This window comes from Lissotriton helveticus, chromosome 5_1 (genome assembly GCF_964261635.1).
Source record: "Lissotriton helveticus chromosome 5_1, aLisHel1.1, whole genome shotgun sequence".
Lineage (NCBI taxonomy): Eukaryota > Metazoa > Chordata > Amphibia > Caudata > Salamandridae > Lissotriton > Lissotriton helveticus.
The window spans coordinates 245,305,024-245,571,683 of record NC_136065.1 but is presented as its reverse complement, the minus strand read 5'-3'; the positions used below and the strand labels follow the sequence as shown (position 1 = coordinate 245,571,683).

General features: G+C 47.2%; 2 protein-coding genes across 3 annotated transcripts; one reads left to right on the top strand and one right to left on the bottom strand.

Annotated features, from left to right (window-relative positions):
- Positions 1-37,838: 37,838 nt before the first annotated feature.
- PRPF4 (pre-mRNA splicing tri-snRNP complex factor PRPF4) lies at positions 37,839-244,796 on the bottom strand. Its single transcript, XM_078642126.1, has 14 exons — positions 244,548-244,796; positions 211,175-211,358; positions 155,212-155,398; positions 143,844-143,928; positions 125,722-125,801; positions 112,215-112,308; positions 111,715-111,809; positions 100,971-101,029; positions 99,535-99,658; positions 48,639-48,728; positions 45,959-46,081; positions 45,276-45,383; positions 45,049-45,167; positions 37,839-38,301 (listed from the first exon to the last, which is right to left on the bottom strand). The coding sequence occupies exons 2-14, from the start codon at positions 211,338-211,340 to the stop codon at positions 38,108-38,110; spliced, it is 1,524 nt and encodes a 507-aa protein (XP_078498252.1). The 5' UTR covers positions 211,341-211,358; positions 244,548-244,796; the 3' UTR covers positions 37,839-38,107.
- A 415-nt stretch (positions 244,797-245,211) lies between these two features.
- Positions 245,212-264,790, top strand: CDC26 (cell division cycle 26). Of its 2 annotated transcripts, none has more exons than XM_078642124.1 (3): positions 245,212-245,335; positions 255,395-255,525; positions 264,326-264,790. In XM_078642124.1, exons 2-3 carry the CDS (start codon positions 255,445-255,447, stop codon positions 264,494-264,496), a joined length of 252 nt encoding a protein of 83 aa, XP_078498250.1. In that variant the 5' UTR covers positions 245,212-245,335; positions 255,395-255,444; the 3' UTR covers positions 264,497-264,790. The 2 variants fall into 2 exon arrangements, with proteins under 2 accessions (XP_078498250.1, XP_078498251.1); XM_078642125.1 differs by lacking the exon at positions 245,212-245,335 and adding an exon at positions 245,359-245,490.
- The last annotated feature ends 1,870 nt before the right edge of the window (positions 264,791-266,660 follow it).

Genomic DNA, 266,660 nt, shown 5'->3' with positions numbered 1-266,660 from the left:
AGAAAGTAATAAAGTCTAGGGTTGACTCCTTGGGTTTCGAAGGGCACCACAAATAAGTTACTTAGTGGAGAGCAGAAAATGAAGGAGTCCAATTCTATTAAATGGTCACACAAATTGACCATCACCAGGCATGGGAACTAAATGCCCTCACGTCTCAGGAGTTGATCAGCCAGCAATGATAATGGTATTTATTCTGGTAGAATTCCCTCATGAGGTCAACTTTGATGTGGGCAACAACGTGGGTTGTTTTAACCCTAGTTTGGGCATTATTTTCTAGACTGATATACATGCAAATATCATATCTCACGTTCGTGAAATGCAAAAAGCATGTCCAGAAATGGTCCTGCTGACGCATCATCACCACAGGCATAAATTAGATTTCTGGTATAGACTCCTTTACCAAGCAACATTCGCATAGTTATCCATTTCTTTGCATAGTTAAGGAATTGTTGTCTCTGGCTTAGAAATAAAAGGCAAAGCATCATCTATTTAAAAGGAAATCTTATTATGGTCTCTAATTTGTATACCTTCAATTTCGTAACTGTGCCCAATACTACACAAGAGTGGTTCTAAGATTTGAACAATGGACACTTTAACTGGTGCCCCTTTTAATCTGGAATGGAGCAGGCATGTCCCATTTAGACAGCATCATTGCTGTAAGAAACGTATACAATGGTCCTAGACCTATTAATTACATAAATTGACTCAATCAATCGTCATTTCTGAATTTCTAACAATCTAGAGCAAAACAACCGAATTTACTCTAATTAAATCAATAATCTTAGTACAAAGTGATAACAAGCCACTACAACCAGAAGCAGAGATACAATGTGTTTAATTCACTGTCTCATTTTTATATAAACATTGTATTATTTCCATAAGTAAAAAGAGCAGTTGCCCAATTAGAGCGTGCAAAGAAAGGAGAGTGATCAGGGTGTTGGGTGAATAAGAAGGAGAAAGGAATTCACAGTAGTGATCATAGCCAATTCACATTATTTTACAAGCAATCACGGTAATATAATTCTTGCCGTATTGAGTACCTGGCCAAACATAAAATACTTTATTAACCTTTACAATCAAAATTGTTTCACAGGGACATACATGCCCATGATATGCACTATGTGAGGTCAAAATTAATGGTCCAAAGTAAGAATAATAGCGTCGACGTTTCGACTCGTCTTAAGGCCAACCGGTCATTTGAACCTGGGGCATGCGAGTCTTCATCAGGACAAGATAAAAGGCAACCAAGGGGTATCGATGACCCTGTAAGAAGATAGAGGGAATATTACCCGATTGTAGTGGCAAATTAAATGATTCAAAACAGCCCGTAAAGAGCAGGGCATATGCTTACCCTCCAGTGGAGAAGCAGCGAGGTGAAGGTCCTCTATCAATACTTTCTATTTAGTCTCCTGTAAGACAAATTTTTATATAATCCATCTAGACTCGATCAATTCTAGACATATATTCTTATAACTATAGTCATAAAGGAGTTTTTACCTTAATAAGGGATTTAATCATCAAGTATATGGGGTGGGCACAATATATCACGTGTGTGCCGTTATCACGGTGTTACCTAAAAATGAGTAAATGGCAACATCAGTTCATTGACCCACCACACTATTCAACAAGGAAGTTGGTAATTAATTCCAACTGTTACCTTAATCAATTTCCTTCCTCTTAAGGTACATCCAAAAAACGCTCCTGCCAACAAGTTCAGGCAGCTGTTTAAATGAAAAGAAAAAGAGACCTCATTTAAAATTCTAAAATCGGCCAAAGCACGATCTGAGTAAAGTTACTCTGCTCATTCCGATTTCCGAGCACATTGTAACTATCTAAAAGATGTAGGGAAAATTACCGTGTAGCCGTTTATTCAGCACATGTAAGGAGCCGAGCCTTCGTTCTGCGAGGACGCCGCTGAATGAGCCGTACTTCCGCATCCCGGTTATTCGATTCAGCCTACGTCAATGATCATAGAAAGGGGACTAACTGCTAATTGCGCAAGAATTACACAGAGGGGAATTCCTGCCCAGTTGCATCATTACAGCCCCCAAAGTTCTTTTTTATGGGATTGCAACGGACAAGTTAATATACTAAAAAACAAATTTCGTCATTTCATGTACCGATAAACTACCACCGCCTTATTGCTAAGGTGTCATTTAGTAGTTCCGGACTGGAATGAGCATCGAAAGAAGGGGGGCGGGGAGGGGGCGCTTTCCTTTTCCATAAGGAACGCCTATATGTATTAAGATATTGACCAACCGGTTCCAACATTCCAAGATCAAGGATTCCCAATGTCGATGAACACCATTCTGCTCTGGATTAATCATAAAAAAGGGACTATTCTTTTGGTTTTCACAGAAACCTCGAAATATTAGCCATAAGGATAGTCAGGTGTAATCATAGAAAAGGGGGGGGGGCGGGAGAAGTTATCCTTTGGTTTACACAGAAGAATACATTTGTACTAGAGCAATGAACACCAAATACTTTTTAGAGAACGGTCATATATTAATGACCAATTGGTGAGACTACCAGATATAGATAAGGTACAATGAACACAGTGTTGTGTACAAAACATTCAGTTACAGTTTTATGAACCACAATATTACAATATTACAATGTTGCTTTCAAATAGAATTATAATCAAGTGACATAACCAAAGCAAACACATATTCATTTGTAAGTACCAAAAGGGGAGAACAACCGTGGTTAGACCATAATTCTCACTCTTCCATAGCTTATCATATTCTTAGAAGTGACACTTGTTTATTTATCTCCTCAAGTTCATTCAGGCCCTTGTTGACTGTGTCTAGGGAATATATCCATTTACACTCTCTTCTATTTAAAGTGTTATGCAGGTCACCGCCACGTGGGTTAGTTTTTACCTTTTCGATGACCCACCACTTCAGACTGTTCTCTGAGTGTTCAAATCTACTGAAGTGATCCACCAAAGGCTCTCCTTGGACCTTACAGCGTATCCGACTCATATGCTGAAGAATCTGACATTTCACTTTCTGTGTGGTCTGACCCACGTACAGAAACCCACACGGACACACAATGGCATAGATCAACCACGAGGTGTGCCATTGTGTGTCCGTGTGGGTTTCTGTACGTGGGTCAGACCACACAGAAAGTGAAATGTCGGATTCTTCAGCATATGAGTCGGATACGCTGTAAGGTCCAAGGAGCGCCTTTGGTGGATCACTTCAGTAGATTTGAACACTCAGAGAACAGTCTGAAGTGGTGGGTCATCGAAAAGGTAAAAACTAACCCACGTGGCGGTGACCTGCATAACACTTTAAATAGAAGAGAGTGTAAATGGATATATTCCCTAGACACAGTCAACAAGGGCCTGAATGAACTTGAGGAGATAAATAAACAAGTGTCACTTCTAAGCATATGATAAGCTATGGAAGAGTGAGAATTATGGTCTAACCACGGTTTTTCTCCCCTTATGGTACTTACAAATGAATATGTGTTTGCTTTGGTTATGTTACTTGATTATAATTCTATTTGAAAGCAACATTGTAATATTGTAATATTGTGGTTCATAAAACTGTAACTGAATGTTTTGTACACAACACTGTGCTCATTGTACCTTATCTATATCTGGTAGTCTCACCAATTGGTCATTAATATATGACCGTTCTCTAAAAAGTATTTGGTGTTCATTGCTCTAGTACAAATATATTCTTCTGTGTAAACCAAAGGATAACTTCTCCCGCCCCCCCCTTTTCTATGATTACACCTGACTATCCTTATGGATAATATTTTGAGGTTTCTGTGAAAACCAAAAGAATAGTCCCTTTTTTATGATTACTCCAGAGCAGAATGGTGTTCATAGACATTGGGAATCCTTGATCTTGGAATGTTGGAACCGGTTGGTCAATATCTTAATACATATAGGTGTTCCTTATGGAAAAGGAAAGCCCCCGCCCCCCTTCTTTCGATGATCATTCCAGCCCGGAACTACTAAATGACGCCTTAGCAATACGGCGGTGGTAGTTTATCGGTACATGAAATGACGAAATTTGTTTTCCGTTGCAATCCCATAAAAAAGAACTTTGGGGGCTGTAATGATGCAACTGGGCAGGAATTCCCCTTTGTGTAATTCTTGCGCAATTGGCAGTTAGTCCCCTTTCTATGATCATTGACGTAGGCTGAATCGAATAACCGGGATGCAGAAGTACGGCTCATTCTGCGGCGTCCTCGCAGAATGAAGGCTCGGCTCCTTACATGTGCTGAATAAAAGACTACACAGTAATTTTCCCTACATCTTTTAGATAGTTACAATGTGCTCGGAAATCGGAATGAGCAGAGTAACTTTACTCAGATCGTGCTTTGGCTGATTTTAGAATTTTAAATGAGGTCTCTTTTTCTTTTCATTTAAACAGCTGCCTGAACTTGTTGGCAGGAGCGTTTTTTGGATGTACCTTAAGAGGAAGGAAATTGATTAAGGTAACAGTTGGAATTAATTACCAACTTCCTTGTTGAATAGTGTGGTGGGTCAATGAACTGATGTTGCCATTTACTCATTTTTAGGTACCACCGTGATAACGGCACACACGTGATATATTGTGCCCACCCCATATACTTGATGATTAAATCCCTTATAAAGGTAAAAACTCCTTTATGACTATAGTTATAAGAATATACGTCTAGAATTGATCGAGTCTAGATGGATTATATAAAAATTTGTCTTACAGGAGACTAAATAGAAAGTATTGATCGAGGACCTTCACCTCGCTGCTTCTCCACTGGAGGGTAAGCATATGCCCTGCTCTTTACGGGCTGTTTTGAATCATTTAATTTGCCACTACAATCGGGTAATATTCCCTCTATCTTCTTACAGGGTCATCAATACCCCTTGGTTGCCCCCTTTTTATCTTGTCCTGATGAAGACTCGCATGCCCCTGATTCAAATGACCGGTTGGCCTTAAGACGAGTCGAAACGTCGACGCTATTATCCTTACTTTGGACCATTAATTTATACCTCACATAGTGCATATCATGGGCATGTATGTCCCTGTGAAACAATTTTGATTGTAAAGGTTAATAAAGTATTTTATGTTTGGCCAGGTACTCAATACGGCAAGAATTATATTACCGTGATTGCTTGTAAAATAATGTGAATTGGCTATGATCACTACTGTGAATTCCTTTCTCCTTCACCCAACACCCTGATCACTCTCCTTTCTTTGCACTCTCTAATTGGGCAACTGCTCTTTTTACTTATGGAAATAATACAATGTTTATATAAAAAGGAGACAATGAATTAAACACATTGTATCTCTGCTTCTGGTTGTAGTGGCTTGTTATCACTTTGTACTAAGATTATTGATTTAATTAGAGTAAATTCGGTTGTTTTGCTGTAGATTGTTAGAAATTCAGAAATGACGATTGATTGAGTCAATTTATGTAATTAATAGGTCTAGGACCATTGTTTATTTATATCGCAATATACCCAGGTCCATACCTTATGGGTTACCCCATTTTCTTAATGGGTAAGAAACGTATACAGCACCCTGAACAACTTTCTGAATTCACCTTCAAACCCAAAGTTCAATTTTGCACTATCAAATGATTTATCAACATCGAGAGACAGTCACCATATTTTGCTAACGGTTCGAGGAATGTCCTAATATTGCCCATAGATTGTCTACCCTGAACAAATCCAGGCTGGTCCTCATGCATTAGACCAGTACAGTGTCTTGTCTAATCCAAAAGCAAGACATGTTGCCAAGATGTTTGCCTCTGTAATTTGTAACATTGGCCAATTGAAGCCAAAATTCATGTTGTCCTCACCCTGATTAAGTAACGCAGTCAGTGTAGCTTCATACATTGATGTAGGTATGTTTCACTGCATTAAATACCTGCTCACATTTTGGGACAAGAACCTTCATGAATTTATTGAAAAAGTCCACTGAGATCAGGCGCGCAACACCCATTGGACTCACCGGGCTTCAGCCCCAACCCCCCCCCCCCCCCCCCCCCCCCCCCGTCGTGTGTGGCAACCCGGGATGAGACAGATCCCGGGCACACACACAGCCACACCAGAACGTTTCACAGGTCTTTAAAAGACCATTTGAATGTTAATTAGGGCTTGGTGTTGTTTCACCCCTTGTTGGAGGCCCTGCAGCTCCACTCTGCCTACTGATTAAAAGTTCAGCCCCCCCCGAAATTTTTTCCTAGCCCCCCCCGAAATGTGTCTCTAGTTGCGCCTCTGACTGAGATGCCATGTGGCCCAAGTGGTTTCTTTCTGTAACCCTTCCAATGCCATCATAATATCAATGGTTGCTATAGGGGCTTTAAGAATGTTATTATTCTCTTCTGTTGGTCGGTGTATGTCACTACAACCCAAGTCTTTCTCCTTAGCGAATGGGTGTACGAGTGCGGATTCTGTTTGAAGATTCCAATAGAAAACATACAAATTTATATTTTATCTATATGTAACAGTTTTTCATAATGGAATCAGGATACAGTGAATAAGCGTATCTTGCTGCAGACCCTTGAGAGAGTACAACAGTCTCATGGGCCTATTCCCCCCCCTTCAAAGAATGACTGTCTTTTTTTCATTATATAATATTCCATCCCGGCTGCCATCATTTCTTTTGTCAAGTGCCGATGTCCTATCCAACACTCATTGGGCCTTGCATGTTTCACTTGAAAGTAATTTGTTGTCTATTCTTCTGCAGCAAGTTTTTTTTATTTATTTGCTCAAGAATAGATACAAATTCCCTACCTCTTACGCGTATGCTTCCTATGCCTCCCACCAGATTATGTCCCAGCTCCGCTATCGTGGTGTGTATATGATCCTGCAAGATAAGGTAATTCAATATGGCCAAATCAAATCTCCATGAAGAAATCCGCACAGGTAATTAGCACAGTTGCAGTTTAAGGGAAATGGTGTAAAAACAGCACATTTTGAAAGAGTTTTTCACATGTGGCTATAAACCCACATGACCATCCTTGAATATAATCCATGTGATGGGCAATAAAAAGTGTCATTGGAGACTCGTGGATGGAGGATCCTTCAATACAAATTAGGCCAATTCCCACAGTCCAGTCCCCAAGGACCTCTGCAGCCGTGTAAGCCTCATTTTTACTGTTAGCGATCTAGCTGTTGGATTTGGGTTCAAATTAAGTACCCTAGGGGAGAATTCCATTTGCAAGATATAGAACATATTTGTGAAACATTTGTTATCTATACTACTATTATAAAGTAAGAATTGTGAACCTTTGAGGCGGGTAAACTCGTGAACCACAGCGCCAATTCAAACACCAGATACATCATTGTAATTGTCAGGGTGTGCAGATGGACATAGGCTATATTAAAATAAAATATATACGTTGTTTAAAAAATTAAAGATAAAACAAAGTAGTCCCTTGAAAGTAGCGCCGGCCGCGACCTGCGTGCTGACATCAGGAGCGCAGGGAGGAGCGGTGTACAGGAGCGCGAGGAGGAGCGGCGGAGATCAGCACGGGGAGGAGGGGAGAACTAAGGCGGACTGACCGGTAAACTTTGGCGGAGCGCGGGGAGGAGCGGAGAACTTAGCCAGACTGGAGCAGGCTGAGGTACGTCAGGAGCAGGCTGAGGTACGTCAAGCGCGGGGAGGAGCGGTCAACTAAGGCGGACTGGAGCGGGCTGATGGGTAAACTTTGGCGGACTACAGCCCCGTGTGGAATGGGTACATACTGGCTTTGTGTAGTGGGGGTTGAGTCGCCATGGCAGGTTATGAACGGGGTTTGCTTTTGCAGCGCACAGAGAAAGGTCGTTTGCAGGGAGCATTGCGTGTGTGGCTGATTGGGGGCACTGAAGGTGGCGGTAAACTTGGGCTGAGGAGGTGGTTGGGGCCTGGGTTTTGGCTACTGCGGTGAACTAAGGCAGACTGGAGCGGGCTGAGCGGTAAACTTTGGCGGACTGCAGCGGGACATGTGGAATGGGTACATACTGCCTTTGTGTACTGGGGGTTGAGTCGCCATGGCAGGTTATGAACGGGATTTGGTTTTGCAGCGCACAGACAAAGGTCGTTTGCGTCGCCACAGTGTTAGGGAGCAAGCCTGATTGCCCCCGGACAACGTCAGGACGGGCTGCTAGTGTTGTTATATTATTAAAATTGTTCATGCAGACGTACACCCAAAGTCTTCATGGTAAGATTTTCGCTTTGTTTCCCTCACATTGCTGTCCTCTTTAGTAGGTCCCCACCACTAACAAGGACAGCAAAATGAGAGATATAAAGCTAACATTTCTAGGTGAACAGTCAGGTCTTCAAGGACTTTCTATAACTGATCGGAGTAGTAAAGCCTCTCAGATTAAGTGGGAGGGCGTTCCTGCATTTAGCACCCAAAACCAAAAAACTGCGCCCACCCAGTTTAATTTTTGGGGAGTTATGGGCTATTCAAAGGTTTTTGGAAGAGCGATGTGCTCTGTTGAGGCGGTAAGGAAGGATTTGTTTCTAAATAAAAGCAAGACAAAGATCTGTAGATCAGTAACCCAAGTACAGTGCACTTTAGTTATATAGAAACCCAAAGTAGAATTTTTCAAAAGAAGGGCGAGTGTGGCTCAATCTAGGGCCCTCCCCCCTAGCCTAGTTTTTAGTAACTTGTAACTGACAAAGCAAATAATATGGAAGGAGAAGGTATTAAGAACTGGCATAATCTAGACTAGAGCCAACTGCAGCCGAGACAGCCCATCGTTTACCCTCCAGCGAAGGAACGGGGTACTTTCCTAAGAATTTTCATGCCATAGCAACATACAGAGTTGTGTTTAGTTGGTAAGAGTCTAGGACTATTAGGAGGCCTATGTCTGGGCAGAATTTACAAGTACTTGGTCTAGACCCCCAGTATAACTCAAGCCACATATCAGCTCGGCCGTTCACCACAACCAGCTCAGTTTTATTGGCTTTAAGTTTGAGGCTGCTACTCCCCACCCACTTCCTGATGTCCCTCATTCATTGTTGGAACTGAGCACCAGATAAAGAGGTCTCCTCCTAATCGCAGTTGGTTATTTTCAGTGTAAATGGAGAATGTGGCCTCTAGCTGGATGAAGGTTTGAGCTCTCTTCAGGTGTATACGTTCCAAAATGTAATGTGTCTGATTCTTGGACATGCCTGTAACTATAATAAATCTTCTTCTAAAGCTTGGGTTAAATTTATCAGCTTGAAGGGAACCTGATTAGCTAAAGACAAATGGAGGAGGTTGAGAAAAACTAGCCTTTCCGTTTTGGTAACTCCGAGCCATTCAAATCCATTTCCTGCAACTAGAAGCCTGCTTTTATAATTCTCAGATTGTTACCTATCCCTTGCTAAGTGATAGGCCCTAGCACTCCTTTTGCGTTTAGGGATAGTATCTTCAGGGACGCCATAGTCATGGTCTTTTGGCCTGTGATAGGTCATTTTATAGTTATTTCCCTCTCAATGCTCCCCATTCCCCACGTCCAACAGACACCCCATGGGGAGATTCTGAGACTTCATGAAAAAAAGATAAAAGAACGAAGCAACGGAGTAACTCAGGCAAACATTGCGACTAACTGAAGTTTCCCAATGCAAAGATAATGGGGTCGATTTTTAAGAAATTAGAAAATCTACAATTGTGTATTTGTACCCACATTCGAGTGTAAACATTCGGATTTTTACACTCGAATGTTTCCAAAAATACTTCTGGAAAATGTTGACAGTTCCAGCTTTTCTAGAGTATTTATGGAAAGATTTGTGGAATACCCATTTATATCCATGCTAAGCCATTTCTGAATGTTTAGTTGTAAAACTGACAATGTGAAAATCGCTTCACATTAGTGCAACCGCAAAATATTTTTCCCTGGGAGGAATCCTCTTTCCCTAAACCCTCTTCAATTAGCAGGGTGTTCCTTGCCCATCCTGAACATGGAAAGGGATATACTCCTGCCCTTGACAGGCATAAATCTCAGTCTGTTTCCAGTGTGTCTATAGGTTGAGTAAAGTTTGTGATCATCTGCGGTGTCCCACAGGGATCCTCCCGACGCTGTTCAACGTCTACATGGCGCCTCTCGCATGCATCGCCCGACATCACAACCTCAACATAATCTCCTACGCCGACGACACGCACCTGATCCTCTCCCTCACCAAGGACCCCCTCACTGCCAAATCCAACCTACACGAGGGAATGAAGGCCGTTGCCGACTGGATGGAGTATAGCCACCTTAAACTGAACACAGAGAAGACGGAGATCCTCATCCTCGGGCCCAACCCCTCAGCGTAGGACGATTCCTGGTGGTCCAAATCACTGGGTACGCACCAACCAACCACGCACGGAACCTGGGAGTCATCCTCGACTCGAAACTCACCATGACCAAACAAGTCAACGCTGTCTCCTCCTCCTGCCTCAACACCCTCCGGATGCTCCGCAAAATCTACAGATGGATCCCAACAGAACAAGGAAAACAGTCACCCAGGCCCTAGTCAGCAGCAGACTCAACTACGGAAACCCCCTCTACGCCAGAGCCCCGACCAAGCTCATTCACAGACTGCAAAGAATCCAGAATGCCTCTGCAGGCCTGATCCTCGACGTCCCGCGTCGCGACCACATCACCCCCCACCTGAGGAACCTGCACTGGCTCCTTGTCGACAGAAGTATCTCCTTCAAGCTCCTGATTCACGCACACAAGGCACTCCACAAGACTGGCCTAGCCTATCTCAACAGTCGACTCTCCTTCTACGTACCCAACAGGAATCTCCGCTCCACAGACCTCTCCCTGGCTACCATCCCACGCATCTGCAGAACCACAGCCGGAGGCAAATCCTTCTCCCACCGCGTCGCCAAAACCTGGAACACCCTCCCCCTCATCCTGCGACAAACCGAAGACCTTCTAACCTTCAGGAGACAACTTAAGACCTGGTTGTTCGACAAGTAGCAACAGTACCCCCTCCCCCCCACCCCTCAGCTCCTTGAAACCCTTGCGGGTATGTAGTGCGCTTTACAAATTATATGATTGATTGATTGATTGAAGAATCACAAGAATGTGGGTGTAGTTGCCCTGAACACCCATTCCCTTCCTCTGGGTGTATATTTTACTGCGCTGTTACATTACACCATACTGGTTTATTATTACCTATGAGTAAATTGATTTAGTAGTGCTACTTCATTTTGAGAATAGCAAGAGTAAACTTGCAGTCATAAATCTAGCCACTTGCTGAACTTACACATGCAAATAGCCTTGTGATTCGGATCCTATCTATCCTCACATATCTACAATCACACTGCAGATTCAAGGGTAGGTCAAATTCAGAGTTGAAGTCTCACATAAACCGGTTGGTTCTAATCTAGGACCAGGGCCACCTTGTTACCGTAAATGTCCTCGCTCAATACTATAATACAATTCCATGCACCACTATCACCAAAGCCATATCTCAGCGAAGCTGCTGGTTCACCAGCATATTCCATTAGGAACATTGGTGATCTTGTCTCACCGGTCCTCATTCGATCAGTGCAGAGCTCTCATGCACAAGGAGTGTTATTTATGCAAATTAGCAAGAAATAAATCAAAGATTCCTTTAGTGAGTAAATTCTCACCCACTTCTATAGCAACAGGAAATATGAAAGAAGCCAAGAGTTCATGTACATCAGATCCCTTAATCTGCCTTCGAGAGAGCAGCCTTTAGCGTGGCAAAATATACTTGTGGTGCCCCTGTCATATTTCACAACTCACCTCCCAGTGTACCTGAACCCCAACAACCACATTGCTATTGTAGTTTTGTAAGTTAAATAAAGATTCACCTACCATTGATGGTAACCCTTGCTTTCTGCCCATCACAAGCATATTCTGTGCTTCTGAAAGTTTATACATAGGCTTTGTGGTAGCATTAGTCATATTCCTGGCCTATGCCACTGAAATGCTGCAATAGCTGTCAGTGGGTTCTATACCGCACCTCCTGTCTCTCTATTTAGCATGTCCTTGCCTCTCTAACTGTTATCTTACTGGGATGTTAAAAAGGGTCAGACTGAGGGAGGACCCTAGTGGGACTCCACAAAGGATGGGGCGGGTTTGCTTTGATAGGAGGGAGTTGGATGGATTGGGGCATTTCAGAAGGGAACATATGGAACCACTGAAGGACTTTTTTTTGTTTATTATGAGGTGTGACACCATATCAAATACCGCAGAAAGGTTGATGAGGAACGCTGGCCTGTCCTCATCAGACTTAGCCTTTTTTTGGTTGGTGGCTGCCAATAGGGCAGTCTCAGTACCGTGAGCAGCCCTAAAGCCCGACTGTGAAGGGTCCAGAATGTTGTGGTTCTCTAAATAAGATGTTAGCTGTGCGTTTCGAAGTTTTTCAAGGATTTTGGCTGGGAAAGGGAGTAGGGAGTTAAGATGGTGATTTGACCGAAAGGTCGGCAGAAGGCTTGTTAGGTAGGATGAGAACACTGGCATGTTTCCAGGAAGTTGGTGGCGTGAAAAGTCAGGTTGAAGTGGTTGGTCATGGTTGAAGAGGTTAGGGTTGGAGGTAATGATGTCAGGCAGGGGTCATCGGGGGAGCTCGATCATATTTATTACATGGCTTTTTTCTCTTCTGAAGTGGTGATGTCATAGTTCACAAGGGTACTATTGAGCCATGGCTGTTAGTTTTAGCGTGAATTCCCTTACATAGCTGTCAACTTTCTCAATGGCATGAGAGTTTCTCTCAACCTATCTGGTTTTTTTTAACAAACTAACCTGTGCTGAGCATTGCAGTTTCACTGTACCCATTTTTAGTTTGGGCCTTTATCAACCCTCTAACTTTTCGCTATCTCAATCCCCATTTTAACACGAAATTAGTCAAGTTCCATGATGACTTCTATTGCCAAAGTAAGTGCTCTAAAAAAGTAGACAGTCTCAGTACCGGATTTGTTAATTTTCTTTTGTGCTCAGATTTTAATTAATGCTGCCTGGTTATTGGCTTTCTGCAACACCATGTCATAACATACCTGGGAGTGCCCCCATGTGCAGCGGTCTCTACTTTAGCTCCCTGCTGTGTGCCAACAGAAAGCATTGACACCAAACAGCAACCAAAAAAAAAAAACGGACCAGCCCTTCCTGTTGACCTCCGATAACAGTCCTTTGGCTTCCCCACCAGATCTCCCCTTCCCACCCCCAAGACATCCTTAGGTAAGGTAATGCATAGCACTGCCTTGCATTACTTTGTGTAATGGGAGGCATTCCAGGGGTGGCGCATGGGCGTTCTCGTACATTAACCCATGGACTTTGACAAAAACCCAGATTTACCAAAGTCTCTAAACTAGGTTTGCGCCAAAATGGTGCACCTACCCAATGGTGGAGTAACAAGGAGAAATATCGTTATTTCTCCTTGTTACTTCCTCTTTTCACATGAGAGAGGAATAAGCCTCTAACAGTAGTTTTTGTGCAAGAAGGCATACCTTCCTGCACAAAAATGATGTGCACAACACAGACACCCTTGCATCTGGGTACAAGTTAACCTATGTTGGTGCTAGGCTGCCACAAGTGCGCCTGCACAAAGAGAGCAGAAGTGTGCAATATATTTGTAAATAAGGCTATTTTTTGGCTCTCTCCCTTTCACGCAACAGCAAGTTTGCTTTCTGCGTTGCATGAAAGTTTAGTAAATATGGACCGAAATATCTCGGAGTTAGTGCATGTTTTTCAGAGCTTGGAAACAGGTTAATAATTGCCAGTTTGTGTTTCCAAGCTCTGCAAAACATGCACTAAATTATGCATAAATACCAAGCAAACATAAGGAATTATGAACATGAGGGACCCCAGAAGAGTAGATGTAGAGTTCTCCGGACAGCAGGGCTTCAATACACTATGGTTGTTGAAATGTGAAAATGAAAACGCCATGGCTTCAGCAGAGCTCATCTCTTGTATGCATTTTAAGCAATTTTTAATCTTTTGAGGCACATTCCATGTGAGACTAGTTCCAGGCCTGGAGAAAGAGAGGTTTTGTAGTTTAGAACACCCAGGGCCAGCTTAAGGATTTTGGGGCCCTCTATTCAGAACAGTTTTGAATTTATGATCCACTTTCAGCTCTTTGATGCCCTCTTCGGCCTGGTCACGACAGTGCACAGGCATGCTCGTCCAAATTCTAAAGCTGTTACAGCTAATATTCATGTATAAGTGATGTGTATTTTCAATATTGTAACAAAGCAGCAGCTCACGAACATTACTGCAAATAATCCCTGTGACATCCTCCAATTTCATTTCTAATATATGAGGTCCTGTTTTGATCTAAAAGAAGGAATATGCTACTTACCAGTATGCATCTGTTCTTGGCATGTAGGGCTGCTGACATTCATATCTGTGCATAGATAGCCGCCTTGTGTTGGGTCCGAATGATTGCACATTGTTGTCCTGGAAGAGTCTTCGAAGTATCACGAGATAGGTGGATCCTCCCCTGGACTACAGTGCGCATGGGCATCCTCTCCATCCTCAGATTGTTTTTCGCCATTGTGGCAGAGATGGAGTATGGTACAGTAAGAGATGTCCATGCAAGAAAGTAAGAATGAATGCTACAGCTGCGACAGGCACCGGGGAGGAGGGTGGGCGATATGAATGTCAGCAGCCCTACATGCCAAGAACAGATGCATACTGGTAAGTAGCATATTCCGTTTGAGGCATGTGGGCTGCTGAATTCATATTTGTGCATAGAATGTATAGAAGTCTCTCCTTTAGCGGTGGCTACCTGTGCCAGCTGCAGCAGTCTGAAACAGAGTTTTTAGAACAGCCTGTCCTACAGCCGCTTGCTGTTTGGAATGTACATCTACACAATAGTGTTTTGTGAAAGTATGTATGGTAGACCATGTGGCTGCTCTACGTATTTCCTCTAGAGGAATGTTTCCCAGGAAAGCCATGGATGCCCCTAGTTTGCGTGTAGAATGCGCTCTTGGGGGAACTGTTGAAGTGCGTTTTGCTTTTAGATAACATATTTGAATGCACTTAACTATCCATCTGGCTAACCCAGATTTTGAAATGGGGTTGCCTTTGTGTTGTGGTGAAAAGGCAACAAACAACGGCTTAGTCTTTCTAAAATCCTTAGTTCTATCAATGTAGTATAGAAGAGCTCTCTTGACATCCAGTGTGTGTAGAGCCCTTTCAGGTACTGACTGTGGATTTGGAAAGAACACTGGCAGTTCTATTGTCTGATTGATATGAAAATGGGATACCACTTTGGGCATAAATTTAGGGTTTGTTCTAAGAACTACCCTATTTGCATGTATTTGTAAGAATGGCTCTTGAATAGTTAGGGCTTGCAGCTCGCTAACTCTTCTAAGCGAAGTAATGGCTACAAGAAAAGCCACCTTTCCATGTTAAAAATTGTAATTCACATGAATGCAACGGTTCAAACGGTGGTCCCATTAGTCTGATTAAAACGATGTTTACGTTCCAAACAGGTGAAGGTGGGATGTTTTGGGGTGATTATTCGTTTGAGTCCCTCCATGAATGCTTTAATTGCAGGCACTCTAAACAACGAAAGATGCTGTCTGTTCTGAAGATAAGCTGCAATGGCAGCTAAGTGTATTCTTATAGATGAATAAGCCAGATTGCAACGATGTAGGTGCAAAAGATAGCAAATGATATTTTGCGTTGAAGCATCTAGTGGGTTTATGTCATTGTTATTACAGTAAATGACAAAGCGCTTCCACTTTGCAGCGTAACAAGCTCTGGTAGTAGGTTTTCTTGCCTCTTTGATAATGTTCATACAGTCAGGAGGTAAGTTTAGGTACCCAAACTCTAAGACTTCAGGAGCCAGATTGCAAGATTCAGTTGTTGCGGATCTGGGTGCTATATGTCTCCATGGCTCTGAGTGAGAAGAATGGGTGTTAGCCGCAGTCTTTGATGAGGCACCACGGAAAGTTCTAGGAAAGTTGTGTACCATGGTTGCCTCGCCCATGTTGGAGCAACCAGGATTAGTGTCAGTGAATGCTGGCGTAGTTTGCGTGCCACTAGTGGTATTAACGGTGCTGGGGGAAAAACATACGCAAATTTGCCTGACCAGTTCATCCATATCGCATTGCCCTGCGACTGCGGATGTGGAAACCTGGCAGCAAAGTACTGGCATTTTGCATTTTCCTTTGTGGCGAACAGGTCTATCTCTGGTTGTCCCCACTGTTGGAAGTATGGTTGTAGCACTGTGGGATGAATATCCCACTTGTGCATTTGTTGGCTGTGTCTGCTGAGCAGATCCGCTATTTGGTTGTCCTTGCCTGGGAGGTGTTCCGCCATGAGAAAAATGTTTCTTTGAATGGCCCACTTCCACATGCTTTGGGCTAGATGTGATAGCTGTGGAGAGTGTGTTCCTCCCTGTTTCTGTATGTAGTACATTGCTGTCATGTTGTCCGTCCGGATCAACACAGTCTTGTTGCATAAATGTACTTTGAACGCTTTCATTGACAGAAAAATTGCCATCATCTCTAGCAAGTTGATGTGCATTTTTCTTTGTTGTGTTGTCCATAGGCCCTGCACTGTGTACTGAAGGACATGGGCTCCCCATCCTATCAGGGATGCGTCCGTTGTCAACACTATTTGTGGTACAGGCTCTTGGAACAGTCATCCCTTGCAAAGGTTTTGTGGATTCCACCAATGCAGAGAGTTGTATGCACGACTGGTCACCAACATTAGGTCTTTCAATTGTCCTTGAGCCTGGTTCCACTGCCGTGCTAAGCATTCTTGTAGCGGACGCATATGTAGTCTTGCGTGAGGGACTATGAAGATGCACGAGGCCATCATGCCTATGAGTTGCATAAACACTCGGGCAGAGAGCGAGTGTTGGGGCTTGAACCTTCGGATCAGCAGTTGCATACTGTTGATTCTTCCAGTGTTCGGGTATGCTTTTGCTGCTAGAGTATTTATTGTTGCTCCCAGGTACTGCTGTACATGGGATGGCTGAAGGTGAGATTTTGGGTAGTTCAACGTGAAGCCTAGACTGTGCAGGAGGTGAATGGTTTGGGACATGTGGCTGGCACATTGCTGGGCCGACTTTGCTTGTATTAGCCAGTCGTCCAGGTACGGATAGACGTGAATATGTGGTCTTCTTAAATGTGCAGCTACTGTCGCTAGGCATTTTGTGAACACCCTCGGAGCTGTTGTCACACCAAATGGAAGGACTTTGAATTGGTAATGTTGATTTAGTATTGTGAACCTGAGATATTTCCTGTGAGCAGGATGTATCGGTATATGTAAGTATGCATCTTTGAGGTCCAAAGTTGCGAGGAAGTCTCCTTGTTGCAGCAGTGGTAAGACTGGTTGTAGGGTGAGCATATGAAAATGCTCTGATAAAATGTATTGATTTATGGGCCTGAGGTCCAATATTGGTCTCAGAGACCCGTCCTTCTTGGGGATGAGGAAGTATAGTGAGTATACCCCTGTACCTTGATGTTCTAATGGTACAAGTTCTATGGCCCCTTTTTGAAGCATGCTGATGACTACTTGCTGCAATAAGTTTAGGTGTTCTACAGACATAGGACGGTGTTTTGGTGGTATGTTGGGTGATGTGGAGGTTAGCTCTAGGCAATAGCCATCCTGGATAATTTGCCTTACCCACTTGTCTGTAGTGATGTTTTGCCAGACTTGTAGGAACTGCTGTAATCGTCCCCCGACTGGTGTTGTATGGTCTGGGGGTAGCGCTAAGAAGTCACTGTTTTGTGTTGGTAGAGGATCTGGTGGTATTATTCCCTCGTCCTCTGCCTTTGTTGTTATTGCCGCGGTATCCACCTCTATTGTTTTTATTGTAGATGGTTTGCTTATTCCCTTTGTAGTTTGTGGTCTGCTGTGATGAGTTACCCCGTGCAGCACTTCTGTAATTGGAGCGACGAAAGGAGCCTCTATGTTGTTGGGACTGTAAGGCTCCCATAGACTTAGCCATCTGTGTCTTTTTTAATTTTGTCCAGGATTGTATCTACCGCTGGACCAAATAAATAGTCAGGATTTACTGGCTGGTTTAATAACGTAGACTGGACTTCATTTTTGAACCGGAAATGCGAAGCCACGCATGTCTCCTGAGCATAACACTGGTGTTAACAGATCTTGCCGCTGTATCTGCCACGTCTTGGGCACATTTAATGGAGGCGTTAGTTATTAACTTTCCCTCCTGTACTAGGTCTTCAGCCTGTTTCTTGTAAGGTTCAGGTAAATACTGGGGAAGTGTCTCTAAGGTGTCATAGTGTGCCCTGTCGTACCTAGCTAACAGGGCTTGCGTATTAGATATTCGCCATATGTTAGCTGCTTGAGCAGCTACCCTCTTCCCTGATGCCTCAAAGATCTTTGATTCTTTGTCAGGAGGTGGAGCATCTCCAGTTGTTTGAGAGTTTGCACGTTTTCGTGCATTGGATACCACTAAAGAATCCAAAGGCAATTGTCCCTTAATGTATGTGGGGTCTACTGGTGCTGGCCTGTATTTCCTCTCTATTCTGGGGTTAATGACCCGTGTCCTAGTTGTTTCCTTAAATAAGTCACCTGCATGTTTAAGTACCCCTTTTAACATAGGTAGTGTTTTGACAGATCTTTCTGATGTGGCAAAGGTATCAAAGAGGAAATCTTCCTCAATGGGGTCTGCATGCATTTCTACATTGTGATGGAGGGCTGCCCTTTCTATTAGTGCATTAAAAGCAGCTGTATCCTCTGTAGGAGAAGGTATGCAGGTGCATCTGGAATGGGTTGAGAGTCACCAGGATGTACTGGGTCAACCCATGGTTGAGCTTGACTGTCTTGGTCATGGTCTACTGGGTAATTGTATTCCTCATTATATTCGTAATCCACCTCTTCATCTGAGTGTGTGGGTGTATATGTGTACGTGTCAGGCCTAGTTGGTTTGATAGTCTCAAATAGAATAGGTGAAGTAGCTCAGTCCCTTTTCTTTTTGAGTGGGATGATATAAGTCTCTTTCTCAGTCTCTGGTCTGATTTTTCTTTTGTAGAGAGTGAGTTTGCCAGAATCAGGGTCAATGTAAAGTTTTGACTGTTCTTCTGATGCGGGGTCTGGATATAAGATCTCCTGCTCAGTAGTTCTTGTTGTTTTTCCCAATGTCTTTGGTTTTGTTTGTTTCGGTTCGATACCGCTTTTCGGGTCGACTGCCTTTGTTTTAGAGGAAGTTGGTAGGCCAAACTTGATCTGTCCGAGATCCCTCGGTGTTACAACAGTCTTGTTAGGTTGTACCTGTTTCTTTGGAGCCGATGTTTTTATCGTTTCGACGTTTTTCGTCGGGTCGATAGTACCTTTCTGACCTTGTAGCGTCTTTTTAACCTCTGGTTTTGGATCGATGCTTTTTGGTCTCGGCTCGATGGCCTTCTTCGGGTCGATTTTCTTCAGCTCGATCTTTTTTGGTTGCACAGCCATTGGTTTGTCGACTCTCTGTTTGGGTTCGACAACCTTCTTCGGATCGAGTCCCTTTTTTGTGTTGTCGGCTGTCGGCGCCGATCTTATCGGTTCGACGGCTTTTTGTTTTGGAGTGGATATAGGTGCGCTGACCTTCGGCTCGACGACCCTTGTGTTCGACTCCGATGGATCGACATAGTTTGGTCCAAAGACCGTATTGTCGATGATCTTCTTTGGGATCGACTCCGATGGATCGACGTAGTTTGGTCCGAAGACTGTGTAGTCGATCAGTTTCGGTTTTGTTTTTGGTTCCATACCTTTCGATATCAACAATTTAGGAGTACGTTGATCCGATGGCTCTTTTCTAATATTCTTAGCCGAGCTGAATCGCGGGGCAATAGAATGCGTTTCGAGATCTTGGCTAAGGCCTTCTGGTGATGCCTCTACCTGAGCCTGTGGAACCATAGAAGTGTATGTTTGGGGCGTCGTACTCACGGTTGGCCCCGTTTCATCACTGGAGTCGTCTTCGATGGCTCCGATCCCTTGTTCGTCGTCTCCTACCTCAACGACGTCTTCTTCTTCGTCGATATAGTAGTTGTCATGCTCCGAGTCCTAATCCGACTGTTGATCTGATTCTTCGGCTTCGGCGAGATCGTCTTCATCGTCGAAGATATTTTCTGGCTCCGGCGCTGGTTTCTGCATGATTAGCCTAGCGACCCGTCAAGTCCGAAGTGTCTTTTTTGATCAAAATTGGGCACAGGCTAGGCAGTTGGATTCATCATGTTCCGGAGATAAACACTTGTTACATACAGGGTGTTTATCTATATGTGGGTATTTCGAATTACAAAGAGGGCATCTTTTGAATGGACTTCGTTCCATCGACGACTGGTCCCTTTGGCGTCGAGAAGGCCCGCGGCCCGATTCGACGTCCCGAGTTGAATAAACTGTAAATAAAGTCGTCGGCACCGATCGTAAACAATACCGACGAGACCGAAGGCCTTTTGGCCTTGTAGAAAAGTTTGTATAGATTCCGAACTTCGAGTAAAGGAAAGTACATCCGAACCCAATGGCGGAAAAAAACAATCTGAGGATGCAGAGGATGCCCATGTGCACTGTAGTCCAGGGGAGGAGTCACCTATCTCGTGATACTTCGAAGACTCTTCCAGGACAACAATGTGCAATCATCCGGACCCAACACTAGGCGGCGATCTATGCACAGATATGAATTCAGCAGTCCACATGCCTCGAACACTTTATTTATGAATGTTGCATGAAACAAACATATTTCTTTGCAAAATGTCTGTATTAGAATCTCACACATCACCCACATACAAAATAACTTATAGAAAAACGGTTTTTAAAACAATCTGTTGAATAATTATTCAAGATCCTTAGGGCAAGCCTTAGCAGAACAGATATACATATCAATTGGCCCTCTGAAAGGCTGGGGCATTGTGCCTGAGCTCACTTTGCACATGACTTAAAAACGTGTCTGAGAACATCTTGCACCTCAGAGCCTGGAAATTAATCACAAACCTGGAGATCTCACTGGTGAGAGGGCATGGGGATAATGACCCGAGTACCGCTCTTGTAATGTCCTGCTTGTGGGACACCCCCGCGCCGCACGGCCACCAGCTGCTGCGTGTGCCCCTGCCCGCCCTCTGCCTCGCTACTGCCTCGTTTTGCCGGCTGCCGGCTGCCTCCGCAGTAGGGTTTGTTTTGTCAAGCATTTGTGCCTGTTTTTCCATAACTTCGTGTATCTCCTTTATTTTTTTCCTTTTTCCTTGTTTTGTCTAACAGTTGTGCCTGTTTAGTTTACTCTGTGTAACTTGGTATCTTTCCCCTTATATCCCTTGTTTTGTAGCAGATTTGTGCCTGTTTTGTTTATCCCCCTTTCACCCGTGTTTCTGGCTCTCCTTCCGTGTTGTCCGCCGCCCTCCGCCCTCCCTTCCCGCCACCGCCGCTTGTCCCCGCCCCTTTCTTCTCTTCTGTATCCCTCCCCGCTCCCGCCTCCCAGCTGCTCCGCCCACCCGCGCACTTCGCCTTAAATGGCGACCGTGCGAACGCGCAGCGTTGACGCGCAGCGGGCGCGCCGATTGTGCGCCGAAGGCGCGCCAAAGGTAAGCCCGTCTGCGCCCGTCCGCGCCTGGACCGCGCCCAGGGCCAGGACCCCTGGACCTCGACGATCCCGACCGACCCGCAGGACGTACTCCGCCGCCACCCTCAGCGCACTCAACACCGGCCGACGCCCAGAGTGCCACCAAGCCACTCCACGACGCACCCACGGACCTTTCAGCTGCCACGCCTGCAAGTTCGCCTGCATCCGGACCTGCCTCACACCAGCACCCGCCAAGTCGAACACCAGCAGCACACACCTCAAGTGCATCTTGCTCAACACCCGCTCCGTCCACAGACACGCCGTAGAACTCTGGAACCTCCTAGACGCCACAGCCCCTGACGTTGCCTTCCTCACAGAGACCTGGATGAACGCCTCTTCAGCTCCCGACATCGCCATCGCCATCCCAGAAGGCTACAAGATCGTCCGCAGGGACCGCAACGCCAACCAGATGGGAGGAGGCATCGCCATCATCCACAGGAACACCATCCGTCTCACGACCAGCACCGACAACACCCTGACCAGCGCCGAACACCTGCATTTCCAGATCCACACCAACCCGAACACCACCCTCAGAGGCACCCTGATCTACCGACCCCCTGGACCACGCACACACTTCAGCGAGGACATCGCCGACTTCGTCAGCCCGCATGCCCTCCCCTCCGCTGACTACATCCTCCTGGGAGACCTCAACTTCCATCTGGAAAACAACAACGACCGCAACTCCAGCACCCTGCTCGACAACCTCGCCAACCTGGGACTCAAGCAACTGGTGTCCACCCCCACCCACCGCGCCGGACACACACTCGACGCAGTCTTCTCCTCCAGCAAAGACGTCAGCTTCAGCCACGCCACTGAGCTTCAATGGACGGACCACAGCTGCGTCCACTTCACCTTCAAGAGAACGACGACCCACCACCACCAGCAACAGACCGCCCGCAGAAGCTGGAACAAGATCACAGCAGACCAGCTCGCCACGTCCCTGAGCCAGCACCCTCCTGCCAGCTCAGCAGACCCCAGCCAGGCCGCCGACAACCTCACGAAGTGGATCAGCATCTGCGCGGACGAGCTCGCCCCTCTGAGGACCCCGCCTAGCAGACCCGGCAGCAAGAAGGCCCCATGGTTCACCGACGAACTCAAGAGCTCCAAGAAGAACTGCCGAGCCCTCGAGAAAGTCTGGAAAAGGGAACCGACACCGGACAACAGGACCTCCTTCAAACTCGCCACCCGGAAACACCACCAGCTGATCCGCGCCGCCAAGAAAACAGCATTCAAGGACCGGCTGGACAACAACGCACACAACTGCAAGGAACTCTTCAACATCGTGAAAGAGCTTTCCAACCCCAGCGCAGGAAACAACGACATCACCCCATCGCAAGACCTCTGCAACTCCCTCGCTTCATACTTCCACAACAAGATCGCGGACATACACAACAGCTTCAACAACCAACCAACGCACACCATGACCGAACAACCACCCCCCACCACCACCCTCCACGCCTGGACCCCGATCAGCACCGAAGACACCATCCGCACGATGAACTCCATCCACTCCGGATCACCAACCGACCCCTGCCCTCACCACGTCTTCAACAAGGCCGACGCAGTCATCGCACCCCTCCTGCGAGACATCATCAACACATCCTTCGACACCGCCACCTTCCCTGAGAGCTGGAAGCACGCCGAACTCAGCGCTCTACTCAAGAAACCAACAGCGGACCCCACCGACCTCAAGAATTACCGCCCCATCTCGCTCCTCCCGTTTCCAGCCAAAGTCATTGAGAAGAACGTCAACAAGCAGATGGCCGCCTTCCTCGAGACGAACGGATCCCTCGACCCCTCACAGTCCGGCTTCCGAGCCAATCACAGCACCGAGACCGCCCTCATCGCCGCCACCGATGACATCCGAGCCCTGATGGACAATGGAGAAACAGCGGCCCTCATCCTCCTTGACCTCTCCGCGGCCTTCGACACGGTCTGCCACCGCACCCTAGTGCAGCGCCTCGACAACGCCGGAGTCCAGGGGAAGGCACTGGAATGGATCATCTCCTTCCTCGACGGAAGAACACAGAGAGTCCGCCTACCACCGTACAAGTCAGAGGCCACCGAAGTCATCTGCGGCGTCCCCCAAGGATCCTCTCTGAGCCCAACCCTCTTCAACGTCTACATGAGCCCCCTCGCGGCCATCGTACGCAAACACAACCTCAGCATTATCTCCTACGCCGACGACACCCAGCTGATCCTCTCCCTGACCAACAACCCCGCCGCCGCCAGAGCCAACCTGCACGAAGGGATGAAAGAGGTAGCCGAGTGGATGACGACCAGCCGCCTGAAACTGAACTCGGACAAGACGGAGGTCCTCATCCTGGGCTCCTCGCCCTCCGCCTGGGACGACTCCTGGTGGCCCCCCGCCCTGGGCACCGCACCCAAACCGACGGACCACGCACGCAACCTGGGCTTCATCCTGGACTCCTCCCTCTCCATGACCAGGCAAGTCAACAACGTCTCCTCGGCGTGCTTCAACATCCTGCGCATGCTACGGAAGATCTTCTGGTGGATCCCCACCGAGACCAGGAAGACCGTCACCCAGGCCCTCGTCACCAGCCGGCTGGACTACGGCAACGCCCTCTACGCCGGGACCACCGCCAAGCTCCAGAAGAGACTCCAGCGGATCCAGAACGCCTCAGCCAGACTCATCCTCGACCTCCCACGAACCAGCCACATCTCCGGACATCTGAGAGACCTTCACTGGCTCCCCGTCAACAAAAGAATCATGTTCCGCCTCCTCACCCACGCACACAAAGCCCTACACGACCAAGGCCCGAGCTACCTCAACAGCCGAGTCAACTTCTACGCTCCCAAACGCCACCTCCGATCAGCCAACCACGCCCTCGCCGCCATCCCCCGCATCCGAAGAGCGACATCAGGAGGAAGGTCCTTCTCCTACCTGGCCGCCAAGACCTGGAACTCCCTCCCGACCGACCTGCGCCTGACCCAAGACCACCTCTCCTTCAGGAAGAAGCTGAAGACCTGGCTGTTCGAGCAGTAGCGGCACCCCCCCCCCAGCGCCTTGAGACCCTTCGGGTAGGTAGCGCGCTCTATAAGTGTCACTGATTGATTGATTGATTGCTTCAGAGGGCTCGTGGTGATCTTTAAACATCCCCAATCTGCTGTGAAACAGGTTTAAATACTGCAAACATGCCCATAGTCCGCTTCAGATATCCCACGTTTACCATCTTTCCATCCTCTGAGGCCTCCAGCTGTCTATAAGTCACACACAGCTTGTCCTGCAGCATCCCATGGACTCAACATCGGAAATTCCAGCATTCCGTGCTTTGTAATAGCCTTCAGAGATTCCACAGTCATGCTCTAGAGCACAGCTTTCCAAACTTTTCATGTTGGTGACACACCTTTTTGTGAAAGTTTTTACAGGGACACAGTAATGCAAGCGAGCGCAGCGAGCTAGTCCAAACCACCCACAACCCCACACACAACCCACACACACAACCCCACACACACACCCCCCACACACACACAACCCACCCCACCCCCACAACTCCACACACACCACCCCACACACACACCCCCCACACATACATCCCCACACACACACCCCCACACAACCCCACACACACACAGCCCCACACACACACACAAGTTACTACTTGTGTAACGATATATCTGTAAGAGACATTAGTTAGTATTAGATTCCTTACCTTAGACTATCCCCAGGCGTCAGACTGGATCCGGAATTTTTTTGCGTAGCAGTACCCTTGCGCGTCGGTAGGAGTCGTCTGAGGCTCCGCGTCCGTCGTCGTGGGCGCCATGATGACGTCGTCGGAGTACTTAGACGCCGCCTCCGCATGCTGACGTCAGTTCTTAGATACAGCTTTTCCGCGCCAGAAGCGCTGAGCCATGTTAAAAACCAACACTGGTGCCATTGAAACTAGGGCCCTGAAAGGGGGTAACCCTAACCCTAGATATCGGTTTGCAGAACGGGGAGGATGGGTGGGTCGGTAAGGAATCTAATACTAACTAATGTCTCTTACAGATATATCGTTACACAAGTAGTAACTTGTGCATCTGAAAGAGACACGTTAGTATTAGATTCCTTACCTTAGAATAGATACCCCAGCAATACCAACCCCGGTGGTGGGTCTGCGAACCAATAATCACACCAGAAAGTCCTGGAGGACAGAACGGCCAAAGAAGCCATCCCTCCGGACTTGGCTGTCCAGGCAGTAGTGTCTTGCAAACGTGTGCAGCGATGCCCATGTAGCTGCCTGACAGATGTCTTGTAAGGGCACTCCCAGGCCCAGGGCAGTTGTAGTCGCCGTGGCTCGGGTGGAATGAGCCCGCAATCCAACAGGGGGCTCCTTTTTAGCCAAGGAGTAACATGCCTGGATACACAAGATGATCCACCGGGAGATGGTCCTCTTGTGCACCGCTTTCCCCTTCTTAGCGCCCACGTAACCAACAAAGAGTTGGTCATCCACCCGGAACTGGCGTGTGCGATCCAAGTAGAATGAGAGCGCACGTTTTGGGTCCAGACAGTGGAGCCGCTCTTCCTCTTTAGAGGGATGCGGTGGCGGGAAGAAGGTTGGCAAGGTGATAAGAGTGCCCGATGTGGAAGGCCGTGACAACCTTGGGCAGGAAAGATGGCTTAGTACGCAACACCACTTTGTCCGGATGGACAGAAAGGAAAGGTGGAGTACAAGAAAGGGCCTGGAGCTCACTCACTCTCCTGGCAGAGGTGATGGCAACCAGGAAAGCAGTCTTCAGAGTAAGAAGGCGGAGAGGACAGTTGTGAAGTGGCTCAAAGGGAGCGCACATCAGAAACGTAAGAACCAGGTTCAAGTCCCACTGAGGCATCACAAACGGAACGGGAGGGAACGTGTGTGTGATGCCATTTAGAAATCTATTTACAATAGGGGACTTGAACAAAGAAGGTTGATCAGGCAGCCTCAGAAAGGCTGAAAGGGCAGAAAGGTAGCCCTTGATAGTGCCCAAAGCAAAGCCCTGCTGGGCAAGAGAAAGAAGGAAGAGAAGAACTAAAGAGAGAGGGGCAGCAAGAGGATCCACAGCCTTTGCTGTGCACCATGCCACAAATCTGTTCCACCTGCAGGCGTATACCGACTTTGTGGAGGGACGCCTGGCTGCCAGAATGACGTTACAGACTTCAGGAGGCAAGTCAAATGGCCTCAACTGTCGCCGCTCAATCTCCAAGCATGGAGGTGGAGACTGGACAGGTTCGGGTGGAGGACCGTCCCGTGTTGCTGCGACAGAAGGTCCTCCTGAAGAGGCAGACGAACCGGGGGATCGACTGACATACTGAGTAGCTCTGGATACCAGTAACTTTGTGCCCAGTCCGGAGCCACAAGGATGACTTGGGCCCGGTCGCGCTTGATCTTCTTCAGCACTCTGGGCAGAAGTGGTATAGGCGGAAAGGTGTACAATAGACCGCAACTCCACTCGCGACGAAAAGCGTCTCCGAGCGAGTGCCGCCTTGGAAATTCCAACGCGCAGAACTGATGACATTGCGCGTTCTCTTCGGTGGCGAACAGATCTAACCAAGGCTCTCCCCATTGCTGAAAGAGGCCTTGCGCCACGTCCGAGTTCAGACGCCATTCGTGATCCATCATGCACCGACGGCTGAGCTCGTCCGCCCTGGCGTTCAGAGATCCTGCCAGGTGTTGAGCCACCAAGGTCACGCCCTGGCGTTCCAGCCATTGCCAGAGGCGCAGAGCCTCCTAGCAAAGGGTCCACGACCCCACCCCGCCCTGTTTGTTGCAGTACCACATGGCGGTGGTGTTGTCCGTTAACACCTGCACTACACTCCCCTGGACAGAGGGGAGGAATACCTTCAGTGCTAGACGAATCGCCCGTAACTCCAACAGGTTGATGTGGAGCCGGGCCTTCGCCGGAGACCAGAGGCCTCTGATCTCCGCCTCTCCCATGTGGCCTCCCCAGCCCTGGAGGGACGCGTCCGTCACAACTACGTGCTCCGGTTGGGGAAGGGAGAGGGATCTGCCGCTGACCCAATCGCGGTCCGTGATCCACCACTGCAGCTGTCTCGCAGTGCCCTCCGAGATCAGGACGTGGTCGGACAGGTTGCCCTGATGCTGGGCCCACTGAAACTTCAGGTCCCACTGCAGAGCCCGCATCCGCCACCTGGCGTGATGCACCAGTAGGATGCAGGAGGCCATCAGCCCCAGAAGCCGCAGCGTCAACCTGACCGAGACCCGGGATAACGGCTGAAAAATTTGAATCAGAGCCTGAATATCCAGGACCCGCTGTTTTGGTGGATAAACCCGATACCGCGCAGAGTCGAGAACCGCTCCGATGAAGAGGAGCTATTGAGAGGGGCACAGGTGTGACTTCGGCACATTGATGGAGAACCCCAGCTGGTGCAGGAGATCTGCCGTAGTCTGGAGGTGGCCGACGACTGTCTGGGGCGAGTCCGCCTTCAACAACCAGTCATCGAGGTAGGGGAAGACTGAAACCCCTAACCTTGCTTAGATGAGCTGCGACCACCGCCATCACCTTTGTGAACACCCGTGGAGCGCTGGTAAGGTCAAAGGGAGCACGGTATACTGAAAGTGCTCGTGGCCAACCGTGAACCGCAGGTAGCGCCGGTGGGCCGGCAGGACGGGGATGTGGAAATACGCGTCCTGCAAGTCCAATGCTACCATCCAGTCTCCTGGGTCCAGGGCAGCTAAGACCTGAGCCAGTGTCAGCATTTTGAACTTCTCCTTCCGGAGGAAGCCGTTGACGTTCCGTAGGTCCAAGATAGAACGTAGGCCCCCTTTGCCCTTCTTGGGTACCAGAAAGTAGTGGGAGTAGCAACCACACCCTACTTCTGGCCCAGGAACGTGCTCGATGGCCCCCTTGGCCAAGAGGGCCGTAACTTCCTCCTGCAGAAGTCGCAAATGATCCCCCGATACACGGTGGTTCTGCGGTGGCATGGCTGGAGGAGTCGCCTCGAAGGGGAGGGAGTAGCCCCTTAGGACGATCTGAAGCACCCACCTGTCAGACGTGACGGTGCGCCAGTGGAGGAGGTGATGGCGAACCCTGCCCCCGTCACATGGGCCTGAAAGCACGGACTAGGAGGGTTTTGAGGCGGATGCTGCGGGGGAAGGTGTGGACTGACCTCGCCATTGTCCCCGACCGCCACAACGGCGGTTTCCACGGCCGCCACCGCGTTGGGTATTACCCTGCGGAGCGTGGCTGGCAGCACGTGTGGGTACACCCCTTCCGTGGCCACAAAAGGCAGCCAGTTGCTGGCGCGTGCCGAGAGGCCCAAGGACTAGGTCGTAGCCCTGGAGTCCTTAAAGCGCTCAAGGGCATGGTCTGCCTTGTCGCCAAAAAGGCGACGGCCATCAAACGGCATGTCCATCAGTGTGTTTTGGACATCGGCCGAAAAGTTGGCGGACCTCAACCAGGCGTGACGTCTGACCGCCACTGTCGTTGCCATCGCTCTACCTAGTGAGTCGGTGGTATCCAGCCCACACCGGATAGAATATTTGGCTGCATCCCGGCCCTCCACAAGGGCTTGGCCGAGTTTGGCCCGTACCTCCAACGGACACTCTGGCAGCACTTCCGCAACCGTACCCCACAGAGAGTGGGTGTAGCGGCCCAAGAGGCATGCAGTGTTGGAAGACCGCAGTCCCAGACTAAGGGATGAGAAGATCTTTTTACCATACTGATCATACCTCTTGGATTCCCTGTCCGGCGGAGCCGACGGTAACGCGGTCTGGGAATTGGAGGCCTGGATAACCAGGCTCTCGGGGGTGGGGTGGTTGGACAGGAAACATGGGTCGCCCGGGGCTGGGCGGTGGCGTCTGGCCACGTTCCTATCTACGGGCGAACCCGTAGCGGGCTTGGACCAAGTGCCCAAAAGAACGTCGGTTAAGGCCTCATTAAACGGCAGCAGAGGCACGGCTGAGCATGACTGCGGCTTAAGGACCTCAGTGAGGAGGTTAGTCCTCACGGCCGCGACGGGGAGCTCAAGGCTCAATGCCTTGGCCGCCCTCATCAACACCACACTATAGGTTGCCCCCTCCTCCGTAGCCACGGTAGGAAGTGAGACAAAGCCAGTGTCAGGCGAAGTGTCTATACCACTGGCCTCCCCAAGTTCATCTGCCCAGTCCTCTTGAGAATGGCATTCACGTGCCAGAGGTTCCTCAGACCCCTCCCAATCCTCCTCATCACCCATCTCCTGGTACTCAGGGTTAGGAAACGATGGTGCCGGTTCATGGAAAATGAATTCTCCGAACGGCGTCATATGCGGCGCCGCACCGGCGCCGGATCGAGGGGGGCGTCGGGGACGGCGCCGCCCGAGGGGGGCGCCGGAGGTGACACCTGAGGGGTCGGTGCCGGGGAGTTCGTCAAATCCACCGGCGACAACCCAGATCCGGAACCGGATCCAGCGGGGCCCTGCTGCGCCGGGCCCGAAGACGCCGGCGGCGTCGGAGCCGAAGCACCCGACTGCGTCGGGGCCAAAGCCCCCGATCCACTAGGACCCCCAGACGGGACCGCTGGGCCCGAAGGCGCCGCGGAGCCCGTCGGAGGAGAGAGGGACCTCATGGCCATGAGGAACCCCTCGATCTCCTCCGGCGTCGCGTTAGGCCCAGGGACCGGAGGAGCCGCGGCGGCGGTGCCACCTGAACCGACCGGCGTCGTCGGGGGGAGTCGGAAGAGCGATGACGTCTCTTCGACTTCTTGTGCTTACCTGACGACTTCGACCCGGAGGAGTGATGGCGACTCCCGGAGCTAGGATGGCTCCGCTCCCGCGACTGGTCCCTCGACCTCCGTCCGGACTGGGACCTCTCTTGGCGCGGGGCCGACTGTCGGAGTCCGAAGCGCTTACGGGACCGCTCCCGTCTAGCCTTCGAAGTCAGGGCCCGCCAGTCGGAACAGGCCTTGTCGTCGTGGTCGACGCCGAGACAGTGGAGACACCGACGGTGAGGGTCCGTGACCGACATCAGTCGGTCGCAATCCTCACAGGGTTTAAAACCAGGCATCCCTACCGGCACCATTTCGGAGTCGAAGACTCGAAAAAGGAGATCAAAAGATCAAAATAGATTTAGTCAAAAAGTGACTAAGGTACCACTTTTTCCGGATCTGCGCTGCTGGTGCGGAAAAAAGAACTGACGTCAGCACGTGGAGGCGGCGTCTAAGTACTCCGACGACGTCATCACGGCGCCCACGACGACGGACGCGGAGCCGCAGACAACGCCTACCGATGCGCAAGGGTACTGCTACGCTAAAAATTTCCGGATCCAGTCTACCGCCTGGGGATATTCTAAGGTAAGGAATCTAATACTAACGTGTCTCTTTCAGATAATGTACGTATGTTTGTATGGATCTGAAGAAAACCCACATGGTTGAGTTTATTTTTTTTAAATGGAGATACGTATTTCATAATTAAATATGCATATTTTCATAAACTGAAAAGCTGAGGTTCCGGTGATAATCACTAGCTTTGCCTGAAGCCATAATCGGTAAGAATGAGTTAAGTCTTCTCAAATGGTACTTTGAAGGGATGCTGAGCATGCACCAGGCACCCCTGATATAATGAGAGTTTATGAACTCAATTTGTCAAGTCGGAAAATGAAATGCGCATCATAAAAACAGCATAGAAACGACCCATTATCTAGATGTGAAAGTAATTAAAGCAGGCAAAAAAAAGAGTAAAAAAAAGACTGCCTTCGCCCAAAAAGCAACTGATAAAACCAATACATTAGTGTCAGATTTAGCTCATCCTCCAGGGTAATTTAGGGACTTACAGAATCCCAGATAGAATAGTTCCTAATGGCGGTAATAAATAAGTGCTGATGGCGACTGTCTTGGCAACAAGCGTACGGCGCTGGTCTTCTCACAAAGGCGAGATTAAAGTAAGTAATACATAAAACTGTGGCCGGCAACAGAATCATCGGTCACCGGTGAGAGCTGCAACACTCATCATTTATAAAAACATCTTTTAGCCTTCCCAGATACATTTTGACGACGGAGAAAAGTCTGCCAAGTGTTTCGAGAAACACTCCCTTTATGGTAAACAGCTGGTGCGAAGGAAAACACTGCTTGTAGGGTCTGCCCGATCACAATTTGTGATGTTGTAATGTCTCAGTATTGGTAGTGCCCCTCAGACGGCTCCCGGGCACACAAACAGCCGCGCCTGAGCACTTCACAGGTCTTTGAAAGACCATTTAACGTGCTACTAAGGCTTTGCTGTTATTCATATTAGAGCCCCTGCAGCGCCACTCTGCCTGTTGCTGGAAGGCCCGCGGGGTGATCTAAACAGCATGTTGATCGCGCGACACACCTACGCATGGGGTGCGACACAGTAACGTGTCGCGCCACACAGTTTGGAAAGCTGTGCTCTAGAGACTCTTGGTCTACCTTCAGATGCCTTCCGAATCTCAAATACTAGAGCCTAAATTAATTTTGTGTGCACTATCCGTGTTTGTGCTCTGTTGCACCCATAACTAAGACTGCCCAAAGCAGATGGGTGCATTGTACCTGCTACAAAAACAAGCATTAGTAAAGGAGTGAATGACAGAACCAAAGACTAAATGACGAAGTCTGGCTGAAAACCCCTGTAGGTAAAATCAAAAAGTCTTGGCTACACAAGACTTAAACAAGCATTGGAAATGCAATAGGTCTCGCAATAGAATAGTTAGACATTTTTCTTTTTGCAAATGGAAGAGTGGCGTTGCGTGGATGAGTAGCGTTGCGTGGATGAGTGGCGTTGCGTGGATGAGTGGCGTGTGTGAGTGGCGTTGCGTGTGTGAGTGGCGTTGCGTATGTGAGTGGCGTAGCGTGTGTGAGTGGCGTTGCGTGTGTGAGTGGCGTTGCGTGTGTGAGTGGCGTTGCGTGTGTGAGTGGCGTTGCGTGTGTGAGTGGCGTTGGAATGCAATAAGTATCGCATTAGAAAAGTTGTAGTTATTGGTCTTGTAAATGACATAATTTTTTTTTTTTTTGCGATGTTAAAATTGCTATATTGATGGCTTTGTCATTTACAATGCCAATAGTTATAACTTTTGCAAATGTGACACCTATAGCATTTGGAATGCAACATGTTTAGTATTTACGTGACTTATATGGCAGCTCTGGTCGTTATGCTACATCTCTAGATAGTTTTATCTTCCGCAAATGTGACACCTATTGTAACACAATATGTGTTGTGAGGGTGAGTGAGGGTGAGGGGATGAGGGTGAGGTGTTCAGGGTGAGGGGTTGAGGGTGAGTGAGGGTGAGGGTGAGTGAGGGTGAGGTGTTGAGGGTGAGGCGTTGAGGGTGAGTGAGGGTGAGTGAGGGTGAGGCTGAGGTGTTGAGGGTGAGTGAGGGTGAGGAGTTGAGGGTGAGTGAGGGTGAGTGAGTGTGAGGGGTTGTGGGTGAGTGAGGGTGAGGATGAGTGAGGGTGAGGGGTTGAGGGTGAGTGAGGGTGAGGCTGAGGGGTTGAGGGTAAGTGAGGGTGAGTGAAGGTGAGGCTGAGGGGTTGAGGGTAAGTGAGGGTGAGTGAGAGTGAGGGTGAGTGAGGGGTTGAGGGTGAACGGTTGAGGGTGAGTGAGGGTGAGGGTGAGGTGTTGAGGGTGAGTGAGGGTGAGGGGTTGAGAGTGAGTGAGGGTGAGGCGTTGAGGGTGAGTGAGGGTGAGTGTGGGTGAGGGTGAGTGAGGGTGAGTGAGGGTGAGTGAGGGTGAGTGAGGGTGAGTGAGGGTGAGTGAGGGTGAGGGTGAGTGAGGGTGAGTGAGGGTGAGTGAGGGTGAGGGGTTGAGGGTGAGTGAGGGTGAGGGGTTGAGGGTGAGTGAGGATGAGGGGTTGAGGGTGAGTGAGGGTGAGGGGTTGAGGCTGAGTGAGGGTGAGGGTGATTGAGGGTAAGGGGTTGAGGCTGAGGGTGAGGGTGAGGGGTTGAGGGTGAGTGAGGGTGAGGTGTTGAGGGTGAGTGAGGGTGAGGGTGAGTGTGGGTGAGGGTGAGTGAGGGTGAGTGAGGGTGAGGGTGAGTGAGGGTGAGTGAGGGTGGGGGTGAGTGAGGGTGAGTGAGTGTGAGTGAGGGTGAGTGAGGGTGAGGGTGAGTGAGGGTGAGTGAGGGTGAGTGAGGGCGAGGGTGAGTGAGGGTGAGTGAGGGTGAGGCTGAGGGGATGAGGGTGAGTGAGGGTGAGGGGTTGAGGGAGGGTGAGGGTGAGGTGTTGAGGGTGAGTGAGGGTGAGGAGTTGAGGGTGAGTGAGGGTGAGGGTGAGTGAGTGTGAGGGGTTGAGGGTGAGTGAGGGTGAGGGTGAGTGAGGGTGAGGGGTTGAGGGTGGGTGAGGGTGAGGCTGAGGGGTTGAGGGTAAGTGAGGGTGAGTGAGGGTGAGGCAGAGGGGTTGAGGGTAAGTGAGGGTGAGTGAGAGTGAGGGTGAGTGAGGGGTTGAGGGTGAACGGTCGAGGGTGAGTGAGGGTGAGGGTGAGGTGTTGAGGGTGAGTGAGGGTGAGGGGTTGAGAGTGAGTGAGGTTGAGGCGTTGAGGGTGAGTGAGGGTGAGTGTGGGTGAGGGTGAGTGAGGGTGAGTGAGGGTGAGTGAGGGTGAGTGAGGGTGAGGGTGAGTGATTGCGAGTAGCAAAAAAATCGTATGGAGCCAGGGGCGTAGCGCAGGCTCCTGCAGGGGGAGGCTGGGACAGGCTGGGGTACCCCTTGAACTCAATTTCTACGACTATCCCTGAGTTGTGAGAAACTGGTGAGGGGGGGGATTCGGAAGGACGGGGTGACATCATGTAGATTTACACCATGGCATTGTGCTCCACAGCAAGCGAACGTCTCCCACAAACGGCAACATAGCGCGGCACAAAAACTCGGACTCTTTCCCCTGAGGGAAACGCGCACAGGCCTGCAGAACGGCTTATTTCCACCCTGTCAGAAATGGCACCTCAGCATTGGCCTTCCCTCGTCACTGAACAGGGCATATTGAACAGGGTCGAGGGCTGGAGGGCTGGCAGCTCGTCCTGTTCTCTTCCGTGAATGTCTAGCTGATTTGTCTTGCCAATAAAATATTATTTAACCGGGAGATGGAAACGTGCAGAGAAATGGATAGAGAGTGAGCGGAGACAAATGGAGGCGGGGGCTGGGGAGAGCGAGGGTAGGGAAACAGACAATAGGAAAAAGTAGAAAGAGGAAACATGCAGCAATGGAGAGAACACATCAGAAGAGCAGCTGTAAAATGGGATTGCGAGAGGGAAAATGAAAGGACATGTGGGACAGAGGAGAAGAGCACGAGGTGACCCAACAGGAGTAGATGGGTACTGGGGAGACATGACAGAAGTTAGAGATTAAATAGGTGCGACGGGGGTAAGAGGGCTGAGATATAGGGGTGCTTAGAGCGACGGAGATGCAGGGAAGGAGAGTGACGGTCACAGAAGGGGAGAGGTGTATAGAGATGGCGGGAGGCGGACGAGGAAAATGGTTAGAGAAGGAAAGATGAAGGAAGCACGAGGGAGAAAAGGAAGACGTAAGAGGGTGAAAATGCGTAGAAAACAGAAAAGATTAATAGGTGGGGGAGAGGGCTAGCGAGGGGAGAGCAACAGAATAGACGATCGTGATTAGAGGGTGAAAGGAAGAGAGATGAGAGATCGTGGGACGGAGGTGAAGAGAGAGATATTCGTATAACGTGTAAGAGGAGATAGCTGGAGTGATAGATGAGTTGAGATGAGGATGAGGGACATCGAGAGGTAGGCGATTAAATGGAAACGTATTGAAAGGAGATGGGCAGTTGGAGGAAATTAACAAACAAGACGGAGGGCATTGCTGTGGGGAGGGGGTGGAGGAGAAATGCACACGGCGGGCAGGGGAGGGGGCGGAGCGGGGAGAGCGGCATGTGGGTGTGAAGAAGCCGGGGCCTTTGAAGTGAAGCTAAGCTTCACTTCAAAAGGTGTCGGGAGGAATGCGGCTGAGGGAACAGACGGCGATTGCGGCTGAGGGAACTGATGTGCACGCGCTTTTAAGCTCAATGCACATGCGCATTGAGCTTAAAAGTCACGGGCACTGCAAGGAATCGCCACGATTCCTTGCTTCTTAGTTAAAGGTTGTTTAAGCCGCAATAGGCTCGCAAGCGAGACCTAAAAAGCCTATAGGTCTCTGGCATTGTCTAGAAGGAAAGAAGGAAACAAAGATGGCAGGAAGGAAGGAATGTTAAAAAGAAAGGATGAAGGAAAGAATGATGGAAAGGAAGAATGGAAGAAATAAAGAAGGAAAGAGAAGGAAGTAAAGAAAGAAGTCAATAAAGAGAAGGAAAGAAAAATGAGGAAAGAAGAAAAGGAAGGAAAAAGGAAGAACAGAAGGCAAAGGGAAATGAAGAAAGGAGGAAGAAATGAAAGGAGGAAGGAACGAGAAATAAAGGCAAGACAAGAAGGAAAGAAAGGAGAAGTTAGGAGAGAAAGAAAATGCAAGAATGAAGGAAAAAGAAAGGAGGTAAGAGAAGGAAGGATAGAGGGATAAAGAAAGGAAGAAAAAAGCAAGAAGGAAAGAACAGCATAATGCCCCACTGTCAAGGATACGCCTGTCACTGGTATGTCTTTGTATCTGGCAGAAGACAGAATGAGAAATATAACAGGGGCGGTATCACTGCCACGTTTCTCAGATCACAAAAATATGGATTTCTGGAAAGCTGGCTGCCTGGTTTTCCTCCTTCCTGGCTGTTCCCAGGATCTTTCTTTACCCCCATACTGCTCCCAGAGCTACACAATTCAAGTCCTCCAAGGCTCTTCTTTATCAACCCTTTTGGTTAATACCCATGTTTGACCTCTAGCCAGCTCTTTAGGTCTTATAGATGTTCCGTGCTCTCATAAGTTTGAAAATACGCAGCTTATCACGCACCTCAATCAGGTAGCCGAAGGATCGCTGTGAACGCTTAGTGACTGTCTATGTATTATTCAGGTCTGAAATGTGCTAATACCATGTAAAGTTCCTTAAAAGTAATGGAAACAAAACTGAGCTGCAACTGAAAGATCACAGACATGACTCCATCTGTCCCCCACAGCCAGGAGTGGCTTTTACCCCTAAGAATAAGACGATTTTATGCAGTGAGAACAGATTTCACAATGTGCAATCAAGGACTGAAATACATTTCATCAAGTAAGATCAATTTGGCACAAGGGACTGCATTATATGTTAGCCGCTAATTTGCTATTAGGAAAGATAATGAAGGTAGTAATGGCATCTCCTATGGCCCCATAATGAAGAAAATTGATAGATTAATTGTATCTGAGGGATGCCAATCCTTGGGAGTAATTCGGCCCTTAAATGCCGACTACACATGAAAGTTTTAACTGAGGAAAACATCAGCAAATATATACTGTACATGGGCATCTTTTAGCTACTTGGCATCTCTTAGATACTTGACTACTTCAGACACATCTTCAAGGAGTACAGTATATCCACCAAGCCTTTTCTTTTGACCAGATCAGGTGTAGACCCTCAATCCCGGTAACTAATAAATTGATAGTATAAAAGGACTGGTTGCCAAAGAAAACCGAAATGGGGTTTAGGGAAGATAAAAAAAAATGGCAGGTGAAAGAGGGCGGAACCAGTGGGAGGTAACATGAGTGGGGCAATATGGGAAAGTGAATCAGGTTTGAAAAGGTGAGGTGGAGGCAATGTGAGGAGAAGGGAGCTGAGGGCAGGGCAAAGAAAAAATGCGAGTAAAATCAACCATTTTTGGGAAAAAAGAGCATGACATGAGTAAAGTGGAGTGGAGTGGTGTGGTGTGGCTCACTGGTTAGAGGCGGCAGACCCGGAAGCAGAGGATGGCCCGGGACCAGGGTTCTATTCCCGACGCGGCAGGGTCGAGGACCAGGGTCAGCGGACTCGATAATTCTCGCCTCGGTGCCTACTCTAACCAGGGATCACACTCGGCAACTCTGGGCATTAGCTTGCCTCATCTCCACAACGGCCCCCCACATACGCCGGGGATGCTTGGTTTCACCTTGGAGATACCCAGTAGGGACCATCTCACAGGGAAATCCAGGATGGGTTCCCCAGTGGTCTACAGCGCAGAGATACTCCTTCGGGAGTCGATTCTAGCGCTTTAGAAACCCACAATTAATAATTAATTAATTAATAAAGCTCAACATGAGTAAAGCTCCTGAAAAGCCACTTTTGCCAAATAAACAAACGAGGACCTTCACAAATTGTGTATGATCTAGGCTCGAAATATATGAGACAGCCGGAGTCTTTAGAAACATAAAAGTACCTTTCTCATAGGCCTATAGGTCATTTATATTTTCTGGGTTCAACACTGATGGTAAGTAAAAGTGATTTACTTTTATTACTGGTATTCTTGATTACTGGTATTCTCTCTGAATTCATGATACGGTTGTCACCTATGCGCAGAGATCAGAGAGAATCCCATAACAGACAACATTTATTTTGGTAGCATAGCTGACAAATTTCGCAATGGATGAAAGTTTTTAAATTAAAATAGAGAAATAATGATTTTATTAAAAATGTGTCCTTAACACTGAAGCTCAATACACATTCCAAAATAAACGAACTTTTAGGACTTAGTTCAAGGCATGGCAGCTACGGTCCACCGACAGTAAATGCTGCACTTGCAGATGTTCCTGGCTTCCAAAGCAGGAAAGGGAGCAGTTGTTAATGCCATCTCCAAAACCATAACGTCCTCGCCACTCTTCAGTTCACTGTCCATACACTTGTCACCGGCAGACTCAGCCACCTATTCCGACATCCAGAGCTTGAAGGTCCTGTCGTATGAGCATGTAGCGATCAACTGCCCATCTGCAGAGATGTCTAGTCCCATTACTTTGCCCACGTGTCCGGCCAGTGTTTTCATCGGGGACCAGCTCGGGTGGCACCAGATCTTTGCAGTATTATCATAGGCTGCTGTTACCAGGTAGCTGCCACTGGTAGCTACATGGTAGAGATATAAACATAAAGAGAAGTTATTCACCCTTGTTTTTTCTACTGAGTAAAACTATTTTCACAAACAGAAATAATGACAGTCTTGGAAATACCCTGATGTGTCCTTAATAGCGTCAAACTAAAACATTTTGTTTGTTTGATAAAATGACTCTTCTTACAGGATCCATTGCTGTATTGTATTTTGAAGAAAACACTTTGCATTTAGCTAACATAGTATTCACACAACGTTTCTGTGTTAGTGATTTGCAAAATCTGCAGGCAATCGAAGGTACGGAGCATTGAAAGATCGCTTTTTTTTTTTAAGTTACAACAAGTAGGTTATGTGTTGTCTAAACATGTTGGCTAAAGTGCAGGCAGTGTAGAGTCTGAGCTAAACAATAATAAATGTTAGTTTTGAATCCATTCCTCCTCAAAACCAGGTATATAATGTCTTCAATATGTATGTACTTCAAAAAAAGGGAAACATTTGTCCTTGAATCTTTTGATAATAAGGGTAATTACTGTATTTTGGAGGAAAGATGATGCTGCAATCTGATAAATCTGAGTGAAAAAAGAGGAGGTAGAGCCTGTCAGACCATATGCAGGACATGCTTCCCAGTACCACCAGTGACAGATCTATGGTAACTGGGAGAGAGGAAAGGGATGGCCTTCCACCATAACAAATGTGAGAGATGATCTTGAATAATGATACTTGGTGTTCCAAGGGGCAGAAGTCGCATCCTGGAGATGCAGAGGTCTGAAGCGGGTCAATAGTCAATGAGTCCAGTGAAGGTAAAAGGTATCTCTGCTGCTTTGGCATGGAGTAACCAGACAAAAGAGGGAGAAGAGCCTAAGATCTAAACATTGTCAGATAGTGTAATGCAAAGTACTGGCAGCATGTGTAAGCCTAACGGCTAGGGCAGTCGACCTAGAATCTGGGGAACTGGGTTTGAGTCTCGGCAATGACGCTGAACATCCTGTGATTCTGGGCAAATCACTTAATCTACCCATGCATAACAAATGAATGTGTCCTCATGTAATGCAACTGGTGCTATGTAAAGTGCTCCGATGCCCTATTCGGGTCAAGTTCGCGCTATATATAAAACTGTAAAAAAAAGTAATACTTTTTTTTTTTAATGTAGGCCTCTTCCCTATGACTAGAATCCTTAGGAGACACGACTTGTGGTGATCTGGCGAATGTAGAGCAGTAGCAAACTACTCATGTGAGCTCTACACCTAAAGAAACACATCAAACACACTGCATGTGGAGTAGTGTGGCTCACTGGTTAGAGGCGGCAGACCCAGGAGCAGAAGTCGGCCCGGGACCAGGGTTCAATTCCCGACACGGCAGGGTCGTGGACTTGGGTCAGCGGACTCGATAATTCTCGCTTCGGTGCTTACTCTAATCAGGGGTTCCACTCGGCAACTCTGGGCATTAGCTTGCCTAATCTCCACAACGGCCCCATCAATTCCGGGGATGCCTGGCTCCACGTTGGGGACTCCCAGCAGGGACCACCCCACAGGGAAAGCCAGGACGGGGTCCCCAGAGTTATAGAGCGCCAGGAAACCTATGGACGGGTAGCAGTGCGCTTTACAAGCTCAAATACATTTACATTTACATTTACATGTGGACGGCTCAAAAAAGTGTGCCAAAACAGCCCATGAAGCAGGTGGGAAGTTAAACGTGTGTAAACGAGCCAGGTTCTTCCTAATTGGGGTGATATATGAACCAATCAATAGCCCACAACTTGGAAAACCAGTGACGTTTTGTGAAATGGATGGACAAGAAGAAGGGGGGTGAGCAAACTTAACAGAATGTGGTACCAACAGCATGGAGGAGAGGAAGATTGTGCATTTGTGCCAAAGTTCAACTCATTTTCCACTTCCCCCATCTTCGAGGGTGACATTTATAAACCAATGGATGCCACTGTGGATGAAAGGAGACAGACTAAACATGGTGACACCTATGTTTGACACAGTACATGATTTTGGCGCCTGAAGAAACAGAGATAGAGGAAGGGGAGATGGTGCGCTGGGTCTATAAAGCGAGGCTTGGCCAGGTTTAGGCAAGGATGAGTAGAGATATTTAATCAATTAGGTGATCTTTACAGATGGAGAGCTAGATGCACACCTTTCTGCCGCTACCCCTACCTTTACATTCCGCTATACTTATAGCTGTGAAAATGGTGGTGTACTCAAGGCGATAAAAAAGAGAATGTTACAGAAAACACAAGTGGTGTTTAATACTATTAAGTTCGCAAAGAGCGGTTTGTAATTATGGAGTGGTGTACATAAATATATACAGATAGTTACAAAGCCTAATTGCAGTACCCTTTGCAATTTAATAAAATGAATAACACGCTAGAGTAATTCAACCCATGCATGGAACTGGAAAACACAAACAAATTGCCACGGAATGCTTTATGTAGATGGAGCCTGCCATTCCCCTCCTTTCTAAAAGCATCATGGTTGGCAGAGGTCTTGATTTTTATTACCCTAGCATTCCAGCTAGAGAGGCCCTGACTTCCCACCACTGCACAAAGTGTTAGGCAGACACCGGGCTCCTTGGGCTATTAGGTTTAGTCAATCTGGACTTCTGGAGAAGCTTTCCTGCATTAGCACTGAGGAGTGTCCAACTCAAACGCAGTGTCCTCCCTGTCCTCCAAAGGTTGGGTACAACCTTAGTACAGAGGAAAAAGGCCTCTTGCTATGACCTCTAAGGAAGCTACACTGGTGCGTGGAGAAGGGTCGAAGAAGCGACCTCTAACCAGGAGGATAGGCAGCCTGAATGGAGGTCAACTTGAGGAGGCAAGCCACACAGTACAATGTGGCTCCTGTAGGCCACCTAATCAGGCCTGATCTGAAGGCATCTTATTTATAATAGGGTCAAGAATCTGCAAGAGACAATGCTTGTATGCAACTGTAGTGAGTCTATATCACTCTGAGTCACCCTTTACCGCTTTTGGACTCTTTCAGAGCCTATATTACTCCTTTACCAGACTGAGGACAGAATGGCTTTTCCCCCTTCAACCGAAGGGTTCAATGCTGTTGGCAGGGTCTGGGCACGCTGGTTCTGGAATATACCTATTACAGTTTAAAAGAAAAAGTGGTTCAAAGGCACAACTGTGCCCTTATCCTAAATCCCAGATTTATAGTTGCTAGTTGGAACTAGTAGCTCAACTAAATGACCCAGGTCCTAAGAGTGCCCTCTCTAGTAACACAATTTTGATGAGCATCAGCAATCCAAAATATGGGCCCAATAAATTGAAGCCACCCAATAGAAACCTAATGTTGGGAGCTTCTAATTTCGAGCACCAGTCAAATCTTTTATTATTTTTAATTTGCTATGGTTCTAATAATACAATTTAGGACCAGAATGCCATTAATGTGAATAAAGCCAAGTCTGTGTAGCTTTTCTAAATGTTATTCGGTTCTGTTCTCAACGTAACAGCAGAATTCAAATTCACAGCTGTGTAGCTATCACAGAGAAAGCTCGTCCACCACAGCAGAGTCGCCTAAACTTAGGAATTGTTTGCTGTAGTTGGTCTGTGGATCTCAGGTTTCAGCCACTGTTTGAAAGAGAAGTCCTCTGTTTAAAAAGATTTTTATACAGAGAACAAAGTGCATTGACTTTTGTATGATCCAGTACTCTAAGCCAGCGTAGGGAGTGCTGATGAAATATGGTCACAGCTATTAGTTTCCCATAGAATTCCAGCTGACGAAGTCTGTATTAACTGCAGCCTATATAATATGGACTTTGGGAGAGATAGCTACATGACACTGCATTAATCGCGATGGGTGAGATGAACTGCTGTCCCTGTAGCATGGAACACCTTGGCAGGAGAATCCATTTGCAAATTCTTTGTCCGAAAGGTGCCAATGATGCTGAAGAGTAATGGAAGCTCTTGCAAACTGCAGGTGAGTTCTCCCTCACAATGGGGTCTGACTGGGAAATTAATATTCCTGAATTTGTCTCTGTTTTGCAGCTTCTTTGGAATATGGTGACAGGAACAGCTGAATGATTGTTTCCATAACCACAGGTGCCAGAACACTAGAGTTCTTGAAATGTTGTATGGTCTCGAAAATAACTGACATTTGAATCTCCATAACCGAAGTGTCAAAGGTCCACTTTCTTGCTGCTCTATTGCTACTCTCACACAAAGTAAGACACCATGATTCTCAATCAGGTGGATGCTGGAAACTCAGACAAATATACTCCTCAGGCCAATAAAGTGCTGTCTGTATCTGGAGCATAGTGTCTGGGATATCATCTCAACCAGAATCGATGGCTACTACGGTGTAGAGATTTTTCTCCAGTATGAGACCTGCCCCTACACTGCATCCTTTATGGTCCGAGTGGTTTCTGTCGTTGAACTAATTTACAGTCATTATCTTACTGGTGGATATGTCACTATTGGCTGTTGCTGCAATGAATTGATAGCCTGACACAGGGTGATCACCTTGGGTGAGAGAGTTTCAGCATCTGAGCAATTGCAGACTGTTCCCAAACCTCTGATGAAGGGTGGTAGGCCTCTTCTTTCCTCCTCTTTTAAGCTCTTATTCATCATTAGTCAAGGCACTTTGTAACTGAGCAATAGCTCAACATCATAAAACCCCAACGTTGAGGCCAGGAACTGTGAAGCCTGAGTCAGTCCTTCAGGGAAACAGTGCCACTATTTTGAACAGGTTTCTGGCTAAGCCAATTTCTTTGAAGGACACCGCAAGTTAGTGTCATCAAGTACAGTGGCCATTTTGCTCCTTCAGAATTCCTAAAGTATTCTGTCCTTTATTTTCGAGCCCCACACTTCCCTCCAGGCCAAGCTTATCCCCCAGACAAGTTCCCTCTCTAGACTCCAATTTACTAGATGGCATCTCCTGATAAACTGTGTCCTTATTCTTATAAGATTTCTAACTCACCACAGGAGAGAGAAAGGAAAGCAGGTAAGTGGTGACATTTTAACATAAAAAATATACTTCTAGAACAGGATAAGTCTTTGAAGAAAATTACTGCCTCAAACATAAATGTCTGGATACAGCTATATATTCTGATACGGTTAACATATGGATTCCTTAAGTAGAGGAGTACAAATCTGGCCACCATTTCCAGGTTTGTGTATTTAAGGGCCAAAAGAAGTTTCAACTTTTACTTGAATTAAAAGAAATTATATCCTGCAACTATGTTTTCTGAAAAAGTTACCTATGAAACTGTACACCAGGATCCTGATCATCTTAATAACTATTGTATTGTAAGCATTAATATATTCTATGACGCAGCAATCACGAACCTTTCCTTAAGAAAAAATATTGTTCATGGACACCATGCTATTTGAACTGTGGTACCTGAGTATGGTATTGACTCAAAACTTTGCGAACGGTGCCTCTATAAATAACAGTTCTCAATTATTATTTCTAAAAATAAATACTTAAAAAAAGAAACACTTCCTGAAAAAGTAGTTGCCAAAATATATTAAAGTAAGGACAGTGTAACAGTGGTTAAGGTTTATTGGTAAAATGTTTAAAAGTATGGGTATAGGGATTAGGATTTAAGAGTACGGGGCTCAAGGTATAGGTTAAGGGTATACGGTTAAGGTTAGGCACTCAGATGTCAAAGGTTATGAGTTAAGGATTATGGGTATAGAGTTGAAGGTTCTGGTATGTGAGAGTAAGGATTTGGATTATAGGAGTGGGTTAACTGTTTATAGTATGGGCCCAGGGCTTAAGAGTAAAGGGTCTAGATTTAGAGGTTGGGATAAGGATACAGAATTAAGGGTTTGGGATATAGGATTAAGGGTTAGGGAAAAAGCACGACAGGTTTGTGATGCACGGTTAAGGTTTACGGTTAAACATATAGGTTAAATTAAATACAGGTATGGGGCTACAGATTGTGGTTAAGAGTATATGATTTGAGCTATACAAGTTAATAGTATGGGTTAAAAGTTAAGGATGGGGTTAAATGTAAAGTGTTAAGGGTATAGGATTAGATTATAGGGGTTACGGGTAAAGGGTTAAGGGTATAAAGTTAAGGACTTATGGTACGGGGGTTAATGGTGTGGGACGTAGGGTTAATGTAATGAGGTGTAGGGTAAGGGTACAGAGTTAACTGGTATGACTTCTTTAGTGCCACAGAAATGTGTTTAATGTAAGTGTCAACGTTTATAGCCCACTCTTAAGGCTCAAAATAAGTTACTTTTCACAGTATCACTGGACTTGATTAATGCCAATGAAACACACTTCAGTTTCTGAGTGATGCACTTAGAAGTGTTAAAAAATACACTGATGAAATTTATCAATGAACTATTTTAAGTATTGAGGTACTGCCCTTTCGCACATAAACACTAAACTATTTGGGGTTATCTCTTGGTCACAGTAGGTGGTTGAACCTTCCGATGTATTTCACGTTTGTATAAATAAAGACTGTTTCCTTTTTAAGTAAATAGCGCTGACTCAGATACTAAAGTTCACTAGGTGCTATTACTGTGTTATGTTGGATTCAAATCCAGAAGTAATCATATATTGCTTGACCTGGCTACCTTTCAAGAGTCAGTTGAAGAGCTACTTTATTAGCCCATAAGAGGACCTGAAGCATTGGGATCCCACTGGTAAATGACATCACCTACCAAAAGTACCCACCACGGGCCCTGCCAAGTAACCAGTGACTGCCAGGAGTCCAAAGACAAGGCCTCAACACAGACGTTCTCTTCGTACATTGCCTTGTGCATTATAAAAGCAAAAAATATATTCAGAAGTGATCCTTACGTTCAAACCTCACACCAGTGATCAGATTATGGTGGGCAGGGATGGTGTATATGCACTTCCTCTGCCGCAGATCCCAGACTTTACATGTGTGGTCGCCGCTGCCTGTTGCCACATGATATCTGAGAAAAGAAAGGATGATAATAATTTCAAAACCTCTTATTGACATGAATCATCATTTAAAGCAGCAAAGCAGATGAATCACTGACCAGGTGGGAGCCAGTACCTACCCATTGGGGGAGAATGCAGTGGCATATATTTCCTTTAGGTGGCCTTCCAAGAACATGATGCAGCGGCCAGTTCGGAGGTCCCAGAGTCTGCCGAAGGCATCCAGACCTCTGCACAAGGAAAGAAGTAAAGATGAGGCCCCCTATACAAGTCGGGAAAAGCAGCAAGGTTTCACACAAAATGGCTTAACTATCCTCTCCACCCTTTTGTCTCCTAATTGAATATGGAAATATACATCCCACTGATAAGTACAAGTTAAACAGTTCTTCCTATTACTATGTATTTATAGCCAAGATGTGGGCAAGGACAAGTAAATGAACCTCAACCATTCTTGTCAGAAAAAGGATGGGAAACATTGTAGTTCTTAACAGGATACTCTAGAAATCTTTGAATGAGCTCATGCCTAAAGCTTTAGTAAATTCGTACAATCCTTCACTGCCAATGAGTTCCACACACCAAAATTAATACTGACAACAGCTTTCAAAAGGTTGATGGTAGCTGCAAATACAGTATCTTCAAGGAACATTTTCCACTATAAACTGTCTTCTCGCATGACAATGATTTAATCACAACTCTTTCTTTAGCAACAGAACAAGGATTTGGCAACATATTTCTTTAAGCAAAACACACAGGACTACCCTCAAGGGATGCATATTCCTCCCTTTTCCTACATACTACATCTTACCCTGTTCCCACCAGTGAGCCATCCGGGTGAAAGGAGATATCGTAAACTCCCTTGCTGTGTCCTTCCTGGTGCAAGATCTCCTCTTGAGCTTCAAGGTCCCACAGACGCCATGAGTGATCATAGCTGTAAATGGGCAACAAAGTAGGTTACTAAAGAAAATGAGAGACAACGGTAGACTAAGAGATAAATGATATCCTGCTCTATTGTCTTAACCATATACAGTTCTACATGCAAGATCATACTGCAGCTAAATGCATCAAAAACAGAGTTCATCATGCAGGGCCCAAAGACAAACTGTTAAAACCCCCAAATCCAGCTGGTAGATCATATAGCTTTGGAAAAGGAACAATTGGGGAAACAAGTGTACGAGTTTTGAGCTAAGATTGACTAAACTCGTATTAAAATCACAGCTAATATTCTATAGTAAATGAGTTTTCCATAGATCTTTAAACTGACAAAAATCCTCCAATCGAACCTATTTGAAGATGGGGATTTAATGTCAAGACTGCACGCACCAGACTCTTGATGAACTAGTACAACAGTCTTTATCAAGAGATCCCAGGATACTTGTCAACAAATTAAAAGTACCAACAATGCCAGAGAAAGGTAATTGAAACGGTATGTATTTAGGATTACCTGAGGACACCAGCCAACAAACTAAAATGTTACAGTAAGCTACCTGCAGCAGTCTTCATGCAGGATTACTAAAGACATCTCCAGCTCTTACAAACTGAACTGGTATCACACACAGTTTATAGATTTATCTCAGCCTCGGTCAGGCTGCGTAAAATCGTGGGGAAACAATAACCATCATGTGTAAACCCAGGACTCCCTGGAAGTAATTACTGTGAACACCTTGTCCATTGCCGTTTGCATATAAAGCGCATCCCCTTGTTCCATAAGAGCTACTGGTTTTACTGCACTGTTATGTGAGATTTTGCATAATCACCTAGTCTAATGTACTTTGAACTGTTACATGTGGAATTTTGTGGCACCTTTTTGAGACAGACGGCTCTCCACTAGGGCTACAGCTCCGATAGGTTCCTTCCTTCAGTACTTAGGTCTGAGGACTTCCTATACATATGGACTGCGGCAGGCACCTGTTTTATTAGCTTTGATGTATTTTGCCTTTTCCTGTATTTATGGCATAGCTATGTCATCATATGTGTGATTTTATCCTGTATGTTTTTATCTATTGAGTGGCCCGTCTGTAATGATATTTCTGCAGTTAACTTCTTATCCTGGTATCAAAATATTTTGCACTTGGATGACTTTATTATGCAGGGTACCCAACAAATGAACTGGTGAGATGTTCTTTTTGAACACTAATTTGATTTTCTGTAACAACATTATTTAATTTGTACTACCCTAGATATAATGTTTGCATTTTGTGCTTTCATGGTTTCAAAACCGAATAAAGATTTGATTCTACTACTACTACTACCAAAGAAAACCTAAAACACAGTTCAGCTTATTGGGAGCCTAGAAAAACAGGCCGTGTTCCAGAGACTTGCACTGCACTGTTTTCAGTAGTATTTTGGGGCATGTGATTGTTAAAAGGCTGCCTGCCTCACAGACAATACCTCATATGGGTTTGTGCTTTACACCTAGAAATTTAATTCAGGCTACATTTATATGAAGACCGCAGCAAAGGTCTGAGACCCTGAAAATGTCTATTGACAGTTTTGAAAAAGAAAGCTTCTTCCTTTACACTCCAACAATTTGAAGGTAACTACGAGGGGGTATACGAAAACACTGGTCGCCAAGCCTCAGAAATATTTAAGATGGTATCTGTTCACCTAGGAAGAACTATACCCATTTCCCCCTCATATATTTCTCCCCATTAAAGTTGTACAGCGTTTAGAAATGCCTCTGTCTGCAGTGAATAAGATAGAAATGCTTGCAAGTGCTCAATCATGGGGTGCCATTGTCCAGTCTCCTCCATCCACCATGTCAAGGCCTTCTCAATGGGGTTGTCTCAAGAAATCAGGTGGAAAGAAACTTGTGTCATGTTGAAGTCACAAGAATTCTCAAAATAACTTTACAGAAAAACAAAATCATTTATTTAGTGCCAAAGTGTTGAAGTTTAAAATCTCTAAAGGTTCTTGCTAATACCCCCCATTCAATGGTATTCACTTGATTTTTCACAGAAATGAGTAGGCCGACTCGTTCTTGCCAGAAATCTAACCTGTAAGGTTCATTGCTGAAGATGGTATGCATATCCAAATACCAAAATCCTTTCTTTGTAGATGAGCAGGGCAAGGAGTGAAAAACGGAGAACCTTGCCATGATTCACAAAAATGTCCTTGGATGTTGGTCGACATAGGGGTCTGATTGGACCAGCTATTCACTGCCTTTTTCTGTAAACAGTCTACAATAGCTTGGCCTCGGACTGATAGTAAACCCACCAATGGATTGCAAACTGGCCTTAAAATGCGGCAGTCAACCCGCCTGCAAGGTCTATGAAAATTACTGCAAGAAGTTGCAAGGTTCATGCATTAATTTGTCCAAGACTTAAGATATCTGAAATGGAACAGTACCTTGTCCCAAATTTAAAAAGTCCCAAAAAGAAACATGAAAATAACCAAAATAAAAATTGCCACTTAAAGTGTAATGCCATGTACAACACAAAGCTGAAAAAGAATCAACAAAGAGAATAGAAAAAATCTAATATTCCTACCATGTGGTGCCAAGGAATCTTCCTGAAGGATGCCATGCCACTCGTGCCACTCTCATTGTGTGTCCTTCAATATCTGCAACAGGTTCATCACTAAAAGAAAACATAGCAAATAAAACACAAGACAAAACATATAATCTCTACAGGGCATAGCAGATGGAGGACGGAGCATTTTAAAACTTTTTAAACTTAGATGATTGGGGGGGGGGGGACACAAACAAGTATCTAGGGAGAGGCAGCTATAGTGCAACAGGTGGGCACTGGTACCCAGGTTTGTTATGGCCCAACTGAACCCCAGTTATGGCTGTAGTTTGCTTCCAAACTAGGATTGGGGGCCCATGTCCCTTGCTTTGGGGCTAATAGCACTCTTGTTACGCCGCTGAGGGAAGGCATCTTACTCCCTTCCGGTTTCCGCAGCCGTTCACAGCAGTCTCTTTCTGACACCGTTTTGGCAATTATGAGAGTAGGGAGCCCCTCACCCAGCGTTGCTTTCCACAGCCCCTCACCCAGCGTTGCTTTCCACAGGTGGCCCAAGCCACACTGCCATGGGGACAAGGTTATAGGGCAGGAGCACATAGTGTTTCTCACTAAAACACCTCAAGAAATTGAGACCTTTTCTTACCCATGATGACCTCAAGACAGTAGTTCAATCCCTAGTTCTCTCTAAAATCGACTACGGAAACACCATCCTAACAGGAACTCCAAAAGCTCACCTGCCCCACTAAGGGCAATGCTGAACATTGCCGCTCGACTCATGTCTGGAGTGAAAAGATTTGAACACATCACTCCAGCTCTCAACTCCCTCAACTGGCTTCCCATGGAAGGGAGGTGTATTTACAAGCTGGCCTGCATCACACACAAAACCCTTCACTCTCCGGCTCCCAACTATCTGAACAACAAACTGGTAAGAGCAGGTAAATCCAGAAAGCTGAGAAGTTCCAACTCACTCCTTTTTATCCCTCCGAAACTGAAAAAGAAAACCACCCAATATCGATCGTTTTCTGGCAACGCTCCCAGGATGTGGAACGCTCTCCCTAGAGTCCTCAGATGCAACCCCTCAGTCTCCTATTTCAAAAGGGACCTGAAACTCCATCTCCTTAACAAATACTTTCCTGACCAAAGTCAACTAACGTAGACTTCAATATCCGAGTTGACTACTCTCTCTCTTGTCATTCAAGGATAGTGGTGACCAGACTGTGTTAACCACCTTTGTTTGTTTTCTCTCCCTCCGCTGCACTGCTTACCTATTTGTCATGTTGTATTTTTTATCTCCGTTTTGTTTCCATACTGCCTTCCTACTATGTAGTGCAATTTCCTTCGTTTTTTTACAGAGTGTATGTAAAGCGCTCTGATACCTACGGGTCTAGCTAGCGCTATATAAAACTTTTAAAATAAATAAAAATAAATATAAGCGGGGGGAGGTTTTCGGCCTCTTGCGGAGTCCATTTTGGGCCACGTTGAGGAAAGAGCAAGTGATTTGCTATTTCACTGCAATCAGCGGATCAATACATTTATGGCCGATGACTCATTCTTCCCAGCAGCAGAAGTTCTTTGGTGGGAAAGAGCGAACTACGCTGAGGGTGGACTATATTATTATCATTATTGGTGGAATTGTTTACAACTAGAGGTGGCAAGGATATGCGTATTATTCATTTAGGGAGAATGACCTTGTTAAGCTGTCTGATTTGACGCGGATTAAACAAATGAAGGATGGTTCGCAATTGGTGTAAGATACGTGGGCAGGCAGCTGTATTGTATGGCCTAGGACAGGTGCTTTGAGACATGCAATTCGTCTGTAGACAAAGCCAGGTGAAAATTAAAGAGGGCCGTGCAAGTTATTTGCCATCCTATCGAATTGCGAAATTAACACTTTGCAGAATTAAAGAGGTGAATGAGTATTTGTTTAGGTCTGATGGTGGCAATTTATCGAAGTTGACAAGAATTATTAGCAATGGCGTGCAACGAGAAACTGCCATATAAGCGAAGTTAAAGAGGTGACACTGGTGTGGCAGGAAAATACTTTCCGATGGAGAATCAGGTGCAGGTAGAGTAGGTTTGAGGTTTTTTTGTTTGGGAGAGTTTTATATAGCGCGAACTAGACCCGAGCGCACCAGTTTTGTTACAGGACACATTCATTTTTGTTAGGCGGGGGAGATTAAGTAATTTGCCCAGAATCACAGGACGTTGAGCGTCTTGGCGAGACTCGAACCCGGTTCCCCAGCTTCGAGGTCGACCGCTCTAGCCGTAAGGCTACATCCTCTAAGTCTAAGGATAAAATATGTGATAACGATTATTTTGTTTGCATATATAAATAAATGAATGTTGAACAGGCTTGTGGTTAGCTCTTTATTGCACGAGGAGTATGGTTCAGGCACAAACCAAGGCGCCAGAGCAGAAAACGATTTGGGGCAGATAAGGCTCAACATCCTACTCTCCTAGCCGCGGGACTTCGCGCCACTAGAACCTGCACTTCTTCGGTTGGGCTCCCTTAAATCCTAAACGTGGATTCGGTATCGCTAGCGTCTAGAAGTGGGTTTAGTCTCCAGCAGCACCTCGATGCAGGTTTCCAGAGATATTGACAGATGGGCATTTCTGCAGAAGGATGCTCGGGAGTCTGGCTGTGTAAATGAGCCTTACCTACTGTATAAACTACACCATGAATGCTCCGCATTGCACAACTTCTGGGTTTGTTTAAGTAAGTACGGACGTTCGGTGTTCCTCAAATATGTAAAGCGCTACGACACCTGTTCCCAGAGCCAAAGCGTTACATAAAGAGTAAATAAATAGTGACCATCAAGGGACTCTGGCCTGGCTGCGCCTCCTAGTAGCAGGAACCGGTTCGACCTGTCCTTCCCGGGTGAAAGGTCAGAAAGAGCGGTTGTCCGCGATTTGCCAGAAAACAGGCAGAAGCCCCGATAAACTGCCTGAAAGCCGGATAGTGCCAGCAAGTACCTGTTGAGCTGCTTTTACCGCAAATTCAGGGGCTGTACCAAAGCCAGCCAAGATAAAACCACAAGGAAAACGGTCATTACAGCAGCGACTGGCATGGAGAAGAGGCATAAAACAGAGGGAACATGCCTTCACGGCTGACTCTGTCCGGTGCGAGCCCGCACCCCTCCAAGAGAAGCGCAATTGCATCCTTAGCTGGCAACTACACCCGTGTCACTGAGTGAAACTCCGTTCGGTCCTGGCTCGAGTTCACTGCACTTTGCATTCTGGGACATGTAGTTTCATTGTACCATTGTATTTAGGGCCTTGAAAGCTTTCAGCATCCGTGTTAAGGGATAAAAATCTAGGCATTGATAAAAACCCACCCACCTGTTTCAGAACGTTCCTCCCCAGAACATTAGTTCGTACATGGCCACCCCAATACCATTACACCCAAACAGTAGTTCGTACATGGCCACCCCAATACCCTTACACCAGAACATTAGTTTGTACATGGCCACCCCAATACCATTACACAACGGGACAGGAGACGACAAATTGTGAAGACGAGGATGTTGGGGCATAGTTGTGACTTAAGATCCTTACTTCTTCGTAAACAATGTTTGCCTTTTTTAAGGAAGTGCCAAATGCAACATTCTCTTCGTGCATTTGCCAACCGGGCTGTACCATCCCATAAATGTGTGGTAGCAGCATGTTCATTGCATCGCTGCACAAATCTGCGCACTTGTTCTGCCGCCATTTTGTGATGTCGGCCTCCCCTTAGCACAGTGCACTACAGGCGACGTATTTGGGTTGTATATTTTAATGTATTTCATTTGAAATTCAATTTTATAGGCTAGATCACGTCTGAGATAGTTATGCCTTGGATTGCACTAGTGTTGCTGAAAGTATGACTTTCGTTATTTATTTCTTGTGTCTTGTTAAGTGTGATGGCGAGCACACGTCACAGAACTTGTTATTGTAGAATCAGAAAATAAAATAAAAATATTTTATTTTTTATCTTTTTACTCCATTTTTGTCAATCAGGATATCATAAAAGATATGCGTCATTCTCAATCTAGTTGTTAGCCCCCCAACCTCACCCCGATTATATTTCATAAAGAATTGCCGGGAAAGAATCTTGTATATTTCTCCTGAATTGGTTTGTAAATTCTAACCTTGTGATTTTCTTTTATATTTGTTTACGTTTGTAACGTTTATCAATTTTTACATCTAACAAACCAATGGAGAAATGTTTCTTTTATTTTGCTTGTCTGTACTGTCTGTGATACGCCACTTAAATAAACCTGGTTAATGTCTCTGGGAAACAAAGTGACACATTTTATAACGATCCTATCCATACAGGAAACAATTTCAAGTTCACTACTCTCTATCTCAGAAAAACATCTAATTGCGACCTTTTCTGAATGCTCTTTTTTCCGTCTTTCGTTTTTAACCTCTAGCTCTAGTCTTAAAAGTGTTTTTGCCTCTCCAGCAACTTTTCAAACACACGGAGCACTTCGGGATCTTTGCAATATGGTTTAATTTGGCAAATGCATTTCGGTAACATAACCTTCTTCAGTGCCGAAACCATACAGAATTGTTATGCTCAGCTTCTAATCATTTTATACTCTCTGCACTTCATTGGTGGGGCTTCAGCCAACCTGGTACAGCACATCCCACAATAGGCAAAGAGAATGGAATGGCAGGGCCTAAATGTATCATAATGCACCATCATCACCAATCCTTGTCCATTCTCATGGTTTCAAAATCGAAAAGGCTTATACTGTCGGGTGGCGGCTTTCCGCTGTTCCGAGCGCCGCCCACGGAACACATGCAGGCATCGGGTACTCCGGCCGGAAGTGGTGCCCCGGTCTAGTCCTCCACCTCGTTGCCTGACCAAGCACTTCCGGGGGAACACGCTTAAAATGCGTGAAACCCGCCGGAGTGGTGCTTCTGATTCATCTGCACCAGCGGAGCCCAGCTGTCGTCGGAGATCCGGTCTTCAGCTTTCTTCTCGTCAAGAGGGACGGAACACTTCGTGTCACGGTAACGCTTCCTGGGCCTCATTGCGTTACGTGACTTCTTGCCGTGTTTTGGCAATCTCGATGCAGCGGCGCAGGAGCGCTTGACATTGCTGTACTCGGGATTCTGTTACTTTCTTCATTTTTCGGAGGCTTGGCCGTGGCGCAGGCGCGCTACCGCCATTTACATTCAGAAGCGCAGGTGCGCTTTCTCATTTAAGCACTTTGGACTTTGCATTAGGTTAGGCAATAGCGCAGGAGCGCTTTGTCATTGCAGGACTTTGTTTTGATATTTGTTTTGGCAGTCGCGCCGGAGCGCTACTGCTACTTGCCAACACGCTTACTGCGTGGGAGTTCTCTACATAGGGCCGCGCTATAGCGCTTAAACTGGAGTTCCAGTTTGTCCCACCCCAGGCGCAGAAGCGTCTCCTTGTTTCTTTTGGTTCTGTGGTGGTTCCGGCGCAGTTGCGCCTCATTTCATTTCATATGTCAAAAACCTCCAGGCTCCGGGACATTTCGGCTTTACCGTCTTCATCGAGCCAAACAAAGCAACAACTAGTGGTGAGTGACAGGGACAGGGGCTCCTGTCTGCATGTGTTTTATGGGGTGTATTCGGCGCAAGCCTAGTGTGGAGTCCTAATTGGGTCTTTCTTGTTCCCCCAGTTGCGCCAAGACCCTGCCCAACGTCCCTACCACCAAGGCCACTCCTCCTGTTCATTTGGCCCCCTTCCTTGGATCCATCCCATCCTTGTCGGGTGTTATTCCCCGCGGGGGTTGGTTGGGATCAGGGGCGGAGGTTTCTGTCGTCTCTGCAGAATTCCTCCACAAGCCCAGGTGAGTCTTGTGGGGTACCTGACAGAATCAGAAGCCCACGTTCATACATTCTGCCCAGACGACATGGGAGAACCGGAGGTAACACTGCAGGACATAGCAGCCTTGCTGGCTGCTATGCAGACAGAGAACCTCAGCTTACGCCAAGACATGACGGCCCTACAGGGCCAAGTGGCGGCTGGTTTCACCAACCCCTGGGGAACCACTCCTAGTCCCAGAACCCGAACAGAGGGGTTGCTTAGACCGCCTACGTTCTCCTTTGGGGGGTCCTCCTCTGCCACCGGTCAGGACACGGCTATCCAGGTCATCACGCCTCACCCGGTGCAACTGGCTCCACCCGAACGCTTCTATGGCGATAGCACGAAATACGGCGTCTTTATCCACCAATGCCATCTGCATTTCATGGCCAGAACAGCTGCCTTCCCTGATGATGCATCAAAGGTGGCGTTCATACTGTCCTACATGGGCGGGGACGCCGCACAGTGGTCCATCTCACTGGTTGAAAACGACGACCCCATGCTTAACCACTTGCCAACGTTCAAGGAGACCATGCGACGGATGTTTGCTCGACATACGTTTGTACAAGCCGCAGATAACCAGCTGCTTGGGTTAAAGCAAGGAAGCAGTGATCTGCTCCACTACATCACGACCTTCAGCCGCCTGGTCATAGAGGCGCAGTGGCCTGAGGACAAAAAGGTGTCGGTGTTTTATCGAGGGTTGCGGGATGACCTGAAGGATCTAATTGCCCAACACCCCGACCCCCCAGACATGATAGGGCCATTCATCGACATGGTGGTCAAGATGAACTTTCGGTTGCAAGAGAGAAAAAACGAAAAAGGGAAAAACAGCGACAACCGTTTCCTCCCGTTCTCTGAGAAGGCCTCCGAGAAAAGCAAGGAGGATGCCCCCGCGTCAAGCGACACCCAGGAACCAATGCAGATCGGCGGCGTCAGAGGAGCCTTAACCAGCCAAGAGAGGGAAAAAAGGAGGAAACAGAACCAGTGCCTCTATTGCGGCAAGAGTGGTCACTTCGTCAGGGAGTGCCTGGTGAAACCCAGCCGTACAAGGAACAAACGGCCCTTCGCCTTGCCCATCGATAAAGGGAACAAGGCGGGAAACGAGACAACCCAGTAGACAAGGGGGTCCGTCCTCTGGGTTTTTCTTCCTGCCCTACAGCGATCCCTGCAGTCTTCGATGGCAACCATCACATAGGCATGGAAGTGGCCTTGCGGAACCAAACATGCGCCTCTTGGACTGTCATCGCGATGCTTGATTCCGGAGCCACCGGCAACTTTATCGACACCGTCTATTCGCAAAACCTGGGAATGAGGACGGTGCCCAAAAAACAACCAGAAACGGTAAAGGCCGTCGACGGTACGGAATTGACCTCCGGTCTTATCAGGCATCAGACCGAAGCCATGACGATGTGCTTCACAAACAAGCATGCCGAATCCATCAGCTTTGGCGTCCTAGACGCACCACAGTTTAAGGTCATCCTGGGGCTGCCATGGCTGGTACACCACAATCCCCGAGTCGACTGGGTATCGCGGGTAATCAGTCTGGATTCTGAACACTGCTGTAGCACCTGCTACGAAGAGGACAACATGCACGGTATCCGGTCCATACAAGCTCGGTCGTTACCAGGACAAGGCATGGGAATGGTGTCTCAAGCCGAAGTACCAGAGGACTATCAGGATCTGGCTGAAGTGTTCGATAAAAAGGGAGCCAACACCTTACCACCGCATCGTTCCTTTGATTGTCGGATAGATCTGATACCCGGCTCTACATTACCCTGTAGCAGGATCTATTCCCTTACCGAAAAAGAGAACGTTCATCTACGTTCCTATCTGGATGAGTACTTGGAAAACGGGTTCATCCGCCATTCCAGGTCCCCGGTGTCATCTCCCCTTTTCTTCGTGTCGAAGAAGGAAGGGGACCTGAGGACCTGCATCGACTTTAGGGCGATGAACACCATCACGGTAAAAAACCGATACCCGCTTCCGCTTATCTCCATCCTCCTGGACCAAGTCAAGAACGCCTCAGTTTATACTAAACTGGATCTGCGGGGGGCCTACCATCTGGTCAGAGTCCGGAAGGGTGACGAATGGAAGACCGCCTTCCGGACCAAATTCGGCCTATTCGAGTACCAGGTCATGCCTTTCGGACTCTGCAATGCCCCCGCAGCGTTCCAATACTTCATAGATGAGGTATTGAGGGAGTTCCTCGACGTCTTCTGTATCGTGTACATTGACGATATCCTGATCTTCTCACAGACCATCACCGAGCACGTACAGCACGTACGTTCAGTTGTAAGACAACTAGGTAAACACCGACTATACGTGAAACTGGAGAAGAGCGTATTCCACGTTACCTCTGTGGAGTTCCTGGGACACGTCATCACCCCAGCCGGCATACAGATGGATAACAAGAAGGTAGAGGCCATCCTTCTTTGGCCCACGCCGGACTCCGTGAAAGGGGTGCAGCGGTTCCTAGGGTTTGCCAACTACTACCGTCGTTTCATCACTGGGTTCTCCGGTATGGTGGCGCCTATCTCACGCTTATTGCGCAAAGGACAACGCTTTTTTTGGGACCAGAAAGCAGACTACGCGTTTCAGGAACTAAAAAGGCGGTTCACTACAGCCCCGGTACTGATACATCCAGACGCCGAACAGCCTTTTGTGGTAGAGGCAGACGCCTCCAAGGACGCTTTGGGAGGCGTGTTGTCACAAAGGGATGCCAACACCGGACAGCTACATCCGGTGGCCTTTTATTCCAAGAAACTACAGCCGGCAGAAAAGAACTACACAGTGTCGGACCGGGAGCTTCTGGCGATCAAGACGGCGTTCGAGGAATGGCGTCATTACCTGAAGGACGCAAAACACATGGTCACCATCTACACGGACCACAGGAACCTGCAGTTCTTACGCTCAGCACGCGCCCTTACCGCCCGACAGTTACGATGGACCTTGTTCTTTAACGAATACAACTTCACCATCACCTACCGACCCGGCAAGGACAACGCCAAGGCGGATGCTCTCTCAAGATTGGACGAGTCCGAGGATGCCACCGAAAACACAGAACCGGTTCCCGTCATCTCGGACGACCACTTCCAGGGCATAGTGGCCTCCACGGACTTCATGACCCAGTTACGGAAGGACACGGATGGAATAGATACAGCGGCTCTAGTACACGGACAGAAAGGCGTGGTTCGTGAAAACGGACTCCTGGTTAAGGGAAACAAGTTGTACCTGCCTAGGGAACCCTGCCAACAACGAGCAATCCAGATGTGTCATGACCATCCGGGATACCACAAAACGCTTGATCTGATACAAAGACAGTTCTGGTGGCCAACAGTAGAAACCGATACAAGAAACTGCTGCCTCGGTTCGTGGCTCCTTTTGCCATCGAGAAAGTGATCAACCCCGTGGCCATGAGATTGTCGCTCCCGTCACACATGAAGATGCACCCGGTCTTCCATGTCTCTCTTCTGCGTGCGGTCCATCCTGACTGCACCATCTCCTCTCCTACTTCTCCGGTGGTAGTGGAGGACCATGTGGAATATGAGGTCAGGGCTATACTGGGTTCCCGTCGCACCAGGGGGCGGTTGTTCTATCTGATCGACTGGAAAGGGTACGGGCCTGAGGAGCGATCCTGGGAACCCCGGTCCCATGTCCGTCATGCCCCTGTTCTGGTCCGTGCTTTCCATCTGAGCCACCCCCTGAGCCCACGCCCTGCTTCCTTTCTCTGACTCCCGGGTGGGGGTTCTGTTTTGGGGGGGGTACTGTCGGGTGGCGGCTTTCCGCTGTTCCGAGCGCCGCCCACGGAACACATGCAGGCATCGGGTACTCACTTCCGGCCGGAAGTGGTGCCCCGGTCTAGTCCTCCACCTCATTACCTGACCAAGCACTTCCGGGGGAACACGCTTAAAATGCGTGAAACCCGCCGGAGTGGTGCTTCTGATTCATCTGCACCAGCGGAGCCCAGCTGCCGTCGGAGATCCGGTCTTCAGCTTTCTTCTCGTCAAGAGGGACGGAACACTTCGTGTCACGGTAACGCTTCCTGGGCCTCATTGCGTTACGTGACTTCTTGCCGTGTTTTGGCAATCTCGATGCAGCGGCGCAGGAGCGCTTGACATTGCTGTACTCGGGATTCTGTTACTTTCTTCATTTTTCGGAGGCTTGGCCGTGGCGCAGGCGCGCTACCGCCATTTACATTCAGAAGCGCAGGTGCGCTTTCTCATTTAAGCACTTTGGACTTTGCATTAGGTTAGGCAATAGCGCAGGAGCGCTTTGTCATTGCAGGACTTTGTTTTGATATTTGTTTTGGCAGTCGCGCCGGAGCGCTACTGCTACTTGCCAACACGCTTACTGCGTGGGGCCGCGCTATAGCGCTTACCCTGGAGTTCCAGTTTGTCCCACCCCAGGCGCAGAAGAGTCTCCTTGTTTCTTTTGGTTCTGTGGTGGTTCCGGCGCAGTTGCGCCTCATTTCATTTCATATGTCAAAAACCTCCAGGCTCCGGGACATTTCGGCTTTACCGTCTTCATCGAGCCAAACAAAGCAACAACTAGTGGTGAGTGACAGGGACAGGGGCTCCTGTCTGCATGTGTTTTATGGGGTGTATTCGGCGCAAGCCTAGTGTTGAGTCCTAATTGGGTCTTTCTTGTTCCCCCAGTTGCGCCAAGACCCTGCCCAACGTCCCTACCACCAAGGCCACTCCTCCTGTTCATTTGGCCCCCTTCCTTGGATCCATCCCATCCTTGTCGGGTGTTATTCCCCGCGGGGGTTGGTTGGGATCAGGGGCGGAGGTTTCTGTCGTCTCTGCAGAATTCCTCCACAAGCCCAGGTGAGTCTTGTGGGGTACCTGACATATTCATTATTAAGCCAATACTAGTGTTGTTTCGAGAGTGAGTCCCATTAAATATTTCAGAAGCTGTGTATACTCCCCTCGCTTCCCGCTGTTGTTTCTCGCACAGGCGCTCGTGGGTGACCCTCACATGGTCGAGGCACCCCAAACTTGATTAGTCCACGTCTTCCTCAGACGACCAGCACTGGCAAGCTCCAACACGCCACTCCACCAGGCGGCCGAACACTGCAGCGGGTGCCTCTGTAAAGGTAGGTGAATCCATCTTGCCTCCCCAGCAACTATATGTATGTATGTATGTATGTATATATATATATATATATATATATATATATATATATATATATATATATATATATATATATATATATATATATATATATATATATATATATATATATATATATATATATATATATATATATATATATATATATATATATATATATTCTATTTTAAATTGAGTGGAATTGGGTTGATTTGCATGCTTTGTGAGTACCTTGAAAATTATTAAGGGGCGGGGTCTGTAGTTCCTGCTGTTCAATAGCGCGGACAGGGTTCTCACGTTTACTCGCTTTGTACGTTTCTATAAAAGGTAAAGCATATTTTCCGTTTTGTATTCTATTAATTTATTCTTTGGCTCGTGTCTCACATAAGAGCTGTGTAGATGGTGTGATACAGAACTCACACCACCGTGTGTCAGCTCGAGGGGGGCGCGGCCCTTTCTGAATGGATCGCTTGGATAGAAACCCAGCAAAGCATGCGTGGGCGGGTGGAGAGACCCCTCGACTTTTCCCTCCTCAGAATGGGATGTGCTGCATGCCGGGATCTCTTCGGCCTCTCCACCCGCAGCAACAATCTTAACGGTGATGATGATGATAAGGCTAATACCCATTAACGTAGTAATAATAATACAATTGGAGGAAAATTAAGTCTAAATTTAAGATTTAGCATTTTAGTAAATATCACAATACCAGTCAATAACCAGTGCCACATTGCACTAACTCCGGCTCACAGAAGCACATATCTCAGCTCCAAGCCATTCAGCGCTCACTAATCCAAACTGTGTTCTCCCAACGCCACAGTGCACTCGCTTGAACGCTTGCAAAGTGATCGCGATCACTATTGTGTAAAAAAAAATAAAACACGCCCGCAAGTGGTGCGCGAGCGCCACTGCGAGCCATATGTTTTCAATGATCACGCCCGTGTCTGGGCACGATAATTGTAAACATGTGGGCTTAGGTGCGCGTAACAGACACCAATAGGCCATGGGCGGAGCAATGCGCCCGCCTTTGGCCTATTGCGTGCTCTGTGTGAAAAAAACACGCATGCAAAGCCCAATCACTTAAAGCAAAAGGAAAAGCACACACAGAAGCGTGTGTTATTCCAGGGTCCGTTTTGAAACCCCGGACAAAAGGGCTCTCGCCTGCGCAAGCACTGCTGCATAGTACAACGCAGGGCGCGAGCCCTAAAAAGTCAGTGTTTGCCGGTTCTAGAACGCTTTGCCTCCAATGAACCTTCATGTGCTCAAGTTCATAAATGTTAAATGACTAGGCGTCCGAAAAATGGATGAGCACAGTTTCCACCAGCCCAAAACATTCCACCGTGATGGGTACAGTAATTCCGGTCTACAGAACTGAACTCACATCCAGACAAGAAATTTATCAAAAAATATAAATTGAATTGCTCAAGACATAATAGGAAAACGCTGCAATCAAAACACCAATGTGACACAAGCTTTTGCAGGGGGTGAGATTTCAGTTGACTTTTGCCGGAAGCAGTGATGAAGGGAATGTCTGTGTCTTCTCTTTGTCTTGCAGGAAATCATGGTTTTAATTTACTATCATTTGGCTCAGAAGTAACTGCCTACTCCCCACCCGCCTGAGCAGGCAGATAGGTCGCTGCCGCATTGGCTATGGGAAGGTACACACTACCCATTTGTTATCAAAGTCGGGGGCATTTCAAAGCCCCTCCTGGTGACACAAAGTCACGTGTTGAGAAAGGGGTGATTTCAAAATGGCTGCCCAGCTGCAATGGATACCCATACCTAGGACTCCGCACTTTTGGCTACCAGGTCCATGTGGCCACAGGCAGCTACTCTGCAAGATATAATGACATGAACTTGTAGGATTTCAGAGGCCTACTCTGGTCAATGGAAGCCATCAATTAGCATATGAACCAGCTGCTTGTATCTGAACTTAATTTTTAGTGTCCTTCGGAGCAGATGAGTTTACCACACGGAGCAGGCACTCTGCCTTTGGCATGTTCATTATAAACCCTTGCCCCAAGAGGAAAAAGGATTATTTCACGGCATGTTGACAAGAGGCGTTTCATGCCTTGCCAGCGCCAATTACTCTTGGTAATGTGCATCCCAGGAGGGAGAATGAGTCACGACGAGAGACTGCAGAGAGCATTCACCATAATAAGGGTAGTTGAGCAGGCAACGTAGAACTGCCTTTGTGATGATTTCACTGCATGCTGAGACATACTCGCAACCTTCTTTGCTGTTTAATGTCTAACATTGTTTCCAAATACTTAGGACCACAACATTAAAGCAAAACACTAGGTTTACGGCCAAGCATTTTTTTTTTTGCAGCAATGTTAACAGGCATTGTCAATGTCAATAGGTCTAGATTATAACTGAAAGCCACTCTTCAGTCAATGGTGAGTTTAGGCACTAAAAACTCTTCTACATGCACTCTGTCACTCATCCTTGCAGTCATGAATCCATCCACACCCCCACCCACCACTATTTTTGCGTCTGCCCACTCACCTGGCCACAGTAAAACCCTCGAATTCAACAAACATAAGCAACATATAGTAAAAAGAATAAAAGTAGAAAAAGGAAAAATGCTCAAACGTAACCCAGGCAGGCATGTATATATATATTTTCTTAAATAAAAAACTAGTGGAAGACCGTCATCTTGGAAAGGGACTGTGCATAGTGTATCACTGTTTCAAAATTCCAATATGGTGGCCAAATTAAAACGCAACACGTTGGCAGACTCGAAATGGTAAAGCAATGCTACATTTTACACAATACCACTGGAAGGCCATGTTGGAATGGTGTGGTGCATACTGTGTCATTCCTTTCTGATACAAGATAGCTGGTGTTGCTTCTAAACATGGCGGTCATATGGGCACAAAAACAATAATCCATTATGAACAATATAATTCCAATTTGGGCATCCATTTTAGAAGCCTTCTGGCACAGTGCATATAGCATGAGCGGCAAGCAAGAGGCCCGACAGCATGCTCTAGAGAGCTGAAGGGTGCAATAAAAAAAACAGAAGTGAAAGAAGGGTACTGAAGCACAATCATTTTCATGGGGAAGTGCATATGTACTCGGGAGAAATGCCATCAGTCACAGGGTTATTGAGCCAATGGCTGAAGCTGGAAGAATCACTGCTTCATGCCCAATCTTGTAAACCCACAGCAGACCTATGGCATTTGACAAGTTTTCCCAGTAAACCAATCAGGTCGTTTGTCACAAAAGCAACTCAGGCCTATTGTATTGAGCATAAGCTTTCCCACAAGATGGCTATCAGGCATCACAGTATAAAATGGCAGTATGTAGTGACGTACGAGTCGTTGATTCCGCTGTATACATAGGGATTAGTATCTCAGCAGATCTGGATAAGACTGTTGATAGAAACATTGAACCTATAATATTTGAAGCCAAAAAAGACCTAGATAGAATGCACAATATCCACCTCTCTTCAGTAGGGCGCTCCAATGTAGTAAAAATGATTATCTTGCCCAAGTTCCTCTATCTTTTTAAAGCAATACTATTGTTTTTTGAGGCTAAATGGTTTTCGGCACTGGAGCACTTAATAGATTTATTTGGGCACATGGGAAAACCAGGAGGGCTCTTCGTTTTATGACTCTACCTAGGGCTAGGGGAGGCTGGGCTGTCCCTGATTTTAAGATGTACTACTGGATGCCAGCCCTTCAGTATATGCGTAGGCTGTTAGGAGGGGATGCGTCTGATCCACAGGTTAAACTAGGTTCTATTGATATATATGCTATATTCATTGGGGAGGAGGCAGAGAACTGCTTCCTTAAATACACTGATCCCAGTTATTTTAAAAGAACTAGATTTAAGACATTGATGGCAGCTTATAAAGTCTGGGCGTCATTTCGGAAAAAATATGGGATTGGTACGTTTAATGCATGTACTTGGCTGGTCAGGAATCCATCCCTCCCAGTGGAAATATTTGCAGAATCTGTAATGGCTGATTGGGGACGACGGGGAGTCTTTAAAACTGGGTGATCTGATGGGTTCTAATGGAGTTCTTCAGTTTTCTGATATACAGAGGGTTTATGGTATTGACAGAAAGAACTTCTTTAAATATTTACAAGTTCGGAGCTTTTTAGGGAATAAACAGGGAGGCACTGCCGGGTTCGGTAAAAATAAGATATTGCAAGCGGTGCAGACTGTACTATTCGAAGGCTCTATTCTGAGCTCTCTGCAACGAAGGACGATGACCTGGGAAAATATGGGAATAAGTGGGCAGATAAGCTCGGGGTAGATCAAGACTGCTTCCGAGACTCATTCGAGTTGGGCCGGATATGTTCTGCAGGGCTACAGGCCCAGTAATATAAAACGATTTACTCTCTGTATTATACACCTGCAAGGATAGCTCTGTGTGGGGGAACCGCAGGCACTAGTTGTCCCCGATGTGATAGTTCAGATGCAGAAGTAATCCAAATCTTCGCATCTTACCCTCAGTTACAGTTACTACTGTGAGCTATTGAATCTTTTCTTGATAGAACTCTAGGAATCAAGGTCTCTCTTACACCAACTTGGATTATACTTGGGGTAAGCGGCGATGACGAGCAATGCCCTTCACATTACCTTTTATTCATGGCCATGTCGGTTTTACAAATGTGTATTGCAACAGCATGGTTAGATAAAGCATCTCCAACCTTTCAACAGTGGCTTGCTAGGTTGCTTTCTGTGTATAATCTCAAGAAGGGGATTTATGCGAGGAAGGGCAGAAAGGGGAGAATACTTGGGAAACGTATCTGGGAACCTATTTCGAGATGGAAGGAGAATCTGTAATGTTTATAAGTTATGTATTTCTCATTTTGTTGTTGAAGTAATTTCAAGGATATATGTTCTTAAAACGAATTCCGTTGCAACGCATGCCTTTACCACGCATGCGTTACAACGGAATGGTTTATCAACTCATAACGTTTTCCTCTAATTCATGCGTGGTGACGTCGTACGTCCTTAAGAAGAAACGGAAGTTTCTTTCCGTTTCCTCTTAAACAACTACGATTTCAGGTGAGGTTTTTATTTGGGGGGGAGACCCCCCCCCAAGCCCCCCATGATTATTTTGAACCTTTACCACATATGCCTTTACTACACACCTCGTAGTAAAAGTATGCGTGGTAAAGGCTTTCGTGTTAACCACGCATGCGTTGTAATGCATGCGTGGTTAATGTATTCGTGGAAACGGCCGCGTTGTAATGGCCGTTTCCCTTCAAGGATCAATGCTGAGGTTAACTTCACAGTTGGAGGGATACATTTTTTTGTTCACCTTAGTTTGTTCTCTCTTTTTTTGTTTTTTTTTTCTCTTTTTTTTCCCCCTTCTCGCTTTTCTCATATTTTGCTTATTTTGGTTGGCCGAAATCTCGGTGGTACCTGTTTTCCTTTTGTGTTAACATGTATATCTCAGATGTGTGTTTGTTCTATGCATACGTATTTTGGATTGTTGCTGTGCTTAAAAAGATGAAAACCTAATAAAAATATATTTTTTTTAAGTGACAAATATATAAAAAATGTAAGTTGGTTATATATGTATAATAATATATTGTATAATATATATGCGATAATACCGGTCTATAGGATTTAACACACTAATACCTTCCACCGTTAATGGCCAATATGCATTGACGCATGCAATTCAAAATTAAACAAATCAGGCCTACTGCGTCTGTGGTAACTTTTCCTAATAAAATGCTTATTGCATCTGACGTAACTTTTCCTAAACAGCCAATCAGGCATAAGCCTTTATCGTTAGGTTGTCACCATAACCAGCTTAGGACTACTATATTAAATATGCACTTTCCCAAAAGGCAAAGCAAGGACTCTTTTGAAGTCAAAACCTTCCTAACAATCAAAAGCTTGCAGAGAGGAGGATCAACACGTAGGTGGAGACTAAACTCCTCTCTCAGTAATGCTCGTTTTCTGGAGATCACTAAAGGCTTGGCAACAGATATGATGACAAGCCAGACCTAATAACATTTATCACTGAATTATCACCAAAAAGGTGCACTCACTGAGTGTCACTAAAAATGCATATCTGGGGTGCCGAAGCACCAGAATGAAATTGCCATTGTGCAAGACAGCATACAGTTGTGTAAAATGAATGAAGTTTATCATTGACTGATTAACTACAATTGGTCATGTGCACACTATCTCAAAAGGTCTCTCACTGCAAGTCGTATTCAGTTTTAACTATGTAAAACATACAAACTACAAGTTAACAAAGAGTCAATAACAAAGCGTTAAAATACATAAAAAAAGCTTAAACTCCTAGATATGAAGGAGAAAATGTTTACGTCCTTCACATTACCTTTGTAATGCAGATGTTGTGAACATCTCGTCCTTCAGGGGTCCTGCAGGAGAACCTCTGGTGCTTGCAATGGAGGCTTCCCCGAATTTACATAATGGTAGGGTGCAACACGGAATCGCTTCAGCATCAATGCTTGCCACATCAATGATGTACAATTTAACCGCATGCGCGCTAGCGGTTTTCCCGCTGTACGCGGCGGTTTTGAAAAACCCGCGTTACATGACGAGCTGAGCTCGTCATGAGTGTACGAGAGGCGTAACTCATGACGAGCTCAGCTCGTCATGAGCGTTGAAGGGGTTAAGTCAACGGGGTAACCCAGTGTCCCTCGGAACCTGGGTATTGACGTTAAAGTCTACAAAATGGTTCTCTCGGGTAGCGCCTAATTCCTTTAAACGATACTAAAGGGGATGATGGACGGAGCGTTTGAGCAAATCAAACACTCACCGCCAGTCAACTGATCTGGGTTTAATCCATCACCCTTTTTTAGCTCACTCGGCCACCCCAGCTCAGACATGGCCATATGCAAATCAGTCTGACCCTGTGCCTCATGGGAACAGTCCAGCCCGAACTGCCAAGCCATGTCTTCCCTGGACCGGAAACAAGCATCCTGGGACCAGTTTCGGATTCATAATTCTCATCAGCCAGGCTATCTTGAATCCAGTGGCCAAGTGAGCAAGGGACTCACTTCTGAGTTTACCCTGCCAACTTAGGGCGAACAAAGCGATACTAAAGGGGATGATGGACGGAGCATTTGAGCAAATCAAACACTCATCGCCAGTCAACTGATCTGGGATTAATCCATCACCATTCTTTAGCTCACTCAGCCACCCCAGCTCAGACATGGCCATATGCAAATCAGTCTGACCCTGTGCCTCATGGGAACAGTCCAGCCCGAACTGCCAAGCCATGTCTTCCCTGTAACGGAAACAAGCATCCTGGGACCGGTTTCGGATTCATTACCCTCATCAGCCAGGCTATCTTGAATCCAGTGGCCAAGTGAGCAAGGGACTCACGTCTGACCATACCCTGCCAACTTAGGGCGAACAAAGCGATACTAATAGGGGATGATTGACGGAGCGTTTGAGCAAATCAAACACTCACCGCCAGTCAACTTATCTGGGTTTAATCCATCACCATTCTTTAGCTCACTCAGCCACCCCAGCTCAGACATGGCCATGTGCAAATCAGTCTGACCCTGTGCCTCATGGGAACAGTCCAGCTTGAACTGCCAAGCCATGTCTTCCCTGGACCAGAAACAAGCATCCTGGGACCGGTTTCGGATTCATAATCCTCATCAGCCAGGCTATCTTGAATCCAGTGGCCAAGTGAGCAAGGGACTCACGTCTGAGCATACCCTGCCAACTTAGGGCGAACAAATTGATACTAAAGAGGATGATGGACGGAGCGTTTGAGCAAATCAAACACTCACCGCCAGTCAACTGATCTGGGTTTAATCCATCACCATTCTTTAGCTCACTCAGCCACCCCAGCTCAGAAATGGCCACATGCAAATCAGTCTGACCCTGTGCCTCACGGGAACAGTCCAGCCCGAACTGCCAAGCCATGTCTTCCCTGGACCGGAAACAAGCATCCTGGGACCGGTTTCGGAATCATAATCCTCATCAGCCAGGCTATCTTGAATCCAGTGGCCAAGTGAGCAAGGGGCTCATGTCTGAGCATACCCTGCCAACTTAGGGCGAACAAAGCGATACTAATAGGGGATGATTGACGGAGCGGTTGAGCAAATCAAACACTCACCGCCAGTCAACTGATCTGGGTTTAATCCATCACCATTCTTTAGCTCACTCAGCCACCCCAGCTCAGACATGGCCATATGCAAATCAGTCTGACCCTGTGCCTCATGGGAACAGTTCAGCCCGAACTGCCAAGCCATGTCTTCCCTGGACCGGAAACAAGCATCCTGGGACCGGTTTCGGATTCATAATCCTCATCAGCCAGGCTATCTTGAATCCAGTGGCCAAGTGAGCAAGGGACTCACGTCTGAGCATACCCTGCCAACTTAGGGCGAACAAAGCAATACTAATAGGGGATGATTGGCTGAGCGTTTGAGCAAATCAAACACTCACCGCCGCCAGTCAACTGATCTGGGTTTAATCCATCACCATTCTTTAGCTCACTCAGCCACCCCAGCTCAGACATGGCCATATGCAAATCAGTCTGACCCTGTGCCTCATGGGAACAGTCCAGCCCGAACTGCCAAGCCATGTCTTCCCTGGACCGGAAACAAGCATCCTGGGACCGGTTTCGGATTCACAATCCTCATCAGCCAGGCTATCTTGAATCCAGTGGCCAAGTGAGCAAGGGACTCACGTCTGAGCATACCCTGCCAACTTAGGGCGAACAAAGCGATACTAAAGAGGATGATGGACAGAGCGTTTGAGCAAATCAAACACTCACCGCCAGTCAACTGATCTGGGTTTAATCCATCACCATTCTTTTGCTCACTCAGCCACCCCAGCTCAGAAATGGCCATATGCAAATCAGTCTGACCCTGTGCCTCATGGGAACAGTCCAGCCCGAACTGCCAAGCCATGTCTTCCCTGGAAAAAAAACAAGCATCCTGGGACCGGTTTTGGATTCATAATCCTCATCAGCCAGGCTATCTTGAATCCAGTGGCCAAGTGAGCAAGGGACTCACGCCTGAGCATACCCTGCCAACTTAGGGCGAACAAATGTATCGCTTTGTTCACCCTAAGTGGGGCAGGGTATGCTCAGACGTGAGTCCCTTGCTCACTTGGCCACTGGATTCAAGATAGCCTGGCGGATGAGAATTGTGAATCCGAAACCGGTCCCAGGATGCTTGTTTCCGGTCCAGGGCAGACATGGCTTGGCAGTTCGGGCTGGACTGTTCCCATGAGGCACAGGGTCAGACTGATTTGCATATTGCCATGTCGGAACTGGGGTGGCTGAGTGAGCTAAAGAATGGTGATGGATTAAACCCAGATCAGTTGACTGGGGGTGAGTGTTTGATTTGCTCAAACGCTCAGCCAATCATCCCCTATTAGTATTGCTTTGTTCGCCCTAAGTTGGCAGGGTATGCTCAGACGTGAGTCCCTTGCTCACTTGGCCACTGGATTCAAGATAGCCTGGCTGATGAGGATTATGAATCCGAAACCGGTCCCAGGATGCTTGTTTCCGGTCCAGGGAAGACATGGCTTGGCAGTTCGGGCTGGACTGTTCCCATGAGGCACAGGGTCAGACTGATTAGCATATGGCCATGTCTGAACTGGGGTGGCTGAGTGAGCTAAAGAATGGTGATGGATTAAACCCAGATCAGTTGACTGGGGGTGAGTGTTTGATTTGCTCAAACGCTCCGTCCATCATCCCCTTTTGTATCGCTTAATTCCTTTAAACAGTCTTCATAAAATGATTTAATAATAATAAGCATTACCTTTAGAACAAACACACACCATGTGCTCTTTCTCAATTCTGTGGGTGATGGTGCATGGCCGTTCTTAGTTGGTGGAGCGATTTGTCTGGTTAATTCCGATAACGAACAAGACTTCTCCATGCTAACTAGTTATGTGACTGCCAGCAAATTGTGGCGTGTGTTTATTATAAAGGTAATGCTTAATATTATTAAATCATTATATGAAGACTTTTTTTTTTAAAGGAATTAGGCGCTACCCGTCGGAACCATTTTGTAGACTATACCATCAATGATGTAAGCATGCCATATGACGTAATTGATCCCAACGGACGGTGTATAGAGAAGTAGAAATGCACAGCTCTGCACACGACTTACGGGATTTCTCCCCCCGGCGGGCCTCATTTGTTTTTGAGACTACCATTGCTAGAAAGGGTATCCGGGGTAATAATATTAAAGTATTTTCATTTCCCTGGAGGGGTGGTGGGTGATCAGCCACCAAAGCAGGGGGTGATCACCCATCACTTTTCCTGGGGAAAAGGAAAGGAACGTTAGGCATTTTTTTTGTTGCTCAGTCCTGCCCAGAGCTCTGAACCGACCCCCAGGCAGAATCCTTTATACATGGGGCACCACCAGTAGGTCCCTTCTCAAACGGATTCCTGCTTGTGGATCGTGGACGACTTTTGGAAAATGGGCCAGTGCCCCCTAGGCCCATACCATAACAAGCTGCCAGGCCATCAATCAAGAAAAAAACATTGGGTAAAGGCAAAAATGCCGTTTTGGTCCAAAAAGGTACACGTTGTAGCACTCTCTAGCACGGAGGGGCAACTATTTTGTGTGTTGATGTGCTCCAAGTGACAGGGTGGTTACCTGCAGCAAGGATAGCCCTACTCCCCAGAACCTGTGGCAATTAAACAATATAGTTGCTACAGTGGATCAGAATTTTAAAAAAATCATAGAAAGAAAATGTGTGTGTGTTTAACCACAAGAAAAGAAAAAGTGTGCATGGAATATACATAAATTATCCTAAATGAAAAAATAAAAGGTACCCACAGACAAAGATTTTTCTCAAAAAGGACTGTTATTGAAACAACATAAAACATAACAAATATTACAAAAAATACAAACATAACATGGTGCTCACAGGGCTACACAATGACCATACAAGATGCAGAAATTACAGTGTATAGAACCAAACACAATGGCAGAGGAATAATAAATAACGAATAGTTTCTTACCTGTCGGTGTAGTTTTGCAGCTTGAAGATCTTTCTGGATTCACTATGCTGTGCATATTCCGCAATCTGGTGGTTGGGTCCGGAATCGTAGTCTTTTTTCTCTTTTTTTTTCGTAGCCCAGGTGGGCGTCGACGTCCCACCATTTGGTGTCCTTTCGGTGACGTCGGCGTGCTTCCGGCGGAAGCTACCACCCTTGGGCGCCATCTTCGGATTCTTTTTTCTGTCTCTTTTCCTTGTTTGTCTTTGTAGTGAATCCATGGCTTTGTTTGTTAATCGTTTTTTCAACGTTAGTGTTTCCACGTATTTTGTAATTGTTCCAACTTGCTTTCTTTTCCATGTTTTTCCACCCTTTTTTCCAGCCTCATCTTTCTGGCGGAGGCGGGTGGGTTCGCTAGTGAATCCAGAAAGATCTTCAAGCTGCAAAACTACACCGACAGGTAAGAAACTATTCGTTTTGCAGCGTGAATCTTTCTGGATTCACTATGCTGTGCATATATTTTGTAGCGGTTTTTGTTACTTTTGTGGCGGTTGGGTGGAAGATGAGCGTTGGTTGCTAAAAATATGTTGAAGCACTTTTTGTCCCACTTGTGCTTCCTTGTTCATCTGTACATCCACGCAGTAGTGCTTCGTGAAAGTGTGTACTGAAGCCCATGTTGCCGCCAGGCATATATCCTGAATCGGTGTGTTGGCCAGGAAGGCAATTGTTGCTCCTTTCTTCCTGGTGGAGTGGGCTCGTGCCCCTCCTGTTAGCTCCTGGCCAGCTTGCTTGTGGCAGAACTGAATTGTCTGTGCGATCCATCGTGCTATGGTGTTTTTCGTAACTGGTTTGCCCATGTAACTGTTAGCGAAGGACACGAAGAACTGTTTCGTCTTCCTGTGGTCCTTCGTTCTTTCAATGTAGTGCATCATAGCCCTTCTTGCGTCTAGGGTGTGGAGCGACCTCTCAGCGCTTGTAGTGGGGTTTTGGAAGAAGCTAGGGATCTGAATACTCTGATTCCTGTGGAACCTTGACACCACCTTTGGCATGAAGTGTGGGTCAGTTCTCATCACGACCCTGTCACTGTGTATCTGGATGTAGGGTTCCTACAGTGTGAGTGCCTGCAGTTCGCTCACCCTTCGTAGTGAGGTGATCGCCACCAGGAAGGCCGTCTTCATTGTTAACATTTGCAGTGATGCTTTGTGGATGGGTTCGAAGGGTGCTTTCATGAGCTCCGTCAGTACCACGTTTAAGTTCCAGGCCGGAGGCGGCATTCTCTTTGGCGGCGCTATTCTTTTTGCCCCTTCCAGGAATCTTTTCACGACTTGAGATGTGAAGAAGCTTCTCCCTGTTTCTCCTCTTGTGTATGCCACAATCGCTGCTAGGTGCACTCTCAGCGAGGATGAGCTTAGCTTTGCCTTGATTAGGTGTGTGAGGTACCTTAGCACCGTGGACTCCTTGGTCAGTCTCCTTTGGAGTTGTTTCTTGCAACACCATTGAGTGAATCTTTTCCACTTTTCCCCATAGCACTTGCGTGTGCTGGGCCTTCTTGCCTCTCGCAGCACCCGCAGGGTGCTCTCTGGTAGTTTCAGGTGTGCAAATTCTAAGTCCTCAGGAGCCAGGCTGAGAGGTTGAGGCTCTCTGGCTCTGGGTGTAGGATTCCTCCGTTTTCCATGGAGAGTAGGTCTCTTCTTTTTGAGAACTTGTGGGGAGGCCCCTGCGCCATCTCCATTATCTGAGAATACCACGTCTGTCTGGCCCATTGTGGTGCCACAAGGATGAGCATCATGTTGCTCTTCATGCATTTGTTGAGCACCCTGGGGATCAGTGGTATCGGGGGAAAAGCGTAGGCAAATGTTTTTGACCAGCTTATCCATAGGGCATTCCCCTGGGACCGTGCCTCTGGTTGCCTGGATGCAAAGTATTGGCATTTTGCATTCCAGTGTGTTGCAAATAGGTCTATTGTTGGGGTGCCCCACTTCCTGAATAGACTCTCTGTTTCCGGACTGTTGAGTTCCCACTCGTGGGACGCAGAAGTCTGCCTGCTGAGCCAATCCGCTTCCACATTGTCTTTCCCTGGCAGGTGTATGGCTAGCAGGTCTATTTTTAGTGGTATGGCCCATTTCCAAATCTCTTGTGCCAAGTTTGACAGCGGGAACGATTGAGTTCCCCCCTGTTTGTTTATGTAAAACATCGTTGTGGTGTTGTCTGTTTGTATTAGCATCTTCCGGTTGTGTAGGTGTTTCTGAAAGGCCTTGAGGGCTAGCAACACAGTTTTCAGTTCCAGGTAGTTGAAGTGCCTGACTGCATCTGTAGGGCTCCACAGACCCCTCACTCTGAGCCTGTTCATGTGTGCGCCCCACCCCTTCTGGGATGCGTCTGTGGTGATGGTCACTGTTGGGTCTGGTGGTGTTAGAGGTTTCCCTTCTGTTATTCTCTCCTTGGTCCACCACCTTATCTCTTCCTGCACCCTGTGCGTTACAACCACTAGATCCTCCCAACTTCCTGTAGCTTGTGACCATTGTTGTTGCAGCCACTCTTGGAGTGGTCTCATTTGTAGTCGTGCATTGGGGACCAGATGGATGCATGATGCCATCATCCCCAAGATCTTGCTCACAGTCCTCACTGTCAGAGATCGCCCCTTCTGGTAGTGACGTTTCTCCCTCAGTAGGCTGAGCGTTCTCTTTTCGCTCGGTAAGACTCTGCATTGTATGGTGTCGATCTGGGCTCCCAGGAAGATCTTCACCTGCTCTGGTTCCATCGAGCTTTTGCCCCAGTGTATGGAGAAACCCAGGTTTGCTAGCGTTCCTGTCACCTGTTCTGCATGCTCTTTGCATGTCCTGTAGCAGTTTGCCTTCACCAGCCAGTCGTCGAGGTAGGGGTACACGTGTATCCCCTTTCTCCATAGGTGTGCGGCCACTGCCGCAAGGCATTTGGTGAACACCCTTGGTGCGGACTTTAGTCCGAAAGCTAGGGTCGTGAATTGGTAGTGATCCTTGTTTACAGTGAACCTTAGCATGTGCTTGTGCTGCTTGTTCATGGGGATGTGCAGGTATGCATCTTTGAGGTCTATGGTAGACAAGAAGTCCCCTGCTTTTATCTGAGGAATGACCTCTTGTAGGGACGTCATTTTGAATTTTTGAGTTTTGACGTATTTGTTCAGGAACCGTAGATCCAGGATGGGTCTTAGGCTTTCGTCCACCTTTGGCACTAGGAAGTAGTTTGAGTACACTCCCATGTTCCGTTCTTTGAAGGGGACCCGTTCTATGGCCGCTTTGAGGAGGAGTTCTTGGGCTTCCTCTTGCAGTAGTTGCAGCTCTCTTCCTGAGTGCTGTCTTTTCTTTGGTTTTCTGTTTGGTGGCCTTTTTTCCAACTCCATGCAGTACCCGAACTACATAATATTGAGTATCCACTTGTCTGTTGTTATTTTTCTCCACTCCTGGAGAAAAAATCTCAATCTTCCTCCTACCGGAGTTGCATGTTTCTTTGTGTCTTGTCCGTGTAACCCTCTCCTCTTTGTTTTCCCGTGCTCCTCCCCCGGAGGGTGTGGGTGGTAGAGCACCTTCTCTCGTGTGAAGTCACTTAGAGGGGGGCTGTTCGCCGCCTCTTCGAAAGGACTGGCCCCTGCCTTGGTAGTTCCAGTTTTGCCTCTGCTGCCCCTGGTGGCCCTGGCTGTCACTCTGTTGCCCCTGGTGGAAACTCTGGTGAGAATCTCCTCGCTGGCTTCCACCTCTGCCGTTCGGCCTCCGCGACGGAGTGCCCCTTCTCATCCCTCTGAACTGCAGGGCTCCCATGGACCTTGCCGTCTCGTTGTCCTTCTTCAGTTGGGTGAGCTTATCATCAACTGGTGCCCCGAACAATGTTTCACCGCTGAAGGGTGTGTTCAGGATGTTGTTCTGGACTTCAGCCTTGAATCCTGAGATCCTGAGCCATGCTTGCCTTCTTTCAGTGATGCCTATAGCCATCAGTCTGCTGGATGTTTCTGCCCCGTCCAAGGCTGTCTTCAGGCATGAGTTGGCGATGCTCTTCCCTTCCTCTACCAGGTGTGCTCCTCTGTCACGGTATTGTTCCGGGAGGTGTTTGAGCAACTGTCCCATCTCCTCCCAGTGCTGGTATTGATGCCTATTCAGGAGGGCGTTGGAATTCGCCATCCGCCAGTGCGTTGCAGCGTACCTCTCAATCTTCCTGCCCGTTAGGTCCATCCTCCTGCTTTCTTTGTCAGGTGGGGGTCCGGACGTTGTTGGGACGTTTGCCCTTTTCCTGGCCGTTGCAGCGATGATAGAATCCGCTGTGACGGAACCCTTGATGTAAGCTGGGTCTTCGGAGGAGAATTTGTACTTCTTCTCGGTCCTCGGCGTTACAGATCTGCATGTAGCCGGGTCCTTGAAGGCCTCCTTTCCCTGGGCCGTGATACTCTTGAGCATGGGCAGGAACTGGCTCCTTGTCTGTATGGGGAGCAGTGTCTCGAGCAGGAAGTCTGCTTTTGGCTTCTCTTCCAGCTTAATTCCACAAGCTGTTGCCGCCTTTCTTACCACCTCATTGTATGCCCCAATGTCATCCGGTGGCGAAGGCCTCGAGGGGTATGTTTCTACCGCCTCCTCTGGGTTTTCGGCCTCGATGTCCTGCCATTCCTGGTCTTGGGCCGTCGAGGAACCTGAACCGTAGCTTGACTGCTGTTCCCCGTAATCCCCCTCTGTGTAGTAGATGTCCTCCTCCTCTTCGTGCTCCGAAGGTTCCGGAGTTTTCGGCGGCTCTTCGATGTCGAACTCTTCGATCTCCTGTACCTCAGCGACGGTCGTTGCCGGCTTCGGGGGGATCTTGTAACTTTTCATTTTTTCTTCGAAGTCCTTCTTTCTCTGAAGGATGCTCTCCATTTCGGCCTCGAGCCTTCTCTTTTTTCTCTGCATTTCTGCGGCCTGTTCGTCGTCGAGTGTTTCGGCCGCCCTTTTCGGCGCCGTCGTCGAAGCTTTCTTCGGCTCTTTTTCTTTCGACGTCGAAGTCGAAGGCCCTTTTTCGGGGGCTTGCTTCGATGACCTTTGCTTTTCGCTGGTCTTCTGCCTCCGGGAGTCCTTCTCGGAGGATCCGCTGGGCTCTTTTTCGGCGGATGCAGCTTCGGTCGTCGATTTGCTCGGCGCCGGTGCTCCTTTCGAGGCTCTGTGCTCTGACCTTCGAGGGTCTGCCTCAGGTTTTCGAGGCCCTGTGGGAGTTTTCGGGGTCGTAGACTCTCCTACCTTCTCAGGCGTACTCTTATCGATCTCATCGACCGTGAAGTCATCTGGTCCTTCGGCGATGTTGTCCTCATCGTCGGTGGAGAGGCCAAGTTCATAGAGCGTCGGGGCTTGGTCCTTGCCCTGCATCGTGTGGTGAGCCGTCCTCTGTCCTTCTCGAATTCGGAGTGTCTTCGGCTTGAAGACGGAGCAGGCGTTGCAGTCTCTGCTTTCGTGGTCGATTGGCAGGCAGAGGTTGCAGACTGGGTGCTGGTCCTTCTGTGCGAACTTGTGGTGGCAGTTCTTGCAGAATTTAAACGGCGTCTTGTACATCCCTGCGCTCAGGGGGCCCCCTGTGTGCGCATTCCTTCAAGGAGGTCGAAGATTTCGAAGTTCTCTCCTTTCTTCGTCGTCTCCTCACTAAAGGTCCTCTTCTGTCGATGTTCTTAGGTCTTCACCTGTGAATTTCTGCTGTATTTTCTTCTTTCCTCCTCCAAAACTTCTGGAGCTTCACGCGACGATCCAGACCCAACGGCGGAAAAAAGAATCTGAAGATGGCGCCCAAGGGTGGTAGCTTCCGCCGGAAGCACGCCGACGTCACCGAAAGGACACCAAATGGTGGGACGTCGACGCCCAACTGGGCTACGGAAAGAAAAAAAAAAAGAGAGAGAAAAAAGACTACGATTCCGGACCCAACCACCAGATTGCGGAATATGCACAGCATAGTGAATCCAGAAAGATTCACGCTGCAAAAATGTGTCTGATGTATCACAAGATCAACAATACAGTGACTTCATCCTCTTCAGTTGCCAAAGGGAACGTCAACCTAATTACTTAGAAGGTCATCATCAAGACACAAAACATTTTGAAAGCAACCATCGAAACAGAATCAATATTATTATTATTGAGAGAAGAAAGAAAAAGAAAGAAGCAAAGAAGCATGAAAAGAAAGATAGAAAGAAGGAATGACATAGGGTCACTAAGATAGAGTATGCTCATGAGTTTCTATCGACAGTTCATGTGAGTAGCCGGTATGGTGTGAAAAAGCAGTAGGTCATTTCAAATGGAACTTTTCAGCTGGTAGAAGGCATCCTGCTATCACATCAGGCACTACAAACAAAAGTAACACTAAAGTAGTAATAAAGTAAAAACAAAAATACTGGCACTGAAGGGAACCATGTTGTATGCGGATGAGCTCCTAGTGAAAGAACTAAAGGCAGTCACTCAAAGTGAAGTTAGCCAGTGGCTGAAGTAACCTGACCCACTGCATCATGCTACAGTGCACCTAAGCAAAATGCGAACAACACAAGAACAGACCAATGGATAAAGAGATGGGTCTGCAAACCCTTTTATGCAAGTGTATTATACATATAATTTTAGTAAAATTGGAAGGTTTTTGCTAACGCAATACATAAAAGTACCATCTATTTGTTTACCTTTTGCCATTCTTGAACAGCTAAGAGCTGGGTGGTGAAAAATAATTTGTGGAAAATTAACAGGATTATTTGGTAACCCGGCAATTATCCCTCTGCTTGTCCTAATTATCATTCTGAAACTAACTGGACAACTCTCAGATACATTTTAACAGATTTCTTTACGCATTTTCTGTTTTTAGGTTATATTTCAGACGGGAAAAAAACAAGGTTTAATTCCATAAACTAACATATTTACCGGCTTGGGATTAAAAATATAGACCAGGCCAGTAAACAATAGCGAGATGGCAAACCTACACGGTATGGCAAATGCCAGCAGACATTTGTCTTGGGCCCACTAAGGCATACTGCATGAAATGAAAATGTGTTTTGTAGAGCGCAGATAGTTGGCCAGAGGCGTCCAAGCGCATGATACACGGAGTCAGCCCACTTCAGCTGTTCGGTAACTTTACTGTGAATTACTGCATTCTGCTCTTTCACAAGGAACAACTCCTCACATAAAGAGGTTCCCTTCAGTGCAATAGACTACTATGGTAATATCTGTTTTTAGAGAAAAAAATGCATCTTAGGTTACCATACAATTTGGGTACCGTTTTTATTAGTAGTGTGGGAACGTTGGGTGGGAGGAAATTTGTGGATCCCTGCAGATTTTGGAACTTTCTCTTATAAAAATGTGTGAAAGAGCATGATTTTAGCCAAAATGTAAGGTTTAGCAGGGTGTTCTGGGCAAAAGAAAAGTTAATGGCATCTATGCAAGTCAGACCATTGTAGACTCCCCTGGGAGTCTAGTTCTCAGAAATGTCTGGGTTTGGTAGGCTTTTGCCCGTCAAACAGAGGGTGTTGTTCAAAGGGCATTGCATTACACACAAAGCCCTGTATGGAAAGGCGCCAAGTTACATTAAAACCCGCCTGGCCCCATACAAACCCGGTAGACGGCTGCGTTCCTCAGATGGTACCCTTCTAACCCAACCGCGTTTTAGATTATCCACCCTTGGTGGTCGCGCCTTCTCTAACATCTTTCCAGCGGTCTGGAATAGTTTACCAACCGAACTGCGCAAGGAATCCAACTTGCTGCCCTTTTGGAAAAAATTAAAAACAGTGCTTTTCCAGCAAGCATGGGGTGTGCTGTAATTTGATAATCGGCCGTAGAATTTGTTTGGCATATACCTGGTAAAGCGCTTAGAGACCCCGGGGTGATTACGCGCTATATAAATCAAATAAATAATACAAATAAATAAAAATTCCCTGAGTGGTGAGTTGGGTCCCAAGTATCTCAGCTATCCACTCTGCTGAGATGGGTCAATTTTCATGGAGAAAACAAGACGTATCTACATTGAATTTTAGGGCCTAGCGTTGAACAGGCGCTAGGCTCAGCCACACAAGTGGGGTACAGTATTCAGTCAGGAGAAGTGTGGGAATGAGGGGTGGTGAGAATTCTGTGGATCCCACAGATTCCCATATTTTCCCTGACAGAAATATAAGGAAAATGCATGATTTTCGCCAAAGTTTCATGTTTGCAGGTCTATTAGGGTAAGAAAGGGTAGTAGGATCCACGCATCTCAAACCACTCTGGAGTCTCCTGGGTGTCAAGTTTTCAGAAATGTCTGGATTTGGTAGATTTCGCTGGATTATGGCTAAGCCTTATCCCAAATTCCAAAGCTACCCACATCGCCAAAATGGGTCATTTTTCATAGAGAAAGTTTGATGTTTACACAATAAATTTTGTGGCCTTTCTAGTCGCAAGCGCTAGGCCCAGCCACACAAGTGGGGTACCATTTGTATCAGGAGAAGTGTGGAAATACAGGATAGACTAATATTTATCAGTGTCAATTGAATTGCTCTCTGTATTTGACTTTCACAAATAACCACTACTTCAAAAGCTCGGTATCTTGAACATATTTTTTAAAATGTATACGTTTCCTTCATTTAATAGATTTTGCCCTGAGAATTGCTGCATGGCGAGTATACCATGAAAAAAAACATTATAAGCTGGGAGGGGGGATCTCCGCTGGTAAGGGGTCTTGTCAAGGGGTCTGTCTCTTCTCAAGTCTCTCCATTACATATACAAATAATTCACTCTGATTGCTGAATTCTTTTTTTCCAGCGTGGAGCAACAAAGTCCTTGGAGCATCTCATAACATATGGTCCCAACTTACAGCATAAGCAACATACATATTCAACATGCATGTTCATCTGTGGCAAACTTATTAAGCACAAAATGTGTACATTTTAGAACATACTGAATTTAAATAATTCTTGTGAAGTTAACACACACCCAAAGAACTTCCATATTATTAAATGACAGATGTATGGAATTAAAAACAAAAAAATACCTAAATAGATCTAAAATTAAATGACCCCTGAAATCTCCTCATGATACCATAACTACCCCAGCAGTCATCCTGTAATAAATATCCACCACAAACAGCAACATGTTTTCTCTATACAGTGCACGGATACGTGTTGATATTATTTCTGGATCAGAAGGGAACAAATGTGAGTCAAAAGATATGATGCTGAGGAAGGGAGGTGAGATGGTAGGAGTAAGAAGGAGTTTGTCCTAATGTAGGGAAAAGAGCATTGCCCAGTCCTGAAAGAAATTGAATAAAGGGGCAGGAGAGAGGCTCTTTCTTTTTAACTGTACCTTCAACTGTAAGCTAAATCCCTACGTGCCTTTTACTGTACTGTACAGTGTTATAGCATTTGTATAACACTTACTACCCCCTATGTGGGGAGCGGAAGCACTTATCAACATGACTGGAATCCTGGACCATGTTGGTGTGTGGTTGAAAGTGTCTGTCTTGGTTTGAGCCTATGGCCCTCATTACTAGTGGAATAGAAAATGACCGGGTCACCAACAGTTTAGACAAGTCCAGACAGGTCCTTAAGTGTGGCATGGTGTCTGCGGATGCCACAGCACATTCAATGAGTAAGGCCATCATGCTGCACTACCATGCTTGGCAATGTTCCACTGGCTTCTCAGCAGATGTCCAGGAAACCCTCGTGCAAAATCCCTTCGATGGGGGGCAGGTATTCAAAGAGAAAGCAAACTATTCCCAGGAACGCTTAAAAAATATCAGGGCTTCGGTTCACTCGCTGGGCCTAGTATGATCAGGGATGCTGTTCCATCAACTACATTAGAAGTTTTGATGCTATTCCAGGTTGTAACCTTCATGGCAATACCAAACTTCAAAGCCACTCTAAGCACCTCAAAAGCTGTACCACATGTTTTGGGGCTAGGCTTGATCTATGGGACACCCTCAGCAGCAGATCCAATACCCTATTTCTCCCTGGCTCTGCTAGCACCAATACTGTGATATGCCCTACCCTGTATGCCACTATTTTACAGTGGGGGTGGGGCTCCAATTTTTTATTCAATTGGGAGACAATCAAAACGATAATATGTAATGTAATGTAAAATACATTTATATAGCGCACTGTCACCCAGCAGGTATCCTGGCGCTCCGATCACCGGCGCTATACTAATCAGACATGAGTGGGGGAAAGCATCTCTCAACCTACTCCCGGGGGAACAACCAAGTTTTCCATTTTTTCCTAAAAAGTTGTAGGTTCTCCGTCTGTCTCAGAGAGTTTATTCCATAGACACGAGGCTGTATAGCTAAAGGCCCTACCTCCTTTCCTCGCTCTCCTGATTTTAGATGTGCACATCAGATAGGCCGATGCAGAGCGCAGGCTTCTTGATGGTCTGTACCAAGAAAACCTGCTCTGCAATGGACTCGGCCCTTTTCCATGTGCCGCCTTTTGAACCATGCAGAGAGACTTAAATTAAATTCTCTGCAATACAGGGAGCAAATGGAGGTTCCTCAGAGAGAGGGATGCAGAGGATCTATGTTGTCTATTAAGGGCTAATTTAGCAGCCAAGGTCTGTACTCTCTGTAATTTTTTAATTAAGGAGTCTGGAGCTCAGAGTAGCAAGGCATTACAATAGTCGAGCCTGCTCATAATAGCGCTCCTAACCACCTGTGCCCTTACAGAACCCGGTAAAACAGGTTAAATTTTCCGTAGAGCTCTTAGCAGTAATAGGCAGACGCCAACAGTTTTATTAACTTGAATGTCCAATTGTAAGGTGTAATCAAACATCACCCCTAAATTGCGCACTGACTGAGATGGTAATATGGGTTTAGCAGATAATAAAGGCCAAAAATCAGCTTGGAGGGGACGGGGAAGCTTATTAGCTGTAAACTGCAAAATGTCAGGTTTTTTTCTCCATTAAACTGTAGGGAATTACCCCTAAGCCAATCAGCAGTTCTCCTCATGCATTCATGAAACTTATCTAATGGCACTGCCTGATTCCCCTCCACCGGGAAAACAAGCTGAGTGTCATCGGCGTAGTTCACAAGTTCAATACCATACGATCTTATAATGGGGATGAGGGGGCGCAGATAGATATTAAAAAGAATTGGGCTTATTGCAAAGCCCTGAGGAACCCCATGTACACTGGGGCTAAAATTGGACATAAAAGGTGTCATAGCCACTGCCTGCTGCCTGCCAGAGACTGCACCTCCAATTCCAGCTTCTTTAAGTATTTCTATTAAGATGGTAGGGTCATCCAGCTAATCCTCAATGGCTACACTACCATTTCTGCCCTACACTCCTTCAGCAGGACAAGTTAAAGTAAAGTTCCTGAGCCAAGTTTAGTTGGCCCTGTATGGGAGGGATTGGATGGCATCCCTAGATGTCCATTACCTCTATATTCACCTAATGATCATTTCCCATTCACAGTGGGATCATAGTACTCTCAATTCAGAGTCCTACCATTTGGAATGATGACTGCACCTTGCACTATTAAGAATGAGTCAGAGAATGGCTTTTTCATTAGGAGCGTACGTTTTGCCCAATCCCACTGGCTGTAGAAATAGTGTCTCATAAGGTATGTGGTGTTCGCCATGTGAAGGCCAAGACTGTTCATGTTGAAGACTTTTCAGTCTGTGTAGTGCAGCCTTTTTGTCTTTCTATCTGGTGGGTTCTGCGAGAAAGGCATTTGAGTTCAATTTCAAGGAAGAATCTTGTACCGCTAGATTTTCTTATAAAGGGTGTAAGAACTTGGTGAGCGTCATATGGGGTAGTAGGTGCATGCTGTATGTCTAGCTGTTAGTCTGTGGATTGAAGGCCCCAAAAATGGCTTTTAAAAGCAGCCAAGACTACTTGTGAAAATGTCTCATACAAGCCCCCATATTCTCGCATCTGGGAGGTAGTAAAGTCCTACGCCACGGCCTCCCAGATGCCACACTAGGGCATTCTACATGCACGTCTCATCCAGGGCCTGGGAAAATATGATAATATGACCCCCCCCCCCATCCTGATGGTGCTCCATGAGCTACCCCAGCAGCGTCGTTAAGAAGCTATCATGTACAGTGCCTCTGCTTATCTTGTAGACAAGTTCACCATCTCTGGCGGAGCTTGGCACACCCGTAGTCAAAGCACCATCAGATTTCAAACTAAGAAGTGCGAAAAAGAAAAAAAAAAGTCATCAGGCCTTTTCCATCTATGTACTCAGGATTTAGAACATCCCCATATCCATCATAACATCCCCAACAGTACTCCAATGTAGGAAAGAGTTGATGACACCTCTTAAAAGAACACTACATCACAATGCGCCAAACATTCCTCAACCCTGCTCCATATTCTCTTACTCGTTAAATGTAACCATGAAAAGCACTCTTCCCTTTTGGCTAGGTATGCGCTATACAAATACTACATACATACATACAAGTGAAACAAGGGCTCACCAACTATGGAGGATGGCTACAACTTTTCTATAAAAGGTTACATGTGTCCTCCACAGGGGATAGAATCAGCTACAAAGCTGTTGCTGCTTTGTATACTATTGTAGTTAAGGAAGAGATATCTTCTGAAGGAGGGCCAAAAGATTAAGGGATATCCCTTTCTGAAGTTGTAACCAGGCCACTTGGATGGTATACATCAGAATACAAGCCAGCATCAGAGTAATCCTTTTCTGTGTAGTCATGGCAAGGGCCAAGGAGAAGGGCCCAAGTAGTTCTAACATCCAGGCAAACCTCTGGGCACCGAGAAGGTGCTCTGCCAATAATAAGTATCAATTATGCCTTAACATTTTCCTTCCATACTTGGATCATTTCAGCCGTCTTCAAAGGATGCCCAAGGATGTTTGTGAGAGTGCCGTCAGTGGTAAAGGCAGCACCGGACAAACGGAGCTGGGGTAGATTTCTTATTAGGTGCCAGAACCTGCAAGATCGGACTCACCTTTGGGCAGCAACCAAAGGGTACCAGTGACATCCTGAATAAACCTAGTATAGCCAGCTGAGTCAGCCAATAGAGTAGTGATCTCCAGCATCATCATTTTTCAAAGTCCGGGAAGAAACCAGTATCGGGGAATGGCATCAAAACTCAAAAAAGTCTTGAGAACGAAAGTTTCCTCAAGAAAGAAGAGGACTTCTCCTTCCGAGGGGATTTTTGCCTTTTTTGTGAGAAGTGGAAACTTACCTGAAGATGAAGATCAATACTTTGGCATGTCCCTGCAAGCTTTGGTCAAAATAGCATGGCCTCCATTTTCTTGATGCCCTTTAAGTACATCAGTGAACGGAAGCCATTTGCTGGAGAGGTGTGGTCTGAGCCCAGACACCACATGCACAGATCAAGTGGATCTGATAAGGATATTTTGAGGTGGCATCTGCAACTGGGTTTAAACCCTGAAATCCTAGGAGACATCTGACCTAGTTGCTGCTGAAAAGTTGAGGAATAACATCAAAGGACTGAGAGACTTCTAGACCCGCATCAGTTTGGGGCGGAACAACAGAAAGTGACAGCAGAGTGCTAGTCTGCATTATACATTTCCAGATGTTGTCAGCTCATAGGCATGCAGAGTTGTAGGTGAGGTCACATGTTGCTACAAGGCTGTGCTAGGGGAAAGTTTCCTAAACTAGCCTGGAAAATGGAGGGCAATCTAAGGTGAGGAATATGCAAAAACATGTAGCCAATCTCAGTGAATACAAAGAGAGCACTGACAATAGATGTGAGGAAAAACTCAAGATAACCACTGAATAGTAATCTGCCAATGTGAAATTTACTTGGCCTGCATATCGCTGTGTCATTTCCAAAAGGGATTCCCATGCTTAATGTAGAGTTTTTTGGCATAGTTTTTTTTTCTGGTAAGGTCACCAGAAGGAAAAAGAATGTCTTTAAAAACAACAAGGTTGACCTGAAAGGAACCTTAGTACTGGGAAGGCCCCGGGAAAGCCATTGCGCTTTATAAATATTATTTCAGTTCAAGATAGTGGGAGGAGTTTGGAGAGGGAACATAGCTCTGACTCGGATTTTGAAAACTTCTCGTCTGCTGGATTTAGCAAGTGCAAGGTACTCTGGGAAAACAAATGGCCACCGAGCCCACTCGGAGGGTAGGACATGCAATGAAGGAGAAGGGGGCGTCACAGACAGAGGTCCTGAAAAGACTCGGGCCACTTTCTACGGGCATACTTCAATAACCTTCCTCTAGTCATTTGCCTCTCACGATTTGCTTGTAACAAGAAAAAGGATGCCTACTGCCTGCTTAGGGAACATTGGAAGACACATTCATGCATCTGGCCTTAATCTCTGCTTCCTAAAACTAGAAGCTGCAAAACAAATTCTTGAGCAGGCTTTTATGGGCAATAAAGCCCATGTCTGTGGAAACAGGCTGCCGCTTGGGGATATGAGTACTGGTTTCCATTACAATACTTTTCAAGAGCACTGAGGTCTCTAGTAATCAGTCCACTAGTCACCAGCAAAGACAATGTCTTGAAACTACAGCTAGGACTGAAGTGACTGGCCATTTGTTCGTATGAACAATTATCAGCATGGGTGACTGAATTAGCTTGGTAGCAGGGAAGTCGCTGATCTCCATGGCTTCAGTGAAAGTTCAATCTGAGAAGTTGGAAGGATATATGGGGCCTTTTCAAGGCAGGTGGCCGAGAACCCATTCTCACGCTCTGTCATGGGAACGTGTGACCAGTTGGAGATTTCCTCATGAGAAGAGTCTTCAGTAGTAGTGGGATTGCAGGCGCACCAAGAGGTGCAAGTCCAGAAACAGAAAGTCTACATGTTTGCATATATTGCTGCCGCGCTTTTCTGGAAGAGATGTTGGAGGTTGGATCAGTTTTGATGGTGCCAGGCAGAAAAGACATTTGAAGAGTCCCATTTGACTTGCACTACTTTGGTCCCACTCCTAACGTTTTAACAGGACAGTGTGAGGCCTGGAGAAAGTTTTTAACATTTGATGCTCTCTGAGATTACAACAGAAGGAGTGGCTTTGATTTCACATGAACTTCCTCTTTTGTTTCCATTTCCTCCCACGCATTTTCAAGGGCTGTAGCCCAATGCAGATGTTTCTAGATATGAAAATGCTATTCAATGTCCATGCTTTACCCGGTCATAAATTGCTCGCTTCTGGAAAGGTGGCCCTTAATATGAGGTCATTTCTTTATTTAAGTTTCTGTAAAAACAATATTTTGAGGAAAAAAAAATAATACTCACCAAAAGGCGGCATGTAGCAACAAGGGAACTGTCCCATCGGTATAAGCTTCTGTGAACATCCTCAGAATCGTTTAGTGATTATTCTTGCTCCACTGCTGCTCTCTAGTGGACTCGTGATGTAATATTCTGTTTTGTACTGTTGCTAGTATGAGCAACTATGTCCTGCGAGGATTTTTCGTTTACAACCGTAGATTGCTGTAGGTACAGGAATGTCCATGCACAAAATCCTCGCAGGACATTGTTGCTCATACTAGCAACAGTACACAACAGAATATTACATCACCTTTTGGCGATGTATTATTTTTTTTCTAGAAACCTAAATAAAGATAACACCTCATAATAAGGGCCCTTAAGTTGACATTGCATGTGAATTTTATTTATTTATTTATTTATGAGACTTTTATAGCGCCTGATTCACCCCATAGGGGTATCTCTGTGCTAAGACTCGTGTGGCCCTACCTAGGAAGAGTTAGAACAATGCAGTTTTCAGGAGTTTTCTGAAGGCCAAGAAGTTTGTACACTGGCGCATCTGTAAGGGTAGTTGGTTCCAGTAGCGGGGGGCTAGATGGGAGAAGGCTTTGCCCCCCTACGTGGCAATTTGATACGGGGAATGCGGAGGAGTGCTTGGTGGCTTGACCTCAGGGACCTGGCCAGTGTGTATCTGACCAATTTTTGGGCTAGATAGCTAGGGCCCATTTTGTGTAGTGCTTTATACACCATACAGCAGATTTTGAACTTAATTCTCTTTTTTATTGGGAGCCAGTGGAGTTTGCGGAGAAGCGAGGTAGAAGGGGTTCTGGGAGGAGCGTTGCTCACCAGACGAGCAGCGGTATTCTGGCCTATTTGCAATTTGTTTAAGGATTTTTCTTTGGCGGAAATCAACAGGGCATTCAATAGTCTAGGCGGCTGATGATCAGTGCCTGGATTAGGGTTTTTCGTGTGGCTGATGGCAGCAAGGGAAAAACCTTTTGGAGGATGCCGAGAGTGTGAAAGCATAGCCTGGTTGTGGTGTTAATGTGTTCCTCTAATGTTAGTTCCTGATCAACTCGCACTCTTAGGTTTTTCACTATCTGCTTTTGGGGAAGGGCTGGTCCTAATTCCCCTGGCCACCAATTGGGGGACCATCTTATTTTTGCTTCTCAAAAGAACATGATCTCAGATTTATCAGTGTTCAGTTGGAAGAAGTTGTCCCTCATCCATTGCGCGATGCCTTTCATTCCTTCCGAAAAGGTGTTTTGAATGTGCGGATCTGATATATCGAAGGATAGGAGAAGTTGCGTGTCATCAGCGTAGGAGATGGGGATAAAACCTAGTTTCCTTAGTAGCCCTGCCAAGGGGGGGTAACATAGATATTGAGTAATGTGGGGCTTAAGCAAGAGTCCTGCAGAACTCCCTTGGTGACAGTAGTGGTCTGGGAACGGTATGGGCCGAGGTTGATTGTTTGTGTTCTATTAACTTAAGAAGTCAGTCAGCCAGTAAAAGGCATTACCCCGAATGCCTGAGGCGTTTGAGCAGGATCTGGAGGGAGATGGTATTGAAGGCAGCAGACCGGTCGAGCAGCACCAAAAGCACTGCCCGGCCACTGTCCGCTTCCATTCGGATGTTATCAGTAACTTCCACCAGTGCTGACTCAGTGGTGTGCCTTGAGCGAAAGCCAGATTGTGATTGGTCAAGACGATTAGCGGAGTCGGCGAACTCTGATAGGTGTTTATTTACATGCTTTTCCAGTAGCTTACTGTATAGAGGGGGCAGAGAGATGGGGCGGTTGTTAGTGACATCATCTACAGGAGCTTTCGGGTTTTTCCTTATGGGGATGACCTGTGCTGCTTTCCACTCAGTGGGGAGGATACCTTCTTCTAAGGAGCTGTTGAGGATAGAGCAGATTGATGCCGCAAGAGTTTTGGATAGCATAGCAGAGGTCTTGAGAGGTAGGGGATCTAATGGGGATCCAGATTTGAGTGTACTTAGGAGGGTGTCTACTTCTGTAGTGGTGAGAGCTGGAAAGATTTCAAGGGTAGAAGTGTCAGTTACAATGAAAGGAGGGTCTATGTGAAGATCAGAAATTTTTCTTATTTTCTGCGAGAGGTGGTTAGCGATGTTGTAACAGAGGATTTGGGATGGGGCCTTTTTTCGATGTTGCAAGCTTCTGAGTTGGTGAATGATTTCAATATCTGGAACAGTGTGGGGGGGGGGAGTTTTCTGCTTTATCGATCTGTAGTGCTATGTGTGATTTAAGAGTTGATTTCAAGTTTTTATGGTAAGCTGCTAGTGCACTTTTAAATCGATTTTTGTCTAAAGGTTTTTGTGAAGGTCACCAAACACGTTCTAATTTTTTTACAGTGGCTTTTTTCGGTTCTGAGGGTAGGGAAGTATCATGGGGTGTGTAAACGTTTGTTGAGGTTTCAATGGGGCTAAATGGTCTATAGTGGATAGCGGACTTGTTGTTAGAGAAGCAAGTCGTTTCTCCGTATTGTCGGAGTTTAAGTTGTAGGGAGGGGTGAAGGCTTCCTGGAAGTTTATAGGTGCAATTTTATGCCATTGTCTGTATTTCCTAGTAGATTTAGTTTTAGAGCCCATACGGCATTGTGGGCCACTGATGGTAAAGTCTATCATATTTGTTTTACTAGTGACCATTTATGGAGGTCGCACCCCTTTCTTTAAAGAAGCCGCATCTAAAGAAAGGGGCGTAACCTACATTAAAGTAAAACTGCGGCATGGGGGCTTTGACCCAAAAAAAAGGTTCTGTTTTATCAAGTTGACAAACAGTTGTTTTTTTGGGGTAAAAGCGCCCATGCCGCGCTTTCACTTTAATGAGGACATTTCTAGGCAAGGTCTGCTACTTAAGGAAGGCTAAAGACAGTCAAGTGCAAAGTCTTCATACTTCATTGTTTTGATGTTTTGGATACTTCTGCCTGGAGCCAGCAGGGTACACAACGGTTGTGCCTGCCCTCTAGCCAAAAAATGAAAATTTGAAAGGGCATCACTCCCAAACCAGTTCCCAGACTTTAGGCAGTGGATCCACATCACGTCTAGAAAATTAGTATAAATGTGAGACACAAAGCATTCCACTTTTTCCAGTTCAAAGTTCCTCTTGAGCAAGGGAGTGCTCTTTAGATAGCTCAAAGAGTTATGGAGATCCAGGGATGAAGTGTGCATGACAACCTGTCTCCCAGAGGTAAGAGAACATCATCACCTAACATTGACACAACCTGCTGGAGAACCTATGGGTCTGCCTTTTGCCTATAAACCAGACTGTGTGCTCAAAAAGGGAAGAAAAGTTCCTGGCCCTGCAGGAGGAGTGACTGTCCCGGAGGAGAAGCCAAGGGTGTTAGCCGCATGTTGAGCATGCAGAAGAGCCGATTTGTACCAGGAACATAACAGATGGCAACCCGAACTGGGAGGAGCCATCTGGCCTCCCTATGTGGTTCACGTGACAAACTGTATGAAGTAATAAATCCCAGGTGACAGCATACTGCCCAGAATTACTGCAGCGTGACCAGAGAGATGGGTTATTTTGCTGCCCAGCAACACACCTGTAACTGAAAACACCCCATCCCCCCCTCCCAAAAGGCATTAGGCCACAACTGCCAAAGACGAGCAACCACTGCCAAGGTCCACCATGCAGCTTGTTCACAGTGGCAAAATCTGAGAGGCGGAACCTCTGCCCACGATCCTGTGCCTGCAGAAGAGAACGCGGGCTGTGCGAACACAAGGAGTGCACCATCAAACATCATGCCCAAGCCGCTTCACAGCAAACACCACAGGGTCAAAAACTGAGAGACTGTGTATTGTACTTAAAGTGATAAGCCTGCACGTTATGGAGAGTAACAATGGCCAGTGCGAACTCTTTCTCAAGATCCAAACAGAACCCCACAGATGTGCGTGTAGAACCATGTAGCTGAATCCCCATTTACTGAGGGTATTATTTTGTGGAATAAGAGCTCTACTGCTCTTCCCCCTCCTTGGAGGAATCCATTAGAAGCCCCTGAAAATTAAAGCCCCTGCAGACACCACATGCTCAAGCCGAAGCACCTCTAAGCCATTAAGAACAGTTCATGCCCTTCCAGTCACCTTCAACACTACTGCTTTCAAGGAACCCCAGAGCCTGGACATCCTCTGCACAGAATGGACGAAGGTGAGGACATAACCGGTATTAGTCTATTCGGGCCAGGACAGGCCTTGTTTGACTGCAACCGCAGTGACCCCCTGCAAGGTAACAACGTATCATGTGACTCACCGAGTATCCCACACTACCCATGTCCACAATCGCAGACAGACCACACCACCACTCACACCACATCCTCACAACACAGATATCAAACCTCATACACATTCCACAAACCATCATGAACCCACAAATTACCAAACACACACCAACTTATGTGTATTAACCACATTGTGTAGTACTTCATAATTCAGACATGGCAGGACTAACCAGCTATCAAACTAAATGCACTATTTGTCACAGAAACATGGTTCTCTCCCATATCCTCAAGCAACCTATCTGTCCATATTCCCATATGGTACAGCATTCAAAATGCAGACGGAACACAAAAGATTCACAACATCTTCTACAAGTCCTACTGGGCCTGCAGAGAAGAAAACAAGTGACACTAAGATCCATGGAGCATCATGCCACTTCCCGCTCTCAGCAGCCTTCCACCTTATCTATAGGCCTCAACGACTAAAATAAGACTTCACAGACAGATTTGCATTCCTTTTCACGATCTCAGCCATCAAACATGCCCATAGCACCATTCGCAGTAACTTCAACCTCATAAACAACCAAGCATGAAGCAAGCCGGCCACACCCCTGTCCCTGCTTCCAAGACTGATTTTGGCCCTGGCTTCATTTGGCAGGATACAATTGTCTTGCCAATTTTGTACCTGCATGCATAGACAGTCACTTGCCCATGCTCTGTTGACAGCCATCTCAGACTGTTCTTAGAGCAGAGGTACAGTTAAACATTGTACTAGGCCTTACTTTGTTACATTTAATTTTGAAATGTTCCTCTCCTTGGCCCTGGATACACAACGGCCAATCAACACCAACCCCACGAGTATTTCTTGCTCCCCAGCAAAGAAGTGCATACTGGGAAAAGGAACACAAATATAGAGGTTGGGAGGAAGGGGGAGTGAGGAACATTACCAGAAGGCAGGCCAGATTTTCCCACTCTAATCAAGATACTGAAAGTGGTGTATCTATTAATATTGAATATGCTGCATAAGTACTGCAAATCTCTCTAGGGGATGCTTGCCTCAAACTCAGCCTGAGATCTCTTGAACAACCAAATATAGCTGGCATGCCATGCTCATGTAGAGTCCTGATTCATCAAACATTCTGTACACCCAAGTGTCACTTGAACGTAGAAAACTTCAGAAAGCTAGAATCCGGATTTGGGTATTTTGCCAAACACTTATTCCACTTATGGTTTGGAAAATTCTGCTCATACGGCATGTTTTCCACAATTGGGAGACAAGGGGGAGGGGCAGGATTGTTAATATACTCTTGTGAGGGGCACATTTTAGCCATTTACAAAGGTGGTTAACTCCTATCATAAGGTTCACTTTGTGGATATTAACAAACCTTCATAATGTATGTTAATACAAAATTTGCTTCGTGTATTTGGTGAACAAAAAGCATGGAGTAAATGTGCAAACAGTGTGAAACCAAACATTTGCAATGCAATCGGTCTCGCCTTTGGGACCTTATATGTATTTAGCTATGCAGCACATTAGCCTGGGTGCTGAAACATCTACTGTTCTTTTTTTTTTTTTTAACTTTATTTTTTCAGCATGATAAACAACATAGTCCCCCCCAAAATTGGCATCAGTTGGGATAAACACAGGTGTACACAGTTCACAGTCCTAGTATGGCTCCAACAGTTGCAGATATAACAGGATGCAATGATGGGATATCATGCAAGTATAGAAACTGACAGTAAGGAACCTTGTGCGCAGTCATCAGGGCATCACCCCACCACCAACCCTCCCTCCCCAACGCCCGCCTCCCCTTCCTCAGGTCCCGATTCCTCAGAGGAGAACAATTCAGCACTAGTTGCATCGGACTCGTTGTCAACCGACCCCACAGCGCACATCATACGCCATGCGAGCAGGTCCTCCTGCAGCCGTTCATCTTTACGCGTATGCTGCATGTGCGTCTCCTCAGCCAATGTCCATTCCCCGACATCCCGAAGCCACAATGACATGTCTGGTGCCCTCTGTCCCATCCAGGTAATAGCCACCTGTCTCCTAGCCAGCACCAAAAGCAACTGCAGCATTTTATATGACAGATTCCTCTTCCTAGGTTTGGGGACCAGGGCCAACAAGCAGTGAAGTGGGGTCAGGTCAAGATGCAGGCTCGTGACTTTCCGGATGTGGACTACTACTGCCCTCCAGAAGTCCCCGACCAGCGGGCACTCCCAAGCTAGATGGAGAAATCCGGCCCGACTGTACCACATCGAGGACAGGCATCCGATTTATCCTCGGCAATGCGGTGCAAGGCAACTGGGGTCATGTAGGTGCGGTGCATAAAATTAAAATGGATTCGTTTGAAACGTGCGTTACACGATACCTTCCTGGTAAGTGTCCCTATTTGTTTTCGTTGCCCCGGGTCTAAAGCGACCCCTAGATCCGCCTCCCACGCCGCCCAGGACGGGGATATCGGGGGGGGGCCCGAGTCACATCTCAGCGCTGTATACAACAGCATTATCCGTCGCCGTCCCGTGCCGCACGACAATAGGATATTCAGAGTATGGGACATCTGGGGCGCCTCCGGGTATTGTGGCCAGGTCGCCCTCGCCATGTCCTGCAGGCCTCTGTAGTGAAGATACTGACCCCCAGTGAGACTAAAGGCCTCCGTAGCTCTTTCCAGGGTCACGAAGGATTCGTCCGGATATAGGTCCGCCAAGGTTTCACAGCCGCCCTCACGCCATTCTCGGAACGACATGTGTTCCTCCATTAACGTGACCAGTGCCAATATCCACACCGGCAGCTCCATATGAAAGGGGGCCCGTCTCAGCACCCTTTCCACAACTCGCTGCCAAAGTCCCGCAGTGTGCCGGACAATATACGGCAGGGAGTCATCCGCTCCCCTACCCCGCATCAGGGCCACTTGTAACGTCCTCTCATCCTCGCTGCCCGCCAGGAGTCGCAACTCCCAATTGTCCGTACCCGCGAACCAGCGCGCAGCCGGCAGAAGTTGAGCCGCATAGTAGTATAGATCAAAACGCGGGGCCTCTAGGCCCCCCTCCTCCCAGCGTCTAACCACCGTGCGCAATGCAACTCTGCTGCGCCTACCCGCCCAAAGTAGGGAGGTGAGCAGCGTATTAACTTTGTTAAAAATACGAGGAGGGAGAGGACACAGGGTGTTCTGTAGGGTATACAATACTCTAGGCAACATCACCATCTTCGAGACGGCCAACCGTCCCATGAGAGAGAGTGGGAGCGTATTCCAGAAGGATACGGACTGTTGTAGGGAACTGAGCACTCGGTCGGCGTTCCGGGCTAGCAACTGCTCATCGGAGACGGCCACTTGGATTCCCAGATAGCGGAAGGCCTCCATCTCCCACCTCAGTCCCAGGGGCGGGAAACCCACTCTAGGGTCTTCACCACAGCCCGCTAGGGGAAAGATCAGGGACTTCTCAGGATTAGGGCGCAGCCCAGAAGCTGCACCAAAACGATCCAAGTGTCGTAACAGGAACGGCAGCGACTCCTGGGGGGAGGTCAGGTAGAACAGCGCGTCATCAGCGTATAGCGAGACTAAGTGTACCGCATTCCCCACTTGTATTCCCCAGGGGGCCATCTCCACACGGAGTGACACCGCCAGGGGCTCAATCGCCAGAGCGAAGAGGAGCGGTGACAGGGGGCACCCCTGACGGGTGCCCCTGCCCAGCTGCCACTCCTCCGAGCGGGCCGCTCCGAGTCTGACCCTGGCCGTAGGCGCACGGTAGAGAATACGGATCCAGGCGCGGAAGAGGGGCCCCACCCCGGCCATTTGAAGCAGCTCCAACAGGTACCCCCAGCTAACAGTATCGAAAGCTTTAGCCAGGTCTATCGAGACCAGGACCTGAGGATCCTCCCTGTCACGCACTTCATGTAGAACGTGGTTTAAGCGCCGAAGATTCATGGCGGTGTTGCGGCCCGGAATGAACCCGCACTGATCTTGATGAACTAAGCGCGCCATATGTGGCGCCAGCCGGGTGGCCAAGATCTTAGTGAGGATTTTTGCATCGGTATTAATTAAAGTGATTGGTCGGTAGGCCGCGGGATCACAGCTATCCCCACCCGGCTTCAGGAGCATGCAGACCTCACCTTGTTGCATGGTAGGCGGGAGTGTGACACGCTCCAATGCTTCATGGTAAACCTGCAGAAGACGCGGAGCGAGGGTATCCGCAAACGCCTGATAAAACTCTGGCGGGAAACCGTCTCCACCCGGCGTCTTAGCCGACGGTAGGGCGGCCAACGCCACTCTGACCTCATGAAGTGTTACTGCAACGTCTAGGTCCTCCGCATCCTCCTTAGAGAGGGTCTGGAGAGTCAAACCGCGCAGGTATGGCTGATACGATGCCTCTGTCACTAGGGGGTCCGCTGTATACACCTTTAGTAGATGAGTACGAAGCACCCCAAGGAGGTCCAGTTCCGAGTGCACCAGTTCCCCAGCGGGGTTTCTCAACGCCACGATCCGTGCAGGTGCCGATTCCCTACGGAGAATCCAGGCCAGCAGTCGGCCCGATTTGTCCCCCTCACGGTGGAGTCGCTGTCGATATCGGCCAAGAGTGAACCTATCAAGGCGGTCGAGGATATCATGAACGCCCTCTCGGGCCGTCCGCTCAGAGTCTAGGCTCAACCCATCCGGGTCCGGTAAGGACTGGCAGTGGCTGAGGCGCTCCTCAGCACGCTTGAGTTCACTGAGCAACTGTCTCCGGACTCCATAAGTCAGTCCCATACACGCGCCCCGTACAACTGCCTTAAGGGCGTCCCATTTGGTCGCATAAGGCATGTTACCAACTCCCCAGTTCAAATCCATGTAGGTACGTAGGGTCGTCTCCACATGGTCCCGTCCCACCGGATCCTGCAGGAGATCCCCCGGCATCCTCCAGGTCCTCGGGCGGGAGGACCGGTCCACCCATTGTACTACGCATGTTACAGGCGAATGATCGGATAAAAACCGAGCCTGATGAGTGACCGATAAGACCAGGGATGCGCCGACATTGGCAGCAAGGACTCTATCGAGCCTACTATGTGTATTGTGTGTGGGGGTATAACAAGTGTAAAGCTTCAGTCACGGATTACCGAGGCGCCACACATCGACAGCACCCAGGTTATCCATCACCTCCCGGAGACGCGCCGTCATCCGTGGTTTCATGCCCGCGCGGGGAGGATGCCTGTCCAGCAGTGGATCCAGTACACAATTAAAATCTCCAAACCAGAGGAGGGGGGCATCTAAGTCTGACACTATAAGCTCCTGTAAGCCGGAAAAGAAACTCGGGTCATCTACATTGGGTGCATAGGAATTCACCAGCAGGAAGTCCCTCCCATCCAGCTTCACTCGTAGAAGAATATATCTGCCCTCAACATCTGCCTCGACATACTGGACCGCCATGGGAACCCCGGGTGCCACCCAGATCAGGACCCCCCTAGCATAGGTAGAGAAGGAGGAATGGAACATCTGACCCCTCCACTTCTTCGCCAGCTTAAGAGCACCCTCCTCATTCATATGCGTTTCCTGCAAACACGCCACAGAAACTCCATGGCGGCGAAGAAAGGACAGTACCCTGTGTCTCTTTGAGCAAGTGCCCAGGCCACGCACGTTCCAAGTTAAAAATTTGTATCCCATAAGCATTGGCCTTGCCCATCCGGGCAACCAAGTCTAGCATCTGCCAGCAGCCTCCCAGGGGCGCGAACAACGGTACACTCTATGCCAAAAACAGTTCCCCCCCCATAATCCCCCCCAACCCCATAGTCCCCCCAACCACACAACCTCCGAAGAAATTCCCTCCCCTCCCCCACCCATGAGCAGGAGTGGTGCAACAGGAAAACATGCCACCCCGCCCTCTCCCTGCCAGTGCCATCCGAAGACAGCGGAACTCAGAACCCCATCAAAAACAGTCTCCCTACCCCCACCCGCGAGCAAAAGGACAGCAACAACCAAAAACGCCACACTGCCCTTCCCCTGCCAGTGCCAGGACGTGCACAGCCACCCCATAAAACCCACTCGCCCCACACTCACACACAACCAATCAGACCCGCCCCCGCTCCCCCCCAACTCCCCAAGGACCCAAAGTTCCAGGACAGTCTCTGGGAACGTCCAGGAAAGACAGTTCCGATGCTGGGCGACGATGCGCCATAAACTCGTGGACCCCACACCACGTCTCCCCGTCCAACTGGGCACCAGCCCTCTGCTTCAGCCAACCATCCAGGGCCCCCAACACCAGGTAGAGACAGCATTGATCTGATAGAGATCCAGGAAGGGGGGCCACCCCACCTCCGAGGACAACAACGCCATAACAAGACAGTACCTTATATCAGAGCTCACTCAAGCTGTGGTTCAGAAAGGCCAGTTTCCGGCATCACCGGAGCAGCGGAGTGCGTATCCGGCAAAGTTTCCTGCAAGGTATCCGGGACCAGGATCTCGCCAGGTGCAGGCGCCTCAGGGGACTCCGGGGCGGCCCCCGTTGACGATGGTCTCATGTGGAGTGCTCCATCCTCCCCCCATGGTTATCCGAGGCTCAGCAGAACCCCGAGATCTGGATCTGCGTCTTCCTCTGCCTCGTCGGCGCCGCTGGGGCCGGGTCCCCCAGGTCTCGCGGGGGCCGCCCCGCTCACCAGGGGGTAGGTCGTCTCCCCGTATCTCGAGCCACTCCCACACCTCCGCTGGGGACTCGAAGTGAGTGCGGCCCTGGGAGAGCACCTTGAGTTTGGCTGGGTAAAGGAGCATGTATTGTAGCTTCATTTCCCGGAGTTTCTGCTTAACTCCCAAGTAGGTCTTCCGCTGCTCCTGCACCTGTTGAGTATAGTCCGGATAGATGGAAACACGGCTATTTTCAATTGTGAGGGACTCCATTTCTCTCGCGGCCCGCAGGATACAATCACGGTCTTTATAGTTCAGAATCTTTGCGATCAGGGCTCTAGGAGGCTCACCTGGCTGTGGAGGGGGGACAAGGGCCCTATGCGCTCGCTCAATGACAAAGACACTGGACAGGCCGGTCGGGCACAGCTGGGTGCGGATCCACGTCTCCAAGAAGCGCTCAGCGTTACCCGCCTCCAGGCGTTCCGGTACGCCCAGGACCCTGATGTTACTCCGACGGGCCCTGCCTTCCGCGTCCTCAGCTCGTCTCTCCAGTGCACGGGTAGTGGACGTCAGATGGGCGACCGATTTTTGCAAGGAAGCCACTTCAGTCTGTAACTGGGCAATATTGCCCTCCGCGTCTGAAACCTTGTCCGCTACTTTACGGAGATCCGTCCGGAGCAGGTTGACATCTATAGAGACAGTCTCGATCTGCCTCTCCAAGGCAGAATGGGATCCCTGAATAGCCTTCAGGATCTCCGCCCGGGAAGGCTCCTGTGGGCCATCCCCCCCATCCTCCGGGCCCGTCTGCCGCGTGATCCTCGGCGATGGCAGCCGTGGGGTGGTATTCTGCACAATGGTGTTGGGTTGAGAGGATTTTGCAGACCTATCCTTGCGGGTCGCCATCTTGAGGGGCAGAACGTGAGCCCTCCCAAACCGTCCCAGCAAGTTCCCGCCAGGTCCCACTGGCCAGGTGTAGAGCACAGCGGTAGTTCAAAGACGGGATTACCAGGAGAAATGGCAGCCCAGTGGTGGCGTCAGGCAGTCGCGGTCCGAACGGCGACTCCCTCCACGAGAGAGGGGAAGTGGCGACCAGCAGTCCACGGTGCACCCACCGGGCCAGGCGGGAGGGCCTCTGACGATCTGGTCGATAGAATCAAACAGGTTCTCCGCCAACCAGTGCATCCGGGACGAGCCCCCTCACCTCCAAGGAGCGACAGAACAATCTCCAATCCCTCAGAGGTACGATTCCACGTGGGCCAGGAGTATCACAGTCCGTACGCCGCCGCTGCGCAGGAAGGAAGACGCCCCGGCACCCGGGCAAAATGGCGTGTGGGCAAGGGAGGGGCACCAAGCCACTCGCGTCCGCCGGGGTACAGCACCTCAGGCCACCGCAGGCTCCCCGTCGAAGGGCCGCTATAGTCCACCGTCCTGGGGAGGGACGGAGGCCGCAATCTCCACACTCGCAAAGAAACCAAGAGGGGCAGCCCGCTCAGGCCGCACGGTCACTCAGTGCGGGGTCGGGCTCCGAAGGCCTCCAGCTCCAGCAGGATTAGTAGTGAGCCCCTGGTCACCTCAGCCCTCCGTCAGACCTGCAGAGTCCCAGGGATCAGGTAGGCACTCACCCGGGGCAGCGCCCCGCAACGGGAGCTCCAGCACAGCCGAGGATCGGGGGGGGAGGGGCGGGCGCCGCAACCCTGCACACGGGCCAGCGGGAATCGCCGGACCTCAGATCAGCCTTCTGCCAGCTGCCCTGGGTGCCAGCCACCCTCCCCAAGAGTCGAGGGTCAGCAGTGGGCGCGATGAGGCTCGGAGCAGGGAAACGCCGCTCCCGAGCGGGCCGCCCGCACCGCTACTCTCTCGCGCAGGACCAGTCCGCGGTCTCGCGTAGATCCAGGCGGAGCCCTCAGTGCGCCGCACCGATCTCCGGCGTCCACTGCTGGGGTACCGGAGGTCTTCCCGGCAATGTGGGGGTCCCGACCGTGTCAGGACAGGATCCGGTCCATCTGCTCCCTGTAGGAGAGCCCAGCAAGGATCTTTTAGACTGGATTAGTGGGTCCTCGGAACGGAGCTGGTGAAGCACACGTCCTGTCGGCCATGCTGCTTGGCCACGCCCCCACATCTACTGTTCTTTAACATGTTGGGAAAGTAAGCACCAAACTGCGTGACACACCAGGTATGAGAACACATGGAGAGAAATATTGCCTTTCAGCTGGAAATGGTATAGTCCAAAGCTCTGTTTTTAATACAAAAGTAGGGGCTTAGGGGGTCATATCACTGAAAATACAAGTTTGAAAAAAATATTATTGTCTACGGGTGCTCGTTCTATGGACTGGAATCTAGAGAATGCTAAAGTGATCCAGTTTTGTTTCTGACCTCTGCTGGTCATTTTCTAGCAAGACAGTTAAATAGAGGCAGTTGAGCAGAAAAAAAGTCCCTAAGCGGAAGCAGACAAGTCCTAGGGCTGATCTCCAGAGCCCACAAAATACATACACATATAAAGTACATACTAAAGTATATACAAGAGGTCTCGAATGCTCGACCTAAATGGCTAAACCCCCTTGGTTGAAGACATTTAAGGAATAGAATTTCTCCTTCCAGAAAATATTTTTCAGAAAACAAATTTAAAAAAAAAATCCATGCATTTATGGACATATCAACATTGGTCAACTTCAGTGGCTTGTCCACAAAGCGGATAACCCATAGGATTGGGCAGTAGGAAAATGCAAGGAAATCTAGGATTTGCTTAAACTTAAATGGGTACTCCTAGGTATTTTTGTGAATCACCTAAAAAATGGAAATCTACTCTAAAGCCATAGGAGGCTGAACTGAACTGACTGTGCTTAAAGCTAGCACACTACCTACTGGCACGGGTCTTAGCGGTCTAGCAAGAGGTCACAAAAAGGAGTAAAATTCTTCAAACACACTTAGTAATGTCAAATTAGATCACCAAGTTTACCATCTTAGCTATAGCTATCGAAAACAATGCACTGCTTCTCCCAGCTCGCAGCAGCAAGCAGGGGTGGTAGCAAAATATGTCAAAATGTCCTAAAATATACGAGGCATCATTAACTTATAAATTCAGGATGTAACAGTAACTGATAACTATAAAGAGTTGAAAGAAAGACAAACCTTTCCAAGTTCCAGAGTTTGACAGAGCCATCAGCTGCACACGATGCCAAATTCACATCTTTCTTTTCCAGGGAAATAGTGGCCTTCGGATGAAACACAATCGCTCCAACGTTTGTGGTGTGACCTTTACAAGGATGGAAATCTTTATATTATATCCTTGCTTGGTTGCGTATTTGTTAAGTGGAAAGGTTAGAAACTTAATTTCCCAGGCCATAGCCTAAGGCCACCTCCATCCAATTCAAAACACATTATCCCCATCAGACAACTGTCCTATAACTTGAGAACTAAAAATTGACAGGCAAAATTGAAGTGAGAAAAATATGTATGAAGTCCAAAAGTGTACCTTTTCCATAAAGTATTTCACAATCAATCACTCACCTCACCACCCCCTGAGCCCCGATTCGCTTAAAACAGAATGAAGTGAACATATTTGAATGAGTGCCGAAATGCTTGTCTGAGTGACGAAACATCCAAATAGAAGCTCTCTGCGCATGCAGATATTGCAGATGTCTTTAAAAAACTAACCACCCATCCACTGATGTCGGTGACTACACCAGTGTGCCCCGTCCTGTAGGATAGATTCAGACCTGCTCATTACTGCTGCTCAACACAGTACCCCATGGGCTCAACAATGAGACAGCAATATGTCAAGCTCTGCCAACGCAAGACTCAGCTGAGGCCCTGTCTAACAAAGTAGGCACCAGCTCCTAGGTTGTTGAATTTTCCTAATTAAATATAATAACCCACTGAATTGATTCCCCAAGTCAGACCGCTCATTTCCACTCTCATACATAACAATGCATCTTCCCCTTTTTCTCAGACTTTGTAGAAAACGTGGTTGACAGATGTGAGGAGGGATAGAGGAGGTGAGCTGGAATACAGGAGGTGAGGTGGAACAGAGGAGGTGAGGTGGAACAGAGGAGGTGAGTTGGGAGGTAACAGACAAGAGATACGCCAGGAGAAAGGTGACTCAGAGGAGAGCGGAGACAAGGCAGGAGACAGAAAATAAGGCAATACAAAAAAAAGGAAAAGAGGGGAGGACGCAGGAACCAGGCAACGATATCTCTATCCCAAGCTACCCGACTGAGCAAAATGAGGTCATCCTGGGCAAATAGCTTTACCTCATTGAACCCGGAGGTCGATAAGTCATGGTTTATCCGATCCTGCAAAATAATGTCTTCCAGAAGCAGCATTGCAGTTTTCAGAGAGCCTTGGATGCATTACGACAGTGGTGGTCATTATAGAAGTAAAATACTCAGCACTCTCTGTAGACTCCATGGAAGCCCTGGCAAAACAATTTGCATGCAGAGTCCTCTTTTATGGGGCTGGGTAAATTCAGACAACAAACCTATCAACTGCCAGGCTTAGGGGGAACTTACAAACCATCCCCACAACTGAGCACCACAAATAAAAGGAAGTGAACAAGACTAGCATACCTCTCAGTGTCTGAAGAAGGTTGCAATCGGGGACAGACCACAGCTTGCAAAGTCCACTCCTGTAAGAAGAGAAAATAAAAAGGCCTTATCATACACAAGCAGTCCAACCCTGCATCCCTCAGCATCAGTATTATGCCCAATGATACAGACGATACACTAACATATTTACCTGCCCTTTCCTTTGTATGTTCACCTAAAACGAGCTAGACAGCAATCCTGAACCTACGCTGCTGTGACTGTACCGTTCTCGGCAAGATGATGGATGGACTGTGGAAACTGTTCAAACACTCACCCCCAATCAAGAGATCTGGATAAATCCATTATTCTTTTGCTCACCCTGCCACCCTAGTTTGGACCCAGCCACATGCAAATCAGTCTTGCCCTTCAGAGTCTCTTGCTCGCTGCGCCACTGGATTCAAGCTAACCTGACTGATGAGGGGCGATACCCCAAAACCGGTCCCAGGATGCTTGTTTCTATGTTGTTCTCACTAACTAGAGCTCAAGACATTTTTTTTTTTGTGAAAGTTTTATATAGCGCGAACAAGATCTTTGCAGATAACAGAGCGCTTTACATAGGCAAGGGGGGTGGGTACACGAGGGAGCATATTTAGGAAGGTAGGTCATCGATGCAAGTAATACAGATAGGAGGGAGTATGAACAATCGGGTAAGGTCGATAATACAGGTAAAACATATGTGCAAATGGATCAAACAAGAGTATAGATCGCCGCAGAGTCTTAAAAGATCAAAAATGGTAGTTCAAGTGTATTTAGCCATGAGGATAGCTTTAACTTCTTTCTTAAAGAGAAAAGCGGAGGGGATGAGCCTGGTTTCAGGAGGGAGTGAGTTCCAGATCCTAGGCGCCATTCCTGAGTAGGAGCGTTTGTAAGTTCTTTCCTTGCGGAATCTTCGAGGTTTCAGCAGAAGATTCTTAGTGCTTCTGGTGGTTCTCGAGCCGCCAGAAATTGTCAGCTTCTGGGTGAGGTAGCCAGGTGAGTTCAGGTGGATAGCCTTGTGTGTCACGCAGGCAATCTTCAGATGTATTCTGGCTTCAAAAGGCAGCCAGTTCAGGGATTTAAAGTCCGGAGAGATATGTGAATGTTTTTTTGATCCAGTAATGAGTCTCGCTGCCGCGTTTAGTGAAGCTCTCAGGGGTGTACTTGTAGTTAGGGGGAGGCCGCAGAGGGCGATGCTGCCGTAGTCTATGCGAGGGATGATTAGCGCTTGTACTGCAGTTTGTAAGACTTTGGCTGGGAGGAAGGGTTTAAGTTTCCTCAAGGTATTTATTTGGAAGTTCGCTCCCCTAGTTGCCTTGCTGATATGCTGCTGCATGTTGAGATTGGCGTCAAGTATTATGCCTAAAGATTTTGCTGAGTCCACGATGGTCGGTTGGACATTGAGTGCGGTTAGGTGTTTACGCCAAGTTTGAGTGGTAGAGAGTTTCGCGGGAGTTGAGATCAGAAGGAACTCAGTCTTCATAGCATTGAGTTTGAGGTGGTTATCTGCCAGCCAGGATTGGGTGCTTCTGATCGTTGAGTTCAGACGCATGATGTCTTTGGGGGATTGTAATTTGAGATATAGTTGAGTGTCATCGGCGTACATGTGAAAGTGTACATTGGATGCTTGCAGCAAGGTGGTGAGAGGTTCCATAACTAGGTTGAACAAAGTAGGGGATAGGCAGGATCCTTGAGGGACACCTAACGATACAGGTACTGGGGAGGACACCAAGTTGTTGCTCTTGAATTTCTGAGACCTGTTGTGAAGAAAGGAGGTGAACCACTGAAGAACAGTCCCGGAAAGACCCATTCTTGTTTTTAAGAGTTCGAGTAAGTTCTCATGTTTCACAGTGTCGAATGCTGAAGAGAGATCAAGAAGGAGGAGGAGGCAGGAATCATTGTGATCTAAAATTTGGAGGGCGTCGTCAATTATGTGAGTCATAGCCGTTTCGGTACTGTGCCCTGCTCGGAAGCCTGATTGATGAGGGTTGAGGAGATCAAACTGTTCTACGTGCTTTGTCAATTGTAGTTGAACGCATTTTTCCAACAGTTTGGCGAGAGTAGGAATGTTGGTGATAGGACGGTAGTTGTTTAGATCGGTGGGGTCTGCTGTTGGTTTCTTTAGTAAAGGTGTAACTTGTCCAACTTTGAGAGTCAGGTATGGTTCCTTGTTGAAGTAAGCTATTGATAATTTTAGTCCAGAGTGGGAGGAGCAACGGGGTGAAGTCTTTTACAGCGTTAGCAGGAAGAGGGTCATTGAGGTGATTGGATGGTTTCAGGGTGCTGAGTAGACTGTCAATTTCTTCTTCAGAGTACGTGTCAAAGCATGACCATGTCGCATTGTTTTTTGGTTCATTGGGTGTTATGCAGTGGTGTTTGGAGTAGAGGCTAGCGTCAATGAGGAGTTCGCTCCTTATGTTGTCAGTTTTTTGTTTAAAGAAAGCAGAGAAATCTTCACAGGAAGGTGCATTGCCCATAGTGTCGACTGCTTGAGGTTGTTCCTTGGATTGAGATCGAATTAGCTCGAACAGTTTTCTTGGACGGTTTTTTGCTTGGTCGAGCTGGAGTCTGAAGAATTCTGACTTTGAGCGTTTTATTTTCCTGAAGTATGCGTTTCTCTTTTTCCTCAGAATTTTTAGGTGCAGTGCCGAGGGAACAGATCTCCAGGTGCGCTCTGCCATTCGCATGGCCCGTCTGTCTTCATTGAGACTCCCGTCGTACCAAGGGTTAGAGATCTTGGTGGAGTCTCTTTTCAGTTGCATCGGTGCAGCCTCATTGATTATTGAGGTCATAGCGTTGAGATAGTGGTCAGTTAAGCACTGAACGTCAGTAACGTCGGTAGGGGGAAGTAGGAGATTGCAGCTGTTAGGGGGTACAGAGTTTGGATTGAGTTTCTTCAGGTCTCTTTTCCAAACTTTGGGCTAGGAGGATTGGACCGGGATACGTTTAACTTGTTCATTGATGAAGAATGTGACAGTATGGTGATCTGACCAGTCACAGGGTTGGATTGAATCAAGTTGAATAGTGCCTTCTTTGGAGATGATGAGGTTGAGGATAGAGCCTTTGTCATGGGTCGGGCTGTTGCAAATTTGGGTGAGGTCAGAGGCGTTAAGGTAGTTTTTGAGGCTATTGACCACTGCATCACTACCATCATTCCAGTGGAGATTGTAATCGCCAAGGTAAATTTGTGTGTTTTGCCGTCCTGAGTTGATTGAGATTGTGTCCATGAGTTGTTGGGAGAAGGTGAGGTTGTCCCCAGGTGGGTGGTAGATGATGTGTAGTGAACAAACAGGTTTGTTTTCACTGATGACATCAAGGCAGATGTATTCACAGGAGGTAAGAGAGGGGGCGGAGACTTTATTAATTGCAAGGTTGCTCTTGTAAATGCATGCGATTCCACCGCCTGTCTTCCTGGGTCTGTCAAGTCTAATGATGCAGTAGTTGGGGGGGACTAGGATATCCATGATAGGGGTAGAAGATTCAGTTAACCATGTTTCAGTTAGGATGGCTAGGTCAAGGTTCAAAGAGATGATGAGATCAGCGACCTCCGAGGAGTGTCTTTGGGCCGATCTACAGTTGAGAAGTGTGCATTTGAGTCTGGGGGTGCAGAGGGTGGAGGGGGGATCTTGAGTGAGGGGGACTTTTGTGAGGTTGTTGGGGACGGAGCCTCTGTTGTTATGCGTGGGGTGTCTGAGAGGGTTGGAGAAAATCGTAGGAATGGACAGGTGTGTGGTGGCTAAGGGGTTTTGGCGATCCGGGACATATGTGCGGAGTAGGGTGTGTATGTCAAGGTCCGAAAGAGTCATGATGGTGCGTCGAGGGCGGTTGGAGGTATTGCGAGAGGGGATAGAGGACCATTGTGGGGGGTGCGTAGGGTGTGAGGGGGCTACGTTGTTGGGTCGAGAGGTGGAGGTGGGAAGGGGGTGTCTGGGGTGTGTGATGAGAAACTCTTTGAGGGTGTGGAGTTCTTCCCTCATTTGGAGGAGGGTGGACATGATCGTGTCCAGCGTGGTGTTGGGTAAGGTGTTGGGGGTGGGAATTGATGGAGAACGAGTGTCTGTGTTACTGGGGATGGGGGGGGGAGAGGGGTGGGGGTGTTAGTGACGTCGTTAGGGTTGGAGTTGGGAGTGTTAGTGAATGTGTTGCTGTTCGGGTAGGTGGGGAGGTTGGGGGAGTGAGTGAAGGGATTAGTGAAGGTGTTGGTGTTATTGGACAGGGAATCCATGATAGGGGGGGTGAGGTAATTGCGGGACGTTTGGAGGCTGGGCGTTGCGGGGGTGACAGTGTGGTAGAAGGGTGTGAGAGTGGGGGGGGAGAGGTTGAGGGAGGGGAGAGGGCTAGGAGTGGCGGGAGTGCAAAGAGTGGGGGGGAGAGGTTGAGGGAAGAGTGAGGGCTAGGAGTGGCGGGAGTGCCAAGAGTGGGGGGGTGATGGGTTGGGAGAGAGTCAAGTTGTGTTGGGTGCTGTCAGGTGAGGTTGGTTGTTCTAAGAAGCTAGACGGAAGAGTGGGGTTCTGGTTAGGTGGGAGTGGGGTAGAGGGGGTGGGGGTGTTGGTGGCGGGGGGGAGAACCGCGGCTGGGATTGAGGCTTGTGATGTGTAAGTAGTCGGGAGGTGATAGAGTAGAGTACTGGAGGGAGGGAGGAGGTGCGTGTTAGTGGTAGGAGGTGTTGTGAGGTCGAGGATGTTGGAATTGGAATTGGGGGCCAGATGGCGTGGGATCTGAGCGTTGGAGATGTATTCTTTGAAAGTGGGGAACAGGTTGTCAAATAGGTCGAGGTTTCTGTCTGTGGATTGAATTAAGATAGTACCGTTATTATAGATAGTGATGGAAGCTTTAGCAGGGTAGAGTTGGGATGGTGTGGTGGATAGCGTTATGCCATGGGCAGTTTTCCTGGTGGTCGATATGGTGAGTAGGGTGAGGAATGCTTTTCTCCATTGTGCTCTGCGTGTAGTGTAGAGAATGATATCGGTGCTCTTAGCTCCATTGATGAGGGAGTAGTAGGTGTCTAGAAAGGGGGTTTCAGGGTGGGACTTTAAGCAGTTTTGTTTAAAAGTTTTGCGTTTTTTTTTTTAGAGCTCTGGGGGGTAGTTAATTAAAGTGTGTTTGCCCGTGAGTTCCATGGTGGACAAAGGGGAAGAGGCAGGCGAGGGGGGGTGTGATGGTGGGTATAAGAAAGAGCTATGGTGTGCGCGGGGGAGGTGTAGGAGAAGAAGTTATGAAGTGTGTATGGGGGTGGAGGATTTGACTAGCCTAAGATGGCCGCTTCGTTAGGCATGGTGGAGAGATGAGGACTAGTCTAAGATGGCCGCCAGGATAGAGAGGTAGCACAGAGTATAGTAGTCCTAGGTTTGTTCTTATGTCCTGAGATCAGAGATGCAGATAAGTTTCGAGGAAGTCCTGTTTCTATCTTACTGGGAGGGTAGGGAGAGGTGAGTCCTATGTCTATTTTGGAGGGCAAGGGGAAGGTAGTGCTTTTAGATTAGCTTTGTGAGGGTCTGGCAATTTGTTGTTGCAGTTTTATGGCCCCAGCCATTTTGGGCAGAGTATCACAAAAATTCAGTCATGTAAAAACAGCTTAAAAGCGGTGCAAAAGTGACAATGAAAAGCTGAGCAGAATGCACGATACCTTGCCACAGTCCTGGGGTCGTTTTTTTGTACCAGATGGTTAATCTGCTGGCTTCATAACGCCCTTTTTCCACGTTGTTGCTGTAGATTCCTCTTTTCTCGTTGTAGGTTCCAAGGAAATAGAGCTTCGTTAATGAATGATAGCCGATTGTATTGCTATCAGCGTTGTTTTGGTATATTCGGTGCACTTCCTGGGGGGCGGGGCTATGAGGCGACTTCTCTCCGATTTTGATCGCAGCGCGGCTCTCCTGGGTGCCCGCGATGCAGCCGACCCGCCGCCCAGCTCTCCCAGGACGCAGCGCCGCCCCTCCGCTACTGTTCAGGGGCTCCGCCGCCATCCACCGACACAGATCCCGGTGGGCACTTCGGAGGGAGGGGAGAGGACAGGGGTGCCTCCGCCGCGAGCCCTGCGCTTCAAGGCTTGGCGTCCCAGAACCAGGGGAAAGTCCTCCGGGGCAATCGCAGCACTCGCCTCCACGTCTGCACCCACCGCCGGGGCAGCCCCTTCACCTCGCTCCGCTCTGCAGGCTAGGCGACCATCCGTGACCAACAGCCACCGCAGGCAGGCAGCCAGGGCAAGCCTGCACCCCCCGTCAGGGGCCTCGATGAAGATCGGTCCCCAGGTGCCCACTCAAGACCAGTGACCGCAGCAGCCCAGGCAGATACGGCGGGGTCCAACCCGCCGCCGAAGATCCGCCGAGAGCGTCCGGGCCCCAGACCCAGACGACAGCGCCTCTCAGCCTCCTGGTCGATCCCGGGCCACCGACCGCGACCAACCTCCTTGGCGTCTGCAGCAGCCACCGTCCAGGGCTCCGCCGACGATGATGATCCGGTGAACACGGCAGGGGTCCCAGCCGCCTCAGGTACGTGTGTTACACCAATCACTTCAATCCTGTTACTTTCACGCTGCGCTCCAGTTACTTTCAATCCAGTTACTTGTGTTCCATGTTAACGCTGGATGCTAGCAGGGATAATTCCACGATAATTCCACGAAGGAGATCCCAAGCATTAGGAGCTCCGGACTAGAGCTCCTACCAGGCGGCCATCTTGATCCCACACACATTCATGCATGTTTCTTCCCATGACACTACAGGGTAGCAGCTGAGGAAAAAGAAAATGCTAAAGTTTCACCCTGGTACATGAAGAGCCTACCGTAAATATTTTATGCACCGCATAAGAAATACGCAGCTTTCCATGCCCCGGAGCTTGTGTCTCACAACAAAACTTCCATTTGTTTATCTCTCCTCCACACCAATGTTGTTAACAGACCTATAGGATAGGATAGGAAGGATGGCGGTTGCGTTTTCTAGATAAAGGGTGAGGTTGTAAGTGTACTAACGGAAGAGTCCCTGTGATTAATACATTGCACTTATTCTTACATTTTGGCCCCCATTTATAGACCAATGGGAAGACTTTTATGCACCCAAAATGAAGGTGATAACTAATCATCAAAAAGACAAGGCATTAAACCAAATGTAGCCCAAAGCACGATAACACAAAACTCAGCATCAAATTGGGACGAATGCTCAAATTGTAACATTTACAAAAGGCAGTGAACTGAAGCCCGAGAGGTTGCTTCACAGGTTATCTCTAAATGCATGATATTGACACTGCACTGCCTTTGACTTTAAGTTCATTAACTGTCCTGTTGAGGAAAACCCCAAACTGTGCTTGACTCCAAAATACATAAGATGACCCAGTAACAAAAGCTTTAGAGACCTCACACTTGGCTATGTTCGATAGTCAACAGATTTTGAACAATGAAGATAAAATGTTAGAATACTTCTAACATGCAGACAGTGTGTGTGGAGGGTATGTGTAGCATCCAAATATGGATCCTGAAATTATGTCTACAAGGAAATACCATGATTTATTGTGGATTATTCCCCGGCCACTGGAAGACCCAGAAAAGACCCAGCAGACTGAAGATCTGTGTGGAGGATGTCTCAAGGAACCAAGATAATCAGGTGATCCTGCAGGCCATATGACATGAGAGCAAGAGTAAGATAAATACCACATACCAGCAATTCCTGAAGAAATGTAGTGCTGCAGAAATACTTTCCTGTATTTAAACTGGTGAGCCTGGATTGCCCTCAAACATTGCTGTAAGATACTTTTAAGGTGACCATATCTGCACCTTCTCAGGGCCAGAGTAACCAAGCAGTCTTACATCTTCATACTACTGGTGTGGGATCAGGTTCATTTGGCTAGAAATGTATACATTGATTGGGGAACCGTTTTAACATCACCCGAGCCCATACGTTCTGTAAAATATAATTGTGAGAAATCACAGTAGGTCTCTAACCCTAAAGTCTAGCATAGAATTGCGGTCCAGTGGGTGGTCCCGATCCTGTGTGCGCCCATGCCAAAAAACAAGGGACTAGGGGCAGCTCAGACCTGGAACCCTAATATTTTGTAACCCTAATCCTCCCTCACCTACCCTGTGGGACTTCCCATGGGGTGCTAACCCACATCTAGCATCATTCAAAAGATTATGCTCAGCTGTTTCCTTACTGGTCTCTGAACTGTGCTCCCTCTAGACACTGGTTTCCATTTCCCAGTAGGCAAATAGGCAATGGAACTGGGAAGAGACTCTTGACTCCACTAAAACTTCTCATTGACTTTTCTTGGGTGAGAAATTTAAAGTGATGGTTTTTAGTGCACCTGTTTTGTTTCTATTTTTGCTGGAAAATCAGCAGCTGAGTCTTCTGCCCATCACCTTGTTCAAGATCGAGCCATAGACAAGGACCATTAAATAACAGGATTTCTTTCATCAGGAATGATGACTGAAACTTTGTTTACCAACATTACAATAAACCAGACAAGTCTTGACGTCCTAGTATAACACTGGCTGTAAAGGCATTAAAAATACAGTAGTTAACACTATAAAAACGTGTTGGTTTTATCTCAATATCAGAAGATGCCCACACCTCCTTTTTTATTTAAAGGTACATAAAAGTCCTACTCCTCTTTCAAGATCTCACTACTTCTGGAGCGTTAAGTCCCCAACAGGAGCAGCTTGGTTATGCAAAGCATTAGTGTAGAGGTGGAGAGGTGTGGTGCAGCGGCCAGGGCAGCTGACTTCGGAGCACAGGGTTCATGGTTGATCCCCGGTTCCCGCGGCAGCTCTGCTCAGCACCATGTGACTCTGGGCAATAGCTCACTTCATTTCCACAACGGCCCCCAGCGCCTTGAGACCTGTAGGGGTGAGTAGTTCGCGCTTTACAAATACGGATTTACATTTATTTTATTTAACAGTACTGGGGTAGCAGTGGGAAATAGCAGTACCCTCAGAGGACACAGCCGCATTACTAATGTGCTCCCAAAAAAAATAAAAAAAAAAGCCTCACATTCTGTTAAAAAAGACAGGCATGACGCTTAGTGATTTCCTTATATATATGGAAATCCATATGAGGTACATCAGAAAAGCAAGATTTTTTTTGTGGCTCTAATAATGTAAAAGCGATGAGAAACGCAGTCTTCCACATTGCTAGTATAATGTGGCTGGCAGTCATGGGTTCAAATGACTTACCAGCCAGTACAGATAATAAATGTTACCATTCTAAACTTGAAAAGACCTGTGAGCACAAAGTAAGATGAGATATTAGGCGCCTTAATAAAACTAGAACACTTGCTTTGTACTGGTGCTGGGTTGATCGTTTACTGTCCACTGGCAGAATGTTAATAAAATCCCCAAGACCTCAATACCAGAGGCGTTTTCATAACAAACCAGGTGGAAAAGAGCACTAGTTGGTTGGAGGAATGGAAAAATTAGATGGACCTCCTCCTTTGCAGAGAAAAAAAATGATTCTTTCACAAGGTCCAGGAAATGTACGAATCTGAATAGGTCAGGCCACCTGGGAGCCATCACAACTTTGGTACTATTCCTAAATCTTGAACCACAATGGGGAAAATTGGCCCTGGAAGTAAGAAATACGCAAATAGTTCTTCTCCTTCGGACTATTTTATTTTTAATTTTTTTATTTTACAGAGTATTATATAGCGCGAACTTGACCCGAATTGGATATCAGAGCGCTTTAAATAGCACCAGTTGCATTACATGAGGACACATTCATTTGTGTTAGGCATGGGGAGATTAAGTGATTTGCCCAGAATCACAGGATGCTCAGCGTCATTGCCCAGTTCCCCAGGTTCGAGGTCGACCGCCCTAGCCGTTAGGCCAACTCCTCTCGCCATACTAGAGAGGGTCTTCAGAAATGAGGCAAAAATATTGCATTTCGTGTTGTTACTGTAGATGAAGGGATCCATTTTTAATGGCCCTAAAATAATAAACTTTTGCCAGTACTGCTGTGCATCTTCCACTGACGAGGGGCATATGTGAGCATTGGTGAGCCTGCTCACTAAAGTGTTCTGAACATTTTCTACATGGGTTGGAAAGGAATAGTTGCCCACAATTGAAGATAGAATAAGTTTCCACAGAGTGGTTACTTTCCTTTGTAAACACGGTGATAGGCTAACTTAAGCAGGACCTTGGTTGTCTGTTTAGAGTACATCAACGTTCCAGAACATTCTCTCCATCAACTAACCAGAAGGGCTTCTTGAAAATGCTCCTTCCCTATCCATGTTTACAAACTGTAGTCGCCCAACAGCATATGGCTTTTGATTGATAGAAGAAGCTAGTGGAACAGTGTGCAAATGAAGCCAATGTATTTAGCCACTTTCTTCATAGGAAAGGAAAATGAAGAGGCCAAACCATTTTTCGAGTTCAGCTCTTAACAGGACATAGGATGTGACAAAGGTAGTCTACGCAAGTGGGAAAGATTAAAAAAACATCACCTAATACGCATACAATTTATTTCCACATTGAAAGCATTCTTCTGCAAAATGATTGGGCCATTTTTGGATAGAGTTATCTGACAGCACAGAAACCAACATGATTGGATCCCTGGAAGCCATATTGCTGCGAGCTGGGAATGCAAAACAAACCAGAGACCCAAGACAGATCCATCACAGAACATAATTTACAGGCATCTGAACAGCTGGCACGAACACTAGAACAGACAGCACTCGCACAACTTCAATGACCAGTGACAGCCACACCTGCACCGATTATGGTGAAACCAACAATTATGCATTCACCAGCAACTGGAAGAAGAAAACTCACCAGCAGGAGGTCGCTAAAAGCTTGGAGTTGGGGCTAAAGTTGCAATAAGATATTGGCCGGTCATCTCCAATCTGACTACAGAAGTTACTCAAAGACTGAAAACAGAAGGGTAACAAAACAGGTCCGCATCAGTCAAACAGAGCCCACAAATTCACAAAAACAATGTTAACCCTAACGTTATAATTGGGCTCTTTTTTAGGTAATGAACGTGAAAGATATATGTTACAAGTTCCTTGAACAAACAATATGAAGCTGCGTTCGCTGAAAGGAGGGAAGGGGACAAGACATCAGTAATGCTAAAGCTTTGCAGTTGAACAGTGTTCTGTAAAAGGCTGACTCTATGAGGTTGGAATCTGCATCAGGAAACGAAATAGAAAAGGGTATAGAATACGGAACCAATTAAAAGAAAGCTCCAAGTGAAAGAACGATAAAGGTACTGCGTCTCTCCCTGAATGCCTACTCTTAGTTTCCAATGGACAAAGCTTGAAAAGGCCACTCACCCGCAGGGTCTTGTGCTGCTCTGCCTTCAGAGATGCCTTCGTTGCTTCTGGAAGCTCCTTAAAGTTGCGTGCTTCTTCTAGGCGTTTTACAGCCCTGTTTCAAAACATGGTGCAAGAAAGACAGTGAACTTTCCCCTACTAGTCATTTCTTATCATCCTCATCATACCCAGCAACAACGTTTCAAGAGAATAAGAAACCTACTACCACTTTACTATTTGCCGATTCTGAGAGCTGATATGATTTTAATTAATCCAGTTTCGCAGCATTCGTCCGACACCCACCCCGACCCCTTCTCACCCATCCAACGTTGGTTGTAAGAACAGCTTCTGTGGCTCCTGCGTGCATAGCAACCTCACTTATTGTAACTTTTACACCGTTGAAAGGGAACCCCTCGTTAAACACCTGCACTTGCATACACCCTGTGGCATTACCAGCGCTAAACTCACATCCGTTTAGAACAACTGCCACCCCAGGCTGCTCTAAAATGATTATGTGCATCTCCAGGACACTTCTTTATAAAACCAAAATGGTTTCAGGACTTGTGGAGATGTTCAGAATCGAGAGGGAACTATTGATTGTCAAGGAACAGTACCAGCTAAATACATTCTTTCAAAATATTTCCACAAATGACACAAAGCAAAAAACAGCAATATGAACTAAAAAAAAAAAAGCAGACAAGACAAACTGGATATTAGATACCCCAAATGCAGCTGCCATTAGGGGTTGCCAAGATGAATCTTTCTACACCAGCCTAAAAAAATCTCACAAAAACACAACCCACTGCTGCGTTGGTTGAAGGAGACTGGAAATATCAAGTAACAAAAAGTGGATTTTGTTCGCCATTTCAGTCAGGTACTGAATGATGTTACAGACACTTGGCCAGTCAGGTCATGTGACCCACAAAAGGAAAGACTTTCCCAGTAATTGGATACGGCATAGTAATTTAAGCTGAACAATAATGCTTTGAAAGCAAACTAGTATTTGGTTGAGGTCGCAGTCAAGAAATATCAAATCCACTCAGTAGAACGTGAAATACTTATCAAGAAGCAATATTATAAGCAGAGCCACTGGAATTATGTTATTGTGCGGCCACGGCGATATTAGCATAATTATAGATGTGCCGCATATGCCACATAACCCATCATCTGCTGCATAATCTGTAGAGTTTGCCAACAAAAACAATTTGTTTCTAGTTCAAACGGTTAAAAAGTTACAAAAAATGCAGTGACGTGTTGCCGCGTGGTGGAAGGCCCTTTGCAAAGCTGGAATGGTCAACTTTGTTGCTTATTGCCAAATTTCTGTGTTAAATTGGTATTAATGGGGTGCAACCAATGCCCAGACAGTGCTACCAAGTTTAAAACATATGCTGCACAATTTGCCTTTTCTTGCCGCATAATTTATTCAACCCTGCTGCATTTGGTCCTCTCCTTCCGCATAACTCCAGTGGCCCGGGCTATGAAAACTAAATTTACTTTTACATTAGAAACTCAGATATGGTAAAATGTGTCTAACAAGGAAAAATACAGTTTAATCGAGGGCATAGCTCTACTGAACCTACGTACTTTACTACTGGGCGACCTGCCGGTTGGTGGTTAACGATCGGTCCTACGCAGATCAGCGGGAGCCAGCCTGCCGACAGAAGGGCACTGGAGCTACACTATACTAAATGGTTCTACGGTACGGGGGGGATCTGGCAACCATCCTGGAGCTAACGCCTACAGTGGCCTGGGCCTGGAGATGTGCAATACGCAGGATGGTCTTGGAGGGCAGACTAACGTTAAAGACACTGCTGTGGCACCTGAATGCGTTGGTGGAGCTACGTGGGGTTTTGGAGCACCCGCAATTGGGCAAGACTGATATCTCAAAGGTGGGAAACCTTTGGAGAGATACAGGTGGCTGGCGTTTGCGGAACTACAGTCACTTTGACATGCTAGGAGGTCAATTTCTACAGTACCTACAGAGTAGACCTATGCTAACACAATGGATCACCCAACCTGTGGTCCTGGAAAACAAGAACTCACTGAAATACCGGGTACTGGGTGCTCCATTACATAAACTAGCAATATCCCAGCTGCACTCCACAAATCTCACCAACAGACAGGCACCACTACAGAAGCTACAAGATAAATGGGATGGGAGGGAGACTTGGGAAGACTAGAGGATGATGAATGGAGGGGTGGCATGTAGATATCCAGGAGAGGTCAACATCGGGACAGGGTTTCAGATGCGGGTAACGGAGCGTGCTGCGACACCACATGCTCTGGGAATGCCGAGAGTGAGAACCTTTTAACAGGTGTACAACAGACTCTGAGGCAGCAGGAGACACCCTGGAGCTTACCCCTCGGCTGATCTCCCTGGCTATCCCTATACCCTATACAGATACACACTTCTTTGCAATACAGCACTGGCATGTCAGGATGTGTGAAAGTGATGTAGGTGTGCGGGAAACCCAACACTAGGCGACTGGCTATCCAATATGGAGTGGTGCAGACCGGCAGAGGAACCCATATACCAGGCGAGGGGCTGCCCCAGAAGTTTGCGAAAATATGCAACCCATGGTCAGAAATAGAGGAGCAACGACGGAGTGGGCCTTCCGTGAGACTCTGGCTGTGGGGGGTTTGTTTGAATGTGTTGTATCTTACGTATTGGTCTTTTGTGATAAATGCACAATAAAAAGATATTTTTTTTTAAATACCACGCAATAGCACACACAAAAAGGAAATTTGTTAAAAAACGTAAAGACTTTTTCACCTATAAAATACTACCTTTATGGGATTAAAACTATTGCCGACCACGAGAGAACTAACAGATCGTACGGTCAATCTTATATACCAAAATTATCATAACAAAGAAAATATGGGAATAAACAAAATTCCTTGACCTAGCAAAAACAAGTAGTAAATATTGCAGCGATCCCAAAGCACATGTCCAGCTATTCACTTCATGCTGCTCTAAGTATACACAAATCACCAATTATTTTGCAGCATTTTATTAAAACATTTCATCCCAGACTACAAATATGCACATTTTAGCTAACAAGGTCTACAGAGCAGCAGAAGCAATTTGTGTGATGCATAGTATTTTTAGCAAATGAAAGACAATTTGAGTAATACAAGTCCATTCCAATAAAGTGTACTTCTCCACTAATAGTTTCCATCTATTTTAACCCCTTCCATGCTCATGACGAGCTGAGCTCGTCATGAGTTGCGCCGCTCGCATGCTCATGACGAGCTGAGCTCGTCATGTAACGCGGTAAAATGAAAAAAGCCGCACAGCGCGAAAATGACCGCAGCACGCATGCGGTTAAGAAAAGTTAAAACAACACTATAACCAAACTCTAGCCTTGAACATTCTTTAAGCCTTTCCCGGCAGCTTTTTTTTAGGGACCAGCAGCATGTGCGTTAACCGAAATTGGTTACTATATATGCTGCTTTTCTGAATCCTATAACAAAGGACACGGAGTACGATGGAATGAAAATATGATGAGAAATAATTTTATCATTAGTGATCATTTATATTTTTTGTTTCCTCTCTGCGGAAACAACAAAATCTCGTCATTAATATGTGAATAAGGAAAAAAAAATGTTTTATGTTGTCTATTATGTTTTGCCCCTTAAACTAAAAGGAAAAGTCTTCTAATTATATGGATCACCTATGTTATCCAGTCTTAAATTATCAAGAGCTCCCTACATCAGGTTGAGCTCATTCTGGAGACAAAACAGCCTGAAGTGTGGAAAGGATTCCAATGACTGAGCATGCTGTAATACATGGATGAGGTTTCGGTGTCTATAAGAAAAGATTTCTAAGTTAGACAGTAGGATCATACAACCGCGTGGCATTATCATAGCTTTGGTGAGGTAGCGTATTCACAGTAGAAAGAGTTGTTTTGTGCTCTTGCAGGATGAACAACTTACTTTAACAAGCATTGGCATAGCCAATAGGTCTCGCCTTTGGGACCTTATAAGTATTTAGTTATGCAGCACAATATCCTTGGTGCATGGCTAAACACTAATAAGGTCCCAAAGGCGAGACCTATTGGCTATGCCAATGCTTGTTATAAATTTTTATACCAAACATAGTACAAAATGAATAAACTCATAAGAGCTTAATGTTCGTTACAATTGTTATTGTATTAATCCCAACATCAAACTGGTGAACTTGAGAAAACACATTATGCTTAAAGTCCACTCAATATCAATAACAGTACATGTTGTACATAAAACAAAGTTGCAGTTCGAAAGAAACGTTTTACACAGCACAAACATTTTTTTTCAAATTGAAATGACTATAGAACTTTCTGCTGTCTTCCCATTGATGACAAGACCTCATGACTAGCCCAGTGCATTTCGGGACATCGTGGTCCCTTCCTCAGTGGCGGGTCTGTAATCAAGCAGATAATATAAAATATAAAATGTATTCATAGGTACATGGAGAATAGACAATCCCCAATGAGTGCTTGTTTGGAATCAAAATAGTGGAGAGTGAACCTTGGGAAAATACTGTTACGATTATACAGAAACATAATGTAAATGTCCAGAAACCTCCAAACGTATATAGTGCCATAGGTAAAAAGAGGAAAGAAAATCCCAACACCTAGTGAATAGAGAAAAGACGCTGACAATGGTCTCTGTGAAGCAAAAAAAGCGAGGATAAGTGAGAAGGAACCAAGCTCTGGTGTAACGCAACCTTTTTGAATGAAGGCTCACCTAAGAATGACTCTTAGTGCTCCAGTTTATTGGAAGAAAAGGGTGTCTGCGAAGAGACTCGGTTACACCTCTGGGACGAAAGAACGTGAAGGGTGAAAATAAATAAAAGGAAACATCGCTCACCTATGTTCTTAGTGATGTGACCGAAATGTTCGTTATGTGGATTACCAATTTAAAAGTCTGAAAACAAATAATGGTAATGGTATAAAATCTCGAATTCCTTCGAAAATAGGGATGAAAGCGAGTGAAAAAAGTGTTCAGTGGCTCACCTTGAGTAAGGCAGAATATCGTTGTCATAAGCATCACAAATATGTGCTGTAAAAATAAATGAGAGACCAATTACTTAGTGCCTGCGGGATACCCGTCTGGAAACCGCACAGAGCGTGGGGTGAAAAGCCCAAATCTTACCGGAAAGTGGCGAATGCGGTGTAATCCATGAGGAAGTACTGGCTGTATGGAAAGGCGCTGCAAGTTAACGGGCCTTTGAACGCCGGATATAAACAAACCTGTACATCAACAGTGCGTATAGAAAGCGGACTGCGAAATAATAGATATGGTTGTAGCAATGAAATGGCTATGGGTGGAAACGGTGATGTAATGATGTAGAGTGTGAGAATAAAAGGTGCCAAAATCAGAGGGGAGTAACTAAAAAGGAAACAGTTGATGGAAACCGGCAAATGAGCAAAACTAGCCAAATGCGAGCTATGCATTATCACAAGATGGTGGAGAGGGAAGGCTATCTAAAACAAGCACCGTTCACTGACCAGCAGCGCGCCTCACCCCCACAAGCTCCATCTCCGAGGACTCCCAACGAAATGACGGCACAAACGCAAAAAAAACACAAAAAAACGGGGCGGAAACAGGATACTGAAATCCGCCCGTCCAGGACTCCCTGACCTGCCTCATGGTTGCCAAGGCGATATTTCAAGAAATATTGTCGTGATACCGTAAGGCAGGTCTTGGAGTCCTCGAGAAGCGGTATCCAGAGCAGACAAATCTGCAAAACAGGAGCTTTTTCCAATGGCAGGCCTCTGTTTCGAGAGGCCTGCCAATGGAAAAAAGGGGCGTGGCTTCATGCCGTATTGAAAACCCCTCCTGACAATATCTCTTTGCCTGCTACAGCGCATGCGTTGCTAGCAGGCTTCAACCTAAAAAGGCATGAGGGTTAATTAGCCCAGTGCTGTACTACACAGAAAGGAGCATACTTTGCTCCTACGGGTACCAAAAATCAACCTGTGCTCATACTGGTACAATCCCTTTATGTGGATGGAGAGTTACAGGTTTATCTCATGTGCTGAACTGAGCAAGCACTTTTGACCAAGCTTTTATTGCTGACAAGATGGCTTACTATGGTAATGGTTTACAGAGAGAGAAGAGAGGCGAGAAAGAAGAAAGAGTTATAAGGGTCTACTGAACAAAAGATAAAACCCTGTTGGTACCACTGAGCCTTTATTCTGAGTAAAATGAACTGCCATAATGTAAAATGTTACAAAAGTCAAGAAACTGTTAGGAAGCATTATACATGTGCTGAAGTGCGATCTGCCATACAATATACAAATATTACAAGGCATTGAGGAGTTCCATGGCCATCTAGAAGAACGAGGACAAAGGCTGAGTTCCTTTACAAGATTATAACATCAACGTGGGTTGTAATATTTGTTTATTAAGGTAGTTTATTCCTTGAAATACATTGTCACAATCCTTCCTCTCACAAACTGATCAAATCTTTGGGGTTTTGCTCTTTCATATGAAACAAGATGGTATGGTTGCAGACATGAAGAATAAATGTAAAATCTGTGGTGCAAAATTAAATATACCAAAAAGAAGTTAGTAATTAGTTGCACTAAGGTATTAGAACAGGTTTAGTTTAAGTCAGATTTAAGAACTGCTGTGGCTAAAACTTTAGAAACCTGCAGCTAAAGTGCATCTTTCCTATGATGACTTGGACTATAAAAAAATAATCATGTTTCCATAAAGATCTACTCTCTGCTGATCATTTTAGAAAAACATATAAGAATGGCAAGCCTGTTGTCATTTTTTTGTTGTTTAAACTGCAGGTGCAGGGGGGTGGCCAAGATAGCGAACGGGTAAGACGTGTTTCTTTCGCCTCCCCGCTCCCGATCGCCTGTCGCGGCCAAAACCAGACATGGAAACCCCTGGAAGGCCATTTACAGCAGCGAGAGAGAGCACGGACCGCTAGTGCCTATGCAGGACGTGCCTGCAGCCCTTGAAAGCCTTCGACTGGCAAGATCGTCCGGCAAGAAAGAACGGGCCCGACGGCGAGCCATGGCAGCTGCGACTAGGTGAGCTCTATAGACCTGAAGCCTAGCCGCGGACGCCTGCGGTACATGATGTTGGACCGAGGAAGAAGCCACGGTCGCCTGAAGCTAACGTGGGAGCGAGACTCCCGTCCCTCGAATCATAGGCTGGCAAAGACAGTCATGGCCTAAAGAGTCCTGAAGGGTTGCCGCCTGGCTTCAGATAACGGAGGTGACACGCAAGGTTGAGTGGATCACGGACTGCCAGCGTCTATGTTGGGGTGAGACAGGCTTCCTGGAGATTATCGGCTGGCACAACTGGCTGGCGAGAAAGATCAGGGCCCGGCAGTGAATGTTGGCAACCGCGGCCTAGAGAGAGCGGTAGAGCCTCCGCACAGCCGTGAACACCAGAGAAGACACGAATGCATAGCCTGCGCCTGACACATCACGACCTGCTGCCAGGGGGAGCGACCTGCAAGAGCCAGATACAGCGCTGCAGAGACCGAGGTGAGCTACGAGGAGGGCCGCTGAGACCAGCGGCACAGAATAATAAAGAGAAGCCGTAATATAAAGGGACCGGATAAACAACACAGGGTCTTGACTCCTAACCCAGCAAGGCTAAGCCAGATATAAGAAATAAACAACACAAATGCCAGTACTGGACTTTGACTTTCAAGATTTTCTTTTTACCACCAATATGAATAAAACATAACGGTCCGTTTTCAATAACGTCACTAGATTATTTATTTATTTGTTTCACTAGTCGCTTTCTTTTTACTTTTTTGTTTCTTAGAACCACTTTTTTGTGCATATACAAAATGTACAATAAAAAACAATTACAATGACATATATTCACTATACATATTTACAGTTGTTCAACTCATCCACTCCAAACTTTGACTAGTCCATTCATCCTACACTCAAACATACACAAGCATCAGACATAAAACAATAAAGTATGGCCCGTTGCCAACAAAAACAATTAGGCGTACAGTTTATGTACCCTAATAGATCCCACAGTGTGACTATATTACATAGACATATATAGTTAGAACCTAATTTCTTAGTATCCTAACACAGTCCTTCTAGCCTTATTATTGACACAGGGCCAGAAACTTCTAGATTTTCTCACGGAGAGCACATCGAATGTTAATAACCGCTTACAAAACGAACGTCGGCAGCAATCAATCCCACCCGGTGGGGACACGCCGCGTAGGAGACCGGGCACCACGAGCCCTGCGCTTGTACAATTAAGTACCACCGCTCTTCTCATCGTGAATTAGAATATTTTGACTACACTACATGACTTCCCAAGGGACATCAATTCCTTTAGAAATAAGAGCTTTATGGTCCTGAGGAGAACCCCGCAACCAGGGGGTTCGAAACGCGTCTACCTTTTTTGGCCCTGTGTCAATAATAAGGCTAGTAGGACTGTGTTAGGATACTAAGAAATTAGGTTCTAACTATATATGTCTATGTAATATAGTCACACTGTGGGATCTATTAGGGTACATAAACTGTAGATCTAATTGTTTTTGTTGGCAAAGGGCCATACTTTATTGTTTTATGTCTGATGCTTGTGTATGTTTGACTAGTCAAAGTTTGGAGTGGATGAGTTGAACAACTGTAAATATGTATAGTGAATATATGTCATTGTAATTGTTTTTATTGTACATTTTGTATATGCGCAAAAAATTGGTTTTAAGAAACAAAAGAGTAAAAAGAAAGCGACTAGTGAAACAAATAAATAAATGAACTAGTGACGTTATTGAAAACGGACCGTTATGTTTTATTCATATTGGTGGTAAAAAGAAAATCTTGAAAGTCAAAGTCCAGTGCTGGCAGAAATATAAAGGGACGGCCCTGAGAAAGGATGCCTTACAGCCCTGGGGCGCTATGCCGAGCTGGATTGGCACAGGCTGAAAACATTGGTAGAGACACCAAGCACGCAGCTAGCTAGGAGGGAGCCGTGAGACAGGTGGTGAATACTGGCGGCTGTGGCCTAGAGAGATCTGTGAAGCCGCCTCCTTGCTGTGAATACCCGAGACGACACACGCACTCTGTGCTCAACACAACGTGGCTGACTACCGGGGGAAGCGACCTGCGAGCAGACGGATACATCGCTGTGGAGGCCGAGGTGAGCCCGAGAAGTGGTCGAAAGCATCGGTAGAGGCACCAAGCACGCATCCAAATGGGAGGGGGAAGTGAGATAGGCACCCCCAGCTGCATTAGACGAGGGGCCATTGAGGAGGAGGAGCCAGACAAAATTAAGCGTAGTTGCCCCACGCGGTGGAGAAGGTTGAGTCTGAGGACAGCCGAGGGCAGCTCACACTCTGCCTGACTCCCGGTGCAACTATCTTCGGGCCTGAACGAGATCGGACCGTGGGAGAGGGCACCCTAGGTGAATGGTGCTACTTGAAGGCGGGAGGCCCACAGGAGCCTACGGAGCAACCGGTCGAGGAGGTAAGGAGGAGGGAGGTCCCTGTGCCGCTGAACAAACCAGATACAGGTCGCTGGGCAGCAAGACCAGAACATCACACACCTCTACCTCAGGGCAACCTGAACTACAAAGACACTGGACCGTCAACCTCCCAGAGGCCTCTTGCCTTGGAACATAGACAAAGTGGCAGCGATCACAGTAGCATCATTTGGAACCCCCACGCCTAGATATGTCCTCGCCAACGGGGAAGAAGGACCGGACTTTAAAAGATGTGTTGACCAAACTCCCCGCGGCGACTGGGAGAGACGGCCAGGTGTCGCCTAACACCAAAATGGGGCAGGAGACTGAAAACACTGAAGAACCAGTTACACGTTGCTTCTTAAAGGCACGGTTAACCTCACTGCATGAAGATCTACAGACTCTCATGGGGAGTTCTCCAAGGACATTAAGGAGATTCAACAAGATGTAGACGCAATTGGGGAATGAGTGGCAGGCACAGAAGACCAGGAACACACCCACGACGAGGAAGTAGAGCAGCTCCAACAGGAGGTGATTCGCTTATGAGCCCAACAAATCAACCTCCAATCTCATACCGAGGACCCCGAAAATCGTTCCAGAAGGAACAATATCCATATCAAGGGAGTTCCGCCTCAGGCAGAAGGCTCAGATATTAACCTCTACCAACAGGATATTTTCAGATTTATATTGGAGGCTCCACCAGAAACAGAGATAAAAATAGCCCTAGCACATTGAGTGGGCCTCAACCTGCCTCCTCCAAGAGACAGACCTCTAGAACAAAGATTGGCAACGCTTCCGGGTCTTCCCCTCTCAGTTCTTCTCTTCCACCTCTGATAAGAAGGCGGGAGTAGCCATCTTGGTCGCTAAGCAATTTAAAGGGGAGGTGGGCTACAAAGTAGAGGAAGTACCTTTTACATAGGGGGCACCCTGTAGTGGTTGGATCTATATATGTACCCAATGCAGGTCAGGAACGATTCTTGCAGGCAGCAATTACGGACGTGATGGCCACTCAAACTCGAATGACGTTAATGGGGGAGACCTGAACATAGTCCTTGACGCTGACGAAGATAGATCTAGCAATCATTTTGTCCAAACTGGGGTCTTCTCATCGGGAGGGAATAAGTGGCTATAAGCGATGGAGCTGGTGGAACTCTGGAGGGCGGCACATCCCCAATCAAGTCAATATACCTTCTTCTCCCATACCCATAAAATGTATGCACACCTAGACTACTAACTGGGAACAAGAGAGATATGCAATATCGTGGGAGATGTCAAAATAGTACCAGAGACGCTCTCAGACCATGACGCAGTGACCCTCACCTTACACTTTCCACCCAAGAAGAAACACGGAGGGAGCTGGTGGTTACAAGAGCATATGCTGCTCCGGCCACCGGTGATACAGCCACTCACTAAGACCATACAGGACTACTTAGGCATAAACAACATCCCAGACACCTCAATCTCTAAGCTATGGGAGGCACTGAAGACAGTGACGAGAGGGGAACTCATAGCAATATCTGCAGTGGACGATAAAGCACTCAAAGAAAAGAGGGAACTGTTAACAAGCCAGATCAGGGAGCTTGAGCTGGTACATAGCCACACAGTGGCACCTAGAGTCTGGGGCCAGCTACAAACAGCGAGGGCCCAATTAGCGGGTCTCGACCTAGACAGAGTAGAACATGCGGCACTTCAACTGAAACATTCCTACTACATAGGAGGGTGACAAAACGGCACATCTATTAGGTAGTATACATAGGGCCCGGAGACAGAAAACGAAGATCCAATCTTTTAAAGCTAGAGGGGGAGAGGAACTGACAGAAAACGTACACAACGTGGAAGAATTTTGTGACTTTTATGTAGAGCTCTATATGGGAGAAGATCTGGAAACCCAGAACATAGCCTCTTATCTAGAGGGGGCACACACTCTCTGACCAGGCTACTTCCCTTGACGGCCCCATAAGGATTGAAGAGGTTAAGCGCAGCGATTTCTAATCTTAAAACTCTTAACCTCTTTGAGGCTCATGACGAGCTCAGCTCGTCATGAGGCACACTGGAGCTGTGCTCATGACAAGGTGAGATCGTCATGAACAATGGGCTTCAAAGCTTCTCAGCACAGGAGGGGAAAAGCCATAGCAGCCAAGTGGTTAAATTCCCAGACTCGGATGGTTACCCGGCAGGCTTCTCTAAAACGTTTAGTCAGTTGTTGGCTCCCATACTGACCAGATTATTTAACTCCTTTGCTGGACCGGGATCAATCCCCTCAAATATATTAGCAGCATATACTGTTGTCATACCCAAGCCAGGGAAAGATAAGAAACTGTGTGGATAATATCGCCCTATATTCCTATTAAACATAGACATTAAGTTACTCACGAGCATTCTTGTGGCGCGACTAGGACCGTTGATGCCGGTATTATAGATCCTGACCAAGCAGGATTTATTCAGAAGCAAAATAGCAGTGAAAATACACAGTAAATACTACACTTAATCTATAAGGCACATCAAACAGACATGGACGCCCAAAAGGCAGTGGATCGAGTGAATTGGAGCTATTTGGAACAGACTCTGGTTCATCTTCGTATTGGCGATCGATTTCGGGCCTGGGTGGCGAGCTGCTACAGCACCCCCACGGCCACAGTCAGGGTGTATGGCAGTTCATCAAACCCCTTTGCTGTTCACCGAGGTTCCAGGCAGGGATGCCCACTATCACCCCCCTATTTGCTCCGTACGTTGAGCCATTGGCTCAGCAAATTAGGGACAATCCTGACATCAGGGATATCCCATTTGGTGGAGAGAGACACTCGATTACTCTCTATGCAGACGATATCCTGACCTCACTGGAAAATCCTGCAGGCTCGCTTCCAGCTTTTCTGGAAGAATTATCTACCTTTGGACTGCCTTCCAGGTTGCAGGTAAATGTTGAAAAATCACAGACTCTCAAATGTTAATCATACAAGATTGCTTATCTGCACTAGGAAAATGATTCCCAGTGAAACAGGTTACACAATCGCTCACATACTTAGGGATAAGGTTGGCCCCAACGATCGCGGGAACCACAATGATAAACTATGCTGATCTGTCTTGACAAATCTGAGAGGACTTAAATAGCTGGAAGCATCATCATTTATCAATATTGGGGTGCATTGCCGCCATTAAAATGTCAATCCTATCAAAGGCCCTTGCTCTATTTCAGACTCTGTAGGCCTTCCCCCCCTAGAGGGTTGTTTGCCTTGTTACAGAGGGAGCTACTCCACTTTATGTGGGCAGGAACTCGACCACGTATGAAAAGGTAATTAAGCTGCTTATGCCCAGATGAAGGAGGGCTGGGGATCTCAAACCTGCAAGTCTACTTCCGGGCTGCACAGATGCGATACTTAGTGGAATGGAACAGGGAGTAATCCGAAAAATACTGGCTATTCCAGGATAGGGTGATAGCGAGGCTCCCCCTATGAAAAGTAAAAAGAATTTAAGAAATATGACAGGCCACGAAGATTGAAGAAGTCCCCTATGACGAAGATAGTACTGGAGGTGTGGGACAGCGTGGCCTCTCGGAAAGAATTCCTCTCATTCCCTTCCCCCATGACACCTCTGTTAGAAAATAGGGACTCTTCCCGGGGTCTAGAAGGAAAAGCGTTCGAAGCTGGGCAGCAGGTCACATGTTTGATGTGGAGGAAATTATTCCTTTCGCACAACTACGACAAAAGTACAGCTTACCAAAGTATGAGGGCATCTTTATCAGTGAAATACATGTGGAAATATACCATTTTACAACACGATTTATTCTCAAAACAAAGTAAACATGGATGAATACCAATACATGGCCAAAAAATAAATATATATATAAATACAGACGGAAATGTTAAAAAAATAAATACCATAAAACCGGGAGCCCCAACTATAGTATAAGCATCGAGGCACTGTTATTACACTTGTGATATTATTATCCCTTGATGATATAGATTGAGTTAATCACAAACTAAAATCTTTAAACCATGTTGAACTTGGGATACTAATTCACTTCTGAATAATGTCACCTAAAGAAAGCACAGAATGGATCCCCATCTTACCCAGCGGTTCAACCTACCGTGGAAGTGAATAGCTTGCAATCCAAAGCCTGGCTGTCTTAAGAGTAGCTGGTCCTTCGTGATACCATGTTTGCTGATACTAAAAAAGAGGCGAGGGCAACAATCAGGCACACAACTCAGGCAAGAATTTCTGAGGAGAACATCAGCTCTGTCCTCTATTACAAAACGTTTTGTACCTTATTAGCTGCACCAAGTCACATTTATGTTAGTTTTAGTTGGATATAAAATATAACAGTAAAAGACAAACCTTTAAGTTTTGTAACTTTTAAGTAGATTTTAATGTACGACCATGATCAAATGCCTCTTCATAACGTAACAAAATAATAATTATCTATTTAATAAACAATGATTACTTGGTCTTAAGTGTTATTCAAACTATTCAGTAAATCTTTTTAATCCTAACAACGTGCGCAACTATATTCCTTTATATAGGCAATGCTACAAAAACAGTTCCAGTGCTCGATTTACTATGTCTGTCACTCAGTTACACCTTCCTATGTGACAGAGAGCACAACAAAGAGCACTGTGTATTACATGCTCTTCTAAAACCTTTGCAACTTCTATTCATGATACAGCTAGACAAGAAAACAATTCCATAGGTCGTGCACCTGCCAGAAAATTCTTCATCTTTCATACAGCGATATTTAAAGGCAGGTTCGCAACACTGAAAATGCCCCCGGAGCGTTGCAGGGATGAGGAAGAGCAATGAATGAGTTGGAGATGCTGGATGAGTCCAGAGTTCAGGAGACATGATTAGACTTACAAAAAATCTTAAACTAAATTTGACTAATGAAAGGTAGCCAGGGTATTCTGAGGAGAACACAGGATCGGAGGGGTCCTATGGGTTGGAGTGGGACACCATAAAGGTAGTTATGAGGAGGCATTGCATCGCATCGACATAGGAAGTCGGCTCTCAGTGTACTGGCTTTGGAGACATTCCTACAGACCACACAACTCGAGAAAGTTTTGATTCCTGAAGCAACCCCCCGTCTGACGATCTTGCGTTGCCAACACTGAGAGGAGGTGAAGTGACTCTGATCTGGATTATAAGTACTTCTTTGCCCGCCAGCATGCAGATGCAGATAAACCAGGGCGCACGTCGGCATGGTTATTGCAATCAGAGACCCCTAAGCCTCTGGTGGGCGTCATATATGATAGCACATGTCATATGAGAAATACTCAAGCAGACATTAATGAATTCTTCCTCCACTATTATGAGCAGCTGTACTCGTCCCCCCAGGAACCCTCTTCGGTGCAGGAGTACTCACGAGCTATGGCACTTCCTCGCTTGACCTCGCTGCAGTTATTGTACTTGGAGCGGCCTCTTCAAGTGGAGGAGATCAATCTAGCAATCCACCAGATGGTGCGCAGCAAGACCCCTGCCACAGACGAGTTCCCTGTGAAGTACTAAGCAGCTTAAGGGCCACTCTCGGTCCTCGCGCGCTAGAGGTCTATCAAGTGGTGCGCCACCAGAGCGTTTTGCCGAGATCTCTACATTAGGCCCTTATAGTGGTGCTTCCAAAACCAGGAAAAAAAGCATTGAGGCGAGCTTCTATCGCCTGTTGTCAATGTTGAACATGGACCACAACATTCTGAATAAGGTCCTTGCGAAAAGATTGCTCCTGATGCTTGGCTCACTTGTTCATTCGGACCAATGCTGGTTAGTGCCTCAAAGAGCGGCGCACTCCAACATTCGGCGTCTGTGCCACATCATGGACGTGATGTCCAGGAGGGCCGGCCTTCTGGTGGCGGTCTCCCTGGACTTCGAAAAAGCATTTGATATGCTAAGCTGGTCCTACTTATTACAGGTGCTGAATATGTTTGGGATGGGTCCTAATTTTTTAGGTTGGGTGAAGCTTTTATATACCGCCCTATAAGCTGGGGCTAGAAAGAATTAGACACTCCTGAGGCGGAAGCCGGGAGAGACGCTCACTATTTTAAAAACTGTACTTTGCACTTCGTGTTTTTAACTATTTGTTTCCACCTGGCTGCTTACTTGTTTGTGTATGGTCTCCATTCACCTAGGGCTTTCTTGGACACTCACGCGCAGCGGATCTTAGCGCTGCCGCGGGTAAATCATCGCCGCCATCACCCACGAGCCCATAGGCCACGCCCACTGACGTGAGGCCACGCCCCTTTAAAAAAAACACAAATAGCCGCGCTGAATACAAGCTCGCGCTAGAAAGGATTAGACACTCCTGAGGCGGAAGCGGGGAGAGACGCTCACTATTTTAAAAACTGTACTTTGCACTTTGTGTTTTTAACTATTGGTTTCCACCTGGCTGCTTACTTGTTTGTGTATGGTCTCAATTCACCTAGGGCTTTCTTGGACACTCACGCGCAGCGGATCTTAGCGCTGCCGCGGGTAAATCATCGCCGCCATCACCCACGAGCCCATAGGCCACGCCCACTGACGTGAGGCCACGTCCCCTTTTTAAAAAAAAAAAACCACAAATAGCCGCGCTGAATACAAGCTCGCGCTAGAAAGGATTAGACACTCCTGAGGCGAAAGCCGGGAGAGACGCTCACTATTTTAAAAACTGTACTTTGCACTTCGTGTTTTTAACTATTTGTTTCCACCTGGCTGCTTACTTGGTTGTGTATGGTCTCCATTCACCCAGGGCTTTCTTGGACACTCACGCGCAGCGGATCTTAGCGCTGCCGCGGGTAAATCATCGCCGCCATCACCCACGAGCCCATAGGCCACGTCCCTTCTTTTACCCCATATCAATGTGTATCCCTCGGAAGGCGCACCAAATGTAAGCCTGTCTGCGCCCGTCCGCGGCCGAACGGGGCAAGGGGCATTTCACTCTGCCCATTCTATTCAATACTCCTCTACCGATTTGCTCAAACTGCATGCCCCCTGGCCTCTCGCCTTGACTACCCGGTCGCAGCTTGATCAATTGGGTTTGGGACACGTTCGAGAAGTCTTTCCTGAGCTTGACGCTTGTTTGGCTTCCCCCCCTCACCGGCCCATCATTCACTCCCCTCTACCTACACCACCCCCCAACCTTGAGCTTAAAGTGAGCTATCTCAATACTCGCTCACTAGCAAAACATCAGACGGAAATTTTTCAACTTCTAGAAACCGATAGTCCCGATATATTGTTTATAACAGAAACCTGGTTGCATGACGGATCCTCTCCTTGACATCCTGGCAGCCATTCCGCCTGGCTATTATATCATTCAAGCCAACAGGGCCTCTGGCAAATCCGGAGGGGGAGTGGCAGCCATCATTAAGCTTCCAACCAGATTCTCCGTTCTTACCGTACCCTGTATTCCTCAGGTTGACTGCTTAGCACTCAGGTTGGAATCCTCTGTGTCACCCCTTATTTGTGTCTTAGTTTACCGCCCTCCTCAGCCCATGCCTGACTTTCCGACTATGTTCGGAGACCTATTGTCTCAGGTTGTTATCAATAACTCTAAAATCTTAGTCCTTGGAGACTTCAACTACTGGCCCCTAGACGAGAAGGAGAGTGCTTGCTCTGCGGCCTTCTCTGATCTTTTATGTGGCCTGAATTGTTGTCAACATATTAACTCTGCCACGCACACAAAAGGCCACATACTGGACCAGGTCTGGACCTCTAACCTAGAGATCTCGGCCCCCCTTATATTGCCGTGTGCATGGTCTGATCACTCCCTTATCTCTTTTACCCTTAAAACCCCTATTCGCCCCAATAGGCCTCTGGAGGCGAACCTCTCGGCCCGGAATTGGAATAGAGCGGACATCAGCCAATTTGTTGACCTACTCAGCACCTCCATTCCCCCCAAATCCGACTCTATAGATACTCAAGCTTTTGACTTAACCTGCTGGCTCGAATCGGCCAGCGATGTGGTTGCCCCCCTAAAACGGGTCAAAGTCAGGCGCCCTCATGAAGGCCAGAAATGGTTTACCGAGGATCTTAAAGTCCTGAAACTCGAACTTAGACAAGCTGAGCGCCGTTGGCGTAGAAATTATACCCCTGAAGCTAGGCTAGAGTACTCAACTTTACTCCAAGGGTACAAGGCTTCCATTGTGTCAGCCGAATCCCTATACTTTTCCAACAAAATTTTGGAGTCAGCTAATAAAGCTAAAGATATCTTTTCGATCGTGGAGGAACTGTCTCACCCCGACAGGGTCTCCATTAAACCTCTCCCTTCACAGGGGCTTTGCGATTCTCTCAATTACTTCTTTGTCGAAAAGATTGAAAAAAATCAAAAACAGCATCTCGGTATCGCCCTTATCTGACACGCCCGGGCCCCTCGCTGACCCTTTCAACCCCCACTCTCTCACTCAGATCCCCCTCATTTTGGAGGCGGACTTTTCCGCCCTTCTAAGCAAAGTCAGTTCAGGGTCTCCCACTGACTGCTGCCCTCCCAAAATCCTACGCGAGGCCTTCACTGCTTGTTCAGCCCCCCCCCCTGTCACTCCTGAATAATTCCCTCTCTCTTGGCCTAGTCCCTAGCTCTTTTAAGGCAGCCGAGGTAGTGCCTATCTTAAAGAAACCTACAGCCGACCCCACGATCATGAGCAACTTCCGCCCTATCTCCCTCCTTCCCTATCTCAGCAAGGTGCTCGAATCTCACGCCACTAACATCTTGAGCTTGTTTGTTGAGCAATCTCATTTCCTTGACTCTCAACAGGCCGGGTTCAGACCCGCCCACTCCACAGAGATGGTCATACTCTCTGTCATGGAAGAACTGCGTAGGGGGGCCGACTCTAACATCAGTCAGGCCCTGGTGCTCCTGGACTTGTCGGCCGCCTTTGACACGGTCGACCATGCCATCCTGGTCGACCGTGTCAGGCAGGCTGGCATCAGGGGCACTGCCCTGGACTGGGTCCGCTCGTTTCTGACCAGCCGCCAACAGGCGGTCCGGCTATCCCAGTTCTCCGCCGACAGGGTGGGGCTGACCTGTGGCGTGCCGCAGGGCTCCTCCTTATCCCCACTCCTTTTTAGGTTTTGACTAGCGAACTGCGCACTGCGCAGCTGCAGGGAAAACCTTATGAGAAGAGTAGAGTGGCTTTGGTCCCCGCCTCTGTTTCCATTGGCTAGCTCCATAAATGGAGGCTAGCCATTGGAACAGACATCTGCTCGTCATCCTGAGAGCAGATTCAGGGGCGTTCCTGCAAATTTTAGGCTTTTCGCCCCTTTCTAAATCCTCATGCGGCGGTGTTTTTTTTTTTTTTTTTTGGAAGGTTTGTTTTGCTCATTAGTCCGAAGATGGCGGCCGGGCAGTAGCTTACTTGAGAAGCTCCGCCGTGCCGTCTTGAACCAGCGTGTGCCAGTTCCCGCCCCCTCCCACTGTTCGTATGCCCGTTCTCGCCCCCCCTCCCGCTGTCCGTGTCCGCGTTCCCACCCCCCCGCCCCCGCTGTCCGTGTTCGCGAGCCGTGATCGCAGAAGGGCCGCGCCCCCCGGGGCCCCACTGCTTGCCAGACAAAGTGTCTAATTACTGTCTGTCACTGGACCCCCTCCCCTCCCCTAGGACTCACGGGAGTCCAGACAGCCGTGCCTGGACAATTATCAGAAGAGACAGGTCGGGCGTCAAACCCGTGAATTTCCGCCGCGGCTCACGGCATGAGCCTGCCTGCTGCTGGCCAGCCCTGAGGAGTAGAGTCACTCCCCGCAATTATGGAGCTCCACCCGCAAGTCTTCTCGTCACTCGTCAGGAGTGACTCATCTGCCAACGGCGGCCGAGTACCAGCCTGTGTATGGTAACTACAAATGCCGACTCCCTAACTCCAGACTCTGGAGCACTAAGAATTGAATCTATTGATGTTGGCGTGCACTGCCTGTCCCTCCTCATACGTAACACGGAGGTAAATAAACTCACCCGAGGTACCAGAAGGGAAGCAGCGATGGCAACGCCTACCATTCACCTGAGCCCTCTAGTGCTTCTCTCGCCAGTCGCAGGTCACTGTTCAGGTAAAGTCCGGAGTTTCAACCTCTCTGGTAAATCCGATCGTTAATCCTTGCTACAGCGCCATCCATGGGCCCTGGATCACCTTTGTTGGCGTCCAGGTGCCCGTAATTAGGATGATAAAAACTTGATCACCCGTCAAGTGGGAGGACGTGGCGAGTGCCCAGTCTCCTAACCTTTAAGGCCCTGGCGCCATTCGAGCCCACACACCTACGCCTAGACTGCTTAAGTACCTGTGAAAATCACGCCGCCTTCGACTAGCACAGACAACGTGGAGCGCTTTCCTCAGGGCAGTAGGGAGTGCAGATTTATGGCGCATGTAGCAACATTTTACAATTCACGTATGTGGGTACTGCCTGTTTGTATTTTCAACTGAAAGTGTGTAAAAGAGTTTTAAAGTCCCCCCTCCCGCTGTCCGTGTGCCCGTCTCCCTCCCCCCTCCCGCTGTCCGTGTGCCCGTCCCCCCTCCCGCTGTCCGTGTGCCCGGATAAAATGTTTTTTTTTAATCTCTGTGCTTTTGCGTTCCCTACTTGTGCAATAACCCGGCGTGTTTACAAATCGTTTTTCCCCCTAAATGGCACGCGGAGGCACTATCTGTTTTGAATGTTTGGCTGTGGTGACCCTGTGTTCCTGCTTGGCTAGCCACCAACCCCCTTTCGGAGACAAGCAGAAAATGCCATCATTTTTAGTAACCCACCCTCAGTGGTTGGCGGCCCGTGCACTTTGTCAAAGTATTCAGAGGGGTCACAAAGAATAAGGGCTCGGCGTACTAACGTACAGCCGTAACGTACCCAAGCTCGAAGATTCCTCTTCTGCTCCCGTCCCTTACACTACGACTGCCTACCCCTTCACTGTCTCCCCGCCTAGCCTCTTCGCTCTTCCTTTCTATCCTATCCTTCCCACTCTCTTCTCTCCGTTCCCTCTTGAAAACCCATAAAATGCTGCAGTTTACTTTGTTTGGGTTACTGCAGTGCAATGTATTTTCTTTACTTATTATGGTGATGTGTGTCTGTGATATGGTCATGGTGGTGACTTATGCATGTGGTAGTTACGTGCCAGTCTGACGTGTTTGTGATGACATTTGTGGCAATATTTTGTATGGGTTATGCTATGGTCTGCCGTGACTTGTGCATGTAATGGTGTACATCTTGGTCAAGTGCATTTTAAAGTATGCGTTTATTTGTATGTAATTGAGTATGTGGCTCCTGACTGTAAATTATGTATTTGGTGATGTATGTGGTACTAGTGTGTGTATATGATGACGTACATTGAAGGAGGCAAGAGTCAACATAGCATTTCTGCTCAGCACTTATTATTCTAAGCACAAGCCTTTAATGGCATACAATACTGTATTTGTTAACAAGGGTTTTCCATTTCCGGACTCAATATTTGGTGTATATTTATGGTTTCAGTACATTGAAATCTAGCCCACTACTAAGCACATACTTCCAATACCCCAGCTGTCCGACTGGTTTGCACTGCTCACCAGATATTGGCCTCGATCATAATATTATAATGTGGCCTGTGTATTAACTAATTAAACATTTTACTTAAACACTTCTGCATTTAGACTGCGGCTACATAAACAATGTCAGCCTGTCATTTATTTTATGGGTTCTGATGTTTTCCTTACTTTGCAAATTTGGTTGCAGTGCTTCTTACTCTCCTGTTTGTGGATTGGGTATTCCCTCCATGATCACGCCCATCGTTGCCAGATCTCTGATTTATTCTTATCAAGTAGAGCTGCTTCCCTGCCCCCTCGGTTTTGTGTGTGACTCTGTTGCCTGCTTGTTTTAGGTTTTGACTAGCGAGCTGCGCACTGCGCAGCTGCAGGGAAAACCTTATGAGAAGAGTAGAGTGGCTTTGGTCCCCGCCTCTGTTTCCATTGGCTAGCTCCATAAATGGAGGCTAGCCATTGGAACAGACATCTGCTCGTCATCCTGAGAGCAGATTCGGGGGCGTTCCTGCAAATTTTAGGCTTTCCGCCCCTTTCGAAATCGTCATGCGGCGGTGGGCGGTGGTTTATTATTTTTTTTAAAGCTTTGTTTTCGCCACACTTCCAAAATGTCGTTTTCAGGGGTGGGTTGCGCGATGTCCCGCTGTCCGTTCCCGCCCCCCCTCCCGCTGTCCGTGTGCCCGTTCCTGACCCCCCTCCCGCTGTCCGTTCCCACCCCCCCTTCCCCTCCCGCTGTCCGTGTGCCCTTAGGTGCTTGTTCGTTTGCCTGCTTTAGGGCGCAAGTTCAAGCCTTTACACTGACGGTGATTGTTGCACATCTTTTTTGTTGTTGTTACCTTGAAAACGATACACCAGACATGCTTGACTAAGGTGGGTTGCGATAATGCATGCAGGTACGTCATTTTCCAAATATATGTCAATAAGGGTTTATGCAGTAGCAATTTCAGAAGAATCTGAACAAATGCCGAGGTTGGAGGCAGGTCTGGTGCGCAGGCACCAGTGAGATCTCGATGAAAGCTGCAGCGGCTCCAGAGCACATTTCACTGGGGTCCCTGCCGTTCAACAGCGACCTCCCCGGGGGCCACTATTTACGGGCTGTGGGCCCCAGCAGTTTTGCTGCCTAATTGTCAGGTTATTGAGGGCATCATCTGGTGGTCCCCCGAGGCAGAGTCTTAGCGCCATTTTTAGCACATTGGATTATCCAGTGGTCTCCCCGGAGCGCGCGCGCGCTCTCCGGTCTGAAGTCACCCCCCTCCCGCTGTCCGTGTGCCCGTTAACCCGCCCCCCTCCCGCTAAATGCATTTCCCGATTTCCCCCCCAATCATAGGGACTCTTATCTCCATCTCTGGAAGACTTTGGGGCTCTCAGTCCAGGCTCTTTCCTCACCCCTTCTCTCTCTGCATTCACCCAGTCCTGCTCAGCACCCTCTTTCCGTCCCTTCCTCCCCAACCCCTCCCGCCTCCTATTCTCTCCAGCGCCAGCTTTCGCAGCAGGCGCTTCCCTCTCCGTGGTGTAAGTGTAACCATATATCGCGTCCTGCTCCTGACGAGGTGTTGAAGCGTTTTACGGAGTTTAGCCACCTCTTCCTCCCCCATCTGCAGCTCTAGCCTCTTCCTCATCTCAGGGTCTCTCCTCTCCATTTTTCTACACCCCCACCATCTGCTGCCTCTCCATAGTCTCTCCCCTACAACCGCAGAGTCCTCCGACCTCTTCCCCACCTCTCCGTCCTATGCCCCCTGCTCCCGCCATCCATTTATTTATCTGTTTACTCAAAAAAACAAAAAAAAGATTTTAACATTTACAATGCCAATAACTCTAACATTGTCAAAGGCAAAACCGTTGCATTGTAAATAGTTGTTAATTTATACCTTACCCCCCTGATCCGGTCTCTTCGAGATAGGAATGTCACCGCGTTTAATTACGCGGACGACATCCAGCTGGTCTTCAACATCGACCCCTCGGACCAGTGGGTTTCAGATTTTCAAGCTACCCTCTGTCACATTAGCAACTGGATGGGGGCAAACCACCTTAAGCTTAACCCCGACAAGACCGAATTGGTTCTTGTCGGGGGGCCTTCCAACCCTTGGAACTCCAATTTCTGGCCTGCTAGCTTGGGTCTTCCCCCTCGTCCAGTCGACTCAGCCAAAAGTCTGGGGGTTATCATCAGTAAAGATCTTTCGATGAAGCCCCATATAAATGCCACTGTCTCTTCCTGCTTTTTCCAACTGCGCAAAATTTGGAAAATCGCGCGCTTTCTCACCACCGAGGCGCTTACTTTAGCCCTTCTGGCGTTAGTCATCTCTAGGATTAACTACGCCAACTCCTTGTACGTAGGCATCCCAGACTATCAACTCAAACGTCTGCAGCTTGTCCAGAACCAGGCGGCCCTACCTTTATCTCCTCCCTCATTCATCCCTATATCCCCTCTCGCAATCTTCGCTCGGCTCACTCGGCTTTACTCAAAGTCCCGCGAGTCAAGCGTAAGAAATGGGGAGGTTTACGATTCTCATTCCTGCTCCATCTTTTTGGAATGCCCTCCCTTTGGACATTAGGCTTGCCTCTCCCTATATCCATTTCAGATCCCTCCTTAAGACTCATCTGTTCCGTACTGCGTACAAATAAAACGTTTTCTTTTTCTCCGGCCCTTTTTATTTTTTATTTTTCTTCTTTCCTACTGCTGCTATGCACCCCCGCGCCCTGCCCAGGCGGTGCCTTCTGTCCTTTCTATACCAGCGCCAAGAAACTGTATAGTGTACGCTGCGCTTTACAAATACTTTTCACATCACATCACATCACATCAGATCTCACGCTCTTTTTCCGTACATAGGGGGACCCACCAAGGATGCTTCTATTAACCAGGAATTTTTGTACTTGCTGTGAAGCCATTAGCGGCTATGCTGCGAGCCAGGAGCCCTGTTTGGGGATCAGGGGAGGGCCAGACTTGCACACTGTGCCCTTGAGCGCGAATGGTGTGTTAGTCTACTTACGGGACCATGCATACTCGTTACCGGCCCTTTATGACCTGCTCTATCACTTCAGGGAGATGGCTGGTCTCAGGTTGAACTAGGGCAAATCCGGCATCTTCCCTTTCCACCGGATTGCACAGGAACATATTGAAGTGACAAAAGTCTGATGACTACCCTGGAATTTTGAGACATGTGGCTATCTTGGCATAAATGTTTACCACACTGACAGGGACTTGCTCAATGGCAATCATGGTAAGGCCTTGGCTCCCGTGCACCGGTCCATGCACTCATGGACACGACTACCCCTCTAGCCTATGGCCAGAGCATCGGTAGCAAAGATGCTGGTTATTCCGAGGCTCCTCTATGTTTTTTGTAGCTTTGCCAGTGATGCCACCTAGATCCTTCTTCAGGAATCTGAGGAGCCTGACCTCATTAGAGAATCTGCTCGGCTAGAAAGCAGGTTTCAATCCCCATGCTTCAGTGCCACATGCTCGAGGGGGAACTTGGGGTCCCGGATCTGGAGCTGTATTTCACAGAGGCACAATTACAATGGCCAATGTGTTGGCTAGTAGGGGATAGGACGGTGGAGGGTGGCCTGGTTCGGTAAGACCTGGACGGGAGGGGCATGGAAGTACTGGAGTGGCTGCTCTCGCTGGGTAGACAAACCAAACGACTGAGCAGGCTCACGCGAGTAGCCAAGCTCATCTGGACCCAGATGTGCACTGACCCCCAATGCCGCACAACTGTCCATTTGGAGCGTGCCGGACATGAAAACTCTGAGTGTTCATGATGCTTCACCATGGTGAAATGCCGGGCTCACCCATGTGGTTGATTTATATAGCAATGGTGCTCTACTCTACTTCCAAGGACTACAGGAATTATATGAACTCGGGTACGTCTAATTCTTACACACACTTTGTTTAGGGCAGTAATTGGGAACATATAGGCACCAGGGCTGGCCAAGCCGTCACTGCACTCGGGTTTGTAGGGCTTCTTAACACACGGGCTAGGCCACAGGGCGGTTGCGGTATTATACATAGTACTGCAGGGGGGACACAGTGAATATCTGACCCAAGGGAAGCCAAATGGGATATTGCCTAGGCACGGAATTGACCACCACACAATGGACCATGGTCCTAGAACAGGTGAAGCGAGTGTTGCGCAAGTCCCATTTAAAGTTCAAGCAAATAAATTATCTGCATAAAAACCTACCTTACACCGCACCACCAGCACAAAATGTTTCCAGCAGTGTCCCAGAGGTGTGGTCACATAGATGCTTTTTTTATATATATTCTTTGGGAATGCCCACCGCTGATGTGCACGTGGACCCAGGTGATGGACCATGTGTCGGCAGTGAATGATGTCCAGCTACCCCCAGATCTGCTTCACTGTCTTTTGGGGAACAGAAAACAACCTAAGCGTACCACACACTATCTGAAGCTGGTTGATTTGGTATTAATTCTCTTTAAGCATTTAAATGCCATGGCATGGAAGGCCCCTCATCCGCCCATGATGGAGTGCTGGCTTAGAGTGACTCACAAATGGGCTCTGGCAGAAGTGGATTCCATGATGCATGATCAAAGACCACGAAGGGGGTGACGGGACAGTCACAATGTGGGACACTTACGTTCTTTAGTTGTTCACTAGATTGAATCCGCCCCTCAAGCTCACAACACCTCAGTATTATTAACTGGGCGGTAGCCGGATTGTACCATTGCATTACCCACACACTTGCTCACTAAACATCAACAGCAGATCCTGTGCTCTCCGGAGTGGACTGCATGAGGGTTCACCTAGCACCGTTTCCTCCCTTGGACCTGCCACTAGCCTGTATTTTTCATAGGTACAATATCCTCCAGTTGCCAACGTTACTGCACCTCCACATAGCCGAAAATGGGAGTATCAGCTACAGGTTTTTTCAAAAGTAGGCTGCTTTGTTTCTTTTTATTGTGTGATATATACATTTGCCAATTTTTTGCATGACAAGGTGCATTATGGCACTATAGGTTGCAATCCTTTTCCTTTTTTCTCTCACTCTCCTCTGCTATCACAAATGCCATTATATGACCTGCTACCTGAATATTGTAAATGTTGAAATGCTAGGACATGTCTGTCTACCCATCTTATGAAGATGTTGACCATTGTATCCTATACAATTTGTGGTGACTCACAACTAATGCCAATAAAGACATTTGAAGGAAAAAATTATGGAAGGTTGCCAGCTGTAGGAAGCACAAAGCAGAAGAAGTTCAACAGCAATACATAATTATAACAAGTGTCTTGGAATTCACATGTTGTAAGCAACAACCTGTTGTAAATAATCAAAATGACATTTATGCAGTAGGCTGCGATAGTTACTACAGTCAAAATTCAAATGATACTGACTCAATAGGTACACAAGATCAGATAAAATGTTTTGAACTTGTAATAGCGTTGATCAGTTACCGTTACGTGTTCCCCTAGGGGGAAAAGTAAAGGTTACAAATGACAAATATTTATAGGGTGAGCACAAAAGGAGAGGAGTAGGACAGTTCTTACTATACAGCAGCACTGTATACATGATAGGCTGAACTGATATGTCAATGTTGAGATTTTCCCGGAATGTACTGTAAAGAATTAGAATGCACAAGAGGGCAACCCACTATTCCCTTGTAGGCTTGGGTAACTGTAATCAAATAGGTAAAGATGTCAACAAGGGATTCACTTAGAAACAATATTTCAGATATACTTATTCTAAAATGATGTCTATGAATGCCATCTCAAATCAATTGAATGTTATTTAACCTACATAGGATAATTTGAAAATAAAGAAATCAATTTACTATGCAGGTACATGTGCTTTCAAATTTGAATGAAAGAAAATAGATATTTAAACAATTAATAACAAGGGTTCAAAACATAAATCAACATACATTGACGATGTTTGTTACAATGTTTTTCCAGACTTTTATAACATATGTTGAGATACTTTATGACCACTTTCTTACATACAACTAGAGCCTGTTTTTAGAAGACACAAGACTCTTAATAGGTGTTAACAATTTCCAAAACAAAGTTGGGTTATAAGTCAATATATTTGTCTCAATTGTTGCATATCTGCAAGACCATCTTCAGGACTGTATCTTTGAATGAAGAGAAAGGACCCCTTGTTGTGAGATCATCGGGTTGGTATTTGGCTGGGACTTATAGGGCATGGAGCTATAAAGTCACGCATTCAAGGAACTGAGATATTTTGCTAATGCTGAGAGAGAGAGAAGCTAGGATAACCGATCTACTTCGGGTCATATTTACCCACTTAAATTCTGGTGATTCTTCGCCAAATCAAGTCGCTATACTCTACAGCACGTTCTAGATTCTTCGAGACCTTGCTCTCTGGCACATATACGCAAACAGCTATCTGAGAAAGTGGTTTTCCCATTCAATTTAAAAACAAATGAGATCATGTGTATATGATGTAGTACCAGCAATATCTGCCCTGTACACCTAAACAACGTTGAACATTATTAAGTATGTTCTGGGACGACAATTCTTCTAAAGCACATAAATCTTTCAGTTCCTTAACAGCGTGACTTTATAGCTTTGTGCCCTGTACGTCCCAGCCAAATACCATTTGGCTGGCCTCAAAGAGGGTCCTTCATCTTTATTCAAAGACACAGTCCTGAAGATGGTCTTGAAGATATGCAATAATTGAGACCAAAACGTTAACGCATAACTCAGATTCCTTTTGGAAATTGTTAACACCTATTAGGAGTCTTGTGCCTTCCAAAAACAGTCTCTAGTTGTATGTAAGAAAGGGGGCATAAAGAACATCAACAATTATTATAAAATTCTGGAAATACATTGTAATGAACATTGTGTTTGAAACCTTGCTATTGCTTGTTAAATATCTGTTTTCTTGAATACAAATTTTAAACAAGCATTTACAATGCAACGGTTTCGCCTTTGGAGAAGTTAGAGCTATTGGCATTGCAAATGACAACATTTGTATTTATGTGTTGGTTTTGAAAACAGATAAATAAATGGCATTGTCATTTACATTGCCAATAGCTTAATCTCTCGCAAATGTGAGAACTATTGTACCCTACGGACGAGCTCAGCAGACAGCAATTACTACCACCCACACACACACCCAGAGCCACACACACACACCCAGAGCTAGCCACACACACCCAGAGCCAGCCACACACACACAGTTTGCATTTTAAATGTTTTTAGTAAATAGCGAAAGCAATGCAAAGTCCGCACAATTAATTTTGTTGTAAAGAAACGTCGAGCATAGATTAGTTTCAAATTCCTAAAATCACTGGCACATGTAAAATGATTTATCAGCAAGCTCGCATGTCCTTCACATCTAGCATTGGTTCAACAACCGATTTTCATATGTTTGCCCTGGTGCAATAAAAACCTTTTTGTAATCAGGCAAAATGTGTTTTCTTATGTATTAATCCAGCAGCAGGATGCGATAAAATAGCACAGCCCTTAAATTGCGTAAGAGCAAAGTAGGACGCCCTCATGTGTGAGATCAGCTCACTGCAGAATAAAAGAGCTTAATCAAATAGCCAAATCAATTTGAATATGTAACAAAATGCTGTGAAAAAAACAGTGTGCTCAGAGAGCCAGTAAAAAAATTTGCATTTTGAGCGTGTCTGATATTAAGCTAAAACAAGTCAAAAGTGCAAATGTGCCATGTTAAAGTAAGCCTGACAAACAAAACAAACTCAAAACATAAAACAAACGAGCCTAGAAGCTAAAAGCAAAATGATGTTATAAATGAGCAACAGAGCAAATGTGCAAAGTGGTCTAGAAAGTGTCCAAGAGGAAAATATGATGAATGCACCCAAATGAAGTGGCCTAGCAAAAAGAGGCCCGAATAAACTCAAGTGAATTAATTAAGTGACAGACAAACTCGAATCCATTTATACTATTTTGAACAATACATGTTATACAGACAAATTGGGACTTGTTTTAATACATTACAGATATAGGAAAAGAGATGTTACACAAAAACAAAAACTTTTCTCATGCTTTCCCTCATGGCACTTATATTGTTAAAATACAAATACACTATATATAACATGTTGCAAGCATTCATTAGTTATGTCAATTTTTCACCAGAAGTAAACTTACAACTTTCAAATACATTGCATAAATTCATATTTTTGCCCAGCGTACTTCCTGCATGTACCATACTAACAGAAGCTTCACACAATAGACAATGAAAGCATTTACTTCTGCCAAACACACTGCAAGATTTGCCCTTGAAAAATAACATCTTGTTAGCGAAGGAAAAGATACAATAGAGCAGCAACGTCCAGCAGATAAAAATGAATACACAATGTGTTTCTATTTTAGAGAGAAATACATGTGTGCACGTTTATTTGTCGAGCACGTTTTAAGGGCCTGCACTTTTGACAACATGAATATGTCTAATATATTTTTAATTAATGTATTAGCTTTCTCACAAAGGATGTTCAGCTGTATGGGGTTTGAAGCAGTTATATGTACAATCTGTTGTGTGTGCAATACAGATGTGATGTCTATTGGAAGTCATTACGTGTGCTGAAGGGCAAGTAGCTTTTTCTGTCCATTTTATGACATGTTGTTTTACACTGAAAAAGTGACTATCAGTGAAGGCAATTCCAGGCAAACGTCATGGACCTGTTGGAACTGTACTACTAGAAACAATGCAACAATCCCATCAGTATCTGGAAATATGTGTGGCTCCGAGGAATTTAAAGTTGCAAACATGGAGATGGTGAGGTTGACACTGGGTAAGGTTATATAGATAGAAACAGGTAGGCAGTTCAGAGGGATTACGTAACACCTGTACAGTGATCTATAAATCGTAGGTTTTAAATCCTGACTAAGGCTTCTGTACTTCAGTTTTTCCTGGAGCAACCATATGGATCTTGTAGTAAAACGGAGTCGCTTCTTGGTAGCTGAGTGAGCTAATTGTGTGGATGGGCGTCCATGAAAGAGCATGAATTAGAGCTGTGGGGTTGAAGTTGAGAGCAGTGAGAGGCTCTCAGAATACCCTTCGCTGGGCTATAAAGGGAATCAGATTTCATGCACATCCAGCCCCTGGCCTCTCTCGAGACCACAGAGCGATCGTCACTTATGTGCCGGTTTAGTATTTTATAGGAGTACGTTTTGCTGTGTTCGTTTCATTCTGAAAGTTAGGGCACATCAATAGTCGAGAATGCCAAAGCTAAGGTGGCAAAGATGGAATTCATAATCAAAGGCAAGGAGATTTTCCAAGTTATTCTTGTATCAGCACAAGCCGCAGATAGAAGAGTAGCCAGCACAACTACTGTAGATGGGTATGTTATAATACGTTTGAAGCTATAGCTGCTGTAGGTAAATACGGCATCAGATTAGGTATCGAAGTTGGAATTTATGGCGCACCGGCTGCGATGTGATTCACACATCCAAGAACGGTACAAATGGAACTCCCACTCACCGACTGTCTTCTGGCGGGCGGGGCTCTCCTCCTCACACGGGAGCCTTGCTCCCTGCAGCACTCCTCCGGCGGTCACTTTGGGGCCGCGGGCGGGGTTCCTCTCCTCCTGGGCTCTCCTAGATGCAGCAGGGCTCCCTCGCATCACGGGAGCCCTGCAAACCGGCCGCCATGCTTCTTCTTTCTTCCCCCCGGGCTGCGGGGGCGGGCACTTCCGGCCGGCCGCGCTGGGATTGGCCGGCCGGCCGGCCAACCACTTCCGGGTCTCTGCGGGCAGCGCAGCGGCCCTTCTCCTTAGGTAGGCAGGCGGGGGCTGATTTTTACGGGCAAATGCCGGGTGGGCACCGGCTCTTTAAAGATAACCATCAATCGAGGTGGGCACTCGATCGGCCCACAAGTCCGCCACAAAACGGTCCAGATGCCGGGTGGGCGGGAACGGCAAGGCACGCCCATGGACTTCCAGTGGGACACGGACAGCGGGAGGGGGTGGGAACGGGCACAAGGACAGGTGGAAGGGGGGGCAGGAAGGCTATAAAAACAAAGCACTGACCTGTACTTCTTAAAAAATAAAAAACGAAACTCCGCCCACCGCTGCATTACTACACAGAGGGAACGCCCAGGGAAAAAATCGCGGGAACGCCCCTGAATCTGGTCCGGCCTTGACGGACAGATCTCTGTTCCAATGGCTAGCCTCCATTTATGGAGCTAGCCAATGAAACAGAGGGCGTATTCCAAGAGTCCCTTACTGAAGACTACAGATTTCTCTGGAGGCGGAGCTAAGAGCTCCGCCCTCCAGCGAAACCTAAAAACAAACACCTGCATTTTAGAATGATTTCCTTCTTTTCATATTATTCTACATAAGTTAAAAAACATTCAATTGACTTGAGATGTCATTCATAGACATCATTTATGAATATTAAGTATATTTGAAATATTGTTTCCAAAAGAATCCCTTTTTGGCAAAGAATTAGAAGGCATCGCCACCAGCCCATGGTGAGACAAGTGTTCATAGTAAGACGTTCGAGCCCTAGTTCCTTTTGTAGCTAGGTGGAAGGAGATTCACTAACAAAACAATAAACACAAGCTCCAGTTTTACAGTAGGAAGTGCCTTGCATACAGAAAACACAAATAAGGAGTAAGCCCCAAGTTAATGTCATTTTAATTAAAACTTGCTTCCCTAAGAAAACCTTCCATTACACTCCAAGTAGTACGGTAGAAAGGTGCACCTATATGAAACACGTTTCAACAACCCAGGAAATTAAAAAACATTAAAACGTAGCTGGAAGTAAAAGGATTGTGGCCCTTAATAATTGACAAATATATTCTAGTAGGATTTCTTCCTACCTCTTTTGACTTCTTGGACTTTTCTTCATCTTTTTTGGTCTTCTTTAAAGCATCAGCACCAACCACAGAAAGAATATTTCGCAACCTGAAATTACAGCAACAACATAAGCATACTGTTAAAGAGATGCTGATAACTGCAAATCCTTTGGATAACTTGGCACAAGATATGTCAGGAGTGCAACACATTTTACTGTTGATGCTATTTTATCAGACACTCTAAGACAAAGCACCTATGCAGGACTGGAGTCAGTGTTAACCTCAAGAACTTATGAGGCAATGCGTCCACTAGAGATAAAAGTTTGAACATCAAGTAAGTCAGCAGAGTCAATTAAGTAAGCCTTAAGTCAGGAACGCTCAAGTCCAATAACTTCGGAATCCATGAAGGTTTATTAAATATTGTAGAGCAATATAGAAAGCAAAAATAATAGATAGCTAAATATATGGTAAAACAATATAGGGAATTAGCATAAGACTCAATCAGATGCAGTCAAGAATCTCATATGAAGTCAAGCATATACAGTGAAAATAGCATTGTTAGCATACAGTGATAACATTTGTTCACAGACTGGCAAATCAGGACACAGCCCAAACTTTACAGACAGAGAGGCTGCAGAAAATTAAAATTACTACGGATAATGGCACTCGGGTAACGTCCAATCCTATAGCAATGAATCTAACTATCGTCTTCCTTAACACACACTAGTTGGTCAGACATCAACTTGAGATATTTTACCTCCTTGATTCTGAATACTCTGAAAATACTGTTTTTATCAGAAACTTGGTTAACAGAGGACTCCATGCCTGACATTTTAGCTGCACTCGCAGAGAATTACCATATACTCAATTATAATAGACTACCGGTTGCTGCAATTATTAAAAAGCATCTTTCTTTTATTAAACGTACTCTCTTACCAATCCAGACGGCAGAGAATGTTGGGATCAAATTGTATTCTCCAATATCTCCATTAATATGCATCCTCATGTACAGACTCCCAGGGTACATGTCTCGATTCCCTTTACTTTTCGTGCATTCTTTATCTGCTCTAGACTACGCAAAAATATTACTTCTTACTTGGGCTACTGAGGAAAATGGTGGCCACAACTCCTCAGACCATACTGACTCTCTTAAAAAGATTGAACTTTGAATCACAGCTGTCTACAGCTACACATATTAAAAGTCAAATATTAAATTAGGTCCGGTCACTAAACCCAACTATATTCAATCTCAATCAATCAATCAATCAATCACAGGAATTTATATAGCGCACTACTTACCCGGAGGGTCTCAAGGCGCTACGGGTGGGGGGGGGGGGGGTGCTGCTACTGCTCGAATAGCCAGGTCTTGAGCTTCTTCCTGAAGAAGAGGTGGTCTTGGGTCAGGCGCAGGTCGGTCGGTAGGGAGTTCCAGGTCTTGGCGGCCAGGTAGGAGAAGGACCTTCCTCCCGTTGTCATTCTTCGGATGCGGGGGACGGCGGCGAGGGCGTGGTTGGCTGATCGGAGGTGTCGTTTGGGAGCGTAGAAGTTGATGCGGTTGTTGAGGTAGCTGGGGCCTTGATCGTGTAGGGCTTTGTGTGCGTGGGTGAGGAGGCGGAAGGTGATTCTTTTGTTGACGGGGAGCCAATGCAGGTCTCTCAGATGTCCGGAGATGTGGCTGTGTCGTGGGATGTCGAGGATGAGTCTGGCTGAGGCGTTCTGGATCCGCTGGAGTCTCTTCTGGAGCTTGGCGGTGGTTCCGGCGTAGAGGGCGTTGCCGTAGTCCAGTCGGCTGGTGACGAGGGCCTGGGTGACCGTCTTCCTGGTCTCGGTGGGGATCCACCGGAAGATCTTCCGTAGCATGCGCAGGATGTTGAAGCATGACGAGGAGACGGCGTTGACTTGTCTGGTCATGGTGAGGGAGGAGTCCAGGATGAAGCCCAGGTTGCGTGCATGGTCTGTCGGTTTGGGTGCGCTGCCCAGGGCGGGGGGCCACCAGGAGTCGTCCCAGGCGGAAGGTGAGGAGCCCAGGATGAGGACCTCCGTCTTGTCTGAGTTACGTTTCAGGCGGCTGGTCGTCATCCACTCGGCTACGTCTTTCATCCCTTCGTGAAGGTTGGCTCTGGCGGCGGCGGGGTCGTTGGTCAGGGAGAGGATCAGCTGGGTGTCGTCAGCGTAGGAGATGATGTTGAGGTTGTGTTGGCGTGCGATGGCCGCGAGGGGGCTCATGTAGACGTTGAAGAGTGTGGGGCTCAGCGAGGATCCTTGAGGGACGCCGCAGATGACTTCGGTGGCCTCTGACTTGTACGGTGGTAGACGGACTCTCTGTGTTCTTCCGTTGAGGAATGAGATGATCCAATCCAGTGCCTTCTCCTGGATTCCGATGTTGCTGAGGCGCTGCACTAGGGTGCGGTGGCAGACAGTGTCGAATGCCGCGGAGAGGTCTAGGAGGATGAGGGCCGCTGTTTCTCCGTTGTCCATCAGGGCTCGGATGTCATCGGTGGCAGCGATGAGGGCGGTCTCGGTGCTGTGGTTGGCTCGGAAGCCCGACTGTGAGGGGTCGAGGGATCCATTCGTCTCGAGGAAGGCGGCCAGCTGCTTGTTGACGGTCTTCTCGATGACTTTGGCTGGGAACGGGAGGAGCGAGATGGGGCGGTAATTCTTGAGTTCGGTGGGGTCCGCTGTAGGTTTCTTGAGTAGGGCGCTGAGTTCGGCGTGCTTCCAGCTCTCCGGGAAGGTGGCGGTGTCGAAGGAGGTGTTGATGATGTCCCGCAGGTGGGGTGCGATGACCGAGTCGGCCCTGTTGAAGACGTGGTGAGGGCAGGGGTCGGTCGGAGATCTGGAATGGATGGAGTTCATCAAGCGGATGGTGTCTTCGGTGCTGATCGGAGTCCAGGCGCGGAGGGTGGTGGTGGGGGGCGGTGGTTCGGTTGTGACGTGCGTCGGTTGAGTGCTGAAGCTGTTGTGTATGTCCGCGATCTTGTTGTGGAAGTAGGAGGCGAGGGAGTTGCAGAGGTCTTGCGATGGGGTGATGTCGTTGTTTCCGGCGTTGGGGTTGGAGAGCTCTTTGACGATGTTGAAGAGTTCCTTGCAGTTGTGTGCGTTGTTGTCCAGCCGGTCCTTGAATGCAGTTTTCTTAGTGGCGCGGATCAGTTGGTGGTGCTTCCGGGTGGCAAGCTTGAGGGCGGTCATGTTGTCCGGTGTTTGTTCCCTTCTCCAGGCTTTCTGGAGGGCTCGGCAGTTCTTCTTGGAGCTCTTGAGGTCGTCGGTGAACCATGGGGCCTTCTTGCTGCCGGGTCTGCTAGGCGGGGTCCTCAGTGGGGCGAGTTCGTCCGCGCAGTAGTTGATCCACTTTGTGAGGTTGTCGGCGGCCTGGCTGGGGTTCGCTGAGCTGGCGGGGGGGGTGCTGGCTCAGGGAAGCTGCGAGCTGGTCAGCTGTGATCTTGTTCCAGCTTCTTCGAGCAACCGGTTGCTGGTCGTGGTGGATCGTCGTTCTTGTGAAGGTGAAGTGGATGCAGCTGTGGTCTGTCCAGTGGAGTCCAGTGGCGTGGCTGAAGGCGATGTCTTTGCTGGATGAGAAGACGGCGTCGAGTGTGTGTCCTGCGAGGTGGGTGGGGGTGGATACCAGCTGCTTGAGTCCGAGGTTGGCGAGGCTGTCGAGCAGGGTGGTGGTGTTGCGGTCGTTGTTGTTCTCCAGGTGGAAGTTGAGGTCCCCCAGGAGGTCCCCCAGTCCGCCCATGTTCTTGGTCGGATCATTATTTAATTAAATTTGATATAGATGACATAACTCACAGGAAACCCACCGCCTCTCCTCGTACTTATTCCAGTAACTGGAATCGTGTTAATCTCGATAGTTTGTGACTCAATGGCACTGTCTCTACCTAATCACGGTGAGAGTTTAGATGATTTGGAAGCGACAATGAGAGACTGACTCAGAGAAGCTAGTAATAGCATGCCGCTAGGCATACAGCAAAATCGTTTCATCGACATGAAGCATCAAAATGGTACACAGAAGATTTAAAGAAAACTAAACTTGAGTTACACCAGTCTGAGCATAAATGGCAGAAAACATATACATCTGACAAAAGGTATAGCTTTGTTCTGTGGTTAAAGGCATATAAGAAACGAATCTGGTAGGCCAGATCTAGTTACTTTTCAATAAAAAATTGAAATCTAAAAACAAAACCAAAGAAATATTTGATACGTTTACTAAACTTTCCAATCTGAATCACTCAAATGCTCCGGTGGTCCCACTCAGAAATTGTGTGACCATCTGAACTCTTTCTTCATCGATAAAATACTGATAATTAAAGATACTATTCCTCTCAGCTCCCTAACCAGTACCATTCCCTTGGAAGACATGAACTCTACAAAATGTATGGCTTTTTCAGCAATTACCAAAGATTGCTTACTGAAGTTGATGACTAAGGTCAAATCTGGATCCACTAAGGATATTTGCCTCTCTCAGATCCCAAAACCATTATCACACTTTCCTGATCCAGCGATCTCACTGCTCAACTTATCCTTAAGTCAGGGCACTGACCCTCATACTTTTAAGGAGGAATAGTCATCACATTTAAAAAAAGAATCATTGACAGACTACAGGGGCTGTCCAACGACCCTGAACCAGGGACAATCGATTATAACACCTAACAATTGGTTCATGTGAAAACATAAAAAAATCACATACATAGAATGAAAGAAATTAATAAAAAAAGAGAGAGAAAAAAAGAGAAGCCTATACATATACAAAAGCAATTTTGGATAAACACTTAGAATTTATTGAAGTTATGATTTCTTAAAAACAATAACGCTCAAGGAAAACGTTGGCAAAGGCAAAAACAGACAATTCACAGGCCAAACAAGTGGCTAACAAGCAAACATTATATATGCAAAAAGAACAACAAAAACAAAATAATGCGTCCTTTATAAATTAGGGCCACAAAGGCGTCGACGGCGTTTCGACCGCTGGGTTATTGTGCGGTCATCATCAGGACCAAAAGGTTACTTGAGCGTATAATTGCTTCGTCTAAGACAGGTCAGTTATAAATGGACTTGTAGTTAGGCGAAAAATATAAGCTTAGAGAAGGTGATTGCTAACTGCAATCCAATATATCATTGTAGGACCACTCAATAGTCCTCTCGGGTGTCTCCGGGGAATGTAAATCGGGTGGACGGCATATGATTGTGCCTCCAATTGTGCCCAATAAATCGGTGGAATAGAAAACAGGAACCCTATGTCCCTATGTGTGGGTGTAAGTGCTGGAATGACATTGAATGTTGAAGGATGATGCTATATGTTGGGTATAGGATTTGCACAGTTTGGGCATTGTTGGCTAAGATTATACACGCTCCCAACAAAGTGCACGACGGCTCAGTGGTTCGGTATTGTGGTGTGCCAGCAGAGATGGTTGCAGCACGAAGATCTTAGTAAAGTGCTGCATGTAAGAAATGGGATTCTTGGGCAGAGTACCAGGATCGAAAGTTCAGGATAATGCTACGCTTTGGTTGAGCCCCACTGGCAGACCAGTGTGCCTACGATGTTTTATAAAGAGTAGACTGTGTTTATACTCCATCAGGCATGAGTCACCTGAGTTATCAGACACGGTACATATGAATCTAGATTGTCGGTTAAACCAGATGACCGCATGAACAACGCTACGCACACTATTGCGGATATACCCTTCCGGTATCTTTTGAAATTTAAACAACTTCCCAATATATTGCCAAGGGGATTCGATAGGCAATTCTTTAAATAAAAACTAACTGGGCTCAATTGATGAACGACAGGTCCATATACCTTGGACTATTATAAACTGAAAATGCCCTGAAGAAGTCCGGTAACGGACAAAACGAGTTGGCTATTTCATTGATAATAAAAAATGAATAAAGACAAAGTTTTAAACTTCAAGAGCCTGTGACTAACTTCACTTTGGGAAAATGGACATGGATCTTCAAATTTGTACATAATATTGCATGATGTTTGATATTTAATAATACACTTAAAATTGGATTTATCAGAAGGGTGCGGAGCCATCTTTTGTGTATTTTATTGGAAGAAAGTGGGGGATTTCTTTCTCCAACTCTTCATGGGACATAGCGGATAGTGTCTCAGGCTATCAGCACCTTTGTCTTTGTTGCTCAGGACCTATAGGGGACGTTAGCTCAGTGCGGGAATTTTTGCTTTGATCCCTTCCTGTTTGGTTGTATAATGCTACACTTTGGTTGAGCCCCACTGACAGAGCAGTGTGCCTACGATGTTTTATAAAGAGTAGACTGTGTTTATACTCCATCAGGCACCTGAGTTATCAAACACAGTACATATGAATCTGGATTATCGGTTAAAAAAATTACATTAAGGGGATGCAGAATATTATTTCTTTCCTAAAGTCTATTAGAGTATTCCGTCATGGACTTTATAGAGGAGCCTCTTGCCTCGTCTGAGGTGGAGGTGAGAGGTGCCGATTTTAAGATCCAAAGGTTTGACGGTTCAGGAGTTTATTCGGTCCAGTATCGTGGACGTATACCCGCCAGGGTCAAGCCAAGCGTTCAAGACTTGCCTGCAATTAGGGAGATGATGTAGTTTGGCATCCCAGACATGTGTTAAATGAAACTTTCTCGAAGACGGACATGAAAGCTGTTTCATGCTCAACCAACAATAACAACGTCCTTGCATATTAGGTGGTGAGTTTGTATTCTTGGCTGCAAGTCTGTTGGTCTTTGCGAGTAGAGATGTCTAGGTATGTTTTTTTTTCTTCATATTTGAATAATTTTTTTTTTTTAGTTTCCTTCCTCGTGTGTATGCATGTACTTCATGGCTAAACACTTAAAAGGTCCTAAAGGCGAGACATACTGGCTATGCCAATGCTTGTTAAAACTGGGTGCATTATCTTCAAATCTCGACATGGCAAAATCCCCACTTTTTTGGACCTCTAGAATCCGGAATTGTATTCATTTTCGAATTTTAGATCAGCCCAACAAAATCTATTACACGTCCCTATATTTAACAGGAGGAGATTGAGTGAAAGACAGTTTGCCGTTATGGCTACAAATGTATGGAATTCACTCCCCCCAAACTTCAGAGCCACAACTTCCTATGCGAGGTTCATACCACTATTAAAAACCTGTCTCTTCAGACAGGCTTTTGGTTAAGCTTTGGGTCTCTTTTGCCTCTGTGCTTCAGCACCATGAAACCTTTTTGTGTACGCCCGCTCTATGAATTCGGTATAACATAACAAAATGTAATACAGCATCATCAAACACCATCCCTTAATTTAAACAAGCATTGAAAATGCAATAGGTCTCGCAATAGAAGAGTTTAACATTTTCCGTTTTGCAAATGGATGAGTGGCGTTGCATGGATGAGTGGCGTTGCGTGGGCGAGTGGCGTTGCGTGGGCGAGTGGCGTTGCGTGGGCGAGTGGCGTTGCGTGGGCGAGTGGCGTTGCGTGGGCGAGTGGCGTTGCGTGGGCGAGTGGCGTTGCGTGGGCGAGTGGCGTTGCGTGGGCGAGTGGCGTTGCGTGGGCGAGTGGCGTTGCATGGGCGAGTGGCGTTGCGTGGGCGAGTAAATGAAGGGAAGCGAAAGAGAGAGAGAGAGTTAAGGGAGGGAGAGAGAGAGAGAGAGAAAGAGAGAGAAGGGAGAGAGAGAGAGTTATGGGAGGGAGAGAGAGAGAGAGTTATGGGAGGGAGAGAGAGAGAGAGAGAGAGTTATGGGAGGGAGAGAGAGAGAGAAAGAAAGAGAAGGGGGAGAGAGAGAGAGAGAAAGAGAGAGAAGGGAGAGAGAGAGAGTTATGGGAGGGAGAGAGAGAGAGAGTTATGGGAGAGAGAGAGAGAGAGAGTTATGGGAGGGAGAGAGAGAGAGAGAACAAGTGATACCAAAAAAAGTAAGCCATGCACGAGTGATTAACGAATGCTGATATTTTTAAGCCCACAGCAAATGTTACTTTGCCCAGTGGGAGAATATAAAAAATTGTTTGTAAAAAATTGACAGAGTGCGCAAACCACAGAGTTAATGGCCAATAAAAATAAATCCAAGAGCGACCATGTGAGTTTTAGGCAAAGGAGACGCTGAAGAGCCCCCGCTGCCTTGGTTTAAAACAAGCATTGAGAGCCTGGTGGGGGGGGGGGGAGGGGGAGCCAGCGAGTGGGAGGGAAGGAGCATATGGGGATGGGGTGTGAGACGGTGGTCGTCCGGGGAGGAGGGGAGGAAGGGCTGGTGGCGCCAAGCAGAAAGCGGGAGAGTGTCAGCGTCTCAGCAGCAGCTGGCCTGCAGAAGTTACAGGGACTGCTCATGCAGTACACGGAAGCGGCCCAAAGTAATGGTTTTTAAACATTAACTTGACCCCACCTGCAATGACATTTCCTGTGTGAAGTCGACTCATTCCAAAGGTGATTCAATTCATATTGAGTAGTTAAGCTATGTTCATCTGGAAGCAGTTTTAAAAGGCCCTCTTCACTTCCCAAGTAAGAAAATGTCTAATGCACATGAAACAAGCGCACTTTCCCCACTACGAGAGCATGAAGCACGTGTGTTGAAGGGCACCTGTTAAGGCCAACGTGTTCAGGCTGACAAGGCACTCCCCACTCATCTTCCCAGTAACATTAGCTTCTCTTTACAGGAAAGTCAAAGCACAGCCGTGACATTTACCAAGAATACACACAACACTTACAAGTTTTAGACATAAAAAATCAATTACGATACAGCATGCTACAAAAGCTTTTTAAAGTTTTAACTTTTAAAAGGAAGCAATCTTTATTGTGAAAGTGAACTATGAAATTCTGTATACCTTTGTGAGCTGGGCCAGGGATATGGACGAAGAGGAGTCATTGATGTGTTTACAAAAAAACATTAAACAAACATTTTCAAGTTTCACAAAGTAAAGCATTGAAAAAATTGTCACCTGCTCCGAAATAAAATACAATTAAAAACGGGAGGGTTTTCTTCTGAAGAATGTCCTCGAGGAAAGAACAGATTTGTTAAGTGGAGATTTTCATGAAATGTAATCAGATAGACTTTAAGGTGGTTCCCAATGTCCTTCATGCTTGCAGGAGGGATACGAAAACAAAATTAGCTACACCAGATCAGCTCATATGAAAAATGATGGCAACAAAAACACAAAAAGACAAATGCGCTTGCAGCTGTATTTGAAGAATGGGCAGTACTTAAGAGATTGACATACAGTGTTGAATTCCTACTGCAAGTGGATGCGTGAAAAGTGCAAAACGAATAAGATCGAGAACAAGCTGCGAACAAAGCATCCGAAAGCAGCCTAAAGGGGAGAAAGGAGGGGTGAGTGTAAGCCGAGGTCACACGGCGGGCAGGGGAGGGGGCGGAGCGGGGAGAGCGAGAGCGGCATGTGGGTGTGAAGAAGCCGGGCCAAAAAATCAATTACGATACAGCATGCTACAAAAGCTTTTTAAAGTTTTAACTTTTAAAAGGAAGCAATCTTTATTGTGAAAGTGAACTATGAAATTCTGTATACCTTTGTGAGCTGGGCCAGGGATATGGACGAAGAGGAGTCATTGATGTGTTTACAAAAAAACATTAAACAAACATTTTCAAGTTTCACAAAGTAAAGCATTGAAAAAATTGTCACCTGCTCCGAAATAAAATACAATTAAAAACGGGAGGGTTTTCTTCTGAAGAATGTCCTCGAGGAAAGAACAGATTTGTTAAGTGGAGATTTTCATGAAATGTAATCAGATAGACTTTAAGGTGGTTCCCAATGTCCTTCATGCTTGCAGGAGGGATACGAAAACAAAATTAGCTACACCAGATCAGCTCATATGAAAAATGATGGCAACAAAAACACAAAAAGACAAATGCGCTTGCAGCTGTATTTGAAGAATGGGCAGTACTTAAGAGATTGACATACAGTGTTGAATTCCTACTGCAAGTGGATGCGTGAAAAGTGCAAAACGAATAAGATCGAGAACAAGCTGCGAACAAAGCATCCGAAAGCAGCCTAAAGGGGAGAAAGGAGGGGTGAGTGTAAGCCGAGGTCACACGGCGGGCAGGGGAGGGGGCGGAGCGGGGAGAGCGAGAGCGGCATGTGGGTGTGAAGAAGCCGGGCCAAAAAATCAATTACGATACAGCATGCTACAAAAGCTTTTTAAAGTTTTAACTTTTAAAAGGAAGCAATCTTTATTGTGAAAGTGAACTATGAAATTCTGTATACCTTTGTGAGCTGGGCCAGGGATATGGACGAAGAGGAGTCATTGATGTGTTTACAAAAAAACATTAAACAAACATTTTCAAGTTTCACAAAGTAAAGCATTGAAAAAATTGTCACCTGCTCCGAAATAAAATACAATTAAAAACGGGAGGGTTTTCTTCTGAAGAATGTCCTCGAGGAAAGAACAGATTTGTTAAGTGGAGATTTTCATGAAATGTAATCAGATAGACTTTAAGGTGGTTCCCAATGTCCTTCATGCTTGCAGGAGGGATACGAAAACAAAATTAGCTACACCAGATCAGCTCATATGAAAAATGATGGCAACAAAAACACAAAAAGACAAATGCGCTTGCAGCTGTATTTGAAGAATGGGCAGTACTTAAGAGATTGACATACAGTGTTGAATTCCTACTGCAAGTGGATGCGTGAAAAGTGCAAAACGAATAAGATCGAGAACAAGCTGCGAACAAAGCATCCGAAAGCCGAGGTCACACGGCGGGCAGGGGAGGGGGCGGAGCGGGGAGAGCGAGAGCGGCATGTGGGTGTGAAGAAGCCGGGCCTTTGAAGTGAAGCTAAGCTTCACTTCAAAGGTGTCGGAGGAATGCGGGCGGCTGTGCACGCGCTTTTAAGCTCAATGCACATGCGCATTGAGCTTAAAAGTCACGGGCACTGCAAGGAATCGCCACGATTCCTTGCTTGTTAGTTAAAGCGTGGTTAGGCCGCAATAGGCTCGCAAGCTCGATGCGCATGCGCATCGACAGGCGAGACCTAAAAAGACAATGTCTTTGGATATGTCAGTACAAATCTAGGTATACATCAAAACAATGCCATTCTTTAAAGGCCTACAGTGGTCCAGGCAAGAGAGTCTTGAATGTAGCAAAAGGCTTCCTCTGGAGTTATTCGAGAACAGCGCATCAACAGCGAACATTTCATAGTGCACATTTTGTAATGTGTGATGAAAGGAGACATAAAAGCATACAAACACACACACATAATGGCTGCGTTTACATTCAAGGTGGAGGTTAGCCCTAGTTCGGGCTTAGTTTAGACAAGCAAAGGAACATACAGTTTTGCAAGTTGCAGTGTATTTGCAGCGTTCATAACAAATGCCGCACATTTTTAATAAAGCAGAATCCTCTCCTACCATGTTGAGAATCGTTACTTTGAATAAACGCAATAGGAGATGGCATGCACTTCCTTTTCTGCCCAGGCTTCACCCACCTCTCTCTTCTTTCTGCTGGGCCCTCACCAAACAGCGTGATCGGCTCCCCTAGAGCACGCAGGCACGCCTTCACCTCAGAGTCATCTGTGGAAACATTGATTTGCCGTGCACGTTTCCTGCGCTCAAATTCAGCAAGGATTTCTGCTTGGCGCTCACTCCGATGCTCCTCGAGATCAAAAGACTCACCTATAGGAGGAGGACAAAGGAAACAGTGAAGATTTTGCAACACGAACAGGAGCAACAGCCAGAAATATAGCACAAAAATATTTCAAGCTACTGTGATTTTATGAAATATGTATTCCTGAGTTTGTATGAGAAGCAAGTGGCAGTAACAGACATCCACTTGCAATCGTTATAAAACAGTTGAGTCTTTTTAAGACTGTAGTTTTTCTTACTATTTTCTACTATGGCAACAGTGGCACTAGCCAAAACAAGCATTGGCATAGCCAATAGGTCTCGCCTTTGGGATCTTATAAGTGTTTAGCCAGAGCTATTGGCTTTGCCAATGTCTTTTAGCTGTGTTGTAGAGCAGTGTAGCTGTTGTGCAGCATGTTGAAAAGTTATAACAAAAATTTGTTATAAGCATTTCTGTTACCTTATATATAACCCAGAAGACATTATGTACAGCTGAACAACCCTATTAAAAAAATAATTAACATAAAAATTATATCTGGTTGTGTTCGGGGCCTTATGCCCATCGCATCCCAGCCGAAAGATATTTGGGAGCCATTCATGACCTGGCTTAGGGAAAAAGACATGGTAACGCCAGACGCTTTTGCGTCAGCCACAGACACAATCACTAACTCAAACCCATTTGTCGACCTGTTATACACCTCCATCTGCCCGAAACCTTTGGAGGTGCTGTACATCCAAATTTGTCACACTCTTGCTACAAAAGACAACGTTGTATGCTTGTTTATGATAATTTAATGCCCGACAAGGTTCATACGGTTTTAGAGATTATCCCAAAACATTGTAATTATGTTAAGTTCCAATCCTCGTAAAAACGCTCAAGGGGTTATGCACTGACTGCAAAGAGTTGCGTGTTACATCCACAGCCTAAATATGAATCTATGCATGTTTCAACTCAATATTTAATTCTTCTATAATTGATCACATACGTGACATTGAGTTCATTGGGAGAAATAAACATATTCAGTTGCACAAACACTTGTTAGTTTGGTTTGTGATGCAAATGATTATTATTAGGGTAATCACGCCATAAATTAACATATCAGATGTAAAAAGCAGCTGCAAAAAGTAAGCTCCTGTCTTTCAACCTAGCTCTTCGGCAGCTTTTGAAGCGAAAAAAACAAGCATTTGCAATGCAATCGTCTCACATTAGGAAAGTTTGAGCTATTGGTATTGTAAATGACAATTTTTTTATTTATGTGTTGGTTTTGAAAATAGCGAAATTAATAGCTTTGAAATTTACAATGCCAATAGTTTTAACTTTAGCAAATGTGACACCTATAGCATTTGTACTGCAATATGTGTTGTATTTACGTGACTTAGATGTATTGATATTACAAATAACAATGGCTTTGATTTTTTTTAATAATTAATACTTAAATAAACGTTATTGTAATTCATAATGGCAATAGCTTAACATTTTGTAAATAACTTTTGTGATGATTATGTTCAGTGTCTTTTATTGTGACGAAAGTCCAAGAACAGAAGTGAAATCTTAACATCTTTTTGTGACATTTGTAATAAAGCTTGTAACATTGAGAGAACATATTTGAACCAGTTGTTGTTGAATGGTTGCACAGATTGATGCTGTGGTAGCACTGAGTGATGTTGTGGTGGCGACGAGTGATGCTGTGGCATTCAGTGATGCCCCCGAGTGATGCTGTGGTGGTGCTGAGTGATGCGGTGGTGATGCGATAGATAGATAGAGTGAGTGCGATAGATAGATAAAGTGAGGGCGATAAGATAGCGTGAGGGCGATAGATAGATAAGAGTGAGGGCGATAGATAGATAAGAGTGAGGGCGATAGATAGATAAGATTGAGGGCGATAGATAGATAGAGGGCGATAGATAGATAGATAGAGGGTGAAAGATAGATAGAGTGAGGGTGAAAGATAGAGTGAGGGTGATAGATAGATAGAGTGAGGGCGATAGATAGAGTGAGGGCGATAGATAGAGTGAGGGCGATAGATAGAGTGAGGGCGATAGATAGAGTGAGGGCGATAGATAGAGTGAGGGCGATAGATAGAGTGAGGGCGATAGATAGAGTGAGGGCGATAGATAGAGTGAGGGCGATAGATAGAGTGAGGGCGATAGATAGATAGATAGAGGGCGATAGATAGAGTGAGGGCGATAGATAGATAGAGTGAGGGCGATAGATAGATAGAGTGAGGGCGATAGATAGATAGAGTGAGGGCGATAGATAGATAGATAGAGGGCGATAGATAGATAGAGTGAGGGCGATAGATAGATAGATAGAGGGCGATAGATAGATAGAGTGAGGGCGATAGATAGAGTGAGGGCGATAGATAGATAGAGTGAGGGCGATAGATAGATAGAGTGAGGGCGATAGATAGATAGAGTGAGGGCGATAGATAGATAGAGTGAGGGCGATAGATAGATAGAGTGAGGGCGATAGATAGATAGAGTGAGGGTGATAGATAGATAGAGTGAGGGCAATAGATAGAGTGAGGGCGATAGATAGAGTGAGGGCGATAGAGTGAGGGCGATAGATAGATAGAGGGCGATAGATAGATAGATAGATAGAGGGCGATAGATAGATAGAGTGAGGGCGATAGATAGATAGAGTGAGGGCGATAGATAGATAGAGTGAGGGCGATAGATAGATAGAGTGAGGGCGATAGATAGATAGAGTGAGGGCGATAGATAGAGTGAGGGCGATAGATAGAGTGAGGGCGATAGATAGAGTGAGGGCGATAGATAGATAGAGTGAGGGCGATAGATAGATAGAGTGAGGGCGATAGATAGATAGAGTGAGGGCGATAGATAGATAGAGTGAGGGCGATAGATAGAGTGAGGGCGATAGATAGATAGAGTGAGGGGCGATAGATAGATAGAGTGAGGGCGATAGATAGATAGAGTGAGGGCGATAGATATGATAGAGTGAGGGCGATAGATAGAGTGAGGGCGATAGATAGATAGAGTGAGGGCGATAGATAGATAGAGTGAGGGCGATAGATAGATAGAGGGAGGCCGATAGATAGATAGATAGATAGAGTGAGGCCGATAGATAAATAGAGTGAGGCCGAACATGCAAGTTATGCTAGTAATGTCTCCTTCGTTAGTGTCTTCCAATTCACCTGCAGTGAAATATAAATTTACCATTGCATTTATTTATGTCAAAAGTTCAGCTCTTACTCTAGATTTCAGCCCTCCTCATGTTAGACAAACAGAGCCCTTTAACTCTCTATATTGCTTTGAAAGTCTGTAATTGGTCATAATTACAAGAGCGAGGGTAGGGCTGGAATTATCAACCTTTTAAAAAGGACAAGAGGAAGGTGGCATTAAAAACTGCACTGCCCAGAAATAGGAATAAGAAAGCACTAAAACTGTAATTTGCAAAGTGTATTCGGTACTGTGCTTACTTTGGCACTGAATGTCTGTCTTTTAAGCCAGTAAAGCACTCTGCAACATGAAGCATTGTGGGAGCTGTAGGCTTTGTGCACTTCATATGAAAATGGTTTATCACGAGCGTCTCTGAATAACAGGTAGTCAGGTGGCTTGTCATTATCGGTTCTAGGGAGAGAGACAGATGCACCCAGATAAATACCAGTGTCCTGTATCAAATAAGCCTTCTGTCCGTGCTGCAAGTTTGTGTACAAGGGAAAATAAACATCCTGGTAATAAAGAGCAGAGGTAACGCCCCAAGGATGGTGGGAAACGCCAGCATGAGCGAATAACCAATCAACTGAACGGCTCGTCAGGGGTAGTAAACGCTATATGAATGTCATTACGCTTCGATGTTGTTATTACAACCGGTTTCATAAATTAATCTCAGTTTTACATTCTCCCTCCTGATTTGCAGTACTAGTTGTAGAAGTTCAGACTCACATCAGTGTATCATTATCTTTTACATGTTTGTTATTAACACACTTGTCCCTGATTAAATATATTCCTGACAACCTGTATTTGTTGTGTTTCCTGTTTTGCTCATCAATTTTACTGTAGTCCTTTTATCGACTCCCTAGAAAGCAGCTATTTAGGCCTTAAGTTTCAAAATGTCCTGAACAAATCTATATATGTGAGCGAATGCCATTTTTTCCCTTTCAGGCCCCAGACTGAATGAACTTAGCAAAAAGCTTGTAAAATAAGAATATGCTCAAAAGTAGAACACTGTTCCTAAATGTAGAAAAAACGCTGACGCTTTTGATCGGTTATCCCAACGAGGAGGAAGCACTGAATCAGCAAAGAAATTAAGGTGTTAAAATACACATAACACATAATAAATGTGGTTTGGACTCCAGTAGTGCTTTTGTGCCTCCTAGTGTTAAAGGTCGCACTGCCCACAGAGCCAGTGAAACCAGCATTGTACTCAACCAGATATCAGGCGCCGTTTGTCTTCTAGCCCCTCCTCAAATCCATCAAAGTCAGCGAATGGATAGATGGCCAATTTGACACAGCAGAGGGCCTCTTAATTGACGTAAAATTCGAGAAAACGGAAATCCTTTCCTTCCTCAGTGCTTATTTTAACACGCCTTACCTGAAAATGTTAATGTGGTGGGACTCGCTGTACAAAATCTATATTAAATCTCAGCGAGGCGGACCGCTGCATACCACAGCGAGTGTAATCTGGTGTCCACTGATTCGTCATGCAGATATCATAGAGGACAGGGTGTAACCAGAAGCGTGCACGGTATGTTCATGAGCATGTGCAGATTACATCTCGGAGTGAAATACTCTACTTACGAACTATCATTATTAGGATACTAAGCATGTGCTTGTGGAAATAAAATTGACAATTGTGCCCCATCATTTCCCTGTTTCTGCTTGACAGCCATTTTTCTCATTCAGACAAGCACCCATTTTGTGTGTGACATCCATTTTGTCTTCAGACCCACAAGCAAGACACCCTGCCTCTGGCACCCCCGTTCATTGACCACACATTTCTGTGGTTCTGCCAATTCTGGGAACCAGCAGTAGATAGTTCCTGTTTTAAGAAATAGTTCCTGTTCTTGACTGCAAGCCAGAGAGCAGATGGTCTCTGTTTTACACACGATAGTTCCTCTTTTTGACTCTTGTGGTTCAGCCAATTCCCAGAACCAGCAAGATAGTTCCTGTTTTACAGAAGATGGTTCCTGTTCTTGACTCTAAGCCAGAGATAAACCCCCGAATGAGGAAGGGCCTTCAACTGAAAGAGAACACATTTCCACACATCGCAAGCCCTCTCACGAGACACAAGACACGCCCCTACCTTGACACATCTGTTGGAAATTACTGCTTGTCACTTCCCTTTTTCTTGTCACTTCTCTTTTCTTCTTTTGCCTATTGACTGAAAACTGTATAAATACTCTGATGTGTGAATAAAGCTGCAGACCACTCCTGTACCCGCTTGGTGCTGGAGCTCTCCCCTTAACTCGAGTTACTGGACTTTAACCCCGAAGCTGTTGAGTCTTTCCAGGAGCATAGCATGGCTGACAGTATCGAACGCCGCTGACAGATCTAAAAGAATCAGGGCGCTCGATTTCTTGATGTCAGCCATGCCCCTTAGTTCATCCAGCACTGAAAGCATCACCAATTCGGTGCTGTGGTGTGCTCGAAACCCTGCCTGTCGCTCGTGGAGTAGATCATAAGACTCCACGTAGAGGGATAGAAATTTCAGGACGTGCTGTTCTAGAATCTTGGAAAGAAAAGGCAACTGAGAGATCGGTCTATAGTTCTTCAAGACCGCAGGATCTGCACCGGGTTTCTTCAATAAAGGCCTAACACGCGCTTCCTTGAATTCAACAGGTAGATACCCCGTTTCTAAAGATCTATTAAGGAGGGAGATAATACGCTCCTCCAGGATGGGACGTGCCTCCCGAAATACACTAGGGGGGCACGGGTCCGCTGGGGAACCAGATTTAGTTCTACCCATCAGTTGCTCCAGACTCAACACATCTATCTCTGGAAACTCCATGATAGTGCAGTCCATGGAGTTATGAGGATCAGGGTGTAGGACAAGTCCATTCACCGTGTTACTTTTTATTTCCGAGATGATGTTCTCCACTTTTCCTAGGAAATATCCCTGAAGGGTATTACAGTCTATGATGGTTTCTGAGCTTTCCGATTTCTTGCTCAGCTCAGCTAAGATTTTGAAGGTCTCTTTCTGAATATTCCCAGCCTTATTTAGACGAGACTCATAGTGCTCCGCCTTTGTTTGCAATATAAGTTTTTTATACCTATAAAGGGAAGCTTTGTACTGATCCCTGGCTATATCATGTTTAGTTTTCCTCCAGGATCTCTCCAAAGCCCGGAGCTTTCGTTTATGCTCCCTCAGGAGTGGGGTAAACCATGGAGCTCCTTTGCCTGGGCCTCTAATGAGTTGTGTCCTCTCAGGTGCTATCTGATCGATAGCTTGACGCAAACACCGCGTTAGGTCTGTATATTCCAAATCCAAATTAATTCCAACAAGAGGTCGAGCCACTTTCGGAAGTATTTCGGTCAGGATTTTTAAATCAATCTCATCCCATTTACGGGTTTTCCTGACTCTCCGAGGCGGATTACTTAGAAGGCCATCAATATGGGCCTCACAATTCACTAGATAGTGATCGGTCCAAATACATGGTAAAACACCGCTAAGTATTACGTTAGGATCTGAGGTCCATACAAGATCAAGGGTATGACCCTTAATATGTGTGGGTACTTCCACTAGTTGTTTAAAACTTAGGCAGGACATTGTAGTGTTCAAAAGTTGAAAAGGGTAAGAGAATGTCAGAGCAGGTCAATAAAGAACAGTTACAAGAAATAGGGAAAGAAGTAGTTAGTGAAAGGAATAAAAGGGAACAATCAGCCATTTCTACTGGTTTTTATCCTGTATTGCCATCTGCACCTGAAAACCTTAACATTGCACCACCTAAGACACAACCTACCGCCCCATCACCAGAGGATACTTTCACCAATTTCCTCTTAGATACTCCACCTCCATATGAAGTTCCAGTAATTCAGCACCCTCTGCCTCCGCCACCCCTTTTACATCATAACATACCACCTCTCACTCCAGAAGGGGGTGCTGTAGGTCCAGACCCAGGTAAAACAATTCCCGACTGCCCCTATGACCCGACTCCGAGCAACACAGGGGAGGCGGGCCGAATAAGTAAAATACTTCATGACTCCTGGGAAGAAATAAGACATCTACCAGCAATTGACACGTTTCTTCAAGCGGCCTCTGAGTTTCTTCGTACTGGAGAGAACTCACGAGCCATTAACGCTATGACTACAAGAAGATCACACCCTGTAAAAATGCACATGTATAGGTTCCTCCTTTTCTGTTTCATAAAACACATACAAGCAGAGGAAAGAAATGTACCAGTTTCACTTTTTGACTTATTAGATTCTGCATCCGACCACACTAGTCTAGAACTTATAAATGATGTACTAGACAGGTTCACCCGTAAGGTGACCCGTATTCTGCAAAACTTGCAAATAAATGAAGAGAATAAGAAACTTGAGGAGGAAATTACTGAACCTACTGAAAAAGTCCTACCCGTTCGTTCTTCCGCCCCTAATTCACGAACACTCCCGCCTACATTCCTCCAAGGTCACTCTGAACGGTCATCTCCAGATGAGTTATTTGAAAATACATCCAATGCATTAGACTACTGGTTAGACCAGGAACCCCCGCTTACACCGGAGGAGGAGGAAATAGCCAGAACTGCGACCCTATGGGTCTCACAATATAAGATATATGACAATGATTTCATAGCCCAACTTTTTCTAGCATTACCACGCTCACATCAAAGATTAGAAAGTCTCTACATGGTACAACATCTCATCACACTCAATGACACTCATTTTAAACATGATCCAAGACTCGAAGATTTTCTGTCTGACTGCGCTGATAACATGTTCCTCCACAATAGTTCAGTTTTTCTGAACACATTTATAGATTTTAGACAGAAATACCAGAAAACGACTGAATATAAATCTTTCAATAATACTTGTGGACCAATTAATAGACTTCCTCAAACACGCCAGTTCCCCATGAGAGAGGTCCACCCCAGAGCTGACACGAATGGCGCGCTACAACGCGTTTTTATTTATGTACCCTTGACAAAACTTGAGTTACTAAGGATAAAAGAGATGGTTCCCTCCCACTCAAAGGATCCTGCTGGATTCTTTAAAGAATTAGGAGATGTATTAATGATGGGAACATATACTCTTTCTGATATCACAGCAATTCTGAAATTATTGTTGCCATCGGGTATATATGACAAACTAAGAGAAAAAGATTGGGAAGTAGCAGGTGAACACATTAGATGGACCGAACTTCAGAATGACGAAAATACTAGAGTAGCAGGTCAAGGTATAGGAGACAGATTAAAAGCACTTCCTGGCACTATTTTAAAGGTGCTACCACAGTTACTGACAGTGAAAAAGGAGGACTGGGATACCATTTCCTCCTGCAAACAGAAACATGGTGAAGACATAGGAGATTATTACACCAGACTTGAAAAATGTTTTGCGGTAAATAGCGGCCTTACGCCGACAAGCGAAGCTTACCCGCATCTATTTGTTTCCAAATTAGAAGACAACGCCTTGCCAGCTATTAAGGAAAGAGTACTAAAAGTAGAAAGTACCTGGCAAGCACATACACCACCACAGGTGTTACAAATGCTACAATATCACCAAAATCACATTAGGGATGAAGAAGAAAATGATAAGAAACGCATGAAAGACACCAAGATGAAAGCATTAGTAGCCCTAACTGCACCCCAGCGCCAACAGACACCAGGTAGCCAGACAAACGTGAAGAGCACTTGTAATTATTGCAAAAAGACGGGACACTTCGTTAAAGACTGCCCTGTCTTAAAGCACAATTTGGCTACTGGTAAGACACAGCCTCGTCCATATCAGCCAAAACAGAATGTTTCCCAAGGCAGTTCAACACCTTCAGTTCCACCGACAACACAAATGGCCCAAATGAACATTATAGACAGCGACTACACTGAATACTACCCAGATTTTTCATGATGTTGCCCAGGGAGAGAAGATGACAAACAGCCCCTAATCTCCATCCCAGTAGATCAGAAAGGCCCATTTATAGAGGTCCGACTTCTTGGGGAGGATAGGAAGTTTCTACTAGACACTGGGGCCAGTAAAACAACAATAAGCCATCAAGAGGTCCCAGAGGCTCCTCTCTCGGGTTCAAAAAGTATTTCTCTGGGTTTCTCCGGACAACCTGTGACAAACGCCACGTCAAAACCACTGCCCTTGCAGGTTGGTCCCCTCACGACAACTACAGATCTTATATTGACAAAATCATGTCCAGAAAATTTGCTTGGTATAAAAACATTGAAAGAATTAGGAGCTGTTATTGTTTGCTCACCTAAAGATGTCAGATTATTTCTACGAGATTTTAAGGGCCACTACACAAGTAGAGAATTAGACGAGCGTTTGAAAGATTTGCCACACACCCTATGGGCCACTGATTCCACCACAGTAGGATGTATGAAAATAACACCTCACAAGGTTACACTGAAAGAGGGAGCCCAACTACCACGTATAAGACAATACAAAATTCCACCTCAAGCTGAACAAGCATTAATGTTAATTATTCAGGACCTAATACAGTCAGGTGTGATTAAAGAAACAACTTCGAACATTTGCAATTCCCCTGTTTTACCAGTTCATAAAAAAGTGGAACCAGGAACACCACCTGTCTACAGACTAGTGGTGGATTTGAGAGAGCTCAATAAATGTGTCATTCCACAACACCCTGTGGTCCCAGACATCTCCACTTTACTCACAGCCATAGATGCAGAAGCAACGCATTTTTCTGTCATTGACTTAAAAAACGCATTCTTCAGTATACCCATTCACCCAGACAGTCAATACCTTTTCAGCTTCTCCTTACAAGGACGAAGTTTCCAATTCGCAAGAGGTCCTCAAGGTTTCACCGAAAGTCCAAGTGTATATAGCCAAGCGCTGAAAAGACAATTGGATACTATTCAAATGCCCACGCATACAGCCATACTATGCCTCCCAAATTTTGGAAGGTTTTTCACGCAGAACTTTATCAGCCTTTGTTCTCGATCTGTCTCCAGTCCTTGGAGTTGGCATCTGTGCCAGAGTGCTGGAAGTTAGCAGTAGTGTCAACTCTGCTCAAAAAACCAACTTTGGACTCAGCCTGTCTTTCCAACTACAGGCCAATCTCTTTGCTCCCTTTTCCTATCAAGATTCTGGAAAAATGGGTGACTCGCTCACTCTCAGGTTTCCTGGAGAACATCGGCTGGTTCGATGAGGCCCAGTTTGGCTTCCGCCCCGGGCACGGGACGGAGTCCGCGCTGGTAACCGTATTGGACAATTTTCGTTCGCGTGTCGACAGTGGTCGAGCAGCCTTTTTAGTGCTGCTCGACATGTCGGCCGCGTCGATACGGTTTGCCATCGGACCCTTGTCAGGAGACTGGAGGAGTGCGGGGTCATTGAGGGCGCAAGAGACTGGCTGATATCCTATCTTGGCGGCCGGCAACAGTTGGTGTCACTCCCCCCATTTCGCTCTGAGTCAAGGAGTGTAGGACAGGGGGTTCCACAGGGCTCGGCCATTAGCCCTATACTTTTTAACCTGTACCTTCGCCCCCTAGTCCAGCTAATAAAATCCTTTGGTGTCTCGGCTTTTAACTACGCCGATGACACCCAGCTGGTCTTTTCTCTGGAAGGGAACAATGCGGTTTCGCTGGAGACTTTCCATCGCTGCATGGCAGCCACAGCGGACTGGTTACGAGCTAACTCCTTACAATTTAATAGCTCCAAGACGGAGGTGCTCCATTGTTCCATAGACCGGATCCCGCGGGCTCTTCCAGAGAATTTTTGGCCTAGCACCTTCCTCGAGCCAGTGTTGGCTGCGGAATCAGCCCGTAACTTGGGGGTGATCTTCGGCTCAAACTTACAGCTTGACATGCACGTCAACAAAACCACCTCTACGTGCATGATGCTGCTGCGCATGTTGCGCAAAGTTCTGCCCCTTCTCCCCGCTCAAACCAGGCCGGAAGTAGTTCGTGGTACCATACTAAGTCGTCTTGACTATTGTAATGGGCTACTTCTGGAGGCCCCAAAAAACCTGATGGGGAAGCTACAACGGGTGCAGAACATGGCCGCCAAGTTGGCTCTCTCCCGCCCTAGGTCTAGCTCTTCTACGCTAGCTTTAAGAGACCTACACTGGCTCCCGGTACACCTGCGGGTACAGTATAAAGCTGCGTGTTTGGTGTTTAAAGCTGTGCATCAACAGGGTCCTATTCCTCTGCAAAATATGTTTGCGTGGTACTCCGCTTCGCGGCCCCTCCGCTCTTCTTCGGCGCATTTACTTGTAGTCCCGAGGTTCCAGAGAGTCAGGATGAGTGGCCGCTCCTTTAGTGTTGCAGCGGCCAAACTCTGGAACTCCCTGCCTTTCTCTCTGAGAAGCCACAGGGACTACTTTTCGTTCAGGAAAGCATTAAAAACGCATCTGTTTCTAAAAAATGCTTGAGCGGATAAAGTGCATCTGTTCCGAGATCAAAGCGCCAGGATGCCCTTTGGGGGACAGGACTGCGCTCTATAAATACACAAATAAATAAATAAATAAAATACTACAATATGTTGATGATATCCTCATTACGGCCAGATCTGACGCAGCATGTGCTGAAGCATCACTACTAGTACTAGAATTCCTAGCTGCAAATGGCCATAAAGTTTCCCCTGGTAAGCTCCAATTTTGTTTACAGCAAGTGGCATACTTTGGGCACTTGCTGTCAAAGGAGGGTAGGCAGCTTACACAGGAACACATCCAACTCATACAACAAATACCACAACCAACAACACAGAAACAAGTTCGAGCTTTTGTTGGTCTCACCTCATATTGTAGACAGTGGATCCCGCAATTTGCACTCATTTCTAAACCATTAGTGCAGCTGACAACACTCGAAGCTGGCGCTACTCCACAATTACCCTGGACAGATGAACAAACGCAAGCTTTTCAGTCTCTTAAAAAGGCTATGTGTCAAGCCCCAGTGTTAGCAACACCTGATTACACCAAAGATTTTACCTTGTTTGTAACAGAAAACTCAGGTACAGCACTATCAGTCCTGACCCAACTTCAAGCAGACAGACATAGACCATGTGGTTATTTTTCAAGTACATTAGATCCAGTAGCACAAGCATTACCTGCATGTCTAAAAACAGTAGCAGCTACTGCACAAGCTATTAGACAAAGCGATGCTATTGTATTGGGACATCATCTGATAGTCCAGGTCCCACACGCTGTAGAACTTCTGCTAAACAGAACGCAAACACAGCATCTGACAATAGCCAGACTCACCGGATATGAGATGACGCTTTTTCAGCCACATATTGAGATTAGACGATGCAACATTTTAAACCCAGCAACACTGTTGCCACTGACCTCTCCTACTGAACAACTTCACGATTGTATTGACATAATTGATTTAGTGACCAAACCCAGACCAGATTTACAAGATACTCCCCTTTCTAACACTTTGGAAGCACACAAGATAGAGATACTGTCGGCACAAGCAGCCGAACTCATAGCACTAACACGAGCATGTCACTTAGCAAAAGGAAAATCAGTTCATATTTACACTGATTCACAGTACGCTTTCGGGGTTGTACACAACTTTGGCACATTATGGAAAGAGAGAGGATTCCTCACATCACACGGGTCTAAAATACAGCATGCTACACTCATCACTGCCCTCTTAGAGGCCAGTCAGTTACCAGCGAAAGTTGCAGTATTAAAGTGTAAAGCGCACACAAAAGGAACCGATGAAATATCAAAAGGAAATGATTCCGCAGACAGTGCAGCCAAATTAGCAGCAAACACAGAATTGAATATACTACACCGCCAATACGCAATACGAGACCCCTTTCAAAGTCACACCACACCACAAGAACTGCTAGAATGGAAGGAAAAAGGAGGGGTCCTTACAGATCAGGGTTGGATGACACCTGAAAGAGCAGTATGGTTTCTGCCGGATGCTATGGTACAGGTTATAATAAACACCATACATGGACCAGCGCATCTGGGAGAAAAAGCAATGTTAGACAGCATACAGAACATATGGCACAACAAACATTTGAGAGCTGCAGCCAAACAAAAAGTTAAAACGTGCATGATTTGTAATCAGTTCAACCCAGGTAAAGGCACAAAGGTGGAGCAGGGTGGATTCCAACCCCCTGACCATCCATTTGAAGTTCTCCAAATGGACTATATCCAGATGGAGAGATGTAGAGGTCACAAGTATGTGCTAGTTGTAGTATGTGCTCTGACCAGATGGACAGAAGCTTATCCCGTCCCAGATTACACTGCAACGACAACTGCTAAGCAACTAGTAAGAGAATATTTCCCGAGATATGGGTTGCCCGCGTCATCTACTCAGACAACGGCCAGCCCTTCTCCTCTGAACTCATGAAGCAAGTGTCTCTTCTGTTAGGGTACACTTGGAAATTTCACTGTGTAAGACATCCTCAAGCAGCAGGTCTAGGAGATAGATACAACCAGACTTTGAAGACAAAATTGGCCTAGATATGTACAAACAAAGGCGTGGACTGGATGGTAGCCTTACCGGTTGCCCTCTTCTACATGCGTATGGTAGCACATTCCAGAACTGGTCTATCTCCGTATGAGGTGGTCTTTGGCAGACAACCAAATATGTGGGGTACGCCAATGCCTAAAAGAATTACTGATGTAGACAGCAGAATATTAACTGATTACCTGGCTTCCTTGATGTCTGCACTCCAATCTTGACGTTCACAGGTCGCTGCAGCCTTCCCTGACAAAACCGCCCCGGGAGAACACACCATCCGACTCGGCGACTGGGTGATAAGAAACTTCGACAGGACCAGTCCTCTTCAGCCCAGGTGGTAGACTCCGAAGCTCGCGCTCCTAACCACGCGGACAGCGGTGAAGGTCGAAGGCAGGAAGGGCTGGCTACACGCGAGCCACTGTCGGAAATATTTTGGACAAAGAGACACTGTTGCCGGCAACACTGCCAACCCTAGTGACATTGTAACAGAACAATCTTTTGTGCCCTTGGAACTGACCCCACAACAAGAATATAAATCAAAGTTGAGGTCTGCCATCCGGACTCTGGCTAATTAAGTCCACTGGGCGCAGGTGCAGTGGTGAAGTGGATGGAGCATGGGGATGGATTTAAACACCTTGACTATGTGGAAAAAAGATAGAATGAAAAGCAGAAACAAGAACTTTAAGAAATTGCGTAGTGGTTCTATCATATGTTTAATGATATTGTTTTTCTTCATAACCATTATGACGTGTCTTGGTTGGATCCTCGACACTGTTTTTCCTCCAACACCACACACCTCTCATGCACCCAACAGCACTCAGGAACACACATATCATGACCTACCCCCTCATGAACAAGCCCATAGACTAGCCTTGCAAAACAATACCTTTATACAGATGTTACACTACACTCATCAGGCCAGCAATAGCACAAATTGCTGGATATGTGGCCGCCTCCCACCTCATCAGAACAAGCATTTACAATGCAATGGTCTCGGCATTGATAAAGTTAGAGCTATTGGCATTGCTCATGACATTATTTTTATTTATGGTTTTGTTTTTAAAACATATAAATAAATGGCATTGTCATTTACAATGCCAATAGCTCAATGTAATGTAAAAAGGGCCAATATCAAGAACATCATTGAACAAGTAAAAACATTCTTATATGAGCAACTGATGCACAAGTGCATAGTGGTTGGAGTCTTTAACACCCGAGACATGGGCCAGTGTTAGGCAACCAAGGGCGACCATCAACAAACCTTATTACAAGCTTGCCGCAAAGAATTTGACCTGGGATAATCCAATTTAGAAAGGACCAAAGGGTGCAAATCAATTCACAATTTCAAAGACATATCAACTCTACACTATATCTTTTTGAGTAAAGACCAGCTAAAAAGACGAATAACCTGTAAGGTCCAGCAAACAAGTGAGTGACCACCTCCCCATTTCCATAGATATCAACATAGGAGCAATGACGCACAAGAATTACAAATTACAAATTAGCAGGCTGCTCTCTTGATTTAAACGTGGGCCAGTTAACAAAAAGAATCAAATGGAGTCCAGCCAGCATGGATAAGTGCTCTTGTCAGAAAATGCCCCTGGAATCCCGCCGCGGGGCCGCGTCCGGACCGGAAGAGGAGGCAGGCGGAGTCAATGCGTTTCGCGGCCCGAGGCTAGCCAGGTAAGTTCCAAAGGGCTGGGGGGGCTTGGTGCACTCGTGTGTGTGTGTGTGTGTGTGTGTATGCTCGTGTGTGTATGTATGTGTGCGACGGTGACGGTGGCGGGGCGGGGGGCGCCTAGGTGCACTTGTGTATGTGTGCGCGCGTGTGTGTATGTGTGTGGGGGGGTGTCTCTGTATGTATGTGCGTGTGCCCTTGTGTGTGTGTCTGTGTGTATGCGCATGCGTGTGTAGTGTTTTGAGCTTCCCAGGGAGACAGCGCCTGGCCACAGCGCGCGTTCGAGTGCGCGTGGCAGTTTCAAATCGCCTCCAAGGCGATGCGCGTGGCCAGGATTGTCTCCTGGGAAGCAGACACGGCCACAATAGGTTCTCGGCGAGAACGCGCTTCCGCGTGCTTAGCCGAGACCTAAAAAGGGAGGGATGCCTCTTTTCCCCTTTCCATTTTCCTATAATGGGACTTGTGAAGCCTGGTTCGCCCTAATAACAGCTGACGATACTACCCCCACCTCCTGCCCTGACGGAAATAATTCATGCAAGAATGGGTGGCCTTGGGGGGACTTAAACAGGGTACTTAGTGCTGCCTGTTACCCAAATGAGGATGGAAATCCTCAGGCGACAGGTACAGTCCTAGAAACTGAAGAATACAAGCAAGGGAACATGACCATGTCCTACAAGATGTTAAATACCAAACCTAAAAAGAATGCTGGTCCCCCTTCCATCTCGGTCTCACCAGTAAAAGGACACCTGTGCATCCAGAAAAATGGCTCTGTTCCATTAGGACACAGTGACTGTCATACCACTATAAGTTTTGAAGACAGAGGAAAGTCCTCATTTCTAGCATCTCGCCATACTTATTTTGTCTGTGGCCAAACGGCCTATGTGCAGCTGCCCTTGAACTGGGGGGGAACTTGCTATATAGCATTCCTGTTACCCCCTGTCTTTGTGGCCCCATCCACTTACCACCGAGACCTCCTAGTGCCCCATGTCAGACATAAAAGAACGATCGATACCTCCTTGGTTGACCAAACAGAAACCTCATGAGAACAGTATACAGATTTTAACAAAGGGTTCTTCTTCTTTGTCGGCCCTGTACAGAACAGCAAGCTTATACGCAGGTTGACAAGGACCTTAGAGGCTGTTGTAAACCAGACGGCGTCTGCCCTGGGGAGCTTAACCCAGGAGCAGTCCGCCATACGATTGGTTACTCTCCAAAATCGCCTTGTCCTTGACATCATCCTGGCTGACAGAGGCGGAGCCTGTAAAATTATAGGCTCTAGCTGCTGTATATTTATTCCTGATAATTCCCCATCTGTATACACGGCCATAACAAAATTACACAAGATAGCCGTAGGTTTACATCAAGAACCTGGCACTTGGACGTGGTCCGATTGGTTCTGGAAGATAATATCGTCCTGGGGATGGCAACTGCTGTCAGCAGCAGGTATAATATTCCTGATAATAACTGGATGCTGCCTTTGCATCCAATGTGGTTCTGCCCTGTGCGGTCTATGCGCTGCAAACTGCATTCCTAAACCACTTGTCCAGCAGAGAGAAAGGGAAAGAATTATGCTACAAGAATGTATAGATGATCTCATGCAAATTGAGATATAATGTAGGTACACTCTGGGGCAAGGAGGGAATGTGGAAATAAAATTTACAATTGTGCCCCATCATTTCCCTGTTTCTGCCTGACAGCCATTTTTCTCATTCAGACAAGCACCCGTTTTGTGTGTGACATCCATTTTGTCTTCAGACCCACAAGCAAGACACCCTGCCTCTGGCACCCCCGTTCATTGACCACACATTTCTGTGGTTCTGCCAATTCTGGGAACCAGCAGCAGATAGTTCCTGTTTTAAGAAATAGTTCCTGTTCTTGACTGCAAGCCAGAGAGCAGATGGTCTCGTTTTACACAAGATAGTTCCTCTTTTTGACTCTTGTGGTTCAGCCAATTCCCAGAACCAGCAAGATGGTCTCTGTTTTACACAAGATAGTTCCTCTTTTTGACTCTTGTGGTTCAGCCAATTCCCAGAACCAGCAAGATAGTTCCTGTTTTACACAAGATGGTTCCTGTTCTTGACTCTAAGCCAGAGATAAACCCCGAATGAAGAAGGGCCTTCAACTGAAAGAGAACACATTTCCACACATCGCATGCCCTCTCACGAGACACAAGACACGCCCCTACCTTGACACATCTGTTGGAAATTACTGCTTGTCACTTCCCTTTTTCTTGTCACTTCTCTTTTCTTCTTTTGCCTATTGACTGAAAACTGTATAAATACTCTGATGTGCGAATAAAGCTGCAGACCACTCCTGTACCCGCTTGGTGCTGGAGCTCTCCCCTTAACTCGAGTTACTGGACCTTTTTTTTTGTACTCGAGCACCACGGACTCCTCTCTTTGCTTTGACTGAAATTATGATTATTAAGTATAGAAATTCTGAGATGAGGTAATATTGAATTAATTTACCACATGCTTATAAAACATGCGTGGCTCTTTAGAACATGCGCGCCTTATCCATGGACACAAACTCAGGTGCGCGGCATAAAACCAAGTACTGTGTGTTTCATGTACAAACGGAGGCGCGGGTTTTCGAAGTGTTTCAAGGGGTGTTTCTGAGAGAATACAACACATTAATCACCACAGGGGCGCTGGGAGCCCCGAGTGTCTTGGTAACATGTATGTGTGAGAGAAGTACGCAGTAAGTACGCACCGTGAGTCTGTTTGCTGAGGACCCACAACTCGCACATGTCACCGACGGACACAACGTGTGTTCGTGTCAAAAAGAGTGTTGTGCATATAATACTTTGGAGTAAAGGGGGTTTGACTGCACTGCGACCGCCGTACAGCGCTCTGATACCGTGATGGTCATGTTAGCGCTTTTAACACATAACAAATAAATAAATAAATACATAAATAAATAGAAGTATGTCTGAGGGCAGGTGTACCAAGGTGCACTTATCAAACTTAAGTACAGTTCTGGGGCACCCCTCCCATTTTAAAACAAATCTAAACGTGTCCTGTCTCATTTACAATAAAGCGGTGCAGAAGGGGATGAAATGCAGAGTTTGTAAAGGGTTGTGTATGTAAACGTTTGGCTGAGCACTTCCTGCCCCCTGCCCCCTCTCACACACTCACATGTGTGTGAGAGGGTGAAGGGGGAGTTGTGATCCGCGCATATGTATCATACATACACACATTCATGCATAATTATTACACCCCAGAGCTGGGACAACGTGAGCACACAATGCATCGTGGTGTGTTCAACATGCAAGGACATTCAATGACATCGAGGTGTGCATTTGTACACTGTACTATTCTATCGGTGTGTGTATTGTATAGCATAGAGTAACTTGGCGGCTTGGAGAACAGGCAGTGACATCGCGGTGTGCGCGTAAAACCCCGGTGCAGCATGCAATGGCATTCAAATGTGTACCACATATAAAAACATCTTATGAACCACAACGTGCAATTAAATGCGTAATTCAAACTCTTACAAAAACATAACTGTACACAAAAATACCCCTGTGGTGTGTAGAACATAATATTGCTACACTCAGCGGTGCGCACAGCTAACAATGCCGTGGCGTGAGTAACGCGCTGCAAAGCGCTTTAAAAAGCCTCAGTAATAATAAAAATAATGCAATAAAAGGAAGTGTGTGCTACATGTAAAAACATTGCGGCTTGTGTGTGGCATGCAATAACACCGCGGTGTGTGTAGCATGAAATACACCCCAGCGCCTACATGTAATAACCGCGTGGTGTCTGTAACATGCAACAAAACGCAGTATTTACACATGTATTAACATCGCAGCATTGTTTACAACATACAGTGACACTGCTATGTGTGTAACTGTTTGTGGAAATATAATGCAAAAAAGAAGCTCTCTGCATTGCGTGGTGGGGGCGGGGAATGCCAGCAGGAACAGAGGGGGTGACAAATGGTGTGCACTTTCGCGGCCGCTTAGATGTTCTCAGTGGCCGCGCGGCTCACTGAGAACATCAAAGCGGCCGCGAAATTGCTCCCAAAGCCTGCAGGCGGACAAATTGTGTGCACGCCCGGAGCACATGCACTGTGTCCGATCTGCAGATTTTGGGAGCATTTTTGAAAGCCCCACTATACTCTCGCTGACCAAAGCATGTGTGTTGGTTCAGCGAGACCTAAAAAGGAGACTGAATCTTTGTTCCAGTAATGAGCGATCAAGACTGACTGCATGGTGCGATTACACAGCTGGGCTTCCTTTGACATTCAACACCGTTTACCAGCTAGGATTCAACTGGAACCAACCATTTGCAATATCGCAGCACTCTGACTTTAGCTTTAAACATTTTAAGCTAAACTGTGCGTGCCGATAATCAAAAGTAAAGAAATAGAAAAACTTTTTTTTTATTTCTTTACTTTTGAAACAATCCCGCCTCAGTGTGGGGTAATCTGGGTACTCAAGGGAGAGGGGAGGTAATGATCGACGGCACAATGGGCTTAACAATAGAGCCTATTCCGCACAATAGCAAGTCACCAAAGATACCCTCCCAGTGTCCAAGATCACACACACTCGCGGACACAGCAGGAGTGCACCGGGAAATGCCAACCAAGCCTTTTGTCGCGGCCCATCCTGCCGGGAAGAAGAGTGACAAGCTAAGCCCCCACTCCACAGATAGTGACTGTGATGTGGAGCGAGTCACAAAAACAACATTCTCCTACCACCGCCCAACAGCTGTACTGGTGGCGAAGAGCACAGCAGTGCTCAAGGATACGACAGTAGAGGGGGAAAGGCGGCGGTGGTAGTCGCACCTCCAGACCTCCCCTGATGAGTAGATGCTGGAGGAGGGGCAAAGGCAGTAGTGGTAGTCAGCGTGGCCGGTAAAGTCAAAGTGGACCTCGCTGTAAATAGAATATTTAAATAAGCACGCAAGACCTATTGCATTGCACACAACAATGGGACTGGGGAGGCACCAATAACGGGGAGGGAGGGCGGGGAGAACATTGAAGGCACTGACAACGGGAGGGAGGGAAGGAGGGACAGCAGTGCAGTGACCGCGCAGCATGGTTGAAGGTAAATTAAAACAAAAAGAGCTATAACGTGGTCAACGCTGGTCGCGTCGTAGTGCTTTTTTCCACTTTCAACCATGCTGCACAGCAGCCGTGTCACTGTACAACATGCCTAAAAGCATTGACAAAAGCCATCCGATCTACCATAGGAGAGACCTATTGCCTTTGCCAATCCTATTTATTAACACTCTCCTGGACAAGCGTGTTGAAAGTTCATTCAGTGCGTTTTCATTCATCGTCAATGCTTTCAGTTCTCTTTCCGTGGAAATACATTCCATATCCATTTCTATAGGGTGCATCCATCGTATGTAAGGACCCTAAACTCCATGTAGAAGGCAGAGGAGGGGTTGGCTAATGTTACTGTAGCCTCACTCCAGCCTTCTTCCATGACATGCAGTTCTAGCGCTCGGAAAGACTCGTCTTCAATCATCGGATCTCTTTACAACAGTGATGGTCCGTGCACCCTACACTGTCGCTTTGAGGGGTTTTTGAGCCAGTCAGATTGATTGACGCTTAGGCCAAGATGGAACCGCTCTCCCTCGGGGCTCGAGCGGCGCAGCACACTGAAGCGCACGGACTGGCCCATGTGAAGTGGGGGGAGGAAGAGACTGCGCGGGATCCTGCAGGAAGAGCATCTTTGTACAGCAGCATCTTTGGCACTGCCGTGAAGGCTGCGGGTACAGCGGTGCCTAACCACAAGAAGCACCTTCTGGAGCCTGCGGTTGCCAGTGGCTGAGAGAAGGTGGCCCGATTCCAGCTTTTACAACAAAGAGCGGCATGCGCGGCTCTCTGATTGTTTTAATGAACTCTGGGCTTGTTGGCAGCGTCTGCTTCAGGTCAGTCAGTGTCTGCCTTGTTACTGCAGAATTTCTGTAGAGTGGTGTTTTTATCCTGGGCAAGAGAAACCCACAATCTGTCAATCTGGTTTACATCTGCAAACAAGGGGGAGTGGTGCAGGGGAGACAAGGAGGCACTGCAGCTGTCGCCCTGCGCACCGCTGCTCGCTTCTGCAGGCAAAACGCCATGGCAGTGAACCTTTTAAAAGAGGTGGGACATGCACCCGCCTTTAGCCATTTGCGGGATTTCATTATTGAAAGACGCACGCAAAAACCAATCCTATGTGTGGGAGGAGTCAGAGCCACACGGAGTAAACACAAGAAGCCTCGCAGAGCAGAGCATGTGTGCTGGCTCCGGCTCGTCCTAAAAAGCAGATTAGAAACGTTGATCAGTGCAATGGGATTCGCTATTAGACAGAACAACAATTATAGCAGGATGTGCCTCTTTTTAGGAAGAGCATGGGCAGCGCATGCGATGCTCTGCAAGGCATGCTGTACTCGGGTATGGACTTGACGTTCCACCCACTCCGCCCATCTTTTCAATTGGCTCCTGTTGCTGTCCTTTCTAAATGGTTTATTCTGATTCCTTAATAGGCTTGTTAGTCCATCCTTGCTAACGCCTTGTCTGCATTTGTAACTCTCATGAGGACTGAAGTATGTACTTATATGGTTACACAGTATGTTTATTTAACCCCTTCCATGCTGCCGTCGGCCATTGGCCGACGGCTGCACTACCTCGCTGGTGCTGCCATCGGCCAATGGCCGACGCGGCCCCGCCCGTTTTGCGGAAGTGCCGCACTTCCGCAAAATCGGCGGCGCAGCCGAGGGGTTATTACGTGAGCGCTATTTTTTGTAATTATTTTGTCCTACTGCAGACACGACATTCCTGCAACGGCTGTGAAGGCGTGCCAGAGGCAGCCGCTTAATTCTTTTGTTATGCGTGGCTGCCGAAATTAACACAAACTCAGCTATGGCCCCCGCAGCTCGTAGACCCACATCTACTTCCTGCCCCAGGGCACCGTGCTTTAGGTTTAAGCACAGTGCCCACTTGAAGATTGACAACTTGTGCACCCGCTTTCTTTGCCAGCAATACACATGAAAATGTATTGCACGCACTATCACATTTCCACTGCCCAGCGCTACAGCAGGGACACAAGTTAAATTCTTCGCAACACCCGGTTGTGTTGCAAAATCATTTCCATCTCAATAGGTCTCGCATTCGCGAGAGTTTAAGCTATTACCATTGCAAATAACGCCTTTAAATTATATGTTTCAGAAAAACAAACACATATATAAAAGGCGTTGTTATTTACAATGCCAATAGCTGAAACTCTCACAAATGCAAGACCTATTGCACTGCAAATGCTTGTTTTCTCTACCAGGATGGCATGCAAAGACATGGGTTAAGGAAACTAAGTGGGGATGAAGACGGAGCAAGTACCTATAGACAAAGACCTCTACATGTTGCTACACTACAATGGGCAGTACGCTAAATTAACTTCTGTCACTATTTAATTCTCAAATTGAAACCCTCAATGTAGGCATAGTGGAAAGATCGCATCTAATATTACTGGGACGCTAAGAGTCAGTAAAGGTGTTCTTTTACATGCTTTGGCTAACCTGAGCATCTAGTCTACAGCTATCAAACAATATATTGCGCTTGCAGATGCTTGGACACATCACAAGTGGCTGCTTTGCACATCGCTGCAATCAAGAGTGATTCGAAGAACAAACACTCAAATAACCGAGCATCCTCTCTGCTTCCAAAAACGGCATGTAAAAGATATGCTTGAAAATGTGTGAGACGATTATTATAAAAATCTGATAAAGCATTTGGATGGAAATCAAGATGGGGGTCCTAAGAAGCTATGTCCCCATGGAACACTGCATGTGTCATTTGCGAGCATTTGAAGCTAACTCATATTTCATCCCTCTGTAAGAGCAACAAAAACAGTTTTAATGCCACGAGTAAAATATTGTTGGCAGCACTGATTCAAAGGGATCGTGAGCCAATATGACAAATGGGGTTTCAAAACATAAGGGAACTTCAACATGTTTTAAATTAATTTCGTACTAAGGAACAATCCCTCAGAATATTCTGTAGATGCTCGGATGCATTAGCTATTGTGTTTAACATGTTTGTTTCCCTCCTTCATGTTTCGAACTATCTCTAAAAAGGAATTTTTGGGATTCTCTGCCAAAAATCAAAGCCAGCAAGTGCTTCTTCAAAAACATATATATTAGGGCAAGTGCATCTTCACAAAACAATGAGGGGTAGTCAATTTATGATCAAGGCCAGGTTTGTCAAATGGACACATTTTACAACAGAAATCTCAAATAAGAGCCAAACAAGATCATTGTGCACCATTGAAGTACTCTATTGCAACCCATATTTTACATAAAGAATAAGTCACTCTAAAAGGAAAAAACAACAATAGCTAACCGTTCTTCCCCAAACTTGCTTCTTTTAAGACTCTAATAGGCAGATTTCATGACAGATGTGGTCTTGTGTTTGCTGGACAAAAACAACGGCCATTTGGTGGAAGTTTTACCACCTTAAAAACCACTGACATAAAAAAAAGTCAAAAAGTGTCCGACACTTGAAATGTCTTACTGTAGGAATCTTCAATCGCACTTAAACAAGGAAGGGGCACGTCCACGCAAAGCCTCAGAACAAAGTGAGAAACAATATCTACATTTGACTTCATGTAAATGAATATGCTACTTACCAGTATGCATCTGTTCTTGGCGTGTAGGGCTGCTAACATTCATATCTTAGCATTAGATCGCCGCCTAGTGTTGGGTCCGGATGATCGCACATTGTTGTCCTGGAAGAGTCTTCGAAGTATCCTGAGATAGGTGGCTCCTCCCCTGGACTACAGTGCGCATGGGCATCGGCTCCATCCCCAGATTGTTTTTCGCCATTGTGGCAGAAGATGGAGTGAAAAGTGTAAAGGATGTCCATGCTAATGATTGAATACAATAGTATATCTGCAGCTGCGACAGGCACCGGGGAGGAGGGTGGGCGATATGAATGTTAGCAGCCCTACACGCCAAGAACAGATGCATACTGGTAAGTAGCATATTCAGTTCGAGGCATGTGGGCTGCTAAATTCATATCTTAGCATAGAATACATAGCAGTCCCTCCATCAGCGGCGGTTGCCCGTGCCAGCTGCAGAAACCTGAAAAAGTGTTTTGAGAACAGCTTGTCCTACAGCAGCTTGCTGCTTGGAATGTATATCAACACAGTAGTGTTTTGTAAAGGTATGTGGTGTAACCCACGTGGCTGCTCTGCAAATATCCTCTAAAGGAATGTTCCCTAGGAAAGCCATGGATGCCCCCAATTTGCGTGTGGAGTGCGCCCTTGGGGGTATCGTTAAAGTGCGCTTGGCCTTTTGATAACATATCTGGATGCACTTAACAATCCACCTGGCTATTCCTGCTTTGGAAATAGGGTTGCCTTTGTGTTGTGGTGCGAAGGCAACAAAAAGTTGTTTTGTCTTTCTAAAGGGTTGTGTCCTGTCTATGTAGTACATCAACGCCCTCCGTACATCTAAGGTATGGAGCATTCTTTCCGCCACCGTTTGTGGGTTTTGAAAGAATGCCGGCAAGTCAATAGTTTGGTTGAGATGAAACTGTGACACCACCTTCGGAAGGAATTTGGGGTTAGTGCGTAGCACTACCCTATTTGGATGAATCTGAATGAATGGCTCTTGGATTGTGAGCGCTTGTAGCTCACTAACACGCCTCAGTGACGTAATAGCTATTAGGAAAGCCACTTTCCACGTTAGGAACTGTAGTTCACATGAGTGCAGTGGCTCAAAAGGTGGTCCCATCAGTCTGGTGAGGACCACATTGAGGTTCCACACCGGAGCTGGTGGTGTTCTTGGGGGAATGACTTGTTTCAGGCCTTCAAGAAAGGCTTTAATGGCAGGCACTCTGAAGACAGAGAGATGCTGCCTGTTCTGAAGATAAGCCGCTATGGCGGATAGATGTATCCGAATGGAAGTGTACGCTAGATTGCACTTGTAAAGATGCAACAGATAGCAAATGATGTCAGGGATAGATGCATCTAGCGGGTTGATGTAATTGGCCGTACAGTAAATGACAAAACGCTTCCATTTCGCAGCATAGCATGCTCTGGTAGTTGGCTTCCTTGCCTCCTTGATGATGTCCATGCATTCCGGAGGAAGGTTAAGGTATCCAAACTCTAGGACTTCAGGAGCCAGATCGCCAGGTTGAGCTGTTGCGGATCTGGATGCTGAATTTCTCCATGGTTCTGCGTCAAAAGTCTGGGCGTGAGGCGCAGTCTTTGATGCGGTACCACTGAGAGTTCGAGGAACGTGGTGTACCATGCTTGGCGCGCCCACGTTGGAGCAACTCGGATGAGAGTCATCGCGTGCTGCCTTAGCTTTCTTGCCACCAGCGGTATCAGAGGGGCTGGCGGAAAAGCGTACGCAAATTTGCCTGACCAGTTCATCCATATCGCATTCCCCTGCGACTGTGGGTGAGGGAACCTGGCGGCAAAGTGTTGGCATTTTGCGTTTTCTTTTGTGGCAAACAGGTCTATCTCCGGATGACCCCACTGCTGGAAGTACGGGTGGAGGACAGATGGGTGTATCTCCCACTCGTGCATTTGATGGCTGTACCTGCTGAGCAGATCCGCCATCTGATTGTCCTTTCCCGGGAGGTGTTCTGCCATGAGGAAAATGTTCCTCTGAATGGCCCACTTCCACATGCTCTGAGCCAGATGAGACAGCTGTGGCGAGTGGGTGCCTCCCTGCTTTTGAATGTAGTACATCGCGGTCATGTTGTCCGTCCGGACTAACACTACCTTGTTGCACAGATGTACAATGAAGGACTTGATCGCCATGAAGATTGCCATCAGTTCCAGATAGTTGATGTGCATCTTCTGTTGCTGCGTCGTCCATAGTCCCTGCACTGTGTAAGTGAGCATATGAGCTCCCCATCCCTGGAGAGATGCGTCCGTTGTAAGGATAATCTGTGGCACTGGCTCTTGGAACAGTCGGCCCTTGCAAAGGTTGTGTGGAGTCCACCAATGCAGAGAGTCGTATGCCCGACTGGTAACCAACACTAGGTCTGTCAATTGTCCCTGAGCCTGTGTCCACTGATTTGCTAAGCACTCCTGGAGCGGGCGCATATGTAACCGTGCGCGAGGGACTATGAAGATGCAGGAGGCCATCATGCCTATCAACTGCATGAACACTCTCGCTGGAAGCGAGTGTTGTGGTCTGAACTTCTGGATTAGAGACTGCATGCTGTCTATCCTGACTTGGTTTGGTTGAGCCATGGCCGTCAGGGTATTGATCGTCGCACCTAGAAACTGCCGGACATATGCCGGCTGAAGATGCGACTTTGGGTAGTTCAACGAGAAACCTAGATTGTGAAGGAGGTGAATGGTGGTTGACATGTCCGCGGCGCACTGTTGTTCCGACTTGGCTTGAACGAGCCAGTCGTCCAGGTAGGGGTAGACATGGATGTTCTGCCTCCTGAGGTGCGCCGCTACTGTCGCCAGACATTTGGTAAACACCCTTGGGGCTGTGGTGACTCCGAAGGGTAGGACCTTGAACTGGTAATGCTTGCCTTGAATAGTGAACCTGAGGTATTTCCTGTGGGACGGGTGTAGTGGAATGTGGAAATAAGCATCCTTGAGATCTAAGGTTGCTAAGAAGTCCCCTTGGTTTAACAAGGGAAGAATCTGTTGCAGTGTAAGCATATGGAAATGTTCTGATAGTATGTACAGGTTGAGGGGACGTAGATCTAGAATGGGTCTGAGAGATCCGTCCTTCTTTGGAATAAGGAAGTACAGGGAATATACCCCTGTGCCTTCCTCCTCCACCGGCACGAGCTCGATTGCGCCTTTTTGCAGCATCACCACTACTTCCTGCTGCAATAAGTGCAAGTGCTCTGCGGACATAGGCCTTTGCCTTGGCGGGATGTTGGGTGGAGTGGATTTCAACTCTAGGCAATAACCATACTGGACTAGTTGTCGCACCCACCTGTCTGTGGTGATGTTTCTCCAGACGGGCAGGAACTGCTGCAGTCTCCCCCCGACAGGTGTTAAGTGGTCGGGGGGCAGTGACAGAGAGTCACTGTTTGCTTGGGGTAGAGGAGCGGGAGTTGTTGTTTCCTCTGCCGCGACCTCTGTTGCTGTTATTTCTGTAACCTCCCTTGTTCTGTTTTGTGAACGAGGATTGTGCTCCACCTCTTGAGAACTGCGATTGTTGACCCATTTGTCCTCTGGTGACTCCACGTGCACCTGAGCGACGAAAATTATTGCCACGAAACTGTTGTGACTGTAGGGCCCCCATGGACTTAGCAGTTTCTGTGTCCTTTTTTATCTTTTCGAGGGTGGTGTCAACATCTGGACCAAACAGTTGATCAGGATTGACTGGCTGATTAAGGATGGTTGTCTGAATATCAGGTTTAAACCCAGATATGCGGAGCCAAGCCTGTCGTCTCAGCATGACGCTAGTGTTGATCGCCCTAGCTGCTGTGTCTGCGGCGTCAAGTGCACACTTGATGGCTGCGTTGGAGATCAATTTGCCTTCCTCTATAAGCAGTTTTGTGCCCTCTTGAAACTGTGGAGGCAGGTGTTGTACAATCTGCTCTAGGGTGTCATAATGCGCCCTATCGTAACGTGCTAAGAGTGCTTGTGTATTAGAAATACGCCAAAAGTTAGCAGCCTGTGCAGCTACCCTTTTGCCCCCTGCCTCTAGCACTTTGGACTCCTTATCCGGGGGAGGAGCTTCACCCGTTGTTTGGGAGTTGGCCCTTTTGCGGGCATTGGCGACCACCAGGGAGTCTAGCGGCAACTGTCCCCGAATGTATGCAGGGTCTGCAGGTGCTGGTCTGTACTTTTTTTCAATACGTGGATTGACCACTCTCGCCCTGGTAGGTTCTTTAAAGATGTCCGCAGCATGTTTGAGGACTCCCTTGAGCATAGGCAGTGTCTTTACAGTCCTCTCAGAGACTGAAAAGGTGTCAAAGAGAAAGTCTTCTTCAACCGGGTCAGCATGCATGTCCACATCATGATTAGCAGCTGCCCTCTCAATTAGTGCATGAAAACCTGCAGAATCCTCTGTTGGGGATGCACGTGCACTGAAAGGTTGTGGGTCTTGCCCCACACTCTGGGTGCCTTGGTCACCAATGTCATCATATGCATCTGGATGTGCATCTGGTTCATTGATGGGGAAGGTGTACTGGTCCTCCTCAACATATCCCTCACCCTCAGATTGTTCTGGTGAGGGAGTAGGGCTTCTTCTAGGAGGAGGCTGGATAGGCTCTATGAGGTTAGAAGCGTCCTGAGGAACCCTTTTCTTCTTTAGTGGGATGACATAGGAGTCCAGAGGCTCTGAAGTGATCCTCCTTTTGTATAGGGTTAATTTGCCTGTGTTGGCGTCGATGAAGTGCTCAGAATCGTCCTCTGATTCGAGTTCTCGACCTGAAGGTGCTCCTGCCGCAGAAGAATCCGACTTCTTTGGCGTCGATTGCGTGGAAAAGGCCTTCGGAGCCTCTTTCGGCGGCAGAAGGAAGAGAAGCTTACTCTTAGGCTTTGCCGAAGCGTCCTTCGGCGTCTGAGGCGACGGCAACGGAGCCGACGTAGCAGCGGCCCTGTCCCTGATTCTCTGTAGCGAAGCGGCGATGGGGGACGCTTCACTCACAGTGGCTTTTGGCGCCGACGAGGATGTCTTGACCTTCCCCTCGGATCCGACATCATGGTGGCCTTTCTTAGGTTTGGACGCCGATGCAGTTGTCGCTGACCCAGAGTCCTTGGATCGATGCGCAGATGTGCCAGCTGTCGATCCGTGCGCCTGCGTCGGTTCCGTGTCCACTACGCGACCGACTAACGGAGTCCCAGGCGTAACTGGAGCCGTGCCGCTGGCCTTGGCGTGCTTAGACGGTGTCGCTGCGGTTGATCCGTGCCGACCACCCTTTGTAGAGGATCCCTCCTCTTGCACCGATTTTGACCCTTTGGAATCGACCGACTTCTTTGACTTCTGCGGACCGGAGGTCGACGGAGCCGATGCGGCGGCGGGTGCAGTAGTTTTCTGTGGGCCGGCCGCCATTTTAGGGACGCTCGAGTCCATAAGTTTCGGTTTCGTTTTCGGGTCGGCCATTTTAGGTGTAGTCGACACCGTAGGTTTCGGTTTCGATGTGGCCTGCTCAGCAAGTATGTCCGTGGCCGGGCCTGATGGCGGGGCCGTGGCTTGCGGCACGGGGTCTTGGGTAAGGCCGACTGGCGATCCCGTGACCCGATCGTGATCCTCGAAACCTTCGGGGCATAGCTCGTCCCCTGAGCTATCTTCCGCGGCCCCATAAATCTCTTCGACGTCCCCTACCTCGTCGACGTATTCAAGGCCTTGATCCGCGACTCCGTCGTCGTCCACCGGATCCGCCTCGACCTCCGTTTCGGGTGGGGATATCTGGAGATGATGACCCTGTTCATCTTCTTCTTGGTCGCTGAAGATGTTTTCTGGATCCGGGGCCGCTTGTCTGGCCTCCAGGCGCACCGCGCGCCGGAGCTTAAGAGTCTTCTTAGACCGGAACTGAGCGCAAGCCTTGCACTTGCCGTCGTCATGGTCCGGTGAAAGGCATTTGTTACAGACCGGGTGCAGGTCTATATGTGGGTACTTAGACCCACAGAGCGGACAGTACTTAAACGGACTCCGCTCCATGCTGGAAAGTTGCGGTCGTGTCGCGATGAGAAGGCCTCGACGTCCGAAGAGTGAAAAACTCCGCTGAATCCGACTCCAAGAGTTGGAAGAACTCGAGACCGTGCGCAAACAATACCGACGCTATAAAATACAAGACCATTTGGCCTTAAAAAGTCAGTTTTACTCGGTTCCGACAGAGAGAAGTCGAGACCGCATCCGAACCCAATGGCGGAAAAAAACAATCTGGGGATGGAGCCGATGCCCATGCGCACTGTAGTCCAGGGGAGGAGCCACCTATCTCAGGATACTTCGAAGACTCTTCCAGGACAACAAGAGGTGTTTTTGCATAAGTTCAGCTGCCCTTTCAAAACATCCGAGTAACCTATCCCAACATGTGGAATAACCAAATAATTTAAATGATTGTGGGAGACAGATCTATTTTTTTTTGTAAACATTGCATATCTGAAAAACTATTCACTTAATGCAGCTCTACACTAAATGTTAAGACCCAGATGGAAAATGTAATATAAATTCTCAGAGCTGCTGTTCTGCATTTTGGTCCTTAATAACATCAATCAAACAAGCAATGGCAAAGCCAATATGCGGCAATCCAAGAGCTATTGGGATTGTCAATATCGTTTAGCGCTAGTGGCGTGGATGTGTGTGGAGTGGAGAGGAATTATGTGGGTTAGATTTTAATTTGTTGTTGAGGAATTGTGTGGCGTGGAACTGTGAGTTGTTGAGGGGAGTTATGGGTAGTGGAATTATGTGGCATGGGGTGCAGTGGAATTATGTGGATGGTAATTATGTGGTATTGAGTGTACTGGAATTATGTGGAATGAGATTGTGTGACATGTAGTGGAATTATTTAAAAGTGGTATTGTGTGGAGAGGCATGTAGTGGAGTGCAATTATGCGATGTGTTGGTTAATTTTGTGGCATGTTGTGGAATTTTGTGTTGTGGATTGAAATTCTGTTGTGGGATGGAAATTATGTGGAGTTGAATTTTGTGGTGTGGAACTGTGTGTCATTCAGAGTAATTATGTTGAGTGGAATTATGTGGCATGGTGTGGAGTGTATTCATGTGGTTTATGTGGCATTGAGTGGATTTATGTGAGGTGTATTTATGTGAGCTCATTTCCTCTCATATGTCAAACTAGAACTAAAACATGAACACACAATTGGAAAGAAATATTTTTAATGTATCCATTGCTAAAGTCTTTAATCATACCTTGCATGTGCGGCATACAGGCATCTGACAGCTGAGTAGGTTTGCCACAATCCAGGACATAAATGTGCATTGTTGTTGGGGGGAAAAAAAGGGCCGGTGGATATTCACCTGTGGGCTTTCAACTACAGACTGCATTTTTGGAAGCTCTAGTCTTTGCATGATTTCATTAAACCAAGAGAACAAATATCTGATCATTACTTGCAAAAGAAAAGTTGAGATCTGGAAACAGTTGGCATAGTAAGGTGGAAGACAGAGCCCACATGTTCTGTATACATGTATATAGATATCCGTTACCACGCTCCTCTTCTCTTGCAATATTGCAGGGTTTTTTTAATGAATATTGACCAAAGCATGGACTATAAAGGCACTTTGTCAATTATTCAGTATATGTAAATTAAATGGGGCACGAGACAGACTCAATAAGTACACCTTCCAATGTTGGAATGGATGAATACGATGTCAGTGAATACCATGATATGTGCAGGCCCGACAACGGCATTACTAATAAAGGCAATATCAACGTATGCCATAACCTGTGCCAGCATGATCCAACCAATACCCGTCAATGCAATGCCAATGAATGTCATATCCTGTACTCGCACAGCAGCGCAGACACCGGCAATGAGCATACCAATGTATGTCATAATCCATACACAAATGACGATACTGTTACTAGTAAGAACAATGTCATTGTACGTTATGACCTAAGCAAACATAACTGTGTCAATACCACTAAGAACAATGTCAATGTATGCTATGACAACTGTATGCACACTGTTAAGGATGTCGATAAAAATTATACCAGCGACTACCATATTATTTTCAGGAGTTCCAATGAACTCACATCATTGCTGTAGGATTCACCCAAAGTGACCTCCCCATCAACCCAGAGTCAGTGATACCGGGTTAGACAAGACCTACGATCCACCACCTAACACATACCAGGTCAACTGTGGGTTCGCTCTTAACCTAAAGACAAAGCACGCCCAGGGAAAACCCTCATCTATCCCACATATAGATAGTTGCACCACAAAAAGGTCAGAGGGAATTGGCCCCAATAAAACACGTTTGACCAAGGGCTCACGTTCCCCAAATATACCACAAAACTAGATACCACATGGAGATAGAAACACTAAACCAATCAGGACATGACATACACTCCACATGTAGTGATCATGCGCTCCTCATGCCGGACTTCTGAAAAGACACACACTGGCCCACACAAGCTCTCCCTGAGGTCGAGAGCCATCTGTGCCCTTAGCAGATGACCGCACTTGTTGATTTACGACTGAGATGCTCTTTTGGAATGTAGAGATTGCTTTATTGTACCTCTTGAACTGTATATAACAACCGCCAAAACAGTGTACACTGAAAGACTAAGCAAATGCACACTGTCCCGGCTCCCCTGGGCACAGTGTTTAATTAAACCAACTTGTTCCTGTTTTGCCAAATGCATCCTGTCTTTTCATTTATTTAAGGTAAATTCATATCTGAACAACATTCTGGCAGGCTAAATAGGAGAGATTGGTTTATCGATCCAGACTGCTGTCGAAGGAAGGACCCCGGCCTAAACTGATTCATATCTGCGCAAAAAAGATCAGTGATCAAACACCATAATTGATTAGAAGTTCTGCTGAATCCATGGGGCAGAGGTCCTACCGGAGACAGCCGTCCTAGGGTAAGAGACTACATCTGATCCTTAGTCCCAGCATGTGGCGTATGGCAAACTAGGACAAGCGGTAGATTACTTTTGTTTTTCCCCTAGTCAGTGCGCTAGAAGATGGCGAAGGTAGATACGATTTTGTACCTGGCCTTCAGCGTACACACCTGACCCTGTTTATCCCTGGAGAAGATCTGTCTGAGTTGTCTCAACTCCTGTTTGAAAGAAAACAACTCTGTTGCATCAGGCTCGAAGGAGAAGAGCTGCTGACTTTTTTGGCTGGGCTCAGTATAGGACATTCCAGAAGAATTCAGGCTGTTCACAGAGACTCAAGTAAACGTCAGAGAGTTAATGCCCTTTTGCAGGTTTACTCTGTAAAGGGGTAAACATACCAGTAGCATGGCTGCAGAATGGCAAATGCTTTCTATATATTAACACTCATGCCTGCTTCTCAAACATCACCACCGTGACTGGAAACAGATAACCCAGCCCACGGTTGCTGCTGTTCCAAAAATCACAAACAGTTAGATTTTTAACTCCAACTATGTTTTCAAATAATGTAAAAAATGCCTTGATGGATGAACAAACTGCAGAGCTCGTGTGCTCACGTCACGGCCATTCCACAAGGGACTTTTGGTGGGTATGTTGAACAACATGGGTTTACGACATGGTACTTGCCATAGTTCTCTTCAACTGATCCTAACATTCAAAATTTGAAAAGCAGACTTCACATAACATTAATAGTTTATTCAAGCATCAAGCCCTTAAAAGATTATTTAATATTATGTAAATATGGATTTTGTGTTGGAAGATTTAAATCCGATCATGTTGGAACGTTTGTTGGAACGTTTGTTGGCAGGCAAATGGGGAAGGGCGGAGGGGACAACACTTAGGAGGGAGGAAACACGTGGCCTCCGGAAATTTCCAATTTCCCAGGAGTGGGAGGCTATGCTCATTACACTGGAGAGCGAGGACCTAACCCAGAGTGTGGGGGACGGATCGGGGACCTAGACAGGAAGAGTCACACGGAATATAGTGAGTGAGGGTGTACCCCAGTTATTCCTTGCACTATTACCTGTAATACCCCATGATGCAACATACATTACCGCCTACATCAGCCAGATGCGTCCGAGCACATTTTAGATGGGAGAATTGATCTACCGCCGGGAGATGGGAAGTTCATGTACACAAGAGGGTGGGGGGAGGTGGGGGGCGAAGGGATGTTTGGACGATACCTTTGTATCATCTTATGATGCTGATATGCGACAGAATTGTGTATTACTAATGTTAATGTCTCCTATTGGTATCAAGGTTGAAAAATAAAAAGTTGGGGTCATGCACGGGGTGAAAACAGAAAACACCGGCTGATATGTTGACACTGTGTAATGTAATGTACAAATATACGATACTGCAGCTGTGAATAAAGTTTTTCCCCCCAAAAAAAATGTTGGAACGTTTGTATTTGTTTACATTTTTATTTATGTTTATTTGGTGTATAATCGTTTTTTATATAGTTGCTTTGAATACGCTCTTCCCTGTACATTATGTTTAGGGGAATATTTACATATTTTTTATGCAGCAGCCACATTTGCTGCATTGCACAGGGGGGAAAATACTGCGCAAAGTCATATCTTGTAAGATTAGCCTGCTGCTGCTGTCAGCTCCTGTGTTTGGGCTCTAGTAAGGTTGCCTTGTACAATGTAAAACCTCGCACCATGGTGCACAGGTGAGTGTGTGGTGTCTAGCATAGATGTCTGGACGGTTAATCCGCAGAGGTCCAGGAATCTGGTTTGTGGACCACTGCAGACCCAAAATTTCAAAACAAATATTTACATCTGTTTGGACAAGGTCACGTTATAGATTTTGCCTGAACAGTGCTTGTGAAATCTATTGTACTAAAGATATATCTTAAAAAGGGCTTATATCCCACCCCTTACTTTTCTTGCTTCTCATTGATTTTTGTACTTGCCACTTACTTTTCCTCCATTTCTATTGGCTGTAGCATGATGTTACCTGCATATACCAATGCTTGTTGCTCGTGTGTTTCTTTAATAATGTTCTTGTCGCTGAAGCATTCAAGTCAAGTCATGACATGCTTTATTCGATTAATCAAAATCATAAAAGCGATTACAATACGTTATTCCAAGATAAAAAAATTAAAAAACTGTTTCAACCAGTTCATCATCATAAATATACATTAGGAATGAATAAAAAACACAACACACAGGAGAATAAAATAGTAGCTAAAATAGAATCACACCTCAGAGACTTTCACCATCAATCTTTTGGCCTTATTACGCATAGCTGCAACCAAGAAACAGGCAACACCAAATATTACCCAACAGTTGTAAATACATGAGTGCAGGCCGCACTTGTGTAAAACCCGCCTCTCTCAGCAATGGTACCAGAAACTGTTTTCTGATAACAGCATAATGGTCACAGAACATGATGAAGTGCATTAAGGATTGATCAGAAAAATTATCACAACTGCAGGGAATAGACAGATCTGATTTTCCCTATACTGGAAAATAACCCAGGGAGAACTGGATGATATTGAATCTAAATCTGACAAGAAGGTGACGATGGAACGGGAGAGTAACAATCTTTAGATAGGGTTCAATAAGTGGAGTGGTCAGAAGCAAATAATTCGCCCTGACACAAGGTTTTAACACCTCCACTGCCTCCCGTTCTTGCGCAGCTAATCCCAGAAAGTTGTCCTTAATCCAGTTTACATCGTTCTTCTGCAACAAATTTGGTGATGTGTATAAATCTGGACGACCCAGTTTACACAGGGTGTCTTTAATATATACTAGCCAAGGAATTTTGTGTGCCATATCTAGTGCCATACAGTCTTTTAAGATAGTGTGGTTTAATGTAATCTCATTGTTAAGCCAGGTTTTGCCCCAGCAGATCAATGGGGCCAAATGTAATTGGTCGGAGATATAACCGAGTCCTAGCTCAGAGTGCACCGAAAATACTGGAGTGGATTGGGGAACCGCTAAAAGGGATCTGAGAAATTTATTCTCTGTAATCTGCAATTTACCTTGGGGTAAAAAACCCCACAATGAGGCGCCATACAATGCTATAGACAAACATTTGGACTTATACACTGTTAACAGAGCTTCAATAGGGCGAGACCCCAAGCGTTTTGCAAAGCCCAAAAGGGCTGAAGTTGATCTAATAACAGCAGTGCCCTTAGCTTTTAATTGGGGTCCCCAGGTGCCCCTTTCGTCGAAAATGACGCCCAGATATGTGAATACAGGGACCTTGGATACCTCCGCCCCATTACAGGTAAAGCGTTTTATTTTGAGGGTCTTTGGTCGTTTACCCGCGACCATGACATGCGATTTGTTATTATTTACCTGAAGGTCCAAAGTACGCATAAATTCCCCAAATGTATCCAGGAGTCTCTGCAGCCCCAGTCCTGTGCGGGTCAATAGCACCGCGTCATCCGCGTAAAGAAGAACTGGTAACGCAGAGTCCCCTGCTCGCGGTACATCTAATGTGGCCCCCTCCAAAAAAAAATCCAGTGAATTTATGTATAAGGTGAATAGGAGGGGCGCCAAAATGCAGCCCTGAATAACACCTCGTTTGGACCTAAAGAAGCTGGTGCATCCCCCCTCCTTATTGACTCTGATAGAAGCTAAAAGACCTTGGTGGAGGACAGCCAGAAAATTTACTAGCGACGGGTCAATCCCTAAGTTAAATAAAATGGACCACAGCTTCGCTCGATTGACCAGGTCAAAGGCCGAAGAGAGGTCCATAAAGGCCATGTATAACAGGCCATCCTTGGCCTGAGTATATTTACTAATTAACATGTAGAGATTTTGACATTGGTCAAGAGTGCCTCTTTTGGCCCTAAACCCGTATTGTAAGTTAGAGAGGACCCCTCTCTCCTTCAGGCAGTCTTCCAGTCTATGCAGAATGACTCTGCCAAAGATCTTAACGGCAGAGTCGATCAGGGAAATCGGCCTGTAGCAGGCGGGGTCACTCCTCAATCCTTTTTTAAATATGGGTATTATTATGGAAGTTGCCCAGGACGAGGGGAACCCTGCTGTACTAGTGGAATTGAAGAAGTTTGTTAATGTCTTCGCCCAGAATTTAAGTGGGGTCCTATATAAATCGGCAGGGACACCATCTGGTCCGGGTGCCTTGTTTTTTGTCATGACCCATCTCATCTGTGGCACCCTCCACAATGTCATAAATCGGCATCTAAGGTGACGCACTCAGATGGATCCCCTCCTTCCTCACCAGAAGAACCCAGAGCATCCACCTCCCACCTTTCAACTTTGAACCCAAGGAGATCACCTGAATTGCCCCCAAGGGCTCATCCCTCAGCTCCGTGCTCTTCAACTCATATATGACCCCGCTGCCCAACATCGTCAGATCTCACAGTCTCCACAAAATTTCCTACGCAGACGACACCCAACTTATCCTTTCACTCACCGACGACCCTACAACCACCAGAACCAACTTCCACAGATGTATGACAAACATTGCAGACTGGATGAAGAACAAATGCCTGCAGTTGAACACAGACAAGACAGAAGTACTGATCTTTGGCAACAGCAGCAACACATGGAACGACTCTTGGTGGCCATCAGATCTAGGACCTGCACCCACTCCCTCCAACTACACCAGTAACATTGGAATCATCATTGACAACAAGCTCACCATGAAATTATAGATCAATGCCGCCTCCACCGCCTGCTTCCTCACTCTGCGCCTGAACTTCCAACAACAGTCGGGAAGACTACTTTATGCCTCCCTTTCACTTGCACTAACTCCCCGTAGCTACCAAAGCAGAAGTGGAGAACGCTACTTCTCCCACATTGCAGCAAAGATCTGGAACAGCCTCCCCATGCACCTCTAGAATTCCGAATGGCATTCAAGACCTGGCTGTTCGAATAAGCCTCTGAAACTTGCATGCGCCTTAACACCCTATTGGGTGATTAGACAAGCTTTTTAAATCCTGATTGATTGACTGATAGGCAAAGTGTGTGGAACGAAAATAAATAGCACTCTCTGGAACAGGTCTGGATTGATAGCGCGTGTTAGGCACCCTCTGGCAAATGTAAACGAATGCTCTCTCAGGCAGTCTCTAAATATTGTGTATTCCACCCAAAAAAGTCTGGGTTTTTTGCAATCACCAAAGGCAATGCCCCTTCAGTTCCCAAAATCAACATAGCATAAAAAGTTACAAGGTTATCTAAAAAAGATTGCAAAACTCTGTCCAGTGGCTCCTGCCCACAAACCAGAAAGTGTAAAAGCAGGCACAATGTTAATGTCCTCTCTCTCTTTCACACCACTTCCTGTTCTTCCCCCAGGGTCACAGGCAAAGCATGTGGAAAGAAAATAAAGAGTGCTCCCTGGAGCAAGTCTGGATTGGTAGCATGCACTGGGCGCCATTGGGCAAATGTGACGAGAGAAAAAACAATATTTACAGGCCTCTTTATCGAGGGAAGCCTTGATCAGTGATCCAGATGCTGCAATCCTCATTCAGTAGACAGCACTGGGAGATTGGGTGAACTTGAATGCAAACAGTAACACCAGCAGGAATCAAAGAAAATATTGTCCCCCAAACAAATGATAAACAACTAAAGCGTAAATATACAGTACTTGGTCCCTACTCCATGGGAGTAAACAAAAGAAACACGCATTGAAAATGCAATAGGTCTCGCCTATGATTAATGTTGGACTTGGCCCTTTTGGCAAGTTCACCCCTAAACTTTTTGCTTTCAAATGTGACCTGATACTAGTAGTTTTTGGCTTCTGCGCACTTTAGCACTGTGTCCCAGTGTAAAGTGCGTGCGCAGTCTGAGTGCGTGTGGTGAGATTGGCCTGCCCTCCCATAGGAATGCATGGGGGATATGTGTGTCCATGGTAATTCCTGGTGTGAGAGGAGTGCACTTTGGTATGTGCGAACTCGTGAGAATAAATGCTGCACAATGGTGTGAGCAGATTGATTGTGTCTGGTGGAGAAGTGCCACTTTTAGAAGTTGGCATTTCTGTGTGCTGTGAGATGTGAATTGCCTGTCTGGCTTGTGAGTGACAGGGGCTGGCTGGTGTGTTTGGCTCCAGGAGCCAGGATGAGTCTGCCCGGTGCTGAATAGGGAGGTCTGCATATAGATGGGAGGGAGGAGTTGCACCTGGGACCTGAATAGGACTGTGCCTTCCCTCCACAATGCTGGCTCCACCTCCTGTGGTGCGTCTGATGTCCCTGGCCTGTCCTGTGAATAGAGAGGGGAGCTTAGCAAAACAAAGTGCTTCAGAACCAGTTGTATCTGGTTCTCCCCTTGCCCTACAGTTTTAGACAAAGGAAATCTGTGTACAAGAAGGGGCTGTGACCCCATGTAAAATGTTCTCTCTCTGTGTTCCTGACTTGAGGGGGGCCTGCTGCTGCTGGGCGCCAGGAGTTACCACCACTGGGGACTGCCTCCCTGCTGGAGGGCCCTGTGAGCTGGCCCCAGCCTTTGCCCCCTTTAATCTGGGAGACTTTCCTTGGACTTTGGGGCAGTAGCGCCTGGGAGCGCTTTATTTTTCATCCTGAATTATTATTAGCCCTGAGGAGCAGAGCGTCTACATTCAACGGCAGCACGAAGCTGCGAGCCTTCTTGAGAGGGGAATCCCCAGCGAGGAGATTCCCTGCAATCCAACCAATTTCAGCGCGGGTGCCCATGCCGCATATTAGCTGTTTAGGTCTCGCCTGTCGATGCGCATGCGCATCGAGCAAGCGAGACTATAGGGGCTCATCCACACTTTATCTAACTTGCAAGGAATCGTGGCGATTCCTTGCAGTGCCCGTGACTTTTAAGCTCAATGCGCATGTGCATTGAGCTTAAAAGCGCGTGCACAGCCGCCCGCATTCCTCCGACACCTTTGAAGTGAAGCTTAGCTTCACTTCAAAGGCCCGGCTTCTTCACACCCACATGCCTCTCTGCCCCGCTCCGCCCCCTCCCCTGAGTCATCCTGCCTGCCCCTTCCCGCCGTGTCGCATTTCTCCTCCCCCCTCCCCTCTCTTCCCTCTTCACTGACCAGGTCACGAAATCCATCTCCCCTACTGATATACATATATACTGTCAATCTGCCGCTGTTGCGTCTCCCCCGTTGGTGTTATTGACCCCAAAACACACTAGCTGCATGCCTCCTCGTACCTTACTGTTGCCTTTCTGCCCTCTTACATATCTCCCCCTATAGACAGACACTGCTTTCACCTTGCCTCCTCTCCTCCGAGTTGTCCTTCTCTACCCACGCATAATTGCCGCCAGTTTATGCCCCTTACTTTCCCACAGTTCTACATACAGACGCACACCCGTGTGCACCCCATACGCACAATTGGCTGCTCTGTATAGCACATGGCACTGCACCGAAGTCCGTGCTGTCTGTCCAGATTCATCCTTGTCTGTCTCTTCTCCGTGCACATATGTACTCTCTGTTTGCGTGTCTTACTTCTGTCGCCCCTGAAAGTTACAAACAAGCCCCTACTGCTCACAAGTGTACACTTTCGCTGCCTGCACCGATACGCATATGTGCACTCTTGTCTCGCGCACATTTTTACATTTCTGTTTGGTTGTTTGTGATGCCTGTCTCCACTCCAAGGCACAGATGCTGCATGTCTCTCACGCTGCCCCTTTTCTGCGCGCGCGTGTACACACACACACATTTTCCCGTCTATGTAGACGCGCACATGCCTATATCAACTGCTTCCTGTCAGCACACACGCGTGGCCTCTCTGTTGAGTCTGCCCCATCACACAAACACGGGCAGCGTGTCTATCCGTGGTCCCTGTACACGCACACGTGCCTGTTCTGTTACATCTGTCTGCTACTAAATAGACACACACATACACATTTCTGTTTGCCTGTCTGTCTCTACTCTCACTGTCCACACATGCAGTCGTTTCTCGTCTGAATTGATACCTCTTTATCTCTGAACCTACCATTATATGCACACGTATGTTGCATGTCCTGTTACCTCTGTCTATTGCCAAAGACACACGCACCCGTTTCTGTGTACCTGCCTGTGTTGACTGCTCCTTTTCCAATATGATAGCCTTTCTGTCGTGTTCCCGCTGAACTCACACTCACAGGCCTGCCTGCCTGCACCTACCCCTTCATGTGCGCGCGCACACCAGACGCAAACCCTCTGCCCTTTTCTCCTTACCTGCCCCTACCGGCATGCACATGCTGCTTGTTTCATTTGACACTTACTGCTCTTAAAAACACATACATGCACGTCTCCTTTCGGCCCTGTGCTGTCTACATGCTCCCTCAGACTCCTACAAGCCTCCTGTCCTGTTCGGGAGCACTCACACATACAGCTCCTCCCCCCTCCTCCTTCTACTCTCCTCCCCTGCCTGCCTGCCGTGTCGCACCTCTCCCCTCTCCGCCCCCTCCCCTGCCCGCCCCCTCCCCTGCCCGCCGTGTTAGGTTGCTGTGCATCTAGCAGTCGCCGGATACCTGTTGCTAGGTTAGATTCTGTTCTTTGCTGCATACAATTTTATGGGCCTGGTGTTTATATCCTTTATGTTCTCCAGTTCGAGGAACAGAAAACATAGCTTGAAGGGCTAATGTCCTGCAAACCATAGTGACAGTACAGATGCCCTCCTTCGAGTACAGTCGTTCCCATGAGCCTCTTTTGACAAGCACAGTTTAGTCAGGGTGTGGCTGCTGATACATGTTGCATGGTAACGGCCATTACAGGCTGCAAATTGATGCTGGCCCATAGGGAAGATGTCTTTACTGAATTTCTTTTTTTTGCCCCTGTCCTGTCTCTCCTCCTCTCCCTCTCTATACCCTCCCCCTCCCCCCCACCACTCCCATCAAGTCCCTCTGGCCCTTCCCTCCTCCCCGGACCCCTTCTCCCCTGCCCCCTCCACCCGTTCTTGTTACCACTTGTAAAGAGAAAGCGGACTGAGCCAATATCTCAGACCAGACGGGGCAGGCCAGTTCCGTGTCTGAAGCTGCATGAACAGCATTCGAGGTGATGCGCAAACTGCACTGGGACGGCCCTGGGGTTCAGGGCCAGACCCCCCGCCCACGCCTTGGTTAATAAATAGCTCCCCTCTACCCTCCCCGGATCGTCTAAAGGACAAACAGTAGAATAACCTTTTTTTTTTACTGAAAGTAGTCACACAAGCACAGTACACAAAGCTCCCAGGCCTGTAGTTCAAGCCCCACCCCACGCAGCACCTGCAGGGGGCTGCCTGATAGAATCAGACTGCCCACACCCCTCCATAGGCGGTATTCCGGTGCTATTGTGCCCACTCTGGTAATCATGACGCCCCCTGCTGCGTGCATTTACAATGTGATGCGTTCCTTCCGCTGGAGGGCAGATTCGACCACACACTGTTCACAATCACAAGCAGGCTCTGTTCTGCAAGGTGCCGGGGGACCTTCCTGCAGCCCACGCGTTTCTAAAATGTCAGTTCCGTAGGTGTTTCCGACAGCCCTCCCCGCGGCTCACAGCACGTAACTTTCCTTAAGGGATGTTGTTTATCTCGTGTTTTGTTTTCTTTTTATAGGGATATGTTTTTATGCATTTATGACAAGGTCTCGTGGCGGTGTCACCTCGCATCCCAAAATACCTACCCCCTCACCCTCAACCCCTCACCCTCACTCACCCTCACCCTCACTCACCCTCAACCCCTCACCCACCCTCAACCCCTCACCCTCAATCCCTCACCCTCACTCACCCTCACTCACCCTCAACCCCTCACCCACACTCACCCTCACCCACACTCACCCTCACCCACACTCACCCTCACCCACACTCACCCTCACCCACACTCACCCTCACCCTCACTCACCCTCAACCCCTCACTCACCCTCAACCCCTCACCTACCCTCACCCTCACTCACCCTCAACCCCTCATCCTCACCCTCACTCACCCTCACCCTCACTCACCCTCACTCACCCTCAACACCTCACCCTCACTCACCCTCAACCCCTCACTCACCCTCAACCCCTCATCCTCAACCCCTCACTCACCCTCACTCTCACTCATCCTCACTCACCCTCAACCCCTCACCCTCACTCACCCTCACTCACCCTCAACCCCTCACCCTCACTCACCCTCACCCTCACCCTCACCTTCACTCACCCTCAACCCCTCACCCTCACTCACCCTCAACGCCTCACCCTCAATCACCCTCAACCCCTCACCCTCACTCACCCTCACCCTCTCTGCACTCCCCTGACCCTCGGATACATTGCCATAGACCCTGACGCTATACTAGATCAGTGGCGGCCATATTGGAGTAAGTAGGCACTCCCAGCGCTCTAGTCCCTAGCGCCGAGACTACAAAAGGAGGCATCGCGAGCACTCGCGAGACTTGTGTTCTTTGTGTTACACCTGAGGCGGAAAGCCGGGTGTTAGGCCACTCGCAGCATTTACTTTTTAATACAATTCCGAAAGTTCCTGTTATTATTGTTTAGCGCCGTATTTTAATAGCGAACCTAGCATCTCTGCACTCCCCTGACCCTCGGATACATTGCCATAGACCCTGACGCTATACTAGATCAGTGGCGGCCATATTGGAGTAAGTAGGCACTCCCAGCGCTCTAGTCCCTAGCGCCGAGACTACAAAAGGAGGCATCGCGAGCACTCGCGAGACTTGTGTTCTTTGTGTTACACCTGAGGCGGAAAGCCGGGTGTTAGGCCACTCGCAGCATTTACTTTTTAATACAATTCCGAAAGTTCCTGTTATTATTGTTTAGCGCCGTATTTTAATAGCGAACCTAGCATCTCTGCACTCCCCTGACCCTCGGATACATTGCCATAGACCCTGACGCTATACTAGATCAGTGGCGGCCATATTGGAGTAAGTAGGCACTCCCAGCGCTCTAGTCCCTAGCGCCGAGACTACAAAAGGAGATGGGCACACTTCCGCGCAGCGGACGCGAACAGCGGCGCCGGAGCGGCGCCGAAGTCAAGCCAAAGTCCTGCCCGTCTGCGCCCGTCCGCGCCAAGTCCGGGCCTAGGGCCATAAATTATGTTCCATTTACCCCCATGTCACCCACTAAAGATTACCTATTATCATTGAACACCCATTCTTTGAACTGTCCCCAAACCATTGTGGTAGAAAAATGGACTGAACCCTTTTCTTGCCCACAATGCAAGCAACACATATTACCTTCCACGACACCACGCCTCAAAAACACTGGGAGGACCCTTAAGGGAGCACTTATAAATGCACGCTCTATGTGCAAGAACGCCCAACATATATATGACCTCATTACTGAATTGGATCTTGACTGCCTAATGGTAACTGAGACGTGGCTCAAAGACTGGACAAATCCCGATATAGTTAATGCCCTCCCCTCGGGCTTTCTAATTCAGAGACTGGACCGACCTCATCAACGTGGAGGAGGATTAGCCATAATTTATCGTGACTCCTTTAAATGCACCACTGCGGAAATATCTGAGATAAAGGAAGCTGAATGCCTCAGTTTCAGTCTGCAAGCCCATGACTCTTTCACTTTTTCCGGTCTATTAATATATCGACCCCCCGGACAAGCTACCCGCTTCTTGGACAGCTTTGGGGAAGCTCTCGCTAACCTAATTCTACGTTCGGCCAATTTCACTCTACTAGGAGATATAAATATACATTTGGATAACCCCAATGACCCCAACACTGTTTATCTTAAAGACATATTGACCATACTAGGCTTGACGATTTTAACTCAGGAGCCTACTCATAATGCCGGGCATATATTAGATTGCATATGCTCGAATATCAATACATTAACTGTTGATCTTCCTCTGACCCAAACATGGTCAGACCATAAACTTATGAGTTTCAATCTAAAAATAGACAACAATAAAGAAATTAAGTCAATTCCTACCACCACAAATCCCACCCCCTGCTGGAAAAAAATCATCGAGCACCCGGAACTAATGAACTGGGTACAGACAGCAAAACCAACACCAGTGGGAAATGTGTGCACTGATTACGCAAACTATAACAACTGGGTGAAATCCATTGGGGAAAAATTGACAACAGGAGGAGCCAAATCAAACAAAATACAAAGGAAAAAGTCCGCTCCCTGGTACACTACATCCCTAAAAGCCACGTTAAGAGAAGTGAAACTCCTGGAAAGAAAATGGCGACGCCATTATAAAAAGGAAGATAGGGAAAACTATAAGAATGTTAGGAGGAATTACCATACCTCGATCAAGCTGGCAAAAACTAACTATTACACCAACTTGATAGAATCGACCAACAACAATCAAAAAGAAATATTCCAAATAGTCAATGGCTTCAGAAAACCCAAAATACTATCACAGGAAATTCCACCGTCCCAAGCCCTCTGCGACAAAATAGCGGAATATTTCGAACAGAAAATTACAAACTTTACAAAAGAGTTTCCACAGATCAGTCAACCAGCATTAAACACAGCTGACCCTACCATCCAAATAGACTCACCTTGTACTACCACATGGGATAATTTTACTCTGATTAATTCAACCGAGTCTGCTCAAGCTATCTCTAAATTGAACTCAGGCTCCCCTCTTGATCCCTGCCCACCCCTACTGCTCAAGGCTATAAAAGATGAGGTCAACCCAATCATTAACTCAATCCTGAACTCCTCCCTACAAACAGGAGATATCCCCGCATGCTGGAAGGTTGCGGTAGTCAAACCCCTTCAGAAAAAAACTATTCAGGACCCTACGACACTCTCAAACCTCCGACCCATATCACTTCTTCCAGCACTATGCAAACTCACAGAGACATGTGTAAACAAACAACTCACAGCATATCTAGAGAACAGCAATTTGTTACATCCCAATCAAGCAGGTTTTCGCTCTCACCACTCAACTGAATCCGCCCTAATTTTCTCAACGGAAACTATCAGGGCCGCTTTGGATCAGGGCAAAAGAGCTGTCCTGATCCTACTGGATCTGTCTGCGGCGTTCGACACGGTGTCCCATGATATTTTACTTCATCGCCTGAGTAGTGCAGGCATAGGGGGCACCGTGTTGAAATGGTTTACCAACTTCCTCAGACAAAGAAAACAGACTGTTCTCCTAGGTCCGCATTACTCTGAGGCAAGAGAAGTCCAATCTGGGGTACCTCAGGGCTCTAGCTTAAGCCCCATATTGTTTAACCTATATATGGTCCCCCTAATGAAACTTATCTCCTCTTTTGCTATCAGCTCAATAGCCTATGCCGATGATACTCAACTAGTTGTAATCCTAGATGAGGACGCGGCAATTGCTGAACGTTCCCTCAGAGATTGCCTGAAGGCCACTTTCGAGTGGATGAACACAAACCACCTGAGATGCAACACTGCAAAGACGGAAATTTTACCCTTTGGGAAAAATAATCTGTTTTCTCCCCAAACCTGCTGGCCACCTAATGCTGAAGCCCCTCCGAGTACCATAAAGAGCGCCCGAAATTTAGGAATTAAAATTGACGAGGCACTATCCTTCAAACAACAGACCAGTGAAGTGGCTGGCTCCTGTTTTAATATCATCAAAAGCCTTCGGAAATTCTTTGACTTCCTCCCCCTACCAGCAAGGAAAACGGTAGCGGTGGCATTGATTACATCTAGGTTGGACTATTGTAACGGACTGTATGTGGGTGCCAACAAGGCCCTCCTACATAAGCTGCAGATGGTGCAAAATACTGCAGCAAGGCTGGTGCTAAAAATGCCAAGAAAATCCTCAGCATCCGCAGCACTTGACACCCTCCACTGGCTCCCTATCCAAAAGAGAATTCTATTCAAACTATTGATCATCTCTTTCAGAGCATTCCACAAAAGAGGCCCTACCTACCTGATTAACAAATTCAATCGCTACCACCCCGGACGTCAACTAAGATCTGCTACGGCCAACCTAATGACCATTCCAAAGTTTCGATTGGCCACTAGAGGGGGAAAGTCCCTGGCGGTCAAAGGCTCTAGAGCCTGGAACACACTTCCACCTCAAATTCGCGAAATCTCCTGCGAGAGCAAATTCAGGAAAACCATTAAAACCTGGATTTATAACTGCCTCCACCTGCAAAACCCTGGTCTAATATCTACTCTAGGGGCTATTACATCTCCCTTCTGCCTACGAACCACACAAATTGAACCTAGCGCCAAGATGCTCCTCGGAGCGATAGAGCGCTATATAAAACCCCCCAAACATAAACATAAACTCACCCTCACCCTCACTCACACTCACCCTCACCCACCCTCAACCCCTCATCCTCACTCACCCTCAACCCCTCACCCTCACTCACCCTCAACCCCTCACCCTCAACCCCTCACCCTCAACCCCTCACCCTCACTCACCCTCACCCTCACTCACCCTCAACCCCTCACCCATCCTCAACCCCTCACCCTCAACCCCTCACCCTCAACCCCTCACCCTCAATCCCTCACCCACACTCACCCACACTCACCCACACTCACCCACACTCACCCACACTCACCCACACTCACCCACACTCACCCACACTCACCTTCACCCTCACTCACCTTCAACCCCTCACCCTCACTCACCCCCACTCACCCTCAACCCCTCAACCCCTCACCCTCCCTCACCCTCATTCACCCTCAACCCCTCACCCTCACTCACCCTCAACCCCTCACCCTCACCCACCCTCAACCCCTCACCCTCACTCACCCTCAACCCCTCACCCTCACTCACCCTCAACCCCTCACCCTCACTCACCCTCAACCCCTCACCCTCAATCCCTCACACTCACCCACACTCACCCACACTCACCCACACTCACCCACACTCACCCCCACTCACCCTCACTCACACTCACACTCACCCACCCTCACTCACCCTCACTCACCCTCACCCTCATGCTAAAGATTTACAAAAAAACCCATTAACAATTCTAAAAGCACTAACTCTAATGCTGCGAGACCTATTGCATTTCTAATGCTTGTTTTAATATCCCTAGCGGGGGCCCATTCCGCCAGGGACATTGTGCTGCTTTTTATACCCCTAGCGGGTGCCCATCCCGCCAGGGACTTTGTGCTCAAAGAAGAGGGAGCCCACCCCTCATGACCGCCGTATCAAAGAATCACTGCCGTAGCCCGGCTTAAACAGGAAGCCAGGCAACCTGTGTGGTGACGTGAGCGGGGCCGCAAGAGAAGCGGAAGCCAGGAAGGGAACGGGAGCCTACCCTGCGCTCCTGCCAGCCAGGAGAACGCCTGCGTCTCTACACGGGGCTCCCGAGAGCGAGGGAGAGCCCCGGACTGCCTGATTGTCCTCCACGTGCTGCCTATTACTTGGAGCCTCGGAGACTCCACAGGAGAGCCCCGCCTGCTGCCGAGTGTGACTGCGGGTGTGGAGGAGGACGGGAGCCCACCCCGCCGCCACAAAACACTGCCCGAAGCCTTGCCGGCCCCCATTGAAGTCCCGGTCCCAGAAGAGGGACCGGGCGAAGGGGAGAGTACCCGCATGCGGAGCCTGCGGCAGGGAGTCCCCAGACCCGGCGCGAGGAAAAGGCAGAGAGACACCTGACAGCTCCGGTGAGTGGGGTAAAGAGGGAGCCTGCATTTAGTGAGCGAGCCCCGTGGGGCCAGCACGCACAGGGTTGGTGCCCGCTTCGGGGCACATTGTCGGTGCTCCCACCTGCCCCGCTTGTCAGGGGGCAGCTGCTCCAACGGGGGCAAAGTTTGGATTCTCCTCCTGAGTCCCAGAGTGGTTCCATGAGTCCCCCGAGTGGGGCTCACACAGTGGTGCTCGCGCTGATTTGCTTGGGGGGCATTTTCTTGACAGAGTCCCAGAGGGAGGCTCACCAGGCCCGAGGAGTGCCAGTATTTATTGGGCCAGTGCCATTTTTCTACAGCTGCCCCGCCTGGCAGAGGGCAGCTGCAACGTTGCGCAGTTCTTCTACAGGGGGCACAGTAAATGCCCGTGCCCCTCTTGGTGATTTCACAGCTGCCCAGCAATTAGTGGGCAGCTGCCACGTTTAGGCCCAAAACTCTTGCGCACCTTTGTTTCGCTGCCTAGGCAGCCAGCCCTGACTATTTGGACAAACGGCATTTGAGCCCCATGGGAGGCCAGTTGGCCTGGGGTCAGTACCTAATGTGATTCTTGCGCAAGGTGATTGCACTGAGTTTATGAAGGTCAATACCTAATGTATTTATCCAGTGATACCTAATGCCTAATGTGATTTGTGCGTAATGTATTTATGCATCCTGCCTGATACCTCTGCCAGTGTTTTATGATTAGGAGGGTGTTTTGCATTATGGTTTATGCTAGTAAGTTTACGTTTCACTGCGTGACCTATGCCTAAGGTGATTAGTATTGCGTAGTGTGTTCCTACCTTTTACCAGTGGTTACTGGTTGTGTTCTACAAGTATTATTTTGTGCTTCAGTTATTCTATGTTCTACATCTACTATTTCTCCTAAGTGTTGATTCTGACAGTGGTCCATGTTGTATATAATCCCCTGTAGATACTGCCCAGTGCCAGTTGGCACAGTGTATATGTGTGATTATGATCTAATGTGTTTATGGTAATACACAGGCTATTTTTATATATAACCTTGTGTGGAGTTCTTTTTGTGGGGGCCTAGTGTGTTGCTGCTGTGTGTGTGTGTTGCACAAACGCTTTACACATTGCCTCCGGGATAAGCCTGACTGCTCGTGCCAAGCTACCAAGGGGGTGAGCAGGGGTTATCTTTGGCATGTAAATCCCTTGCCCTGACTAGAGTGGTGGTCTCTGCCTGGCTTTGGCGCAAGCCTTAGCCAACTAGAGATCCCATTTCTAATAAATAAGTTAAAGCCATTTGCTTTGCTAATGGTATTGTATAGTCAGTCAGTCAGTGTCAGTCAGTCAGTCAGTCAGTGTCAGTGTCAGTCGGTCAGTGTCAGTGTCAGTCGGTCAGTGTCAGTCGGACAGTGTCAGTCGGACAGTGTCAGTCGGACAGTGTCAGTCGGACAGTGTCAGTCGGACAGTGTCAGTCGGTCAGTGTCAGTCGGTCAGTGTCAGTCGGACAGTGTCAGTCGGACAGTGTCAGTCGGACAGTGTCAGTCGGTCAGTGTCAGTCGGACAGTGTCAGTCGGACAGTGTCAGTCGGACAGTGTCAGTCGGACAGTGTCAGTCGGACAGTGTCAGTCGGACAGTGTCAGTCAGTCAGTCAGTGTCAGTCAGTGTCAGTCAGTGTCAGTCAGTGTCAGTCAGTGTCAGTCCGTCAGTCAATCAGTGTCAGTCAGTCAGTGTCAGTGCCAGTCAATCAGTGCCAGTCAGTGTCAGTCAGTCAGTGTCAGTGTGTCAGTCAGTCAGTCAGTGTCAGTCAGTGTCAGTCAGTGTCAGTCAGTGTCAGTCAGTGTCAGTCAGTCAGTCAGTGTCAGTGTCAGTCGGTCAGTGTCAGTCGGACAGTGTCAGTCGGACAGTGTCAGTCGGACAGTGTCAGTCGGACAGTGTCAGTCGGACAGTGTCAGTCGGTCAGTGTCAGTCGGACAGTGTCAGTCGGACAGTGTCAGTCGGACAGTGTCAGTCGGACAGTGTCAGTCGGACAGTCAGTGTCAGTCAGTGTCAGTCAGTGTCAGTCAGTGTCAGTCAGTGTCAGTCAGTGTCAGTCCGTCAGTCAATCAGTGTCAGTCAGTCAGTGTCAGTGCCAGTCAATCAGTGCCAGTCAGTGTCAGTCAGTCAGTGTCAGTGTCAGTAAGTCAGTCAGTGTCAGTCAGTGTCAGTCAGTCAGTGCCAGTCAGTCAGTGCCATTCAGTCAGTGCCAGTCAGCCAGTGTCAGTCAGCCAGTGTCAGTCAGCCAGTGTCAGTCAGCCAGTGTCAGTCAGTGTCAGTCAGTGTCACTCAGTCAGTGTCAGTCAGTCAGTCAGTGTCAGTCAGTCAGTCAGTGTCAGTCAGTCAGTCAGTCAGTGTCAGTCAGTGTCAGTCACTGTCAGTCAGTCAGTCAGTGTCAGTCAGTCAGTATCAGTCAGTGTCAGTCAGTGCCAGTCAGTCAGTGCCAGTCAGTCAGTGCCAGTCAGTCAGTGTCAGTCAGTCAGTGTCAGTCAGTCAGTGCCAGTCAGTTAGTGCCAGTCAGTGTCTGTCAGTCAGTTAGTGTCAGTCAGTGTCAGTCAGTGTCAGTCAGTGTCAGTCAGTGTCAGTCAGTGTCAGTCAGTGTCAGTCACTGTCAGTCAGTCAGTCAGTGTCAGTCAGTCAGTGTCAGTCAGTCAGTCAGTGTCAGTCAGTCAGTGTCAGTCAGTAAGTGTCAGTCAGTCAGTGCCAGTCAGTCAGTGCCAGTCAGTCAGTGTCAGTCAGTCAGTGTCAGTCAGCCAGTGTCAGTCAGCCAGTGTCAGTCAGCCAGTGTCAGTCAGCCAGTGTCAGTGTCAGTCAGTCAGTGTCAGTCAGTCAGTGTCAGTCAGCCAGTGTCAGTCAGCCAGTGTCAGTCAGCCAGTGTCAGTCAGCCAGTGTCAGTCAGCCAGTGTCAGTCAGCCAGTGTCAGTCAGTCAGTGTCAGTCAGTCAGTGTCAGTCAGTCAGTGTCAGTCAGTTAGTGCCAGTCAGTGTCAGTCAGTGTCAGTCAGTCAGTGTCAGTCAGTCAGTGTCAGTCAGTCAGTGTCAGTCAGTGTCAGTCAGTCAGTGTCAGTCAGTCAGTGTCAGTCAGTCAGTGTCAGTCAGTCAGTGTCAGTCAGTCAGTGTCAGTCAGTCAGTGTCAGTCAGTGTCAGTCAGTCAGTGTCAGTCAGTGCCAGTCAGTCAGTCAGTGTCAGTCAGTGCCAGTCAGTCAGTGCCAGTCAGTCAGTGCCAGTCAGTCAGTGCCAGTCAGTCAGTGCCAGTCAGCCAGTGTCAGTCAGCCAGTGTCAGCCAGTGTCAGTCAGTCAGTGTCAGTCAGTCAGTGTCAGTCAGTCAGTGTCAGTCAGTGTCAGTCAACCAGTGTCAGTCAGTGTCAGTCAGTTAGTGCCAGTCAGTTAGTGTCAGTTAGTGTCAGTCAGTGTCAGTCAGTGCCAGTCAGTTAGTGCCAGTCAGTGTCAGTCAGTTAGTGCCAGTCAGTGTCAGTCAGTTAGTGCCAGTCAGTGTCAGTCAGTTAGTGTTAGTCAGTGTCAGTGTCAGTTAGTCAGTGTCAGTTAGTCCGTGTCAGTTAGTCAGTGCCAGTTAGTCAGTGCCAGTTAGTCAGTGCCAGTTAGTCAGTGCCAGTTAGTCAGTGTCAGTCAGCCAGTGCCAGTTAGCCAGTGGCAGTCAGCCAGTGGCAGTCAGCCAGTGGCAGTCAGCCAGTGGCAGTCAGTCAGTATCAGTCAGTGTCAGTAAGTGCCAGTCAGTGCCAGTCAGTCAGTGTCAGTCAGTCAGTGTCAGTCAGTCAGTGTCAGTCAGTCAGTGTCAGTCAGTGTCAGTCAGTGTCAGTCAGTCAGTGTCAGTCAGCCAGTGTCAGTCAGCCAGTGTCAGTCAGCCAGTGTCAGTCAGCCAGTGTCAGTCAGTGTCAGTCAGTGTCAGTCAGTCAATCAGTGACAGTCAGTCAGTTAGTGTCGGTCAGTGTCAGTCAGTTAGTGTCAGTCAGTGTCAGTCAGTGTCAGTCAGTGTCAGTCAGTTAGTGTCAGTCAGTGTCAGTCAGTTAGTGTCAGTCAGTGTCAGTCAGTTAGTGTCAGTCAGTGTCAGTCAGTTAGTGTCAGTCAGTTAGTGCCAGTCAGTTAGTGCCAGTCAGTTAGTGCCAGTCAGTGTCAGTCAGTTAGTGCCAGTCAGTGTCAGTCAGTTAGTGCCAGTCAGTGTCTGTCAGTCAGTTAGTGTCAGTCAGTGTTAGTCAGTGTCAGTCAGTCAGTTAGTGTCAGTCAGTGTCAGTCAGTCAGTTAGTGTCAGTCAGTGTTAGTCAGTGTCAGTCAGCCAGTGTCAGTCAGCCAGTGTCAGTCAGCCAGTGTCAGTCAGCCAGTGTCAGCCAGTGTCAGTCAGTGTCAGTCAGTCAATCAGTGACAGTCAGTCAGTTAGTGTCAGTCAGTGTCAGTCAGTTAGTGTCAGTCAGTGTCAGTCAGTGTCAGTCAGTTAGTGTCAGTCAGTGTCAGTCAGTTAGTGTCAGTCAGTTAGTGTCAGTCAGTGTCAGCCAGTTAGTGTCAGTCAGTTAGTGTCAGTCAGTTAGTGTCAGTCAGTTAGTGTCAGTCAGTTAGTGCCAGTCAGTGTCAGTCAGTTAGTGCCAGTCAGTGTCAGTCAGTTAGTGCCAGTCAGTGTCAGTCAGTTAGTGTTAGTCAGTGTCAGTGTCAGTTAGTCAGTGTCAGTTAGTCCGTGTCAGTTAGTCAGTGCCAGTTAGTCAGTGCCAGTTAGTCAGTGCCAGTTAGTCAGTGCCAGTTAGTCAGTGTCAGTCAGCCAGTGCCAGTTAGCCAGTGGCAGTCAGCCAGTGGCAGTCAGCCAGTGGCAGTCAGCCAGTGGCAGTCAGTCAGTATCAGTCAGTGTCAGTAAGTGCCAGTCAGTGCCAGTCAGTCAGTGTCAGTCAGTCAGTGTCAGTCAGTCAGTGTCAGTCAGTCAGTGTCAGTCAGTCAGTGTCAGTCAGTGTCAGTCAGTGTCTGTCAGTGTCAGTCAGTGTCTGTCAGTCAGTGTCAGTCAGCCAGTGTCAGTCAGCCAGTGTCAGTCAGCCAGTGTCAGTCAGCCAGTGTCAGTCAGCCAGTGTCAGTCAGCCAGTGTCAGTCAGTGTCAGTCAGTGTCAGTCAGTCAATCAGTGACAGTCAGTCAGTTAGTGTCGGTCAGTGTCAGTCAGTTAGTGTCAGTCAGTGTCAGTCAGTGTCAGTTAGTCAGTGTCAGTTAGTCAGTGTCAGTTAGTCAGTGTCAGTTAGTCAGTGTCAGTTAGTCAGTGTCAGTTAGTCAGTGTCAGTTAGTCAGTGTCAGTTAGTCAGTGTCAGTTAGTCAGTGTCAGTTAGTCAGTGTCAGTTAGTCAGTGTCAGTGTCAGTCAGTGTCAGTGTCAGTCAGTGTCAGTGTCAGTCAGTGTCAGTGTCAGTCAGTGTCAGTCAGTGTCAGTTAGTCAGTGTCAGTTAGTCAGTGTCAGTTAGTCAGTGTCAGTTAGTCAGTGTCAGTTAGTCAGTGTCAGTTAGTCAGTGTCAGTTAGTCAGTGTCAGGCAGTGTCAGTGTCAGGCAGTGTCAGTCAGTGTCAGTCAGTGTCAGTCAGTGTCAGTCAGTGTCAGTCAGTCAGTCAGTATCAGTCAGTCAGTGTCAGTCAGTCAGTATCAGTCAGTCAGTATCAGTCAGTCAGTATCAGTCAGTCAGTATCAGTCAGTCAGTATCAGTCAGTCAGTGTCAGTCAGTCAGTATCAGTCAGTGTCAGTCAGTCAGTGTCAGTCAGTCAGTGTCAGTCAGTCAGTGTCAGTCAGTTAGTGTCAGTCAGTTAGTGTCAGTCAGTTAGTGTCAGTCAGTTAGTGTTAGTCAGTGTCAGTCAGTGTCAGTCAATCTCTGCTGACCTGGTTCTCTGGCTCTAAAGCAGCTCTGCTGACCTGGTTCTCTGGCTCTAAAGCAGCTCTGCTGACCTAGTTTTCTCCCTCTAAAGCAGCTCTGCTGACCTGGTTTCTCTGGCTCTACAGTAGCTCTGCTGACCTGGTTCTCTGGCTCTAGAGCAGCTCTGCTGACCTGGTTTCTCTGGCTCTACAGCAGCTCTGCTGACCTGGTTCTGTGGCTCTAGAGCAGCTCTGCTGACCTGGTTCTGTGGCTCTAGATCAGCTCTGCTGACCTGGTTCTCTGGCTCTAAAGCAGCTCTGCTGGCCTGGTTGTCTAGTTCTAGAGCAGCTCTGCTGACCTGCTTCTGTCCCTCTAAAGCAGCTCTGCTGACCTGGTTCTCTCCCTCTAAAGCAGCTCTGCTGACCTGGTTCTCTGCCTCTAGAGCAGCTCTGCTGACCTGGTTCTCTGCCTCTAGAGCAGGTCTGCTGGCCTGCTTCTTAGGCTCTAGAGCAGCTCTGCTGACCTGGTTCTCTGGCTCTACAACGGCTCTGCTGACCTGGTTTCTTTGGCTTTACACAGCTCTGCTGACCTGGTTCTATGGCTCTAAAGCAGCTCTGTTGACCTGGTTCTCTGGCTCTAGAGCAGCTCTGCTAACCTGGTTCTTAGGCTCTAGAGCAGCTCTGCTAACCTGGTTCTTAGGCTCTAGAGCAGCTCTGCTGACCTGGTTCTTAGGCTCTAGAGCAGCTCTGCTGACCTGGTTCTCTGCCTCTAGAGCAGCTCAGCTGACCTGGTTCTTACGCTCTAGAGCAGCTCAGCTGATCTGGTTCTTAGGCTCTAGAGCAGCTCTGCTGACCTGGTTTTCTGGCTCTAAAGCAGCTCTGCTGTCCTAGTTCTCTGGCTCTAAAGGCTCTGACCATTCAAACATACCTCTGTAGTCCAACCCCGCCTCACAGGAAATATACTCATCAGCTTATCATAATGTGCAAATGAATGCATGAATAGATTGCTTTAAAAAGCTAAAAACCAGTCAAATAAGGTGCTTTGATGATGCAGCAGAATTCCACATTTTGCGAGAGTTGGGGGCAGAAGCAGGAGAGGCTATCAGTGGCCATTACAAGCGTGTGGACGGCGCTGCAAATTAGAAAAAAAAAGTGCTTCCAGTCCTTTAAAGGAAAGAGTGTAAATCCGCCCGTAAACGATCCAATCCCAGTGGGCGTGCCTAAAAGGAGACAGGGTGGCAACAAGGAATGATTGGCATGCCTTCAGTGCAATCATTACACTGCTTTAGGCATAATTCGTGATGCCAAATGACGTGCACAAATGAAAACTGAAGGCAGAACTGGTACGAGGCTTCTGGAATCGTATCGATTCCAGGAAGTCTCGTATAACGAGAGCAGCGCATGCGCTGCTGACGTCAGGCCGAGACCTAAAAAGGAGAGACAAAGTTAGGACAGATCACTGGCAAGCAAGGATTTTTAAAGGACAGTGAAACAAATGAAAAGCAGGGGCGTGGCTTTAAGCCTACAAGAGAAGTTTATACTAAGGTATATACAAGGTCTCGAGCTCGACCTAAAAAGGCCAGAGAGTTCACAGGTTATTTAATCACCAAGTCAAGAAGACCTATCCTGGGGATGTACCATTCCTCTATTTACCAAGGAAACACTAGAGGATAACTTTGCTCTGGACTTAAACTTTCTGGATGTGGTGTAGCTGGTCTTTGTCTGTTAAGGATTTCAGTGCCCCTTTAAGAATGTGTTAATATGCTTGTGTCCTATTTCAACAGATAGCAATGGAGACATTAACATTTTTAAGTGGATTCCTTAAACTTACCACTGGCAAAATTGATATTCCCAGCTTCTATTCCTGCTTTTACTGCTGCTCTTCCCAACAGCAAATTCTCTCCTCTGGAGATCCGGTCCCGCTCCTTCTCTGCCAAACTTCCATAAAAAATACGGGACTTCTTCACCAAAGGGGGACCATCTTCATCGTCCGACATTATGAAGATGTGTCCAACCTACAGCAAAGATTAAAGTATAAATAAGCCAACAGCTGAACACCAATGTTATCAAGGCTTCCTATACTCACTTAACTCACCCACTCCAATGGACAGCTGATGTGATGTACATTATCACAGAGAAGGCTGGGGACAGCTCCTTTACTTCTGTAGAACAGAGGTTTCTAAGCTTTTCAGAAGGGAGAGCTACTTCTTATCACCAAACCCCAGGGTACATTACTAGGGCCAACACTGTTATAGCATTGTAGCTCTTTTCCAATCTGTGCATGCTTTGTTGCAGATCTGGGAAAAGGCATCAATTGAACTGGGGGAACCATTTGTTTCTACTGTATGCTACACAGGCACACTAGGCTAGAAACACTATTCTTTCAACTTAATATATGTATTATGCATTGCCCTCTTCTTCTGAACAAATCTACTGATATAACCCTCCGACTTCTCCACTTCACCATACCCTCCCTCTACTTAAAATCATCTCTTCTCTCCACCTAACCCCAATGCTTGAGTATCTTAGCCCATTTCCCATTTCTCCATCACCAAATCTTCATTGCTGCCTTATCCAGAATCCACCCAGCAATCCTTCATCCTCTGCCTTGCCATCCAACCCCTATATATATCCTTCAATATCTTGGAGGCTGTAACGTCCAATAACATAGTGAAAATAAGAAACAGCAGGGCAAAGTACAAGGAACTAATAGTACAATCAAACAAACATTTGCAATGCAATAGGTATCGCATTTGTTAAAGTTAGAGCTGTTCGCGTTAAAAATTACAATGTTTTTTACTTTTGCTTTTTTATACCATTGGCAATAGAACTATGTAAACATAATTACTCAACTGCAAATAAACAAACATAAGTCAAAAACATTGTCATGTTCAACACAGACAGCTCTGGGGTAACATATCTTCTGAGGAAATATTAAGAATTAAGCTCCTCTTCCCTTACTGTTAATTAATGCATTGGATCGTGAAAAGTGCAAGACAAACTATGGGAGTCACGTAATCGTAAGCTTGCGCCACGTCAGCTTGCAGTAGAGTTAAAACAAACACACAAAAAAGAGCACCCGATATGAACATCGATGGTATTTAGAAATTGCATATGGACTCCCACTTCGCCCGGTAATCTAGGTGTCACCTCTCAGTGCACACACCTCTAAATTAACTGGTAAAATTGTTACATTTTTCCCACTGGTACCGAACTATAAACATGTCTGCTGTTAAGTCGAATGCAGATGCAAAGACCCTCTTCACTCCCCTCCCCAATATTTTCTTCCAGCAAGGAAAAGTAAAATATGTCGCTGGAAATTAAAATTATCCAGGGTTCAAACACTTTTCACCTGTCCTTGAATTCATTTGGAGTTGGGTGCCGAAAGATCCGTGTTGAAAATGAATAGCTCTGGGAAGGTATCCGAAGCCCCCTTATTTTGATACGTGGGGACGGACCGGAGTTTAGGGACATTCATGGGTATTTTTTTCACATGGTAATTTCGTCTCTTTGTGGTGTTCGCTGGACCATCAATTCTCCGCTCACGTCCCGGTGGAGATCAAACGCACAGAGGCAGCCAGAGGCTGCACAGAGCCATCGCTCACACTGCAACAGATTCTCTCAAAGTTTACACCGCCGACCCAAAACAGACCCGAGATTTAGAACACAGAACAAGTCAAAGGTCACCGTCACTTTGTGAACAGCTACATGTTCAGTCTTGGAAGAGCAGAAACATTGGTTTGTGTGGGCAAAGAGTGCCTGAACCGATTTAAAACATAACCAGACTTATAAAATCTACTTTCGAAATGTTGTTTGCAGAGGGGTTGTGCTGATGCGTCGCATGTGGCTGGTGTTTGATGGCTGCAGATGTTCAGCACAGCTGGGTGCTTTATTTACAGCCCTTGCGGTAATGACTGAGTGGGTCTCCAGTGTGTGTGTGTTGTTACTCCCTCTTTTAGGCAGGCTGAGAGGGGCTTTGGTTTGAGTGTGTGGGAGGGAGGGGGCAGTTAGTCTCTTGTAGCACAGAGTGCACGCAGGGGTTAACGCGAGAACGCTTCATCCTCAGTTTGTTTGTTGTTTTTTTGTCGCCAAGAAAAGCCTTGGCCCTGCTGGGCCCACATCTGCCCCTCTGGGATTTCACTTACTGGGTAGCGGAGGAGTGATGGGAGGGGTACACAAAGGGCGCACGGTGACGGTATGCGGGTTATTCAACTTAATATATGTGGTGTATTATGCAGTAAATATATAGGGCAGACAGTGAAGGAAGGCACTGACAGAGAGCTAGTTTGGAGCATTCCTATTTAAGGATGGGCTACAACACATAGTGCAGGGTACTGTATGGGGGGCAGGAGATGGCCGAGGTGGGAGAGTCGCCAATATGGAGGCGTAGTAATGAAGGATACAGTGGAGGACAACGAGAGGGGCTGGATTTAGAGAGTAGTGTGTGTGGGGCTGGTGAGATCGAAAGACACAGATGAACTTTATTAGAGGGCATGGGTTACAGGGCGTGTGAGGTGTTAGCAGTAACTGCATGGCACATATTAGGGTAAGAATTTGGAAATTGTGTGAGGCACGGAATGGCCGGAATTAAAAAGTACGGTTCTGGGGTGGGAACTGGCTGGCCTTGACTAGAGGTTTTCAGACCTAGGGAGGCAGGAGAGGACCGGATTTAGGAGTAGATATTGCAGGGCTGACAGTGCCAGGCATTAAACAGGCGGGGGTGTGAGAGATAGGGACGGGTAAAGGGGGGGGGGTTATAAGGGCCGGCGATGGCAGGGGTCAGGCTATGCTGTAATGGTGTACAGGTCGGAGCAGTGCACGGAGGGCACATTATGTGGCAGTGGTACAGGCGAATGCGTGAGTTCAAGGGCAGGGTGTCTCAGGGGTTCAACTGCCAGAGAGAAGCGTACTGGGGCAGGTGCTGTCACGGGATAGAGGATTCGGTTTTGGGACCAGGTGACCACAGGGATTAAACTCACAGCATCTGAGGTGGCTGGAGTCGGGGATTCGAGGCATAGTCCTGGGGCAGGTGCGTGCTGATGTTAAATATATATGCGGCATAGTAATAATAAAACGAGTGTGGTGCACGAGTAGCCCACCTCTCTTTCCTTCTTTCATTTAGTTACTTCCCTGTGGTTTCAATTATCGCCCTCGTGTCTGGGCACGATAATTGAAACCACATGACCATCGGTGCATGTAATAGACACCGATAGGCCACGGGCGGAGCAATACGCCCGCCTTTGGCCAATTGCGTCCAGTCTTTGAAAAAAAGACACACGCAAAGCCAATAGCCTGGCCCAAAAGGAAAAGCACACGCAAGAGCGTGTGCGATTCCTAGACCAGTTTTAAAACCCGCTACAAAAAGTCTCTCGCTGTGCGAGCACTGCTGCACACTGCATCGCTAGGCGCGAGACCTAAAAAGGAGTGTGAGGATTGCATCTGGAACGAATTGATTGCAGCAGCTAAAAATAAGGATCATGCTGGTTTCTCGAAAATACTTGCACAAGGAAATAAAACTGGTAACTCCAGCCTGGATCATTATTTGGAACAGGGCACTTGGACTAGACATTTTTTTGCCCTATACTCGGATGCTGTAGATTCAGCAGCTACTGATCATCCTATTAAGGGAACAAATCCCCCGGAAATTTCCTGGCATGGTTTAAGTACCACACCTTACTTAAATCTAGATGGTGCAGTGGCAGCAATAGAAGCTGTCAAGTCAGTGAAAGCCCCAGGCCCTGATAAGATTCTAGGTGAACTTTTAAGGCACGATAAAACAGTCTGGGCACTTTAAGTAAATGTACTTAGTAATACTTTGGCCGCAGGGGCACCAATGCCAGAATCATGGAAAGGGGCTGAAATAATTCCTATTTTTAAGAAGGGTAATCGCCACGATCCTGCCAATTATAGGCCAATAAGTCTAGTAGACACTCTACAAAAGGTTTATGCAAAACCGATCCTATCAAAGCTCAACAATTGGTTGGAGGAAAATAATATATTCTCTCCCAGTATTAATCTGGGTTTAAAGTAAAACAAGCACAATAGACCAGGTTTTTAGATTATTTTGCATAGCTTGGAAGTACACTAATTTAAAGGGAGGATACTTGTACAAAGCTTTCATAGATCTGAGGTCTGCTTTTAATCTTATCCCTAGAAATTCCCTGTTGACTGCTTAAAATGCAAAAGTTAGATGGGTACCCAGGGGTGAACTCACAGAAGCAATCTCATTAAAAAGAGGAGTAAGGCGGGGATGTATATTGGCACTGACCCTCTTCTCTCTATATCTAAATGATGTTGGGCAACATCTTCAGGGTTGTAAGCATGATTCTCCTAAGTTGGGAGGGGTGCCAGTACCAGCATTACTCTTCACTGACAACACAATCCTAATATCACAAACACCTAAGGGACTACAACTCCTCTTAGATTACTTTAGTCACATCTGCATATTAAAAGGGTCTGAAATAAACTCAAAACTAAATATATGGCCATAAACCCGCATAAATCCTTCAAAAACAAGCATTTGCAATGCAATAGGTCTCGCATTATGAAAGTTTGAGCTATTGGTCTTGTAAATGACAATTTTTTTTATTTATGTGTTGGTTTTGAAAATAGCTAAATTAATAGCTTTGTCATTTACAATGCCAATAGTTATAACTTTCGCAAATGTGACACCTATAGCATTTGTAATGCAACATGTTTTGTATTTACGTGACTTAGATGTATTGATATTACAAATAACATTGGCTTTTAATTTTTTTAAATAATTAATACTTAAATAAAAGTGATTGTAATTTATAATGGCAATAGTTTAAACTTTTGTAAATAACTTTTGTGAAGATTATGTTCAGTGTATTTTATTGTGATGAAAATCCAAGAACAGAAGTGAAATATTAACATCTTTTTGTGACATTTGTAATAAAGCTTGAAACATTGAAAGAACATATTTGAACCAGTTGTTGTTGAATGGTTGCACAGATTGATGCTGTGATGGTGCGGAGTGATGTTGTGGTGGCGCTGAGGGATGCCGTGGTGGCGCTGAGGGATGCTGTGGTGGTGCTGAGGGATGCTGTGGTGGCGCTGAGGGATGCTGTGGTGGCGCTGAGGGATGCTGTGGTGGCGCTGAGTGATGCTGTGGTGGCGCTGAGTGATGCTGTGGTGGCGCTGAGTGATGCAGTGGTGGCGCTGAGTGATGCAGTGGTGGCGCTGAGTGATGCAGTGGTGGCGCTGAGTGATGCTGGGGTTGCGCTGAGTGATGCTGGGGTTGCGCTGAGTGATGCTGGGGTTGCGCTGAGTGATGCTGGGGTTGCGCTGAGTGATGCTGTGGTGGCGCTAAGTGATGCTGTGGTGGCGCTGAGTGATGCTGTGGTGGCGCTGAGTGATGCTGGGGTTGCGCTGAGTGATGCTGGGGTTGCGCTGAGTGATGCTGTGGTTGCGCCGAGTGATGCTGGGGTTGCGCTGAGTGATGAGTGATGCTGTGGTGGTGCTGAGTGATGCTGTGGTGGTGCTGAGTGGTGCTGTGGTGGTGCTGAGTGGTGCTGTGGTGGGTCTGAGTGGTGCTGAGTGATGCTGTGGTTGTGCTGGGTGGTGCTGAGTGATAATGTGGTGGTGCTGAGTGATAATGTGGTGGTGCTGAGTGATAATGTGGTGGTGCTGAGTGATAATGTGGTGGTGCTGAGTGATAATGTGGTGGTGCTGAGTGATAATATGGTGGTGCTGATTGATAATGTGGTGGTGCTGAGTGATGCTGGGGTAGCGCTGAGTGGTGCTGTGGTGGTGCTGAGTGATGCTGTGGTGGTGCTGAGTGATGCTGGGGTGGCGCTGAGTGATGCTGGGGTGGCGCTGAGTGATGCTGGGGTGGCGCTGAGTGATGCTGGGGTGGCGCTGAGTGGTGCTGTGGGGGTGCTGAGTGATGCGGGTGTGGCGCTGAGTGATGCGGGTGTGGCGCTGAGTGATGCTGGACTGGCGCTGAGTGATGCTGGACTGGCGCTGAGTGATGCTGGGGTGGCGCTGAGTGATGCTGGGGTGGCGCTGAGTGGTGCTGAGTGAAGCTGTGGTGGTGCTGAGTGATAATGTGGTGTGCTGAGTGGTGCTGTGGTGGTGCTGTGGTGGTGCTGAGTGATAATGTGATGGTGCTGAGTGATAATGTGGTGGTGCTGAGTGGTGGTGTGGTGGTGCTGAGTGGTGGTGTGGTGGTGCTGAGTGGTCCCGTGGTGGTGCTGAGTGATCCCGTGGTGGTGCTGAGTGATCCTGTGGTGGTGCTGAGTGGTGCTGTGGTGGTGCTGAGTGATCCTGTGGTGGTGCTGAGTGGTGCTGTGGTGTTGCTGAGTGATCCTGTGGTGGTGCTGAGTGATCCTGAGGTGGTGCTGAGTGGTGCTGTGGTGGTGCTGAGTGATGCTGAGTGATGCTGTGGTGGTGCTGAGTGGTGCTGTGGTGGTGCTGTGGTGGTGCTGTGGTGGTGCTGTGGTGGTGCTGTGGTGGTGCTGAGTGATACTGTGGTTGTGCTGAGTGGTGCTGTGTGGGTGCTGAGTGGTGCTGTGGTGGTGCTGTGGTGGTGCTGAGTGATGCTGTGTAAAGCAGGGGGTGGGGGAGCAATGAACAAGACCGGGGCCAAGAATACTCTGGTTCAATGATGTTGGACTTGGGCCTTGTGGCAGGTTCACCCCTGAACTTTTTGCCTTGAAGTATAGTGATTTCTGGTCTTTGCGCACTTTGACACTGTGGCGCAGTGTAAAGTGCGTGCGCTCCTTGAGTGCGTGTGTGAGATAGGCCTGCCCTCCCATAGGAATGCATGGGGAATGTATGTGTCCCTGGTAGTTCCTGATGTGTGGGGAGTGCAGGCTCGAGTTTGGTATGTGTGAACTCGTGAGAGTGAATGCTGCGAGATGGTGTATGCGGCATGTATGTGTCTAGTGGGGAAGTGCTACTTTTAGACCTTGATGTATGTGTGCAGTGAGGGTGCTGGAGCGTGATTGGCTGGAGCTGGCTGGCATGCCAGGCTCCAGGAAGTCTGGATGGGTCTGCCCAGTGGTGAGTGGGAGATTAGCATGCTGATGGCTGGGGAGGAGTGTACCTGTGTCCTGAATGAGGCAGGGTTTTCCCCTGACAATGCTGGCTCCGCCCCCCTGTGGTGTGACTGATGACCCTAGCCCTGCCAGTGAATAGAGAGGGTGGTTGAGCCCATCAGCAGTGCTCACAGACCAGCTGTGACTGGTTCTGCCCCCACCCTGCCCAAAGACAAAGGATTTGTCTGTATAAAAAGAGGCTGTGACCTCTTGAAAAATGTTCTTGTTCCCAACTTGAATCTTGCCAGGGGCGTGCTGCTGCTTGGGCTCAGGGGAAGGCTTGTCTCCCTGAGCCCTGCCCAGCCCCTGGACTGCTGAGATGCTGGATTACTGAAGGACTTTGTTGCTTTCTGTGCCTTCCTAGCGCCTGGGAGCGCTGCATTCCTTTCCTAGCGCTGGGGAGCGCTTTATCCTGTTTGGAGCGCTGGGAGCGCTCTATTTTTCACTTACAGCGCTGGGAGCGCTTTCTGTCTGTCCTAGCGCTGGGAGCGCCGCATTGCTGACCTAGCGCCTGGGAGCGCTGTTTTGTTCGCAGCCGGAGCCCACCCGGCATTTGCCCCCAGATCGCATCCGAGCGAGTGCCTACCTCGCGTCATATTTAAATTAGAGAGGGAGCCCACCCCTCGTGTGCCTTCAATTCACCGCCGCAGCCCAGGAGTTTGTTCAGTCCCCGCCGGGCCGCCGCGCTGCCTGCGACGACCCGGAAGCGGTTGGGCAGCCGGACAATCCCAGCGCGGCCCCAACCGGAAGTCCCGCCCCATCGCGGCGAGAGAGAGAAACTCCTACCAAAAGAGCCCCCGAAGGTTCCTGATCGTGTCCCGGTCCCGAGATGGGGGACCGGGTGAAGAGCGGCCGGGCGCATGGGGAAGGCGGGGCTCTCATGTGGTGAGAGAGCCCCGCAAAGCGCTACCGCCGCCGAGCACCGCCAGACCCGGTGAGTGCATCACAGGGGAGGAGGGGCGTCGGGGCACATTGCCGGTGCCCGCCCCTCCCCTCCAGAGCGAGCCTGGTTGTGTTGAGAGGCCCGTCCGCCCAATGTTCACGAGCCCGAGAGGCTCCCCTATGCCCCCACATTGTTCTCGAGCCCCGAGAGGCTCCAACGTGCCGGGCACATTCCTGGAGAGCCCGAGAGGCTCAGGGGGCATCCCAGTTCTTCGAGCCCACGAGGCTCCCCGCCTACAGTAGTTTTACGAGCCCAGAGAGGCTCGAGTGCCAGTTCTTTGCTTTAAGAGTCCAGAGAGGCTCTCCCTTGGCATATTTATTCCTCAGAGCCTGCGAGGCTCCTACGATGCCCCTCATCTTCATCTACAGCTGCCCAGCACTTTGTGGGCAGCTGCCACGTTTAGGTCTTGGCGCAGTGGCGCAACCTGGACCCTGGACTTTGATGTAAGTTCATGTTAATGTGATTTCTGCAAAGTGCTCTTTGCTGCACCTCTGAATGTTTTGTAGATGCATCATGTGCCTTGTTCCTTACACCGCTGAACGTGTGTTGATGCGTCATGTGTTCCTTACACCGCTGAATGTATGTTTATGCATCATGTGTTTTGTTCCCAGGTCTATGCCCCTACTTGTATTTTGATACTTAGGTGGTTGTTCTTGCTAGTACAGGTGGTGCTAGTGAGGTCCTGGTTCCCAGCGTGACCTGTTCCTAAGGTGGTTAGGATTGCGTAGGTGGTACTTAACGCACACAACCAGTACCCACTGGTAACCGGTATGTCCTATTTTGTGTTACAGTGATTTTCTGCTATGTTCTAAGTGATATTTCAAGGGCTTGATACTGAGCTCGCCCCCTGACCAGCGTCCCAGCACCAGTGGACTCTATTGTGCCTTCCCTGACAAATTGCTGGGACTTGTCTGATCTCCCTGGGCCACTGGGGCCTCGCTGAAGTGTGCCTCGCTCACTCCCCTCGGCAGCTCGTGCCCGGCCGCCCGTCCAAGCCTCGAGCCGTGCCGCTCTCCCCTGAGCCGCGCCGCTTCGCTGGGCCGCCCGCATCCTGCCTCCCCCTCCTCTTCTGAGCCGCACACATTGGTCGCCTCAGAGAAACGCTTGTAGCTAGCCGGTCGCCCGCTAAAGCCTACTAAGGAGATCACTCGCATTATCCTGCGCAACCAGGACGGAAGGTACTGTCCGATAGGCTCTATGTTCTAAAGTTCTAGGCCTACAAGTATTGTATTGTTACTTCTAAAAGTGCTGATTCCTGACAGTGGTCCAGGTGGCCCCGTCTTGTACATATCCCCTGTAAATTCTGCCCGTGCCTCTGGCACATTGTAAAGTGTGTGTTTTTATCTAATGTGTTTTGGTGTAATACAAAGGCTATTTTTATATAACCTTGTGTGGAGTTTCCTTTGTGGTGGGCCTTTGGGTGTTGTTGCTGGGGTGCGTGCGCAAATACTTAACTCACATCGCCTCCAAGTTTAGCCTTGCTGCTCGCGCCACGTTACCTAGAGGGTGAGCAGGGGTTATCTTGGCGTGTAACTCCCTTGCCCTGACTTGGGAGTGGTGGTCTCTGACTGACTTTGGCGAAAGCCCTGGCCAGCCAGGGATCCCATTTCCAACATTGGTGGCAGCGGTGGGATGAGGATTTGTGTTTGCGTTGTACCACAGTGGCAACTGGCCGTACTACAAAACTCTGCATTTTAGATAACCACATTTTGGGGATTATTGTTTTAAGTTTGCTGAAAATGTCATTTCTGTGGAAATGTGTTTCTTGTGCACTTTGAGTAGGTGTCCCTAGCTCGGGAGGGTAGATCATCCCCCTAAGTGCAGTGTGTTTTCTGGATTCACCAGAAGGGTGAGATCCAGTGGTGGCAGCATAAGTGTGTCCAGTGCATGTGTCCCCCGTCCCTGTCCTGGAGTAATGGTACCTGTGTCAAGTGTGGTCAGGTTGAGAAGTCAGGGGTGGTAGAAACTGCCTTACCAGTCTGGGGAGGGGTGGGTGTGGATGAATGGTGTGTGGCACTGGACGTGTTTGTGAGTTCTCTGGATGGGGAGCTTGCTGAATGCTTGTGTACTCTTGTTTTGCTCAGATACCTAAGTCCTGTGTGTTAAACTTTTCCCAAGGACGTCTGCAGAAAGTGGAGCCTGCTTTTGATTTCTGTGGTCTGTTTAGAGACAGAATTTTGGAGTTGGTAATGTTCTGGGAGGAGGGAGACATAGGGGATGGAGTGATTCCAAAAGGAGTGTCTGAGGTGTCTTCCAGCCCAGCGTGGTGGAAGAGGTTCAGTGTAGCCCAGCTAGGTCTCGGTGTAGGGGCTCACGTCCTGTCTCAAGAGGAGAAGGAGTGGGTGGGACGTCATGTCTCCAGGTGCCCGAAACCCAGTGTCAGGGCCTGGAATGTTTCTGAAGGGAACATCAGGTCGGGGGCCTAGGCTGTACCAATAGGTCATTTGAGGAGGATCTTCCAGAGTGTCTGGAGAACGTGGAACCTCTGTAACCAGGGTTCCAGTAGTTCTGGTGTCTGGCAGTACTGCTCCAGTTGGGAGGGTGCAGAAGTCCAGATGGAGGGGTGCGAGGGGGATAGGTTCCCCAGTGGAAGAGCCAGTGGGTCAGGGGCCAACCAGAAGGGTTGCGTCGCCAGGGAGTGACCATGGTGATGCCACTTCTGTCCTGAGTGTCAGGCAGACTTGTACACGACACATTAGTTGTGTCACCCTCAAGGAAGTCCTGGCGCGCCAGGCATCTGACCAAAGGGGTACGTCCCTTGGTTGGGGAGCCAGTAGCCGGTGTTTCCGGATCTGGACGTAAGGGCAACTGTACGTAGTGTCCTGAAGTTACAAGAAGGAACTCCTGCCTGAAGAGAAGGAACCGGGTAAGCTGTATGGGGGATTGACCTGCAGTGGTTGCCTTGCTGCTGAAGGAGGAGAGAAAGTCTTAGATTTTTGTTTTCAACTTGTAGAAATCCTGGTGCGCCAGGCATCTAACCAAAGGGTAGCGTCCCTAGGTTGGGGAGCCAGGGTCAGGTGTTGCCTGTCCTGGACGGCAGGGCGACTGTAGCCAATGTCCTGGCCGGTTTGTCTTCTAGGGGTACCCCTGTGAACACAGGTGGGGCTCATCTTTAGTGAAGAGACCCTGTGTTTCCCAGAAGGGGTGGTACAGGCCTAGCAGGGATCTTTAGGGTTCTTGGCTGAGTGTTGTGGTACTACCCTGAGAGCAGGTGGGGCCTACCTTAAGTGGAGGGACCCTGTTCTACAGTGGGAGGGTGCAGAACTCTGGAAGGGGGTCAGAGGGAGTCTGACCCCTGTGCATCCGGTGAATTTGAATCCCAGGTGGTAAACCAGTTAAGGGAGCTGTGACTCTGTCATGACCAGCCTGGTGTCCTGTAGGCACCGCACTGAGCCGCGTCTGCCTTCGGCCGCGCACCCTATGCCGCTCGCCGACCCCGTCTCGACGCGGTCCGTGAGCCGCCGCCTGCGCCGCATCTGGCAACCCGCAAAGTGCAACGCCTCACTACACCGTTCTTGTGCTGGTCTGACTGTGGTCACTGCTGCTGAGGAAGTCAGGTCCTATACTGGTGGGAGAGTTGTGTTCTGGAGGGTGCTTCAGAAGTAGAGGTAGGGTGGGGCATTCTTGCCCGTGACCTCTGGTCAGCCTGAGGGTGCAGACCCTAGGTTGAAGGATCAGTGGTAGTTTGGAACTACACTGAGAAAGGGAGTGGAGAATGGCTAGTGCAGGCCAGGGGTTACTACCCCCCACTCTGGATTGGCAAGGACCAGTGGTATCTGGGTGGCCTAGGGCCTGGTCCTAGCCGTGGACAACTAAGGAGTACCAGTGGGGTAGCCTAGTTGGGCCTGTTTTTTTTAAGTATGTGCTTGTCTTATGGATCAACGTGGCGTAGAACCGGAGGGTGTCCCTGCAGTGCGGGCCCGCGTCCGTGTTCTATCGCCCCAAGCAGGGAAGTCCATCACGGTGGTGATTGGCCTACCCTGCATTTTGGCTGGAAGGGGGTTGTGTTGGACTTGGGCCTTGTGGCAGGATCACCCCTGAACTTTTTGCCTTGAAGTATAGTGATTTCTGGTCTTTGCGCACTTTGACACGGTGGCGCAGTGTAAAGTGCGTGCGCTCCTTGAGTGCGTGTGGGAGATAGGCCTGCCCTCCCATAGGAATGCATGGGGAATGTATGTGTCCCTGGTAGTTCCTGATGCGTGGGGAGTGCAGGCTCGAGTTTGGTATGTGTGAACTCGTGAAAGTGAATGCTGCGAGATGGTGTATGCGGCATGTATGTGTCTAGTGGGGAAGTGCTACTTCTAGACCTTGATGTATGTGTGCAGTGAGGGTGCTGGAGCGTGATTGGCTGGAGCTGGCTGGCATGCCAGGCTCCAGGAAGTCTGGATGGGTCTGCCCGGTGGTGAGTGGGAGATTAGCATGCTGATGGCTGGGGAGGAGTGTACCTGTGTCCTGAATGAGGCAGGGTTTTCCCCTGACAATGCTGGCTCCGCCCCCCTGTGGTGTGACTGATGACCCTAGCCCTGCCAGTGAATAGAGAGGGTGGTTGAGCCCATCAGCAGTGCTCACAGACCAGCTGCGACTGGTTCTGCCCCCACCCTGCCCAAAGACAAAGGATTTGTCTGTATAAAAAGAGGCTGTGACCTCTTGAAAAATGTTCTTGTTCCCAACTTGAATCTTGCCAGGGGCGTGCTGCTGTTTGGGCTCAGGGGAGGGTTTGCCTCCCTGAGCCCTGCCCAGCCCCTGGACTGCTGAGATGCTGGATTACTGAAGGACTTTGTTGCTTTCTGTGCCTTCCTAGCGCCTGGGAGCGCTGCATTCCTTTCCTAGCGCTGGGGAGCGCTTTATCTTGTTTGGAGCGCTGGGAGCGCTCTATTTTTCACTTATAGCGCTGGGAGCGCTTTCTGTCTGTCCTAGCGCTGGGAGCGCCGCATTGCTGACCTAGCGCCTGGGAGCGCTGTTTTGTTCGCAGCCGGAGCCCACCCGACATTTGCCCCCAGATCGCATCCGAGCGAGTGCCTACCTCGCGTCATATTTAAATTAGAGAGGGAGCCCACCCCTCGTGTGCCTTCAATTCACCGCCGCAGCCCAGGAGTTTGTTCAGTCCCCGCCGGGCCACCGCGCTGCATGCTGACGACCCGGAAGCGGTTGGGCAGCCGCCCAATCCCAGCGCGGCCCCAACCGGAAGTCCCGCCCATCGCGGCGAGAGAGAGAAACTCCTACCAAAAGAGCCCCCGAAGGTTCCTGATCGTGTCCCGGTCCAGAGATGGGGGACCGGGTGAAGAGCGGCCGGGCGCATGGGGAAGGCGGGGCTCTCATGTGGTGAGAGAGCCCCGCAAAGCGCTACCGCCGCCGAGCACCGCCAGACCCGGTGAGTGCATCACAGGGGAGGAGGGGCGTCGGGGCACATTGCCGGTGCCCGCCCCTCCCCTCCAGAGCGAGCCTGGTTGTGTTGAGAGGCCCGTGAGGCCTCAAGTGATACCGAGTCCCCCGAGGGGGACTCCGCCCATTGTTCACGAGCCCGAGAGGCTCCCCTATGCCCCCATATTGTTCTCGAGCCCCGAGAAGCTCCAACGTGCCGGGCACATTCCTGGAGAGCCCGAGAGGCTCAGGGGGCATCCCAGTTCTTCGAGCCCACGAGGCTCCCCGCCTACAGTAGTTTTACGAGCCCAGAGAGGCTCGAGTGCCAGTTCTTTGCTTTAAGAGTCCAGAGAGGCTCTCCCTTGGCATATTTATTCCTCAGAGCCTGCGAGGCTCCCACGATGCCCCTCATCTTCATCTACAGCTGCCCAGCACTTTGTGGGCAGCTTCCACGTTTAGGTCTTGGCGCAGTGGTGCAACCTGGACCCTCGACTTTGATGTAAGTTCATGTTAATGTGATTTCTGCAAAGTGCTCTTTGCTGCACCTCTGAATGTTTTGTAGATGCATCATGTGCCTTGTTCCTTACACCGCTGAACGTGTGTTGATGCGTCATGTGTTCCTTACACCGCTGAATGTATGTTTATGCATCATGTGTTTTGTCCCCAGGTCTATGCCCCTACTTGTATTGTGATACTTAGGTGGTTGTTCTTGCTAGTACAGGTGGTGCTAGTGAGGTCCTGGTTCCCTGCGTGACCTGTTCCTAAGGTGGTTAGGATTGCGTAGGTGGTACTTACCGGTTACCAGAGTCCCAGGACCAGTGGACTCTATTGTGCCTTCCCTGACAAATTGCTGGGACTTGTCTGATCTCCCTGGGCTACTGGGGCCTCGCTGAAGTGTGCCTCGCTCACTTTCCTCGGCAGCTCATGCCCGGCCGCCCGTCCAAGCCTCGAGCCGCGCCGCACTCCCCTGAGCCGCGCCGCTTCGCTGGGCCGCCCGCATCCTGCCTCCCACTCCTCTTCTGAGCCGCACACATTGGTCGCCCCAGAGAAACGCTTGTAGCTAGCCAGTCGCCCGCTAAAGCCTACTAAGGAGATCACTCGCATTATCCTGCGCAACCAGGACGGAAGGTACTGTCCGATAGGCTCTATATTCTAAAGTTCTAGGCCTACAAGTATTGTTACTTCTAAAAGTGCTGATTCCTGACAGTGGTCCAGGTGGCCCTGTCTTGTACATATCCCCTGTAAATTCTGCCCGTGCCTCTGGCACATTGTAAAGTGTGTGTTTTTATCTAATTTGTTTTGGTGTAATACAAAGGCTATTCTTATATAACCTTGTGTGGAGTTTCCTTTGTGGTGGGCCTTTGGGTGTTGTTGCTGGGGTGCGTGCGCAAATACTTAACTCACGTCGCCTCCAAGTTTAGCCTTGCTGCTCGCGCCACGTTACCTAGAGGGTGAGCAGGGGTTATCTTGGCGTGTAACTCCCTTGCCCTGACTTGGGAGTGGTGGTCTCTGACTGACTTTGGCGAAAGCCCTGGCCAGCCAGGGATCCCATTTCCAACAAATGACATGTCGACACAATGACTTACTGAAATGGTGACGGTGAAGCAAAGAAAGACTACAAATACCAACCCCATTAAAGGAAAGCGGTGACTTAAAGTGATCACACTACCTTAAACAAACGCTATTAAGGAGGAGATATATAAACAATGATGAAGATAGTCTTTTGCAGCTAACCCAACGATGCAATAATGGGTCACACATAAAACAAATACAAAGAGACAAAACAAGTTAGGAATACATTAGGTCTGGAATTCAACGCATCTGCGCTGTAGGCTTGACCTAACAAGGCAAAAGCTAGTAGGATTAAGCGGCCGGACGGAAAGCAATAACTAAACAAGCGCGCTGGAGAAGCGTGAGCCTGGTGGGGGGGGGGGATGCGAGCGAGTGGGAGGGAACAGGCCAAACGCGCGCAAAGCGGCCGCGAAATGAAATTAAAAGTGGGCGGGAAATGCTCTCGGCAAAGTGTGAAGTAGGGGGAGGGGGAGCGGATCCCTTTGCAGTGAAGCACTCGGCATTTGTGCTGGCGGGTCTAATGCAATGATGCGAGGCAGGCGGCTCGTTCAGATGCCTGTGGGAGGGAGGCTGATGGGTTTGATGTCGACGCGTGTTCCGCACGAGTGCACCACATGAACTGGACGCAATCCGCGATGGTTTCAGAGCTTGGTTTGCCCACTATACTCTCGTCTATTTATCCCTGCGGGATATAATAGTCGAGACCTAAAAAACATCTTTGTTCAAATACTAAAATTGGAATACATGGCCAATTTCAATTATCTGGGTATCACGTGAGATATGTAATTGTCATGGAAACCACATATCCAAAAATCTAAGGTTGTCTTGCTCCAAAATTCTATGCCAATTGTGAAAAAACAACAGAATAGTACGTCGAAGGCAGTGTCACCCGCCCTGGAAGTCTATAAGTACAGGGCATAATCTGAAACCCTTTCTGGAGCAGAACTCTGGGGGTCCAATAGTCAGAGAATGCTTACTAGGGAAGAAAATAAATGTATGAGGAGGTTACTGCAACTACCAGTACACATACCTATGATATCCATCTTTCTAGATCGTCGGCGTACTGAAGGCACCTGATTTCCTCATTACCAAATCAGGAATTTCGGAGCAAAGGCGCCTTCATTAAATTATGTTGTAGGTTGCGTTAAGTTTAAATGTGTATTTAAAGGAAATTGGCTGAAATTCTGTGGAGATCAAAATATACTTTTTTTTTAAATACTATTGAACAATTCGGAAAAATTTTTGAAAACTAAAATGCTGTGTTATAAATAGGCCGTGACGGGGGGCGCTAGAGGGCGCACTGCGGAATGGCTGGCTAATGTGTCAGCTCCGCCGGACTGTCGCGCGCCTAGCGGCCTTTGACCCCTTAGATCCCCAACGAATGCGGTAACGGACGGTGCATTGGACATCGGAATTCACGACCGACATTGTCCTGCAAAAAGGAGACGCCAAATGGGCTGATTGTGGTTGATCCAGCCCGAATAACGGAGACCAAACAGCGGCGCCGCAAAATGGCCGCTTACGAAGATCGGCGGGTCAGTGCTTGAGAGGCGGCCAGGTAGAGTGGGGCTGGGAGCCAACTCGGCACCGTAAGGAATGCGGGTGCCGACCGACATATGAGGCTGTGCGGCGATCTAGAGCGGTGCTGGGCGTGAATTCGCAGAGACTTGCCGTGCGTTCCACCAGAAGCAAGATGGCGGCGCCCGTGGAACGCAAATGACCGGCGGCGGCGAACGATCAAGCCGGGCGCCGGGCGTGGTGAAGACCCCCATAATTGCCTGGCGGTTGTGTGGAACATTAAAGGTTGGTGACTGAGTGGGGCTCCCTGCCCTTGCTGCTGGCTGTACAGCGCAATGTACCCCTAGACTGCATTCCGGTGACCGGGATCCAGCGAGGTGGGAGAGGTGATCTGCGAATTGCACGGAGACCAAGGCGCGCAAGCTAAGCAAAGTGTCCACGACCGCGCCACAGACCTACGGGCTCTGCCCATAACATCACACCGACGCCACCAATCTAAAGGGAGCCATTACTCCAGCAAGAGAGTACTGTTTCTACAGCGCCCCAAGGGATCCCTGGACTGCACCACCCGCTGAATCTACAAGGCGCTATTTCGCCACGGGCCCATTCACACCCACACCTGCATTAGCCGGCTGATGACTACACGTACAGCACGGTGGGGGGCTGCAGCAACCACACATCGCGCCAACTCCGCGACCAGTACGACGACGACTGGCAGCCCTAAGTCGACCGGGCAAAGTACGCCAAAACAACACCACAAAATGGGGAAACCGGACCGGCAGCAAACCAAGCTCCAATTCGAAACGCGTAAACAGGGCAAAAATACTACGCCTGACCCCGAAGCGGAAGGGGGCCAAGAGCCATCGGAAAGCACGGGCATGGAGTCAGTACTACGGGCGATCCAGCAGAGCCTGCAGGAGATGAACGGAAAACTTGATAACGTGGTGCAGAGGGTGGACAACATGGCGGCGAAAATTGAACAGCATGACGGGCGCATTGTGGAAGCCGAACAGCGAATTTCACAAGTGGAAGATGACCAAAGAACCACGTCCAAGACCTGCGGTGGCCTGGAAAAAACAGTGGAAAGCCTACGAGCCAGGGTGGAGGACCAGGAAGCCAGGTCCAGGCGTAATAACGTCCGGATTTCGGGTCTGCCGGAATCCACAAACACAGGGAAGATGGAGACCTATATAGAAGCACTGGTGAGAGAGATCTTTGGCTCCGAAAAACTGTCCCCAGTGTTCCTGGTGGAACGTGCTCATAGATCACTAGCGCCTGTACCAAAGCCTGGCGCTGCCCCGCGCATGATCATTGCCCGCATGCTTAATTACAGGGATAGAGACACGATCTTGAGGCTGGCCAGAGAACTGGGTAAAATTACTCATCAGGGAAACACGCTGGAGTTCTATCCAGATCACACCATGGCGGTACAACTGGCTCGGAAGGAATTCGCTCCGGTAAAAAAGAAGCTGAGGGAACTTGGTCTGGAGTATGCCATGTTATATCCGGCGAAACTCAAAATCATCAACGGCGGGAAACCGGTCATACTTCAGACGGTACAGGCGGCGCAGGAATATGTTAGGCAGCAAGGGAAACGACGAAAACAGCAGGATCGGAATGAACCAACGAGTGATGTGGAATGACTAAGTTTGATTGAGGTGGGCTGGACTAAACTACGGTGCTCACATGCAAGACGCAGCTAGCAGCAACTGCACCCGACTGCGGACACTCCAACGTGCCATGGCGACTACGAATGTATCAGATGATGGACTGGCGAGGCACTTACGAACTTACTGTGAGTACGGACCTTGAAAGCGATGTGCCGCGGAAGAGACAATCAGGATGTGAGTATCAAGAGTGCGGATGACAATGGGGGACGGATGACAATGGGGGAAGTTGTGTAGGCCGGCTGATGGGGGTGTGGGGCCGCTGGCCAGTGGCAGGCACCCTGGCTGGGCCTGTCGTTATACAGTTCAACTAGCAAGAGAGACAATGCCCGTGGCACGGCTCCTCATATCCGATGCACTAACACATGTGAATGTGGGGAGTTTGGTAGACTGTCATTATACCATTTCATCAATGCTGATTGTATTGGAGGGGTTGAGGGGTTAGAGGAAGTTACACACATGTTAAATACTGAAACATACGCATGCGACCGTCCACATCCACTATGTGGATGGAGATGTGTGAACCTGGTGACACCCCCAGGAGGGTGTACCCCGAAACATGCTTGATACCAAAGTTAAAGTTTGTTCAGGGATGGCTTTGGCAAAGTTTGGGTGCTAAAGTGGGTGGGGGGAGGGCGGGAAATTTAAGATCTATCCAACTGCAGCTTCTGTATCTGAGAAGCATGGCGAACTCCTTAGTCGTGCATTGTCATGCGAATGATGTTTACATACAAAGTATACCACTGTCACTTTCTGTTGCTGTAAGATGTCACACTGCACACACACACTATAGGATGCAGGCTCAATGCCTGAAGTGCAGGATTAATCTCCACGTACATGCTCATGGCAAGTAGTAGTACGCTAAAATTTCTCACTTGGAATGTGCGTGGTCTAGGCAATCCGAAAAAAATCAGGCGATTGTTTGCTTACTTTGACCGATTGCAGGTTAACATCGTTTTTTTACAGGAAACGCACTTGGTACGTGACGGCACATCCACACTGGGTGCTAAATGGGCTGAATCTGTAACCAACTCGAGCTATTCGTCTTACTCTAGAGGGGTGAGCATATGGATAAGAAAGGGAACGGGCTTTGAGATTACAAACGTACACAGAGATACAGATGGGAGGAGCGTGGTTGTAGCTGGCACGGTTAGACGACAAAAGATACTATTGGTGAACACGTATGGTCCAAATGTGGATGACCCGGGGTTTTTCAGTAAGATATGGCGCATCATCACTGACATGCAGACGACTCACGTAATATGGGGAGGGGATTTCAATGTTACATTGCGAGACACTCTAGACAGAGCAGCACATACGTTGGAACAACATGGGAATGCCAGGACAATACTGCGGGACGCCATGGAAGACCTGCATATGGTAGATTTGTGGAGGACACGTAACCCAGGGCTAACAATAGCGACACACATACATGCGGCGAACAACAGTTGGTCTAGGCTAGACTACTGGCTGGGCACACAAGAAGTACTATCATGGGTTGTAGATATCAAACACTTACCACGAACACTATCTGATCACAGTCCGGTACTGTTGGAGATAGCCATCCCATATTACGACCCACCACCCTTCACTTGGCGCTTCAACGCAGCTGCGTTGCGAGACCCCGTATATGTTACCACCATACATAGGGCGATAGTAGATTACTTTGACCTTAACGGCCCGACAACTGAGGACCCGGGTTTGCTATGGGAGGCCTTTAAGGCTACAATTCGGGGAGTCTGTATCAGTACAACCTCAGGCATCCTCAAAGATATCCGACAGCAATTACACACACGAGAAAAGGCCATTCACACACTGGAACAGACGTACACCCAGACGGGAGACACTAAAGTATTGGGGGACATTCAAGCGCTATTAACGGAACACAATAAATTTGCGACGGACGAGCTTCAATATGTGTCAAAGCGAGCAACAGCTAGAAGGTATGGGGAAGGGGGTAGACCCGGTAGAGAACTGGCCGCGAAGATTTGCGCAGGTAGAGCACCACAGACTGTAGCGTCCATTTGTACCGACACCGGGGAGGTGGTTACAGATATCAAGGGGATACTGAAAGAATTTATGAACACATACGGCACACTTTATAAGGCACGCCCATCACCATCACAGGCAGAATTATTGAAATATATGGAGGATATAGAAATGGCATGGCTAGCTGAAGGGCATAGGAAATACTTAGAACGACCTATAACAGTGGAAGAGGTTACAGACACCATTAGGCGCTTACCTAATAACAAAGCACCGGGGCCGGATGGCTTCGTAACGGAATTCTATAAGACGTACGCTGACTTACTCGCCCCGCACTTAGTGCAACTATATGGAGCGGCGCACGAGGCTCAGATGCTGCCAGCCTCTCTGAGGGAAGCCTTGCTCATCACGTTGTTGAAACCAGGTAAAGAAGTAGATAAATGTGATTCATACCGCCCCCTTTCGTTGTTAAATGTAGACACCAAAATCATAGCTAGTCTGCTGGCGGACAGGTTAAAACCGCTTATGCCATTGGTGATCAGGCCTGATCAGTCTGGATTTATCCCCGACAGGGCCACCACACATAACACCCGCACACTGTTCGCATTGGCACACTATCTGGCTCCGGAGACGAAGGCTGTGGCAGTGCTGCTAGACGCTGCTAAAGCGTTCGACACTATCGGCTGGCCATTTATCCAAGCAGTACTGGTGCGTATGGGATTTCCATTGATATTTCTGGGATGGATAGCGATGCTATACACAAACTTAACGGCACGCATCAGAGTAAACAGGTACATATCAGAACCCATTCGAATATGCAGGGGAACTCGACAAGGGTGTCCACTCTCGCCGATGCTCTTCGCGTTAGTGCTAGAGCCACTGGCCTGTAAAATCCGGCAACATCACCACTACTCGGCGATTCAAATGCCCTCCCGACCCATACATATCTCGCTATACGCGGATGACATGGTGCTATATGTTAAGCATCCGGAACAACACCTAAACCCGCTCCTAAGAGAGTACATAAAATTTGGCCAACAATCCGGATTGCAGATAAACTGGAATAAATCCCTTGTCCTATCCCTGACGGACAGCACACGTCCGACAAAATTGGACTATCCGCTGGAATGGCAAGAGGAACCCACAAAATACTTGGGCATATGGTTCCACAGAGACCCGGAACTGGTCATTAGGACGAATTACGGGCGGACCATTTCATCCCTGGAAGAAAAAATTAAAAGATGGAACAGACTTCCTCTATCGTTGGCAGACAGGGCAGCGATCGTTAAAATGGTGCTTCTGCCGAAATTCCTGTATTTATTTAACAATATTCCAATAAAACCTCCAGCTGCTGTATTCCGTAATATCAAAACGCTGGTACTTAACTTGCTGTGGGCGGGGAAACAGGCGAGGATGGAACTACGCACCATGACGCTACCATATGCTAGAGGGGGCTTCAAAGTGCCAGACTTCTACTTATATTACTTATGCGCTCAGGCGCAATACGCACACTTCTGGTACCACGAGGTGCCCTTTCTGATGCATGTGGCCGTGGAAGCGGGCGACACTGACCCGATCCCACTAGCCAGTATACTGACGCATAAACGCCCTAGGCTGCACGACCGTGACATTAATCCGGTTAACGCAACCTCAGAGGCATGGAGACTAATGGGTAAAGCTGCAAACAGCCTACCACTATATGCACCCACACTTCCACTGGCACATCACCCGGCCCTTTCGGTAACGCAGGAGCGGGTCGGCATGGATCTGTTTAGGCGGGCGGGAATAGATACACTGGGGGACCTGTACAAAGATGGCGTATTCCAGACACTAGACAAGCTACAATACATCAGAAACCCATCTCCACTTTTTTTTTTTTTAAACCTTTATTGTACAATGAAGCTCACAAATACGGGCCTACAACCCACCAGGGCTGGCCACCACATGGTAGGAAACATAATAACCGAAAATAAGTACTTTACAGGATACGATATCAGGAGCATAGGTAAAACAATAAAAAACATCGAGCAATCAGAAAGAACAGGATAATAAAAGGTTAATTTTCTAATGCGGGGCGGGGTACAGAAGAACAACGGGCCGTGTAGGAAACAACCAGGGAGGAGGGGCCGCGGCAAGCCGCCATCTTAGGAACACAGAATGAAAAAGAAGCCATACAAACATCGCTATCCAAAATAGAAACAAAATCGGAATATAAGGAAACGAGAATGGCAATAATCAAACCGCGCCCAACCATCACCGCCCCCACCCAAAGTGAGGAGGCATGATCAAAGGGCCCACAGTGGAAAAACAATACGAAACGCACCCCGACAGAAATAAAAGGACCCTCATAAAGGAGGAAAAAAGGGGAGAGAGAAAAAGGGATAAAAGAAGGGACTCCCACCAAACCATGCGCCCCCAGGAGATAAAGCGGGATAATAGAATCCGGCCAGCAACGTATCAAAAATCGATACCGAATAACCCAGCGAGCCACAATCCGACATCCACCGGATTACAAAAGTCACAGAAACTCCCCAGGGGGACACAGGAGGAAACGGAGTCCCGAAAAAGTGAACACACAAGAGCCATAGAACAAAAAGGGGAAAATAAGGGAGGAAAAAGACCCCCCAATGCAGACAGACCCCCCCAACCCACCCCGAAAGCCCACCCTGCACCCCTGCAGAAGGCTACGGCCTACCCCCCAGCAGCGTGCCTGTCGCCCTAAATAGAACCCGAAATATAGCAGAGCAAAGTGAAGTCGGAATCAAAAGACAAAATGGGAAGGGAGGGAAGGGAACAGGGGATGGGAGACACACACACACACATATACGGGGGAGGGCCGGGAGACAGGAGTAAACGTACCCCATCACCCGCCTGAATGAAGAACCAAGTACCCGGGAAGCCAGAGATCATCGGGTAAAGTCCAGGAGCACTAGCCAGTCATACATAACCATACCGGGACAAGTTGACCCTCCAAATCAGTGCAAGACTACCGCACACAGATCCAGCATATATCAGCCCTGTCCTTGTTTGTCCAAAGTGGAAACTGCCCGATCCAGCGAGGACCAGGCCACGAAGAACAGGAGACAGACAGCAGGAAGATCCGACGGCAGTCTAGAAAAGGCACGTGAAATGAGACACGGAAGATCCAGGAAAGTCACTAAGTGGAGCAAACGATGCAGGCACAAGTCCAAGGATATGTCCAGAGAAACCGACCCATCTGGGCCAGAGCAGGAGACATCGCCGGGCAGCGGCGGCCGAAAGGAAGCGGGAGAGTCATGAGGGTCCGGCCAAACAAAATCCAGCTCCCGGGCCCGAGAAAAAGGAGAGAGCGCAGGAGGAGGAGGCGCCATTAAGTCCCACACATCCGCAGACGCGGTCGTGACCGGAGCCAATTCCGCCAGGATAATTCCAGCCGCACCCCGCGGCGGCGAAGTCGCAGTCAGCCGTGGGGGCCCCAGAGGCCCGTCGTGAGGAATCACCTCCGAAGCCATAACAGGCGCGGTTGTACAGAGTCGCCAGGAGAGCAAGGCGTCCAGGACCTCCTTAAGTGTAGAAAAACCTTTACAGTGTCCGGCACCCGGGTCATGCGGCGGGCCCCCAGCGCTCGCCCAGGCCCGGCCAGGACACCCGGGGTCGGTCGCCATTTTGAGAGTCCAACAAGGCCGCTCGGTCGACAAATTCCGCCGGGGCGGCAGCAAGGCAAGTGAAGTCCCGCCGACCGGCAACAGAGCACCCCAGGCAGGAAGGAGGGCCACCAGAAGAAAGGGGTGCGCCGTCCGCCCAACGCCGCCGGTCCCGGACTCCGAGCCCGGGCGGTAAAATCAAAATGGCCGGACCGGAGAACAAAGGGAGAGCAAGCCGGATACACCAGGAGCTCCGACAACGGAAGGCAGCGCCTCCAACATAGGCCTCCCTCCAACGGGATGCGGCCAGGAAGGACCTCCGGCCCACACGAACAACGGCCTTCCGACCACCTCCACAGCGCCCCGAAGGGGAGATCCGCAGGCTCTGTCCGGCCCGGGAGCCGGGAAGAAGATCCAGGCCCGTCCGCCCTCCACTCCCCAAGACAATCGGGGAGGCACTGCACCGGAACCACAGCAGCCAGGACAACCGGAGCAAGAGGTAAGTGCCTGCAGAGCGTTGTAACACCAGCACACAGCAAAAGGGGCTTCCCGGGGCAGGATATCAGCAGGATAAATGTGAAAACACAGGCGGGCGAACGGAGCCGAGCTAAAGCGCGGCCATCACGGTCGCGAGCTAGGCTCCTCCCCCCCCATCTCCACTTTTTAGTTTCAACTACTATAGGCTACAGAGAGCACTTCGGGAACACTACCCATCGCATCCGGAAGAGCGACCTACCCTTGAACCCTTACGACTACTCCTCACTACACCCACAGCATCCCACCTAGTGTCCAAGCTATATGCAAATATACAGGAGGCGGTGGGGGAACATACACACAAGGCTAGGGACAAATGGAGCGCTGGGCTGGCAGAACCCCTAACGGATGTAGAATGGGATTCCTCCTGCATGCTTACGGGTATGCTGACACCAAACGGGAACTTGAAAATCATACATTACAAGTATTTGCATCAGGTGTACCACACACCTCAGAGACTATATAAATATGGCTTGAGGGAAGATTCACAATGTTGCAGGTGCAAACAGGAGGATGCAGACTTCATGCATCTAGCATGGCACTGTCGTAAAGTGGCGGGATATTGGGAACAAGTCATACAAATTTTGAACGATATGCTTGGGGTTTCCATGCTGTGTGACGCGAAAATCTGTCTGTTGGGTATTGTTCCGCAACTGAGAGCCTTGAAGCGCAAATTTTGTGCTATTGCGCTACTGCTGGCTAAGAGAAGGGTGTCTCTCCACTGGAACAGCAAGAGGGCCCCGGAGGTAAAGCGCTGGATTGAGGATATGGTCTATTGTCGAGACACGCTTACCACGTACGAGGAGGAGTTGCCAGGCAGTTCTAGGCCCAAGGACTATTGGGGGTACCTGCGTGCCTATTTACTAGTACATGGTGCGTCAGAATCAGAAGCGGAAGTTGAGTGAAGTATACGTCTGAAGGTGACAACAAAAAGCGAAAAATTATATAATGATGGTACTGAGGAGGGAGGATGCTGTGATGCAGAGGGACTGTAACAAGGGGAGAATTACAAGTTGGGTGATACACTGTTATGTTTGATTCAGTTAAGTAAAAAAAATGTGAAAATGTAAGATTACTGATGTATAAATAGGCGAGTACAGCACTGACATACAAGTGGGAGCTATCAGATAACACGCCGCCGGTCCGCTGGATGTCGGCTGATGGGCCGTGTACAACTAATGCTAATGATCTCGGTTGCGATTACAAGTAGCCGGCCCGTTGCGGTTGTAGGCGAATACACTGTATGTGATTTTCTTTTTTTGTATGTGATGAAAAGTGCAAAGAACTTCTTACACCAATAAAAAAAAAAAAAAAAAAAATAGGCCGTGACAAACACATGAACTTCCCAAATCTCTATTTTAAATGAAATTGTTGAAATTTAAAAAAAAAGTATTTTGTAGATCAACCGTGTAAAAATTCTACTAATGAATGTACGTGTTTATATAAGTATGCAGTAGTACTATTTTGAAATATCATTGGTGTAATGGTTTTTGTTTTTTTTAAAAACGATCACTGGGCGTGGCCGGGCAAGATGGCCGCACGGATGTAATCCTTTTCGGCTCCTGAGCCTCGCTACTGTTCCGGACCTGAAAACGCTGCAAATTAACGCCCTACCTGCACGGAAAGTGATCCGGAGTTGTGCGAGGGACTGGAGCAGAGGATGATCTGCTGATCAATCTCCAGAACCACTCCTGAGCGCTGCTTGCCGAGTTCGCACGGAGGCCTGGGCGAAGAGAAACATAGCGGCCGTTAATCCCTCAGGTATACGCGACAGTGAGCCATGAAATCTGCCCCGGAGAGTGCGAGGGCGAGACGGTGTGGACGTGCGGGGCACCACGGGGAGCTGCACACCAGGACGGGCACAGACCAGCTCCTTGGGAAGAGGGGAGGACTGCTGGCGGTCACCTGCAGCCTAATGCCACGGCTGACTTTAAAATGGCAGCCAAACACTAATAAAGGCACCATTTCTCGCAGTTGAAAGCACACAGATGGAGCTGCCAGCTCCACTACCCCACTACCACCTCCCAGCTTCTGACGGGGACACTTGAGACAGCTGATGGTTGGATGCTGCATAGACACACCCCCAAGGCGGACTTTAACCGCAGACATGCCTGCTATCCCTATAAGGAGGTTTACACCTGCGGTCTGAAATATTCTTAAATACCATAGCTCTACCTGAAGTCATCTCGCTCCAGTTATTCCCCGATATGCGTATCCTGTGACGGACCTCCACCGCGCATAACTCGCCATCTGCTACCCTTTCATTACAACCGTCTTGAGGTGATGGAGTTCAACATAGCCTGATTAATCGTGTCTGCAGTGCACTCCCGAGCCGGGATATCACTCCGGGCTTCCCGCTGAACCCCTCTCTGACACATCAGTAATCATCAGACGGGGTCAGCCCTTATGCCGCCGTAGAGGACGCTAACTAGAGCGACAAATAAGGTCTTGAGCTTCTTCCCACCAGGCGACAAGCTTCAGACCAAGACTAAGACACATCCGCTATGGCTCTTACCAAGGAAGATTTAATGTCCTCACTTCGAGACTTTAAAGTGGAACTGCGCAAAGAGCAGAGTCAAGACATCCAAACTTCAATAGACCAATTAAAGTATGATCTTATCACAAGGATGACAGATCTCTTTGCTTTGGGGCAACACGCTGATAGGACAAGCAGTGTGCGACCAATTGGACTTTCTTTTATATTCAAGCTCTCTTGAGCTGGTGGGGCTGACGAGCCCGGGTTACGCACCTGCGTGCCACGAGTGGTACCGGACCTGAGAATATTTTTTGGCAGCCTACGCAGCACCCCTACATATATGCCTATTTCCTGCTGACGAGAGGTAAAAACCTCAAAACACGTGTCCAGGGATGGCCAACGCGACAGTGATTTTTGCTCAAGACTCTGGCAGAGGCGCACCCGCTGATGCTTACTTCATGGACCACAATGCTTTGGGGCAACACGCTGATAGGACAAGCAGTGTGCGACCAATTGGACTTTCTTTTATATTCAAGCTCTCTTGAGCTGGTGGGGCTGACGAGCCCGGGTTACGCACCTGCGTGCCACGAGTGGTACCGGACCTAAGAATATTTTTTGGCAGCCTACGCAGCACCCCTACATATATGCCTATTCCCTGCTGACGAGAGGTAACAACCTCGAAACACGTGTCCAGGGATGGCCAACGCGACAGTGATTTTGGCTCAAGACTCTGGCAGAGGCGCACCCGCTGATGCTTACTTCATGGACCACAATGCTTTGGGGCAACACGCTGATAGGACAAGCAGTGTGCAACCAATTGGACTTTCTAAAGTATGATTTTACCACACAGATGACAGATCTCCAACGCGACGTGGACTCACTGGGCACCAGAGTGATCGACCTGGAAATGCGTGCCCAAGAAACGGACAAGCGCTGCTCCGAGCTGCATGACACTGTCCTCATTCTCCAGGAGCAGCTCCGTCAAACCCAGTTGAAAGCGGAGGACTTGGAAAACAGAGCACGACGCAACAACATAAGGATTCAAGACCTTAAAGAGAGAGCAGAGGGACCCGACCTAGAGGCTTTCTTCGAGGGCCTATTTGCAGAAATTCTCAGCCCTCAGATACTCAAGATCAAACTCGAAAGAGTGCACCGGGTCGGAAACCTAGCGACGGGAGGACGACAACGACCAAGAGATGTTCTCGCAAAGTTCCACTCCTATAAAGTGAAGGAAGCGGTACTTCTGGCGACCCATCACCTCCAAGCTACGCAAGGATAAGGTTTGTTACTGATGGACTGAAGCTTAAGCTTTGAATACCATACCAAACAAAGACATGTGGTGGATCTGAAGGAGGGGCTGGACCTATTGGGTCTTTCAACACCAGATGCTGAACAACTGCAGGGCAATCCACGGGCCGAACGGCTACCAGCTCCCCTGCCGCACAATGGTCCTCAAGCTCTAGAGGACACCACAAATAATCTAGACCGCGCTATCACAGCAGCCGCATTTCTTATCCGAGAGATGATGGGAGAGAGAAGATTCAGACTCAAACACGGGGGCGCACCTGCCGAAAGGAGGCCCGGAGCCCTCAGCGGGCAGAGCCGCTGTTTGCTTCACATTGCTCTTGAGATACGCACAAATACATATTGACCCTTTAAGACTTCAACGTTCCCACCTGCTGATCACCAGGGGGTACATAGTCACGAATAGGCCCTGCTGGAATCCAACAAAGTGAAATTACATAATATCCGCTACAACGTGCTGCACGGCTCGGTCCACTGTTACGCACATGCTTGACACTCCTTCCGTGCCAGCAGGCGAGACTTGGCCACACGGTCTGGACGAAGCCACCAGCATGGGCAGATGGGGGGGCCGTAATTTCTTACCAGGTCCGGGGGAGGGGCGGGCCGGGACCTCGGTCCTATCGTACCTCCACCCACCCACGCCGGTTCCTTAACCTGCAGTCTGAGACTTTCCACCGATCCGACATTTGGGACGTTCCTTTGTTTTGTTATGTTTAGGGTTTTAGGGATTGGGGGGCGGGAGGGGGGAGGGGGGGAGACTGGTGGTGTTTTTTTCATGTTTTTTCATGCAATCAGGCTTAGTTTCGGCTGAGAGCTACGCGTCAGGTTCACTCTGGTCTCTTTTAAGTAGGGACTATCTGGTAGTCCACAGGGGGTTGATACATGGAATCTTGCGAAGGCGGGGAGGGGCGACACAGATTCAATGGTAATAACGGTGGGCTCCTGGAATGTCAAAGGTCTCAACCCGCCTCAAAAACAGCAAAAGGTTTGGAAATATATCTCAGCCACCACCTAGACATAATCGCGTTGTAGGAGACACATTTGCCCAGGGCGGAAGAATCACGCCTCCGCCACAAAAGCTACCCATTAATATACAGAGCTTCTGCACTCACCAAACACCTGGGGGACTGCTATCCTCTTTCACACTTCCACGAAATTTCAACCCACAGATACCAAATCAGATAAGGAAGGCCGTTGGAAAATGGTCATGGGTGTCCTGAAAAGTAAACTATGCACCTTCATTTCGGCATACGCATCCAAGATGGGGCAGGTCGCTTTCCTTCCAATGCTTTTGGGGAAGATACAAGACTTTGCGGAGGGACCGACACTCCTCCTGGGGAATTCTAACCTCATGTGGCAGGCAGACATAGATAGCACACACACTCATCGTCAGGAGTCTGGTGTCTTCCCCACAGAGGTTAAACAGCAAATGCATGACATGGGCTTTCGAAACGCCTGGTGGACCCTATACCCCAGACGCGAGATTATACCTTCTACTCCCATGTGCACCACACATATTCCCGACTCGATCATATCTTCATTAGCCAAACGCCGCGCCAAGGAGCTCATTGATCTAGAGGCCGAACTATCCATAACAGAAAGACTCCATAAAAACAAGCTCGCTAGATTGACTCTTTGCACACTCACAGCACTGAGGGGGAAACTCAAGGCCATATATAACAACCGAGCAGAGCATACCCTCCTGAAACTTCGACAACTCTCCTATACACAAGGAAAAAAGATAGGTAGACATCTAGCCCGACAACTGAAGGAAAAGCGGGAGCGGGAATACATAGGTGGCATAAAAAGGCTGTGAGGTTTTCGAACCTTGACGCCAAAGAGCTGGAAAAGTTTAACACCTGGCTTGTCTAGCTCCTTGGATCTATTTTTCTAGTCGAGGGCTGCTTCACACAATGGACACCTACAAGAAGCTGAAAGCGCATAGTACTTTATATTTCAGGACCAGTTTTCAAACTCACATGCATATTGGCACCACTATAATAAAGCACCACACATCTTATCCTCCCAGATAAGGTTCTTACCCTTGCGGGCCTTCGTAATCCACTAAGGAGCGAAGGGAGGGTTTAGACTATTATAATTGTTTATACAAAAAATGTGGTTGTTTTCAAATCTTTCATAGGTTGGTTGACTGTTTCTTTAGAAAATGTTTTAATTAATCTAGCAATAAAATAGCACTTTAATTAGTGCATCACAATAGCAGCACAAAGGCACTTTAATTTTAATGCACGAGTATCGCACTGCACAATAAGCACTTTACTCCATGAAAGATTTACGTCCCTTAGTAGACAAAGCATACGGGGACTCCGATTTGAGCAGGCCCTGGTAAAACACTAACATTCTGATCCTAACATTTTGATCTATTTTATTATTCTTACATTTTGATTTGATTTTTATCATTCTGTCTAGCCGATACAACATCATTTTATTTGCCAGCCAGGTTCAGCTCCATTTGATTGTATTTAGTATGGCACAGACTTTTTGTGTGTTTAATGGACATGTAATGATCTTAATGAAGTATGCATAGATGTTTTGAACCTTCCACGATTAAGAATTCAAGCCACTCGTTCCCGAACATATCTCTGCAGCAGCTACCATAACCCACTCAGTTATCTTACAGCCATTGCACAATTTATTTAGATAATGATGTCAAGTATGGCTATTAAGCATGTATAAACAGGCCCACTGCCTCATAGCGAACCCACAAACTATAAAGTTTAGTGTCATATAGAATTAGTGTAAGACCTTTATCACTGCATGACAGTGATAATCTGCGTGCCAAGGGTTGTGTATGCCATGTCAGTGCTGAGCTGCACTGGTGCCTGGTATGTTACTACTGCTAGCTGCACACACTAACTGGTCTTCGGTGCACTGTGGATAGCTGGTCTGGGTGTTCAACTTTGCTATTTGTCACTTTAAATTCAGTGTTGAATGCACAAAGAGGGTAGGGATTTTTTCTGACTTAATTATGAACATGCTGAAAGGGCTGGGCGTGACGTATACCCTCTGATTTAAACCAATCAAAGGGAGACACCATTGTCTTGTGCTCTTCCGAGCTGCTTGGTTTGCTGATTGGCTGCACCTCCACAGCTTTCCCCATAGTCCGTCACCTTGTTGCCGGCTCAGTGCTCTCGGGCACTTTCTGTTGTTCTGTCGCAGACCCACCTCCCCCTTGGGGTATGGCTGTGGTATCTATACTAAGTTAAGGAACCTGAGGCTAGATGTCTCTATCAGATGTTCGAGTTACTTACCTTCAGTAACGATGTATCTGCTAGAGACTGTGTCTAGCCGCAGATTCCTTAACGCCCACCCATCCTCCCCATTCTGCGAGGACCTTTCCAGGTGGGGTTCTCCACCTTACCTCCTTTCAGTTGGCACTGGTCTTCGTCCAGGGTGCAGTTATCCAGTGACCGTTATTGGGTTGGATTATACTTTTGTATTCTAAATGTGCTGTCAATTCTTCTAACCCTGAGAAAGTCGGTTGGAAAAGATTTGTTCAGCGATGAAACACTTGTTGGCTAGTGATGTGAAATATCGGTACATCAAGGATTAAATGTTGATCTTTGCGAATAAAAAAATACTAAGAAGAATACCAAGTTCAAGATGCTTGACTATTTGTGATTAAAATACTAGGAAGATTTCTCTCCAAACTTTGGAAATAATTTGTATGGAGTGCTGGGGGGTCGATTCACTTTGTACAGATAGTGTTAAGATGTGTAAAAATGATAAAATAATGATGCAGTACTATCACAAAAAATGCTGCATTATGTAGCAAAATGTCAGAGACCCTGAATACAACGCATCATGGTACAGTAAGCAAATTACTTTAATTAATGTGTTAGTTGCAATGTGATACAATTATAACATAATATTGTAATAACCTATATCCAAAAGACTTGTTACACTTAAGTCTGTTAATGCAATAAGGTTGACGCTGACTGTGTTAACAGTTATCTGACATAAGGACATGAAACAATTGACTGTGCCTTCAGAAATAGCAGCCTATTAAGTTCTCGATACAATTTTGTGGGAGAAAGGCTTTCGTGTAGGGGTTGTGGTGCAGTGTTGTTGGATTATTCTAATCATAGTTACACTGATTCTTTTGTATATATCATTTATTAGGGCATAACAATTAGCCTTTACTTCAGCCCTGCCAAGTGCCATGCATCAAGGGTTAACCTTACGCACTTGGTGCATTTCTGCCCATTACCGCAAGCACCCCATGTTGCCATGCAATTACACTTAAGCACACGTCTGGTGCCAGCTTGTGAGAGTTGGGCCTTTATTTCCTCAGGCAGTGGCATACAGAAATGCTCATGGAGCCTTCCCCGAAATTATAGGGGAGGTGGTGTCATGGTTATTACTGTATTGCACCCCTTTTCTGGCAACGTTTTTTGATCGCACAAAGAAGAGGGCTGGTTTGTAATGAGGTTATTAGTTTAGTACGTTGCATTATAACAGTTTAGACGGCGGGAAATGCATAAATGATGCATTGCTATATCATTTTCTTTGTGGCAGTCTGAAAGGGTGAGCTTTGCAGTGTCTGATCTGCAAATAGGCGGGGACGTCACCTTGGATAACTACAGGTAATTCATCAGGTCATATTTTTCCATTGCATTCTGTCACTTTTCGTTTTGCAAGGATCATTGTGAATGAAAAGCTACATATACTTACATTCAAAACTAATGACCTCCGCAGTTCTCTATTCAATAACTAGTGATATAGTGTCACACATAAGGTAGGCCAATGTCACACTTAGACCCACAACACTGAAATGTCACGCATATTCATACTGAAATCGTAGCATCCATGTTTCTTGCCCAAATTCGATGTGTGAATGACAGAAGAGCGCAATAGAAACAAGTGGCATCTTAATTTTTCGAACAATGGGATGTAGGAGGAAATTACAATAAAAGCGGGGTTCCGTGTGTCAACTGATTAGAAATAAATTAAAGGTAGAATGGAATGGGTTGGCGTCTGTTGTTGCATAGAGCGGTATACGCTTTGCCTAAGTTTAAGAGCACTTTGTAACACTAACTGTAGGTTGAGCTACAAAACGATTCCGACTAGTAGAAAGATTCATATAAACTAGTGAGAGAAAGAGCAACAGGAGCTGCTTTAAAATAGAACATTCCTCACCTCTCTTCTTATAGCCTCATTCAGATACAGTGATACACAACATGCTGAACACAACGTAAGAGCCGCGGCCGCGGAAGCCCTGAATGTGTACTTCCGGGTCACTCGATATGACGACCTCCAGACTTTCAGTTGCTCGTTACAACTCCTTTAACGCACGTTTTCTTTTGAGTATGTATTACCAGCGGATAGGAACGAAGCTTGGGACACCAAAATGTACACAACTAACCGGACAAGCGGGAGCTACATTCCAGTTCATGACTAAAGAACGGGGCTGGTGTTTTCTGCAGCGCCATCTTAGAATGGTTTGGATTACAGTATGATGTATCCATTTAGTCACAACAAAGGCTCTGTTGCGCCAATAAATGTATACGTCAAACAGTGAGAAGCGTAGCTAACAGTTTTGGAGGTTAACAACGCATGCAAGGTAGTGCTTCTAAATAATAAAACGTCGTTGTACTTCGTACAAAACTTTATCAAAAATGTAAAGTGAAAGTCATGCGTAATCTTTGCCAAGGGATCTTGCTCGTATCTCATTTGAACACAACGATCATCTTACTCTGGGCCCATGCAAGAAAGGTGCTTTGATGAGGGGACCTACAGGTAGTTGTCCAATTTTTAGTCCTCTTTTAGTTACCATGGAACGCAAAATTCGTCCTTCTTCAGTGTTCATTATTTGCTACAGAGGGCGGATGTGTTTGGGAACATCGGTTGAGCGAAGCTGGGGGATTTGCGGGGATATGGGCCGTGCTAGAAGCAGAGTGTGAGGCGAGGGGACTCAACCACCAAAGGTAAAGAGGTGGTAGTAGATGGCTCAGCAGAAGGCTGCCTTCAACAGCGTAGGAATAGGACTAAGATAGAGCAGCACCAGCAAGAAACTCCACCTAGCATGCGTGTGTCAAGTAATTATGTTTGGAGGATTGTGAGTGATCTGCAGTGGTGACTTGTGAGTATGTGCTTATTTATTCGTTATTGAGTATGAGTGCATATCCGTTTTGAAGCAAATCGTACCAGTAAGCGCGAGTCGATGATGGGTTGGACATTTTTAAGGTTTTAGTCCTGCAGTAATAGTGGTTATGGTGTGTTTCCTAACCCCTGTGCTTTATCAGAGCAAGTGTGAAGGATTATGTGAAGAGGAGTTTAAAGCCTACTTGGTAGCATGCAATATTGCTATTAGCCGACGGCCAGCCATGTCGGTGGGAAGCATGAGGCATGCATCTGGGGCTACCCCCAGCAGAAACAAATCCATTTAACCATAGCTGCCAAGTGAGCTTCCAAAAATATTCCCTATTTTTGCTTGGATACTTTTACATATTATTTCTTTGGCCCAATATATTTAAGTGGAAAGTTCAAATTAGGCCAACATATTGCCCCCAGTGATCCTTGTTTAGTGCACTGCTTCATTATCATGCCTTCTCTACAGTCTCTTCCTTAGCCTCCATTCCCCAACTACTTTTTTTAGGGCGAGCCTAGCATACAGCGCATGTCTTTTTTTTTTTTTGTACTCATACATACCACCAGTAGATGTTAACTCTAGATGAGCTTACTCCAGGCCACTGACACAAACCAACCTTTCCTGCCCTTATGTTTGTGGATAGCCGTTGGAGATTGCCCAGAGGTAGGTCAATTCCAATCCCAACTCCCATTCCCGATGTTACTTGCCACTTTGGGAGGATAGGACCATTTAACCTCTGGCATAATCATTGGACTTATGGATACCATTTCTCACACCATACATTTAGTGCAGACCAAAGTTTAATAGAGTTTACCGCACCACACAACAAGTCTAAGCGGCTTACTGCCATAATATTTCTTAAACAGTCTGAAAACTTTGGAGGGTTTTCCGATTTGCACTCCTTGCAAATCTCCCTCCTGGCAATAACAACTACGTAAAAAATAAACTGTGAAATGCAACTTTTTATATCGTAATCGCGTGGGAGACCAAATAAAGCTAATCTAGGACTATAAATTATTGATGTTGACAACACTTCTTCGAGAAACCCACACACCTGCCTCCAATAGTTAACTATTTCTGAGCATTCGACAAACATATGACCATCGTCTGCTGCTGGAAATTTGCACCTTGGGCATAGGTATTCTTCCGTTGCAATTTTCGAAAGTTTCGCATGTGTCCAATATGCCCTATATGACGTAAACAAGTGGTTTCTTCTCAAATTTGAGGGTTTTATGATTTTTTGAGACAGAGTAAAAGAGTCCGTCCAAACTTTTAGCAGGTCACCTTCAATCTGTACTGTGGAGTTATCCCATAGCATACAGCGCATGTCTTGCTGTTAAAGACCTATTCCGCTTACCACGATTTTACAGGGGGTTAATAGCCGGCCCTCTGCACACCATTGGTTGTCTTTATTGTCTAATTTGATTACTACTTGTTCAATCGTTTTTCTTGTCCAGGTCTGTCCATTTTGAGTTGGTCCTTCGCCTGGAACATAGCCTCTTTATAATCTCTTGGATCGGCTGGCTTCTATCTTGCCTCTACTCATTTCAAGGGAACTTTTTTCTTTGTTGTGGTTAAGCACTCCATGAGAGTGCATGTGTTTTCCAGCTCTATCCTTTTCTGTCTATTGTGGTCGCCTGCGCAGCTTGTTTCTCTATTGGGTACTTCCCTCGCAACCCCCTCATACTGTGTATTGTTCTCAGCCTCTCTCTAGCTTCCAGTGTTTCTGTTACTTTCATCTGTTTCTCGCTCTTTTGTGTGCTTCTCCACTTTTGTGTGCTTCTCCACTTTGCTACGTTATTCTCCCCATGTGTGCTTCTTCCCTCGTTGGATGCTCCTCCTCGCACCCACCTGCCAGTACACATTTATTCCTCTGTTACTCCTCCCATCCTGTGGTCCTTTGTTTTTCAAATTTACAGTTTCACATAATTATTTCTTTTTTTTAAAATGTTTTTAAATTTTCATATTCAAGTGGTGGCCGTTACTTTGGATCGGTAGATTAAAAGTTAAAGCAAATGCCACCCACTTCATTCTGCAGACACACATACATTGTGATGCATGCACTCACCAGTGGAACGTAGCGACCTCTAGCAGCCGTTGCATCATCACACCTTCTGAATTTTTTTGTTGATTGTGCTGCAGAGAGTTGTAGGGAAAAAGCCAGCCGTTATATCATCAAAATGCATTAACAAAGCCAATGTGGCCCATTGGCTTTGTCAGTGCTTATGTTACTGAGAGCGCCTGTCTTCACTTGTCTTTTTTATCCTCCTTCCTCTTGAGGTAACAAAGTACAAATAGCACAACAGCAGTGCTGGTAACGCCACATTTGTTAAAACAAATAATAATATACTACTACATCATAGTTTAGCAGGTTTCTCCCTGCCCCACCTCACCTCAAAGGTATTCAACCGATTTGCTGCCATTGCATTCAAGTATTCCATTCCTGCTAGCACCACGAAAAAACAACACACACACACACACACACACACGTCTTTCTCCCTCCTTTAAATATTTCTGCCTTTTTAGGTCGAGCAGACGTACTCTCAATGCGTGAGCATTGAGAGTGTCTGTCTCGACAACTATTGTTGCCGCTTTTTGGGAATGTAGACACCTATCTGGCACGAGCGTTTCCCTTGCAGTTTTCACCGCGGGAGCGCGCGCGTCTGCCCCGCGCATGCGCAGAGTAACTCACAGCCATTTATTTTTTTTTCCAGCCCCGAACCGAATCAGGTATCAGAGCGCTTTACATATAGGCAGCCCCCACCCCTCTGCATGCACGCACACACAGGCGAGCGCATGCACACACATACAGGCACACGGCACACAGACACTCGCTCACACACACACCCCTCTCCCCCACAGTCACACACACGCACTCCAAGACACATACACGCACGCACGCACACACACACACAGCCCGCCACTCTCGCGCGCGCGCGCACACATGCTCCCCCCTCGCCCCGCTCAGCAACCCACTCACCGGCTTCCTTCGTGCGGCGGCTCTCCTCAGCTGCAGGGCCCGGCAGCAGGACTCTTCTTCCCTCCTTCGCCACCGGGGCGCAGGGTAGGCTCCTGCCTGCTCCGGTGCTCCCCTCCAAACACGGCTCCAATCGCGGCTCTTCCGGTTGTCGCGCCGGCCTGCCTGACTTCCTGGTCGCAGGCCGGCAGAGTGACGGCGGTGATTTGCGGTACTTATTTATTTAGTTATTTATGCATTTTTATTAGCGCGGACTTTACCCGAAGGCGGTATTAATTTATTTATGTATTTATGCATTTTTTTTGTACTAATCAGTATGTATGGATCGTGACTTTAATTTTGTAAGATTCACCAGATAACAATGATGTGTCAGAGCGTTTGACTTTGACAATGCTTGTTTGTTTACTCACTGCCTCCTTCAGCAGCGCCTTGGTTTTGTCTGGGCTGATTCCTCGCCAGCTGTTCAGCATCCAGGCAGACATTTGGGGCAGACAGTCTCTAGCCAGCGAGGCCGGAGAAGCCATTAAGCGTAATTCTCTTAATTGGGTTTGTGCATGACACACAATGTGCACCTTTGCAACGGGTCCATTGAAACTGAATACATTCTAAAGCAATCCCGAGAAGACACAAAGTAACCCGCCATTATGAAGCAACCCCAAACCGGCTTAGAACTGTAAGGAGCCTTTCCATGCCCCCAGAGCGCTTAAACAATAATACATTGAATAATAAAAAAAATAACGCTGTATTCTTTGTCGGAACCAACAGTTCAGCCTAACAAAATTCCTACAAGATTGCAGACAGGCAGAAATACAGCTGTAGGTGGTTGGACAATTGCGCTAACTCCCTAGGGGGTACTTTGCATGCAACTTTATCTTGAAAACAAAACAGCAGCCACAGAGCTCCCAAGATTCCGAGTTTGTGATTTTATAATGGGATACACCAAACTACAGGTCCCAGAATGCAAAGCAATAACCTGGACTGCATGGGAATTCGAGAGTTGTGCATACATTCTCTGCCCCCCCCCCGCTCCCCATGTGCACCATATTGTTTGTGCATATTTAGAGCCAACAATCTTGACACAGCCTTGATTTTAGTTTTTCTCTAAGACCAGAACAGTATAGCTCACCACATGCAGTGAGTCATGTGTGACTGAGCAGAATCAGGTTTTTCGGCCAACAGCAGTGAGCACGGTGGGACTTTTGGGCCTATGGTTGTAAAGGGTATGTTAAACATGTGTAATACTGTTGACCGAAAAATAACAGTTCTGATATGATGCGTGTTTGTTTCTTATAATACCCCTAACTACAAGAAACACCAAGAATTGCGACGCAAACATCCAACAACATAGTTGCCAAGTTTCCTAGGTGTGACTAGTTACTTAAATACCAAGACACAAACCTCACATGAACAATGTGTTTCCAAAACGTTTCAGCAGTAATCCTGTTTTTATTTGGACAATGTCAGTCTGTGCCATTTAAATTTGAATGCTGTTTACTTTTTTAAGAATCAACAAACCTCACGTGAACGGTGCGGTCTCAAAACGCATTGGCGCTAATCGAGTTTCAGAAATTGTGAGGAACTTTATAGTTAATGCTGTGTCTGTTGATATATTTTGCTTTCTACATTTTAATTAGGTTCCCTGTTTTTTATATCCAGTATATAAGTATATTGCTCTCTCATTACACTGCCCCCTCACACACTGTGCCCCCTCACACACTGTGCCCCCTCACACAATGCCCACTTACACACTGCCCACTCACACACTGCCCACTCACTGCGCACTCACACATTGTGCACTCACACTAGTTTAGGCCACACACACACACTGTACCCTCACACACCCCGCACCCTCACACACTCTCATTACACTGCACCCTCACACACTGGGCACTGCCCCCTCAGACACTGCCCTCTCAGACACTGCCCCCACACACACTGTCCCTTCACACACTGTCCCTTCACACACTGTCCTTTCACACACTGTCCCTTCACACACTGCCCCCTCAGACACTGCCCCCTCAGACACTGCCCCCTCAGACACTGCCCCCTCAGACAACTACTCACATACTGCCCCCTCACGCACTGCCCCCTCACACAGACACAACCCCCCTACACACACACACACACACAACCACGCACGCAAACCCCGCCCACACACACGCAAAACCCCCCACACACGCAAAAACCCCCACACACATGCACACACACACACACAACCCCACACACACAACCCCACACACACACAACCCCACACACACACAACCCCACACACACACAACCCCACACACACACAACCCCACACACACACAACCCCACACACACACAACCCCACACACACACAACCCCACACACACACAAGCCCACACGCGCACACAACCCCACACGCGCACACAACCCCACACGCGCACACAACCCCACACACGCACACAACCCCACACACGCACACAACCCCACACACGCACACAACCCCACACACGCACACAACCCCACACACGCACACAACCCCACACACGCACACAACCCCACACACGCACACAACCCCACACACGCACACAACCCCACACACGCACACAACCCCACGCACGCACACAACCCCACGCACGCACACAACCCCACGCACGCACACAACCCCACGCACGCACACAACCCCACGCACGCACACAACCACGCGCGCACACAACCACACGCGCACACAACCACACGCGCACACAACCACACTCGCACACAACCACACTCGCACACAACCACACTCGCACACAACCACACTCGCACACAACCACACTCGCACACAACCACACTCGCACACAACCACACTCGCACACAACCACACTCGCACACAACCACACTCGCACACAACCACACTCGCACACAACCACACTCGCACACAACCACACTCGCACACAACCACACTCGCACACGCACACGCACACACCCACACACGCACACACCCACACACGCACACACGCACACACGCACACACACACAAACACACAAACACACACACACAAACACACACACACAACCACAACCAGACACAATCACACACCAGGATAGCAAAACATAGCATAGCAAAACAAAACATAGCATGGCATAACAAACATAGCATTGCATAACAAAACAAAACCTAGCATAACAAAGCATAGTTTAACAAAACACAACAAAACATAGAATAACAAAACATAGCATAGAATAACAAAGCATAGCATAGCAAAACATAATAAAACAGCACCACTCAGCACCACTCAGCACCACCACAGCATCACTCCGCACCACCACAGCATCACTCAGCACCACCACAGCATCACTCAGCACCACACTCGGCGCCACCCCAGCATCACTCGGCGCCACCCCAGCATCGCTCAGGGCCACCCCAGCATCACTCAGGGCCACCCCAGCATCACCCAGCGCCACCCCAGCGCCATTCAGCGCCACTCCAGCATCACCACATCATCACTCAGCGCTACCCCAGCATCACTCAGCACCTACACATTATCAATCAGCACCACCACAGCAGCACCCCCACACACCACCACAGCATCACTCAGCACCACTCGGCACCACCACATTATCACTCAGCACCATCACAGCACCACCACAGCACTACCACAGCACCACCACATTATCACTCAGCACCACCACGGCACCACTCTGCAGCACCACTCTGCAGCACCACAGCACCACTCTGCAGCACCACAGCACCACTCTGCAGCACCACACTGCAGCACCACAGCACCACTCTGCAGCACCACAGCATCACTCTGCAGCACCACAGCACCACTCTGCAGCACCACAGCATCACTCTGCAGCACCACAGCACCACTCTGCAGCACCACTCTGCAGCACCACAGCATCACTCTGCAGCACCACAGCATCACTCTGCAGCACCACAGCAGCATCACTCTGCAGCACCACAGCAGCATCACTCTGCAGCACCACAGCAGCATCACTCTGCAGCACCACAGCAGCATCACTCTGCAGCACCACAGCAGCATCACCCTGCAGCACCACAGCATCACCCTGCAGCACCACAGCATCACTCAGCGCCACTCCAGCACCACCACATTATCACTCAGCACCACCACAGCGCCACTCCAGCACCACTCGGCACCACCGCATTATCACTCAGCACCACCACAGCGCCACCACAGCACCACTCAGCGCCACCACAGCACCACTCAGCACCACCACAGCACCACTCAGCACCACTCAGCACCACCACAGCACCACTCAGCACCACTCAGCACCACCACAGCACCACCACAGCACCACCACAGCACCACCACATTATCACTCAGCACCACCACATTATCACTCAGCACCACCACATTATCACTCAGCACCACCACATTATCACTCAGCACCACCACATTATCACTCAGCACCACCACATTATCACTCAGCACCACCACATTATCACTCAGCACCACCACATTATCACTCAGCACCACCACATTATCACTCAGCACCACCACATTCTCACTCAGCACCACCACATTCTCACTCAGCACCACCACATTCTCACTCAGCACCACCACATTCTCACTCAGCACCACCACATTCTCACTCAGCACCACCACATTCTCACTCAGCACCACCACATTCTCACTCAGCACCACCACATTCTCACTCAGCACCACCACATTCTCACTCAGCACCACCACATTCTCACTCTGCAGCACCACATTCTCACTCTGCAGCACCACAGCATTACTCTGCAGCACCACAGCATCACTCAGCACCACTCCAGCACCACTCAGCACCACCACATTATCACTCCGCACCACCACAGCGCCACCACAGCGCCACCACAGCGCCACTCGGCACCACTCAGCACCACTCAGCCCCACCACAGCACCACTCAGCACCACCACATTATCGCTCCGCACCACCACATTATCGCTCCGCATCGCTCTGCAGCACCACAGCATCGCTCTGCAGCACCACAGCATCGCTCTGCAGCACCACAGCATCGCTCTGCAGCACCACAGCATCGCTCTGCAGCACCACAGCATCGCTCTGCAGCACCACAGCATCGCTCTGCAGCACCACAGCATCGCTCTGCAGCACCACTGCATCGCTCTGCAGCACCACTGCATCGCTCTGCAGCACCACTGCATCGCTCTGCAGCACCACTGCATCGCTCTGCAGTACCACAGCATCGCTCTGCAGCACCACAGCATCGCTCTGCAGCACCACAGCATCGCTCTGCAGCACCACAGCATCGCTCTGCAGCACCACAGCATCGCTCTGCAGCACCACAGCATCACTCAGCGCAACCCCAGCATCACTTAGCGCCACCACATCACCATCCGCGCCATCACAGCATCAATCTGTGCAACCATTTAACAACAACTGGTTCAAATATGTTCTCTCAATGTTTCACGCTTTAATACAAATGTCACAAAAAGATGGTAATATTTCACCTCTGTTCTTGGATTTTCATCACAATAAAATACACTGAACATAATCTTCACAAAAGTTATTTACAAAGTTTAAGCTATTTCCATTATAAATTACAATCACTTTTAAGTATTAATTATTTTAAAAAATTAAAAGCCATTGTTATTTGTAATATCAATACATCTAAGTCACGTAAATACAAAACATGTTGCGTTACAAATGCTATAGGTGTCACATTTGTGAAAGTTATAACTATTGGCATTGTAAATGACAAAGCTATTAATTTAGCTATTTTGAAAACCAACACATAAATAAAAGAATTGTCATTTACAAGACCAATAGCTCAAACTTTCATAATGCGAGACCTATTGCATTGCAAATGCTTGTTTAATAATCCACCTTTTCGTCTCCACTTAATGTCCTGAATACGCGCTTAAATGGATAACTTAACTACTGGTTTTTCAAGTCCCCATACTTCCCCTATTCCCCCTCCCACCCCAATTATCAACATGTTTTTTTGTCATGGCTTGGCTCCCCTCTTCTTGAGTTAACCCATTGCATGTTTTATGTTATATGTCACTAGTCGGGGATGATAAGAAAAAGACAACAAAAACGTATTAAATTTAAAAGCAATACCAATTCCGGGTGCATTAGTTCTAGCCTGTATGAAAGAATGGGACCACTAGCAGTCTGTAGAAAAGGCTGAAACATGTCAACACGAGAAAGGTTTAGGGCCTGTATACGTTGGACACAGCCCAAGTCTGTTGTTTTCATAGCAAGGACACACATTTGTAATGGAAGTCTTGGATGTCCCTAAGGTATTGTTTTTCCTTAAAAGACCCCGGTAGGAAAATATCATAAGTGCTCCCAGGAAGATGGTTGAGCCCATTCTGGTCTATAGAATAGAAACCATGGTTAGACACAAGGATGAAGCATGTCACTAACAGAGTGGATGGAGATCTTTAATAACAACAGATAAGGTTAGCCTTGGGTTACCTTCATTATATTTCACCTTCAGGCCATTAAAAAAATCCTCCCCAAAAAATCTTTGGATTATAGGTTGTAAGATACCCTTTAGTCTTTAATATATTGGTTAGAGAAGCTGGATCCTATATCTTGGAATAACTCCACCCTCACCCCCCCCCCCCCATCACCCCATATTCTATGTCATAAAATGTATTGATGTTTTTATTATTGGATTCAAATACCTTGGTATTCACAATCTGGAACTTCCAGTACTTTTTGTAGGACAATAACAAAGGTGTTGGGTTAATAGCAAATATTGTATGCAAAACACCATTAGTGGACTTGTGTACTGATAAAGCACTGTTGAAAATATATTCTGTGTAAAATTTGAAAGGAATTTGTGGGTCATTATGGCCTAATTATTTTATTTAGGAATACAGCACTAGATTTAGTAGAGAGTTTTATTATGGCTGAAAGGCATCCGTTTATATGTCTTTTCTTCAGCAAAGAGAATGTTCTTACAACACAACCTTTTTCCAATTTTTATTTCAGTTGTATACCAAACAGTTTTGTTGCTGGTATAGTGGAAAGAAGTTTTCAGAATGCTACGGCGGAAACCAACCCGTCTCGAGTTGAAGCTGGATGACATTGAAGAATTTGAGAGTATACGGAAAGATTTGGAGGTGAGAATACAGGGTTTCTGGGTTGGAGGCCATCTGGGAGTCAAATTGTTTTGAATTGATCCAGATCTGAATTTGCTCGGTACCCAAGAAAAGCTAGTGCTTTTGGATAGATAGTATATTTGGAGCTTAGCTAATAAACTGGTGCTTTTGGCAAGATGGCATTATTTGGCGCTTAGCCAAGTACCCTTGTCATTTGAGTAAGCAATTCATTTGTGCATGATTGCACAGAGGTGTTCATTACTTAAAACACAAGAGAATTACATGGTAAATTTGCTATGGGGATGCGATTAGTAACCTTTGGGGAATGCACAGTGGGCCTCTGAATTGAGTGAGATTAAACGGAAGACTCAAACTACACAGGTCTTTCCATAAAAATGGCTTGCTATCACATTCAGCTAAAGGAGATCAATTTCCACATACGTTCCTGGGCTCTACTAAATGGTTTGATGTATATGTTGCACTACTATCAAGCTTAGTAGGGACACACACAGGACTTGTGGCATATAATATTATCGTGGTGGTGAAGTGGGAAATGCCAGCCAACGGAGATTCTTTACCTGACACTGCAGAACACTTTCTAGAGATAACCTGGTAAAATGACTCAGCGGGCAGAAGATTTGCTGACCATAAGTTCAAAGTGCGATTCAGCCTCCTGACATTTTTTTTTGTTAAAGTGAGTAACTAGGCTTTTTGATTCAGGCACTTAAAGACAATTGAGATTGTGGTGCACACTAAGGAGACCATTACGATGGCGGGCGGACAAAGTCCGCACGCCACCGTAACGGTATGCGGGACCGTCCGCCAGGGGTCCGGTGGTCCCGCACCTGCAATTAGGATGCTACCGTGCCGGCGGTGGCATCCCCCGTTCCCAGCATTGTGGCAGGCGGTGCTCATAGCACCGCCTGCCACAATGCTGGGAATGCACGTTGCGCATTAGTATGCACAAGGTAACAGGCACCGCGCGGTGCCTGCCACCTTGTCCATGCCAATGCAGGGGTGTATCATAGGTACCCCCCATGTGCACCCCCCAACATCCTGGGGGCCCGCTATGGGCCCCCAACAGCGAAAACCGCATGCCTTTCCATGGCGGCAACGCCGCCATGGAAAGGCTGCTCTCCGCTGGCATCCTGATATGGTTGGCGGTGTCTTACAGACACTGCCACCATATTGTGGCAGTTTTCCGCCCGGTCGACATGTCGAATGGGGGACAAGTGGCGGGCGGTCCCGTCCGCCGCGGACCCCACAGCCATCCTAATGTTGCAGTGGGTCAATCATGGAGGGATGGCGGGCGGATCGCCCCCACCTGGCCGGCAGTGGCTACCGCTGGCCCTGCGGGGGCGATCCGCCCGCCATCCAAATAGGCCCCTAAGTGAGCACATCTCATTAGTATGCAAGTGTCAACCAGAGCACTCTGCAAAGAGATACAGGTTTGCACACAACCTTATTAAAGCGAGGAGTGATGTTGCCTTGCGCAGGACTCGTAGATACAAAGGGCCTGATTACAGGTTCAGTGGGTTGAGTATGGTGATACTGGGTGGCCAGAGTTATTGTCCCGCTAGTGAAAAATAACATCCAGACCAGGAATTACTGGGTTGTTTTTTGCATGTGGATTCCCACTTCAGAGAAGAATTACAATTAATTTGTAGTACACACTTCTTTATATGCAGCCTTAGAATCTAGTAAAGTGAAAAGGGCTGCAAAGGGTGTTGTCCATGTTAACCATCACAAGTTCTTTTCCGCTAGCTTTGTGATGAGCCCTAGACATTGAAAGACCTACTTAGAAAATCAGTGTTGATGCAGAAAAGCACTATACTCTTCTTTCTCTGCTTTTTGCTTCAAAGGGAGTATAGGAATACAACTTTACCTTTTTTCTCTTCTCTTCCACATAAATAAAAAAAAAAATTCTGTTCACAGTATGGGAGTGCAAAAGGTTTAATAAAAGTAGAGGACGCTCACGACAAGTAAATCATTTTCCATTTTGGACTTGCTACCATATTTTTAAGTGCTTAACTTTTATTTAAGTCTGTGTCTTTTTTCAAAGGTGAAGAACCAACTGGACATTGATGATAGCAAGTGTTATGCACTGTGTTAAACTGTATTCTGAGTCTGTAAACAACTCCACTTCATGAAGCTAGCTTTTACTGCTTTACCAGTGGTAAACGACCCCACCCAGGGAAGAGTCCACTAACCCCTGACTAGCCAAGAAAATAGTTCACAATCTGCCTTGAACAAAACAGTTAATTTAGAAGCATTTACCCAGCTTGAAATCTCACATTACTATGTTTCTTGTGGAGAAAATAGCTGATCAGCAAAAGAAAGCAGTAGTTGAAATCACAGCCAATTATGAATTTATTTATGGGCTTCATGTATAGAAAGCCAGAGAATCTGAAGGAACCCACAACATTGTATACAAATTGGCCTATAGCGTTTCAACGTTAATCCAGTCTTTCTGCCTATGGGGAGAGAGGCAATCTTCGATCAGGCTTCTCCGACAAGCTTGTGAGCTACTGGTAGCTTTCCACCTGCCTGTAATTAGCTCTCCTGTGTGCAGTCCATCTTTCTAAATTACTAACTTTTGCTTGATTGAATTACTATATGTATCAAAAATAAGAGCAATTAGAGTAACAAAAGTGTGTATTTTCAGAACATACTACTGTTTGGAGAAAAACGAAATATATTTGAGTTATATAAATCATTAGGCGCTGGGAGACACTTTACTATTATTACCTTGTTGCCAGGGGCATTGCAGCTTATCGTGTACTACCTACGTAGAGGCAGTCAAAATTGGCAAAGCCTTGTTAGGTCTCGCCTCTCAATGCGCATGCGCATTGAGCGAGACTATAGGCGCTTAAACAAGGTTTGCCTAGACTGGCGATTTGATGCTGGGCCCGTGCGCGTGCACATCATCAAATCGCCATCTGTTCCCCAGCAGCACTCCTCCCACTCCTTTGAAGTGAAGCTTAGCTTCACTTCAAAGGCCCCTGCTGCTTCACACTCGGCCGTGTCCCTCCCTCATCGCCGCTCTCCCCGCTCCGCCCCCTGCTGCGGCCGTGTCGCACTTCTCCTCCCCCCTCCCCACATTAATGCCCTCCGTCTTGTTTGTTGCAGTCTGTCTTCCTTTTGTCTCTCCCTATCCCTCTTACTTCACCTCTTTCTCTCCCCTTCCCTCTGCCTCGCCATCTCTTCCCTCCGTCTTGTTTGTTGCAGTCTGTCTTCCTTTTGTCTCTCCCTATCCCTCTTACTTCACCTCTTTCTCTCCCCTTCCCTCTGCCTCGCCATCTCTTCCCTCCGTCTTGTTTTTTTTTTACCCGCTCCGCCCCCTCCCCTGCCCGCCGTGTCGCATTTCTCCATAGACCCATCAAAGCAGAAAAAAACTTTCCCGATTTCAAGAGCATTTTCTAAAAGAGATCGCGTTTGGGGTTGATATGCAGCAGCTCAGCAACAACCCTGAAAACGGCATTATTACTAACTGCCTGGTCAGACCACCCTGCACTGAACTCCCAGAGACTTCATGAAATGTGAGGTCGGAGTAAAGATCTCACCGCCACTGTCGCAACGACCAGAGCAGGTTTAAGCATAAAAAAACGTTCCCGATTTCAACAACCCTGAAAACGGCATTATTACTAACTGCCTGGTCAGACCACCCTGCACTGAACTCCCAGAGACTTCATGAAATGTGAGGTCGGGGTAAAGATCGCACCGCCACTGTCGCAACGACCAGAGCAGGTTTAAGCAGAAAAAAACGTTCCCGATTTCAAGAGCATTTTCTAAAAGAGATCGGGTTCGGGGTTGATATGCAGCAGCTCAGTAACAACCCTGAAAACGGCATTATTACTAACTGCCTGGTCAGACCACCCTGCACTGAACTCCCAGAGACTTCATGAAATGTGAGGTCGGGGTAAAGATCTCACCGCCACTGTCGCAACGACCAGAGCAGGTTTAGCTAGCACATTTAATATTCTTCATAAATGTTAATTACATTTGACATTACACCAAATATAACGCCATGTTCACTCTGCGTGCAGTGTGATTGAGCACTGACCTTTGGTTATGTGTCACACCAATGCTGCACAGACCGTAAACTGTTGATGTTTCATAAGACCCAACGAATATATTAACAATTGCAGCAGCATCTTAAGCAGTTGAAATTCTCTCATGTTGAAAAGCCACAAATGATCTGCCAGAATGTGAAATGTTGCATCTGCTGGGTCGTTCTTCAGTGTTCATTCATGGCTGTGGAAGGATTTCTGTCCTGTGTTCCCTGTACTTGGCAGTATTTGTTGTTGAGCGCTGTATTTATTTGCCTTTAGTCACAGCTGATATCGTGCGGGGGAAAAAACGCGGATCCTGATAGTAGCTGATGTGTGCTGCACTGCGAAAGCATCTTCTACGTTTGTGTGGAAACTTGCCTGTAGTTGCAACGATTGTGACACCTGGGACCTACGTTTTTATTACCTCTGTTCCATTGAGAAAGAATCTGGGATGTCCTGTTGCCCAGCTAGCTGCACTTTAGTCCTAACATGTCTTGGTTATGATGGTTTTAACAAGCAAATTAATTCTGATGTGGATTTCATCTATTTATTTTGGTCTTTATTATGTTAAATCGTACGTATTTGATTATTGTACAGCTTTTTATTCTCTTTCTGTAAATGTATTTGTTGCAGAATATTTGTATAGTGTTATATATATATATATATATATATATATTTTTTTTTTAACGTCCTAAATTTGGCAAAATACAGAATAATTGACTGACCCCTATGCCTTAGTGGCAACGTTATTTGTCCTACGAATACAATCCACTAATTTCAAATTGGCAAGATATTGTCGCTGTATTAATTTTACTAGCAGTTTTTTCGGACAGCACCTACAGCACTGTCTGATTGCTAAATATTGCATCTGCTGGTGTCATACCACCAGCCTGGCTGGGGCGTCTGCTGTGGAATATGACCGAGCCAACATTCCTCTACCAGGCTTGGAACTCGTCCTCACTCGTACTCACACTACTTTATGACACACACACTGAGCCCACACACTACTTTAGGCCATACACACTGCGCCATCACACTACTATAGGCCACACACACACTGCGCCCTCTCACTACTTTAGCCCACACACACTGCACCCTCACACTACTTTAGGCCACACACACACTGCACCCTCTCACTACTTTAGCCCACACACACTCCACCCTCACACTACTTTAGGCCACACACACTGCGCTCTCACACACTGCGCCCACACCCTGCACCCTCACACACCCTGCACCCTCACACACCCTGCACCCTCACACACCCTGCACCCTCACACACCCTGCACCCTCACACACCCTGCACCCTCACACATACTACACCCTCACACACACTACACCCTCACACACTCAGTGTCACATAATTACATGCCACACAATTACACTCTACTGAATACAACATACACTCCACACAATACCACTCAGTGCCACATAATTAAATGCGACATAATTACACTGCGCTCAATGCAACATACACTCCGAATACCACTCAGTGCCACATAATTACACACAACATAATTACACTCTACTAAATGCAACACACTCCACACAATACCACATATTTATATGCTACATAATTACAATGCAACATACACTCCAAACAATACCACTCAGTGCCACATAATTAAATGCTACATAATTACACTGCGCTCAACGCAAAATACCCTCCAAATAGCACTCAGTGCCACATAATTACACGCCACATAATTACACTCTACTAAATGCAACACACACTCCACACAATACCACATATTTATATGCTACATAATTACAATGCAACATACACTCCAAACAATACCACTCAGTGCCACATAATTAAATGCTACATAATTACACTGCGCTCAACGCAAAATACCCTCCAAATAGCACTCAGTGCCACATAATTTCACGCCACATAATTACACTGCACTCAATGCAACATACACTACAACACCCACTCAGTACAACATTTTATGCTACGTATTTACACTGCGCTCAACGCAACATACACTCAAAATACCACTCACTACCACATAATTACACACCACATAATTACACTGCACTCAATGCAACATACACTCCAAATACCAGTCAGTGTCACATAATTACATGCCACATAATTACCCTACACTCAATGCAACATACACTCCAAATACCACTCTGTGCCACATATTTATATGCTACATATTTACACTGCGCTCAACGCAACATACACTCCTAATACCACTCAGTGCCTCATAACTACACACCACATAATTACACTATCACCCTCACTCTATCTATCTATTGCCATCACTCTATCTACCGCCCTCACTATACCACTCTACCACCCTCACTCTACCTCCATCACTCGAACACCCTCACTATACCCAGTTCTCAGCAAAAATGCAATGTATCAATGTTTAAAGCTTTATTACAAAAGTAAAAAAAAAGATTACACTTTTAATCTTGATTTTTAAAAAATATAACATACGCAACACATAATCTTCTCACAATTTTTTTCTTTTTTAAATGTAGTGCCATTATACATTACAAAAATTATTATGTAATTAATAGTTACATATAAAATGTATAAGCCATTAAGATTTGTCATATCAATACATGTAAGACGGGAATACTAAACATCTAGCTTTAATAATGCTATAGGTGTCACATTTGCAAATTCTATAAATATTGGCATTTACAATAACAAAATTAATACATTTGCTATTATTAAAACATAAACATACCTTAAAAAATTATTACATTTACAAGACCAATAGCTCCAACTTTTCTAATGCGAGACCTATTGCATTTCCAATGCTTGTTTTAGATTACTGTGGGCAACCCTGCCTGATGCACTGAGGTGATCATTGCGAGTAATCTTGCATATGGTGGCCACTAATGTAATCTTTTCAGATGTGGACACTATTGCAGCACTAACCATATTAATAGCTTGTGATGACTGTAATTGAACATAATTATCTCCTATTACAGACAAGATTGGAGACCCTTGTTTTAGACCTCAAATGCCTCTCACTACCATGATTCTTTGAAATCCACTCTCACCTTTCTACCTATGTTGAAGGCAAGCATCTCGCACCTTTAAAGACTCTAGCTAGCTCTAGTAGCCTGGGGAGAAGGTTGCTATGTTTTGGCCAAATGCTGCACAGATCTAGTAATAATATCCTGGTGGTAATTGCAGTTAAATATCAAGCTTGCCTAGATACCGTTCCGTAGTCTGCCTCCCAACTGAGAAGTGTAAAGTGTTTTATGTTTTTGGTAAAGAATAGTTTGATATGGGGCTTGGCTTATTTAAAGGTACCCAGGCTGCTTGAATGAGGCAGTTTGTGATGAGCATATTGGTTGTTAACGGATGATTTAGATTGTTTACAGTTATAAATGCAAAGGTCAGTTATAAATGCAAAGGTTATTGCATCTAGCGAAATGTTTATGTGGTAGTGGAGATTTTCCTTCAGAGGGTTATAGGTAGTTAGTATGAGGTTCCCTCACTTATCTGCTTTCTGTTTCCTTTTGTGAGCTGCTTCAATGAGGGCTTGTTTAACCGTGAATTGATTTTGGCGGTGAGGCTATACTGTTGTGTAATGTGCAACATCCGCAATCTGTGTGTAGTGATGCAGAATATGCACAGTGCTTATTTTGATAAGGGCGGAAGTTAACAAAAGATGTGTTTTAAGTAGTCCTCCTTGGTCAATAATTCAAGAAGTTGCATTTGAGTATTCTTAACTTGTACTATTATTTTCTTAAATGGCTTAGTATAATAACATTTCATAAACTCTTTGCACTGGGAACTATTTACCTTGCATTTTCTCCGTACTCGCGTTGTGTTTAACCGCATGCGTGCGGCTGCGATTTTCGCGCTGTGCGGCTTTTTTACAAAAGCCGCATTACACGACGAGCTGAGCTCGTCATGAGCATGCGAGCGCCGCAACTCATGACGAGCTCAGCTCCTCATGCACATGGAAGGGGTTAAAAAATGGGCTTGCTTTATTAGGGCAGTCTGAAACCTTCCTTTTTAGGTTTCGCTTGCACAGCGTATGCGCTGTTCTTAAGAAATCTATTGTTTTTAATATAAACTTAAAAGGGACTTGCATCCCTCCTCCTCTCTTTCCTGGATTCTCATTGGTTCTTGCCACTTACCCTTCCTCCATTTCTATTGGCTGTAGCATAATTTCCTGCATTTACCCAGGCTTGTTCTACATCTGCTTCTCTAATCAGTTTCCCACTTCCGAAGTACTGTTAACATCTGCTTTGGTGGAACTATATTTTCATAAAGTTTTGCCTTTAACTCTTGCAGGATATTTATATAACAATTTATCACCTGGAGAGATTAAGTGATTTGCATAGAATCCCAGGATGTAGCGCGGCGGTGCCGAGACACGAACCAGGATCCCCAGCTATCAAGTCAGGAGATCTGGCCGCTGCACCACATCCTCTCCACGCCTGTGTTATCTGTCGGGGAACTCTTACTTTCTGGCAGATGACGATTGATGAAAACTGCTCTTTATTCATTAGAGGCGTAACCGATGCATTACCAATGCTTGTTAATAGTTTAACCATTCTGTATTTTGCTATCTAAATGTTGTGTGTGAATGACGTTGTTTTGGGATAAGCTAAAAAGTGAATAAAAATATTGTTTTTATGATGATTCGTATGACAACTTGACTGTCCAATATGTTAATCCCGGCTGTACCTCAAGTGTTTTTTCTCCCCAAACATTGCCATTTAGAAACATGCCTTTCTATATTTCTGAAAGTATTAACAATCATTCTGTTTTTCTTCATCTTCAGAGTCGCAAGAAGCAAGGGGAGGATGCACACCTAGTCAGCAGTACAGATGGAGCTATAGGGATCAGCAGTGACCACAAAAGCAGGGAGCAGATGATACATGACAGAATTGGCTACAAGCCGCAGCCAAAACCTACCAATAATCCAACACAGTTTGGAAATTTTGAATTTTAGAGACCTGCCAGGAATTGTTATGTACGTGCATTGCAAGAAAGGTGCTGACCCAGGCTGGACCATGAAGAGCTACGCACATATATTCCATTGTGTTGGAAGAAGCTATGCTGGAAAACTGATAACCTGAGCCACATTGTGGAACCTGCAGGAGTGTGGGCTACGTGACAGAGCGACTCGCAAATGATTGACACTTCTGAGTTGCAACTTGTTTACATGATGCAGATAGAGCTATTTTAATTTGATAAATTTTAGGTTTTCTAATAAATTCCGGTCTGCTGAGCCGTATCTACCATCGTACCTTTTCCCTTATTGCTTCATAGGTGCACTGTGAATGAGACGCCCAAGGATAATTTATGGAACAAAGTTTCTGTAGTGACATGGAACCTTGTGCTCAAAGCAAAACGTGGTTAGCCTAGGTTGCAGAGAAAATTAGTGTGATCACGCCTTTTTCCTCTCTTCTTTATGTTCTGCAGATTACTGCACTTGATATCCTACTTTCTGAGTGACATCTCTTTTCTGAGTGTGCGCTCATGCCAAAGGTAGAGGACCCGGCATCACAAATCCCCTTTGTGGGATTGCATTTGTTTTTAATGCAGAAGAGATTACAAAGGTTTCCTACAGTATACTGCTACACTTGACCCACTCAATAGTAAGATACCCAGGATATGAGGCAGGTCAGTTGCTATATCCTATGTTTTTTAACTGGATAAAATGAGTGAATTATATATCACGTTTTGTAAGATGTTTCAGTTTGAGGGATACTCCTGTTTGTTACTTGGAGAATCTCGGGTTTCACACGCTGTGTTTCTGTCCATGCAGCTTGGTAGACAAACTAAACATTTGTGGAAGCTTAGTAATTCACGCAGCACATTTGGTTTCTCTGCTACACTATGGTAAGGGCTGAGTAGCTCCCGTCATCTGAAGGAAGAGAAGCTGTGTCATTTAGATCTTGGGCCATTTCTAAGCAAATATTTTTTGTTGTGTATGTACCCTACGAAGATTGTTGTGTAGTCGTAAAAGTCCCTTTCACCAGGAATAGTCCACAAATTCAGCTCATTACATAAATGTTCACAAGCACTTAAGGTTATTTGCAAAGCGGTAAAACATGGCATTAAGTTGCCACAAGGGGCCAAATGTGTATGATCAAGCCAGCACAGGTGCAGCTTATTACTTTCTTCTAAATTGCTAGTGAGCTTCTGATTTAAGAAGGGATACTGGCAGGGAATACATGTGGGATGTTATGAAAAGCAAATATAAGCTTTTAGAAGAAGCATTCATTGGAATTCTCTCAGTAAGGAGTAAAGTGATCATGCTCTCTACGAAGGTGGGGGACTACCTTCTGTGCACTCTCAGGACCGCCAAGTTGAGACCAAAGTGAGTTACAAAGGTGTTGACTGCACTTAGAATGGTGATCTTCAGGATGATTGGAAAGAAATACATTTGCCAACACCAAAGCATGCTTATGTATTTTTTTGGTGCGATAGTGCAAGCCAAGAGGCTACATTGGCAAAAGAGTGCCAGGCTCCCCAAAGTTACTCTTAAAAATGAGGTTTGAGGTCACAGATGGAAGTCTACTAATGCAGAAGAAGAAGACATTTTTTTCATGTGGCGATTATCGGCCCGGGTTCAACTCTGTATGTAACAAGACCAGTATTATGGCACTAGTGTTAACCAACTTCTCACTTATTAGTGAGGGTCCCACCCAGTGCTTAATTTGAACCTGCGGTTTCCTGTGCTCGGCGCTGGGACTTAATTGCCAAGACTAGTGTTTATGACAGTCTTCCACAAGGTTACGCTGTCTGGATAATTTAGAGATGACCACAACAACAGGAAATAATTAATTCAATGTGCATTAAAACTGCTATTACTTGAGACCCAAGCCATTTTTATATCTTTGGGGGCCTGGAATAGTCCGAATTGTCTTACTTTTAGGAGTGTGATGGTTAGTAGTTGTGTTGTTCCTATCAATGCCAGCACTGGAATGGGCAATGTGTGGTGCAAGCTGCAGTGGCTTCCTGAGGAGAGCCCTTGTATTTATTTACTTTGTAAATTAAGTACTGGCCCTACCTAGGAGTTGACTTGCATACCTTGGGAACATGCCATTATTTGCCACCATTTCATCATCGCCATTTTGTTGAAGGTGCCATATCTTTGTACACCATCT

Bases quoted from the DNA above. Each gene is read 5' to 3' on its own strand.
- PRPF4 (XM_078642126.1), bottom strand. From the start codon at position 211,340: ATGTCGGACGATGAAGATGGTCCCCCTTTGGTGAAGAAGTCCCGTATT. The intron at 45,384-45,958 runs GTAAGATGTAGT...TTCCTTGTGCAG, and splicing joins GGCTCACTGGTGGGAACAGG to AGGTCTGGATGCCTTCGGCA. The intron at 45,168-45,275 runs GTAGGTACTGGC...TTCTTTTCTCAG, and splicing joins ACTGCATTCTCCCCCAATGG to ATATCATGTGGCAACAGGCA.
- CDC26 (XM_078642124.1), top strand. From the start codon at position 255,445: ATGCTACGGCGGAAACCAACCCGTCTCGAGTTGAAGCTGGATGACATT. The intron at 255,526-264,325 runs GTGAGAATACAG...CTTCATCTTCAG, and splicing joins GTATACGGAAAGATTTGGAG to AGTCGCAAGAAGCAAGGGGA.